This window comes from Pituophis catenifer, unplaced genomic scaffold (assembly GCF_029215685.1).
Source record: "Pituophis catenifer annectens isolate HBS135680 unplaced genomic scaffold, rPitCat1.0.hap2 SCAF_17, whole genome shotgun sequence".
NCBI lineage: Eukaryota > Metazoa > Chordata > Lepidosauria > Squamata > Colubridae > Pituophis > Pituophis catenifer.
Genome location: NW_027256897.1, coordinates 13,520,272 through 13,807,769, shown reverse-complemented (window position 1 = coordinate 13,807,769; position 287,498 = coordinate 13,520,272). Strand labels below are relative to the sequence as shown.

General features: G+C 47.0%; 1 protein-coding gene across 1 annotated transcript; it reads left to right on the top strand.

Moving 5' to 3' along the window:
• The first annotated feature begins 60,022 nt into the window (after positions 1-60,022).
• Positions 60,023-283,125, top strand: COL5A1 (collagen type V alpha 1 chain). The gene is made up of 66 exons (XM_070955824.1): positions 60,023-60,347; positions 106,716-106,883; positions 109,139-109,352; positions 113,115-113,277; positions 141,290-141,421; positions 143,496-143,654; positions 145,647-145,907; positions 153,126-153,281; positions 154,477-154,533; positions 160,863-160,904; positions 161,175-161,237; positions 169,815-169,889; positions 172,195-172,287; positions 175,721-175,777; positions 178,169-178,222; positions 179,087-179,140; positions 185,351-185,404; positions 188,071-188,124; positions 190,930-190,983; positions 191,838-191,882; positions 196,865-196,918; positions 198,415-198,459; positions 201,268-201,321; positions 202,781-202,825; positions 203,596-203,649; positions 205,713-205,757; positions 207,935-207,988; positions 213,391-213,435; positions 217,105-217,158; positions 219,377-219,484; positions 220,735-220,788; positions 222,867-222,920; positions 225,137-225,181; positions 225,855-225,908; positions 228,385-228,429; positions 228,622-228,675; positions 228,851-228,904; positions 231,920-231,973; positions 235,145-235,252; positions 236,265-236,354; positions 236,456-236,509; positions 237,012-237,119; positions 239,303-239,410; positions 243,758-243,811; positions 244,787-244,840; positions 245,565-245,672; positions 247,201-247,254; positions 247,355-247,462; positions 248,414-248,467; positions 249,673-249,780; positions 251,627-251,680; positions 252,899-252,952; positions 254,853-254,906; positions 256,277-256,330; positions 256,424-256,531; positions 260,732-260,785; positions 261,243-261,296; positions 261,508-261,615; positions 261,811-261,864; positions 262,606-262,641; positions 264,248-264,301; positions 264,407-264,665; positions 266,732-266,844; positions 271,627-271,695; positions 276,934-277,167; positions 280,007-283,125. The coding sequence occupies exons 1-66, from the start codon at positions 60,251-60,253 to the stop codon at positions 280,151-280,153; spliced, it is 5,538 nt and encodes a 1,845-aa protein (XP_070811925.1). The 5' UTR covers positions 60,023-60,250; the 3' UTR covers positions 280,154-283,125.
• The last annotated feature ends 4,373 nt before the right edge of the window (positions 283,126-287,498 follow it).

Sequence of the window (287,498 nt, the reverse complement as noted above, 5' to 3'; positions counted from 1 at the left end):
GTAAGCCGCCCTGAGTCTCCGGAGAAGGGCGGCATATAAATCAAATTAAAAAAATAAAAAATAAAAAAAATAAAATAAAAACGTCTTCAGGGCCTTACGGAAAGTGCGGAGATCCGGAATCAGCCGTATTCCAGGAGGCAACTCATTCCACAGGGCGGGTGCTCCTACAGAGAAGGCTCTCCCCCTGGGGGCCACCAGCCGACATTGCTTGACCGACGGCACCCTGAGGAGGCCCTCTCTGTGAGAGCGTATTGACCGGTGGGAGGTTATCGGTAGCAGCAGGCGGTCTCGTAAATACCCTGGCCCTAAGCCATGGAGCGCTTTAAAGGTGAGAACCAACACCTTGAAGCGCACCCGGAAGACCACCGGGAGCCAGTGCAGCTCGCGCAGGAGAGGTGTTATATGGGAGTGCTATGTCGCTCCCATGATCACCCGCGCGGCTGCATTCTGGACCAGTTGGAGTCTCCGGGTGCTCCTCAAGGGGAGCCCCATGTAGAGAGCGTTAGCGTAGTCCAAGCGAGAAGTGACGAGAGCATGAGTGACTGTGCATAAGGAATCCTGACTCAGAAAGGGGCGCAACTGGCGTATCAGGCGAACCTGATAAAAGGCCCCCCTGGCCACGGTCGTCATATGCTCTTCTAAAGACAGCTGTGTGTCCAGGAGGACGCCCAAGTTGCGAGCCCCCTCTGTGAGGGTCAATGACTCGCCCCCAATAGCCAGCGATGGCGCCAGCTGGCTATATCGGGATGCCGGCATCCACAGCCACTCGGTCTTGGAAGGGTTGAGTCGAAGCCTGTTCCTCCCCATCCAGACCCGCACAGACTCCAGACACTGGGACATCACTTCAAGTATTATATGTATATAATATATATATGTATTATATGTATATTATATACATATAATATACATATACATATGTATACATACATATACATATAATCTGCACGTTAATTAGAGAACTAATGAAAGTATATGATGCAGTGGTGAAATTCAATTTTTTTTACTACCAGTTCTGTGGGCGTGGCTTGGTGGGTGTGGTGTGGCTTGGTGGGCGTGGCAGGGGAAGAATACTGCAAAATCCCCATTTCCTCCCCACTCCTGGGTGAGGGATATTGCAAAATCTCCATTCCCACCCCACTCTGGGGCCAGCCAGAGGTGGTATTTGCCAGTTCTCCGAACTGCTCAAAATTTCTGCTACCGGTTCTCCAGAACCTGTCAGAAGCTGCTGGATTTCACCCCTGATACAATGCCCTCAAAAGAGTAAAAGAGTGGAAATGGAAATGGGCCGGTCACATAGCAAGAAGAACCGATGGCAGGTGGACTAAGGCAGTCATAAAATGGGATCCCACTTGATAAAAAGCGTCCATGAAAGAGACCTAAAACAAGATGGATTGATGACACCAGCAAGTATTGCAAGAAAATCTCAGGACTGTCTGGGTTGGAATTAGGCGGAAGAGGCCTTCATTCTTCAGTGGATAAATGGACCATGGCTAGAATGAGGATGATGATGATGATGATCACACAGACACAGGCACAGACACACATTGTTTTTTACGATTTACTCCACCCAGAGTCGCTTCTCACGAGACGGCTGGGTATATTGGCTCTGCCATACACAATCCCTCATCTTTTCCTCTCTCTGAAGTTTCTGCAAGTCGCACTCGCAACCTCCGCAATCCTTTCTGGTGAGCCCGGAGGCGGCCTTCCGCTTCGAATTGGGGCCGGCTGGATGGCCAGAATGTGGGGAGCCTCAAAAGCCCTCCCTGTTCCAGGGGCCACTTGGGCAGTTTCCTAACCCTTGTCCGAAATGGCAGGTGGGGGGGGAGGTTTTCAAGGCGCCCTTGGAGAGGCGTCTGAGGCGACAGCCCACCTCCGTTCCCAGGAAATCTTGGGGTGGAATTCATGACCTTCCCACAGATGGGAGGACACGCATCTCCCGTGTGTGAGTGCTCGTGTGCACAGGCATCCATGAAGGGATAGTTGTCTTCTCCCTGACAAGCAGAGGGGAAAAGCGGGGCCATTTGAGGGCCGGGCGCTCCGCTCCCACCGTCGCCGGAGGCTTCGGGAACGGGGTCATTTTCCAGGCCCGGAGCTCCGCGTGAAACGGCGGTCAGAGAGCGAGCGGGGCCTCGGCTGCTACAGTCCCTCGCGCGGCTGCTGACCCGGAGGGACGGGCCGCCTGGTAACGCTGTACGTTTTTTGGAAAGGAAGCCCTTCAGGACATTCCTCAGGAGCGAGTCAGGGATGGAGGCGGGCCAGCCGAGCCGCTCGGCTCCCCGCGCCTTCCCCTCCGGCGCTCCGCTCTCCTCCTGCCCGGCTGCTTTCGGCAGGGGCGTCCCGGGCGGAGGCGGAGGCGGAGGAGGAGGGCGGCGGCGCTGAATTGGCGACCGCACGGACAACCCGGCCACAAAGGCCGCGCGCCGCACGCCTCTTTCCACTCGAGGCCCGGCGCCCCTGTGCCGCTCGCGGGACGCCCAAGACAGGCTGTGGGAGTCCGCGAGATTGGCAGCCGCCTTCTCCCCCACGTTTGCAACCCTTCCCCGTGGGCTTGCGTGAGGTGGCGGACCCGAGGCTTTCGTGCAAGATGGTGGGAGAGGCGGGTGGGGGTGGGGCAGGATGGCCAGTCTAGAGAAAAGAAGGGCTGGGGGGGGGGCATGAGAGCATTTTCCCAGTATTTGAGGGGCTGCCACAAAGAAGAGTTGAGGGTCAACTTATTCTCCAAAGCACCAGAGGGCAGGACAAGAAACAATGGATGGGAACTAATCGAGGAGAGAAGCAGCGTAGAATTAAGGAGAAACTTCCTGACAGTGAGGACAAATAACCAGTGGAACAGAAGTTGCCTTCAGAAGTTGTGGGTGCTTCATCGTTGGAGGCTTTTAAGAAGAGACTGGACGGCCACTTGTCTGAAATGGTACAGTGTCTCCTGCTTGAGCAGGGGGTTGGACTAGAAGACCTCCAAGGTCCCGTCCAGCTCTATACTGATTATTAAATCCCAGGCACAGATGGAGCCTGGCTGGAGGGCCAGGGCAGTGGGGGAGGGGGGGCGAGAGTGCCTCAAGTCAGGGGTCCCTGAAGTGGTCTTCTCTTGGTGATGGGACCCTTAGCAAGTCCTCTCTAGGCTTTGTATTAACATTGTCCTAATTTAAATGATTCCTCTTTACATTACCCTGATTTGACCTTTTATGTAATGGGAAATCTGCAGGGTTATGTAAACCACGATTTACATACAGGTAGTGCTTGACGTACAACCACAATTGAACCCAAAATTGTTGCTGAGTGAGACATTTGTTAAGTGAGTTTTGCCCTATTTTATGGCCTTTCTTGCCACAGTTGTTAAGTGAATCACTGCGGGTGTTAAGTTAGTAACACAGTTGTTATGTGAACCTGGCTTCCCCAATGACTTTACTTGTCAAAAGAGCCGTGGTGGTGCAGTGGTTGGAATGCAGGATTTCAGGCTAATTCTGCCGACCGCTGGCAGTTCAACCCCTGATTGGCTCAAGGTTGACTCAGCCTTCCGTCCTTCTGAGGTCGATAAAATGAGGACCCAGATTGTTGGGGGCAAGAGGCTGACTCTGTAAACTGCTTAGAGAGGGCTGGAAAGCACCGTGAAGCGGTATATAAGTCTAAGGGCTATTACTATTGCAAAAGGGGATCATGTGACCCTGGGACACTGCGACTGTCATGAACCAATTGCCAAGCGTCTGAATTTTCATTGTGTGTCCATGGGGATGCTGCAGTGGTCATAAGTGTGAAAAAAGGTCATAAGTCATTTTTTTCAGTGCTGTTGTAACTTCAAACGGTCAGTAAATGAACTTGTAAGTCAAGGGCTGTCTGTACTTGATTTGTGCAAATCAGAAACCAAATTTGTCCTATGGCATTTGCACCTTAGAAATAGGCATTAGAGAAATGTTAGCTTTTAAAGTGCAGTTTTTTGTTTTGTTTTTGATGGAAGTCATTCACCCCTATGCTTTTTCCCCAGAGGCCTTGCAAATTCTTCATTGAGGCAGCCATCACATGATACTAGCATACCCCTCCCCAACTCCAGCATACCTTGGTTGGCTCTCTTTTCCACCGCAGCTCCACCAGGATTTCCCCGGAGGGGCCACAATGGGAAACATTCCCCCCCCCCAATTTTGATGGGAATAAGATCTGCCCCCAAAGAGGCCATTGTAGGGTATATACTGTGCTTCCCCGAAAATAAGACCCTGTATTATATTTTTTTGAACCCTGAAATAAGCGCTTGGCCTTATTTTCGGGGAGGTCTTATTATTTTGGGGCGCATGGAGCAAGATGGGGCTCCTCTTGCCATCTTACCTGATTTCCAGCTCTGCATTTAAATATTTTTGGGAAGGGCTTATTTTCGGGGGGAGGCTTATTTTAGTGCATGTGCTCAAAAGCCCGATTGGCTTTTGTCTTATTTTGTCTTATTTTCAGGGAAACGGTATCAGTAAGAACCAAACCCAAGGAAATCAATTAACACGTTTAAAATTGTCCTATCTCAGGATAATTTTAGTTAGAAACGATAACTTTAAGCTTTCCAAATGTTGCCAAACAGAATTGACTCTGGGTGCAGGCAGGGCTCCCCTCTCCCAATCAGCCCGGTGGGGGGGCGATGGGGGGGAAGGGCTGGTCCCTCTCTGCTTGCAAGCCGGCTGCACAGTTTTGGTTTTTGCGCATCTTGTTTCTGAATCCGCCACGCCTTGTCCCAAAGACGAAGAATTTCACCCTTTGCTACTGGTAGGATTTTCTTCCTTCCGGGCGAGCCCAAAGGAAAGAAACATTGCCTATTGATGCTTCTCCACACAAAGGGGGCAGGGAAGGGAGCTGGAAACGGGATCTCTGCCGCTGATCCCTTTGGGGAAGCATCCATGACCTCAACTGCTGGCTAACCTTCCCCACATCGGCAAACGTTACTTGGTGGAAAGTTGCATAAATCAGGCATGTTTGCGGCTTGATGAAGAAGCCCCGTTGCAGCTGACTCACTGTCCAAAAATGTGCTGGCTACAAAAATGTGGCCACATGGCAAAGATGCTCCAAAATAAACAGTTGCAATTCAGGAAGGTCCTGGCAGGAGATGGACGGTCGACAAGGCTCAGGGCACGAGTCTTTGCACTCCCTTGGCTTCTCCTTCCGGGGCGAGCTTTCAGGTTTTTTAAATTTAACTCTTGTTGCCTTAAATTCATTGAATTTAATTGAATCTTTTTGCAGCTCATTTTCAGTGAGCATGTTAAGAAAGGCGTCCTATAAGAAATAATAAACTAATAACTCTGGTAGGGAGGTTGCTGCTGAAGATTCCAGGCAAAACCCCATAATTTTCAATGTTAGGATTAGGACCCAGCTGGGAAGGACTCAATTTTTCGGTGCTGAAGATTTTTGGAAATATCATATTCTTGAGAAGAGCAAGCAACTCAAGTAACTTGGCTTTTCCTGGCCTCCATGTGCTTCAAGCCCACGTCCTCTAATCATACTGATTGGCAATCCAGCTTCCATAATGCTGGCCTTGTGCTGGGGCTCCTTTCTTCCAATGCTTTTAAAAAGTTAATTTAATTTAATTTAATTTAATTTATCGCATTTCTATGCCGCCCAACTCCTAAGGGACTCTGGGTGGCTTACAGCAAAAATGATGCGAACAATGAACATAGAAAAATTATTTAAAACATTATAAAAGCATTTTAAAAACATTAAAAGCCCATGCACACCATTCATGGCCGAATCTCACAAGATTGCAACAGCGAGATCAACGGCCCGATGCCTGCCAGAAAAGCCAGGTCTTCACCGCTTTCCTATTGGAAGGCCAATAGGGTGGGGGTAGTCCGGATCTCAGGAGGTAAATGGTTCCAGAGAGCTGGGGCAGCCACAGAGAAGGCCCTCCCCTGTGGGCCCGCCAGCCGGCATTGTTTAGCTGACGGGACCCAGAGGAGACCAACTCTGTGGGATCTTACCGGTCGCTGGGAGCTATGTGGTAGAAGGCGGTATCGAAGATAGCCTGGCCCTGAGCCATGTAGGGCTTTAAAGGTAATAACCAACACCTTGAATTGTGCCCGGAGACCAATAGGGAGCCAGTGCAGCTCACGGAGAATTGGTGTAATGTGGGTGTATCTAGGTGCACCCACAATAGCTCACGCAGCTGCATTCTGGACCAACTGTAGTCTCTGAACACTCTTCAAGGGTAGCCCCATGTAGAGCGTGTTGCAATAATCTAACCGTGAGGTGACAAGGGCATGAGAGACCGTGAAGAGAGCCTCCTGATCCAAGTAGGGTCGCAATTGGTGCACCAGGCGAACCTGTGCAAAGGTCCCCCTAGCCACAGCTGCCAGATGTTGCTCTAATCTTAGCTGTGAGTCTAGGAGGGCACCCAAATTGCGAACCCGTTCTGAGGGGGACAATTTCTCTCTCTTTCCCACCCCCCAGAACCAAGGATGGACAGTCAACATAGTCTTTAGGAGGCAATACCTTAGGAGGTTAAAAAGAACCTCCTTAAAAGAGGGAAGGGAGGGAGGGATGGTGAGGAGAAAAGGGTGCTGCCATCCATAAAACTGGCTTTGCTCTTTAGAATAGCAATAGCACTTAGACCAGGGGTGTCAAACTCAAGGCCTGGATCTGGCCAGTGGGGTGCTTAGATCTGGCGCGTGGAACTGCCCTGGAAACAGCAAAGGAGTGGCCCGTGGTGCCTCTGCCAGCAAAAATGGAGCTCAGGAGAACTGCACGGGGACCTCCCGAGCTCTGTTTTTGCTGGCAGAGGGTTGCAGGAGGCCATCGCAGCTGAAAACGGAGCTCAGGAGCTCATTTTCTCTGGCAGACTGCTATGACCACCACAGGTGCCTCCGACATGAGTGACGTTGCGCTAGCCATGCCCACCCTGGCCCCCCAAGGTGAAACACAACCCTGATGCAGGCCTCAGTGAAATCGGGTTTGACACCCCTAACTTAGACTGATATACCACTTCATCGTGCTCTTAGAGCAGTTTACAGAGCCAGCCTATTTCCCCTAACAATCTGAGTCCTAATTTTACTGACCTCACAAGGATGGAAGGCTGAGTCAACCTTGAGCTGGTCGGAATCGAACTGCTGGCAGTCAGCAGAATTAGCCTGCAGTACTGCATTCTAATCACTGCGCCACCACAGCTCATTAGAAGCACTTACACTAACCATTACACAACTTTATATCAACAATATTAATGAACTTAATGATATTTTTATTTTAATCCACAAATCCATCTCATTCAAGTTTAGTTCCCCACATTTGACACAGAAATGCTCCAAACTCCTCAACTAAGTTCTCATTCTTGTAGCCAATGAAGTTGGGGGGGGGGGATTTAGTCATTTTCAAAGGAAAAGAAACGTGAGTATGGCCAGTTCATTAGACTCTGGAAACTCACCAGAGGTCCTGGATTCCAAGTGGCTTTCTTGGCAACCAGGAGAAGGGATTGTCTTTTCCCAAGATGGTCTTCTACGTCTCCAGCTGATCTCCCATCCAGACACTCACCACAGCTGATCCTGTTTAGCTTTCCAAGATCATCAAGTACCACAAAGGCCGGGATTTGCTGTGATGACTTTAAGCTCAGGATGGAGATGTAAAGCAGAAGTCACCATAAACTTACTGTAACTTTCAGTTCTTGCAGATGACATCCATCCAGAATATGCAGAAGGCTCAGCTACAGACCGTACCGAGTGACATTTATTGGAAAAGTTTAAGACAATGTGCAAATTTTTTAAAAGCTGAACCACTGAAAGGATGTCATACTTCCAATTTTGTGAATGCCTCCTTCTTATTGTCCTTCATTGAATCAAAACAATTATTGAATAATTGAAGTTTTGACTCAAATCTCAAAATTGTCCCAGTGCGTGTTCATGGAACACCCCCTCCCAGCATATAAGAAGGAACCCTACTCTGCACGGAGTTCAAAGGCCAAGCAGGAATGTCCCAGCAGGACCCAAGAGTCAGCGGAGGTGCCTCTGATGCACTTAATTTTTACTGTTGATTTCTCTAACCCATTTATACATATATAAATATGATGCATTTTTGCTTCTGAACTTTGTTGAACCCCCCCGCCCCCAGAACCTGTGAGGTGGACTGTAGAAATTCTTAAATAATTGAAAGGGCTACAAAAATGAAATTTCATTAAAAAAATGAAATTTGCTGCAAAAATTGAACTGAAGAAAAGGATAGATTTCTGCATATGGGGTGGGACAGCAAATACTTTTATTTCCTCTGCAATATTGTCCTGATAAAGAAAAATAAAAAAATGCTGGGTACATCTGGAAGACTAGCCTGGAGCCTCAGGAAAAGGAAATCTTCAGCTGTTGATTGCTAAGAGCCCAGCGGGAAAATGGAATACCCCGAAGAGAAACAGCCTTAGACAGAGGACATGGTTGGTATAATGAGGAAGATATTTCAGGTATGAAACATTTCCTGGGAGGAATTAAAGGGGGAGAAAGGTAAACAGACCTGAAGAAACCATACAGAGTAGGCCAGAGTGAGGTCTGCATGAAAGGTCACCATCAGGGCTAGGAGGCACAAGTGTTCTAGGGATTTGTCTGAATTTCTCTGGAAATTGGTCTTTTTTTCAATTTGTTGTTGGCAGAGTTGGATCTGTTGCATTGAGGAATGATGAGTCCCTATAATTTAGCGGTGGGAAGGAGTCCTTTTCCTCTCTTCCCAGGTCTCCCACCACTCGTATTTCACTGAAAGACCACACTTTCTGAAAGGATAATCAACTGATTATATTAAAACATAATTGAAAAGATAAAAGAACAGAGTTAAGAGTTGTACCAACTATTGCTTCTTTTTTTTTTATTGAGGCATCAAAATTCCTAAATTTAGTTATTTATTTATTTATCCACTCAATTACTGTTTTGTATTTTGTACTCTGATGTAGCCTAACGGCTAATCAATGAACCAGCATGTTATTATTAGTTCAGTTTGTACGGCCACCCTTTTGCTAAGGAACTGAACTATTGCATGGATGACTGGTAGCTTCATACCTGGGGGGAGTTCCCATAATAATCATCCTTTCTTTCTGGGCACTGATGCAGGTACGATGAGGACGAATTGCTCTGAAGAGAAGTTACAATATCACAGGAGGAAAGGTTGAACTTTCTAGTCTGCACAGGCCAATGAGCTCAACTACTGAGGTTTCAGAATATTTATTTGTTTGTTTGTTTCTTAAATTTATTTGCCACCTGTTTTGCGTGAGTTTACTCTAGGCAGTTTACAATAATAAAAAGGAAGAAAATGACAGGAGGGTAAACAAAGAAGAGTCTAGACAGTTACTTATCTAAAATGGTATAGGTTCTCCTGCTTGAGCAGGGGGATGGACTAGAAGACCTTCAAGGTCCCTTCCAGCTTCTATTGTATTCTAATGATTCAAAGGATCCAGCTTTCCCCGTGGATTTTGCTCCTTGGAAGCCAGCTGGGAAGGTTGCCAATGGTGATCATGTGACTCTGCAGTTGTAAAAACATGCGGGCTGCCATGTGCCCAAATTTTGATCCTAGGACCATGGGGATACTCTGATGGTTATAAGTGCGAGGAATGGTTGCAAGTCACTTTTTCAGTGCCCGTCTAACTGTAAACAGTTCCTAAATGAATGGTTATAAGTTGAGGACTACCTGTAGAGAGGAAAGGATGTTGGGTTTGGCCCAGAAAAGTGCTTTTCTCAGCCTGAGGCTGGTCTGGGTTTCAGTAGGTCTCTGAACTCCTTTTGTAACTGAGTTGTGTTTCTTGTTGTCCCAAAGCGGCTTTTTCAAGAAGCAACGGGACTTCGTTTTTTCTTTAAGTCTTTTCGCTTCTCATCCAAGAAGCTTCTTCGGCTCTGACTGGATAGTGGGAGATGGAAGGATTTATTTATACTCCTTGCAGACAGCTGGTCATTTGCATCCTTTTAGGGGGTCGTTGCAGCACTTGGAGGTTTATCTGTGTCCTCAGGGTCACCTGAGTGGTGCAAATGGGTGTGGAGCAATGGTGAAATTCAAAAATTTTCCCTATCGGTTCTGTGGGCATGGCTTGGTGGGCGTGGCTTGGTGGTCATGTGACTGGGTGGGTGTGGCTTGGTGGTCATGTGACTGGGTGGTCATGTGACTTGGAAAACCAACTATCACACTTTACACAAAAATAACACAAAAGGTACACAACTGACTCACACACAATGCAAAAGCAGCTGGACTTCACACAAAATGGCCCTGCAAAAAGCAGGAACCTCACAGAGTCACAGAGAGCTTAAAAACAAACTCACACTTTACACAAAAATACCGTTTCAGGCAATAGGTAATAAAAAATGCTTTAAAAAGTTAAAAAAAAGTCCTGACCGAGGCACAGCTGATTGTCATAGCTGATTGTCGGAACCTTTTTAAAACATTTTTTTACTACTTATTGCCAGAACCAGTAGTAAAAAAATGCTAAAAAAAAGTTTTAAAAAACTTCCAAGGATCAGCTATGCCATGCGATCATTTTTTTTACTACCAGTTCTGGCAAACCGGCAGCATTTTCATTACCTGTTTCGGGCAAAATTGGTAGCATTTCACCCCTGATGTGGAGCCTTCTTGGAACTGTTGAAAGGACTGTGTTGTAGATTGGAGATAGATGATGTTGTATCCCTCCCCCACTGTTGAGAGAGGACTGCTCGATTTTGACATAGTTGGCCTCTTTGACCCTTCTTTCAAACCAGAGATTCTTTCTGTCCGAAATGTGGACTTTGCTTTCTTCCAAAGAGCCGCCTGTGTCTTTTAAATGCAGATGGACTGCTGAATCTAGTCCTGATGTTTTTGTTCTCCTATGTTGTGCCATGTGTTTATGAAGTGGTTGTTTTGTTTCCCCAATGCACAGATCTGCACATGGCTCACTGCATTGTACTGCATATACCACATTGCTCAGTTTATGTCTGGGTGTTTTATCCTTGGGGTGGACAAGCTTCTGCCTTAGTGTATTCTTGGATTTGAAGTGCATGTATGTTGTGTTGGCTGAAGATCCTCCCGAGCTTTTCCAATATGCCTGCAGTGTACGGAATGACAATGTTGCTTCGTTTATTGTTCTCTTCGTTGTAGAGCTCCTGTAGGGTCTTTTTTGAGATTTGATGAGCGTCTTTTTTGAGATTTGATGAGAAGCAAAACGTCTTCAAAGAAAAACCAGAAAATCCAGTTACCTCTTGAAAAAGCACCTTTGGGACCTGGATGATTCAGAATCTCTATAGACGTTGACCTTCTTGTTGATTCATTCTGCCACTCCAGATCCTTTCGTCTTTGAGAGAAGCTTGTTTTGGCAGAGAACGTATCTTTAGTACACGCCATGGGGAATGTAATGCATTTCTACTCTGACCTTCTTCTTCACCTTTTTAAAGGTAAAATGCCCCAACATTTACATCTTTACTCAAAAGGTCTTGCTTCAAATGATCAAAAATCATTCAGTCTGTTCTTTTCTGTATCCTTTCTGAGAGGCATTGAATAAAACTCTGTCTGGTATTTTAAGCGACACCGCTTTGCATAAAACATGATGGTGTTTTGAAATTTTATTTTTGATCCTTTCTTAATGATGCCCAACATGAAATGCCCTGTTTCCTTTGCTGCTACTACTGAATATGGCAATTCTTTTTGTGAAGTCATCCGGCAACCCTCAATTCCTCTTCCTGGTCAGTTACCACCCCTGGTTCAGACCCCCATCAGAGCATCTTCAGATCCTTTTCCACTCCATCCTGCTGTTAAAGGCCCCCTCCTGCTCTTTTGGGAGGGATTTGTGTGGACTTTCCACCGCCTCTTTTGTTCTACTTGTGCTAAAAATGTTGGGGTCTCATCATACCCATGCTTTATTCAGTCCCAGCCTTTCTGGCTTGTTTAAACTTCTCCTATCCTGTGATTGTATAGGATTGCTTGTGAAAGACTTTGTCCAAAGTTCTTGGGAAACCCAAGCAAGCAATATGCGCTTTTGATCCATCTCTGGTAGCTGATTCTCATAGGGATTAGTGAAAACAATTAGTGAAACAGGATTGACCCTAACAGATGTCATGTTAATTCTTCTAAGGACTTCTATGTCCTTAATTTTTGTCTTTGATAATCATTTCCCCAGAACAGATGTTAATCTGAGTAGTTCATAGTTCCTGGAATGGCTAATATTGCCCTTTTCCCTCACTCTTAAATTGGCATTATGTTGGCACCGAAGCAGAAGTTAGGGGCATGATATCTATTTTATATTTGTAGAAGACTCAACTTGATGATGTTGATGATGCCTAGTTGGGTCATGAAACATCTGAAAGAAAACAGCCAAGCTCAGAGAGTATCAAGGACTGCACAGTTCAGCCCTGAGCTACAAATAGTCTCTTCTATTGGTACCAAACTTATTAGGTTTCAATTATTAGAATACTTTTGAAGATTTCAGTTCTGGTTAGTGATTTCCAGAATGTTGCATCTTGAAAACCAGCTTTTGCTTCATTTCCTACCATTCCTTTCCTAAAATAGGCCTTCTGGCACTGCTGTCGACCAACGTGGAGAAAGACAAGGCATCCATTCAGCTTCTCTCCGGCCTCCCTGCCCTTCTCGATATTCCACCCCTGGTGAGCCAAGGTAACTGTTTTTAGACTACCCACATTAAATGAAGGATTTCCTCCTAATGCCGTCAGGATCCAGTTATGGCCAAACAAGATACCGTATGTAAAATCAATTATGTTTGCCCTACATTATCTCAGAGGTGAAGTCAGAGGATCAGCAGTATCTAGGTTAATGAAAAGATTTACTACTATATTTATTTATTTATTGGTTCGATTTATATGCCGCCCTTCTCCAGAGACTCAGGGCGGCTTACAAGGCATTAAGCAATAGCCTTCATACTTTTGTATATACCTGCTTAGTAGGGCTTTCGGCCCCACCTAAGCAGTGTTCTTTTTTATACAAAGTCAGCTTATTGCCTCCACAACCTACCTCGAAAGGATGGAAGGCTGAGTCAACCTTGAGCCTGGTGAGATTTGAACTTGCAGTAATTGCAGGCAGCTGGTGCTATTTAACAGCACTTTAGTCTGCTGCACCACCAAGGCTCTTATTAGAATGAAATTGTGTAATAAAATAAAATAGTCACACACTGAAAGCATAAGACTGCACCCCTTCAGCCCCCCTCTCCAAACAGAGTACACAAGACTTTCTCTTCCTGGTCCTAGAAATCTTGCCCCAGATAAATCTATATATCCAGATATATCTTCATGCTTAAATTCCTCCCTCCCTCCCAATTTCATTGCCTGCAACTCTTCTCTATTCCTAGCCACTGGTCGGTGATCTCTCCTGGCCGACCCAAGAACTTTGCTCTAACCCTGAGCTGACCCGCAGGCTGTCACTACATCATTTTGTAGCCTGAAGGGAATGGCAGTTGATGTCATGATGTCATCCGACAGAAGAATGTGCCTTGTGGTTTCGTGCAGCCATTCCTGGAAAAGAGAGCAGAAGAGGGCTGAAATAGCAACAGAAGCAGTGGCAGAATAAGTAAACATTTAAAAATGGCACCGCTGACTTCAATGGCACGCCACGGACTGGGCTGGCAGCAAGGGGCTTTTAATCAATGGCAGCATTAATAGAAAGGAAGGAACAGCCCAGAAAGAAAAGCAATGCGACAGGAAGGCCAAAGGTTCCATAACTGTCTCCAAATGTTGGCAGAGCAATGAAGATTGCTGGATGGGAAGGGAAGGGTTGCCTGGAGAAGCAGATCAAAGGTTGCCAAGAGTCCTGCTCCTTGTGCATCTGGCGCCCAGACGGCCTTCGGGCAGCAGCTGCAGATTGGCGGAAGACGCTCGCTCCAAAAGCCCAGATGCTTTCGAAGTGGTTGGGCATCCCAAACTGGGCTTCGACTGCCGGGATCTTTCTGCTTCCACTAGCAAAGCTGCATTTATTTATGTATATGCCAGGCAGTTGGCAATGGGGTCTGAAGCACTGATTGTGAAACAGGGCCAACATTTCCCCACTTGATGAAGACCTCTTGCTGGGGCTGGTGGCTCTAGGACAGCTCCACAGTCATGAGCCTGGTTGCAATCTGCATTTCTGAGAGCTGTCAGCTTCTGGGGGGGTGGGGGGAAACCAGTATAATTCCAGAGACAAAGTTTGGGAAGCAAACAGGGTGAACTTTAATTATTAATACATGAAGGTAGATATGGTATAGTTGGAATCACTGAAACTTGGTGGGATGAAACCCATAACTGGAATGTACTGATAAAAGGATACAAACTGTTAAAAAACTACAACAGACCCCATAAAAGAGGAGGGGGAGTTGTATTATATGTAAAAGACCACTATATTGCTATATTGCTCAAAACCAAAGACGAAAACCTCCTAGAATGCATATGGGTCAATATAAAAGAAAGAAAGAATGACATTGCCATAAGTGTTTGCTACAGGATACCCAACCAAGCAGAAAAAATAGATGTACTTTTCCCAATTAACTAACCAATTAACTAATTCCGCATCAAGTGAGAAATGAAATAGGTTCCTGACCAACCTAGCTGACAACTTTGTTGTCCAAAAGGTAGAGGAAGGAACTAGAGGGACAGCCATACTGGCTTAATTCTTACAAACAGAGAAGAAGTGATAGAGGTAGTTGAAACTGCAGGAATCTTGGGTGAGAGTGACCATGAAATGCTAGAATTCAACATAATGCAAATAGAAATAATGGAACTTAATCATACCAGAATCTTAGAAATTTCAAAGAGCTGATTTTAACAAACTCAGAGAACGCTTAGGAAAGATTTCTTGGATGAAAATCCTAAAGAGGAAAACAACTCAAGAAGCTTGGAAAACTGAAAAATATAATCATAAAAGCCCAGTTCAGCACAATACCACTGAAAAAGAAATACAAGAAATAAAAGAAGAAACCAGCATAGCTGCACAAAGATCTCTCTGATAAACTGAAAGACAAAAAGGAAAGTACAAAAACTGGAAAGAGGGACACATAACTAAGGCAGAATATCAGCAGATAGCCAGAATTTGCAAAGTCAAGAAAGCAAAGACTCAGAATGAACAAAGACTTGCAACAAAAGTCAAAGATAATTAAAAAAAAGTTTCTTTCAACATATAAATAACAAGAAAAACTCAAGGAAACACTAAAGGGAGAAGATGGCAAAGAAGTAACAGGCAAAAGAGAGGAAGCAGAGCTGCTTAACTCATTCTTTGCATCAATCTTCATGCAAAAAGAAACTATAGCCCAACCTACCAAAAGCATAGCTGTAAAAGACAGACTAGAAATAAAAATCAAAAAAACAACAAATAAAATAAAATAAAATGGTAAGAGAACACCTGTCTGATCTTGATGAATACAAATCACCGGGACCCTGACGGATTACATCCCAGAGTTCTAAAGGAGCTGGCAGATGTCATCTCAGAAACATTGTACCACATCCTTCAAAAATCCTGGAGCACTGGGGAACTACCTGAAGGTTGGAAAAGAGCCAATGTGGTGGCCATCTTCAAAAAGGGGGAGGGGAAACAGACCCAGGAAAATACAGACTAATCAGCCTAACATCAATACCTGGAAAGATACTGAAAAAGATAATAAAAAAACAGATCTGTGAACATCTGTGAATGGCCAGTACGCTCCCACAGAGAGTGCATGTATGTGAGTTTCTTTTGTTAGTTTTCCAGTTTAGTTTTTGACATTTTTACGTACCCTGTTTTCCCGAAAATAAGACATCCCCTGATAATAAGCCCAATCGGGCTTTTGAGCGCATAAGCCTCCCCCCCCGAAAATAAGCCCTCCCCGAAAATATTTAAATGCAGAGTTGGAAATCAGGTAAGACGGCAAAAGGAGCCCCGTCTTGCTCCACGTGCCCCAAAATAATAAGACCTCCCCGAAAATAAGGCCAAGCGCTTATTTCGGGGTTCAAAAACTATAAGACAGGGTCTTATTTTCGGGGAAACACGGTATACTGCTTTATATTTTGGGATTGTTTAAATTTTCATAGTTTTCTAGAAACCCGAACATTTTCTGTCTTTAAATGAAGAACTTTTGTGTTTGTCTCTCTGCCTCCTGTAACTCTTTAATAAAAGAACTGAAGAGCAGCGGATTCAGGATTGAACTTTATGGGGCCCCCACTCAGAGCCTCCTTCCAATCAGACCTCCAATTTCAAGCTACTTATGCATCCCCTTAATTGTCATGTTACACTTATGTAATTTGCTAATTTGCATGTCATGGGATACTTTGGATAATTGCTGAAGTCAAGTTATATTACATCCACAGCACATCAACCCCATAATTTACTAAGGATGCTGTCCAAACAAAATAATGAACTCATTTATTCTTGGCAAATTCAAGCTGACTTCTAGTCATCACTGGGGCTGGAAGCAGCTGCAAAGAGCCCTTCACCACCATGAATGCTCACGTGAAGCACCTCTCGAAACTACTTCACTTGGCTTGATTTGTTGCTTCCAGATTGGTTGTTTTTTTATCTCCCTAAGTGCTGAGTTTCCCAAATCCTCCTTTCCCTTCCTTTGGAAAATGAGGGGTGTTTTCTTTCCTCTGGTCGTCTGGACTTCACTGGTTCTCCAGAGTTTCTCAGAGATAATCTCCAAATGTTTCTCCAGCAAGTTCATTCTGCACCTCGGATACCCTACTTTAGATTAACAGAGTTGGAAGGGACCTTGTAGGTCATCTAGTCCAACCCTCCCCACCCCAAGCAGGAGACCCTACACCATTTCTGACAGAGGGCAGTCCAGTTTCTTCTTAAAAACCTCCAGTGATGAAGCTCCCACAACTTCCAAAGGCAACTTCTGTTCCATGGGTTGATTGTTCTCATTTTCAGAAAATTTCTCCTTATTTCTAGGTTGAATCTCTCCTTGTTCACTTTCCATCCGTTGTTCCTTGTTTGGCCTTCAGGTGCCTTGGAACAGTGGGGAAATGTAAAATTTGTTACTACCGGTTCAGTGGGAGGGGAGGGGGGCAGTGCAGGGATTTTTGCTACCAGTTCTCCGAACCACCCGCCGCCATTGCTACTGGATCAGGCGATCCGGTCCAAACTGGGAGCACTTCACCCCTGCCTTGGAAAATAGCTTGAGCCCCTTCCTCCTCTCTGTGGCAGCCCCTCAAATATTGGAAGACTGCGATCCTGTCTCCCCTGGTCCTTCTCTTCACTAGACTAGCCAGGCCCAGTTCCTGCAACCGTTTATTGTATGTTTTAGCCTCCAGTCCCCTAATCCTCCTGGTTGCTCTTCTCTGCACTTTTTCTAGAGTCTCAGCACCTTGTTTATAGTGTGACCAAAACTGGATGTACTACTCTTAAGTGTGGTCTTACTAAGGCTTTGGCCAAGGAGCCTGAATTCCTCAGGCCATTGATTCTTTCTCTATCAAGCTGGGGTCTTTCTCCCTCAGAAGTGCCATGTGGAACATCTCATGTCCCCCCTGCTTATTCCCCCATTTGGCTTTCTTTCCCCTTTGGTTTAAGCCTGAACACATGGAGAGTATGCTCAGCACACTCATTACAGCACACTCAGTAAGTCCTCGACTTATGACCACAATTGAGCCCAAAATGTCTGTTGATAGGTGAGACAATTGTTAAGTGAGTTTTGCCCCATCTTACTTTTTTGCCACAATCGTTAAGTGAATCACTGCAATCGATAAGTTAGTAACACAGTAGTTAAGTGAATCACTTTTCCCCATGGACTTTGCTTGTCAGAAAGTCGCAAAAGGGGATCCCAGGACCCTGGGACACAGCGATGGTCATAAGTATGAACCAGTTCCCAGCTGGGACGCACCACAGGCACTGAGAAGAAATGGATGCAGAAGCCAGCTGCCAGAAAGTGGAATTCTTTTAATGTAGGAAGGCAAGAAGCAAAAAGTGACACAGCTCGAGCGTTCCTGGCTTGCAAGCAGCTTGTGTGAATCTGAGCCTTTTATGCTCAATTCCCCTTTGAAGGTCTTGCAGCTAGATGGGTTTTGATGTGTTTCTGATTGCCCTGGGTTTTGTTTTCCTGTTTACTGGGACAATCTTGCTCCCAACTCTTTTCTTATTCCTATCCTGTCAGGGGCAGGAAAAAGGGAGTTTTGGTTTACCTTGGAGAATTTATTTTTAGCCTGATTCCCCTAATCTTAATGGCTCTACTTAAGTGTTTCTGTTACTTTTGTAACAGCCATTAGCACGGCTGCTCTGAGTTTTCCTTTCAGCTGGTACTTCTTGGTTTTCTTAAAGCTGCCTTAAGTCTCTTGGCACTGTTTTCTGAGGTTTCTGGCACTGTCCTTTTGGGGTGTACTTCCCACAATGGGAACTGTAATTTCCATTGGTATGACTTTCACTTACATTCAAGGAGGCTCACAAATTACAAAAGGTAACTGGTAAAAAAAATTAAAAAGAAAAGAAAACACTCTGCTCCTCATGTCAAGCCCTTCCCTGCTTCCTTCTTGCTCCTCTCATATAGTTTTGCTTCATTCTATGTGTGCATCTCTGCATTCTTCCTAGAGAGAAACTCTTCCTCTACTCTACAATTTGGCTACTTGCATGGAAAACTTTAGACATCTGATCAGAATCCATGATTGTTTGTCAGGGGAGATTTCTGCCAGCAGACAGAAGCCAAACACAGAAAAATTGAACAGGTGGTTAAAATATATAGGAAAACCACAAAAAATGGGGAAACCATGCATTCTGATAAAAGCAAACAGCTCCTCTGCAACCTGATGCAAGAAAAGAGATGAGCAAGGAATAAGCAGATTGAGGGCACTTGCATCTCTTTATCCTGGCCCTCTCCATCTCCCTCAATCCTTCTTCAGCATCACTGAGAATGACCTCCAAATCATTCACGGGCTTCTCCTTGGTCAACTGTAAAGTAAAGCTGTTTCCTATTTGTATTATATATGTAACAGAAAAATGATAAATATATTGCTCAAAAAAATAAAGGGAACACAAGCAGAAGACATCCGAGATCTGAATGAATGAACTAGCCTTATTAAATACTTTGTTCTTTACATACAGTAGTTTATACACTGCTCAAACAACTAAAGGGAACACAAAACTACTGTATGTAATGAACAAAGTATTTAATAAGGCTAGTTCATTCATTCAGATCTCGGATGTCTTCTGCTTGTGTTCCCTTTATTTTTTTGAGCAGTGTATAATAACAGTCTAAAAATAATTAAGAATAGTTATAATAAAGTAAAGCAGAAAAAATATTATATGAAGTTCCAAATGTAATTCGGAAGTTTAGGGGTGCGTGTAGTTCTTGATTTACATTCACAATTGTGTCTTGGATTTTAGTCTTAAGTCACTGCAGTCATTATGGGGGTTACCATGTGACCTGAATTCAACTTTTACGATGATGGTTAATGCGAGCCAATTGCCAAGCATCCAAAATGTGATAATGTGTCCATGGAGAGTGTGTGTGTGTGTGTGTGTGTGTGACTGTCAGCTGCCATTTTATGCTTTCTTGTGCTTCGCTGCTAGGCATTTCCAGATTGCCATCAACTGTGGGGAGGAGGATGGCAGGGAGGTGTCAAGGTTCTGACTTATGAACTCAACCAAACAAGCATTGTTGAGACGATCCAATCTCTTAATGTAAAACTTTATTGAGTACATCATTTCAGTGCAGAATGAAAGCAAAACCAGCTCCAACTAATTCCCGGGCAATTGAAAATAATTCCTACAGACTTCTAGCTATACAATTTGGGATGAAGACCTTTTGAATGGTGTGGGAGTAGAAATGGATTTCCAGAGAAAAAAATTGCAGGCTCCAGGAACCAGGAGCACCACTCAGGGGACCCTGAGGACACCGATAAGCCTCCAAGGGCTTCAAGGACCCTCTAAAAGGAAATGCAAATGCAAAGGACCAGCTGTCTGCAAGGAATATCAATCCTTCCATTCCCCACCACCATCCTTTCAGAACTGAAGAAGCTTCTTGGATGAGAAGCAAAACGTCTTCAAAGAAAAAACAAGAAAGTCCAGTTGCCTCCTGAAAAAAGCTCCTTTGGGACACTCCGCTCTCCAGCTTCTTTGACATGGGAATCTTGACTGCTTCCTCGTGGGGGAGCCTTTCTGGAGGGCCCGCCAGTTCCACCAACCGCAGGGGACCGGCCCCCTCTATATGGGCTTGAACTTTCTGAGTGACCCACTGGCTGCAATGCCCTCTCCATTTCTGTCCAGGAATGTCTGCCTTTCTTGGGTGGCCCCATAGGCTCCCAGGAGTCACTTGATTGCTGTGGGTGACAGAATGAATGCACTAACTAATATAGAAATATTTTTATTTTCCAGGTTTAGGAAGACTGCCCTGAATTCACAGAAGCAGTCAGTATGAAGTGATTGTACAAACAAAGAAATAATTACATTTCCACCATCATGCCATTGGCCTCATCTGTGTAATACCATTAAATGACAATGTTACAACATTCATATCAATTTACTTCACTATGGTAAAAATGACATAAGAATATCAACAAGGGCAGAAAGGATGCCAATTTCACAACTCATGATTTAACAGATGTTTGGCTTTCATAGCCACTCCTTCATCCCAAATGTTAAATTGAAGCTTCCTTGTATTATTAACAGTTCTAGTTTCCCAGACATGGATATTTTGCAGAGAAATGATTGAACTTACGTAAAATCCAATTGATACCCATTTTTTCATTTAAAGAATGTATTAACAAGCTTTTATTTGCTAATCATAAAAATTTTGTATGCTTCTGTTTCCTAAACAGAATGTATTTATTTTCCTAATCAAGGAATTGGAGAAAATATTGCTTCTTAAGCTTTTTTTAAAAAATAAAGTAACTGTTAACACTTTACAAGTTCAAATTTTAAAAGAAGATTTTGAAATTGTCGGTGTTATTTTCTTAATATTGAGAGAAAGGATTGCTCTAGCAGCCATGGTGCTCATGTCAACTCACTGCCTGGCCACAGACCATTATTTGGTATTCGTTGAAAGTCAGATGCCTGTAATTTAGAGTGCCTAAGGTTCCATCCTGTCTTGTTTATAATGTAAGATTTTGCAAAATTTTACATTTTAGAACACTTTTCATTCTATAAATGAAAGAAAAACCCCAAATAGTCAGCGAGAGAATTGGGAATGCCAGAAATAAAAATAGGAATGTTGGAAGCATAGTAATTTTAAGTGCTGCTATTCTACCAAGCAAACATAATAAGAGATTATGCAATTATAAATGTATAGAATTATTGGGAGGAGCACTTGGGTCGTAAAGGGTGCCCCTCCCGGGCAGGAGTCCAAACTTAAACCTCCAGAAGATGGCCGTCCATCTTGGCTTCAACCGGCCCAGTCATGGGGAGCCTCTTTTTTATTTTTAGCATTACAATAAAACAATAAAACCAGATTGACCTTCACACTTCTTGGTGGTGATTCTTTGCACGATGTGTTACATAAACAAAGGGTCTTTATTGTCCAAGCTCATAACCAAGGGCATAAGGGTCACAGGACTTGTGTTGCAGAGGTCCAGACAATCTCTAGATGGCAGCAGAGAAAATAGGAAAAAAATGCCTCTTGTCTGCCATCTAGTGGTCTGTGCATCCACAAAACTCCACGCTCAGTTAATACTAATTAATATGAATACACTTCCCTCGGTCTAAGGTGAAGGATGGGGAGGGTTGGATAATTCCTCTATTCTGTTCGTTCTAGCATTGGGCATCATTTTGCAAACAATATGATTTTGCAAAGCTGCCTTTTTATTCTGCTCCCAAAGTTTAATCTCTTTTTACTGTTTCACAGTTGTGGCTTCACCTGATGTGAAAAGAACATGAAAATGCTCACCAGGGCCCTCTCCTGGAAGTCCACGGTTGAAGCACAGAGACTATTAATGGTCCTGAGTATTTCTGTTTTGTTTTCATCAACAGTCCTGATCTTTAAGAAAGATCTGGTTGATGTTAGAACTGAGAACACGGCAGATGGAAGCAAAACAGCCTGGCAGGCGAAAGCTTTGGGGGGGGGGGGGTTGAAGAAGGCTTTGCCATGGCCCAGCTCATTTTCCCTAAAGCGAAGTATAAATTTAACTAATAGACTCCTATTTTGTACAAATCACAAGGGAAACGGAACTTATTTATTTTGGAAAGTGCAAGTTAGATTTACATTAAAATGTGTACTAAGCAGATTTCTCTACTGTTCTAATAGTATTTGGCCCCAAATCATCCGTAAACACTGTGGTTGCAGAAGGGATGTGGAGATGAATCTTTCCAGTCCTCTGACTCTGCATTACCCTGGCTGGGATTAACTCGGAGGTCTCCTCGCCACAAGACGCATGATGGACAGGAGCTGACCTGGAGGAGACCAAAGCTCTCCACAACTTTCAAGCAACACAACAGAGCTTTTGCTGCTGTGTGCAACACACCGAAAACGCTCAGTGCAGGAAGGAAGAAACGGAGCTTGCGGGGGGCACTCAGATCCGAAAACATCTCCTTGGCTGCTCCTTGATATGGGCCGAGTAGACACTCAGTCTTACCCAGAAGCACATTCTTCACATTTCTTCGTGGGCTGCTGTATGTGGTTGTGGGTATTAAAAGCACAACACTAGGAACTGCAGCTGCAAGGAAAGAAAATACCATATATATTTGGATGTTGTTAGGAGAGAAAATCCCACAGGATTCCTATTTCCATGAGAAATCAATGCCTTGGGATAAATGATCCTCGTTTGAAAACCGATGGTAAGCTTTTGTTTCTTAGTTTAGGGCCAAATAAACCTGGTGCTGCTGGCTCCCTGTTTTATCAGCCTTTCGAAACCTTTCTCTTACCTCAGGGTGATTTGGGATCACCTGTGGGATGAAAGCCTCTTTATGATTTATGAGGGCTCAGGGTAGGGGCGGGGGGGGTGGCGGTTATTATAAAGGAAGGTCTGGATCCAAGGGAGACCACTGTTCCACAGATAGCCAGATGTGAGTCCCTCTTTGTGAAGTGGGGTCGTGGAGTACAGATGGGCTTGTTGGTCACGTACCTGGCTCCCTGCCACGTGGCAATGGCCCTGCCCGAGCTGCTTAATGTTATAGCCGAGGTGGTGGTGGACACCCCCAGACTTGTCATCATGGGGGATTTCAACCTGCCATCTATCGGTGAAACGTCTGAGGTGGCTCGAGAGTTCATGGCTTCCATGACGGCCATGGACCTTACTCAGTTAATTCATGACCCCACTCACACAGGGGGACACACTCTGGACTTAGTTTTTGTCTCTGGTCAGTGGTTGAGTGGCCTTGAGATAGGGGATATAGCCATCGAACCCTTGTCATGAACTGACCACTCGCTCCTTCGACTGGACTTTCTAACCGCTGCACCCCGCCGCAGGGAGGCGGGACCGACCAGGTGGTTCCGCCCCAGGCGCCTGATGGACCCTGATAGGTTCCAGATGGAGCTTGGGCCATTTCCTGAGATTCTGGCTCATGACTCGGCTGAGGACCTGGTGGCCGCCTGGGATAGCGCAGCTGCCGGGGCCTTGGACCGAGTCGTGCCTTTGCGGCCTCTGACCCGGCACCGAACTCACTTAGCTCCTTGGTTCTCCGAGGAGCTTAGGGAGATGAAGCGCCGGAAAAGACGCCTGGAGAGTAGTTGGAGGACCAGCCGCTCCGAATCTGACCGAACACTGGTGAGGTCTCATATTAAGACCTACCTAGTGGCGATAAAAGCGGTGAAAACTAGCTATTTTGCCGCTCTTATCGCGTCATCAGATAATCGCCCGGCCGCCCTGTTTAGGGTGACCCGCTCCCTCCTCCATCTGGAAGTGCGGGATGACCCCTTGCAGGGTCGAGCTGAGGATTTTGTGCAGTATCTGTATGACAAAATTGCTCAGATTCGGGAAGGGCTGGCCTCTGACTGGGTATGTCCGGACGGGATGACTGAGGCAGGTCTTGAGAGCGTTATCTGGGGGGAGTTCGATCCTGTGGCTCCCGAGGACATGGACAGGGTCCTGGGACGGCTGAACGCGACCACATGTTTATTGGACCCGTGTCCCTCCTGGTTGGTACTGGCTTCCCGGGAGGTGACACGAGGCTGGCTCCAGAAGATTGTTAACGCTTCTTTGAGTGAGGGGGTCCTGCCGGCCGCTTTGAAAGAAGCGGTTGTGAGGCCCCTCCTCAAGAAGCCCTCTCTGGATCCGGCTGTTTTGGCTAACTATCGTCCAGTCTCCAACCTTCGCTTCGTTGTTGAGAGTGTGGTGGCGCAACAGCTTCCCCGGTACCTGGATGAAGCTGTCTATCTAGACCCACTCCAGTCCAGCTTCCGGCCTGGGCACAGCACGGAAACGGCATTGGTCGCATTGGTGGATGATCTCTGGAGGGCCCGGGATAGGGGTTGCTCCTCTATCCTGGTCCTGTTAGACCTCTCAGCGGCTTTTGATACCATCGACCATGGTATCATGTTGCACCGGTTGGCGGGGTTGGAGGTGGGAGGCACCGTTCTGCGGTGGTTATCCTCCTACCTCTCTGACCGGTCGCAATCTGTGTTGACGGGGGCAGCGGTCGACCCCGAGGCACCTTGCTTGTGGGGTGCCACAAGGGTCGGTCCTCTCGCCCCTTCTGTTCAACATTTATGTAAAGCCGCTGGGTGAGATCATCCGTGGCTTCAGGGTGGAGTTCCATCAGTACGCTGATGACACCCAGCTGTACATCTCCACGCCAGGCCACCCCAATGATGCCCTTGAAGTGATGTCCCAGTGCCTGGAGGCCATGCGGGCCTGGATGGGGAGAAACAGGCTCCGACTCAACCCCTCCAAGACCGAGTGGCTGTGGCTTCTGGCGTCCCGATATAGCCAGCTGATGCCATCGCTGGCTATTGGGGGTGAATCACTCGCCCCCACGAAGAGGGCTCGCAACTTGGGCGTCCTCCTGGACGCACGGCTGTCTTTAGAAGATCATTTGACGGCCGTGGCCAGGGGGACTTTCTATCAGGTTCGCCTGATACGCCAGTTGCGCCCCTTTCTAGATCGGGACTCCCTACGCACAGTCACTCAGGCACTCGTCACTTCCCGCCTGGACTACTGCAACGCTCTCTACATGGGGCTCCCCCCGGGGTGCACCCAGAGGCTCCAGCTGGTCCAGAACGCGGCCGCGTGGGGGATTATGGGGGCGACGAGGCGCTCCCATGTGACACCTCTCCTGCGCGAGCTGCACTGGCTCCCGGTGGTCTTCCGGGTGCGCTTCAAGGTGTTGGTGACCACCTTTAAAGCGCTCCATGGCTTAGGGCCGGGGTACTTACGAGACCGCCTTCTGCCACCAATAGCCTCCCACCGGCCAGTACGCTCACACAGAGTGGGCCTCCTCAGGGTGCCGTCCGCCAGACAATGTCGGCTGGTGACCCCCAGGGGGAGAGCCTTCTCTGTGGCGGCGCCCACCCTCTGGAACAACCTCCCCCCAGAGATACGTACAATAACAGACCTCCGGATTTTTCGTCGGGCCCTGAAAACCTATTTATTTCAACTAGCTGGGCTGGCTTGAGTCAAATTTTAAATTGATTTTAAATTGGAACAGTTTTAATTACGGCCAAGATATTTAATTATTTTAATCAGTTTTTTAGATTTTGTATGTTTTGTATGTATGTCTTGTTTTTACTTCGGCTGTTCACCGCCCTGAGTCCTATATTGGAGAAGGGTGGTATAGAAATTTAAACAAATAAATAAATAAATAAATAAATGATTTGATCAGACATTCAAGCAGCATCATAAACATTATGAAGTTGAACTTTGGCAACCTATAAAATATTTGGAATAAGGAGTTGGAACATCCTTTTTTTTTAAAAAGCAAATCAGTGAGTTACGATTTTAAAGAATTAAAGATCTTACCATTGTGGGAAGCCCCCCCCCCCTCCCCAGAGAATGAAATATTCTGGGGAATATTAAGAGGTAGAATATTTTATATTTCCCCCAAAGCAGAAATGGAGAAACATGCTCTTAAAGGCAGAAAGCAGCCCCAATTTCCTGCATAGAAAACTGCTTCCAGCAGATGCCTGAAATCTTTAGAGATGGATATTTTGTGCCCATTAAGAAATCCAGGCCAGCCTATTCACACAAAACAAAAACAAAAACAAAAAAACAAAAAAAATAAAACACTTCAGGGCCAGATGATGCCACTAAAAGGGACAGGACGTAATAGGATTAACCCACCACCATTGAAATAGCAAGAGACACAAAAGCTGCTTCATTGCAGAATCTCCAGAACAATTCGAACTTCAAGGTCACAGAAACTTATAAAGATCCATCCACTCATTCAACCAATTGGTCAGCTGTCCCAGAACCACATGCTGATTCTGCTCATCAATAAACGGAATCCTTCTTTCCAATCAGCCTCCATTTTATTTCCAGCACCTTTCTCCCTGGCTTTTCATCCTACACCATGCATTTAATTCCTATAAAGTTCCAATTTCCTAAACTCAGTTCAAGGGAGAACTTCTGGGGTGAGGCTCTGGCAGGACTTTGGCCCTGGAGAACACCAGCTTCATCCAGATAAAACAATCTGAAAATCCAAATCCCCCCAAACGAGGAAGGGAGACGGGGGTTTCCCCAGGAGGCCTCTGTGAAACCCTTGGAGTGTGCAGGCAGGGGCATTTCCGAGCGGTGGGACGGTGCTTCTTTGAACCGGCCCCACGAATAAGACAATATTTGCAGGCATCTGGGTGTGATAAATCAGGAGTGCTGCTCTGAGCAGGGTACAACTTAAAAATGGGATTTTAAAAATATATTATTTAATTTACTGCCAAAGAGCTTTGCTTTTTGCCAGAACCAGTGGGGAAAGCCCATCCTTACATACAGGTAGGTTTTTATTGTTGGAATCTTCTGGAGTATGTATGAATATTTAAGCAGCTCTGGGCAATATATTTTAAGAAGAAGAAGAATTCAGAGAACTGGGACTGATTCAGGAAAGGATAACAAGGGTGAAAAATAACAGATTTAAGCAGTGGTAAAATCCAGGTTTTTTTACTACTGGTTCTGTGGGCGTGGCTTGGTGGGCATGGTGTGGCTTGGTGAACGTGGCAGGGAAAGAATATTGCAAAATCCCCATTCCCTCCCCACTGCTGGGGGAAAGATATTGCAAAAATCCCCATTCCCACCCCACTGTGGCCAGCCAGAGGTGGTATTTGCTGCTTCTCTGAACTATTTATTTATTTATTTATTTAATTTATATATCGCCCTTCTCCCAGAAGGACTCAGGGCGGTGTACAGCCAAAATAAAACACACAGATATAAAATTTAAAAAACAATTTAAGAAATATTAAATAATTTGGCCCATATCTAATTAAAATAAAACTACCCGTTTTGGACATTTAAAAGTTAAAAGTTAACGATTAAAATTTAAAAATTAGGCCAGCCCGGCTTGTTGGAATAAAAGCGTCTTGAGGGCCCGGTGGAAGGTGCGTAAATCAGGAATCCTCCGCATCTTGGGGGGCAATTCGTTCCAGAGGGCAGGAGCCCCCACAGAGAAGGCTCCCCCCCTGGGGGTCGCCAGCCAATATTGTTTGGCCGACGGCACCTGGAGGAGCCCCTCTCTGTGGGAGCGAATTGGCCGGTGTGAGGCTATTGGTATCAGAAGGCGGTCTTGTAAGTACCCAGGTCCTAAGCCATGGAGTGCTCTGAAGGTGGTAACCAATACCTTGAATCGCACCCGGAGGACCACCGGAAGCCAGTGCAGCTCGCGCAGGAGAGGTGTTACATGGGAGTGCCATGACGCTCCCATAATCTATGTGCGGCTGCATTCTGGACCAGTTGGAGCCTCAAGGGGAGCCCCATGTAGAGAGCATTACAGTAGTCCAGGCAGGAAGTGATGAGGGCATGAGTGACCGTGCGTAGGGAGTCCCGATCCAGAAAGGGACGCAACTGACGGATCAGGCGAACCTGATAAAAAGCCCCCCCGGCCACGGCCATCACATGTTTTTCTAAGGACAGCCGTGCATCCAGGAGGACACCTAAGTTGCGAACCCTCTCCATGTGGGCCAACGACTCACCCCCAATAGTCAGAGATGGCACCAACTGACTATATCAGGACACCGGGAGCCACAGCCACTCAGTCTTGGACGGGTTGAGCTTGAGCCTGTTTCTCCCCATCCAGATCCGCACGACCTCCAGACACCAGGACATCACATTAAGGGCATCAGTGGGGGGGGGTCTGGGGTGGAGATGTACAGCTGAGTGTCATCAGCGTACTGGTGGAACTGCACCCCGAAACCACGGATGATCTTGCCCAGTGGCTTCACATAAATGTTGAACAGAAGGGGCGAGAGGACCGACCCTTGCGGCACCCCATACACAAGGTGCCTCAAGGTCGACCTCTGCCCCCATCAACACAGACTGTGACCGGTCAGAGAGAAAGGAGGAGAACCACCGTAACACACTGCCTCCCACCCCTAACCCCTCCAACCAGCGCAGCATGATATCATGGTCGATGGTATCAAAAGCCGCTGAGAGATCTAATAGGATCAGGACAGAGGAAAAACCCCTGTCCCGAGCCCTCCAGAGATCATCAACCAATGCGACCTACTCAAAATTTCTGCTACCGGTTCTCCAGAACCTGTCAGAACATGCTGGATTTCACCCCTGGATTGAAGTGATCAGAAGGCAAATTAGAAAAAAAATCTTCCTAACAGGAGGAGCCAGTGGACAGTGGGACCAATCACCCTGAGAGATGCTGGCCTGTTTTGTACTGGAGATGTTCAAGGGGAGGCTAGAGAGTCCCTGAGGAGGGGCCCAAATCTGGACTCCTTCATCTCAAGTCAGGTTGGACTTCAGGGCCTCGGTGTCTCTGCAGACTGCGAGTGCTGTGGAAGAGCAAAGATCCCAGAGCCCCTTTCAAGTCCTGGCCTTCCTGGCAGCCCACCTCCTGGTACAGCCCCCCCCCCCCAGGGTGAATGAGGCCTGCAGAGCCTCATCGGTGGTGGCATCGTTTCTCTTTGGGCCACCAAGGAATTGGAGACTCCTCTGCAGTGCAGCACAGAATGGAGTCCACCATTCAGGGAGTCCCAAAGGTGCTGCTCTCTCTCTCTCTCTCTCTCTCTCTCTCTCTCAAAACGCAACTGGACTTTTCTTATTTTTTTTCTTTGAAAATGTTTTGCTTCTCATCCAAGAAGCTTCTTCAGTTCTAAATCTAGCTTCTTGGATGAGAAGCAAAACGTTTTCAAGGAAAAACAACAATCAAGAGAAGTCTAGTTGCCTTTTGAAAAAAATACTTTTGGGACCACCAGCACCTGAATGATTGAGAATTATTGAGAATCTCCACTGAATCTCCCCCTGAATAGGGGAGCCCTATTCAGAGAGAACCTGCCTCTCCCTCCCTTCCCCTCTGCACACTCGGCAGAAAAAAAAGTTACTTACACTTTCCAGTGTTTGATGCTGCTTGTTCCATAGTCGCTGCTATCCTTGCCTCAAATTGTTCCATCAAATGAAGGACTCTGTTTACAGTAGCTGAGTTCACTCTGGTCTCTTCTGGGATTAATTAAGTATCCATATATTTTTGAGAATGCTGCTTTCTGTCTGAAAAGTGACTTGAGTTTGGCAGTGCCCAATTAATACTTATGATGAATTTTGCCCATATTTATTCCAGGGTTAAGCTTAAGAAAAAGCCAAGGAATTTTTTAAGTGGTCAGGGGAAGGGAGGAAGGAAAAAAGGGAGGAAGGAAGGAAGGAAGGAGAGGAGAGGGAGGGAGGAAGGTGTTTACATCGGGGTGAAATCCAGTAGGTTATGACAGGTTCTGGATAACTGGTAGCGGAAATTTTGAGCAGTTCGGAGAACCGGCAAATGCCACCTCTGGCTGGCCCCAGAGTGGGGAGAGAATGGGGATTTTGCAGTAACTTTCCCCTGGAGTGGGGCACAAATGGATATTTTGCAGTATCCTTCCCCTGAAGTGGGGAGGGAATGGATATTTTTCAGTATCCTTCCCCTGGAGTGGGGTGGGAATGGAGATTTTGCAATATCTTTCCCCCAGGAGTGGGGTGGGAATGGGGATTTTGCAGTATCCTTCTCCTCCCATGCCCACCAAGCCACACCCACAGAACTGGTAGTAAAAAAATTTGGATTTCACCACTGGTTTACATTCATATTTAGTGCATGATCTTAGTCACATACTCCCCCCGCACTTACGACAACAAGAAGCTCTCATTCGGGAGTATGGCAAGATCCTGTTAAATTCCTCTCTACCCACACATGGATACATTCCTGATCTCTTAAGATGCCGATTAAAGTCAAGAAATCCACCAATCTTGACAGCGCGTAAGTTGATAGCCGATCATCAGAACACCACACAAAAGTGGATGGAGGCGTGGAATAGCTGTTCCCCCCAAGATGTCTCCGAGCATACCAGTCCTAGTAGTAGACCTCCAGGATTTAGCCTACCCCGACACCTATGGGTGACATATAATAGAATTAGAACAACTCGTGGGGTGTGTGCTGACTCCCTGTATAAATGGGGAAAGACACCTTCAGCCCAATGTGATTGTGGGGCCCCTCGACAGACTATCCAGCACATAGTGAGGGAATGCCCTAACAGAAGGTATCCAGGAGATTCTAGGGACCTCCTCTGCATAACAACGGCAGCTACTGACTGGATCTCCAAACTCGACATTAAACTTTGAAATGTTATTTCTGTTTTCCTTTTAGGTTTTCTTACTGTTTTTTTATTGTTTTAATTGTTTTTAACCTGTAAAAATGAAGTGTTTTAATACTGTGTGTGACCAACCATACGCTAAATAAATAAGTGCATGATCCATATTTATTAAAACTGGTCTGAAGCTAACTTCGATGCTTCTGAACAGCACATCTGCTATTCCACTAATTAGTTTGCACAGACTGGGATAAGCCACACTTTCTGCTTTAACAAAAGTCATCCAAAGTGGCATACGCAGACACATCAGTTCAGTAAGAAACAAGCCAGACAACTTAATAAGACTACACCCCAAGCATCCATAGCAATAAAACACACGACACAACAGAAACAGATGTTCCAAAGAATGTTAAAGTAGCAAGAACACATCCTATTAAAGAGCCATGGGAAGCATCTGGGACAGGCAGCCCGGAAAGCCAGGTCAAGGTGTGGTTGCAGCCCCCCTGGGAATGGCTCCGTGAGGGGGAGATAAAATAAATCCAAAGGAACTTTCTCTCCTGGACCAGAAAGCTTTTGCAAACTCCATACGAACATTTGTCAAGATCCCTTGGTTAGAGAGAGGTGTGAGAAGAGGTTATAATACAGATACAGATTAACAGAGTTGGAAGGGACCTTATAGGTCATCTAGTCCAACCCCCCACCCAAGCAGGAGACCCTACGCCATTTTCTGACAGGTGGCCGTCCAGTCTTCTTGAAAGCCTCCAGTGATGAAGCTCCCACAACTTCCAAAGGCAACTTCTGTTCCATGGGTTGATTGTTCTCACTGTCAGAAAATTTCTCCTTATTTCCAGGTTGAACAGCTCCTTGATCAGTTTCCATCCATTGTTCCTTGTCTGGCCTTCGGGTTCTGAGGGCCAGCGATATTCTGTGAAGGAAAAAAGCAGACTGCAGGCGCCACCATTCCTGAAGTAGTTACTCCTCTGTGAAGTAGCTCTTCCTTTTCTTCTTCCTTCTCGTATTCAGCCTAAATCCACGTCCTTTGTTGTATATATGGTTCTGGGCCCTCGGTTGATTTGGGCTGAGTGGAAAGCTTGGCACTTCTGCTTTTTATATTCCCAGCTGGACGAGACCTCTCTCTGTATGGATTGCATGGCATTTGGTCCCATTGCACTGCCTGATGAGGAGTGCTGAGACTTAAATTTGGCCTTCTGAATTGTTTCTAAGAGTGATTATATTTCCACTTACTCTGCTACACCTCCTGAGGGGAGTCTCCCCGTGGCCTGGACGTTTTGTAGTTTCCTCACTCTGGTCCAGACTCAAATGCAACCAGATGACTTTGTAGGTCAATCTTGCCTGCTGAGCATTTTTGTTTGCCCCCCGCCCCCCCAGGACACTAAGCAAACCAGCCTTCTTGATGTGAGACCGACTTTCTAGGGATTTTCCGCTCATCTTAAATATATGCCACATGGACAGAAATGTTTTGTGCCACTGAATTTTAGTACAACTAGTTTAACCTAAAAGTATTCATCCCATATGAAACATTCAGGTGCAAAGTTGCACCAGCAGGGTTGCCTCGAATACCTTTCCCTTCCTCCTTCTTTTGCTCCTTCCTCTCTCCCGCTTCATCTGAAGCAGGTTGCCTGGAGGGGCACGCTGGGAGGTGGAACGTCAGCAAATGAGGACTTTGTGGCACCAAGAAGGACCCAGCGGAAATTTGCAATAGGTGGACATGTAAAACGCCTTGAAAAATGGGCATTGCCCAAACCAGTAAGTTGTTTTCACTGCTGTTAAAGGTTCTCGCAGACACCGGAACAGAAGATGTGAAATGCCCTTCGGCTTCTTTGGGATTCCCTACTGTTAGGTGTGTGTGTGTGTGTGTGTGTGTGTGTGTGTGTGTGTGTGTGTGTTTGTGCTTCCCAGCAGTGCCAGAGTTTCCATCTTGGAAGGTGTTTACTTACCTACTTTCTTATTTTTGAGTAAGTTATTACTTACTTATTTACAGATCCAGAAGAAGCTCCTTGCTGTCTTCTCCAGAAGATTCCCAGACAGCCAGAGACGTGGAAGGTTCAATCAGGGGAAAGTAAATAGCAGGGAAGTGAAAAAAAAAGTCTTGGTTCATCTATTATTTGAAGGTAGCTTGTTGGAAACACTGAACAGGCAGAAATAGCAATTAGTCATTTTGGGGATCACTGGGAAATTGGATGGTTTGTTCAATGACTCAGTTGCCCTGGAAAAACCCTCATTTTGCTGGCCTTTCTTGGAATGCTGCCTGTGCCCCACCAGTGCTGCCCTGGGAGCAGACGGAATGGGGCTCGTGGTGCCTTCTCCATTGCATTATAATTTCCAGGCCCAGCGAGGGCAAGGAGGAATTCTAAGAGCCACTTTCAAATGAGAGGGTTTGTAGCATCGCCTTGCTTCGGAGAAGCAAAAACTATAATCTCGGAGGATCAAAGCCTCGGTAAGTGCTACTGTTCCCCTGTTCTTGGGGCAATTGTGTGGCTTCGGCTGCAAAAAGAGAGTGATGCAAAGTGAAAGCCATGCTGGGTCAGTTGGGGTAGAGTCTTCTCAACTCATCTCGGAGGGATAAATTCAAAGCAGCATTTCACAGAATGGTTCTGAACATCCCTGGATGCTTGTTTGATGTTCATCTAAGCAGGGGTGTCAAATTCAATTTCATTCAGGGCCGCGTCAGGGCTGTGGTTGACCTTGGGGGGCCGGGTGGACGTGACCGGCTGGGTGGGCATGGCCAGCTTGATACCACTCCCCAAACTGCTGGCATGTTTCCTCTTTGCATTGGGTAGACTGGGCCGAAGCAATGCGGGCAGAGGTGGTATTCAGCCGGTTTGGACCGGTTCAGGCAAACCGTTAGTGGAAATTTTGAGTAGTTTGGAGAATGGGCAAATACCACCTCTGGCTGGTCCTGCCCCTGCCCGCTCACCGCTCACCCCCCCTGCCCCACCCCACCCCATTCAGTCACTCCTCATCTCGCCTCCCTGGCATAGCACACTGTGTGGCTCCTCGCTTGCGTTGACCACATAGTCTCTGCGTCTTGCTTGCCTTCCCATGCGGTGCCTGCAGCCCAACTGAGTGGCCCTGATCTGCACAGGAAAGTAAGCCTGCGAGTCGCGGCCTAGCTAGCTGTCCACCTCACCGTCCCTGCCTCCAGCTTGCCTGGTTTGCTTCGTCGCCGCAGCTCCATCCCACACAGCGCTGTGACCTAGCTAGCTGCCTCCCACCATCCCATGTGGTGCCGCCAGCTTGCCTGCATTCGTCGTGGCCTACCACACAGGCAATACGGCCCAAATGATATCTGCGCCTTGCCCGTTCTCCTCACTGCGGCTGCCAGAGCGGGCAGCATGTGGGCAGAAGGATGGCAATTGGCGAGAACCAGGCCTGAAAGGTGGCAGACCCTTGCCGTGTCGACCCCGAGGTGGCCCTTCGACGAGTGTCTTCCAACTGAATGATAATTAATGTCCCTTTGAAACAAAGAAAACTTTGTGGTGAATTTGAAGAGGGCATTCATTTTATCTAGTGTTTTTGTCAACGAAGACAACCCACAGAGGAAGATGAATTCTTCCTAGCTTTGATAGAATTATATTTCTTGATCCTTATTTAAATATTGACTGTTGTAGCGTGGGAATAACGAGAGGCACAAGCAAGCTAGTGACAACAGCTCTTTAATTCAGGATGTGACTTCAGCAAAGAACCACAGGCAACAGCCCTCCTTATATACAGTACTGAAACACCCGTTAACCAATCACAAGCATTGTTGCATTTGAATTTCCCGCACAAAATAGATACATACATAACACCCCTCCATTCTCAGAAGGCACTTATTCATTTTCATTTCATTTTATTAGATTTCTATACCGCCCTACTCCTGAAGGACTCAGGGCGGTGCACAGCCAAACAATAAAAACGCATACAATACAAAATTTAAAAAATAGAATAAAATCAAATTAAATAATTTTGGCCCCGACAAATTTAAAACCCCAAACTTTTAAAACCAATTTAAAATTGAATATATAAATACTAAAAGATATTTAAAATTTTAAAATTTTTAAAAATTTTAAAAATCTTTATAAAAGAGGGGGAAAATTAGGCCAGGCCGGCCTGGTGAAATAGTAGTCTTTAAGGTGCGGCGGAAGGTGCGCAGATCCGGGATCCTCCGTATCTCTGGGGGGAGCTTGTTCCAGATAGTAGGTGCCCCCCATAGAGAAGGCTCTCCCCCTGGGGGCCGCCAGTCGGCATTGTTTCGCCGACGGCACCCGGAGGAGCCCCTCTCTATGGGAGCGTACCGGCCGGTGGGAGGCTATTGGTGGTAGTAGGTGCTCCCGCAAGTACCCAGGTCCTAAGCCATGGAGCGCTTTAAAGGTGGTAACCAGAACCTTGAAGCGCACCCGGAAGACCACCGGGAGCCAGTGCAGCTCGCGCAGGAGGGGTGTTACATGGGAACGCCATGTCGCTCCCATTACCACCCGCGCGGCCGCACTCTGCGCCAGTTGGAGCCTCTGGGTGCTCCTCAAGGGGAGCCCCATGTAGAGACTGTTGCAATAGTCCAGGCGGGAGGTGACAAGGGCATGAGTGACCGTGCGTAACGAGTCCCGATCCAGAAAGGGACGCAACTGGCGAATCAGGCGAACCTGATGAAAAATCCTCCCAGTCACGGCCGTCAAGTGCTCTTCTAAAGACAGCCGTGAATCCAGGAGGACGCCCAAGTTGCGAGCCCTCTCCGTGGGGGCCAATTATTCGCCCCCAATAGTCAGTGATGGCGTCAACTGACTATATCGGGACGTCGGAAACCACAGCCACTCAGTCTTGGATGGGTTGAGCCTGAGTCTGTTCCTCCCCATCCAGATCCATACAGCCTCCAGGCACCGGGACATCACTTCAAGGGCATCGTTGGGGTGATCCGGGGTGGAGATGTACAGCTGGGTGTCGTCAGCGTACTGATGGTACTCCACCCCGAAACCACGGATGATCTCGCCCAGCGGCTTCACATAAATGTTGAACAGGAGAGGCGAGAGGACCGACCCTTGTGGCACCCCACATATGAGGGGCCTCGGGGTCGACCTCTGTCCCCCTGTCAACACAGACTGCGACCGGTCAGAGAGAAATGAGGGGAACCACCGCAACACAGTGCCTCCCACCCCCAACTTTTCCAACCGGTGCAGCATGATACCATGGTCGATGGTATCAAAAGCCGCTGAGAGATCTAACAGGACCAGGACAGAGGAGCACCCCCTGTCCCGAGCCCTCCAGAGATCATCAACCAATGCGACCAATGCCGTTTCCATGCTGTACCCGGGCCTGAAGCCTGACTGGAACGGATCCAGATACGTCGTTTCATCCAGGTGCTGGGGGAGCTGTTGCGCGACCACACTCTCAACAACCTTCACAACAAAGCGAAGGTTGGAGACCGGACGATAATTTACCAACATTGCCGGGTCCAGGGAAGGCTTCTTGAGGAGAGGCCTCACCACCGCCTTTTTCAAGGCGGCGGGAAAGTCACCCTCACTCAGCGAAGCGTTTATAATCCCCTGGAGCCAGCCTCGTGTCACTTCCCGGGAAGCCAGTACTAACCAGGAAGGACATGGGTCCAATAAACAAGTGGTCGCGTTCAGTCTACCCAGAATCCTGTCCACGTCCTCAGGGGTCACAGGATCAAACTCATCACAGATAACATTCTCAAGACCTGCCCCTGTCTCTCCCCCTGAGACTACCCAGTCGGAGTCCAAATCTTCCCGAATCTGAGTGATTTTGTCATACAGATACTGAACAAAATCCTCGGCTCTACCCTCCAAGGTATCACTTATCCTATCTATTTACATATTTACAAACAAAATCACGCAGGTGACCAGGGCGTGACTTTACTCTGGTTGACCTGTGCAGTTCAGTTGCTGGAGAGGCGTTGAGCCGGTCAGAGGGACCTCCCATCTCTCCTGGCTCCGCCAATGGAATCTCCTGGATTTCTCCAGCGGCGTGGCCATCCCCGGCTGGGAGTGTCAACTCGCAGGGGCGGTGCTGGAACTCAGGCTTACCTGATAAGTATTCCGGTTTACTCGGGCTTGAGATAGCTGTTTCGGGGAAACTTTGGAAGTTAGGTTTTACAGTATTGGAGTTTTCACAGGTTTCACAATTCAAACGTTTACGCAATTGATCTATGTGCCTTCTCCAAATTTTATCTTGCCCTATGTCCACTGTGTATGATTTCGGACCGGTGATCCCCACAATAATTCCCCCAATCCACAGTGGGCCATTGACATAATTCCTAGTGAATACCGGGGTTCTGATTTGGAATTGTCTTAATCCTCCCTCTTCCCCCTTATAATTATCTGTGGAGTAGTTTGGGTGTAAGCGATTGAGAGTGCACCTGAGTTTACGGCCCCTTAGAAGCTCTGCTGGGCTGAGCCCTGTGGTAGTGCATGGGGTTGCATGTTGTATTGCTAAGAATTGATCAATCCTAGCCTGCCAGTCTCCCGCATTGAGTCGGGACAGTGCTTCTTTGGTCATTCGTACGAATCTCTCTACAAGGCCATTCGAAGCCAGATGAAAAGGAGCAGATAATGCGTATCGTATGCCTAACTCGGCCAGATAACTTTCAAATTGGGTTGCTGTGAATTGGGGCCCGTTATCAGAGACCAGTGTGTTTGGCAACCCGTGAGTTGCGAAAAGTTTCCTGAGGACTTTAATTATGGCCTCAGAAGTGGTTGAAGCCATCAAAACTATTTCTAGCCACTTAGAAAAAGCATCTACAATTATGAGAAAATTCTGGCCGTGGAAGGAGCCTGCAAAATCGATATGGATCCTCCCCCATGGTCCCTTTGGCTTTTCCCATTCTCTAACGGTAGCTACAGGGGGATCCAGGCGGGACTCCTGGCAGGGCCTGCATTTCCTCACCCACTCAGTGACATCTTGGTCGAGATGTGGCCACCGCACATAACTCCGAACCAGACTTTTCATTCTAACTATACCAGGGTGCCCTTCGTGTAGCAACTCTAGCACCCGATACCTTAAACGAGAGGGGATAACCACCCTGTCACCCCACAGCAAGCAGCCCCCCAACATAGACAATTCATTCTTTTTGTTGAAAAACAATTGAAAATCCCCACTGTCCACCTTAGTTGGCCAACCCCGCATGACCCAGCCCATCACAGTACGTAAAACAGAGTCTTTGGCAGAAGCCCTCGCCACCTCGCCAGATGAGAGGGGCCCCAGGGACACAACATCGATCAATAAGACAGGGGCTTCCGGAGTCGGGTTTTCCAACAGATCGGGCAAGGGGCATTGGCTGAGGGCATCAACATGGCCCAGAGTCCGGCCCGATCGGTGGATTAAGTACGAGTAAGCAGCCAGGAAAATGGACCATCTGGTCATCCGGGGGGAGAGAGCGGCCGGGGTCGATTTGTCACCAGCCAAAAGTCCCAACAAAGGCTGATGGTCCGTGATAAGTTCAAAAGTCCGGCCAATTAAATATTCGTGAAATTTTTTGACCCCCGCTACAGCCACTAAGGCCTCCCTGTCCAGCTGGCTGTAATTTCGTTCTGCACTAGACAGAGTGCGAGAGTAATACGCAATGGGCGCCTCTAACCCATTCGGTAGTCTATGGCTCAACACAGCGCCCACACCAAAAGGGGACACATCGCAAACAAGTACAAGTGGCAATTCAGAGTTATACTGTATAAGGAAACTGTCTTCAGACAAAAGTTTTTTTACAGCCTTAAACGCGGCCGCTTCAGATTTGCCCCACACCCAGGGAATGTTTTTTCCTAGTAGTCTATGCAATAGTTCCGCAATGGTGGCTTTGTCTTTGAGGAACATGGTATAAAAGTTTAGAAGTCCCAGGAAGGCCTGCAGTTCGGGCTTCGATTTGGGCGTGGGTGCATTTTGGATGGCCCTTTCTTTGCTTTCTGTGGGGTGAATGTCTGTGCCGTCGATTCGGTAGCCCAAAGATTCTACGGAGGGTACCGCAATTTTACATTTGGACTTTTTGAGTTTAAGTCCCGCTTCTCTAAACCTGGTTAGGACTTGTCTAACCCTATCTCCAAGCTGCGCCTCATTCTGGCCACTAATGAGGACATCGTCAAAATAGGGGACAACCCCCGGGAGTCCTTGTAGGAGGTGCTCCATAGTGCTCTGGAAGAGCCCTGGGGCAATGCTAACCCCAAACTGTAGCCTAGTGCATTTGAACGCACCTCTGTGCGTTACTATAGTTTGTGATTCTGCCATAGCGTCGTCTACCGGCAGCTGCTGGTACGCCTGTGCAAGGTCTAACTTGGCGAATATCTTGCCAGGGCCCAGGGAGTGAAGTAGATGGTGGACGATCGGAACGGGATAGGCGCTCTGTTGCAACGCCTTATTGATCGTGCATTTATAATCAGCGCAGATTCTGATCGATCCGTCTGACTTTACTGGTGTGACTATTGGGGTTTCCCACTTAGCGTGATCTATGGGAACCAGTACCCCGTTTGATTAATTTGTCAAGTTCTGCGTCTATTTTTGGTTTTAGGGCAAAAAGTACTCGTCTTGCCTTTAACCTATTGCTTAGCACATTGTAAGCCGCCCTGAGTCTCCGGAGAAGGGCGGCATATAAATCAAATTAAAATAAAATAAAAATAAAAATAAATAAATAAATAACCTAATTTGGGCTACATTAGGGTCTAAATTAAAAGAGATAGGGGTCCCCACATACTTGCCTAGCGTCTCTTCAAAAATGTCCTGGAATTCGTGTAGGAGGTTTTCTTTAAGAGATGGTCCGCCAATGCTGTGGACACCCGTGAAGCCCATGCCGAGGGCTCGAAACCACGCTAGGCCCAGGAGACTTGGTAGCGGCTTGCTGACGATGGTCAGGGGAAACTCTTTCTGGAACTCACTGTAGGTGACCCGGAACGTGCCCACGCCTTCCACAGGAACTTGGTTTCCTTGGTAGTCGAGGAGGCGAACTCGTTGCTGTGACAGTTGGTTCTTCTGGAACTTCGGTAGAAGCGATTTAAGCGTAGCCTAGGACATGATTGACAGGGTGGACCCAGTGTCGATTTCCATGTCGCATGGTCTCCCTTCAATTTCTACTCTCATGTAGACCTTTTCCTCTGCAGACGTGCTGGCTTGGCCGATTCTCGTGCTGTAGGTCTCTCGCTTTTGATTCTCGCGCCGATTTCTTGCGCCATCATCTCTGGTTGGCTGTTTTGAACGTGTCGGTTCTGGTTGGTCGTAATAGTCACGTGACTTGTTATTTCGTGGAAATTGAGCTCTACAGACTCTAGCCAGATGGCTCTTCTTTTCACAGCGCCTGCAAATGGCGTCTCTGTATTTGCAGGACTGTCTCTCGTGATTTCCGCCGCAACTCGAGCAGTTTTTGCGGCGGCGATTTTGCTCGCTCTTTTTCTTATCCGTGTGGAAGACGTCCTCGTCTGACTCTTCCTCTGTACTGGTTCGCGCCTCCTCTCTGTGAACGGGGGCTGACTTCGGGCCATCTTTGCTTGGCTGTGGCCATTGTAGTGCTTCAGAAGCCTTAGTGGATGCTTCGTGTGCTCTGGCTTCATCGAGCACGCCGGCTAAAGTTAAATCTGGCTTCACCAGAAGGCGCCTCTGTAATCGAGGGTCTTTCATGCCACAAATCAACTGTTCGAGTAGCGCGTCGTCTAGATCCCGGTAGTCGCAATGTGTTGTGGCTTTTCGAAGGGCAGCCACATATGCGCTGACTGGTTCTCCTTCTCTTTGTACTCATTGCTGGAGTTCGTAGCGCTGTACAAACTTCGAAGGCACAGGAGCATAGTGGGCTCTCAGGTTTGCTTGAAGGACATCCCAGGGGACCGTCTGGACTGGGGTTGGCTCGCAGAGGGACTCGGCCATCTCGAAAACGTCTGGCCCGCAGTGGCTCAAAAAGAGGGCTCTTTTTTGGTTCACGGATAGCCCTTGCATCTCACTTGCTTTCAGGGAACACTCGAACCTGGTCAGATACGATCCCCACTTCTCTTGGGTCGGGTTGAAGGGTTTTGGCGGACGTAGGCAGACATCGCCGTATGTCTCTGTGTTCGCTCATCACCCTGGCTGAAATTCAGAGCTCTTTTTGATTTGCTTCTTGTGGCCTCAATCCCACCTTCATCGCCAATGTTGTACCGCGGGAATAACGAGAGGCACAAGCAAGCTAGTGACAACAGCTCTTTAATTCAGGGTGAGACTTCAGCAAAGAACCACAGGCAACAGCCCTCCTTATATACAGTACTGAAACACCCGTTAACCAATCACAAGCATTGTTGTATTTGAATTTCCCGCACAAAATAGATACATACATAACATTGACAATAGCAAAATAACTAGGGTGGGGGTGAATAAGGGTGGGGACTTTTAGGTTTCTAGGAAGAGGCACCCATGGGAGGTATTCTGCTTTCTAACCACAGAAATTGCTGATCAATTAGTAATCAATGTTTAGGTTTTGGAATGGCTCCTAAGTGTGAATAGAATCCCTTTGCAAATTCCATTTTAAGGAGATAAGAAAAGCTTTGATGGATCAGACCAAGATCAGTCTAACATTCACAATGAACACACAAATACCTCTGGTTCTCCCACAAGCAGAAGGCAGAGACTTATGGCTTTGCCCAATATGGAACCGGTGTTTTCACACAATTTCACTTTCCTCCATCACACCACACAATATTGCAGCCATCTCACACTCTAAGAATGCCTAATTCTGGTATCCCACATTAATCTGAGAAAACATTTCCAAGTTTCACACCCCAATCAAAAAGTAGTAAGGCGGGACTGGAACTCAAGAGTCTCCTGGTCACCCATAGTCTCCTGGCCCATAGTCATCCAGAAAGTTTTCACGCCTAAGGAAGGATTAGAACTCAGAGCCAGATAGCTTTCATGCCTAAGGCAGTACTAGAACTAGTTCTAATGAAATCTGCCATGAAAGATCGTGTTTGATTATTTGAAATCTAACTATTCTCTATTTTATTTTTATTGTTTTTAGCTATGTAAGCTGTCTGATGCTGTTTGGTGAGTGGAAGACTTTAGAAGTCTGCTAAATAATACATATACACATAATGTCAGGCGTGAGCAATAAGACCCAGATGTGAAGAGGTCCAGTTAGCTACTTTATTGCTTATGCCTATCACAGGAATCCTCTCCAACTGACAGTTTGTATGTGAGTCAGAGTAGATTAGGCTCCACAGCAATCAAAGGGCTTTGGACTTTGCTTACTTGTGTCTAGGTAAGGATTCCAGACTAATTCCCTGCTTGATTCCTTCCTCCAGTATGTGTCAGAGAGAGACCAATCTCTCTCTGACACATACATACTGTAATTGCCATTTAGCTCAGAAATGCCCTTTTTAATTGTTTTCTGGGTGGAAATAAATTTTGATTATATGAAGAGAGGAAGTGGGGAATTTGTTTAAAAGGAAAGGAAGGATTCAGATTGGGTGTAACAGATACAATTTGTAATGTTTATATTGTTATATCTGATAACCCTTACTGATTTTTATTCTTTAATAGGGAGAGTTTAGAAATGGATTTATAAAAATTGGGGTGAGATATGAAATGAAGGGATTTTTCCTTTTATTTAAGAGAGTGATGCATTTTAATACTTGCTGGGGATGAAGGGGGAGGTTCCTTTTTCTATTTATTTTTCTTCTTTTTTGGCACTTTCTATTTTTTAAATTTTCATATTTCTTTATTGTAGATTGTAGAAGTTTTACTTGCATAATATAATCTTCAGATAAAATTATTAGGAAGAAAAAGAGAAATATTCTGATCTTTGCCAATTTAGGACTTCTCATGCAAAATATCTGCAGAATTCCAGGAAGACTTTTAAAAAAATGCAAGCAGTATCTCTCAGCTGTGCTTTGCAGATGTGCTAGTGAAGGGGAGGGGATGGTTTGGCAGCCGGTTTGGGAGTCCCACCTGTGAGTAGATGCCAAAGGCAACTCCAACAACTCCAATCAGTAAGGAAGATTTTTTTAAAAAACCAAATCTGGTCTACCATAATCCTCCACTGGAGGAAAATATTTTCTCAGGATTATTGGGATAGAATTAAGAGTAACAACTTCATAAACGTATGCTATTGTACTTGTCAAATACATATTTTGAATTGTGACTTAACGCCAAAAATTAATTCAGAACGATCCAACCCAGCCTCTGTCAGTGCTGCCGAAGGTCACCAAAGAATGCAGATCTCCAAGAACTCAGTGACTGAACTTCTCAGATGCAGAAATCAGCGGAGTCTTTTGCCCAACGCAAGTCGAGAATGGGGTCCACATTTTATGGATACTTCTAGGAGAACTAAGTCCAGTGAGTGGGGAGGAACTGCTACAGAGACAGGCAGGCCAAGGTATCTGACTCAAATCCTGGATTGGAGGGGGCGGGGGGGGGACTTCATTAATCTATACTAGCAGCAGCTGACATGTTCTGAGCTGGGCTCTGAGAGAGCAGCTTGTGTTGGGCCCCTTTCCAGGACAGGGAAGGAGGCCTCTTGCTGCACAAAACCATCCCAAGCCGCCACTGTACATCATCAACCCTCCTTGTGCATTGCCATTCCGAGGGGAAACAACCAAGTGGAGAAACTTCAACCACCACGAGGCCGAAGAGGGATCCTCTCCATCACAGTCTGGCCAAGCCTCTTGTCATCTGGAGTCCCAGCGTTTTCTCCTTTTTCATTCATCTTTCCCTCTTTGTGAGGCAACCCTTGGAAAGGGCTTCGCAAATGACTTTTCCAGCTTGATTTGGGGCCATTTTTAATCTTTGACAGATGTGGCTGGATTTCTCCTCTCCCCATCCTCTCCTCGGTTTCAGTGGAGCTGGAAAAAATGACGTCGTCGTTCCAGAAGGATCTCGTTCTGCCAAGTCCCAGTTACCGAGTGCACTTCGCTCTTCAGGCCTTGAGGAGAGGCCAAGAGAGGTTGTTTGTCTATTTATTTAAAACATTTATGTAGCTGCCCATCTTATATCAACCTCCGGGCAGCTCCCAATCAAGACTTGAAACAACATTAATAATAATAAGACATCATCCTAAATAGATCTAGTAAAACCATAAGCACTGAAAACTTGGCACCCAATTTAAGCTTCCACAGGCAACCAGTCCTTCTTTAGGTTCTCTTGTCCCCCTCATCCAAACCCAGGGTTTGGGGGGAAAGCTGGGCCTCCAGAGCTTTGGGGAAGGCGAGGAGGGTGGGGGCCTGCCAAACTTCAAGGGGGAGGCCGCTCCGCAAGTCGGATCTGCCACGGAAAGATTCCTAGGTCCCAAAAGATGTCCATGTTTAAAGGAAAGGGCTAGAAGTGTGCCCATCCTTTTTGACCTGGTAGGACGGGTAATGGCATCCCGCAGATAACCTGGCCCTGTGCAGTTTGGGGGATACCTCACCATTGGTGAAACACTGATGTGAAAGATGGAGGCTGCAGACACGATGCTTCTCAGATGGGACCTCCAAATAGAGACCATCTCGTTCAACCTCTTGTCCAGAGCAAGAATCCGTTCTACCCCATCTCCATCCAGCTTCTACTTCAGTACCTTCTGGGAAGGAGATCCCCCCTCCCCTCCCCCTCCCTTGGCCATCTGTTCTAGGGGTCGATCCTTCCTGATATCTATCTTCCTAGAGTACTGCATCCAATTTTGGTCACCACACTATAAAAAAGATGTTGAGACTCTAGAAAAAGTGCAGAGATGAGCAACCAGGATGATTAGGGGACTGGAGGCTAAAGCATACGAAGAATGCTTGCTCAAATTGGGTATGGCTAGTCTAGTGAAGAGAAGGACCAGGGGAGACATAATAGCATCTTCTAATACTTGAGGGGCTGCCACAGAGAGGAGGAAGTCAAACTATTTTCCAAAGCACCTGAAGGCCAGGCAAGGAATAATGGATGGAAACTGAACAAGGAGGGATTCAACCTGGAAATAAGGAGGAATTTCAATCAACCCATGGAACAGAAGTTGTGGGAGCTTCATCACTGGAGGCTTTCAAGAAGAGACTGGATGGACACCTGTCAGAAATGGTGTAGGATCTCCTGCTTGGGCAGGGGGGGTTGGACTAGATGACTTCCGAGGTCCCTTTCCAACTCTGTTAATCTGGTGACAATCAGCACTCTGAATTGCACCTAGAAGCCAGTTGGAGTCAGTACAGCTTGTGTCATAATAGTGAGAAGACGCCCTATTGAGGTGGGTGTTTTGCAATGGTAGGTCAAACGAAAAACACCTTCAGGATCTACAAGGCCACCAGGACTGAAATTCTGGTCAGGTGGGAGGTCGACATGCTTCTTAATAGAACTGGGGGTTCCCTGAATACGCATGAAGCCGGGCTGAAGAAACTGGGGTCTACAGTTTGGAGGGAGGAAAACTGAAGGGAGTATATAATATTGGGGTTCAGGTAATAAGCCGATGCCTGAGAAAAAATGGTCAGGAACTATTTTTCATTGGGTTAGGACCAGGTATAATTTGCAGCCACACAGATTTTGTTTCAACATTAAGGAAAATCTTCTAAGATCTCTTCAACAATGGAACTCCTCTTAGGGGTTGTGCGTTTTCCCATTTCTAGAGGTTTCAAAGAAGAGGCTCCTGAGGTAGTTTCACTATTTTCCCTGCACTTTGCAGAGGATTCTAACCTGGCTCTTGTGATTCTGTAACTCTATAAATTTGACAGCAATTAAGTTTTGTAATTTTACATTTGGTAGTCAAAGGACAACAGTCGCATTTTTTTGGGACAACCAGATCTGAGGATGCATTTTCCCATCTGCTCACAAGCTCCATAGAATCAAACCAATATATTTTGGCTTGCCTGGGCCACACGGAGTGAACAGAAATAGTCTTGGGCCATATATATATTATAGCATCAGTAAAAATATCACTAAAATCACATAATAATAAAAGTTTATGATCTTATGCGGCTGCATTATTAGCTGTCCAGGGTGGCATGCAGTCCACAGGCTGCAGGCTGGATATGCCTGCTTTATGTATTGCTTTATTTATTTTATATTTTTAAAAAATCCAGCCATTATTTTTATAATTAACTCATGGCAGCGAACTTGCCTGGTATTCCTTCCACCTCCTATTTTCCTTACAACAACAACCTTGTGAGGTAGGTTCAGCTGACGGGGAGTGATTGGCCCAAAGTCACCCAGCCTTCATGTATGCCTAAAGTGGGACTAAAACTCACTGTCTCTTACTATTATATTATTACTACCAATATTACAGAAACCTATGATCGGAAACTATCAGACCTCTCTTAGTTAAAATAGCTGGAGGGATCCAGAATTATCTACACTTCTTTTTAGGAGATTGATACGCAAAATGATAAAAGTGGGGAGGGGGGGTTTGGGTGGGGATAAAATGATGTATGATAATTGATTGTGAAATGTTTGGTTGTTTGAATATAAAAAATAAAAAACTTTTGTTTCAAAAATTGGTGATGTTTGTCCCAAAGCCACTTAACACATCAAGGATTAGATTAGATTAACAGAGTTGGAAGGGACCTTGTAGGTCATCTAGTCCAACCCCCTGCCCAAGCAGGAGACCCTACACCATTTCTGACAAATGGCAGTCTAATCTCTTCTTGGAAGCCTCCAATGATGAAGCTAAGGAATTGTACACACACGAATTCTGAAAACATTCACCATGTTTTCTGATCAATGATTACAATAAATTGCTACTCGCATTTGTTAACCCCTCCCTGCCTTTACAGCTTCCCCTTTTGAGTGTCAATGTGAGGAAACGACATGGAAACTGAATTTGCTTGTTTTAGAGGCACACATCTCCATGTTTTACCTCTCCTGAGTCTCCAGAGAAGGGCGGCATATAAATCAAATTAAAATAAAAAAAATCTATACATTCTCTTCTGGAATAAGATCCAGACCAAATATAGAAACCTCCTGGATGTTTTTATCATTAGTTACATTTGGGTTAGCTTCAAATTTCATCCTTCTCGATTGACATTCTGTGCCTCATGGTTGCATTACAGCATTTCTTGGACTTCTAAAATTAATTTCCGTCTGGTATAATATCTGTTAGTCGTTCCTGCAGAGATGAAAGCAAAAACAACGTTCACAAGGGCAACAACAAAAGGAAAACATTCTAGGCTAGATTAGAAACTCTGACATTAATAATCTTCCACCATGTGCCCTACCTCTGTCATTTCCGTCCAGGCTCCCTCCTGGTGCTGATCTGGCCTTGGAGATTTTGGAATTGAATCACCATCCAGCCAAAAGAACCAGACGGGTGAATAACATCCAAGCAAATGTTGCGTTTGTCCTGGAAGAGCAAGAAAGGAGTGGGAATATTTTGGATAATCATGCCAATCGTCTCAGGAACTTGCTTACTGCTTACTCTCTCTTTCTCTCTTGCATTTGGGCCCTGTAGGATCATCTGCTGGGAGCCGGATGGGGAGAGCAGCCTTCTGTAGAGCAGAGAAGAGCAAGACAGACGATTAGGGGACTGGAGGCTAAAACATGTAAAGAATCGTTGCTGGAATTGGGTATGTCTAGTCTGATGAAAAGAAGGAGTAGGGGTGACATGATAGCAGTGTACCACAAAGAAGAGGGAGTCAAGCTATTCTCCAAAGCACCTGAGGGCAGGACAAGAAGCAACGGGTGGAAACTAAACAAGGAGAGAAGCAACTTAGAACTAAGGAGAAATTTCCTGACAGTTAGAACAATTAATCAGTGGAACAATTTGCCTCCGGAAGTTGTGAATGCTCCAACACTGGAAGTTTTTAAGAAGATGTTGGATAACCATTTGTCTGAAATGGTACAAGGTTTCCTGCCTGAGCAGGGGGTTGGACTAGAAGACCTCCAAAGTCCCTTCCAACTCTGTTTATTCTATTCTATTCTATTCTATTCTATTCTATTCTATTCTATTCTATTCTATTCTATTCTATTCTATTCTATTCTATCTAGTCTGCTCTACTCTACTCTACTCTACTCTACTCCTATTCCTATTCCTATTCCTATTCCTCTCCCAGGATTTGGGATTCAGCCAGCCTGTCAGCTGCCATCTTTGCTTCCTTTGAAACTCGCTAGGAACTGCCATAACTAGGAGGGAGGGGGGGTATTTGGAAGGGGAAGAGTGCTGGAGGTGTGAAAGGATCCAGTGGGAAATTGGGGAGTATGGACACTAACAGGAACCAGAGGTGCCAAACTGAGCCATCTTCATGCCTTCAAGGGTGCCAGCCCTGGGAAAGGAATTTACAGTGGCGCCTGAGGCACCAGGTTCCCAACACATCGGAATGGGACCTGATTGGACTACTCTCTCCGGGGAAGGGTTCTGGACATTGGGGGTTGCTTTCAATATAAGATTTTTGTGCGGTTTTTCTTCAGAGCTTGCCTCGCCCCCACTGCACTCAGCATCTCTAGTAAAAGTACCTTTCCTCTAACACCTGTGGAGTCAAAGGTCATTCTTTCCTAGGGAGCAGCTGTGGCCAGTCTGACCACTTTGCAAGGCATGGAGGGCTTGGCTCAGGGAAGGGTCTGATCCTTCTGGCCGAATCCCCCACCCCACCCCCACACTCAATATACTTGTCTTCGTTTTCCAAATTACTTGTTCAGTATGTCATTTGATATGGATGAATCAATTTCCTGGGCATTTTAAATGGCTGATTTGGAGCGTCACATTTTATTTCTTCTATCGATTTTGGCAGTTGGAAGACCCAAGTATTTGCATCTCTGGAGGGAACAAGGCTTGAAGATCTGGCTATTTTTCATTTGTGTTTTTAAATTTAAATGGGGACGTGGGTTCTCTTCCTCCTTTGGGGATCAAAGTTAGCAAAGAAATCATGTGGTGCTTTTTAGTCAGTGGGTTGCTCCCAGGGAGGCTTCCACCCTTCTCTAGGAGATAAGCATTGAAGAAAGTTAGCACCGACCCCTCCTAGAAGAATGAAATATTTTAGGAAATATTAAAAAGGCAGAATATTGTATTTCCCCAGGTGAGAAAAGTAGAAGCAGGATTTTAAAGACAAAAAGAAGCTTCCTGCCCACAACAGATATTTAGTGCCCATTAAGAAGGACTGGGCCAGCCTATCTACAAAACAAAAGACCTCAGCTCCAGGCTGATGGGATTAAGACATGACCCTCAGGACATAATAGGAACAGAACCCATCTAGCAACAGAACTCGCCACATGGCATAACCAAGCCCCTATATCACCCAGCACAGTTCAACCAAGCTTATCTCAGACAAACTCCTAGGATTTGCACATGACCCCTACAGCAACCAATAGGATACATTTCTTGCAGAGGAACAGGAAGCTCTAGGGCAAGGCCCAAGAGAGGGTATAAAGAACACTCACTCTCCACTCTATGTGTTCAACTGCACCAGGACCATGTGCTAGATGGTTCTGTTCCATTAAACCATCCTCCCAAGCAGCCTCCATGTTTCCAGTGTCTTTCTCCCCACTTGGAACTGAACCCAGATGGACATTTCTTCCAATAGCCAGTTCCATGAGTGGCCTCCTGGATCTCCAGCCCAGACTCTCCTGCTCTCTCACCCTCTTCAACTAGGGGCACCATGCAGTGAATGGGGAGCAATACAGATGCTCCCTCTGCAAACAGAACAGGAAGGCTGATTTCTTATTCCATGGGTAGCTGCTACCTGCACTTCTATCTCCCACAATTGCCCTTTTGGAAATCATCTGAAACCCTCTTTGGACACTCCTGCTTCAGGGGAGGAAGCTATCTCAGCACCTGAGTTGCCTCAACTGCTCTTCCCACTGATATCTTGCCCAGGGAAGTAAATGTAGACCAGCAAAAGTTGTGGTTAATCTGAGTGGACCATTGCAAATCAGGTGGACTTGAATAATTAGGAATTATTTTACAAAAATAATTATTTCTCTCTTCTGAACAAAATTAAAACTGAAGTTAAATCATAGCAATGTTCATTATCAATTCTATTTCTAAACCTTTCTAATTCTTGGTAGAATTATTATTCGAAATTCGTTGATACAAGTAATCTGCTTTAGTTTCAAACATTTTTTATTTCATTGCATACTGCTTGGCCTAACAGCCAACATAGTCAGATTGTTGAGTTGGGTGCCCACTGCACCCACCTATTTGCCACGGGATGTCAGCCTTGGCTCTTCCTTAACCCTAGATGCTGGACAAGGCATGGGGGGATCCAGGTTCAAGTCCTCCCAGAGGTGTGGGAGACAATGGTTCACCTTGGCCAATCCTCCTCTTAGCCTTGTCAGGCTGAAAAACAAAATGTTGCATTCTGTGTTGATAGCTTTGCTCTAGGAAGTGAGTTGAAGTAAGCAGCGTGCAAAACAAGTGGACCTCACAACCAAATCAGACAAACTGCTATTGATTTATTGCTCATGTTTCCTAAGGTGTATAAATCAACAACACAGAAGCAATTGATTGCATTGGTCCACGTGGATTTGTTATCACAAGACTCCAGCCAATTAAAGATGCATTGGATCAATGCTATTTAAAAGGGAGGGAAATTTCTCTGGTTGAAAAAGTAACACGAGAACAAGGAGCTCTGGAAGACCCCACAAAGAGGCATAAATACATTAGGGCTGTGTGTGAAACATCAAAGGAGTGCTTGAATTTGAGTTGTGTGTGAACCATGGTCTCAAGGGGAAGTGAAGTGAGGACCTGGACCTCTTCAAAGTCCTTGGCAGATTTCAGGGGTTGCCAGATACTTCTTGGGTGGTACAGATTGTTATGTATTGATACTTTTCAGCGGGAATTTCAAACCTGCCTAAGTTTCTGATTGGCTGACAGTCCCTCCTGGATTGTATATAAGGAGGGCTGCAGCCTCTGAGTTTTTGCTGAAGTCTCACTGTATATTAAAGAGCTGTTGTCACTTGCTTGCTTGTGCCTCTCGTTATTCCCGAACCACTTCATTGGCGACGAAGGTGGGATAGAGGTCACAAGAAGCGAACCAGTGAGACCACGAGCTTCAGCTAGGCGACGAGGCGAACTACAGGAGGCATACCGAACATGTCTGCCTACGTTCCGCCCAAGCCTTTTGATCCGACCCGCGAAAAATGGGTCTCGTACCTAACGAGGTTTGAATGCTCGCTCGAAGCCAGCGACATGCAAGGGCTCTCCGCTAATCGGAAGAGAGCCCTCTTCCTAAGCCACTGCGGATCGGACGTGTTCGAGATGGCAGAGTCACTGTGTGAGCCAACGCCGGTCCAGACTGTCTCCTGGGACACCCTGATGGCCACGCTCCGGGCTCACTACGCTCCCGTGCCCTCCAAGTTCGTGCAACGATACCAACTCAGACAGCGCGTTCAACGAGAGGGAGAACCGGTCAGCGCGTACATGGCCAGCCTGAGAAAAGCCGCAACTCATTGCGATTATAGGGACTTGGACGATGCGTTGCTTGAGCAACTAATTTGTGGCGTTTGGGACATTAGGCTACAATGGCGCCTGCTCGCCAAGCCTGATTTAACGCTTGCTGGAGCCCTAGACGAGGCCAGGGCTCATGAAGCCTCCACAAAAGCCGCAGAAATGCTGCAGCGTCCGCTGGCCAGCAAAGACAGTCCCAAGTCTGCCCCGGTGCACAGGGAAGACGCCGGATCCAGCTCGGAGTCTGAGTCAGATGAGGACGTCTTCCGAACGGAGCACCAGAGAAAAGACACAGGCAGCCCCCGGCGAAGCTGTCCCAGCTGTGGCGGGCACCATGATAGACTGTCCTGCAAATACAGAGAGGCTATTTGCAGGCGCTGTGAGAAAAAAGGGCACTTGGCGCGAGTCTGTAGAGCCATTCTGCCCAAAAAACACCAACCACGTGAACGCCGCAGCCAACCAGAATCGACGCGCCAGAAGCATCCAATGAGAGATGGCGGCGCAGAAAAACGGCATGAATTTGAACCGCGAGATGGCCGCAGCATACACATAGACCAGGCCAGCATGGCGATCGAGGACAAAGTCAGCACGGTGATCGAAATCAATGGCAAGCCATGCTCGATGGAGATCGACATTGGATCAGCTCTCTCCATAATGTCATGGGCGACCCTAAAGACCCTCCTGCCGTCGTTCCGGAAGGACCAGCTGTCCAAGCAACGACTGCGCATCCTAGACTACCAGGGGAACCGGGTACCCCTCGAAGGCGTGGGCACGTTCCGAGTCACCTACGGAGACTACGAAAAAGACCTGCCGCTGACCATCGTCACGAAGCAGCTGCCTAGCCTTCTAGGCATGGGGTGGTTCCGAACCCTTGGTATGGGTTTCACCGGCGTCCACCAGATGTCCAAGCCATCACTAAAGGACAGTCTTCTGACCGAGTTCCAGGACGTTTTCGGGGACACGTTGGGCAAGTATGTGGGGACCCCCTATCTCCCTTAATTTAGACCCCAACGTAGCCCAAATAAGACTCAAGGCCAGACGGGTGCCTTTCGCATTGAAACCAAAGATCGATGCGGAACTGGACAAATTAATTAAACAAGGGGTGTTGGTTCCCGTTGACCATGCAAAGTGGGAAACCCCTATTGTGACCCCAGTAAAGTCTGACGGCTCAATTAGGATTTGCGCTGACTACAAGTGCACTATCAACAAGGCTTTGCAGCCGAGCGCCTATCCGGTGCCGATCGTGCATCATCTACTACACTCCCTGGGGCCCGGAAAATTTTTTGCCAAATTAGACCTGGCTCAAGCCTATCAACAATTACCAGTTGACGACGCCACGGTAGAAGCGCAAACAATTGTAACTCATAGGGGTGCATTCAAATGCACCAGGCTCCAGTTTGGGGTGAGCGTCACACCCGGCCTATTTCAAAGCACCATGGAGCGCCTTCTGCAAGGGCTCCCCGGGGTGATGCCCTATTTTGATGACGTTCTAGTCAGCGCTCAGGACGAACGTCAGCTAGGGGACAGAGTAAGGAACGTCCTTTCTAGATTTAGAGAAGAGGGACTCAAATTGAAGAAAAATAAGTGCATGATTGCTGTCCCCTCCGTTGAATTTCTGGGGTACAGGGTGGACGGCACAGGCATCCACCCTACCGAAAGCAAGGTGAGAGCTATTAAGAGCGCACCTGCCCCCAAGACCAAAGCGGAGCTCCAAGCCTTCCTTGGACTGCTCAATTTTTACTCAATGTTCCTGAAAGACAAGGCCACCGTCGCAGATCCCCTACACAAACTATTGGGGAAGAATGTACCATGGGTCTGGGGGAAACCACAAGCAGCCGCTTTTGAGGCAGTAAAGAGACTTCTATCTGAAGACAGTTTCCTAATCCAATACAACGCAGCGCTACCGCTTGTATTGGTTTGTGACACCCCCCCCGTAGGAGTTGGTGCCGTCCTAGGCCATAGACTGCCGAACGGCCTAGAGGTGCCCATTGCGTTTTACTCTCGCACCCTGTCAAGCGCAGAGCGAAACTATAGTCAGTTGGACAGAGAGGCTCTGGCTGCAATTGCGGGGGTTAAAAAGTTCCACAAATACCTCTATGGCCGACAATTCGAACTTGTGACTGACCACCGGCCCTTGCTGGGACTTTTGGCAGGCGATAGGCCCACCCCCGCTGCTCTTTCCCCACGTTTGACCAGATGGGCTATTTTTCTACTCGTATCAGCTTGTCCATCGACCCGGACGGACTTTGGGCCACGCGGATGCCCTCAGCCGCTGCCCCCTACCTGATCTACTTGCCAACCCCACGCCAGAAGCCCCCATTCTTCTGCTGGACACTTTGACTTTGGGACCTATCTCCTCTTGCGAGGTGGCAAAAGCCTCGGCTAGAGACCCAGTCATTCGCACTGTAATGGGTTGGGTCCTTAAGGGGTGGCCGGTTAAAGTGGACGGGGGGGGAGTACCAAGGTTATGTTAACAAACGTAATGAACTTTTTATGCAAGGCGGTTGTTTGTTGTGGGGTGACAGGATGGTAGTACCAACGAAACTAAGAACTAGAGTCTTAGAATTATTGCACGAAGGGCATCCGGGCATTGTCAGAATGAAAAGCTTAGCCCGCAGTTATGTTTGGTGGCCCAACATGGACCAAGTTATCTCCGAGTGGGTGGGGAAGTGCAGACCCTGCCAGGAGTCACGTCCTGATCCCCTGGTAGCGCCCATCCGAGAGTGGGAAAAACCAAAAGGGCCATGGGGGAGGATCCACATTGATTTTGCCAGCCCCTTTCACGGGCAAACATTTTTAATCGTAGTCAATGCCTATTCAAAATGGCTCGAAATAATCTTAATGCCCTCAACCACAGCCGAAGCAGTCATCAAGGTCCTGAGGAAGCTGTTTGCCACCCACGGCCTGCCGGATACTCTGGTATCCGATAACGGCCCTCAATTCACGGCAACCCTGTTTGAGGGCTACTTGGCCGGACTGGGCATTCGCCATGCCCTATCGGCCCCGTTCCATCCGGCTTCTAACGGATTGGCTGAACGTTTCGTAAGAACGGCCAAAGAAGCATTGTCCAGGCTAGATAACGGGGACTGGCAGGCCAGGATAGACCAATTCTTAGCTGTCCAGCATGCCACACCATGCATGGCCACGGGAAGAAGCCCAGCCGAGCTCCTCATGGGCAGGAAGCTTCGGTGCGTGTTAGACAGGCTTCACCCAAATTATTTGCACGAAAATTTCAAGGGAGAGACCACCGGACTTAGACAGTTCCAGGTCGGGTCCCCAGTGTTCGCTCGCAATTACGCTAGCAGACCGCTATGGGTTGCAGGGACCATTGTGGGCATAACAGGCCCAAAATCCTATACGGTAGACGTAGGAGTAGACAGACTCTGGAAGCGCCACATAGACCAACTCAGAAAAAGAATAGTCGGCGAAGCAAACATCAATTTAGATATCTCCGAGCCTAACTACAACAACTTTCCCAAAACAACTAACTCAAGCCCGGGTTCGCGAGAATACTTAGCTGACAAGCCCTGGTTCCAGCGCTGCCCCAGCGAGTCGCCACTCCCAGCCGGGGATAACCACGCCCCGGACAAAATCCAGGAGGTTCCATTGGCGGAGCCGGGAGAGACAGAAAGTCCCTCCGACCAGCTCGACGCCCCACCAAACACTGAACTGCGCAGGTCAACTAGGACGAGAACTCGGCCTGGGCACCTGCGAGATTTTGTGTGTACTTATGTAAATATTTGAATGTTAGTGCCTTCTGGGAAGGGAGGGGTGTTATGTATTGATACTTTTCAGCGGGAAATTCAAACCTGCTTAAGTTTCTGATTGGCTGACAGTCCCCCCTGAATTGTATATAAGGAGGGCTGCAGCCTCTGAGTTTTTGCTGAAGTCTCACTGTATATTAAAGAGCTGTTGTCACTTGCTTGCTTGTGCCTCTCGTTATTCCCGAACCACTTCACAGATGGCATTGCAGCTTCAGTTCTCCATCTGGAGTTTAGTGAGTTGCCCCTGATTAGCTGGTCAATGAGTTGGACCGGCTCTGTCAGGGCAGCCAAGTCTTGGAACGTCCTACTCGTGGAGCCTCTTGTGCAGTGGACTCTTGACTCTGCTCCATTGCAACCAGGAGTCAGACGGCCCCTTCAGGTACAGAGCCCATCTCCACTCTCCCTTTCTACCTGTGGTAAATGTGGATATTCTCCTCCTGGGTAAAAGTTTTCAAGGCTTTCCTTTTAAAGGTCTTCTGCAACTCCGGCATTCACCCCATGCTAAAATGTCCATTGTCTCAAAGGCAAACACATCTCTTAACTTCTCCCCTGAGTTGCTGCTACTTTTTGCCTGGCCTTTCCCAATTCTTTGACCTTTCCCTGGATCGTCCAATGAGACTCTATCCTTTGCTTGCGTGGACCCTTTGGGGATCTGCCACACACCCTCTGGGGCAAATGCACGGCAGGTGAGGGACTGGATTCCCTCAGCATCTTCCAAGGTGTCTGTGAGTTTTCCCTCGGCTGCAGCCGAAACCCCATCTCACCTCCCAAGAAGGTCATGATGCCCAATGGTGAGCTGTCTGTGTGGGTCTGGGGAAGGAAAGCCAGGCCACAAATAAGACATAAACATAGCAGTCACAGAATAACAAGAGCTTGAAGGGACCTTGGAGGTCTTCTAGTCCAAGCGCCTGCTCAAGAAGGAGACGCTTCCGGACAAATGGATGTCCCATCTATTGGACTGAGCCTCTTGGAGATGCAAATAAGAGCACCCTTTATGCACTGTTGCTCTCTTTACCACAAAGGATGCTCCCTGAGTGTTGTCAATGGTGTTTGTCCCACAGTGCCCAAGGTTAGACATAGAAATAGAATTGTAGGGCTGGAAGGGTCTTTAGAGGTCTTCTAGTCCAACCTCCTGCCCAAGGTAGGACACCTTATACCATCCTGGTCAAATGATTGTCCAGTCTATTTTTGAAAATCTCCAGTGATGGAGCCCCATAACTCCAAAAGGCAACTTCTTCCATTGGTTATTTGTTCTCACCGAGAGAAAATTTCTCCTTACTTCTAAGTTGGATCTCTCATCTGTTACTCCTTATCCTGCCCTCTGGTGCTCTGGATAATAACTCCACCCCCTCTTCTCTGTGAGAACCCCTCAACAAATGGAGGACAGTTATCATGTCCCTCAAACTTCCTTTTCTTTTGGCTATACATATCTATATATCTAATTCCCCTTTACATTTGTTATATGGTGTAGCCTCCAGCTCTCTAATTATCTTCGTTGCTCTTCTCTGCACTCTTTCTAGAGTCTCAACATCTTTTTTGTATCATGATGAGCAGAACTAGACTTGGTATTCCAAATGTGGCCTCACAAATTCAGTATAAAGCGGTGCTATCACTTCTTGTGATCTTGATACTATTCCTCTGTTGATGCAGCCCAGGACTGCACTGGCTTTTTTGGCAGCTGAAGCACATTGCTGGCTCATACTTAATGATGGTCCACCAGAAGACCTAGATCCCTCTCACATTTACTATTCTTGGGCCAGGTGCCGCCTATTCTGCACCTATGCCTTTGATTTTTCCTGCCTAAGTTCAGGACCTCTAAACTGCATCTTGTTGGACAGCACAGTATCAGCAGTAGAGTCCTTCAAGTTTTTGGGTTCTATAATCTCCCAGGGCTGGAAATGGACACCTAACATTAGAACCATCATTAAAAAGACACAAGGAATGTTCTTCCTGCGTCAACTCAGGAAGTTCAGACAGCCCCAGGAGCTGTTGACCCAGCTCTACAGAGGAATTGTTGAGTCTCATTTGTATTTCTAGAACTGGTTTAATACAGCAACCAAACAGGACAGATATAGACTCCAATGGATAGTTAGGACTGCAGAAAAAACAATTGCAACCAACCTGCCTTCCATTGAGGACCTGTATACTGCACTGGTCAAAAAGAGGGCTGAGAAAATATCTACAGACCCCACATATCCTGAATATAAACTATTTCAACTTCTCCCTTCGGGATGGTGCTCTAAGGCACTGCATGCCAAAACAACTAGACACAGGGACGCTGTTTTCTCTTATGACACCACTCTGAACAGCTAATTCTCACAGTACATACAGTGGTTTATGTCTAAGTATATTTACCCATGTTGTATGGCTGTAGCATTATTATTATCCTTATCTTCTTATTGGTATTATTATTATTACTACTACTCAATGTACTTTGCATGTACATTGAGAGCTTCTTTACGGGAGACAAATTCCTTGTGTGTCTAATCACATCTGGGTCAAATAAAGAATTCTATTCTGTTCTGTTCTATTTCTCTTCTCTTCTCTCTTCTTTGCTGTCTCATTCCCTTTTTTAAAGACTGTTATTTTGTCAGCAAACATAGGCACCTCACTGCTCAATTCTAATTTTAGGCGAAGGTTGCAAGGGGCGACTTCAGAGATGTCCCTATTTGGGGCCTGAACTGCCTATGCAAGGCAGGGCAGCCTTTCTGGTGTGCAGAGAAATTCTCAGGAATTCTGAGTAGTCTTTGGGAATCATTCAACTTTTACAGAAGCCTTTTGATGTTTTTTTTAAAGGGCTTCGTGGGTGGTCATAATTAGTGATATGCACTTCTGCTTCATACTTTTAAGGTGGTCTTCTCCCCACTCCCACCCCAGTGGGCAAACTTTCAATTTTCTCAGGAAGTACCCTTCATATTGCTGTACTGTATGGCCTTGATTGTGGTGGCCAATTCTTGGATACGTCTCTTGATCTGTACTATATTTTCTTAATGACCTGTGAGAATGGACTCTCCTGATGTTCCATGACTTTTAAGTGGTTCTTTTTCTGAAATCAAATGTGGCCGTGTCCTCATTTTCCCATTTATACACATCCATCGTGGCTGGTTGCCCTGTGGTGACTACTTCCCATTAAGTTTAGCAGCACTTGACTGGGTGAAATCAGGCTGACTGGCAGCCTTAATAGCAGTAACTCTGAGAGGGATCTTGGAGTCTTAGTGGACAACCAGCTAAATAGGAGCCAGCTGCGTGCAGCAACAGCCAAAAAAGCCAATGCAAACCTACATTGCATTAACAGAGGGATGCAATCAAGATCAAGGGTGGTACTACTACCACTCTATAAAGCCTTAGTAAGACCACACTTAGAGTACTGCATCCAGTTTTGGCCACCACACTATAAAAAAGAGACTCTAGAAAGAGTGCAGAGAAGAGCAACCAGGTGATGAGGGGACTGGAGGCTCAAACATGCTATGAACGGTTGCAGGAACCGGGCATGGCTAGTCTAGGGAAGAGAGTCTAGGGTCCCTTTAAGCCAGCGAGGTCATTCCTATCAATCAAGCCTTTTAAGCATGTGCCTGGCCCGAGGCTTTGGGGGGCTCTCCAGGGGCCTGAGTGACAGGTTGCCAATGCTGGGTGCACCAACTGCTCCCCTGGGGTCCCAAAGGTGCTTTTTCAGGAGGCAACTGGACTTTCTTAGTTTTTTCTTTTGAAGACGTTTCACTTCTCATCCAAGAAGCTCCTTCAACTCTGACAGGATAGTGGGGAATGGAAGGATTTATATTCCTTGCAGACAGCTGGAACTTTAGATCCTTCCATTCCCCCCCATCCTGTCAGAACTGAAGAAGCTTCTTGGATGAGAAGCGAAATGTCTTCAAAAGAAAAAACAAAGTCCAGGTGCCTCCTGAAAAAAAAAAGCACCTTTGGGACAATCATGACCAGGATGACAGAATCTCTACAGACTTTTTGCTCCCTTGGGGATTTGGGGACACTGGTCCAGGCCCACAGGAGGCCTGGCTGGCCAGTTGGGGATCTGGAGGCTGGGGCGTGAGGCAGGATGGGCAGGTATGTCTCTCTCCCATCCTTTGCCCCACTGCCTATCAGCAGAGCCAGGTCTGGACAGAAGGGTCTTCCCAGCCACCTCCGTCTGGGGCTAGAAGGGGAGGCTCCTTTCTGACTCCAAGCGCAGAGGATGGGGAGGCAGCCTTTGCTGTGGGCTGCCCAGGAGGGGACAGGCGGGCATCTCTCCCCAAATTATGAGGGGGCATTTCATGCCATGGGGGGGGGAGCCATGGCCAGCATTTAACTAGTATACTAAATTAGCTCTGAATAAAATAGGCACTTGAAGGAGTCTTAAATTTTGAGCCATTACTATTTCTCTCACTTTAATATCTTACTGATTCAGTGAATCATGTACTTTGCTTTGCAGGGATAACAGAGTAACAGAGTTGGAAGGTTCCTTTGGGCCCCGAAACGCTGCTCCCGAGGCAAAAAAGAAGTTGAGACTCTAGCAAGAGTGCAGAGAAGAGCAACCAGGATGACTGGAAGCTAAAACATACAATGAACAGTTGCAGGAACTGGGCCTGGCTAGTCTAGTGAAGAGAAGGACCAGGGGAGACAGGAGAGCATCTTCCAATATTTGAGGGGCTGCCACAGAGAAGAGGAAGGGGGTCCAGCTATTTCCCAAGGCACACAAAGGCCAGACAAGGAATAATGGATGGAAACTGATCAAGGAGAGATTCAACCTAGAAAGGAGGAGAAATTTTCTGACAATGAGAGCAATCCACCCACGGAACAGAAGCTGCCTTCAGAAATTGTGGGAGCTTTCATCAGTGGAGGCTTTCAAGAAGAGACTGGGCTGCCATCTGTCAGAAATGGTGGAGGGTCTCCTGTTTGGAGGGGGTGGACTAGATGACCTCCGAGGTTCCTTCCAACTCTGTTAATCTGTCAAAGATGCCCGGGAAGGGGCTGCTGAAGGACCGGGACGAGAGAGCCTCCAGACGATTACAGGGCGATAAGGAGCTTCTGGCTGAGGGAAGCTTCGGCGCCCGTAAGCGGAGACGTCGGGGCCGGCCGGAGCCCGCCTGCCAAGACCCCAAGCGAGGCCGGGCTCGAGCGGCGTCCGGGCCATCCGCATCCCGCCGCCGTCTCCGCGGGCCAGTCCGGGCACCGGGGGCGCTCGGAGCCGGCGCTGGGCTGGGCTGGGGCGGCGCGCGGGAGGGAGGGCTGGGGAGGGGGGAGCGCCGGCCGCCCCTGCCACACAGGCAAAGCTTCGTGGCGCCCTCCGCCCCCGCCTTCGGAGCGGGGGCGGGGCCGGGGGCTTTCCTCGCCGTGATTGGCCACGGCCCCCCGGATTGGCAGCTCGGCTCCGTCGGCTTGACGCGGGGAAAGGGGAGAGGGCGAGGGGGGGCGCCGAAAGTTTGGCGGGGCAGGAAAGCGGGGCGACCTCACTTTGCCGAGCGGCGCCCCGGAAGGAGGTCGGGCGGAGGGAGCTGGGAAAGAGGCGGGGAGGAGACGCCGAGGGGGGCAGCCGAGCGCCCGGACCTTCCCCGCGCAAGCCGAGCCGCCGAGCCTCCCCAGCCGCGCGCCGGGCCAGCAGGCTCCGCAGGGAGAGCCGCCGCCGCCGCCGCCCAGCCCATGGCCGCCTAGGAGGGTCCTGCCGGGGGCGGAGGGGAGGCGCCCGCTTCTCTAGTCCGAAAGCCTCCCGCAGCGCCCGCCGGTGTCGGGAGAGCAGCAGTCCCGCTTTGCGCCTCGCCCGGACCAGCCGCCGACATGGACACGCACACCCGGTGGAAACGGCGGAGCTGGCTGAACCGGCCCGGGAGCCTGGCGCTGCTCCTGCTCGCCGCCCTCGCCCACAGCCGCGCAGGTAAGAGCGCCGGAGCATCCCTGCCTTGTCCCGGAGGGGGCGGTGGGGGCGTCTGTCTGTGTGCGAGAGAGAGTAGCGGAAAAGCTTTTTCCTGCCCCGCCACAGTCCCTCCTGTGCAAAGGGTTCTTTGTGGCGGACAGAAGTGCAAACTTCTGCCTCGGGACAATCTGAAGGTTTGCAAACGGGGAGGAAGTGAAGTCTGCGGACGCCCCCAGGTGCTGCCTTTGCGCCTCGGTGGGACCGGCGCTGCCCTTAGCGCGCCAGTGGATGCGGCTCAGGCGCCTGGAAAAGAGGGGGGGGGTTCATCAGGCCCTCCTGCCTTTCCAAGAAAAGGGCTCCGATGCTCGTTTCCTATCAGCCAGCCAGGAGGGACGGGAGCTGGCGTTCTTCCCTCTCGATGCTGGGTGTGGATGGAAGTCCTTGTTTTACATTTTAAAGCTATATTGCTAATGTAGTGATCTGAAAATGCCAAAATGTGTCCTTTTTCAAAAGTGGTTTTTAAGATGCATGCCATATTTCTATATTTCTGTAGGAAAATCAATCAAGCGTGACATCATGGCCTGTTGTAGAATACCCAGGGACTTAACAGGAGAGAGAACCAACCTCCCAAAATGATGGCAGTAAACTGGGAAAATACAGCACATTTGCTTCTTTATTCTGGGGCTGGCCTTGGAGTTGAGATAGTTGGGTGAAAAGTTGGGGATTAAACCGAGTTCTTTGCACTTTATGGGAAATAAAGGACTGATACCAAGGGGTTCCCCCTCCCAAAGCTGAACCTCTAAATTTTTCTGAGCACGAAAGAGAATGACAGTAGCCCCTGGATGTTCTGTACAGCAAGTTCGTGTGTGCGTCTCAGCTACCGTGGCACCAAAACTTTACCCAGCGTGCCAGAGAGAGATGCACAGGGCTCTCTGCCGGTGGAATCTCTGTTATGGCTCACTCACAGGTTGGCAATGCCACTCAGCTTTGCAAGCAAAGGCAGCTGACCTCATATCTGGCATCTGTGTCCCAAGAGCTGATCAGTTGGGGTTGTTTGCTGCTGGTCAGCTCTGCCTTCTTGTTTTGAGAGAGAAGCTGCCTGTAGTAAGCTCCGGGGAAGGGGGTGCTTGACAAACCTTGGGATGCCAGAGCTGCCTTGGTAGCCAGAGCGGAAGCAGAGTTGCTCCAAGACAGGCACAGATCTCATGGGAACTGGGACCCACGAAGCGGCTTGGAAGGTCGAACTCCAGAAAGTTTTTGCAAGTGTAACTGGCCAACTCCCCAAAGGATCTCCAGAACTTTGCCATTAAGTGTTGCAGTTAATGCTTCTTTAATATATAGGCAGTTTCACTTGAATCAGAGTTTTCTGTCCAAGTGTGTATTGTATAGACTCCATTAATTATTTAGAGTTGGTGATAAAAGAAATACTTACCAAGAAAAGGACATCTTTCAAAGGAATTCAGTGGTTGCATGCTGTTCTTTAGGCCAAGGACTGCCATAATCTATGAACACATCTCCCCCCCCTCCCGCCCCAGTGGCTGTAAAGGCTTGGCTATTCTCTGCCTCTTCAAAGAGGGAGAAACTGATAAGAACCTCCAGGTGGGTTCAGGTGTGCAGCTGTTCAGGGAAATATGGAGGTGCCAGCTACTATCAAGGCCAAGCACGGAGTACCTGAGCATGCCTGGTGTGTCCCCCTGCTGTACTGTTTGGGGATCATGGGGTTACTGGTGGGAACATTGGCACCCCTTCCTGCACTTGGTGGAACTGGGAGGATTGGTGTGATATCCCCCATGATTTCATTGGGGTTAGGGTAGTCTGTGCTCAGATATCATGTTTGCAGGAGCCTTTTTTAAAAGTTGGGATCTCATTCCCTAGCAGTCCTTGGCTTAAGTTTGGGAAGCCCTGTTTTGTGGGATTGATGAGATCTTGAATTCATTACCTTGCATGTCATGTGGGTTTGGCTAATGGAATTCCACCCTGATGAGGGATGAATGTATTAATAAGATAGAAGACAGCTGGAAGGGACCTTGGAGGTCTTCTAGTCCAACCCCTGCTCAAGCAGGAGACCTTGTACCGATTCAGATATCATCAATCAGTCAGTATGATGAAGTGAGAAGGCAATTGTGCCTTTTGCCCTGACAGGAGGAGGCCCGAGGCTCTTGGGACTTGGGTTGGGCACCAGGCCACCTTCCATCTTGCCCTGGAGATGAACCACAGCTGCCTTCTAACAAGAGCCATCAGGAGCTGTTTAATTTGCCAGGCCTTGTCCCATCTTCCCTCTGCATTCAGGAGGTTATCATTGGCTACGCCTGTGGCAGCGCGGGCACGAATGAGACAGTAACAGATTCCATCCTGGATCAAAGTTGGGCAGGGATCCCAGCTTCCAGGGCTGATGGCCTGGGAAGGGATCAGGCGAGGATCTGGAAGGGATGGGCGGGAAGAACACTTGGCTGCGCTCCGTCTCTTTTTTTTCAGCGCTGGGTTTTCCTGCCATGACATTCTTGCCCCTTGGCCTCCTTGGAGGCCACTGGCTGGATCTGGAAAACCTTGGAGAAGGAATTCATTCTGGAGTGGACGTCAGGATCCATTTTGCATTATACAATTCACACCAGAGATTTCAGAGAGCCAGAAGTTGTTTATTCTGGAGTTGGTGAGTGCTCTTTTGGAATGGAAGAACGGCCCCACCCGGCCCCGGAGTGCCTGGCTCAAGGCCGGCCAGCAAGTCTCCCAGATGCGTTGGGGTTGAGCCTGGGGGCTGCTTTGCTGCAAGAAGTCTGCCCCCCTCTCTCAGTGCAGCAGCCTGGCTCCAGGCCTTTCCCTGATCAAGCAAAATGCGTGATGTAACAGTGCTGCTATGACTTTCCATACTTCCACCAGTGAAGTCAGGTTGCATCATGGGTCTTTGTCTGCCAGATCTTGCAGGGGGGGGAAGAAAAGAAGCAGTTGCAGGAGAAAGGCCTGTTGGCTTTGGAAGTTGGTCGTGCAGCACTCTTCCTCCCCTGGTTGATCGTTGTTTCCCCACTTCATGGCTTCATTGCTCCAAATCCTGGAATTTTGCAGTGATTCAGGCCTGAGTTACAAGGGGCTGCTGGTCAGCTGGGGAGCCTTTCCACCTGATGGTTCTTCTGCAGCAGATCCTGAGATTGGAGGGACCCCCCTGAGCAGAGTTCCAGCTTTGGGCATCGCCCTGAAGAGAGCAGCGCAATAGCGTTTGATCCGAGGCAGACGGTGGGCATCGAAAATAGATTTAGTGGCAGTTCACGTAAGCGGCCTTTGCTCCATTGCTTGAAAAGGAAGTGGAACGAAGCGAAACAAGGCTGGTTTTCTTCTTTGTGCTGCTGCTGCGTGCCAGAAATCCAGATGTGGGAGATGAAAGGCCGTGAGCAGGCGTGGATGTGAGGTGACCTCATGCTCAGGAGTGGCGATGTGGGCAGGACGGTTGCCATTTTCCAAGGTTTCTTTTGCCTCGGGAGCATCGTACAGCAACAGTCAAGGGCACACGGCTTCCATGGAACGCAGCTGGCCAACATGTTTTCTAAGGTGGCTGCAAGAGGACATGCAGACTAAGATCTTGGTTAAGTTAAGCTTGCCTTTCTTAGATTGAAAATGTGTGTGGGTGTCAGAGGAGCCTCTGCAGTCACCCTGTCTTGCGGCTGTTGAAAGAGATGCCTGGGAAATGGGGTTTTATGAATAAGTGCAGCAACAATTAGGGGACGTCTTTGTCCACTGGCCCTTCAGTCTGAATGTCCATGGAGGCTCTCAGTCATCCACAATCACTCCACGCACACACGGAAATGTATGACTAGTTGTTCTTTCTCTTTCTTTTTCTCCCCCCCCCCCAATTACTTGCATAGAGATTATTCTTTATACTATTTATGTTGTTTGTATTTTTTGTCATGGATTGCACCAGTGAGGCTAAAACCAATTTTGTTGTATACATGATGTATAATGACAATAAAGGCTATCCCATCCCATCCCATCCCATCCCATCCCATCCCATCCCATCCCATCCCATCCCATCCCATCCCATCCCATCCCATCCCATCCCATCCTATCCTATCCTATCCTATCCAGGTCCTGGTTCTCCCAAAGGTGCTTTTTTTCAGGAAGCAACTGGACTTTCTGGTTTTTCTTTGAAGACGTTTCACTTCTCATCCAAGAAGCTTCTTCAGTTTCTTGGATGAGAAGAAGCTGAAGAAGCTTCTTGGATGAGAAGCGAAATGTCTTCAAAGAAAAACCAGAAAGTCCAGTTGCCTCTTGAAAAAAAAACACCTTTGGGACCCTTCAGTCTAAGCTCTTCCAGAGAAACCAGGTGGAGTCCTTAATTCAAAATACTGAGCTGGAACATGAAGTGCCAATTACAGCCTTGCCTGGAAATGATGCGGTTAACTTTGAGAATACTGCTGGTGATAGTATTAGGGGGTCAGCAGGCAGAATTCCCAGCAGCCACTGCTTATTGTGCTTGTAATTGCCAACCTGAGAGTGAGAAGAGGACTGGTTGGCATAAAGGATTGAGCTTCTGGCACTCCTCAAGTGACTCTTTATAAAGTCTGGATGATTTTACACCCAGCACAAACTGGGTGGGTGAGGGGCTTCTATTAAATGTGGAAGACCAGGTCCACATGTGAAAGTTTGATTAATTGATTTGTTACTCATGCCTCTGCACATGAGTCTTCTCAACTACTGGTCGGCACCCGCTTAGCATTAAATAAGGGTCCATGGCACTCAAAGGAGGTTGGACCTAGTTCTCTTGTGACTACTTAGGGATTCTAGACCAGTTCCTCTTTTGATGCATGTACAGCTGTCGAGGCTGTTGGGCAGCCTCCACCAACTTGGCCCTCTCCAGATACGTTGGGAATCTGGCTCACTGGTTTTGCAATTGCAGCACCATCTTACCTGGAGGACATCAGACAGTGGAAGGGGCTTTGGGCTTGGCTCTCACTGGAGAACACTTAGAAAAAGAGGTTGAGACTCTAGAAAAGTGCAGAGAAGAGCAACCAGGATGATTAGGGGACTGGAGGCTCAAACATATGATGAACGGTTGCAGGAACTGGGCATGGCTAGTCTAGGGAAGAGAAGGACCAGGGGAGACAGGATAGCAGGGTTCCAATATCTGAAGGGCTGCCACAGAGGAGCGGGTCAAGCTGCTTTCCAAGGAACCTGAAGGCTATCCTGTCTCCCCTGGTCCTTCTCTTCCCTAGACTAGCCATGCCCAGTTCCTGCAATCATTCGTCGTATGTTTGAGCCTCCAGTCCCCTCATCACCTTGGTTGCTCTTCTCTGCACTCTTTCTAGAGTCTCAACCTCTTTTTTATAGTGTGGTGACCAAAACTGGATGCAGAACTCTAAGTGTGGTCTTACTAAGGCTTTATAGGGTGGTATTAGCACCTCCCTTGATTTTGATTGTATCCCTCTGTTAATGCAATTTATGTTTGCATTGGCTTTTTTGGCTGTCGCTGCACACTGTTGGCTCATATTTAACTGATTGTCCACTAAGACTCCAAGATCCCTCTCACAGTCACTGCTGTTACGCCTGGTTTCACCCGGTCTGCATGGGTACTTTTGGTTTTTCTTGCCTAAGCGTAAGACTTTACTTTTCTCTATGTTGAATTTCATCAAAATGAAATTCAATGTAAAGTCTTACACTTAGGCAAGAAAAACCAAAAGTACCCATATAGACTGAAATCAGGCTTAATAGCAGTCACTGTTAGAGGATCTTGGAATTGCATGGCTGTCTTGTGAATCCAATCCTTACGATAAAGAGGATGAGAGCAGTTTCCTATTCTGACACCTGTAAAGGGACTGGAAGGAGGAAGTCACAGCTGCATACCAGAAGCCCTGTCTCCTGAACTCAGACCTTCTCAGCAAGGGGTTGCCAATCTGAGTTCAGGTTCTTGACCAGGCATTGCTCAGCCAGAGTCCCTCGCCCTGCTTAACAGAAGGTCAGTGCCTCCAGTTGTGATCAGGTCTGAGAGTCCTTTCAGTATATATACTCTCTGCCCCTTCTTAGTTTAAGCAAGTGGCAAAAGCCCACCCTGAGTCTGAACCTCAGCCTGAACCCAGGTCCCGAGTATTCAAATTTGTTAAATACATAAATAAGACAATATGGATTGCATATATTTATTTGTATATTCTCCCCTTGGTGCTGGCCAACTCTAGTCTGACTCTGGGTGGCTCACAATATACAAATACAAATAAATAAATACAGTAGAATTATAGTGAGGGAAAATAGCACTTACCAGGCCAAGCAGAAGATACCAAGAATCTAGGAAAAGATTAAATAAACCTGTAGGGTATAAAGCAGATGATCTAAATGGAATATCCAAATATAAGGGAGCCAGAACATCTCTGAATTCCAGATGCTGGGATTCTGACAATCCATCCATGGAACAGAAGTTGCCTTCAGAAGTTGTGGGAGCTTCATCACTGGAAGCTTTCAAGAAGAGACTGGGCTGCCATCTCTCAGAAATGGTGTAGGGTCTCCTGCTTGAGCAGGGGGTTGGACTAGATGACCTCCAAGGTCCCTTCCAACTCTGTTAATCTCTGTATCAGGAATATAGGTGGTGTTCCAGACGAGCTGGATGTTCACAAGACCACCCCTCCATAGCCTCAGCCCCTCCAGTTGCTTCCGATTCTACCTCCCATCATCCTTTATCTAGTTGATAGGTGTTGACATCAATCAGTTGATAGGTGTTGACATCAATCAGTTGATAGGTGTTGACATCAATCAGTTGATAGGTGTTGACATCAATCACCAAACGGAGAGAGCAAGGCTGGGAAACCTTTAGCATTCTGACCCAGCTGGGCAATTCTTACATGCAGATTTACTTGACCCTAATTTTGTTGAGAGGGAGGTAGGTTGACGGTGGAAAAGATAGAGGTCTCTTAATGTTACCTCTGAAATCTTCAAGATGGTTCAGGCTGATATATATGCCAGGCCAGGAATATAACTTCATTATTTTTGTGTCTTTGAGACCACTTGGGAAGAGTAGCATCCATTTTAAATATACAGGTAGTTCTCAATTTATGACCAAAATTAAGCCCAAAATCTCTGTTCCTGTGTGAGACAGTTGTTAAGTGAACTTTGCTCCATTTTACGACCTTTCTTGACACAGTTGTTAAGTGAATCTGGATTCCCCCATTGACTTTGCTGAGCAGAAGGTCTCACATGATCCCAGGATACTGTAACCGTCATAAGTATGAGTCAGTTGTGCCTGAATTTTGATCACGTGACCATGGGGATGCTGCAACAGTCATAAGTGTGAAAAACAGTCATAAGTCACTTTTTTCAGTACTGTTGTAACTTCACTAAATGAATTGTTGTAAGTCAAGGATAGCAGGACAACAGGATAACCAGCAGCAAGGAAGGCCTTGTTGCAGGACATCTGCTCACTGCTTTTGGGGGGAACAAAACCTGCAGTCTGGTCCACAGGCTAAACTGCAGAGCCCAACAGGATGTGAATATAAAGTGAGTTTGGAAAGATGCTACTTTTTTTGCCATAAGTGCAGAAAAACCTGCATGAAACCCTAAGAGATTTAACGTATTTGACAGATTAATGCAGTAGAAGACCTTGTGGGTTATCTAGTCCAACCCCCACCCAAGCAGGAGACCCTTTGCCATTTCTGACAGATGGCAGCCCAGTCTCTTCCTGAAAGCTTCCAGTGATGAAGCTCCCACAACTTCCGAAGGCAACTTCTGTTCCATGAGTTGATTGTTCTCACTGTCAGAAAGTTTCTCCTTATTTCCAGGTTGAATCTCTCCTTGATCAGTTTCCATCCATTGTTCCTTGTCTGGCCTTCAGGTGGTTTGGAGAATAGCTTCTCTGTGGCATATTGGAAGATGCTATCCTGTCTCCCCTGGTCCTTCTCTTCACTAGACTAGCCATGCCCAGTTCCTGCAACCGTTCATTGTATGTTTGAGCCTCCAGCCCCCTAATCATCCTGGTTGCTCTTCTCTGCACTCTTTCTAGAGTCTCAATACATAGGCCCATTTGAATGATTTGAAAGCTGCTTGGCAGAATCCTGCTGATTTGTTACAATCTGACTGTATGAAAGGGAGGCCTTCTGCAGACCATGTGGGACAGAGTGGAGATACCTTCTGCAGGTGTCCATTCAGTGAGTGGAAATTGGTCTGTCTGAGCTCCTTCCCCAGAGATCAGGAGAGCCATGGGCAGTGTGGTTGTGTGTGTGTGTGTTGATGTTAGGGGAGCAGCCCTGTAAAATGCTGCTCCATGATGTGGCCAAAGACCCCAACCCCAGCAACAAGGGCAGGAGGAAATGCAGTGTAGCAATAGGATTTCTTCTTCGGTCAGTGTGTTCATTTCTGGCACAGAGTCATGGCTGGTGTGAGATGAGTCTTGCAGGCTGTGTGTAATCAAAGGGGCTGTTTTTGGAGGTGCCGCCTGCTCTGATTGAACGAATCCGGTCCAGATGCTTTGTATTTGGCTTGCCCCGTTCTGCAGGTGTGGACGATGGGTATCTCTGCTGTGCCTCTGCAGTCGGCTGATCAGCCACAGCTCAGGGTGCCTCTGGCTCTTGAGGTTCAACACAATTGCAGAAATGTAGGCTTTCTTATAGAATCAGATTAACAGATTAACAGAGTTGGAAAGGACCTTGTAGGTCATCTAGTCCAACCCCCCCCTCCCCTACACCATTTCTGACAGATGGCAAACTTCACATGGTAAAAAAGCCTCCCTTTTTTTGGTATAGGAAGTGATCAGGAGTCAGAGAATGGAAATCCGCACTTAAACAAAATTCCCCAGATCTCCTCCTCCCAAATAACTTTGGGTCTTGACTTTGGCCGAAGGACAGCAGCACCTGAGAACGGACTTCCCCCGGGAAAGGTTCCCCCTGACCTGGACACTTCTCTTTGGGGTTACAAGGGTGCCGAACCGTTGGGTTGTGGTTGTAGCCAGATGCACAAGAGGCCATGATTAGCCACTGGGGGTGTTCAGATTTCTGGGTTTCTTTTGGGGGTTGTCCTGGTCCGTTTGAGAAGCTCAACAGTTGCCCAGTTGGGTGACCGCCATAGAAACATGAGTTGCTTGGGAAGGTATGAACCCTGAATGTCGGTGCTCCAGTCAGGGTGTGGGTTCCTACAATGCCATGTTTGTTTATTTATTCATGAGATTCGTTTTTTTATACCATCTTTATTATTTTTAAAAATAACTCAAGGCGGCGAACATGCATAGTACTCCTTCCTCTTTCTATTTCTCTGCAACAACCCTGTGAGGTAGGCTGGGCTGAAAGGAGAACTGGCCCAAAGTCATGGCTTTCATAGGTAAGGTGAACTCACAACCTCCTGCTTTCCCGCCTGGTGCCTTTACCACTGAACCAAATTGATTTTGCTTTGTATTTTGCTGCATTTTTCATTTCTTCCTTAACTAATGTACTAGTGTCCTCATGTGCATTTATGGTGATCTCATAACTGAGGCATTCTTCAATAAGGATGGGGAAATCTGTATACTACTTGGCAACTTTAATTTATTGCTTTTGTTACTGGCTCAAATTTGATTTTTGGAATTTGAGGTTTTTAATAGTTTGCACTGAAAGTTACATTAATTTTGGTGCATTTAACCTTTAGATGCATTTTTCTCGACAATTTTGTCTAAATGTAATTTATTTTGCACCTTTGTTCAGAATGTATATACTTTTTGGGTGGATTGTTCCTGAATACGCATTACAAAGGCGCATAACAATTTTTAGATAATTCCACATTTTGAGTGAGAATTAAGTTTTGGTTTGTGTACCAGGTTTTTTTAAAATGTGAAATTAAATGTTTACTTTTAGTCTCCCATCGTTAATCTGCAGTGAAGTTGACTATGTTTTGTGGTTGTGGTCCATCAAAAGCTGCCGTCACATCCAGGAGAAAGCCAGATTTGACAATCAGGCTGGGCTTCTAAATAAATAGTAGGCTTAATTTCTGAGGAAAACTACCTGGATCTGTTTGCTGGGCCAAGGCCTGGTTGCTGGGAATCAAGCTTGGTGCAGATGTAAGGCCATGCATGGCAGGAGAAAATGGGCCATCTTTGGATTTTGCTGGCCAGTAGTTGAGAATGGCTCAGAACTGGCTACGGCATCCTCTGTTCTCATCCGTGTGGAACACACACTTTGGGAGACGGGGTTAACTCGACAACCTCCACCCTTTTCAGCACCATTTCTCGGGATCGTTGTGATGGCTTTGCAGGGTGGCTTTCTTGGCAGGCTGCCTGGTTTTGCACTCTGCTGCTCGGTGCCCCTCTTGCCCGCACTTGAACCAAGCAGTTGAGTGGGGTTGTGGATTCGATGGCTTTGTTGGTTCTCTTTTCTCCAGAGGTGACTTCTTCCATCCTCACTCCGAGCGGTACTTGTTGCAAGCTTGGTCAGTGTCCACTTCTTTGGCCAAGACGTACCAGTCATGCAGGGTTGGTGGGGGGGGGCTCTTGAGATGCAGATGTTCTAAATGTCATTGTTCAGCCCATCCTTGAAACAGCTGATGAGGAAATCTTGCGGCCAGTCTGCATGCCAGGTCATGGAACTCTTTGGTGTACTCGGCTATCCCTCTGCGACCCCGGCAGATGGTCTTGATGCGATCCCTCTCTTTGTGGTCAGCCAGGGTCAAGGGCATTTTCATGGTGAAGCGTGACCATCCAGTGAGTGACGGCTCCTTCAAGCGGCAGGGTTATGCCCCTCACCGTGGCGCCTTCTGTAGGTATTTTGGGCCCATACTCCTGCATGTAGGTCAGGACGTGAGCCAAGAAGAACTCCAGTTGCTGGGGGTCCCCATTACATTTCACCCTGAGGGGTGGGGCCTTCTCACTCTTCACCTTCACCTGGGCAGCCCTGGTGGCCCCCCTTGAAGCTGTTCCTGCACCTGCAGCCGTGGTGGCAAGGGTCGCCGAAGCACCTGATGTGGTGGCCACCGGTGAAGCCCTCCATTCCTTGTCTTCTACTCGAGTCCGCCGGGCCTCGCTTGTGGTGGTCTTAGCAAGGGGTTCCTGAGGTTAGAGGATTTGGAAGGCATTCATCATGAACCTCATGGCTTGCTTCATCAGCTGGTCAGCATGGTCAGGTTCTCCGTTTTCCTCCTTGCCATTGTTGAGCTCTTCCAGCTTCAGTTGTCGCTCCCATCAGTGATGTGATCTGTGGCTGCCATGGATGAGGCCTTGGCCCTTCCTTCCCTTGGCCCTTCCTTCCCAGTCATCCTTCTTCCTGACGCCTATGGACCACCTGGTTCTTGATGAGTCCCCCAGGCCTCCAGCCTCTTCCGTCCACTCGGAGAGGTCCTGCTGCTTCCTGCCCCTAAGAAGTTTCCTAGGATGCGCAGGGGAAGACCAGCTGCTCAGGTCTGATCTGGACTTGGATGTTGATTGCCTGGTTCATGTGGGATCCCATCAGATCAGCAGGAGTTGCCTTTCAGCTCAGCTTTTCAGAAGACCTGGCCCTGCATGTACAGACCCCCAACGGTAGTTCCCTCTCCCCTGGGCACCCTCAGAATCGGTGGGTTTTCATCGATTCCAGATGTGGTTTGAGTTTGCCCTCCCTCCGTGCCCAGCTGGCTGAATTCCGAGTCAAAGGCTGGGAAGAAAGGAGGGCTCCGTACTCAGGGAATGCAGGCCAAGAATGCAGCCATGGGGGGAAATCAGTAGGGATGGAGAGAAGGAAACAAGAGACAGGGTTGAATTAGGTGTTGTGGAAAAGGAGAATAAAGTCACCAGCATTTGATGTTAAGATTTCTTGAGTACAACATAAATAGAATTGTGTTACATACTATACAAATTCACTTAGTTCAGTGAGATTCCTTTCCCAATAAGCCTGATTTGATTGTACGAGGAAGAAACAATTTCACATAAACTTTCTGGGCAGTAAATCCTTTGGAACTCACAGGACTTACAAAATAAATTCCGTACACAAAATGTAGACAAAGTTCTTTTTAAGGTTTCAGCTGAAAATTGAAAGGAGATGTAAGCGAAATCATTTCCATGGATTCTTTTCCAGGAAGAGAATGGCTAAGTTTTATTCTGTGAGGGAAATACTGTACCTAAGATGTTCCAGTTAGACTTGAGGATAAAAGCAGATGGTTTCGACATACAGGAAAACGTTTCAAGAAAGAGAGTTATTCTCCCAAATAAATAAATAAATAAATAAAATGACATTTTTGTGGCAAGACATAGAGCAACAAAATATAGCTTAATAATTGGAAACAGCTCTTCTTTGAATAAGTCAGTAGCCAGCCTTCTCCAAACCTATGCAGGAGCCGAGAGAGGAAAACAGATCAGAGATCAGGAGAAATACAGTTAATAAATCCTAAGGGTTCAAGTCTAACTGGTTGGCTTAAAAAGTGGCAATAACATCACCCTCTGGTTTTACTTACATCCTGCTTTTCTCACGTATCTTGCTCTAGTCAACAACAGCACAGATGTCTATGGAGATTCTCAGTCCTCCAGGTCATGGCTGTCCCAAAGGGGCTTTTTCAAGAGGCAACTGGACTTTCTCGTTTTTTTCTTTTGAAGACGTTTCACTTCTCATCCAAGAAGCTTCTTCAGCTCTGAAGTATGGGCCCAAAGTACCTTCAGCTTCTCTGAAGGTACTTTTAGGCTAGGGTTACTACTTAACCCTAACCCTAACCCTTCTCATCCAAGAAGAAGCTTCTTGGATGAGAAGCGAAACGCCTTCAAAGAAAAACCAGAAAGCCCAGTTGTACATTTGGGACAACAGCGCAAATATTACTTTGGATTTTGTCCTTGGTCTGATTTTGGTATCCCTGATTATATCCAGATTCAGCTTGGATGTCTTCTGAAGTGCCAGACCAAGTTGAACCAAACCCTGCAATGTGGAAACACTGGCTGGCCGTGGCTCCGAAGGCCTCCTGTTTCTGGGGGCCATTTTATTCATCCTGATGGCCTCAAAGCAGGTCACAGAACATAGAAAAACATGGTTGGAAGGGACATCGGAGGTCTTCTAATCCAACTCCTTGCTCAAGCAGCAGACCCTAGTCCATTCCTATTCCAGTATGACTGTAACCTTGCTGCTGGTATCCTTAAGATTTATATTGACTGTTTCCCTATGACTATCATTAAGTGTTGTACCTTATGATTCCTGACGAACGTTATCTTTTCTTTTATGTACTCCGAGAGCGTATGCACCAAAGACAAATTCCTTGTGTGTCCAATCACGCTTGGCCAATAAAGAATTCTACCCTCCTCTGTGCTATTCTATTCCAGACAAGTGACTGTCCAATCCCTTCTTGAAAACCTCCAGTTATGGAGCACCCACAACTTCTGGAGGCAAGTCATTGCACTGATTAATTGTTCTCACTGTCAGGAAATCTCTCCTTAGTTCTAGGTTGGATCTCTCTGATAAGTTTCGGTGTGTTACTTCTTGTCCTGCCCTCAGGTGCTTTGGAGAATAGATTGACCTTCTCTTCTCTGTGATAGCTCCTCAAGTACCGGAAGACAGTAATCAGGTCACCTTAATTCTTCTTTTCAATAGGGTAGACATACCTAACTCCCTCAGCCATTCATCATATGGTTTAGCCTTTTATCATCTTCTGTTGCTGTTCTCTTCACACTTCTAGGACACTTTGTTTTGTCCTATGGTGACTTGAAGTGTATGCAGTATTCCAAGCGCGGCCTTACTAGGACAGTATAACCTGGTTTTATCACTTCTCGTGATCTTGATTGTTGATGCAACCCACGACTGCATTGTCTTTTTTGGCAGCCACAGCACACTCCTGGCTTATAATTAAGTGGTTGTCCCCTAGGAGTCTTAGATCCCTGTTATTGTTACCACTGTTGGGCCAGGTACTGCCTATTCTGTACCTGTGCATTTGGTTTTTCTTCCTTAGGTTCAGGACTTTACTTTTTTCATCACTGAATTGCAGCTTGTTGGATGGGGCCTAATGCTCAAGACTGTCAAAGATCCTTCTGAATCTTGAGTCTATTTCCCAAAATGTCAGCAATTCCAGCCACCCTCTCCCTCCGGTGTCATCTACAAATTTGATAAGTTTCCCTTCTGTATCCTCATCTAAATCATGTATGAAGATACTGTACTGGGCCAAAGACAGAACCTTGGGCTTCCCCAGTGCAAGCTTCCCTCCATGTAGATGTAGTTCTACTGAGGGTTACACTTTGAATGTCAAGATAGTTATGAATCCATCCATTCATCTGGTGATGATGATGCTGTCTATCCCACATTTTTCAATCTTAACCAAGTAGTAGGTTATGGTCTACTTTGTCAAATGCCTTACTGAAGTCCAAGTATACTATGTTCATAGCATTTCGCTGGTCCACTAATTTAGTCACTTTCTCAAAGAAGGCAATAACTTTTGTCTGGCATGATCTGTTTTTAACAAACCCATGCTGGCTTCTCATAATCATCTTGTTCATTTCTAGGTGCTCACAAATGCACTGCCTGACTATCCTCTCCAGGATTTTCCCAGTTATTGATCTCAAGCTGATTGACCAATAATTTCCTAGATCCATTGTGTTCCCCTTTTGTAGATTGGTATCACCTCAGCTCTTTACCAGTCCTCTGGTCATTCCCCTGGGTTACAGGAGCTTTGAAAGATCACATTCAATGGCTCCTTGGTTATGTCTGCCAGCTATAGGAAGGATTTTGCTCAGAGGTACAGTAGAGATGAAAAGATAGGTGGGCAGACAGGTAGGCAAGGTTGTTCAGAAGATGCTAACAGAAGAGACTATTTGTTGCTGTGGGTTGACTGTAGAGTCCTTGGTGCTCTCTGAGCATGATTGTTTTCTTGCAGACATTTTATTACCCAACTAGGTTACATCATCAGTGCACTTTTATGTTACAAAATTGGGTACCAAAACATCTGCCAAAAAGCCAACTGAGCTCAGAGAGCATTAAGAGCCCACAGATATTGCCCTCCTGAGTTCAGAAGTCATCAGCAAGGTATGGCAGCCTATAGATAAGAACAGAGATGTGGAAAAAATCGTAGCTTCAACAACATTGCATTGTGTGGAATTCATCTCAGACTTCCTGGAGAAGTCTAGGAATTGAACTTGGACCTTTGGCAGGAAAAACTGAGGGAGGGAGAGGCTTAATCAGGTGGTATCAAAACACCGAAATAAGTGAACCCCAACCCCTTTGTGAACTTATGATTTGGATCCTCACTTCTTAGGATAGCTTTCCCTGTAGTCTTCAAGAAATGCACCCAAAGCAAGTGGTAGTCTGACTATGGTGGAACAACCCTTGAGATCCGATGGAAATTTTTCTTCTGATAAAGAAGAGAGCAAGAGAGGGACGTGGCCCCACCGCTGAGCACGGGAACGGCGAAAGGAGTAGTCAGTGCAAGTTTGTCACAAAGACCCGCAAATGGGGAACAACCTGGCAGAAAAGTCTATCGCTTATTTTTTGGCTGCAACATCCTCAGTTCAACCCCCCCTCCCAAGAGAGAGTCTTTTCCCCCCTCCCCCTTCCCCCCCCATTTTCTACAGGCCAGCAAGAAAGGCAGCTTTGCTTGGAGAATGGCTCTTCCCACCAAAAATGGGGGAGGGAAAAAGTCGGTCCCGGAGAGGAGATGTCAGCAGGACTTTTTTTGTCAACAAGCGATGCAAAAACTATCCAAGAAATATCTTTAAAAATAGGGCATCTGTTAGATTTCTCTAAGCTGCAGGATTCTCAAATGTCACTGGAGCCGCGTTTGGGTTTTATGCAGAGCACATCTGGCAGTTATTTCAGAAACGCTGAGTCAGCAGAGAGCTCCATGCTGGCACAGCTGCCCCCACAATTCTATTTGTTTTGACCGTTAGCGGAGGCGAGATTGTAAGTGAAGCTTTCTGGTTTCCTTTCTGAGGGTCTCCCAACACACAGAGAGGGAGCTGGCTGGGAATTGAAAGGGGACTCGGGACCAACTTGGCTGCCTCGGCTGTGGACAGAACCGGGCGTCTTCCAGGTGGCGGGGGGGGGGGCTCTTGTGGGCCCAAAGGCCGCTGTTGCAGTCGCTTCTTCATTTTGTCCAGTGTGAAAAATAGCCATCTAGATCTAGCTGGGCTTCTCTAAAAGTTTTGTTTTTCAGCCAGGAAAAGGAGGGATGCCTGTATCTTCTTCCCCTCCATGACAAGGAAAAATATTTTGAGGCGATATCACAGTGCACCCCTGAGGCAGCCTCTTTCGTGCAGTCCTGGGCAGGCAGAACCGCTCTGAGATGGAAGCTCATCATCCCTGGAGGCTGTCAAGAAGAGACTGGACTGCCGTCTGTCAGAAATGGTGTAGGGTCTCCTGCTTGGGTGGGAGGGGGGGTTTGGACTAGGTGACCTACAGGGTCCCTTCCAACTCTGTTAATTTGAATCTGAGATGGTGGAAGCTTCCCCCATGAGGCAACCTCTTGCCAATTTTCATTGAGGAAAAAAGGCAAATGCCTTTATTAGGTCCCCCAGGAGGGATCTTCTTCTATCCAGCTAGGAAGAAAGCAATGACTACGGCTGCAAATATCAGAAGAGTCTTTCTGAGCCTGCTTGGCCCGTGGCCCCAGCCACGACCCTCCTCTGCACCATCCCTGAGCCACGGGAAGCCCCCTTTGCCCCAGAAGGACTGAACCAGCCAGAGCTGGCTTTCCAAAAGGCTTGGCTAGAGGGGCTTTTCCCTGCCCACCCACAGAGCAGGAGGGTTTTCTCACATATAACCAGAGGTGGGTTTCAGCAGGTTCTGACCAGTTCTGGAGAACTGGTAGTAAAAATTCTGACTGGCCCCGCCCCCATCTGTTCTCTGCCTCCCGAGTCCCAGCTGATTGGGAGGAAATTGGGATTTTGCAGTATCCTTCCCCTGCCACGCCCACCAAGCCACACCCACCATGCCATGCCATGCCATGCCCACCAAGCCACACCCACAGAACCAGTATTAAAAAAAATGTGAATCCCACCACTGCATAGAACGTTTCTGCTATGGAGGATGGCTCAGGTGGCCTGTGGTCACAGGGTCTTCCCTTTGTGCTGTAAACAGAGGCCAAAGAAGGACCAGCAGGGCCGGATTTTCCTATAGGCTAACTAGGCTTCAGCCTAGGGCCTCAAGATCAAGAGGGGCCTACACAGTGGTGGGATTCTGGGGGTTCTAGGGGGTTTGGCCAAACCCTTTGTTAAATTGCTGGCTCGCCCGCCCCTTGCCTCCCACCCGCGCGGCGCCAGCCTACCGTAGCCAGGGGTAGGCAATTGTGGCTCTTTTACAGCTTGGCTGTCTCAGGAATTCTGGGAGTTGAAGGCCACAGGTTGTAAAAAAGCCACAATTGCCCACCCCTTCCCTAGCCTGAGTTCTGCTGCCTGGGATCCACGTGGGCTCCGGACGCAAGAGAGCAGGATGGAGAAAGCAGCTTCCACGCCTTCACTCACCCTCACTCTCTGCTCTGTTGGATCGCCGGCCGTTCGCTTAGCCCGCCCACTCCCCATCTATTGCTGCCTCCGATGGTTAGAGGGAAAAAAAACTTCAAATTCTTGCCGCGGGGCTTCAAAGGGCCGCCCTAGAGCCAGTGGTGCAGCCGAACCCTTTGTTAAATTGCTGGCTTGCCCCGCCCCTCCGCACCACTATTTATTGCCAATCAATAGTGGTGGGCGAGGGGCGGGGGAGCCAGCAATTTAACAAAGGGTTCGGTGGGTTTTTTGTAATTTTATTGGCCTGCAGAGCTTCAGCATAGGCTAATTGGCCCTTGCTTAGATCGGCTCCCGACCCCCAGCTGATTTGCTCTCAGCTGTTTTGCTCAGAGCTCTGCTGCTTGCTTGGAAAGAGTGCAGATTTTTTTCCCCCTAGCTATGCTGAAAAACGAAAGAGAAAGTAAAGCAGGCTGTTGGCTTTGCAGGTTTGAAAATTAGGCAGGCAGATTTCTTTTTCCTCACCAAAAAAGGTAGGTGCAAACAACATGAAATTTAGGGAAAAAGAGGAGATTTTAAAACACAAAAGAAAAAAAGCTCTATTTAACTAGGGAATTGTAATAATTGAGATACTATTAATTGTATATTGTGTTGAAAGCAGAAATGGTTAAGTTGTGGTTTGGAGGAATATATGGGGGAAATTATTTGTTTTATTATTATTGGTAAATATAATTAATTGATTTGTAAGAAATTGGATTGCATGGAAATAATTGGAATATTCATGTTCATATTGATTAATATACAAAAAAGGTAGTTATATAACTAATTGATTTATATTAAAATGTTGAATTTATATTAAACAACTAATATTACATAATTAACCAATGTGAGGATGGATATAAAAATAGATGACAATGGGAAGGGGTATAATATAGAATAGAAGGGAAAAATTGAACTTGATTAAGATTAGAGATGAGGATGAAGGGTAATATTGTTTTTTTTACAAAAATAGATGAGGAATAAATATGGCAAAAAGGAAATATAGAAATTGTAAATTTAATTGAAATGACTAAACACTGTTTAAATTTGTGAACTGGCCAAATACTCTGTTCAAAGAAAATACATTGTATGTTTGTATGTGTGTTTCTAATTATTGCTATTTATTCATATTTGTTCTCTTTTATTCTTTAAAGTTTAACAATTCATTCTTTATCTTTATATCTTTATATTTGTTTGGGGTTGGCTTTCTTCCCTTTCATCTTTTTTATTGTACAGCAATCTTTCTCCTCAAACCTACCACCTCTTTCTTTTCTTTCCTTCTTACTTTCTCTTCCTCCCCCTCTTCTTCTCTTCCCTACTTCCTCTTCCTTTCTCCTTCTCCTCCTCTCTTCCTCCCTCTCTTACCCTCCCTCCTACTCTAATTTCCCTTCCCTTCCTTCATCCCTCTCTATTACTGTATCCTTTTATGCATATGGACTACTCAGAGGGCTGAAAAAGTTATTTTTGACTGGTCCTCACACTTTTGACCAGTCCTCGAACTTACGACTGTCCTCACATTTTACATTTTTGCCCTATCTTGTCATCATGGTGAAGAGAAGCAGTTGTGAAATGAGTGACATGGTTGTTAAGAATGCTGCACGGGCATAAATGTGAGGATGGTCATAAGTGTGAGGACCAGTCAAAAGTGCGAGGACCTGTCAGAAATGACTTTTTTCAGCCCTCTGGTTAGTCCTTTTGTGAATATGGACTACTCAGAGGTCTGAAAAAGTTATTTTTGACTGGTCCTCGCACTTTTGACCAGTCCTCGAACTTACGACTGTCCTCACATTTTACATTTTTGCCCTATCTTGTCACCATGGTGAAGAGAAGCAGTTGTGAAATGAGTGACATGGTTGTTAAGAAAGCTGCACGGGCATAAATGTGAGGATGGTCATAAGTGTGAGGACCGGTCAAAAGTGCGAGGCCCAGTCAGAAATGACTTTTTTCAGCCCTCTGAAAAAAGTGTATGCACATAGCCACGCCCACCCGGTCACATGACGAGCTACCCACGCCTACACAGTCACGTCACCAGGTAGCCACGCCCATCCAGTCACATGATTGCCAAGCTACACCCCCAACTAAGCCACGCCCACAGAACCTGTTGTTAAAAAAATTGAATCCCACCACTGGTGAAAGGGCCTCATAAGTGGAATAGCCTAGGGCCTCTTTTCATCTAAATCCGGCCCTGAGGACCAGGCCTCCCTCCTGTGGCGGATAGAATTGGAATGGCCTTAATAACATGGATCTTGGCTCCTCGTCTTCCTTTCTACATTTGAATTTTAGAAAGAATAGAGCTGGAAGGGACCTTGGAGGTCTTCTAGTCCAGCCCCCTGGTCAAGCAGGAGAACTATTTCAAGCAATTGGCTGTCTAGTCTCTTCTTAAAAACCTCCAGTGATGGAGCGCCCACAGTTTCTGAAGACAAACTGTTCCACTGCTTAATTGTCCTCACTGTTAGGAAGTTTCTCCTTAATTCCAGGTTGCTTCTCTCCTTGATCAGTTTCCAACCATTGTTTCTTGTCCTGTTTCTCTGGTGCTTTGGAGAATAATCTGACCCCCTCCTTCTTTGTGGCAACCCCTCAAGTACTGGAATGCTGCTATCATGTCACCCCCAATTCTTCTTTTCTTTAGACTAGCCAGACCCATCACCTGAAGTTGTTCTTCATATGTTTTAGCCTCCAGCCTTTGATCATCTTAGTTGCTCTTCTCTGAACATTTTCTAAAGTCTCAACATCTTCTTTGTAATATGGTAACCAGTGGTGGGTTTCACTTACCTTTGCTACCGGTTCGCTTGTGCGTGTGCGTGCTCGCTTCACTCACGCACACGCCACTTCTGCGCATGCACAAATTGTATTTGATGATGTCCGGGTGGGTGGGCGGAGCTTCCCGCCACTGCTGCTACCGGTTTGCCCAAACTGGAACGATCCACCACTGATGGTGACCAAAATTTGTTGCAGTATTCCAGGTGTGGCCTTACTAGGGTTTTGTAAAGCGCTACTAATATTTCACGTGATCTTGATTCTATGCCTCTGTTTCTACAACCCAGGATTGTATTAGCTTTTTTGGTGGCTGCTGCACACGGCTGGCTCATATTCAAATGATCATCCACTAGGACTCCAAGGTCCCTCTCACAGTTACTGTTTTTGAGCCTGCCTGCCTTCGTCCATTCTTTCTTCTAATGAACAAGGACCATAAGACCCTACCTCAAATGGGTGGAAATGATGAGTCCACTAATGGAGAAGATGGCAAGGAGTTGATGGACAGCAGGGAGAAAGTGCTTAATTCAGTCTCTGCATCTGTCTTTATGCAAAAGGAAAAAATAATCCAATTTATTAAAAGCACTACCATAGGAGACAGAATAGAAATGCAAATAAAACCAGGAAGAAAATAGAAATAGAACACCTATCCACTGTAGATAATTTCAAATTGCTGGGACCAGATTATGTAGGTGTACAGCAGTTCTGATGAGGACAGGCTGGGTGCAGTTGGTTGGCCTTTTGTGAGTCCAGGTGGTAATGATACTTTCTATCACACAAGCTGTGGTCTACTTTGTCAAATGCTTTACTGAAGTCCACTATGTCCACTGCATTTCACTGGTCCACTAATTCAGTCATTTGGTCAAAGGATGCCATAAGGTTTGTCTGGCATGATTTGTTTTTGATAAACCCATGTTGGCTTCAAGCAATAGCTTTGTTTCCTTTTAGGTGTTTGAAGATTCATTGCTTGATTATCTTTTCCAGGATATTCCCAGGTATGATTGGTCTGTAGACCACCATTTAAATATGATCCAGCAATGTGCTGCCGTTGCCAAGAAAGCCAATGCAGGCATAGGCTGCATCAACAGAAGAGTAATATCAAGGTCATGTGAAGTATTAGTGCCACTTTATAATGCCCTGATAAGACCACACATGGAATATTGAGTCCAGTTTTGGTCACTATGCTACAAAGAAAATGTCTAGACTTTAGAAAGAGTGCAGAGAAGGGCAAAAAAGGTCATAGGGGACCAAAGGATAAGGGGTAAGGTGAATAATTGTGGGAACTGTGTATGTCTAGCATATCAAAGAGAGAGACTGGGATGACATGATAGCAGTCTCCTGTCAGTTGAGGGGATGTTACAGAGAAGAAGAGGTCGAATTATTCATCATAGAACATCAAGGGACCTTGGAGGTCATCTAGTTCAAGCCCCCGCTCTAGCAGGAGACCCAATATTATTTCAGACAAATGGCAGTCCAGTCTCTTCTTGAAAGCCTCCAGTGATGGAGCACCCACAATTTTTGAAATCATGCTGTTCCATTGGTTGATTGTTCTCACTGTCAGGAAATTTCTCCTTAGTTCTAGGTTGCTTCTCACCTTGGTTAGTTTCCATTCATTGCTTCTTGTCTTGCCTTCTGCTGCTTTGGAAAATAAGTTGACCCCCCCTCTGGAATTAAGGAGAAACTTCCTAACAGTGAGGAAAGTCAACCAGTGGAACAGAAGTTGCCTTCAGAAGTCGTGGGTGCTCTGGGTTGGAGTAGAAGACCTCCAAGGTCTTTTCCAGCTCTATTCTGAATTTGAATTTATCTTTTAGCCTCCAGTCCTGGTTGCTTGGTTATTATTATTTATTATTTTATTATTTATTTAATTTGTATACCACCCTTCTCCAACAGGACTCAGGGCAGTGAACAGCCAAGATAAAACACAACATATAAAATTTAAAAGCAGTTTAAAAGACATTAAATAATTTTGGCCATCAATTTAAAACAACCCAGTTAAAACCAATTACAAATTAAAACCGAAAGGATGGGATCAAGCCAGCCCGGCTAGATGAAATAGATGTGTTTTCAGGGCCCGACGAAAAGTCTGGAGGTCTGGTATCGTGTGTATCTCTGGGGGTAGGTCGTTCCAGAGGGCAGGTGCCGCCACAGAGAAGGCTCTCCCCCTGGGGGTCGCCAGCCGACATTGTCTGGCGGACGGCACCCTGAGGAGGCCCTCTCTGTGCGAGCGAACTGGCTGATGGGAGGCTATTGGCGGCAGAAGGCGGTCTCGTAGATACCCTGGCCCTAAGCCATGGAGCGCTTTAAAGGTGGTCACCAACACCTTGAAGCGCACCCGGAAGACCACAGGAAGCCAGTGCAGCTCGCGCAGGAGAGGTGTCACATGGGAGTGCCCCGTCGCTCCCATAATCCCCTGCGCGGCCGCATTCTGGACCAACTGGAGCCTCAGGGTGCACCCCAAGGGGAGCCCCATGTAAAGAGCATTGCAGTAGTCCAGGCAGCCTGAGTGACCGTGCGTAGGGAGTCCCGATCTAGAAAGGGACGCAACTGGCGTATCAGGCGAACCTGATAAAAAGCCCCCCTGGCCACGGCCGTCATATGCTCTTCTAAAGACCGCCGTGTATCCAGGAGGACACCCAAGTTGCGAGCCCTTTCCGTGGGGGCCAATGATTCGCCCCCAATAACCAGCGATGGCACCACCTGGCTATATCGGGACGCCGGAAGCCACAGCCATTCGGTCTTGGAAGGGTTGAGTCGGAGCCTGTTTCTCCCCATCCAGGCCCGCACGGCCTCCAGGCACTGGGACATCACTTCAAGGGCATCGTTGGGGTTGCTCTTCTTTGCACTCTTTCCAGAGCCTCAGCAACTGTTTTTATATTGTAGTGACCAAAACATTTTCAAAACTTTGTTCAAAACTATCCCCCAAAGCATAGTGCTTGTGTGTGAGTGAGTGTGTGTGTGAGTAGCACAAGATGCGGTGGGTGGAAGCTTCAGATAGAGACCCAATCTGGAAGTAAGGATGGTGGAATGGTTTGCACCCCCAGAGTCGTGGATCCTCTATCAGTGGAGATTGTCAAGAAGAGCTTGGGCAGCCATTTGTCTGTCCATAATCTCCTGTCTTGGGCAGGAAGTTGGACTAGAAGACCTCTGCTTTTGTGAGAATAGGAAGGAATTCAGTGGGGGTACAGACTCTGTAGCACATCTTTGTGGTTGTGAGCCTTTGGATGGAGCAGAATCAGTTTTTCCGTTTTAGTGAAGAACTGGTGACAGCAAAGGGATGGATACAGCCAGGTAGTTTGCATCTGCTTAATGTCAGTCAGCACATGAGTAAATCAGGTTTCTGCAAAGAGCCTGGGAAGGAGGGAAAGGGCAGAAAGTCCAGCCTTGGATTCCCATCTCCTGCCCCGCCTCCCCCAGGTTGAACAGCAACCAGCTCACATGTAATCTTCCCCTGAGCCCCCGAGGAGCCAGGCTTCTTGTCATGGATGAACAGCTTACAATGCTCTGACATTGACTTGGCTAACGAATGGGCCAAGTTGCACAAACAGCTCCACTATTGGAATGTGGCTGGGTTGGAGTGGACTGCTTGCAAAAAGCCTTCGTGTGAATGGCACCCTCTTGGGGTGCGCTTAGCGGCAGGGTCCATGAATTCTGCCAGATTCACTCTAGCCAGACCAGGCTTTGGATGCTGGACAGAGGTGGGCTTTGCATTCTGTCACAACCGGTTCGCCCAGCACTGGAAATGTGAGCGTGAGTGCCATCCGCGTATGCCTGCAGCGACAAACAACACGGCAATTTACTCACGTGTGCCGTCTGCACATCTGGTGCGAACCGGCTGAATCCCACCTCTGATGCTGGAGCCTCCTGAGTGCCCATTGTGGGGAAGGGTAGCCTGCCTGCCTGCCTCAAGGGCACTTCTCTGGGCTTTCTCTTTGGAAGGAATGGGAAGCCCACAGAAACAGTGTCGGGTGTCTCCTACGGCCTCAGTAGAGGGACAAGAGACCACAATGGTGGCTCTGCTGAGGAGAAGGCTGCCAAGGGCCAGGAGCCCCAACCATCAAGGCAGCGGCCAGGACCGGAGGCAGCTTGCTGAAGAAGACCAGATGTGCCTCCTCTCATTGGAGATCCAGGCAAAGATTAATTACATCCTAAGTTAAATCTCACAGGTTTGGTGTTCTTGGATGCATCACAAGCTCTGACTTTGATATAGCACACGTTAATAATTCAACCGAGATTGTTTATGAGTCAGTTTGTGTTTTTGGCACATTTGTGGTTGGCATTCACGCTCAGTCCACAGAACCATTTCCCATTAACTGTTTGGTTACTCTTGTTCCTGGCCTGGAAGTGCACCATGAGTCTTCTTGCAACAAGCAAGCAATTTTGGGTTTGCGGCTTGGCCTGCATTCCTTGAGTCTCCCTGTAAGAAGCAGAGGGATGGAGACGCTTGCGAGGAAGAAGATGTCTTGAGGAACAGGTTGGAAAAGGACTAATCCTATGTGGAAGGCCTTGACAACAGTTACTCAGGCCCTTTTCAGTTGACCTGGGCTGCCCCGGCCACCCAGTGGCCTTCCAGTCCAGTTCAGGGTCCTGTCAAGCTGTTTGGGTCTCAGGGCCAAGATAACTGCAACTGCCTGTCCAGCCAGAACCTGTCCAGCTGATGCCTGAAGATGGAGGGGATGCTGCCAAATCTCCCCTCCTTTCTCACGAGAGGATAAAGGGTGAGAATCTAGAAGGGGGACTTCGGGACTGGAGCTTGCATCCTGGGCTGACAATAGCAATAGCCCTTAGACTTATATACCACTTCACAGTGCTTTCCAGCCCTCTCTAAACTGTTTGCAGTGTCAGCCTCTTGTCCCCAACAATCTGGGTCCTCATTTTACTAGAACTCACTGTCTGCTGGTTTCCAGCCTCAGGCCATAACCGCTAGAGACCAAACCGGCTCTCAAGATGTCATGCAAATACATTAAAATAAATAAATACATGCCCAAAGATGCTTGGATGTTGCAGCTGGACAGAAAAATGGAGGAGGCTGCCAAATTCAGATGGCATTAAGCAAGCATATGAGGATTTAATCCACTCTGCCCAGGGCTGCGCCTTCTCGTCCCATCAAAGTTGTCTTGACATTTACTAAAGTCAACGGCTTGTTTGTTTTGAGCATCTTAACCACAAACTCTTTTGCCAGTTTCCTTTCCTTCCCGGCCCTTTCCACGTGCCTTGGCCTGTTTTAAGTCCCTTCCAGCTCTGCTTTGATTGATTGATTGACTCGGTCTGAATAGGGAGAAGAGAGAAACTTTTAGGATATGTGCTAAACGGTGCCTGTCCAGGGTTTGGCTCGATTGCTATCCTGGGTGTTTATCTAATTCTGCTTTGATTGATGATTTCTGATTTTTGTACAGTTCCATTGTTGTGACTGAACTGCTCAGGGTTCTGTGGGATAGAGATAAATTGCTCTGACTTTAAACAAACCAACAATTAAACAAATTAATAATGACCTCTCCGTTTCTCTTCACTGTTTGGCTTCCCAGCTGCAAGCTATGTTGTTCAGAATCGTTATTTAAAATCTTTCATCAAAAAAACTACTAACATTTGTAATTTTTCCTTAATGAACATTCATAGGATTGGTTGGTTCTGCACTCAGCCAGTTCATGCCCTGATCATCTCACATGCAAATTCTCTCAATTGCTAGTTGCCAGTAATTTTCTCCATCCACTGATCTGAGCCCAAAGCACGCTGTTCACATGTTCTGTTCCCCTCCCCTTCTTTCTCTCACCAGTTCCTACACCAGTGGAATATACACTAAGATGCCAGCTTGTTAGTATGGACTTGTGGCGCTTCTATGCCTAATTATTTGAAAAACTTGCTTGTAACTCATGTGTTTGTGCACCCAACTTCATGGTTTAATCTGGTTGAGAAACTTTTCCCATCTAGTGCCAATTTTCAGGAACAAATGCCCATCGGAATTACTCCTGCAGCCTGGTTGCTCAAACTTTGAAGAGATGCTAAAAGCATTTCCCTTTTATGGGTCTTTGAAATTGGTCTAAGCAGCATCTTGGGGTTATTCAGATACAGGCCAATGACCGTAGATGCTTTGGGCCATTTTGGGCCTTTGAGTACTTATTTCTGAAGATGTGACCTCCAAGAGGAATGCAGTGGCATCTAGTGCCAAACGGTTTTATGCTCACATCTCATGAAAAAGCCCAGATCCATTGTGAGTCTGTGGCATACAAATTAAATAAATAAATAAATAAATAAATAAATAAATAAATAAATAAATAAATAAATGCTTACTGTAACTTTTATCTTTCCCAGCACTGTCCTCAGTTTAACAGATAAACAGAGTTGGAAGGGACCTTGTGGGTCATCTAGTCCAGCCCCTACCCAAGCAGGAGACCCTCCACCATTTCTGACAGAGGGCATCCAGTCTCTTCTTGAAAGCTTCCAGTGATGAAGCTCCCACAACTTCCAAAGGCAACTTCTGTTCCATGGGTGGATTGTTCTCACTGTCAGAAAATGTCTCCTTATTGGAGAAATAAGTTGGTTGCCCAAACCATGTTTGCATTATAGGTAGTCCTCAACGTACAACCATTCATTAAGCAACTGTTTGAAATGACAGTTAAAATCAGGCACAATTCATTTAACCTTGGTTAGCAACAGAAATTCAGCTCCTAATTGTGGTCGTAAGCCAAGGACTTCCTGTATAATAGGCAAAGGACCGTTTGCACAGATCTAATTCCAATTCTAATAATTCTTCTCTTTGACAGCAGCCATCATGTCACCCCTAATCCTTCTCTTCAGTAGAGGAGACATACCTTAACCGTTCATCATTTCATTGCCTGCTGTTAGAAAAAGCGAAAAGAGCTGTTTAATTCCCAGGCACACAGGTTGATTACTATGTTTTCGTTTACTGCGCTCTATAATTGTGTAACTGTACTTCCTGTCTGCTTGTTTTCAGGGCAATATTTTGCTCTCTGTGCTAATTTTTCTAGGAATCTCCTACAGATTTAGCTTTTCTTTCCCTCTCTGACCCCCCCCCAGGCCCCCCATATCTGTGTATTCTCCAACTCGCTGAAGAAGGAGAAAGAGAGCAGAGTGCTCCTGATGGGCACATCACTGTCAGTGCCTGTTTCCTCTTGGCTTTGAGCTTTCCCCTTGCTAGCATATGTAACCGGTTATGTCCACAGATCGAAAGGCAGAAGTGCTCATCTTCTTTGAGTTAAGATATGATTTACTCATTGCTTATCACGTCTAGCAACTCTGCCGGCAGTAGTTGCATAAAAAAGAATCCCATACCACCAAGTATGTTCAAACACGCACATGTGCTTGTGCATCAGAATCCAGGTGCTTTCCTTAATCCACTTTGTAATTCACTTTCATTCCTAAACAAGGAGCTGGATCCTGGGGCACAGTGGTGTTATTTTAATTTATTTATTAAATTCAGACTCTGCCTATCTCGTTGTCTAAGCGGGAGACAGGGATCTGGCATCTTCCCAATGGCAGAATGGAAATAATTAAACAGGGATGGCAAGATTGGATGGCAAGATTGGAATGGATTGGGATTGGGATGGAACAGAACGGAACAGAACAGAATAAAAAACAGACTAGAAATAGAAAAGTAATAGAATAAATTAGAATTAGGAAAGGAAAGGAAAGGAACAGAATGGAACGGAATGGAACAGAACAGAACAGAACAGAACAGAACAGAACAGAATGAGAATGAGAATGAGAATGAGAATGAGAATGAGAATTAGAAATAATAGAAATAGAAATAGGAATAGAAAGAAATAGAAATAGAATAGAATTAGAATAAGAAATAGGATAGGATAGGATAGGATAGGATAGGATAGGATAGGATAGGATAGGATAGGATAGGATAAGATAGAAATAGAAATAGAAGTCTTTATTGGCCAAGTGAGATTGGACACATAAGGAATTTGTCTTCAGTACATAAGCTCTCAGTGTACATAAAAGCTATAAGTGGTAAATCATGATCATAGTCATCATAAAAATACATTCATCATAAATCATGATGCAGCACTCAGTGACTAAATATTAGGATGCTATATTTAGCAATCAACATAAATCATAATAGGATACTAAATAAAAGCAATCAACATAAATCATAAGATACAAATTACAAAGTTATAGTCATGAGAAGCTAAGGAAATGAGTAATAGGAAAGACGAGAAGGCTAACAGTAACGCAGCCCTACTAGGCCTAGTGTCTAGTTGTTTTGGTGTGCAATGCCCCATAACGTTGTCTTGAGGGAAGAAGTTTCTGTCCAGGATGCGAGGGGTCTGTAGATATTTTAACAGCAGCAGCCCTCTTTCTGGCTAGTGCAGTATCCAGGTCCTCAGTGGAAGGCAGGCTGGTTGCCACTGTTTTTTCTGCAGTCCTAACTACGGGTTGAAGTCTGTATCTGTCCTGTTTGGTTGCTGTGCCAAACCAGGCAGTGACAGAGGTGCAAATGACAGGCTCAACAATTCCTTTATAGAACTGTATCAGCAGCTCTGTGAGGTGTAAATGAGGAATCCTAAAAAAGAGCCAGGCACACACACACACACACACACACAGATAGAAAGAGAGAGAGGTAGAGAGAGAGAGCTAGAAAGAGAGAGATGAAAAGATAAGAGATAGAGATAGTGAGATAGAAAGACATAGATAGAGATAGATAGATAGAGAGAGAGAGAGAGAGAAAATATAACATAACAATATATGAAGACCAGTGTATAAACTCTGTGACTGTGAGCAGCTTGGCCCAGTTCACCGGATATGCTGAATGGGACCAGGTTCCTCCCGGTTTGGCCCAGTTGTCCCGAGCCAGTAGTGGTGATGATATGATGTCACTGAACCGGTTCTGCCCCTCCCCCGTGCCCCCCACCCCCCGCGCCCCCCCCACCCCCGTGTTATTCTTACCTTTTATTTGGCCCCACCCCCAATCTATTGCTGCCTCCTGAGTCCCAGCTGATGGCTAGAGGGAAAAAACCTATTTAAACTCTTGCCATGGGGCTTCAAAGAGCCGCCCTACAGCTGATCAGTGTTAAAAGAAAACAAATGAGTAGACCGGTGCCTGCAAAAAATAAATGGGTAGACCGGTACAGCTCTGCAAGCAGTTAAAAGCCTGGTAGGCCAGTACCTCTGCTAAATCCTAAATAATTGTCACATGATCGCCAAGCCACGCCCACAAAATAAGCCACGCCCACAGAACCCGTAAAAAAAGAAAAATTAGAACCCACCCCTGGTCCCAGCCCACCCGCCCACCCAAAGCTGGTTCAGGATGCCTGGCCCTGCCCCAGTCTCAGCGTCATCCAGATCTGAGGGTTGCTGCAGTTTTTAATTGAAGAAATGCAAGGCTGTTTGGGCCTTTCCAGGATTCCACTCTCTGCCCCTTCATTTACGGGCTTATCTCTTCGGATGCTGAGGAAAAGGGAGACGCTTAAATTCATGCCTTCAGAAATTAAGTATTTCAGTACACAATGCAGGTAGTCCTCCACTTACAACACTTCATTTAGCGGCCGTTCAAAGTTACAACATCACTGAAAAAGTGACTGGTGCCCATTTTCCACACTAATGACCATTGCAGCAGCCCCAGGGCCACCTGATGAAAATTCAGACGCTTGGCAACTGATTCATGTTTTTGACAGTTGCAGAATCCTGGGGTCATGCGATTCCCTTTTGTGACCTTCCAACAAGCAAACTCCATGGGGAAACCGGATTCGCTTAACGACCATGTTACTAACTTAACAACTTTGGTAAAAAAGGTCGTAAAATAGGGTAAAGTTCACTTAAGAAGTCTTTCTTAACAGAAATTTTGGGCTCAATTGTGGTCATAAGTCAAGGATTGCCTGTATATGAACAATTTCTGCTTCAGTGTTAAACTGGTAGAAGTGTGTTATTTAAAAAAAAAAATGTTAAAATTAATGCAAGTGTTTCTGCTTTTTTCCAAATAAAATAATTGGCACAGTGGTGCAGAAACCAAAATGTAAATGAAGGTAAAGGAAGGTCTGTCATTCTCTGAATGGGAGATTGGCTGCCGCATCCATGCAAAGTACCTGCATTTCACCCAGGCTGCCTCCTACCTTGGAGGGAGGGCGGGGGGGGGGAGGAAAACATCTGCCACAATCTGGAGGAATGGTAAGAGTAAGGGGGAAAAAATGATAGCATAGAAAAATGCAGACTTCCAAATCTGAAGGTAAATAATCCACTTTATTTGGCTGAGAGTGTAAATGAGCTTTTCCAAAAGTTACATTTTGGTTATGATTTCCAGAATCCCTACCTGGAATTGTGTTGCTCATTGCAATACCAGGAAGATTCCAGGTGGGGAAAAAAGACACGCACACACACAATTTACCGTGTAGTGAATGAGGCGTAGTGCACGTTTACATTCTTTGACACTCTGCATTTGACAGAAGGCCAAGAATTCAATCTGAAGATGGAGGCATAAACATGATTATGACTTCTAAGGCTAGGAATGAGCCACGGAGGCCACGTGCTCCCTTGCCTTTTCTGGAAAAAATAAAAGAGCTGTTTTGTAGCTGTGTGGCCTCCCGTACAACCCATCCCCTCCAACATGCAGTCCTGGTGTGCAACAGAAGGAAAATTGGAGGTCCAGGGAGGGTGGGGTGGGGGTTGGGGAAGGAGCCAGACGTTTCTCCCGGCTGGGAAATTGCCAGAAAAGCTTTGCTGGAGCTGCCTTGGGAAGAATGCAGGGCGCCAGGGAGCCCTAGAGTCTCAAGAATAGACTGGGGATATTTAAATGTTTTTAATTTGTATTTTATTTTTAAATGTGTTTTTACTTTTATGTACATACATATTTAAGGTTGCACAAGGTGACATGCTGCCTGAAATGGCTGCTGATCCGGGAAATAACACGGTCGCTTCTCTTGCTAAACTGGAAGGCTCCTGCCGTTGTTTCTTTGCACCAGCCCTGGTTTTATGGGTTAAATTTACAGTAAAATATCCTTGCGTCCATCTGACTTCCACATCCTCTCCTGTGAAAACGTTCTCTCTGGAGAGAAATGAAATGCTCTTTTCATTTTCATTCTCTTCCATTCAAATCCATCTCTTTCTCGATCAGCCAGATATGTTTATTTCACTCTTTCATGCTGCGCCAAATAGCACCATCCCCCTCTTTTACACACTTCCTCCTTTTCCTTTTTGTTCTTGCCATGTGCGTTGCCTGCTGAGCACGGCGGCACCAGATGTGCCTGAATGTCCTTTCAAGGGATCTTCAGATGTGGTAGATCGACTAGTGGCCCAGCCAACGGTGGTGGCCATCTTTTTTTCTCTGGCAACTTCTTCATCCATCCATAAAAATGAAGGATGGAATACCAAATGCGAATTGCGCTATTATCTAGGAAGTTTTCTGTGCACAATTTGTTGGTTATGTACAGAGTTAAATTGGTGGCTGTTAGGCCTGCCGCGGAAAGAAAGCGAGGAAATATTTTGTGGTTGTGGTCTAAAAAGATAGAGTGGCTCTACCGGACGCTGGACACCGTGGCTAGAGGGACAGGCTGACTTGACATCTTATAATGAAGTATGGAGAGAAGATGAAGGTGAAGGTGAATGAGACCTTCTGATTGCCACTGGTTTTGGTCATGTCAAGAGTACTACAGATTTGAGAGAAAATAGGCACAAAAGTAAAAACAAAAGACCATCTTCTAATGGAATGAACAGAAGTTGTATGAAAAAGGATGTAGAACCTGTTGGGAAAATATTTAACAGATGAACAGAGTTGGAAGGGACCTTGTAGGTCATCTAGTCCAACCCCCCCGCCCAAGCAGGAGACCCTACACCATTTCTGACAGATGGCAGCCCAGTCTCTTCTTGAAAGCCTCCAGTGATGAAGCTCCCACAACTTCTGTTCCATGGGTTGATTATTCTCACTGTCAGGAAATTTCTCCTTATTTCCAGGTTGAATCTCTCCTTGATCAGTTTCCATCCATTGTTCCTTGTCTGGCCTTTGAGTGCCTTGGAAAACAGCTTGACCCCTTCTTCTCTGTGTCAGCCCCTCAAATGTTGGAAGTCTGCTATCATGTCTCCCCTGGTCCTTCTCTTCACTATTGGAAATAAAGATTAGGCAGTCACAGTAACAAGAAAGATGAAAAAGAATGCTTGGTAGAACTGTGAGTCAAAGGGACTTTGACCCAGAAAACAAAAAGCACCAGAGAATGATCACTGCAAAAAAGATGATAATTCTATCATGTGTGAAAAGAAAAAAGATGTGGGGATGTTGCTGGCGGCCGTACTACATGTGTGGAGGCCATAACTGGGGCGGTGCAATGAGATTGATGGGCTGGCCGTGAGGCTTGTTTAGTAGGAGCACCCAGATGGCCTCTGTGCCTGATGATGCAAATGTTACGGCTTCTCTGGCAATAGAAAGAGAACAAGGATGGATGCAGAAACCACAGGGAGATGAGTTGGGAAGTGAGCTCAATCTGGGAAGTTCTGGGAAGCTTTGTTTCCTGCAGAGAAAGTGCCTACTTTCAAGATTTTTGCTTCTCAGGAAGTCATTGAGAAGTTTGTGACTGTGAAAGAGACAATTGGCTGCACTTTTTGTTGGTTTAGAGAAAGCGTACAAAAAAAGTGAGTAGGCCTGGAAGGATGAAATGTTTGGCATGAAGACAGATGTGGATGTTGTTGAATGCAGGAAACGGGAAGGAAACTCTTAGCAGGCAAAAGAGGGAGTACGAGAAGATAATGTATGTCATGTGTTATGGATGCCAGCATGAACTGTGCGACTCAGTGGTGGGTTGCTACCGGTTCGGTCCGGATCTTGCAAACCAGTAGTAACGGTGGTAAAAGGCTCTGCCCACCCGCCCGGACGTCTTCACGGATGCTCTGAGCATAGAAAGATGCGTAGAAGCGTCCCACGCACACTCCCGTTGCGAACCTGTAGCGAAGGTAAGTGGAACCCACCCCTGGTGTGAATGGTTACATCGGAAGTCTCTGGGTCAGGGATTTTCCTGAGGTGCAACTACATAAATAGGTTACAAGATGCCAGAAGGAACATTGATCAGAAATATTTAATGTTTTGTTAGATAATAAAGGTAGAAATTAGGAGTTGGAAGAATACCATTATATACAAGTAAAGAATGTTGTTGTTGTTGTTATGATGATGATGATGATGATGATGATGATGATGATGATGATGTATTTGCAAATGGACTCAGACAATACACTGTTTATTAAGCACTCATATATGTTAAAGAAAAATGTATAAATAAAAACTAGAAAAAAGAAAGAAAGAAAATTAATGTATCAAGACAAACTGCTTTACATCTGAAGGGGACTGTTGAACAGTGTTACACATATGTGGATGAAAAACTGAAGCAAAGAGGTGAACTGTGTATCTTGGTTAGAATATTGACTACAGATGGAAAAAACGGGTGGGGAAATTTTAAACCCCCCCAATAATGGTAAAAAGATACCAGGCAGTATATGGTTTCTTACGAGGAAGGACTGCTGTGAAAGGAAATGACCGCAGTCCTGCACACGGGTGAGCTTTTCCTTACTTTGTTGTGTGGAAGTGAGTGAGGTGGGTTTCTCCGTCTTACTCTTTGTCTGCCTTCTGCGTTATGTTGGTGTGTATGAAAAGAAAAGGCCCATAAATCTCCCGGATTTTGCACAGTGGGGCCTTTGCAGTGGAGCATTTCTTGAGCTGGTTTTTCATCCTTCCCAGAAACTTTTTCAAGGAATCTCAGTGCTACTTTCTGTTGGGCGGAGCTGGCTGTGTGGAAGTGGGTGGGAAGGGGAGAGAAGAGAGCCCAAAGATTTTGTGCAAGGGAGGAATCTCTTTTACCCAGAGAACAACTTCTTAACCCTGCATTGTAATTGGCCGAGTGAGGTGCAGGAAACCTGTGTTTGTGTGATTAATTTTCACACCTTTGACACTGGCCAGTGGCACGCATAAGCCGGGCAGCAGCTCCCTTTCAGAGCCCACGCAGAAGCCAGTGTGCAAGAGGTCTTCTCTAGGTAAGCAGCTGTTGGAGTGTGCCCAGGAACCTTCTGGGTTTTAGTGGAAGGGAAGATCAAGCATGGGTGGGAATTCGGGTGTGTGTGAATCGTCCACCTCTTGTTGAAAAAAGGGAAGCCAAGGTCATTGGTTAACACGTGTGGCAACAGGCACGGGAGTGCCTGTTCATTGGGTGTTCAATGGCACATCTGGACACAATTTTGATGGTTACAACACCTTGTCCAGCTCCTGGGTGTGGGAGGGGCTTATTCCTCAAACTCAGGGGGAGGAGCCTCTCTTTCTGTCCTAGGAGTGGAGCCCCAGGGCGTTTATGCTGTTGAATATGTTTATGTCGAATTGAAAGCCATATTTTGCTGCATCTTCAGTGTATTTCCATGGTTTCATTATTACCGTATCTTAGTATAATTTTATTTCATATGGTGGCTTTCCTTGTAAAAAGCCACAGAGGAGTCCATAGGCTTTGTAAGGGTACCATTTCTTCTAGAGGTAACATGATATCAATTAATTTGTGAATGCAGTAGATGGCAGTTGAGCCATCTGAATTCTGGGCTGTCAGCTGTCTTAAAGATGAACAGAGTTGGAAGGGACCTTGTAGGTCACCTAGTCCAACCCCTGCTCAAGCAGAAGACCCTACACCATTTTTAACAGATGGCAGTCCAGTCTCTTCTTGAAAGCTTTCAGTGATGAAGCTCCCACAACTTCTGTTCCATGGGTTGATCGTTCTTTCAGGAAATTTCTCCTTATTTCCAGGTTGAATGAATCTCTCCTTGTTCAGTTTCCATCCATTATTCCTTGTCTGGCCTTCGGGTGCTTTGGAAAATAGCTTGAGCCCCTCTTCTTTGTGGCAGCCTTTCAGATATTAGAAGACTGCTCCCATGTCTCCCCTGGTCCTTCTCTTCACTAGACTAGCCAGGCCCGGTTCCTGCAACCGTTCATCGTATGTTTTAACCTCCGGTCCCCTTAATCATCTTGGTTGCTCTTCTCTGCACTCTTTCTAGAGTCTCAACATCTTTTTAATAGTGTGGTGACCAAAACTGGATGCAGTATTCTAGGTGTGGTCTTACTAAGGCTTTACAGAGTGGTATTAGCACCTTAGGCTTTGCAAGAGTAGGAGAACAGTATTTCTTCTAGAGGCAGATATCAATTAATTTGTGAATGCAATAGATGGCAGTTAAATTGATGCCATCCATCTGAATTTTGAGCTATCAGCTGCCTATCCTTTCCCCACTAGTGTTTTCCTGGGTTGGGGGTGGGGTGGGGTTGGAGAGTTGTTCCCTCAGTAGAGCTTGTACAATGGTTCTTCAGGCCAATGGGAGCTACCTCCACTTTCAGCATTTTCATCTGCTCCAGATTCAAAGTGGAGTTGGAGATTCCTCTGTGAGTAAAATCCTTGAGGATTTTCAAAAGATATTTTGTTTAAAAAAAATGACAGCAGTCACAACATATTGGTCTAATGTAACAAGGCCTGATTTTGACAGAGCAGAAAGTTTCCCGGCCAAGGAAAGAACTGGTGAGACTGCCCCACTTCTTCCCTGGGTGGCGTACAGTCCTTCATCTCTTGATGCTACTTGCTGGACCTGCTTTAGGTCTGGATCCAAAGCACCTGAGGGTGAAACAAGGAGGAGACTGATTAAGGAAAGATCCAACCTAGAACCAAGGAGAAATTTCCTGACAGTGAGAACAATTAACCAGTGGAACAACTTATCTTCAGAAGTTGTGGGTGCTCCAACACTGGAGGTTTTTAAGAAGAGACTGGACAGCCATTTGTTTGGAATTGTATAAGGTCTCCTGCTTGAGCAGGGGGTTAGACTAGAAGACCTCCCAAGGTCCCTCCCAACTCTATAAATTCTGTTATTCATCCAAAGTGAGAGATCTGATTGAAATGGCCCTGAGATCAGTGATCTCAGAAATCAAGATAACCGAGCGCAAAATACTTTTGTCATGCATGGTCATACAGCTGATTGCAGAGAAGTGTCTTATGGCTCCCAGAAATTATCTTATGAGATTTAAGATGCTGGTAAACATGAACATGGTTGCATAGCTGGAAACTCTCTGTCGTTGCAGGCAGACTGATACGATGTTGAGAGAAGGAACGCTTGAGCAGAATTTATTTATGTGTTTATTGACAGGAAGGATGTTTGTACTGCCAATATCATATGGATCCCCAGTGGCAAAGGACTTGAATTCTTGCAGCTAAGTTTTTTCAGAGGTAGGCCAACATTTTCTCAGGGAAAATTCAACAATTATTCATCATCTCTCAAAGGCAAGAATCACTTCACAGAGACAAGAATTGCTCTGCTGCTGCCAATTTTAGTTGAGCCTTCGTGACTGCCCTGTTCCACTCAGCACAGTTGGCCATTTATACTTGATCTTCTTCTTTGTGACGTGCTCTGGACAGGGAGTTCTTCCCTTGCTTGCTTCACTTTGCTGGCCTGAAAATCTACCCAGGTTGCCTCCTGGGATCCAGCATTTCTTGTGGATCAGCAGGAAAAGAATGAACGAAAGGGGCAAAAGAAATCTTTAGACTGGCTGGGCCTTTTGGAAATCATCTGATTCTTCCCTTCTTCTCTGGCAACTGGACTTTGCCAATTTGCCATGGTATCCGTAACAGGGTGGATCACGATTTAAATCATGATTTAAATCACTAGTAAAAGGGCTTGATTTAAATCAACTAGATTTAAATCATAATTTTTAAAGAGCAACTGTCATCTCTGCTGTGAAAATATGTGAATGCATCAATGCAGTGCATGTTAGCTCAGCTTGCAGAGCTTGGATTCATTGAATGAGTTTACCAAAAATGTGAATATTGCAGAATATACAGCCTTATGCTAAGATGCACTCTTACTAGAGCAGTGTTGGTGAACCTTTTTGGCACCTAGTGCCAAAATGGGGGGGGGGCGTGCGTGCATGCCATAAACCAGAAGAGCAGCCGTCCGTTGCGCATGCGTGGGCCGAGAAGATAATATTCTGGTTTCTGGTGCATGCATGTGTACCGGCCACCTGGTCTTCCGGTTTCTAGTGTGCATGTGTGCACGAAGACCAGCTGGCTGGTGCGCCGGAACCTGGAAGAGCAATGGGTGACAGCTCGCATGCTCGGAGAGATGGGTCTGCGTGCCACTTCTGGCATGCGTGCCATAGGTTGGCCATCACGGTTCTAGAGTCTCAACATCTTTTTTATAGTGTGGTGACCAAAACTGGACGCAAAATTCTAGATGCGGTCTTACTCTTTGCTGCTGTTGCTGCGACTTCCATGGCCCTGAAAGTGGGGTGCGTTTTCTCAGGAAGCGTTCTCTGTGGACCCAGTTTTCCTTCTGGCAGGTTTGGCTGTCAGGGGTTCCAGGAGGAGTGGGAGGAAAGGGGTCCCCCCAGGGCTTGCCTGTCAGAGCAGACTGTTGCTTATAAGCACTCCCACCCTATAGATATCTGGCTCCCAGTTTTCCATGGGGACCAGGACTGTGGGGTCAAGGCTGCTTCACCGGAGACTGTCAGCTTCCTGGCAGTTTTTATGGTGCAAGGTTTATTTGACAGAATTTAGCCGGAGCATTATTTATTATTTACGTGGAAGCTCAAGATGGCAGACCCGGAGGTATCCTTCTGCTCCCTCTCTTCTCCTGTGACCGTCATATGAAACTTGTTGCGCTGGAAGTCATCCAGGAGCTTGCTTGCTTGCTTGATTTTTAGTTAAGAACAAAAAAGAGAACAAGAAAAAAGAGCAAAACACAAATATAATGGAGATGGAGATGCAGACAGAAAAACAGAGTCGGAAGGGGCCTTGGAGGTCTTCTAGCTCAACCCCTGCTCAAGTAGAAGACCCTCTACCATTCCAGCCGCTTCTTGAAAATCTCCAGGGATGGAGCACCCACAACTTCTAGAAGCAAACCGTTCCACTGATTAATTGTTTTTATTGTCAGGAAATTTCTCCTTAGTTCTTGGTTGGATCTCCCACCTGTTACTTCTGGTCCTACTCTCAGGTGCTTTGGAGAATAGGTTGACCCCCTTTTCACTGTGACATCCATTAGATATTGGAAGAGTGCTATCATGTTACCCCTGGTCCTTCTCTTCATTAGACTAGATATACTTAGTTCCCTCAACCATTCATTGCATGTTTAGCCTCCAGGCTCCTAATCATCTTTATTGCTCTTCTCCGGACTCTTTCTAAGTTCCCAACATCTTTTTTGAATCCTGGTGGATTCAAAGTTGGGCACATATTCCAAGCGTGGCCTCATCTAGTGCAGTTTAAAGCGGCATTGACATTTCACGTGATCTTGATACTATCCTCTGTTAATGCAGCCTAGGATTGTGTTGGCTTTTTCGACAGCTGCAGCACACTCCTGACTCATATTTAAATGATTGTCCACTAGGACTCCAAGATCCCTCTTGTAGTTACTACCCTTGATCATGTTGTTCATGGGGTTGTGATGGGTCGGACACAACTTCGCAACTAACAACAACAACAAACCAGTGCAGAGGAAAAGGCGAGTTTGGGGAGGAAAGCAGAAAGTTGAAGTGGGCTGGGGAAGAAATTCATTTTGGAGCTTCTGTGCTTTTGACCTTCCTTTTGGGTTAGATGAATTGACTTTTTGGATGACTTTAACCATGTCAAAAAAGATTTGACTCTGGAGGAGGACTTGGCAGGACTTCTGGGTGGGAACTGAGTGCCAGCAAAAAATACAGATTCTTTTGTTAATGTGTCACTTTTAAATTGAAGGCCCCACTTCCGGTTACTCTGGTCGCTGGCATAGTTTTAATTTGCAAGCTACCTTCTCTTTTAGGTAGAAAACAAAGGGTTCCGATTGGCTCTGGCCAGGTAATCTGGCAGTGAGTGTCCCGCCAGTGTCTCTCGTGTGCATCCAGCCATCTTTTCCATCCAACTTCCACAAGAACCATCCATTCAAATTTAAAAAGGAATGAAAGGGTTTGCATTTGTTTCTATTGGCTTGATCTGTTCTATTGACATTTGGGATGCATATTTCCTAGAAACATCCAAACATATAAGGGATATTTACCCAAGTGAGGGTATACTGCTTCTCAAAGGACATATTTTATATGCAGTATTTTAATTAAGAAACATTTGGGCTGCATTTATACAATATACTAAATCCTACACTTGGATTAACAAAACATAATTGTTGCATTTATCTAATATCTTAATATAGCAGCCTTATCCCCAGAGCCTGCTAAAATAATTCCTGAATTCTGACAGCACATTGAACTTAAAAGTGACTAATCCATTTTAGCTGAGCCTGATGTGTTGAAGCCATTCCATCTGGAGTCTCTGTGTGTTTTTTAAATTATTTATTAAATTTGTTTACCTCCCATCTCATTGCAAGGCAATATGTATGTGTATATACTGTATATATGTATATATTTATACTTATAAACTCAGGACCGAATAGGTTGGAAACATGCAGAAGAGGCCCTCATCCTGCAGCGCATAGACAAGGGCTAAAATGATGATGACGACAATGATGATAAACACACACACACACACACACACACACACACACACTTCAGTGGTTAAAGATGCTGAGCTTGTCAGCTGGAAAGCTGACAAACCAGGTTCGAGACCTGAGTGCTGCACAATGGGGTGAGCTCCCGTTCCTTGCTCCAGCTCCTGCCCACCTTGCATTTCGAAAGCATGCAAATGTGAATAGATTAATAGGTACCATTTTGGTGGGAAGCTAACAGCATTCCGTGCTCCTTTGGCAAAGAGCCATGCTGGCCACATGACCATGGAAAACAACTTCAGACCACACTGGCTCCCTCGGCCAAGAACGGAGATGAGTACTGAATTTCAGGTTCCATGCATTTCCCGGTTTTGAGAATTATTTTTTTTTCAGCAATGCAAAGAAATTGCCAATTCTTGCTCCACCATGGGATATGAATGCAACACATGAAGAGGGGTTGATTCTGCCCTTATTTTTAGTTTAGACATTTATATTTATTTACATTCTTGGAAAGTGAATGGTGGGCTGGATAGAAGATTGCCACTAAAATTGTCAACCGACTTCCACTCCAATTAATATTCTGCATTCATCAGTTGTCACCATCAGGTATTTCTGGCACTGCACCAACCTGAGAATATTTCATACAAGTTGGAAAAGGTGCAGAAAATGTCATTGGGGTGGTCAGGGGAGCAAGTGCCGAGAGACAGGCAGAGTTGGTAGAGCTGAGAATGGAGGTAACTGAGAAGATGCTGAGAAAAGATGATGGGTTCCTCTTTTGTCCAGAGGGCAGGGCGCAGAATGGTTACCGTGGATTTAAGTGACAAGCAGGTAGCTTCTGCCTGGCTGGATGTGCTCTTGCCTGGGTGTACTTAATGGATGGAAACTGAACAAGGAGAGATTCAACCTGGAAATAAGGAGAAATTTCCTGACAGTGAGAACCCATGGAACAGAAGTTGCCTTCGGAAGTTGTGGGAGCTTTCATCAGTGGAGGCTTTCAAGAAGAGACTGGACCGCCATCTGTCAGAAATGGTGTAGGGTCTCCTGCTTGGGCGGGGGTTAGGCTAGATGACCTACAAGGTCCCTTCCAACTCTTAATCTGTAAGTAAGTACTTGAGATACAGTCTGTCTGCAGAAACACAACTACCAGGCTGCTCCTCAAACAAAGATCTCGGTTGCCTTTGGCTGGTTGGGCTTCTCTAACTTGCTGGGAATTTGACACCCTGAATTGGTACAGGAATTGCCTGATTTTTCACCCCAGGAATAAAAAGTAGTGTTTTTATTGGGTTTGAAGTGTAATAATTAAGTGATACTTATTTATTTATCAAGTTTATGTAGCTGCCCATCTCGTAGAAAGTGACTCTGGGAAGTTCTGAAGTGTTGTGCAACCCAATTGTCCATTGAGGTTTGTACAGGCAAAGCTGTGAGCAAATGTGCCAGCTCCCCTCCTCTCCTCGTGCAGTTAGTCAGATTTTTTTTTTAAAAAAAAATTGTGACCCTCCCCTTGAATTGCTGACAACCCTGGGAGGTCCAGATGCATCATCTGAGAAGTGCCATAGATTTCCAGGCTTTGCAGCTGGGCGTATCTGAGGCTGCTAGGCCGTTCTCCTGGACACGAGCCATGGCTTCTGCTCAGGGTGTGTGTGTGTGTGTGTGTGTGTGTGTGTGTGTGTGTGTGTGTGTGTGTAAATCAAGCCCCCTGCAAAAGAGACGTGGTTTGTTTCAGCTTTCAGGTTACGCCTCCCCCTTTGTGGTGACCCAGGGTGGAAGAGGGCGAGTGCTCACATCGGATTAAAGAACATTTACTTTTGATGGCACGTGGGAAAGGCACGTGCGTGAGCAACTTCAAACAGAATGCCTCCGAGTGCACTTGGACTTCCTCCAAGTTTATTACAGCTATTAATTAGCCAAATGACATTTTTGTCATTGCCCTCTGGCTATGAAAATCCACGGCTGCTTTGGCTTTATGGCCTAGTTAGGATCTTGCATACCTGGAAGACAGAAGCAGCCCAGTGTGAACGTTCGTAAACGTTATCCTGGGACCTGGAAGCTCGGGAATCCTTGCCTCTGGAAGACACACACACACACACACATACACACCCCATTGCTGGTAATTGTGTTCTTGCATATTAAGGAGGATTCTGGGAGGGATACTTTGGTATTCATATGTATTTGTGTCATCATCATCATCATCTTTTAATGACCTAATAATCTCTTGCGGGGTGGCAACTGAATGGAGCTGAGTGTTTAGTGGCCAGATGCCCTTCCTGTCGCCAATGTAGAGTTTTGTTCAGCAGATATATTCTCATTGTGTCCAGAGAGAGAAATATCTGCCTCTACCTAGGATCGAACTCACAGCCTCCTGATTGTGAGACGAGAGCTCCACCTCTAGGCCACCACACCGCACCACTCTGTTCATATGTATTTGTGTGCTGGGTATCAAATCCTGCAGCATAAAGCAAAGGTGCTCGTGGGGCCACAGGTGCTGAGCATCACAGGGGACACCCACATAGGGTGGGGCAGAAGCTGGGCAGGGAAGGTGGAAAGGGGGTGCAGGGGGAGATGGAAGGTGGGTGGGCACAAGCAGTTGGCCGAGGAGGATGTGTTGGGGGTCCCAGCAGCCGCCCTGCGGGTTTCCCTGGCCAAGTCCAGTGGCTTTACTTCCTGCAAAGGCTGAGGTTGACCGATTGTTTCCTTCAGGACAATCTGGCTTTACGCTTTCGTTCTGGGTGGTTGATTTGGGCCTGGCTCAGATTTGCCTGATCAGGCTGACCTGAGCCTTGACCCAGTGCTGCAGGACAGCCGGCCCTCAGCAGGCAGGAGAGGCCTCGGCCAGGGCTTGACCTGGACCTGCTTAGGGGTTGTCTGTGGTCTCCACTCATCCCCCGAGTTGTCCGTGGAGCTCCTTCTCCAAAGTTGGCAGAGTGCAGAGGGTGGCATTGCACAAGGTTCAGTCAGGCATCCTGCTGACTGCAGCACAAACATCCCCATTTAAAGGGTTATGTTTTCCTTCCACGGGTTTAAAGTTGCGTTTTTTCTTCTCTCCCGACACAAGTCTTGCTTTATGAAAAACAATGGCGGCTTGGTGTTGGTGCTGGTAATGGCATGACCAAGGGGGAATTGAGATCGAACCAACTTCCACAGACCACTTTCCTCTGCCGGGGGGCATGGCCCTCTCCCTTGGGTCCCTGAGCACTGACCCCCAGGCTGTTTGGCTTGATCAACCGACTCTTGGTTCACATATGTCTGGTGCTTTCTAGGGCAACTAGTTAGGGTTCCTTTGAAAGTGCTCACTCAGAGTCATCATCATCATTATTATCTTCATTTAATGACCCCATAATTCCTTCTGAGGTGGAGTCTGGACAACTGAATGGAGCTAGCAGAGTGTTTTAATGGCTGGATGCCCTTCCTGTCGCCAGTGCAGAGTTTTGTTCAGAGAGATTGTGCCCAGAGAGAGAAATATCTGCCTCTACCTAGGATCGAACTCGCAGCCCCCTGATTGTGAGGCGAGAGCTCCACCTCTAGGCCACCACACCACTCCAAGGGCTCACTCAGAGTGTTGGTACAAAAAGAAAGCAAGTTTTTGAACATGTTGCTTTGGCTGTTTGTCAAAATTTGCCTCCTTCCCAGCCTCTCTTTCCCCTCCACCCCTCCAAGAATAACGAGTGGCTGCTTTTCCCACCATCAGGTGATGTTGGTGGGATGAAGAACCGAAGTGTGGAGGGCAGCCGTCCTGTTCTCCTCACCGCCCTGTGTTCAGGACAGCCCTGCTCGGCCTTTGGGGCAGGCCAGGCCAGGCCTTCTGCCACTGCAGCACTGGAGGAAACTACTTTGAGGGTCTCGAGGAAGACCCCTTGCACTTCTCAGCACCGTTTGCTCGCAAGACTCCAGCGCCGTCTTGGCCGCAGCCCAGCCGCCTTTCTCGGCCGGCCGTTGCTGTTGAGGGCCTCCTGCGGGAGGGAACATCCCAGGGCAGGGAAGGCACTGAATTCGGGCCTCTTTCTGCCAAGAACTTGCCTGATGCTATCTTGCGCATTTTTGAAATGGCTCCACGAGTGTCCTTTTCAGTCGAGGGGAGGCGCTTTAATGCATCCTTTGTACTTTGTTCTTAATTATCCTTTATGAAATCTCTGCCTTGAGTGCCTTCCAAATCTTATGGGAGGTCTAATGTAGTTGGGAGGAGTAGGTGCCTATTCCTCTTTGCCAGTTGCTTAAAAAAATTGCTGCATGCCTCCAGGACACACGTTCGTTTCTGATCTGTTAGAAGTTGGATTTTATCACGATGCAGTTGTACCTTTTAGGACACACTCCTTGCAAAATAATAGTTTTTTCCTGATCTGGCAGAAGCTGAAATGCCGTTTGTTAATTAAAGTTAAAGTAAAATTGCCTGCCTTTTCAGCTCTCCCTTCCTGTCTGGACAGAGCATGAGCAGCCTCTGCTACTGGTTCCCAGCATTTCCCTTGCAATTTTGAATAACGTGGAAGAACAGGGTTGGAAGGGTCATTGAAGGTCTTGTAGCCCAATCCCCTGTTAAGCAGGAGACCCTATACTCTTCTTGAAAGCCTCCAGTGAGGGAGCAGCCACAACTTCTGGAGCCAAGCCATTCCACTGACTGATTGTTCTGTGTCCTTAATTCTAAGTTATATCTTTCTCGAATGATCTTCCACCTGTTACCTCTTATCCTGCCCTCAAGTGTTTTGGAGAATAGGTTGACCCTCCTCTTCTCTGGGAGAGCCCCTTGAATATTGGAAGACTGTCACCCTTAGTTCTTTTCTTGGTTAGACTAGACATATTCACTTCCTGCAACCGGTCTTCGTACGTTTTAGCCTCCAGTCCCCCAATCATCTTTGTTGCTCTTGTCTGCACTCTTTCCAGAGTCTCCACACCTTTTGGGTATCTTGGTGACCAGAACTGGAGATGGGAGTACTAGTCCAAGTGTGGCCTCACTAGTGCAATGCATTCATTTATTTTCTGATTAACTGTAACAATTCCACAGAGAGGGGTCCAAATAAATGTTGGATGCTTTGTAAACTAAGAGCGTTAAGAAAGCAGAGTAGATGGGCTCTCCGTTCAAAGATTTCCTCCACAACTTTCTAGCCAAGCTGCCTTTTTCTTCCCTGGGAGCCCCTTTTCCATCTTCAGCCGCCTTCCTTTTGGGGAAATTGTCCCAGGGTTGCCATTCAAGAACCGCCCCTCTCCCAATTCCCCAAGGTCCTCACGTCATTCACCTTCTCCCTTCATGCAGACATTCCTGGCTGCCCACATCACTCCCTTGTCCAGCTGTTTTATGGGAGGAGAAGGGGCTGCTGGAGAGGAAGTGGGGGGGGGGCTCTCCATGTCATGCAGCTGCTATGGTTGGTCCCAGTCCCCGAAGCGTCCTTTCTGAGCCTCTTGCCAGGCTGGTGAGACCCTCTTCTCTCGGTGCTCTTGTCCTTCGCCTTTGGCAGAGCAGGACCAACGGAAGGGGGGAGAGCTTGGGGGGGGGGTTGGGTGGGACGCTCTGGCAGGGCAACATAGGTACTACCCCCTGTGTACCTCATCAATGTTCTGACCCAGCTCCAGTGGTGGGATTCAAAGAATTTAACAACTGGTTCTCTGCCCTAATGCCCAGTTGGGTGGGCGTGGCCATGGTGGGCGTGGCCAGGGGGTGTGACTGGCAGCACCCGGCCTCCTGCACCTCCCTGGGAGCAAAAAGGGGTGCATGGGGACTCCTGGAAAGGGTGGGGCGGGGCAGGGTGGGGCCAGCCAGCAATTTAACAACTGGATTGCCCGAACCGGCCCGAACTGGCTGAATGCCCAGCTCCCCAAACACGACAAAACCTCTGTAGTTAACTCAATGATTCCTTTATTAGGAGCGCTAGCAGACCCTGCAAAAGGAGATGGGAAGGCCGGCAAAAATTTGCTTGAAACACTCAGAGTCTCTGTGGGAAATGGAGACAAGGAGAATTGGCTTTGATTTGTCCCCGGGGTCCCTGGAGACTACAGCTAGGTCTAAACAGGTTGAATCGGTCAAGGTGGAAGTCAGCTGACTGCTAGGAGCCTGTGACTTGTGGGTTGAATTTATTGTCGAATTAGGATTTACTTCAACTGCTTTAATACGTTTTCTAATTTTCTAATATTTTCTAATAATATGTCATTTTGTCTGCGTTTTTATATGTTGGTAGCCATCTGGAGTTGCTGCGATAAAATGGGCAGCCCTATAAATTAAATAAAGAAATAATACTGTAAATACAGGTTCTCTAGCTGGGCATCTGGGGGCAATCACAACTCGACCATGGGGCACGATGGGACTCACACCTTTTGGATGGCATTTTCCGTACAGGCTCAACCAGGCCAAGCGAGGAGCCAACTTGATTAGTTTTATGATTATCCCTGGTTGGCTTTCAGGAGCTATGTACATAGTGCAACATCCAGGCCCATGTTGCTGTGTTTGGAATTGGGCCAGCCCTGGCCTGTCCACTGAAGTTCCATGGGCCTCTTCATTATATTGGCTGACCTGCACAGGTTGCTCCTCTTTGAAATAGATCCATCTTCCTTCCTTCCTTCCTTCCTTCCTTCCTTCCTTCCTTCCTTCCTTCCTTCCTTCTTCCCTTCTTCCCTCCCTCCCTCCCTCCCTCCCCTCAAAATAAAGCTCCATTGGTGTTTCTCGTTAATATTGGGCTGTGTGGTGGATTAAACCTAAAGGAAGGACCTTCAGGCTGGTTGCCAAGAGAAGGAACAGGCCAGGGGAACATGAAGTGGTGTGTTCTCCTTCAAGGAGTGGCTGAATGCTCATCTATTGGAGGTGCTAAGTGGGAGGGGGGGTGTTGGACTAAATGACCTCAAGGATTCCTTTCACCACTGGGAGTCTGTAGTCCTGATGTTGGCTTCTCTCTCTCTTTCAGCTGAGCCTGCAGATCTATTGAAGGTATTAGATTTCCAAAATTTACCCGACGGCATCTCAAAAACGACGGGCTTCTGCACCAGCAGGCGGTCTTCCAAGGGAGCAGATGTGGCCTATCACGTGACCAAGGATGCCCAGCTGAGTGCCCCAACCAAGCAGCTTTTCCCTGGTAAGAGAGGATATTTGTGGCTCAGGGTGCAACTGTGGGGGTCCTTGGTGCTCTCTGGGCTGGGTTGTTGGCTTGCAGATGTTCATTACCCAACTAGGCAACCTCTTCGGCGCTAGCAACCCAAGTCCTGTTTCCCAGAAAGGATGGCACCTTTTCCCTTTCTAGGATAGCAATAGCCCTTAGGCTTATATACTGCTTCACAGTGCTATTACAGCCTAAGCAGTTTACAGAGTCAGCCTCTGGCCCCCAAGAATCTGGCTCCTCGTTTTACCCACCTCGGAAGGATGGAAGGCTGAGTCAGCCTTGAGCCAGTCAGGATTGAACTGCTGGCAGTCGGCAGAGTTAGCCTGCAATACTGCATTCTAACCACTGAGCCACCACGGCTCTTAGATAGATAAGATAGATAGATAGATAGCAATAGCACTTAGACTTGTATACCGCTTCACAGTGCTTTTACAGCCCTCTGTAAGCGGTTTACAGAGTCAGCCTCTTGCCCCCAACAATTTGGCTCCTCCTTTTAGGAGGAGGGAAGGCTGAGTCAACCTTAAGGCTGGTGAGCTTTGAACTGCCAAATTGCAGGCCGTCGGCAGGCGGCAGAAGAAGCCTGCAGTAGTGCGTTCTAACTGCTGCACCACCGTGGCTCTTTAGGATGCCCGTGTCCTGCTGACAGCCAGCCTGGGGCCCTTGACAGAGCCTGGCACTTTCCTCTCCTGCTTTACCCAGGTGGACTCAGATCCTGCTTGTATGAGACGCAGAGGCCCCCCCAGCTGGGCTTATGGCGGGATGCTGGCTTTCTGAGCAAAGCCGGGGCAGTGCCACGCTTCTCTTCAGCCGGGGCAGCGCCTCGCTTGGGGTGGATCTGAAAGCCTAAGGAATGTGGAGGGAAGCAGCGGGTGGCTTTGATCCGACGGCCAAAATGCCAGGCATTTTCTCCACATAATTTGAGGCTTGGCCCTGGCCAAGCAAAGGGGGCTGGTGCAGAAGGGATTTTGTGTGCAAAACTGCCCCCCCCACCTTGCCGGGAAGAGGCAGCCTGGGCTTTGCTGGGCTTCCCACTCCTTTCGTTCAATAACACGCCTCCTGCAAGTAACTAGATGTTAGTTCAGCTCCAAACAAGCGAATGAGTGGATGGAGATAGAGACAGCAGAGGTAATTGCAGAGGTTTCCAAAAAGAAACGCAGATTGTGGAATCGGACAATCGAAGGGTCTCGAGGGGAAGAGGCAGTGACACGTAGCTGTGCAAAAGACACTCCGGCCCAGGCCAAGCAAGACTTTAGTTGGCGCTAATTAGAAGCTTTGCTTTCCTCAGCTGGTAGTTTGAGGATCTTGGTGTGTCTCTGCTCTGGCCGCTGCCAGCTGTGCAAAGCATCCAGTTGTTTGGCCTGGAATGCTATGACCCACGCTCTTCATGGGGGAGGGGGGAGATTCCTCAGAGATCCTAAAGGATCCTAAGTCCACCTGGAGCAGTGCTCTGGGTGTGTGTCTGGGTGGACGTGGAAGTATTTCCCATCAATCATACATATATCAGACTTAGATACCACTTCACAGTGCTTTACCGCAAGGGTCCCCAACCCTGGTCTGTGGCCTATTCAGAACTGGGCCAAGTGCGCACACGCATGTGCGGTTCGACTTGCATGAGAGGTGGGCTGGCGTGCATGCACACATGCGTGCAGATCAACATGTGCAAGTTGAGCTGCGCAGGCATGTGCATGCACGCCAGTCTGCTGCACGTGTGACCCGGTTCTCCACTTACCCTGCCCTCCAGCCAGGCTGCCAAGCCTCAAAGATTGGGGACCCCTTCACAGCCCTCTCCAAGCGGTTGACAGAGTGAGCCTCTTGCCCTCAACAATCCGGGTCCTCGTTTTACCCACCTCGGAAGGATGGAAGGCTGAGTCAACCTTGAGCCGGTCAGGATTGAACTGCTGGCAATCGGCAGAATTAGCCTGCAATACTGCATTCTAACCACTGTGTCACAACGGCTGCTAATGCAGGTTTTTAAGAAGAGACTGGAAGCCATTTGTCCAGAATGGCCTAGGTAGGGTCTCCTGCTTGAGCAGAGGGCTGGACTAGAAGGCCTCCAAGGTCCCTTCCAGCTCTATTCTGATTCTGTAGCTGAAGTCTCAAAGCAGGCCTTCCTCATTCAGTTGACTTTTTCAACCCGACTCTGCCATTGTAGCTGCAGAGCAAAGGCTGGTGATTCCCTTTGGGAGAGAAATGGATCCCACCCTCTGCTCCGCTCCCTTTTCTGCCTCCAGTGTCTCCGTTTCCTGAAGATTTCTCCATCCTGACCACGGTAAAAGCCAAGAAGGGCGGCCAGGCTTTCCTGATCTCCATTTACAATGAGCAAGGCATCCAGCAGGTCGGTGTGGAGCTGGGGCGATCCCCGGTTTTCCTCTACGAGGACCACATGGAGAAGCCTGGCCCCGAGAACTACCCACTCTTCCGTGGCATCAACCTCTCGGATGGCAAGTGAGTGACATGGAGGAAACCGGGGTGGGGCGGGTGGGGTGGTTGAGGGTCAGGTGGGGGAATTCCGGGGGGTCTCCTTTCTTTGAATGGGACTCCTTCGGGAGATGATGAGGTCAGGAATGAAGCTTGTTCTGAAGCTCCAAATTGGCCCGATGGGAGGCCCCCCCCAAGAGGGAAAGAGAAGTGCAGGTCATGGAAACATTGAGTCGCAGACAAGCATTCACAGAGCATGCTAAAACCTGAATCCAGGTTAACGCCATGTGCGAGGCCCCAGATAAACAATAGCATAGCAAAAGCCCTTAGACTTATATACAGCTTCACAGTGCTTTACAGCCCTCTCTGTAAAGTGGTTTTACAGAGTCAGGCTATCACTGGGTCCTCATTTTACCCACCTCAGGCTGGCCCGCATCGCTTCGGCCCGGTCTACCCAATGCGAAGAGGAAACATGCCAGCAGTTTGGGGAGTGGCATCAAGCTGGCCACGTTCACTCAGTCGGCCATGCCCAGTGAGTGGCATCAAGCTGGCCACCCAGTTGGCCACACCCACCCGGTTGGCCACGCCCCTCCCCCCCTCCCCCAAGTCAACCACAGCCCTGATGCGGCCCTCAATGAAATTGAGTTTGACACCCTTGTGCTAGAAGGCTCTGATCTGCCATTCAGGAGATCTGCATGGAAAAAAGCCGTGTCTCCGTCTCCCCCGCTCCAAGCCATGGCAGAGGCGAGCCAAGAGGAAATTGAATTCTGGGTCTGTCCAGGGCACATTTTCTTTAAGTCTGAAAGTTTTGTTTCTGCCAGATGTGGCTGAAAGGGCTGCTGGGGCTGTTGAGAGCCATCAACAGTCTCGTGCCCTTTAGAATTTTTTTTTTTTTTTGAATTTGATTTATATGCCGCCCTTCTCCGGAGACTCAGGGCAGCTTACAGTGCGTTAAGCAATAGCCTTCATACTTTTGTATATTTATACAAAGTCAGCTTATTGCCCCCACAAACTGGGTCCTCATTTAACCTATCTTAGAAAGGATGGAAGGCTGAGTCCACCTTGAGCCTGGTAAGATTCGAACTTACTTTAATTGCAGACAGCTGGTGTTAAATTGCAGTGCCTTGTCTGCAGAGCTAGCCAGGCTCCTGGAAAGTTGCTCAAATAATCTAAGCAAAGCAAAGCAGAGATGCCCAGGCGCGCTCAGTCTTTGCCTACTTGACACGATTTGACGTTGGTTTTTTGCCTTCAATCTTACTACTTACTACATAGCTGTTTATTCATTTTGCATTTTTCCTGGAAAACACTTCTGGATTTGGCAAAGCAGTTAAGGCCTCTAATTCATGAAACTAAGAGCAAAGACGGGTTACATGTAAAAAATGCAAGTAGAATAATATAATGAGACACAAATCTGGTTATAGTGATAAAGAAGAAGCAGCAGCCGTGGAATTATAGGAGAAGTCATCCAACAAATAATATTCATTAGACTTAAAGATATGTCAAAGATAAGCGTGTCTTTTTCCAGCAGAATATAGAAATTTGTCTTGTGCTATCTTCAATATCTAATTCCCAGAGCATTTCGTGCTCCACAGCTAATGCCTGGGGGTTGTTTTTGCTAAGATATTTCCAGCTTTTAAAAAAGAATCCAATCAGGACTGTCCACAGAAATGTTCAGGGCTCAGTTGGTGGCTTGAAGGTTCCCCCGTCTCTCTCGGGAAAGAAGCAGGAATGCTGGGAATGTAAACAAGTTTCTGTCATCAGGGGACACCAAGGAGGATGGAGAGCAGAGGAAATGCATGCCTTCTCTTCACCCGTGATGGGGCTCCTGCAGGAGGGCACTGAAAGTCTGAAACTTGACAAGATGTAAATCAAGGATCAGCAACCCACGGCTCTGGAGCCACATGTGGCTCTTTCATCCCTCTGCTGCGGCTCCCTGTCGCAGGTCGGCTACACAATTGATAGGACTTTCGGTTAGGACAGATAGAGAAAAAAGGATGCCACGCTAGGATGTGTCTCTATGGTGGGGGAACCGGACTTCCGGTCAGTTCCAGAATTGAACGGGGGGCTTCCGGTTAGGACCTTTCTCTCTGCTAATGGCTGCCACTTCCTGGAATATTATAAAGAAACAACTACTACACCCGTGTTCATTCTTGTCTCTGTGGCCCTGGAAAGAAGGATGCTCCACTGTCCAAATACTGCACCATAGTTTGGACATGGATTTTGTTTTCATGAGTAGATGCAGAGTGAGAAAGAGCTTCTCTTAATCTCCTCTCCAGTGTACTGAAAGAATGAGGACTCTTGAGACCCAAAACTGAGGATGCTCCATTGCTTTGGCATTTGGCAAGCTTTTTTTTTAATATGAACCTTTTTCAGTCTCAGTAAAGAGTCCCTTATATTTACAGATAAGTAAAACAATCTGTTTATGGCTGGAACAGCACAAGACAAATATGAGAACGTTGGAGCCCACAATGGGTTTAAAATGAATTTAATTTCCTAAATCAATCTTATCAAATCTTGCCTTTCAGAAGTTTTGGAACGGCAATATCCAGAATTCCCAGGGTTGGCCAACACATCTGGAGCTGCCTAATAATCGTGGAAAGTTGCCATAAATCAGGAGTGGGCTGCATGCAGTGTGCCAACTCTCTTTTTTTATGACCTCACCTTCATCACAGTTCATTTTTGGCAAGATAGGTTTTTGCTCAATTGATATATTAAACTATTATTTGACCCTTAAATGCTCCAATTGCACAATAGGAAGAAATTCATGGAGGTGATAAGGTGTTCATTGTAAGTTAAAAAAAGGAACATCCACACATGAAAATTCATGTTTATTTTAAAGCTGGTTCACGGGGGAAATTCCTGGAGGAAAGTCTGTAGAGCTTCTCAGTCGTCCAGGTCCTGGTTATCCCAAAGGTGCTTTTTCTGGAGGCAACTGGACTTTCTGGTTTTTTCTTTGAAGATGTTTTGCTTCTCATCCATGAAGCTTCTTCAACTCTGACAGGATAGTGGGGATTTATATTCCTTGCAGGACTATAAGGATTTATATTCCTTGCAGGAATATAAAAGTCCAGTTGCCTCCTGAAAAAGCACTTTTGGGTCAACCATGACCTGGATGACTGAGAATCTCTACAGATTTTTAGCTATGCAATTTGGGATGAACACCCTTGGAATGGTGTGGGAGTGGGAATGGATTTCCAGAGGAAAAAAATTGCAGACTACAGGAACAAGGAGCACTACTCAGTTGACCCCGAGGACACAGACAAACCTCCACAGACCCTCTAAAGAGACACAGACCCTCTAAAAGGATGCAAATGACCAGCTGTCTGCAAGGATTATAACTCCTTCCATTCCCCAGTATCCTGTCAGAGTTGAAGAAACTTCTTGGATGAGAAGCAAAACATCTTCAAAAGAAAAAAACAAGAGACTCCAGTTGCCGCCTGAAAAAGCACCTGTGGGATTTCCTGGAGGAAAGTGAAAATTTAGGCTAAAATGAATGGCATACTGTCTGATTTATATCAGAGCTTATTTTCTTGGGGATTGCATGTTATGATCGTAGCCAACATGATTAGGTTTAGCATTTAATACTTCTTGAGAACTGAGATAATGCCTGTGATTTCTCCATTCTGCAGTGATAGAGGAAGCATCCATGTAAATGTAATGAGCAGTCCAGGGAAGAGGCTTTCATGCTTGGCAGTTCTAGAAGCTTCCTTTTGGGAAGCTGAGGTGGGCATGGGAAGTAGTGATGTCTGGACCTTCTTTTGACCTTCTGCTGGGCCTGTTCTTCCCCAGGTGGCATCGAGTTGCTTTCAGTGTCCATAAGAAGAATGTCACTCTGATTTTGGACTGTAAAAAAAAGGTCACCAAATTGCTGGACCGAAGCGACCACCCCATCATTGACGTTAATGGCATCATTGTCTTTGGAACAAGGATCTTGGACGAGGAAGTATTTGAGGTAAGAGCGCGAGAGAGACGGAACTGCCAGGATGCCAGGAAGGCATCTTGAGTGCTGAGCATTGGAGGATTTTGTTCATGATGTACAGAGAGAGAGAGAGAGAGAAAAGATAAAAGGGAGACGTTTGTCACGTCCTATTTTAGAAAAGAAGTCTTGGGAATAAGCCACTATAGAACAGACTCCATGGCAGAACTTTGCATAATGGAACTTTGCATAATGAACATTGCAGAAAGTTCATAATGGAACTTTCTTGGGTGACCTTAACATGAGAGAAAGAGAGGTAGAAACCCAAAATTAATAAGCCATGGTCAGAGGCTCTCTGTGACCGACTTGGGAGAGGCCTTTGCTGATCTCATGTGAACTTTAAGGCTGATGTCACCATTCTGATTTCTGCTGCCAAAAAGTGAACTGGCCAGTTTTGGGTTTCCGTTATGTCGTTGACCCCTTGAGTAGCCAGCCTTGGAGGTCTGAAGCTCCAGGTTCTGGACTCTTGACAGGCTCACCAATTCTCCTGGCCCACTTTCATCCATCTTCACTTTCCTTTAATTACCTTCTCCATTTCTACCAAAAATAGCAATAGCACTTAGACTTAAATACCACTTTACAGCCCTCTCTAAGCGGCTTACAGCTTCTTGCCCCCAATAATCTGGGTCCTCATTTTACTCACCTCGGAAGGAGGGAAGGTTGAGTCAACCTTGAGCCTGGTAGATTTGAACTGCCAAATTGCAGGCAGCCGGCAGCCAGCAGAAGGAGCCTGCAGTACTGCACTTTAACCACTGCGCCACCATGGCTCATATTTAGCTCTATGCTAAAGTCTTCCCTTTCCTGCAGGCTTCCTCCTCTTCATTTTGTTTGGTCCCTTCCAGTGCTTTTGAATTTCATTCTGTGGATGGCATTTTTCATTGCGTTTGCAGTCTGATATTGGCATGTGCCATCCCCTCTTGTCTCTGCCCCCTCTTTGCCACAAGAGGGGGTCGCTTTTCGTTGCTTTATGTTGGTTCTCATGGATGAAGGAGAAGCTGGGAAGCTGCAGAGTTTGGGCAGCATTAAAACGGGGACACTCGATATTCACACACGCTGTTTGCTTCTCTGAGACCTACAGTAAGATAAGGCTAAGACCCTGGCATCTTGTCCAGAGAATTTTACTACATTTTTCTTATTTGAAAACAAACGAACAAACAAACCCCAAAAGACATTTTACCATCAGATTGAATGGGAATGATTGAAAGAAGTATGTAGAAGTATTTTCTTGGTGCAACATTGAGTTAAAATCAAGGGCAGAGACTCTGGATAAGAGCCTGGCCCAGTGTTATTAGTGGACGAGAAGGCTTTACAGGAACAGATAGACCATTCGTTTAGTGACCATTTCGAATTACAAAAGCACCAAAAAAAATGACTTACAATCGGTAATCTCACTTAGCCACCATTGCAGCATCTCCAGGGCCACCTGGCCCAAATTCAGGTGCTTGGCAGCTGGTATGTATTTAGGATGGTTGCAGGGCCCCAGGGTCACGTGATGGCCATTCAGCCAGCTTCCGACAATGGGAGAAGCGGATTTGCTTAATGACTATGTGGTTCACTTAGCAACCATGGCAAAAAAGATTCTAAAATCACAACCACTTTGCTTCCCAATGGAAATTCTCCTCTGAATTGTGGTCGTAAGTCGAAGACTACCTGTAGTTCTCAATACATGACAACAATTTGGGCCAGATTTTCCATCGCTAAGTGATGTGGTCATTAAATGAATTACGCCTGATTGGATTATCTTTCTTGCCGTGGTCGTTAAGCGAATCAATGTGATTGTTAGGATGCTCATGGCAATCACGTGACCCCGGATGCTGTAACCGTCGTAAATCAAGGTCGGTTTCCAAGCAGCCAAATTTTGATCACATGATCACAGGGACAGTGCAAGGATCATAAATGCCAGGATGGGTTAGAAGTCCTTTTTTTCAGCACCACCTCAATTTTAAATGGTCCTTAAATGAATGGCCTTAAATTGAGGACTACTTGTATACCGTTCTTCTAAGATGCTAAATCTGTTAGGAATTTCAAACCTGGGTGATTGAGATTTTTGTTTGCTTTAATTGTAATTCAATCTGTTATTGTATAGAATGTGAAGGATGTGTGTTTTTGTTTTATTTTTTATTTTTTATGTATAATGGGCACTGAAGATGGCATTTAATTTCCTTGTACGAGGTGCAATGACAAGTAAACTAACTATTCTGCTATTATTATTATTAATTCTAAAATAAAAAAAAAATTGGCAAAGTACTTGAGGAAAAGAAACCAAGAGATTCATTTTACTTGGATAAAAATGGCCTTTAGCTAAGTCTCAAAAGAGGCAATCAATATTTTCAGCTTAGGTTTTACAGCGAGCGTTTGGCCGAAGCAGAGAATGAAAAGCATGGTCTTTCAATCACAGAGTTTCCTCACCTTAAAAAAATCCTTTGTGAATATACTTGGAGTTACTAATGATCCAACAAAGAGTTTCTCCCTGACTTCTCCTAATTCAGTCTCCACGTCTCATCGTTTTAGGGGAGACTCCAGGGGTCTGTGGAGCTGAAAGATCGGGGTTGATTTTGGCCACTAAATAGCACTCTGGTCAAACATTTTATCCCCGTCCCAAAACCTTGACTTATTTCTTCCAAACTGAGTGCTGTAAAGTATCATCCAGGCGCCTTTTTAATGCACCTTCTGCTTCAGACATTTCTTGAAGCCAGAAAACTCTCCAGGAGGGAGATGCTGAATGAGAAAGAAAGAAAGAAAGAATGAAGTACAGTTTTCCATATGCCTGTGGAGAGCAACTAGATCCTAACTAAAATGACTTTAGGAACAGCTCTTTTGCTAGTTTAAATCTGCTGACATCCAGGGTGGATTTGATTTAAATCAAGTCAATTTAAATCACGATTTAAATCATGATTTAAATCACTAGTAAAAAGGTTTGATTTAAATCAACTCAATTTAAATCATAATTTTTAAAGAGAAACTGACATCTCTGTCCCGCAGCAGCTCCTCCTCTGACCCACTGTTGACTCACCGACCGTCCCATTCACTTTAATGGGACGGCTGGTGGTGCGACAGGGATGCAACCAGGTGAGGGACGTGGCAGGCAGCAGGTGAGTGGATGCCCACTCACAGGCGCAGCCATGATGGATCTGAAATGACCGGTGCTCTTTAATATTATATTTGTAAGCTGCTTAGAGGGTTTCACTTTCATTTTTACTGCTTGCCCTTCCTCCTCACACTTGGAGCCTGGTGGTACAGATGCATTTCTCACCAAACAATCATACCATTTGTAGTGTATGTAGAGCCGAGGTGGCGCAGTGGTTAGAGTGCTGTACTGCAGCTACTTCAGCTGACTGCTAGTTCAGCAGATCAGCGGATCAAATCTCACCGGCTCAAGGTTGACTCAGCCTTCCATCCTTCTGAGGTGGGTAAAATGAGGACCCAGATTGTTGGGGGGCAATATGCTATTTAGTATACTGTCTTTGGTGTAAGCCGCCCAGAGTCCTCGGAGAGTGGGCGGCATAGAAATATGATTAATAAAAAAAATAAAATAAAAAAAATAATTTGCAAAACAATGGGAATAAAAGAATATTCCTGAACTTTGTTTTACTCTGTTTCCCCCCAAATAAGACATCCCCTGATAATAAGCCCGATCGGGCTTTTGAGCGCATGGCAATAAGGCCAAGTGCTTATTTCAGGGTTCAAAAAATATAAGACAGAGTATGATTTTCGGGGAAACACGGGTATGATTTATCTCATGGTTACTGTGAAATTTTGTGCATGCATCAATGGAGTGCATGTTATCTCAGCCTGCAGAGCTTGGATTCATTGAATGAATTTTCCAAAAATGTAAATATGGCAGAATATACAGCCTCATGTTACATAACCAAGCTCCATTTCATGCTGAATAAACTAAATTATTAGTGTATCTTAAATAGAAATCTATTTTTATATAGATTTTTACTAAAATAAATTTGATAAAAATTAAAAAAACCAAATTTAAAATTTAAAAATCTGATTTTTAATTTTTTTTAAAAAAAAACATTGATTTTTATCCACCCTGCTGACATCACAGTAATCAGATAGACTTCTTCTTCTTAGAAGGTTCTGTGAGGCTTCCCACATTGGCTAGGCTGAAAGTCTACATTTTGTAGGCCTGGAAGCCATCTTTTGTATTAGACCTTCAGACCTACGTTTCCTCTCCTCCCCTTCTAGCAATATCTCAGAGGCTGGGTGTGTTTAACCCAGTCAACCTGCCTAATTCATTTTCTGTTCAGAAGTCACAAGGGTGGATTCTGATCTAATGTTCCTAATTGTATGAAGGAATCGCATTAATTGACCCCAACACTCTTGGAATTGGAAAGGGAGCCGGGGAGACCCCTCACCCCGTGCTTAGTGCAGGAATCCCTACTTGGCCAATGTGAACCTTCCTCTCTGGCTCCAGATTGCCAAATAGTTTTAATGCATACTCTGATGGCATTCTAGAAGTTGGCAATGGATTGAGGAAAAGGTGCAGAGAAGAGCAACTGATCAAAGGCCTGGAGACTAAAACATATGAAGAACTGTGGCAGGATTTGGGTCTGGCCAGTGTAGAGAAAAGAAGGATTAGGGGTGACAAGGTAGCAGTATTCCAGTATTTGAGGGGCTGCCACAAAGAAGAGGAGGGGGTCAACTTATTCTCCAAAGTACCAGAGGGCAGGACAAGAAACAGTGGATGGGAACTCATCAAGGAGAGAAGCAACCTGGAATGAAGGAGAAACTTCCTAACAGGACAATTAACCAGTGGAACAGAAGTTGCCTTCAGAAGGTATGGATGCTCCATCACTGAAAGTTTTTAAGAAAAGACTGGCAGCCCCGTATCTGAAATGGTACAGTGTCTCCTGCTTGAGCAGGGGGTTGGACTAGAAGACCTCCAAGGTCCCGTCCAGCTCTATTCTGATTGGTTGGTTGATTAGGTCCAGAGGTTGTTTGGGGTATGATGCTGAGACACACTTTTGTATTATTCACTCTGATATTATTTTTGTTTAAATTCTGTTTTTGCTGTCCTTATTGTTCCCAAACTCTAGGAGTTCTTGTAGAACACGGTCCCATATACATCTAATCAATTAGGTAGCCCAGAAATCCTTTCTTCCTTCCCTGCTTGATCACATTTTCTTTGCCTGCTATGCTTCCTTCTGGGTAATCCCTCTTAAGTGCAGTTCGGTCCGTTGGTTTCCATGTTGACCTGTACTTGGAAAAGAGAAGAGATCCGCATCTCTGGGCCACCGTAAGGCTCTGAAGGCTTGGCTGTGCCTATGGTGCTGGGCCAGTATGGTGGACTGAGAGTGTCTCCTGGAGTGTAGTAATATCTTAGTTAGTGTCCTTGGTTGCCAGTTCCTTTTGTTTATGTTGGCGCTGCATCTGTTTTAACTATGGGTTTCAGTTCATTTCTATGCTACCCCAAGTGGTTCTGGGTTGGGCAGTAGGTCGAACTAAAAGAATGAGTGTGCGCTGCGTGTGATTTTGGACCCTCTGTGCATGTGCAAAGCCTTCTGCGCATGCGCAGAGGGTAAAAAACAGGTTACTTCCTGGTTAAAACCAGGAAATAACGACTTCCGGGCGGGTGGGCGGAGCCTTGCGGTGCTGCCACTACCGGTCCTCTGAACCACCCGCTGCCATCGCCGCCATCACTACCGGTTCACGTGAACTGGTGCGAACTGGTAGCATTTCAACCCTGGCCAGGTCCCTCCACATCTTTTGACCTTGCACTGCTTCTGCCAGTTGTTCTATTCTACATCTCATTTTTTAAAAAAGATAATGATATACTCCACAGAATGAAGAACACAGGAAATGGATTACATATCAGAAGATTAAAAAAGGCAGATACTGTTTGGGTGGTTTTTAACTACGAAACTGGCTTGACATCTGTAATTTGCCTTAGCTGCCAAACGAGAGGCCCTTTAAGTGGCTGAGAGTGCCATCTATTGCAGTTAAATAGAACAAGTTTTAAAACACATTAGAGAGACAATGGGGGATGTTCTAATTAATTTTGTTCCTTATTCCCTGTGGATTATATTGAACCATTTATTGGCTCCCCTTCGTTTTCATGGAGTGCATGGAGAAAATGTAAACTTTTCAGGTTGAGACTGAATTGGTTCTGGACAATGTGTGTTGAGCTCAGAAACAACCCAACAAACTCCTCTCCTCTCCCCTCCCCTCCCCTCTCCTTCCCTCTCTTCCACTCCTTTCCCTCTCTCCTCTTCACTCCCCTCCCCTCCCCTCCCCTGCTCCCCTCTCCTTTGTGGGTCAGACTGAGATGCAGAACAGAAGTCTCATTGTGAATATGCTAGTTGGACTCAGTTGTGGGTATTTGGTGTAGTGCACAGTAAGGTGGGAGTGCAGCAGTTTGCTGCAAGTTACAGCGGAGGCTGAGGGGAGATCTTGGTGCCTCCCCCCCATAATTCCTGAGCATGCCTCCCTTGGCTGCCTGCTTGGCCACGACTGCCAGGCTGACTTCACTTTCTCACTGTGGAGCCCTTTAAGGAAGGAGTGTTTTTAAAGGAAATCAAGCTTCAACTTCATACCACTAAGCCATGGAAAATCTCAAACCCGTTGAGCCAGCGGGCTTTCGGTTACAGAAAGGAATTCCTCTCCGGGAGCTCAAAATATAATTTATGGTTTCAGTCACAGCTTTGCTTTGCTTTGCTTTGCTTTTGGTCTCCAGAATTGGGAGCTCTGGAGCCCTTGTTTCTCCAGGCAGAGCCCCCCTTGATCCTTTGGAAGGCCTCCTCCTCCTCCCTCTGGGATTGCATTGGGGGACTTTGTTCCCCAGTGGTGGCTGGAGGGAGAAGGGAAAATGCTGACAAGGAAGGAAGGAGGGAAGGAAGTTGTTGTTGCTGCTGTTGAAAAGAAGAGCAATCAAAGTAGGATTTGATGGGAGACCACCTGGCAATCTCATAGCTGGGAGGTTAAAAAAGAAACCCCACCCCCAAATCCAACAGGAGGCAAATGCAACCCACTCGGGCCGCTTCTTTGTTACCGCCAAGAAAACAAGACAGATGTGTCCTTAGGACCATCACAAGTCAGGCTCAACTCAGGGGGGACCGTAATTATCATAACAGATCAAGTCACAAATTCACAGTCGGGTCTTACTCTGATTGTGCACTAAAAGTCACAATGGGGAGATTGAGAAAGCTATTAGGGGGAGAACCAGCTTGTTCCATTCTCGAATGGAAAACACAGCCAGCTCCGATTCCCAGTTTCATACATTCCCCTTAGCCAAAACAAACCATATTAAAATTATTACACTTGTTTTGAAATTCTTCCACTGTGAGTCACGTATCAGCTGAAAGTCCATGCACTGCAGTGGGTTGGTGTGGAGGGAAGAGAAAGAGCAGGAACTGCCCAGCTGCCAGGAAAAAAAAAACTTCACACGTTTACATGAGGCATTCTTGAAATTTGTTGAATTAGGGAAGTAAAACTTTTGGACCTCGGCAAAGTTAGATAATTCCAAATATCTCTCTCTGTGCATTGGCTGATGAAGTATAAGAGATACTGTTTCCTTGCCCCTTTGGGAAAGTAATCTGTATACTCCAAACCAAAGGAAAGCAGAAAAAGGATTCACCATTATCAGTGCTCTTCCTTCCCATCAGACGTCAATGAATTTAGCTTGATGGTGCCCTTTTAAGCAGCAGTATTGAACTAGAAATAATGTCAAAGGCAATCGGGGTTCCTTTCGTTCATGATGAATCACTGTCCCTAGCTGCCCCCCCCAGCCTTTCTGAAGAACAATGTTTTCCAATGGGGCACGCAATGGGGAGGACCAACATTATCCCCCATCTATCTGAGTGGCAGTCTGCCCCAATGAGTGAAATTGCAAAGCAGTTTGCAGAAGAAAGACAGAAGCAACATCTCCAGGGCCAAAGGCACACAGGAGAAAAGAGAGGGGCATAATACAAGGAGGGATGAGCTCAAATGTACTGGAGATGTGTCCCTAAGGGCCACTATAGAGAAGGCCTATTGTGCCTATTCTATACCTGTGCATTTGATTTTTCATGCCAAGGGCAGGACCTGGCTTTTCTCACCACTGAGCTGCATGTTATTAGATGCCCAGTGTCCAAGTCTGTCAAGATTCTTCTGAATCTTAAGTTTATCTTCCAAAGTGTTAGCAATTTCTCCTAGCTTGGTGTCATCTGTACATTTGTTGAGTTCCTCTTCTATCCCCTTGTCCAAATCATTGGTGAAGATTTTGAAGTGTACTGGGACTAAGACAGAACTTGAGGTGCCCCATTGCATGCTTCCCTCCAAGTAGACGTAGTTCCATTGAGGATATGCTGGGGATGTGGTTGGTTAGTAAATTGTGAAGCCATCTGATGGTGGTTCTGTATCTCCCGCATTGTTCTATTTTACCAAGAAGTAGATTTTGTTCTACATTGTCAAATGCCTTATTGAAGTGCAAGTATCTTTCTAGAGACTGCACTGTTGCAGAATTGTTCCAATATTCACCATATTCTTCCTTGAGGCTAAAAATCTGCAAAATGGTACGAAGATCAGTCCTTTCCTTTCCCAGCCCTGAACTTCTATCGACATTAGGAGTTTGAGGAGTAGGTGGTACGTTGTGTCCTTCTAAAGTAACACTTCACACTATACGTTAATAACTAGAGAAGGGTTCTTTCTCCTTTTTTTGAATTTGTAACATTGCAAAGCTTGGAAAACTTGAGTTGCTCTAATAAGGCCATTTAGTTGCTTGGTTTGGAACTAGAAAGAAAAGTGAATCTGAGACCGAGATGCCTCCACTGGGGACATCAAGCGTTCCTGCTGTAGAAGGAAACCTAACATTGCCCAGACTGGGAAAATAAACACCTCTTGAGTGGGGAGGCTGCAGGGCTGTAGCCTAAATCTGTGCAGCTCTTGGCAGGCAGAGCCCTCCAGCTTGGCTGATGGGAGGTACTCAGCATCCCTCCTGGCTGATGGGGCTCTCCAAGAGGTGCCCACCCCGCATCTGGGATGCTGAGCATGGCCAACTCGCCTTGGGCCGGCTTGCTGCAGGAGAAGAGTTACACTAATATCAAAGAAATGGTGGAATAGAATCATTAAATAAAAGGATGCAGAAGGAGGGACAAAATGAAATGTGAATGACAAAAATTAACATAGTTTTAAAAATTATTTTAAATACTTAAGTGGAATTGTTGAATTGTCCCGCAGCGAGTTGGCCATGGCAAGTTGTCCCATTCAACACAGTTGAATGCAGCAAAGTTTCATCCCTGGAAGCTTTCAAGAAGAGACTAGTGTCTGCCATCTGTCAGAAATGGTGTAGGTAGGGTCTCCTGCTTGGGCAGGGGTGGGGTGGGGGGTTGGACTAGATGACCTGCAAGATCCCTTCCGACTCTGTTAATCTGTTAAACTGCTTATCTAGTAGATAAGACATATTGTGCGCAATCATTTGTAAACTATGATAGCTTCAGCTTCCTGCTCCCTTGGCAGCCCTCCCCTCTGAAAATGGGCAGGAGGAGCTGCAGGGGGTGGGGGAGGAAGAAGGGGGGGGGCGCAGCATGTTGTGTGACAAGCAGATTCCACCTGGAACGGATTAGCATCCAAGCTTGTGGCATTTTTGGTACTCCTCCCTTTTTGCTAAGAAGCCCCAAGTCTGTGCTTTTCCTTTAGTTACCGCTGTCATAGAGTGGTTGGGTTCATGGGGCATGGTAATCCCCCACTTGGCAACCTTATTGTTGCTGTTTGCAGGCCAGGCCAAAGCTATGGTCACGGTTGGCTTCCAGTAAACAAGTTGAAGAACAAAGTCCCTGGACCCATTTCAGGCTTTTCCAAGGCACCTGAAGGCCAGAGATGGAACAATGGATGGAATCTGAACAAGGAGAGATTCAACCTGGAAATAAGGAGAAACTTTCTGACAGGGAGAGCAAGCAACCCATGGAACAGAAGTTCTGGGAGCTTCATCACTGGAGGCTTTCAAGAGGAGACTGGACTGCCATCTGTCAGAAATGGTGCAGGGTCTCCTGCTTGGGTGGGAGGTTGGACTAGATGACCTCCAAGGTCCCTTCCAACTCTCGTATTCTATATTCAATCAAACAGAAGTTGCCTTCGGAAGTTGTGGGAGCTTCATCACTGGAAGCTTTCGAGAAGAGACTGGACTGCCATCTGTCAGAATTGGTGTAGGGGCTCCTGCTTGGGTAGGAGGTTGGACTAGATGACCTCCAAGGTCCCTTCCAACCCTGTTAATCTGTATCTGTTTAAAGAAAGAGGCACCGGTGGACTTCCAAGGGGCAAGTACTGAAACTGCTCTGCTGCTTCTCCCACTTCTTCTCGTGATGCCTGTGTGTGTGTGTGTGTGTGTGTGTGTGTGTGTGTGTGTGTGGAGGGGGGCGGTCCTGAAAAGGGATTTGTGGTCCCCCAGAAGCTTCCTTGGTAGAGTTTGGCCAAGATGGTGATCTTTGAAGCTCAACATGGATTGAAAAATGGGCTTCAAAGTAATTTACCTGTGGCTGAAACGCTCTTCTAGGAGGAAGGCATCTGTGCCCTCCTTTCCAGCTCTCCATCCTGGGATGGTAGCCAAAGAACACATGATTTATTCCATTCCCAACATTTCCCCCCAAGACTTTGAGGATTCTCTCCCCCTTTACTGTTGTGATTTTCATGTTTGCCAGCCAGGCCTTTTTTTAAGAAAAGAATTTCCCCCACCTCCCTTTCTCTCTTCATCTTCTTGAGAGAATGACTGGAAATCCAGCAGGTTTTACACCATGGAAATGAGCAAAGGGAGAAAAAGAGGAAAACAAATAGGGAACAGACTGGAGAGGGAGGTACAGCAGAAGGAGGACAATTTGGAGTGAGAGAAGAAAAATAAAAAATAAAAACTGTTTTCCAAACCAAAACCAAAGCACTTTTGCAGGCTGGAAAATGTTAGAATTGTCTGTACATTTTGGATTCTGTTTCCCCAGCTTTTGAATTTCTCGTGTTCTGGACCTGTCTTGGCTTGGCTTGACTCACTCTGTGGTGGGGATGGAGGGGCTACATTAACCCCCCCCCCCCAAGCCAGTCTGGAAGGGTTACTCGGTTCTTGTTTCTTAAAAAAAGCAGAAACTCTTTCCCAGAGAACTCCAGCAGAGGCCTGGTCTCTCTGAACTGCGCACAAGTCCCCAATTTTCTACCTCCCCTCCAGGGCAAGGACAGATGTACCTCCATGCCCCACCCCCATCCCATCATGGCGCAAGGCAGGGACTGTTGATCAGATCAAATTCCGAGTGGATTCAGCGCTTAATTCCAGCAATGGCGAGATAAATAAAACCCACCTCAACTATGATTGTTTCATCAATACCTGGTTGGCCATGGGTAGGCGTGTTGTTCTCTCAGAGAACACAAACTCTTTGGGTTCTGGGTAAGGCATCAGCCATAACCTCAGGACAGGGATGGAGACAGGCCTGTTGTTAACCAAGAATCTCCGGTGGCCTTTTAGGACCATTGCCCCAGACATGAGTCGAATCAAATTGAACAGAACAGAACAGAACAGAACAGAACAGATTTTCCTATGCTACTCTGCTCGAAATTCTCTGTTTGGATAACTTAGAACTGCGTCGCTTGCGGTCAGACCTAGGTATTGCATACAAAATTATACTGTACATAGTAATGTTTTACCTGTAAATAACTTTTTTTTAATTTTAATCTCAATAATATGCGTGCTAACCACCGCTTTAAACTCAGTGTAAATCGTACTAAACATGACTGTAAAAAATATGATTTCTGTAATAGAGTTGTCAAAGTCTGGAATGCCCTACCTGATTCAGTTGCCTCAGCTACAAATTTTCACAGTTTCAGTCATAAATTGACTTCCGCGGACCTTACATCATATTTAAGTGGTCAGTAGAGGGGGCGACATGCATAAGTGCACTAATGTGCCTATCGTCCCTGTCATTATATTTTTATTCTTTTATTCTTGTTCTCGTTTTTGTTTGACAAATTCTAATAAATAAATAAATAAATAAATAAATAAATAAATAAATAGAACCTGGAATGGACCTTGGAGGTCTTCTAGTCCACCCCCTACTCAAGCAGGAGAACCTATACCATTTCAGACAAGTGACTGTCCAGTCTCTTCTTAAAAGCCTCCAGTGATGAAGCACCCACAACTTCTGGTGGCAAGCTGTTCCACTGATTAATTGTCCTCACTGTTAGGAAGTTTCTCCTTAATTCCAGGTTGCTTCTCTCCTTGATCAGTTTCCAACCATTGTTTCTTGTCCTGTTTCTCTGGTGCTTTGGAGAATAATCTGACCCCCTCCTTCTTTGTGGCAGCCCCTCAAGTACTGGAATACTGCTATCATGTCCCCCCAATTCTTCTTTTCTTTAGACTAGCCAGACCCAAAAACTAAGTGAACATGAGACAGTGTTTGTGAAAGTGGGTCATAAGGACCAGGTTGTCAAGCAGGCTTCGATAGAGTCCTTTATTGCTCCGTTAAGTCCACAACGAATGGCCCTACAATGACCAGCAAGTCTCCACCCCAAACTCCCCTGAAGGCAGCCCCCCACAATCCCACAAACAAAACCCAATAATTCCCAGAGCCAAATCACAAAGGCAGAGAGGAAGTCCAAAAACTAGGTTCAAGTCCACACGGCAAAGTCTGTAAGTCGTACATAAGATTCAAGGTTCACAGGGCAAGAGTCCACAGGCAGAAACCCTATTCAGAGCAGCGTTTTTCCAAGGCTGGAGAAGTGCAGGTCAAAGCAAAACAATTGTTCCCGACAAAGACACCCTCTCCTGGCCTCTGCTTAAAGTAACCCAAGCCAGGTGTTCCTTTTGAGGAGGAGCAGGGCAACCTTCTTCTGAGCAACCTCACAGACCTCCTTTGAGCTTGCCTCCACTCTGCTCTCCATGGCCTTGGGTCAAGTGGGAGAAGCAGTTGTTCCTCATCTGAGGGGATCTGCTGCCTATCAACACCACTGCCTGTCAGCAGCTGATCCTCCCTCATGTTTGTGAGGGCAGCAACTCCCCATCTGGTCGACCACTTTCCCCAATGTCTGAGGGCCTGGGACAGCATTGTCCTCAGCCCTTGGACTTTCCAAACATTCCAGGGGACACGTGTCATCCCCCTCGGATGGTCCTGGTTCCAACTCCTCCTCTTCCTCCGAACTGGGATCTGATGGGACCATGACAGACCAGCTGGGTTGTTGCTTGTCCATCTTCTACAGAGTAGTACATGTGGCCCTGCCCGACCTATTTCATGGCTGAATTGGCATTGGAATTCTCTAGTTTTATGGTCTGGGGCAGTGGTGGGTTGCTAGCGGTGGCAACGGGAGGCTCCGCCCATCCGCCAGGATGTCATCAAAAACTCTCTGCGCATGTACAGAAGCACGTGCACCCGCGCACTCCCAATAGCGAACCAGTAATGAAGAAAAGTGAAACCCATTACTGGTCTGGGGGATCTCGGTCTGCCTTTTTTGAGGTGGCTTGGATGGACCTGATCCAATTTATTGGGAGCCCAACTTACAGTGGAGGTCACACATTAGATGTGGTTTTTGTTTTGGGGCAGTGGTGTTGTGAACTGGTGTTGGGGATGTTACCATTAGTCCACTGCCATGGAAAAACATGTTCTCTTGGCCTAGGAGTTCTGTGAGGCGACACCTGTGCTGGACACCTGGAACGTATCCAATAAGAGCTTGGGGTCTGGATGGGCAGACAGAGCAGCATTTGGCTTTGGCTCCCTGGATCTAAAGAGGTGTCATCTTTGGTTCTTGATGAGGTAGCACTTCCCCAGGCAGAACTGATCTGCAATCTGGAGATTCTCTTGGACTTGCAGTTCCTGCCTGAGAAGCGGGTGGCAGCTAAGGCAGGGATGGGGGGCTTTACACAGATCATGTCAATGTTCCAACTGACAAACCCCATCAAAGCAAGCACCTTCGAGACTTCCAAGAGTCTGAATGCAAAACTTTATTGAGTACATCATTTCAGCACTGATGAAAGCAAAACCAGCTGTAATTATTTCCCGCGCTAACTCACATTGTTACAATATGGATTTCCCCCACTCCCTAACAGTATACAGGTCCCATTGTCCAATTGAATGTCATTATTTTGTTATGAGAAAAGTCTCTGGTCTTGGCAGACACCTGCCGATGTGTCCTTGGCTCTTACGGCTCTTCTGCTTGAAGTCCGAAGCCTGCATTCCATCTTATCCTTCCCTCCCCCCTGGTTCTTTGGCAAGTTGAAAAGTGATAATGTTTGTAACGGTATAAGCACGCTTTAATCTCGAAAAATTCATCTTGTGCATCAATTGCTTCCATTCCTGGACTAATAGGACGGCCCCCGACCTCCGCACTTTCCATGCCGACCTGAAGACATGGCTTTTTCAGCAAATTCCCTGATCTGCCGCGAGGTTTCAATTGTCTGGGGATTTTAAATTGGCTTGTTTTAGCACTATTTTATTGTTATGTTGTTTCTATTCTGTGAGCCGCCCCGAGTCCTACGGGAGAAGGGCAGCATATAAATTTGATAAAATAAATAAAATAAATAGGCCTTGCCTTCTGAAATTCTTCTTAGAAACTTACAGGATGGAAACTGAAGTGAAAGTGTTAAAAGAAGATGCCCTCTTTGGTTGTAGTATAACCCAGGGCAGGAGGGCTTAATGGTCCCAGGAAGCTTTCGCCATTCTTGAAGCTGTTGCGAGATTCCCCCTCAGAGGACAACTTTTCCTCCTTCAGTTGCTTAGTCACTTGTGAGTCCTTGTGACGCAACGGACATCAGTTCTCCAGGACTGTCTCTCCATCATCGAAGTTCTCATAAGCTCCTACTTTGTGTTGCCAGAGATCGGACTTCTCTGCTTGTCTTCTGTCAGCCTCTTTTTCCGTTGTCTTTGATTGTCCCAAGCTTTGAGTCCTCCTGAATGGCTCTTCCCTTTGCATGATGCGTTCCAAACATCCAAAGTTTAGCTTGGGTATTCACACTTCCAATCTGGCATCCCGATTTCTTTTGTTCAGCCTTTCTGAGGATCCAAAATATTTAGCAGTAATCCAGTTTGGTGTAGTGGTTAAGGCATCAAGTTAGAAACTGGGAAGTCCTGAGTTCTAGTCCCATCTTTGACACAAAGATACCTGGTTTTAGACAAAGACCCCTTGAATCTCAGCCATAGGAAGCAGGCAATGGAAAACTTCTTGAAAACCTTGGCAGGAAAAATGGAGGAATTTGTCGAGGCAGTTGCCTGACCAGAAGACACACAAATACAAGAAAGAGAAGGAGAAGGAGAAAGAGAGGGAGAGGGAGAAGGAGAAGAAGGAAAGGGAAGGGAAGGGAAGGGAAGGGAAGGGAAGGGAAGGGAAGGGAAGGAAGGAAGGAAGGAAGGAAGGAAGGAAGGAAGGAAGGAAGGAAGGAAGGAAGGAAGGAAGGAAGGAAAATCAGCTTTAGTAAGTTCTACCCCATTAACTGTTTATGTAACATCATGACAGATGTACAAAAGAGTCAGAGAGTTTGTGTCACATTGGCATGCTTATTATTAATGATTGGAATATATTAGGAACGTCCGTTAAGACACTGTCACAGCTGGTGCTGTACTCCAAATTCCATGTTATTTTCAGGAAATAAGAAACAACAACACTTAAGCCATTATGTGCCAGACACTGATCCATAAGCTAAGTAAGAATTGGCTTTTGATAAGACATCATATCCTTCTCTTCAACTGAGGTGGCGAACCCTAAAGCTAAATTAAACATGTTATGGGAATGCCACTATCAGTTGTTTAAGGTAACTGGGAGGAATCCGGTCCATGGCGCTTAGACCAAGAGCTGTAGACCCTCAAGGCAAAGGGATAGACCTTGAAGGTGATGGGCAAGACCTAATCCTTTTTATGCTGCAGATTGGCTGGAGAACTCTCTGCAAGAGATTTTGGTCTGAACATCAAACCTTTGGTTCCAATGTCCACAGGGACTCTATGGGGCTCTGCAAAATCTTGTGGTTCCTGGCCACAGTAGCAGACTGGGAATGAGTTGCTCTGGGCTTAGAAGATGAGCAGGGCTGGTCCGAGGAGACCTGATCCCCCTTGCTTGCTCACTGTGGGGAGCCACAAAACAAAAATGGCCTTAGGAGATCATAGGGGGATTCCAAGCCTGATCCAGATTTATGCCAATGAAGAAGCCAATTTAGCTGATCTTGAAAAAAGCAATGCAGGCTTCCATCTGCTAATACTTAAATGGGAGACCACCAGGGGATAATACTAGGTCCATAGGCTGTTTGAGCATCCCATGCTCTGTGGAGCTGCCAAAAAGAAATGCCCAGTCCTGTGTCTGAAGTCACAGAATCCGAGCACAGCTAGAGGAGATGTCACTTCTGTGGCAAGAAAAGAAAATACAAATACTTTTATTTCTACTTGAAATAAAACCACTTCTGCACTTTGTACTTGAGGTGGGGGGAAAAAAAGAAACGTTGATTTTGGATTTTATCCTATGTAAATGAGAAAGAAGGTAGTACCACTTTTGCTAGTGTTCATAGATGGGTCTGCTCTGTTGGGTTTCCAAATAAATCCGCTTTTAAAAAAAAGATGTGCAAAAAGGTTAACTTTCAATATATGTTAATCTGTTTGAATTTTACTGTGTATTGATGTACTTACTCTGAAGCCCATTTGCAAAAGTGGAACCATTTATTTGTGAGCCAAGAACTGTGGTGGACTCTGCTCAACCCTGCAGACTCATCTAGGAGATGAGATGAGGGGCAGCTCCGTTTGTTTTGGACTTCAAGGGAACCACATTGCTTAGATGTCCCTCTTCTGGATTCTTTTCAAAAACGATATTTATTTGTTAAGCAAAAGATGATGGCTGGGAAATTAAGTGTGAAGTGTGAAGAGAGCGAGGGGAGGTTCTGCTCCTCTGTGCTTGAGGACTATCTCAGGGCTTGTGAGTTGACTCTATTATGGACAGTTTAAACAGCCATGATTGACTTGGCTGGGAATTATAGTTGAGTTCAGCTGAAGGACATCTTTACTCTCACTCTTAGACTGATCATGGTCCAGCCATCAATGGAGAGTGGACTGTTCTCATTTGTCTCCAGAGGACCTGGTGCCAGACAGTTTCATGCTGAACAGACACATTTTTCTCCCTTTTCGACCCAAAGAATTGAGTAAAAAATGAGCATGTTAAAATACAAGTTGATAAAGTCAGTAAGGCATTTGACAAAGGAGACCACAGCCTACTTCTTGGTAAGGTAGAAAAATGTGGGATACACAGCATCACCACCAGATGGATTTGTAACTGGCTGACCAACCACACTCAACGTGTAGTCCTCAATGGAACTGCATCTACACGGAGGGAAGTAAGCAGTGGGGTACCAAGGTTCTGCCTCAGGCCCAGGACTCTTCAATATCCTCATAAATGATTTAGATCAGAGGATAGAAGGGGAACTCATGAGTGGGGCGGTGGCCTAGAGGTGGAGCTCTCGCCTCATAATCAGGAGGCTGTGAGTTCGATCCTAGGTAGCGGCAGATATTTATGTCTCTGGGCACACTGAGTAAATATCTGCTGCGAACTCTGCATTGGCGATAGGAAGGGCATCCGGCCAATAAACACTCAGCCTCCATTCAGTTACCCAGACTCCACCCCGCAAGGGATTATGGGGTCATTAAAAGAAGATGATGATGACAAAAGGGGAACTCATCAAATCTGCAGATGACACCAAGCTGGGGGGAATAGCCAACCCTTTAAAACAATCTTTTTTGGTTCTATGGACTGGTGGTGGTGGTGGTAGTGACTTCAGCAGTTTCGACCTTTGGAGGGGGAACCCAAATTCTGCCACCGAAATCCTGTGAATGCGCAAATGAAGCAACCTAATCCCACACATGTGTAAATGAGGCTTCGCACACTTGCTTGCAGCTTCGGCAGCTCAGTTCCCAATGGGCCACAGCCCAGGGGTTGGGAACCCCTGCTTTAAAAGATAAGGTTGAGAATCAAAACGATCTTGATAGACTTGGAATCTGAGCCTTATCCAAAAATGCAATTGAGGGGTAAGAAAAGTAAGGTTTTTACACTTAGGCACAGGTATACTATAGGTTATACCTGGCTCAACAGCAGTAATTGCAAGAGGGATCTAGGAGTCCTAGTAAGCCACCACTTAACTATGGGCAGGATTGCTGCAGCTACCAAAAAAGCCAATCCAGTCCTAGGCTGCATCAACAAAGGGATAGTATTAAGATCAGGTGAAGTGTTTACCGCTTTATACTGCAATGATAAGATCACAGTTGGAGTGTGGTGCCCAGTTCTGGTCAATTTAACACAAAATAGATGTTGAGATCCTAGAAGGAGTGCAGAGTGCAGAAGAAGAAATAAGAAAGATGATCAGGGGACTGGAGGTTAAAACATACGATGAATAGTTGCAGGAACTGGGCATGTTCTGGTCTACCAAAGAACAGAGAAGGAAGGATTGACCTTTCTACCAATGCACCAGTGGGCAAGATAAGAAGTAACAGATGGAAGAGAGACCCAACCTGGAACTGAGAACTTTCCTGACAATGAGGACGATTGTGGAACAGGTTGCCTTCAGAAGTTGTTCTGGAGGTTTTAAGAAGAGACTGGACAGCCATTTGTCTAAAATGGTATAGAATCTCCTGCTTGACCAGGGGGATGGACTAGAAGGCCTCCAAGGCCCCTTTCAGCTCTGTTATTCTATTTTGTACTGTTCGTATTCTTATCAAAAACTTAAAAATATTGTTCTCTGACCAGAAGCGTTTCCCTTCCCATTAAATGTGGATTAGATTTCTAGAAATTCTACATGAAATTTAGCAGTAGAAGGTATAAATGTTTGATCCCTTCCTGCAAAGGTTATTTGTTTTACAGAAGAAGCGAAGGTTGGAAGCTCTTCCTGGCTGATCTGTTCTATCAATAGTCCAAGGTGGGCAAAGAACCAGCATCGGGGAAACTGATTGCCTCTCTCCTTTAGGGCAAAGAAAAAGTCAACACTCACACCCTCCACAAAGCTGAGGAACTAAATGTGGGTCATCCAGTTAAGTCCTGGTTATCTGGCAGGGTTGATGAGTGAACTATGTTTAGAAAAGAAACGTGGCTGCCATCCCTCCTTCCTTCCTTCCTATCTCATCCACTTAAGCAACCACTCATGGCTGCTTCCTCATGCTAGTGACGCTAAGGGAGATACCAGTTCTGATGAAGATCAACATAAGCATTCTTGTACTAATGAGGGTTGTGGGAAGCAATTTTAACTCAACAGAAAAGTATCCTTGAATTTACCCTTTTAATTTTATTCTCTCCCCCACCCCCAATGTATTTAGAGGAGCTAAAAAAAAGCCACTCGGCTCACATTACAGTGAGGGCCAGGCTGAGAAATGCTCCTGTATTTCCAATTCTCATTTAGTTTGACCGAGGGATTTGCTTTCAAAAATATCTTCCTAGGAGAAGAGAATGTCAATGGGACGTGATGTCCTTCTTTAGCCACGAGGCAGCCGTGCATGTGAATGTAAGGGTTGTCAGTGAGGGAGGAGGTCGAGTGAGAAGACTGAATGCCATGTTCTTCATGGCATCCTCCTCTTTCTAGTCATCTACAGCCGCTCTTGCTTCCAGTCGCTTTGCTCAGGTCCTAAGACTTGGTGGGGAATTCTTTGTAACCCAGGTGGGACTAGGAAAAGGACCTGGCCAACCATCGCCACCAGATGGATTTGTAACTGGCTGACCAACTGCACTTAACGTACAGTCCTCAATGGAACTGTATCTACATGGAGGGAGGTATGCAGTGGGGTACCCCAAGCCTCTGCCTTAGGCCCAGTACTCTTCAACATCTAAATCAATGATTTAGACAAGGGGATAGAAGGGGAACTCATCAGATTTGCAGACAACACCAAGCTAGCAGGAATAGCCAACACTCTGGAAAATAGGCTTAAGATACAGACTTGAACACTGGGCCCTATCTAAAAATATGAAATTCAAGGGTGAAAAAAGTAAGGTTCTACATTTATGCAAGAAAAACAAAATGCACAGGTGCAGTATATGTGGCACCTTGCTCAATAGTAGTAGCTGTGAGAGGGATCTTGGAGTCCTAGTGGACAACCATTTAAATAGGAGCCAGCCGTGTGCAGCAGCTGCCAAAAAAAAGCCAACACAGTTCTGGGCTGCATCAACAGAGGGAGAGAATCAAGATCACATGAAGTGTTAATACCACTTTATAATGCCATGGTAAGGCCATACTTGGAATACTGCATCCAGTTTTGATCACCACAATATAAAAAAATGTTAAGGCTCTAGAAAGAGTGCAGAGAAGAGTAACAAAGCTGATTATCCTACCGGAGGCTGAAACTTATAAAGAATGGATGCAGGAATTGGGAAGGTCTGGTTTAATGAAAAGAAAGACTAGGAGTGACATGATAGCAGTCTTCTAATATCTAAGGGGCTGCCACAAAGAAGGGGGGGGGTTTCAACCTATTCTCCAAAGCCCCTGAAGGCAGGAAAAGAAGCAATACGTGGAAATTAATCAAGCAACCTAGAATTAAGGAGAAATTTTCTGACAGAACAATTAATCAGTGGAACAACTTGTCTCCAGAAGTTGTAAATGTTCCAACACTGGAAGTTTTAAAGAAGATATTGGACAACCATTTGTCTGAAATGGTACAGGGTTTCCTGCCTGAACAGGGGATTGGAGTATTTATTTATTTATTTTATTTAATTTGTATACCGCCCTTCTCCAACAGGACTCAGGGCGGTGAATAGCCGAGATAAAACATAACATATAAAATTTAAAAAAAAGTTTAAAAGACATTAAATAATTTCGGCCCTCAATTTAAAACAACCCAGTTAAAACCAATTTCAAATTAAAACCGAAAGGATGGGATCAAGCCAGATGGAATAGGTGTGTTTTCAGGGCCCGACAAAAAGTCCGAAGGTCTGGTATCATGCGTATCTCTGGGGGTAGGTCGTTCCAGAGGGCAGGTGCCACCACAGAGAAGGCTCTCCCCCTGGGGGTCGCCAGCCGACATTGTCTGGCCGACGGCACCCTGAGGAAGCCCTCTCTGTGCGAGTGAACTGGTCGGCGGGAGGCTATTGGCGGCAGAAGGCGGTCTCGTAGATACCCCGGCCCTAAGCCATGGAGTGCTTTAAAGGTGGTCACCAACACCTTGAGGTGCACCCGGAAGACCACCGGAAGCCAGTGCAGCTTGCGCAGGAGAGGTGTCACATGGGAGCGCCCCGTCGCTCCCATAATCCCCTGTGCGGCCACATTCTGGACCAACTGGAGCCTCTGGGTGCACCCCAAGGGGAGCCCCATGTAGAGAGCATTGCAGTAGTCCAGGCGGGAAGTGACGAGTGCTTGAGTGACCGTGTGTAGGGAGTCCCGATCCAGAAAGGGACGCAACTGGTGTATCAGGCGGACCTGATAAAAAGCCCCCCTGGCCACGGCCGTCATATGCTCTTCTAAAGACAGCCGTGCATCCAGGAGGACACCCAAGTTGCGAGCCCTCTCCGTGGGGGCCAGTGAGTATACCATGTCCATAGCATTTCACTGGTCCATTAATTTAGTTGCTTTGTCAAAGAATGAAACAAGATTTGTTTGATAAACAAAGCCATGTTTTTTGGGTTTTGATAAACCCATATTGGCTTCTGGTTATAACTATGCTTGCTTCTAGGTGTTTGTAGATCTATTGTTTGATTATCTTTTCCAGGATCTTTCCAGGTATTGATATTAGGCTGATTGGTCTGTAGTTTCTTGGATTTTGTCCCCCCCCCCCATTTTTGAAGATGGGAACCACGTCAAACTCTTTCCCAGTCCTCTGGTAGCTCCCCAGTGCTCCAGGATCTTTGAAAGTTGTGGTTCAAAGGTTCCAAGATGACATCTGTCAGCTCCTTTCGGAATTCTGGGATATAATTTATTTATTTATTTATTTTTATCATACTTATATGCCGCCCTTCTCCCGAAGGACTCGGAGCGGCACACAACAATAAAACAACAAGACAGTAAAATGAATACTAAAATAATCCAATTAAAATCCCCGACGATTAAAACTAAAACTCCCAGCAGATCAGGAGATTTGTTGAAAAATCTTCAGGTCACCGCGGAAAGAGCGGAGGTCGGGGACCGTCCGGAGCCCAGTGGGTAACTCGTTCCAGAGGGTCGGTGCACCCTAATCCATCTGGTTCTGGTGATTTGAAGGTGGACAGATGTTTTCTTACCATTTTGTTGCCTATTTTAATTTGTATTCCTTTTATGGTTCTGTTTTTGGTAGGTTGGGCTATTTTTTTCCTTTTGCGTGATGACAGATTCAAAGAATGAATTAAGTAGTTCTGCTTTCTGCCTGCTGCCTGTCACTTCCTTGCCTTCTTCTCCCATTAGCGGTCTGATTATTACGTTGACTTTTTTCTTTTTTTTTACATTCAGGTTATATGCTGGTATTCTGCCTAAGTTATGTGTCCCTCTTTCCATTTTTATACTTAACTTTTTTGTCTTTCACATTATCAAAGAGTTTTTTGTGCAACCATCAGGTTTCTTCTTGAATTTCTTTTTTCTTTTTCAGTGGTATTCAGCTGGACTGGGCTTTTATAATTGTATTTTTCAATTTCCCAATCTTCTTGAATTTAAGATTTTCATGCATGGAATCCTTCTCAAGCTTAAACTAAATTTGTTGAATTCAACTCTTTTAAAGTCTTAAGACACTGGTTTGATTATATCCTATTGCTTTCGTTTGCATTATATTGAATTCCAATATGACATGGTCACTCTCCCGCAAAGTTCCTCCCACTCCCAGGCCCTCTATCATTTCTTCTATGTTAGTAAGGATTAAGTCCAGTAGAGCAGTCCCTCTAGTACCCTCCTCTACCTTTTGGATAACAAAATTGTCAGCTAGGTTAGTCAGGAACCTGTTCAATCTCCCACTTGATCTCCCAATTGATGTCAGGGTAGTTAAAGTCCCCCATTACTATTGTTGAGTGCTTCCTACATCCCTTAGTTAACTAATTAGCAAAAAGTTCATCTATTTCTTCTGCTTGGTTGAGTGACCTGTAATATACACCTATGGCAATATTATTCTTTTTTCCCCTTTTATATTAACCCATATGAATCCTAGAAGGCTTTCATCCTTGGCTTTATGCATTTCTATAGACATCTCTTACGCATAATACAACTCCACTTCCTCTTTTGCTAGGTCTGTTTCTTTTGAACAGTTTATATCCTTCCATCAGTACATTTCACTCGTGGGTTTCATCCCACCAAGTTTTGGTAATGGCAACTATATCGTGCTTGCTCTCATGTACTAGTCCTTCAAGTTCACCCTGTTCATTCCTCAAACTTAGAGCATTAGAGTAGTCGGTATGCTTCCTACATCTCCTACTTTGTCTCTGAGGTTTTCTTCCTTCCCATGACTCCCCACCTCCTTGTTTGATTGATTATCTTGGGGTTTATGCTTGGGATTAGGTCCTAAATATCCTAAAGATTGGTTACCTTCCCCCCCCCCGTTTTAGTTTAAAGCCTTTCAAATAAGCTGAGCCAGTCATTTTCCAACTTCCCTCTTCCCAGTTCTCGTGAAGTGCAGCCCAACCCTTGCCAGGGGATGTAGGTAGTGCAGACTGTGGTCTAGGAATCTGACGTTCTCGTCACAGCACCAACCTTTAAGCCAATGGTTCATTTCTAAAATGCTTTCTTCGCTCATTGAATGTTGACCGTTTTTTGGAAGTACAGATGAAAACAGCACTTGTGCTTCTAACTCCTTAACTTTCTTGCCAAGCTACTCATAGTCTCTAGCACTGGCCCAGGAAATGATGCTTCCCGGGGGACGCTGTTGTGCATTCTCTAATTTTGTAATCACAGTTCAGCCAACTTGGGGGGAAATCAGGCAACTGCCTTTGTTTTTTTTTTGAAATATTTGGCATACACTTAAAGGAAGAGAAATTACTTATTTCGGCATGTGGTCAAAAGCCTCTTTGCCTGTATAGGGTGGGATGTTGTGATGGGAACAAACTTCTAATATTAGTTGGTTCAGCAAGAACCCCCCCAAATGTACTAAGGATGATCTCTTCCTTTCTCAATGCCTGGAGAAAGAAAGAAAGAAAAAAAGAAAGAAAGAGAAAGAGAGAGAGAGAGAGAGAGAAAGAGAAAGAAAGAGAGAGAGAGAGAAAGAAAGAGAAAGAGAGAAAGAGAAAGAGAGAGAGAAAGAGAAAGAGAAAGAGAAAGAAAGAGGGAAAGAGAGAAAAAGAGAAAGTGAAAGAGAGGGGGGAGAGAGAGAGAGAGAAAGAGAAAGAGAAAGAGAAAGAGAAAGAGAGAGAGGCTTTATCATTAATGGCCTTATGATGAGTTGAAGTAACTGTGCAAGAGGAGAAGTTTGGCCAACCTGTGGTTTTAACAGGTGATGATATAAGACAAGAGGGACACTCTCTCAGTCAAATTCTCCTGTATTATGACCTCCCTATAGAAGCCTTTATTAGGGTCTTGGTAGTAGATTCTGTATACAAATGAAATCCATCCTGGTGAGTTTCCTTTGTTTGTTTGCACAATTGATCTGGCCACCCATCTCACAGCAGTGACTCTGAGCAGCATACAAATTAAAACCAACAATTAGAGCAACAGTCCAAATAATAACGGTCTGAGGTCGCCAAAAACAAATTCCAACTTACAATGCAAACAACATCAGCTGGCAGAGCTCTCACCCTGCCTCCCAGCCCACATGCCTGGGAGGGGCAGCCAAGTTTTTCTTGCCTTGCAAAGGCCAAGGGGGCCATCTGGATCTCCAGCCTGGTCACACAGGCAGCAGGAAGAGGATGAAGTCACAACGCACGAAAGGAGAGTGAATGAGCCGAGAGGAAAGGAAGTTACGGTTATTTGGAGTTAAGATCCTGAAACAGAGAGAGAGGCAAAAGCTTTAGAGAACAACACACAAAGCAGACTCACAGGGAGAATTTTCAAGAACAGCAAATCATGGAGATTTAACAGAATAACAGAGTTGGACGGGACCTTGTAGGTTAACCAGTCAAACCCCCTGCCCAAGCAGGAGACCCTACACCATTTCTGACAGATGGCAGCCCAGTCTCTTCTTGAAAGCCTCCAGTGATGAAGTTCCAACAACTTCTGAAGGCAACTTCTGTTCCACAGGTTGATTGTTCTCACTGTCAGGAAGTTTCTCCTTATTTCCAGGTTGAATCTCTCCTTGATCAGTTTCCACTCATTGTTCCTTGTCTGGCCTTCAGGTGCCTTGGAAAACAGGTTGACCCCTTCCTCTCTGTGGCAGCCCCTTAAGTATTGGAAGGCTGCTATCCTGTCTCCCCTGGTCCTTCTCTTCACTAGACTAGTTCCTGCAACCATTCATCGTATGTTTTAGCCTCCGGTCACCTCATCATCCTGGTTGCTCTTCTCTGCACTCTTTCTAGAGTCTCAACCTCTTTTTTATAGATGAATGGAGTAGAGTAGACACACAAGGAATTTGTCTCTGGTGCAGAAGCTCCCCATGTACATGCAGAGCAACAGAATAATACAGGTAGTCCTCAATTTACAACAGTTCATTTAGTGATTGTTCAAAGTTACAATGGCACTGAAAAAGTGACTTATGACAGTTTTCACACTTATGACCGTTGCAGCATCCCCATGGTCATATGATCAAAATTCAGACGCTTGGTAGCTGACTCGTATTTATGATGGTCACAGTCTCCTGGGGTCACGTGATGACCTTTTGTGACCTTCTGACAAGCAAAGTCAATGGGGAAGCCAGATTCACTTAACAACCACGCTACTAACTTAACAACTGCACTGAGACCCTGTACCATTTCAAACAAGTGGCTGTCCAGTCACTTCTTAAAAGCCTCCAGTGATGAAGCTCCCATAACTTCTTGTGGCAAGCTGTTCCACTGGTTAATTGTCTTTACTGTTAGGAAGTGGCTCCTTAATTCCAGATTGCTTCTTTCCCTGATTAGTTTCCATCCATTGTTTCTTGTCCTGCCCTCTGGGTGCTTTGGAGAATAATCTGACCCCCTCTTCTTTGTGGCAGCCCCTCAAATACTGGCATCCTGCTATCATGTCACCCCTAATTCTTCTTCACTTTAGACTGAGCAGACCCAAATCCTGCAGCCGTTCTTCATATGGTTTAGTCTCCAGGCCTTTAATCATCTCCGTTGTTCTTGTTTTCATCCTGTTTGTTCCCTTAACTTTGAGTATTTGTATATAGGCATTTGAGTCCTTTACGGATCTTGGGTATGTTTCTTATATCTCCTACTTTGTATCTGGGTTTTCCATCCTTTCCATCACTCTCTACTTCACTGTGTTTTCTTCTTCTTCTTCTTCTTCTTTCTCTTTACTCCCAGCCTCCTTATAGGATTGGTTATCTAGTGGTTTTTGCTTGGAATTAGGTTCTAAAGGTCTTGGAGATTGGCCCCCGTCCCCCCTCAATTGTAATTTAAAGTCCTTTTGATGAGACAGTTGTTTTCCGAATATATTCCTTCCAGTTCTTGTGAGGTGCAGTCCATCCCGTGCTAGTAGCCCTTAATGTAAGTAATGCAGACCATGGTCTAGGAAGCCGAAGTTCTGTTGACGAAACCAGTTTTTAATCCAGTGGTTCGTTTCTAAAATCCTTTGCTCCCTCATTGGATGTTGTCCTTTTGTCAGAAGTATAAATGAAAACATCATTTGTACTCCTAATTCTTTAACTTTCTTTCCTAGCTGTTCGTAATCTCTTGTTATTGTTTTCAGATTCATTGTTGTGTCATTGGTCCCCATGTGTTAGGAGAAGAAAGAGGTAGTAATCCATGGGGTTGATTATTTTAGTAAGGTACTCAGCTACATCTTTGATTTTTGCTCCAGGGAGACTATATACCTCCCTAGATTGACTGCCTATAGTTTCTGTTCCCCTAAGAATTGACTCTCCTATCAGCAATATTTGCCTTTTTTTCCCTAGTGAAGTCTGGGATACTTTTCTTCCTGTTGCAGGAATGCTGGGTTGTGTCTCCTTTTTAGAAACTATAGATGAATGCTCTTTTGTAAGTGTCTGTATATTTTCTTCCAGGGGGAGGCTAGGAAAGGGATTCTTCAGTTCCAGAGGGGCTTCACTGGAATGGTCTAAGGGTCTACTGTAGGGGCTGTATATCCTTTTGGTTGTTATTTTCTTCTAAAAGTGACATGTTTCCATCAGTTTTCCTTTTTAGGTTCATACATAGGGTTATTTTTTTCAGAAGCTGTTTCCTGCAGTGTTCAATTTGAGTGTATCGGTTTCTTCTTTTTGTTCATATATGGGGTCATTTTTTTAAAAGAAGCTGTTTGCTCTGTATTGTGTTTAATTTTGGTGTAGTCTTCTTGTTTAGGTTGGGATTTCTCGCTTTGTTCATTGAGTTTCAGAGTAGCTAGAGTTGTTTCTAGACCCTTTACTCTTTCTTCTAGTAATTCATAGGAATTCCATTTAATACAAATGTGGTTTGGGTCTCCTGTGGGTATAAGCTCAAACATATGTCATATTTTGCAAGTCACTATCATATCAGTCTCTATGTCCTGATTTTTGTTTGTTTCTTTAAAAATTATAAATTACTAAAGTAAAGTGGCAATTGAAAAGAAGGGTAGGGGGTTGCACGTGTGTGTGTAAGGTAGAGAGAAATGCCAGTGGTCATTTAGGGCTCCAGTTTTTCATAGCAATAGCACTTAGACTTATATACAGCTTCACGGTGCTTTCCAGCCCTCTCTAAGCGGTTTACAGAGTCAGCCTTTTGCCCCCAACAATTTGGGTCCTCCTTTTACCCACCTTGGAAGATGGAAGGCTGAGTCAACCTTGAGCCTAGTGAGATTTGAACTGCCAAATTGCAGGCAGCCAGCAGTCAGCGGAAGTAGCCTGCAGTACCGCACTCTGACCACTGCGCCACCATGGCTCAGAGACACAGAGAATTGGAACAGGCAGCAGAGATTGCCCAGCATAGTAGGCGTTTTGTGGGTGCTCACTCGGCATTTCCTGAAATTCCAGATGCGTGGGAATTCTGGTTTCTTCTCATTCAAAACATTCAGAAAAATGGTGGGATGGGTTCCTCTTTTAAGGGGCGGGGGCTCTGAGATCAGGTGGGGCTCCTTTCATTGTGGTCTGCCTTTTCCCTGCAGGGTGACATCCAGCAACTGCTCATCGTCTCAGACCATCAAGCCGCCTACGATTACTGTGAACACTACAGCCCAGACTGTGACACAGCCGTGCCGGACGTGCCTCACTCTCAGGATCCAAACCCTGACGAATACGTGAGTGGGGAAGGGGCTGGGGGCCGGAGCGGCAGCCAGAGGGGTCTCTCCCAGTCACCCACAGGCACAGGCTGAGTTGGGCAGAGCAGAGTTAGGAAGGGAGGCTGGAGCCAGAAGACACACAGCGGAGGTATGCAGAGAGCACCCTAGTGTATATCTGGTGGTGAAAAAAAACACACACACACACACATTAACAAACAGAAAGAGTGTGAGAAAGGGAGACAGAAAAGGGTGAGTTTCTATTGTGGTGTTTAACGCAACCCTGTTTAAGTAGGCATGGATTGTGTCCCATAAAGAGATATTTTTAAAAAATACTATTTTTTAAAGAATACCAATGATCATAACATTATGAACCATGAATACAGCAATAACTGAAAAAAACAACAACCATGCAAAATGTTGTCTAAGCTGACTGTTCTGCCCCAGCTCTGGATTCCCGAGGTTATTGACACACACCAATGGTCCTTATCAAATTTATTAACTAGCAAGAATAAACCAAAGTCCGGCAAAGGTTGGCAACCAGCCCAGAAAACAAGATACGATAAGACTTTTCCAAAAATGCTCTGATGATAATTACAAGTTGTTTCCAGCAAGAAACTTACTAACAGCATGTGACTTAAATAGGCTAAGGGAATGGCCAATTATCCTCAAGCCTTACTCTCGAGGAGACCTCCTCCTCCTGAGTAGCCACTCCTGCCTTTTGGCAGCCCTGCGTGCCCGAGCATTGAGGAGAGGCTCCTCCACTTCGCTCTCTCCACTTGAAGGAGCCTCTGGAGGTTCTGAAGGTCCTGGCTGAGTCTCTGCCTCTGGCACCACATACTCTTCAGCCTCCTTGCTGTCCGATGCGAACGCCGGCTGCGCAGGCTGCTGGTGCAACACCACACCAGCCTCCTCGTTGTTGGGATCAGCCACGATCCACACAGGCCGCTGGCGGGCCACAACACTGACCTTCCAAAATACACCTACACCCGTCTATAAAAAAACAAAACAAAAAACCCAGAAGCCCTGGAGTGGTGAGACATTCACAGATACGTGAGTGGATGAAATGCCCAGTGGAAGCAACTGCTTGCTTGGTCCTTTTAGTCGTCTTGATATATATAAGACAGCATGGTCAGTGTCCGGGTGTAACAGGGAAGCAGCCTCATGCAAGCCGATCCAGCATCTCTTGGGACTTCTGTGGAGAAGTTCAGTTGCGAACTCCCTTAGAAAGCCTACACAGTGATCCTGCCTGTAACCCTAATCCTAACCCCAACCCCGACCCAAACCCCAGCCCTAACCCTACACCAGGGGTCAGCAACCTGCAGCTCCAGAGCCGCATGTGGCTCTTTGGGCCCTCTGCTGTGGCTCTCTGTCAGGTGATCCCACCACTGGCTGGCCCCGCCCTTTGCCCTCCGCCCCCAGTCACTCCTCGCCTGGCCTCAGAAGGTAAGGGCGACGGTGGGGGATGGAGAAGCGGCCAGGGCAGAGACAGGGAGGTACAGAGAGAGGGGAAGAGAGAGGGGAAGAGAGAGAGGGAGGGAGAGAGAGAGAGATGTCAAAAGGATTTTGTGGTTCCCTGGGTTTTTTAACAATTGGTTCTCTGCCCTAATGACCGGCTGGGTAGGCGTGGCTGGAGGGTGTGTGTCATATGACTGGTGGAAGTGAGTGACATTGAGTTGGCCACGCCCACCCAGGTTTTGTGGCTCCCGGTGTTTTCTTTTCTGTGGGAAATAGGTCCAAATGGCTCTTTGAGTATTTAAGGTTGCAGACCCTGCCCTACCTAACCCTAAGCCTTGACCCCAACCTACCATCTGTCAGAAATGGTGTAGGGTCTCCTGCTTGGGCAGTGGGGGGTGGACTAGATGACCTCCAAGGTCCCTTCCAATTCTGTTAATCTGAAATATGCTTATCGTTGGAGTTGGGCTCAGGCCAGAAGCACTTGCTAGGCCTGTCCCTTGTGGGTGTAGCCTTTTCCCCTTTAACTGCAGCCAAGCCGGTGGCTTTTCTTCTCCACCTCCTGTGAGTGAATTCCACAGTTTCATGGTGTCCTGTAATGATGCCTGTCACCGTTTCAATCACTTTCCTTGCTTCACAGTACCCAGATGGGAACGAGAACGTGGAAGTTGAAGGAGAAACGTACTATTACGAATACCCCTACTATGAGGATCTCGACGAGACAGGCAAAGCCACCCCGACCACTGCCCAACCTGTGGAAACCAAGGAAGTAGCCACGGAAGTGATTGACACCACCGAGGTAAAGGACAGTGAGAGGGTGGGACTGTCTGCCAGAGTGAGGTGGACCAGTGGGTCTCTGTGGGTCCGGTGGAAGGGAAGGTGCCGTGGAGCCTCTAACGCAGGTTGCGCCCCCTAGGGGTGCGAAACGATATTCCAGGGGTGCAAAAACTTGGGTTTAGCAGTTTCAGAATTATAACGTATATACAGTAGTGGCCAAAATTGTGGAAATCTTTTGGGAAAAGTGTATTTTTGAGGTTTGATGGCTAATAACACCACTTTTTTTTGGAGTAGTACCATAAAATTATATATCAATGGAAAGATAATGTAATCAAAAATGTAACTACTGTATGCATATATTTATTTATTTATTTAAGGGGTGTGAAAATATATCAGAGCGTTTCTAGGGGCGCCGGGTATAGAAATGGTTGGGAGCCCCTGCTCTAACAAATTCCAGGAACATGGAGGAGAAAACAGGAAAAGATTCCTGAGTCCACAGAAGGAAGGAAGCCCGAGAAAGAGACTCAACGTAATTCTGTCTTTAATTATGCTAGGCATAGGTTGAGCTGCAAATGGTTCACCAGGCTTTCTAGATTCTGTTGCATCCGGACCTTTCTCAAAGTCCAGAGTTCTCCTGTTTTCTGAATTTGCTTGCCTCAGAGGGCTTGATGGAAAGGCGAGGCCGGCCCAGGTCCTCCTTCCGTGGAGCAAGCGAGGTGCTCTGATCTGTCCAGGAACAGCCCCCAATTGGATTGGCAAATGGATCATCTCTATTTACTTCCATTTTCCTGATTTGTGTGGATTTTATTCTACAAACCTAGGGAGGATGGCTGTTGAATAACTTCATTTAAAAGTCTTTCTTCACAGTAGCTCAAGATACCATAGATGCCTTGGAAAAGAAGAAATTATATTTGATATTGTTTTGGATGAAGGGAGCTGCAGCTCACAAAAGCTGACGGCTTTTAATAAAACCTGTTCATTGGAAAAGGTGCTGCAGACTCCTTAATTTTTGGCTTTTGTGGATTAACATGGCTCTCCCTTTGGCCTCAGAACACAGATAGATGTCTGGTCAAGAGGCAAGCTTTGTCTTCCGAGTCCAATCTTCCATCTCCTAGGAGGGATGGTTTGAGTTAAGGAGGAAGCCAAGAAAGAAGGAGGAAGATCCACAGTTACCAGGTTAATATTTTCCCAGAGGTCTGTAATGTCGCTGTATGTAATGAGCAGAAGGAATAACTTTGAGAAACAGGAGAAAGAGCTCTGGCCAAGACAGTAGTCTGAGTCCAGGGCTGAACCATAATTCGAAAACCATTCCAGACTGGTCCTCCCTTAGGAGGGAAGGAAGAAGCACATGGAGACTTGCAAGATTGATGTCGTTGCTTCAAGGTAGACCAGAGTAGGAAACCAAGTCAAGAATGCTAGTCCTATTTTTATTATGAGGTTGTTGTTGTTAGTTACGAAGTCGTGTCCGACCCATCGCAACCCCATGGACAACGTTCCTCCAGGCCATCCTGTACTCCGAAGTCCATTTAAGTTCACGCCTACTGCTTCAGTGACTCCATCCAGCCACCTCTGTTGTCCTCTTTGAGTTTTATCTTCAGGATCTGGCCTTCTAAAAAGCAGTCAGGGTTGATCTCCTCTAGGACTGACTGGTTGGATCACCTTGCAGTCCAAGGGACTCGCAGGAGTCTTCTCCAGCACCAGAGTTCAAAGGCCTTGATTATTTGGTGCTCAGCCTTCCTTATGATCCAACTTTCACAGCCATCCATTGCAACTGGGAAAGCCATTATGAAGTTACATCTGAAGGTTCCTCCTTCCTGGACTGCTCTACTCCATTGAGTCACTCTGGGGGGGGCTTTTTGAAGAAAACAGGGCAGCGCCAGCCATGTGTGTCTTTATGTGAGTGTTCTGTTTGTGCAGCAGAGAATGCTGTGTGGATGGCACAGTCTGCGCCTCTAGGCTGTCCTGGGCAGAGTTTATGACAGCCCACCTGCCTCTCCTCTCTTCTTTCAAACAGAGCCCCACCCCTCTGCCCACCCCGCCACCGGTGGTGGAGAAGACCGAGGAGGAGATTCCCAAGAGAGAGGATGAACTGCTGACAGATGAATACGAGTACGGGACCATAACGGATGAGTACTACACGCCCCTCCCCTACGAAGATCTCAACTATGAAGACCTCGACAATCTCGACAATCTCGACAATCTCGATAAGCTCCCAGAAGGTGGCACTGAGGCAGAAGTGCCCACCAGCACAGTCCTCACCTACAATGAAACGGAGGTAAGTGGCTTCGCTTCTTCTACAGGAGGCATTTGGGTTATAAAGCCAGACTGAGGGCTTTGAGCAAACAGCCACTTGGGTCTAGCACACGGGTGTCAAACTCAATTTCATTGAGGGTGGCATCGGGGTTGTGTTTGACCTCGGGGTGGTGGTAGTGGGCGTGGCCAGGATGGGTGTGGCCAGCTTGACATCACTCGTGTCGGGGGCACCTGTGGTGGCCAAGTGCTAAGGCAGGACTTCCCTCAGACCTTTCTTCCTTCTCATTATAACCTTCCTTCCTTCCTTCCTTCCTTCCTTCCTTCCTTCCTTCCTTCCTTCCTTCCTTCCTCTCTTTCCTTCCTTCTTCCTTCCTTCCTTCCTTCCTTCCTTCCTTCCTTCCTTCCTTCCTTCCTTCCTTCCTTCTTTCCCTCTTTCTTCTCCTTTTTTTTCCTTCCCCTCTTTCCTTCTTTTTCCTTCCTTACTCTCTTCCCATCTTCCCATCTTTTTCTTTGTCTTCCTTCTTTCCCTTCCTCCTTTCCTGTCCCTTCTTGCATGCTCAAATGCAAAAGGGAAAACATTTCTCCTTTTGTTGTGTTTTCAGTTTGTTTTGATAGCCCTCTGCCAGCTAAAATGGAGTTCGGGGGGGACCCAGCTCCGTTTTTGCTGGCAGAGGGCTGCAGGAGGCCATCGTGGCTGAAAAGGGAGCCCTCCTGAGCTCCGTTTTCGCTGGCAGAGGCACCGCAGGCTGGTCCTTTGCTCTTTCCAGGGCAGCCCCGTGAGCCAGATTTAAACACCCCCTGGGCTGGATTCAGCCCGGGGGCCTTGAGTTTGACCCCCCTGGTCTAGCAGGTGAAACGAGACCTCCCTCCGGGCACAGAGGTGGATTGGCCACGGCCAGCCCGACTCAGTCCTAGGAAAAGGGCAGCGACAAACCCTTTTTGACGCCACGTAAGGTTTGCCCATGGGGTCCCCAGCAGTCTAGATTGACTCAAAGGAAAACAGGCAAAATGCAGTGGAACATCATAAGCAAATGGGTGGATTTTGAGCTTGGCTGGGATTCTTTGAATCATTTGATGGTTTTTTTTCGTTCTGACTTTGATCGCATTAATTACCCTGTGCTAAAATGGGCGGCCAATAAATTTAAGAAAGAAAATAAATGAGTTTGAATTGTGCAGCCACAATCAAATCTTCATTGTTTTAAACATTCCAGTTGTAAGTCATTGGCAGAGTTTTATCTTGTATTACTACTACTACTACTACTACTGTTGTTGTTGTTATTATTGATCATCGCACAGTCAGCCAGATGTTCAGACTGGGTTTGGCATTTTTGTCTACCTATCGAGTCCTTACCAAGGACCTGGGATAGGCAGAGGTGGAGATTTGATGGTGTTACAGATATTGTCGCAGGATGGAAGCTGTTCCCAGTAAAGCCGCCTTCTGAAATTGACTGATGGCGAATTTGTCAATGCCAATTGTGTGTGATTTTCTTGCAACAGCTTACAGGTGGTCCACTGTTACTTCAGCTTCTTTGCATAGGTGGCACTTACTATCTGTTGCTGTCTTCTCAATTCTGGCTTGTATACATTTGTCCTTAACTTTCAACTCTTTCAACTTTCCTGCTCTTAGCCATTGCCAGGTCTTGTTATTATCCACTTTCTCTGTTATTTTTTTAATGTACTGACCATGTAGTGCTTTGTCTTCCCATGTCTCCATTGTGTAGTTCATTTGGTCTTTCTCGTAGGCCAGTTTGGTCTCTCCAGCAGTCAGTAAGCCTTCCTGGCATACTAACTTCAGTGCATCTTCTTCATTGTCCTTTAGATATTCTTCCAAAGCCCTTTTTTCTTCTTCAACCATCTGATGTACTTGCAACATCCCACGCCCACCTATATGCCTTGGTAGGTAGAGTCGGTCAATGTTGCTGCGAGGATGAAGGGCATGATTCATTGTCCTTATTTTTCTGGTCTTCCTATCCATTGCTTTTAATTCTGCTTGAGTCCAGTCCACTATTCCTGCTGGGTATCTAATGACTGGAATTTCCTGGGTGTGGATTGCCTTGAGAGTGTTTCCTCCATTGAGTTTAGACTTTTAAGACCTTGTTCGCTCACTTTTAAACATTTTCTTGACTTCAGTGTGCTTGATGTTGTCAGCTTGAAGGATAACCCAGGTATTTGCAGTAATCATCTTCATCCACACTCGTAATGTTATTTTCGTGGGGCATCTTGGTTCTTTCGGTTTTCACTATTTTTCCTTGTTTGTTAGGGAGTGTGGCACATTTGTCCAATCCAAACTCCATTGCAATATCTTGGCTATATATACGGACAGTGTTGAGGAGCTATTCTATTTCAAGATGGAGTTTTTCCATACGGTTTCAGATCGTCCATGTAAAGGAGGTGGGGCAGTTGGCAGATGTTTTTGATGTTTAATAGCCACGGCCTGAGTTATTCAGTATTGTGGACAGAGGAGACAGTGCAGTGACAAATAGTAGTGGTGATAGTGAATCTCCTTGAAATATTCCTCTCTTGATATTAACCTCTCTCAGTTTCTCACCATTGACCTGCAGCTATGTCTTCCATTGGGCCATCGATCTTTGCACAGAAATTCTGATGTTTCTACTGACTCCTGCTTTTTTCTAGGCATTTGATTATCATGTGGCAGAGAGTCAAATGCCTTTTTGAAGCCAATCCATGCTACATTCAGGTTGATTTTCCTTCTCTTGCAGTTTTTCAAAATCATTTTGTCAGTTAGGAGTTGAACTTTTGTTGCTCTACTATTGGGGCAGTTTCCTTTCTGCTCGGGTGGAAAGAGATTGTTTTCAACTAGATGCTGTTGGACTGCAGCAGCTGCCACACCAGTTAGCAATTTGAAAGTTGTGGGTAAGCAGGTAATTGGCCCGTAGTTGCCTGGTGCTGCCCTTTTGCTGGATCTTTCATTATCAAGTAGGTTTTGCCAGAAATTGAAGCCACTCTTCAATTTCACCTCCTTTTAGTATGTTGTTAAACTGCTGGGCAATGATTTGGTATAGACCAGTTAGGTGTTTCAACCAAAAACCATGCACTTCATCTTCACCAGTGCTGACCAGTTCTTGATTTTCCTTGCTCTTTTCTCTACCATTTCTGCTGTTATTACTAGTTCTTTCATTTCAGCTTCTTTTTTTATTCTTATCCATCTCTTTTAACCAAACTGTCTCCTTATGGTATTTCTTTGAGTCATCCCATATCTGCACCCAGAACTGCACTGCTACTTCCTTGTCAGGTACCGACTGATTCACTGCAGTTTCTCCATTGATGGATTGGTAGAAACGTTTCTCATTGGATTGAAATTGGAGGTTCTGCCTATAATTTGCAATTTGAGCTTTGTATCTGCTAATCCTCTTGGCTATAGCTGTTATTTGCTGCTTTATTCATTTCCAGTGTGAGGCAGCAGCCAAAAAAGCTAATACAACCCTTGGTTGTATAAGCAGAGGCATAGAATCAAAATCACGTGAAATATTAGTATTGCTTTATAAAGCCTGGGTAAAGGCCACACCTGGAATACGGCATCCGGTTTTGGTCACCACATTACAAAAAGGATGCTGAGACTATGGAAAAAGTTCAGAAAAGAGCAACTAAGATGTTCAAAGGCCTGGAGACTAAACCATATGAAGAACGGTTGCAGGATTTGGGTTGGTTTGGCCAGTGTAAAGAAAAGAAGGACTGGGGTGTGTGTGTGTGTGTGTGTGTGACATGATAGCAGTATTCCAGTATCTGAGGGGCTGCTACAAGGAAGAGGAGATCAACTTATTTTCCAATGCACAAGAAACAATGGGTGGAAACTAATCAAGAAGAGAAGCAGCCTGGAACTGAGGAGAAACTTCCTAACAGTGAAGACAGTTAACCAGTGGAACAGCTGGCCTCCAGAAATCGTGGGCGCTCCATCAATGGAGGTTTTTAAGAAGGGACCAGACAGTCACTTGTCTGAGATGGTATAGATCCATGATGGCAAACCTATGGCACGCATGCCACAGCTGGCACCAGAGCCCTCTCTGCAGGCACGTGAGCCATCGCCCAGCCCAGCTGCACTGCGCATGCGTGTGCCTATTGGCGGCCAGCTGATTTTTGGGATGCGCAGGGGGCAGGGCGCATGCGGGAGATGCGCATGCACGGGGGGGTCACATGCATGTGTGGGGGCGGGGAGGAACATGGGGTGTGTGTGTGCGGCACGCATGTTCCGGAAGTTGGAAATGTGCCCGTTTCTGGTCTCCAGAGGGCCTCCAGAGCCTGGGAGAGGCCATTTTCGCCCACACAGAGCCTCAGGAAAAGCCTCTGGAGCCTGGGGAGGGCGAAAAATGGGCTTACCGGAAGTACCTGAAGTCCGGAAACGGGCCTGTTTCCGGCCTCCGGAGGGCCTCCAGAGCCTGGGGGAGGCCGTTTTTGCCCACCTGGAGGCTCAAAGAAAGCCTCTGGAGTCTGGGGAGTATGAAAACACTTCCTGTGCCATCGTGCAGGTTGCTAAAATTTTTGAATCCCACCCTTGTGTGCATGTGCTGGGTGGGGGGGCGGTTGCAGGGGGGTTGTGTGTGCATGCATGGGGGGGCACACATTGCATTATGGGTGCCAGCACACGCGTGGGCTGTTGCGCACATGCTTTTCACACGAAGAGAAAAAGGTTAGCCATCACTGGTATAGGTTCTCCTGCTTGAGCAGGGGGCTGGACTAGAAGACCTCCAAGATCCCTTCCAGCTCTGTTCTGATTCTGATTCAGTGCTTCCTTGAGTCTTCGGAGAGGGGCGGCATATAAATTGAATTAATTAAATTAAATTGAATTAATTACATTCCTTGTTTCTAAGTGGCATTTCTTGATTAGGTCTTCTTTGGTCTTCTTGTTCTTCAGCCTCTTTTCTTTCATGTGTTCTAGCTTGCTTGCATCTGATCCCAACTTGTTGATCTTATTTTCCACTCTAATCTTCCATTTATGTGATGCACCATTGGGGTTCCCCCCCCCCTCATCTCTGTTGATTTTACACCCCGGTATTTCAGTTATACCTGCAGCTGTGTTGCTTTGTTTCGTGCAGTGAGTCGGTGCTTATACTTGATATTGCAGTAGTTGCACTTTTAATCTTGTGCTAGTTGTTTCTTTGGAGCAAGCTTCAATGCAGGCAGCCTTATTCTGATGTTTGTGTGCTGTTCTAGATGCTCAGTTATTCTTTGTTTCAATTCTTTTACTTCTTTAGTTCGAGGGCTTTGTTCTTCCTGAGGCAGAGGAGTGGGTGCCTAGTTTCCAAATGAAGACAACGGTGTCTCTCTGCTGGATTCCTCTACTACCAGCTCCACCTGGTTTGCCTCGACATTCTGAGCTACTTCTGGCAAGGCTTTGATCTCTTTGCCCTGGGGGAACCTTTGCAGTTCTTCCAATTCTGCTTCTGTGAATACTTTATTCCGTATTATACATCGATGTTGATTTGCTAGCCTCTGTCCTGTTATTTCTGATTCTGGATGTTGTTCTTTCCAGAACTGGTGCATTTGTTTCAAATATCCTCTTCTTGTTGGACTTGATCTGTAATAGAAGATCATTTCTTTGTTTTCAATTACTGTATATTTGTGATGGGTAAACACCTTTATTTCCAGTAGTTCTGCAGCTGCTGCCCTGATTGCTCAGCCATCAGTCCTGAGTCCTGTAGCCCATTTATCACATCATCATCATCATCATCATCATCATCATCATTATTATTATTATTATTAGTAGTAGTAGTAGTAGTAATCTCTTTTATTCATTAAACATGAAACTCAGTCAACTGACCTGGTATCAACCTATTATTGTTATTGTTATTGTTATTGTTATTGTTATTAATTATTAATTATTAATTATTAATTATTTTATTAGTTCGATTTATATGCTGCCCTTCTCCAGAGACTCAGGTCGGCTTACAATGCATTAAGCAATAGCCTCCATACTTTTGTATATACCTGCTTAGTAGGGCTTTCGCCCCCCCCCCCCCCACAAGCGGTGTTCTTTTTTTTATACAAAGTCAGCTTATTGCCCCCACAATCCGGGTCCTCATTTTACCTACCTCGGAAAGATGGAAGGCTGAGTCAAGCTTGAGCCTGGTGAGATTTGAACTTGCAGTAATTGCAGGCAGCTGGCAGCTAAGTACTACTTTAAAGCACTTAGTCCACTGCGCCACCAGGCTCTATTATTATTATTATTATTATTATTATTATTATTATTATTATTATTATTATTTATCTCTTTTATTCATTAAACATGAAACTCAGTCAACTGAACATTCAAAAATGCATCACAAATACGATTGACTGGTGTTAATGGTTGATATGGGTTGCTGCCAGCATCCTAGGTATCAACCAAGTATCTTCTTAAATCATCATCATCATCATCATCATCATCATCATCATCATCATCGCACAGTCAGCCAGATGTTCAGACTGGGTTTGGCATTTTTGTCTACCTCTCGAATCCTTACCAAGGATCTGGGATAGACAAATCTGGATGTTTGATGGTGTTACAGATATTGACACAGGATGGAAGCTCTTCCACGTCAAGCTGCCTTCTGCAATTGACTGATGGCGAATTTGTCAATGTCGATTGTGTTCAAGTGGTGCTTCAGTTGTTTTGGGATTGCACCCAAGGCATCTATTACTATTGGTACTACCTTGGCTTGCCTTTGCCATAGTCAGTCTATTTCTATTTGTAGGTCTTTGTATTTTGTTATCTTCTCTGTTATTATTATCCTTTTATTCATTAAACATGAAACTCATGATTATTATTATTATTATTTACTTTATTCATTAAACATGAAACTCAGTCGACTGAATATTTAAAAGTGTGTCACAAATATGACTGACTGGTGCTAATGGTTGATGCGGGTTGCTGCCAGCGTCCTAGGTATCAACCAAGTATCTTCTTAAAATATATGATGTTCCGAGTAGCGCAGTTTTTTGCAGTTCTGCTGGTGTTATTACAGGAAGCTGCAATTTCTTGATGTGTTTTATAAAATACTTGGACACGGTACCAAGTGCCCCGATGGCAATGGGTATCACTGTTACATGTTTCACCCATAATCACATAGTTTTGATGGCCAGGTTGCGATATTTCGTGATTTTTTCCAGTTCTTTTTCTTCGACTCTGGCGTCTCCTGGTAGAGCGATATCAATAAATTGTACGCTTTGGTTTTTGACAACTGTGATATTATTATTATTATTATTATTATTATTATTATTATTATTATTATTATTATTATCTCAGAGCACAGGAAGAGTAAGTGAAGGTGGAGAAGATCCCGACAAAGATTTCTCCGTTACTGATTATGGAGAAGGATATTATGACGGCTATTTCGACAGGACCGACTCCCCTGACATTGGACCTGGAATGCCTGCTAACCAGGATACCATTTACGAAGGGGTGAGGAAGGACTCTGTCTGTGTGTGAGAATTAGACTCAGGTCCTGGGCGCATGCGGCCCACATCATGGCTGGGCCAGAGCTGATGGGATCTCATGCTGAGAATTCTGGCCTGCAGAAATGTAGGTGTTTCAGGTTAAATGGAAGGTTCCAATGAACCCCCAAGTGAAACTGACACAACCTCTCCAGGATGGGAGGCTAACCACAATGTCTTTCTGCCAATTTTAATGCATTCTTGCCATCTCTTGCAATTGTTACAGATTCCAAAGAAGCAACCAGTGAATCTTGTTCACTGGTTGAGACTCTAGAAAGAGGGCAGAGAAGAGCAGCAAAGATGGTTAGGGGACTGGAGGCTAAAACATATAAAGAATGGTTGTGGGAATTGGGTATGTCTAGTCTGATGAAAAGCAGGACTAGGGGAGACATGATAGCAGTCTTCCACTATCTCAGGGGCTGCCCCAAAGAAGAGGGAGTCAAGCTATTCTCCAAAGCACCTGAAGGCAGGACAAGAAGCAATGGGTGGAAACTCATCAAGGAGAGAAGCAACTTAGAACTAAGGAGAAATTTCCTGACAGAGCAATTAACCAGTGGAACAGCTTGCCTCCAGAAGTTGTAAATGTTCCAACACTGGAAGTTTTTAAGAAGAGGTTGGATAACCATTTGCCTGAAGTGGTGTAGGGTTTCCTGCCTAAGCAGGGGGTTGGACTAGAAGACCTCCAAGGTCCCTTCCAACTCTCTTATTCTAATCTCATTGAAACATAATGTTTGACTGGGGAGGTCTATATTTGCGCATATAACTGGATAGACCCCAACAGACAATGGAAGATGAAGTCCCAATACTTGGAATTGTGGTGTGGCATTATTTAAAAGCTTTCTATGAAAATGCAGAGCAAATTCCAAGTTTGGGTTTGCAGCTGCAATTTGCCTTTATACCAAAATTAACACGGACTATATAGCGCCTTTGGATCACAGTAAGACAAGCCGCCAGGGTTTGGGGGGGATGGATTCAGGCTGGTGAGGTGAGCTTCTCGTTAAAGAAACTGTCCCAAGATGAATCGTGCATTCACCAAGCATCAAAAATCAGTCAGCCTGCAAAGGTAAAAAATACTGGTGCTTTGCGTTTATTTCTGGGTTTTATGTCCCTGCTTGCATTTTTTATCCCACATGTATGACTTGCTTTCTCTTCCTCTGGTGCAGATCAGTGGACCTCGAGGTGAAAAGGGGCAGAAGGGGGAGCCGGCGATCGTTGAGCCAGTAAGTGTTCTTGCTTTGGAGGTAAAAGTGTGCTGCAGAACCTCATAGTTGTGGCCTCCACGTTTCCTGTGGAACCTCCAGCGACCAGATCCAGGGTATATAGTTTGTGAACCTTAATGGTTGCCTTGCCTGGCCTCGTATCCTGTTGCTTCCTGACGGAGTCACAGAGAGACGCCTGAAATGGCAGATGGAAATCCAGAGCCCCGGATCACGTGGAAGGGTTGGAGGTCTCTTATGTGGAGGTTGGGATTCTTGCACACGTGGGAGTAGGCTGGCCAAGGACTCCGCAGTACTCTGAAAATGGCCATTTCTGCCCCGTGATCGGCTGTGTGTCGAGGCCTCCTTGGAAGCCCCGGCAATCTCTCCTTGCTCCAGTGAGAATTTGAATGTGGAAATGAGCTGCGGCTGAGGGGATCGGAGAGAAGAAAAGGCTCGGCTTCCTCCAGCCTCATCTCAGGCCAGGACTCTCTTGCACTGATTGTTGAGAAGACGCACAATGTAGGTGTCAGTAGCACCACAGTGTGACTGAGCAGCATAGAGCCTGGAGCTTTGCATGGCGTCTCTCAGTAACGTTTCATCTCGAGGCTCTTTCAGCACTGAGAGAAAAAGCTCCACTGGCCATTGAACCAACACAAGCATAAAAGTCCCCATTGGCGATCCCTGCCCTGCCTCAGGCATGGCCCCTTCAGAAGGCCCCATCCTTATTTGTACAGAGCCCAGAGAAGAGGGATTGCTGGGGTCTCCTGTGTGTGCTCTCTCCGCCCCCCCCCACCATTAAATGCCGCCATCCAGTGGAAGACATCTGCCAGTTAACTGCCCTCTGCCAATATTTCCTTTGCTTTTGCCCAGGTGCTTTGTGTGGGTGTGTCAGCTGGTATCAGTTGGGCTCCTTTTAGACAAGGGTTTGGCTCTATTTCAGAAGAACATTCAGCTCTGGGCCAGAAGCAGCCTGAGTGACAGAGCACAGAGCACAAAGAGCAACCACCTCCCTCTGTCCTGCTTCACTGTACAGCCCCAGTACAGTCGCTGTTCTCACCCAAATACGACAAAGCCTCTGATGTGAACTCAAAAGATTCCTTTATTAGGAATGCTGGCGGCCCCGGCAAAAAGTTTCTCTCACAGGCTAACAAGTCTGTCTGTCCGGAAGTTGAATAGTTGTGTGCCACACCTATTCACCTCCGCCCCCTGCCTTTTATCCCCAGAGTTAGGGTGGGGCTCTGCTGGCAGCGGTGGCTCTTCCATCCCAAAGACCGGCCCATGGATTTCTGCTGCTCTCCTCTCCTCTGCCTTCTGTGCATCTGTGCATCAGGCACTGGACCTAGTTGTTCCTCTTCTTCCTCATCAGCCACCTCCGGATCTGGGAGCTGTTGACTCTCCATCTGAGGGCTGAAGGATGTGCCAGGCTCCACCTCTGTCTCCATCTCTGACAGCTCCATTCCCTCTTCCCCCTCCGAGCTCTCAGCTTGCCCTGATACTGACCCTGACCCCCACGCCTCCTCTTCCTCTGATTTGGCTGCTGGAGGGGTTGCCAGCCGACAGGCCACAATTGCCACCAACCCCAGCCAGCCTGGGACGATGGGTATCATAGTCCAGCAGACTCTGGAGAGACAGCTTTGATCCATGGCTGAGACTGGGCGCTGGAAGCTTGTCTCCCCATCTGAGCCTCTGTTTTCTCTGCACCTGCCTGTAGAGATGCCCGGGAATTCCAGGTGTACTTTAGTCCAGGCCTTATCCCACCTTTCCCATCATCTCTTTGGTAGCCGGAACATGTTTTTGTGAGCCTCATGTGTTGGTGTGTTTGTTCAAGGAATGGATCATTTTCAACTCACTAACATTCATTTTAAGCAACTTCTCCACCCCCCTCTGTTTTAGCCATATAAAACACATTTGGACCTCTGAAGGCATAATTGAACTTGGCTGCAGAAATCCAGATAACCACTGGATTGTTTTTTTTTCTCGTGCAAATGATTAGACTTTGATAGAAAGTGCTTTAATCTTTTGTGCAGATAGACAAAAGGTTTGTGTTGCCTTAGAAATCATTAAGCACGAGGGCACTAATTCCAGTCTTAATGATTTTAAGATCATTCCGTTCCCAAACCCTCCCTTGGCTTCAGAGCTTTTGTTTTCTGCTGTTTTTTTGTGAGTGTTTGGGGTTTTTTTTGGACAAGGCAAACAAAATCCTCACCTTTCCAGGAGTCCTGCAATGCGCTGCCCACTTTATTATGCCAGAAAGTTGGCAGCCGAGAGTTCTCACTGAACGCTGAAACGAATTTTATTTGATTGACTATTCATTTCTACAACTTCTTTGATGCTGTATGTCCAGAAAATTTGAATGGCTATAGTATTAATATAATATAATATAATATAATATAATAATATAATATAATATAATATAATATAATATAATATAATATAATATAATATAATATAATATAATATAATATAATATAATATAATATAATATAATATAATATAATATAATATAATATAATATAATATAATATAATAAGATGAAATGCAAAAATCAAATGATACACTTATAAACAATCAATGCTCCCTACATGGGGCTCCCCTTGAGGAGCACCCGGAGGCTCCAACTGGTGCAGAATGTGGCCGCGCGGGGGATTATGGGAGCGAGGGGTCGCTCCCATGTGACACCTCTCCTGCGTAAGCTGCATTGGCTTCCAGTGGTCTTCCGGGTGCGCTTCAAGGTGTTGGCTACCACCTTTAAAGCGCTCCATGGCATAGGACCTGGGTACTTGCGGGACCGCCTTCTGCCGCCGATAGCCTCCCACCGTCCAGTAAGCTCCCACAGAGAGGGACTCCTCAGGGTGCCGTCAGCCAGGCAATGTCGGCTGGCGACCCCCAGGGGGAGGGCCTTCTCTGTGGCAGCTCCCGCCCTCTGGAACGATTTGCCCCCAGAGATAAGAAGGATATCGGATCTCCAGGTCTTTCGCCATGCCCTGAAAACTTTTCTTTTCCATCAAGCAGGACTGGCGTGAAACACCCCCCCCCCCTTTTTTTAGCTTTTTAGTTGTTTAGCTTTTAATCTGTCAATGGGTTTTAATTCGAATTGTTTTAAATTGAGCCAGTTATGTAATTCTTTTAATAATTTTAAATTTTGTATTGGCATGTGTTTTAGTTCTGGCTGTTCACTGCCCTGAGTCCCCTAGGAGAAGGGCGGTATACAAATTTAAATAAATAAATAAATAAATAAATAAATAAATAAATAAATAAATAAATAAATAAATAAACAAACAAACAAACAAACAAACAAACAAACAAACAAATAATAATGTGAGGCTGCAGCCTTCCTCGTGATTTGTCCCACTATGCCTTTTGGAAGAGCTCTTCAAAAATATAGCAGTCTAGGATTAAAATGGTCATAATTGAGTAGGTCCAAATCCAGGGGTCCCTGGAGATGAAATTTTGTCAGTGGTGGGACCCTCAGGAAGCCCGTTCTGCCAGATCTTCCTGGATTCCTCATCCAGGAGATAAAACAAAATTTATTTATTTATTTATTTCATGTATTTATATGCCGCCCTTCTCCAGAAGGATTCAGGGCGGCGAACACAAGTTAAAAACATGTACAACAAAATCCAATTTTAAACCAAATTAACTAATAAATAATAAATAATAAAACCCAGAATCAGATTTGATCCCTGGATGCTCGTATCGCAGCCCACCCATTTTGTTTGACACGTCAGTGCCTCCCATCTTTCTTCAGGAGCTCAAGACAGCATAGATATGCCTCCTCCTATATTTCCCAACAACAACCTGGCAAGGTAGGCTGGGCTGAGAAAGGGTGAGTGGCCAGACTTTGCCGAGGAGGTGCAACAGCTGGGGGTGGCTCTTCCTGCCCCGATTGCCTCCTTTGTCTCAATGCCCCCCTGGCTTAGTCTTTGCATTGTCCTCCCAGTCCGAGAGTCCTCCAAAGGCTGCCCCCAATTGGGAGCCCTGGCAGGGGAGCTGCTGCCTCCCCATGAGGGGCTTAACCAGGCCAGGGAGTGCCTGAGCAGCCACACTCCCACAACCGACAGTCTTTGCCCGGGTTTACTGCTCATTCATCCTAATCCGGCCCCTTTCGGTTCATTGATGAATCGTGATATTGTGCCAACCCAAAATTCAGGAAGCAGCTAAAGTGAAACCAGAAATTCTCTGGCGGTTGGTTGTTTCTGGAAATGGTCCCTTCCTCTGTCCTTAGTCTTGTTGGAGAACAAGATTTACAATTGAGGGGGGGAAGATGGAGGGGAAAAACCTCTCCTGAGACCTCCGAGCTTTCCTCCACTAAGTATGGAGAGGACTGTGAGGCAGGTGCCTATGCTTCTCCCTGCTAGAGGTTGCCCAGAGAGGGAGACACACCCTCATCATCAGGCAAACATCTGGCAGCTCCTTGCCAAGCTTCGGCCTGCAGAACTGCTGCCAGAAAGTAAACAAGACCAAATGCTGGCCTGTTTGACCTCTTCCCCCAAAGACCCCTCTGTTATGGACAGTTGGAGGAGGAGGACCTGCCCTCAAAAGGCAACCCCATCTGTGTTTAGAGAGCGGCGAGAGTGGCCTCCCATTGTCTCCTTGGAGGAACTTCTGCCATCAGCAAACCATCCCTTTCCTGGAATGGACCACTGGGAGCAGGGCGGCTGCCTGGACTTTGGAGGAAGGCCGTCATTGCTTCTCTCTAACCTTGGTAGTGCTAGAAGCCAGAGTGGACCAGGGCCTCCCCATAGGGGACCTATGTAAAGCTCTTTGTCCGGCAAAGATGAGGTGTGTCTACTAGTTGTGCTTGTGAAGGGTGAGGTGGAAATATGGGTGGCATCAGTTGTTGTCTTACGGTTCAAGGATCCTGAGGGTGCCAGTACGGGATCTGCCAGGTGGTGGTCATTCCTGGTCCACCTCTGCCTTGGGCCTCTGCCTGGCTCCCTGTCCTGCCTGGCTGCTTCACTTGAGACCCTCTGGCTGTTAAACCACAATTAAATGGGAAGGCATCCCTCTTCCCCATCTTTATTCCCAAGGACGTTTGAGGCCTCATGGAGCTGGAAATAGGAATCTGGCCTCAGTTTGGCAGGGCACCCAATTTTTCTTCCGAAGCAGCTCTGTTTCTGTTCAGTTCTTGTTGGCCTTCGTTCCTTTCCTGAAAGGGAGCAGCCCCTGGACGGTCTCAGGACCCTCCGAATCCCACCAGATTCTTGGGAAATGAAAGGGGGAGAGGAGCCCCCCAGGCCTTCGTTGTGACGGGTGGCAAGTGAAGCGGCTCCCAACAGCATCGCTATTGGAGGAACAGGCCTTTCCTGAGGGCACCTTCAAGGCTTCCGTGGTTCCCCCAAAGGGGGTCTGTCCATGTCCCGGGATCCATCAGCTGGCCTTGACATAGCCAGAGAAAGAGATGGGGGGTGGGAGACCCTGGACCGTCTTTTCAAATTGCCCTGGAGTCGATATGCAGATGTGCTTCCTCAGCCATTTCGGGGTAGGGTCCCTGGCATCTCCCGCTCTTCAGCTTCCGTCCTGCAATGCAGAAGCCAAAACTGTTAAGTTCTCACCATTGTTGGAATTCACCAAGGGGAAGCCTGAAAAACCACCTGGGCAGGTCTGTCGGGGAGGAGGACCAGGGCCTTCCTGGTTAGTGGTCGGGAATTTTTTTTTTTTTTTTAATTGATTTATATGCCGCCCTTCTCCAGAGACTCAGGGCGGCTTACAATGCGTTAAGCAATAGCCTTCATACTTTTGTATATTTATACAAAGTCAGCTTATTGCCCCCACAAACTGGGTCCTCAATTTACCTACCTTAGAAAGGATGGAAGGCTGAGTCAACCTTGAGCCTGGTGAGATTCGAACTTACAGTAATTGCAGACAGCTGGTGTTAATCACAATGCTATCAGTCTGCTGAGCCACCAGGCCCTATAATTCCTGGTTGTTGTTGTTTTTTTAGGGAAAAAAATATTTTTATTTTTAAACAAACAATTCATCATTAATCAATCAGTGCAACATCTCTGAATTCCTGGTTGTTGGAGGGCCCATAATGTCAGCTCATTTCACGTATTATTTCCACCAGCACCCTATATGACCCCAGTCCATGAAAGCTGGATTGGGGGTAAGCACACAAAACTGGAATTTAGCTCAGTTGTGATGCTTGTCTTTCCCTCCCTCCCTTTCGCTTTTTGCTCTCACACCTGGGACGCTTGTAGGCAAAGGGGGTGGGGGGTGGGGGTGGGGTAAGGCTGAGTGGGGTTTCCTGGAGGGATTCAGCCGTGCACAAGGCAACTGGTGCCGATATTTGGAACGGGGCGTGTCCGGTGCTGTTCTGTGCTTTTCATCTCGTCCTCCTTCTCTTTCAGGGCATGCTTCTCGAAGGGCCGCCTGGCTCAGAAGGCCCAGCCGTAAGTTGCTTGCCTCTCTTTGCCTTTTGGCCCCAGGGATGTGGATGGGTCTCCTCCGCTGTGGCTGGAGCAAGTCTGCAGAAGGCAGCTGCTCTCGCCTGCAGCTGCTTCCGTGGGTGAACGTGGTGCTCCGTGGCTTCCCTCCCAGGTCAATTCGACCGTGCAGAAGTAAACCGGTCCCTCTTGTGCTTTTCCCCTCCAGGAGGAGGGTGAGAACTTCCTCCCTTCCTTCCCTCGGAGCTGACTTTCCTTCTTTCTCTCCTCCGTCAGGGGCTTCCAGGCCCTCCGGGAACAACAGGGCCAGCGGGGCCAATGGGAGATCCTGGAGAAAGGGTAAGTTCTCTTGCAGGTAGGCTTACCTGGAGTGGAGGGCACCGCTGCATTCCCAGACTTCTGGCTGGGGGAGGTTGCAAGCCATTTGGGGGCATGTTATCCACAGGCCAGGCCTGGTGCTGATAGAAGGCACGGTGGGGGGGGGGGGAGACCCTGACTCTTCCTTGCTAGAGAAAGAGAGGGGGGGTAGGAAGAGAAAGAGGGAGGGAGGGAGGGAGAGAGAGAGGAAAAGAAAGAGAAAGAAAGAAAGAAAAAGAAAGAAAGAAAGAGAAAGAAAGAAAGAAAAAAAGAAAAAAGAAAGAAAGAAAGAAAGAAAGAAAGAAAGAAAGAAAGAAAGAAAGAAAGAAAGAAAGAGAAAGAAAGAAAGCCTCCTATTTTCAAGGGCCTCTTCTGAGGTGCAATCACCTGGAATTATGAAGCACAGGAACAGCTGGCCAAAGCTGCTTCACACACACCCTAGGCCAGTTGTGAGGTTGTGAGGTATGTTGATTAGTATATTTTCTTGATCATGTCCATTTCATAGTGTGGACAATAAGTAGATATGATCTGCAATGACACATTATCCCAAAATCTAACTGCTTAGACTGGTTAGTCCTTGAAATTCTCCATATTTTTTTCCTGAAGAATAACAAAACTTTTCTAATCGATATTATTATTATTATTATTATTATTATTATTATTATTATTATTATTATTATTATTATTATTATTATTATTATTATGGTTCATTGCACAGTCAACCAGATGTTTGGACTGTATTTGACATTTTTACCCACCTCCTGAGTCCGTCCCAAAGTCCTGGGAAAGGCAGATGTTGTGGTCTGATGGTGTTAAAGGATGTGAGCTGTTCTAAGTAAAGCTGCCTTTTGCAATTGACTCGTGATGATTTTGTCAAGGCTGATGGTGTTCAAGGGATGCCCCAATTGTTTTTGGGATTGCACCCAAGGCATCTATTGCAGGATACAGAAACAAGAGTTGGAAGGGACCTTGGAGGTCATCTAATCCAACCCCTTCTCTAGCAGGAGATCTATACTATTCCGGGCAAATGGCGGTCCAATCTCTTCTTAAAAGCCTCCAGTGATGGACCCCTTTGTCTGAAATGGTCTAGGCTAGAGTCTCTAGCTTGGGCAGAGGGTCGAAGGCCTCCAAGCTCTGTCCCAGCACTCTGATTCCATAGTTGATCTCTACATTCTTATCAGCAGGGGCTAAGTCTGGCGTGTTGCATGGCTGCAATTCTAACGTTCCAGAGCTTCTCCGTTCTCGATTCCTTTGTTCTTACTGAAGGGTGGGCAGATGCTGCCCAACTCCCATTGATATAAAACTTCCCCCTTCATCTGGGGGTAAAAATATGTGCGTGGAAGGCAGATGGTCCTGGAAAGGCAGAAATCTCCAGCGTTTCTCCTTCCAAGAGGCTGTTTCCAGCGGTGGGGCCAGCATGGAGGAAAGAGGAAGACATATTAGCTGCTCATGAGATGATGGCAGGAAGCCAGAATCTGCTTTTCTGCACACCTGCTGGCCCTCGGAGCACACCTGCCAGACCCACATGGTTCTTAGCACAGTGCAGGATAAAATTATGCCCCCCCCCAACCTTTTCCTGAATGTCTCTTGCGAAGAAGATCTCAGCACTTCCTAGCAGAGTCCACTGCTGAGCAGTTCTTGTTGTTGGGACTGATTTTAGCGTCCTCATTTTCCTACTGCAAATTCATTTCAGTGTATTTGAGCCAAGGTGGCGCAGTGGTTAGAGTGCAGTACTGCAGCTACTTCAGCTGACTGCTAGATCAGCGGATCAAATCTCACCGGCTCAAGGTTGACTCAGCCTTCCATCCTTCCGAGGTGGGTAAAATGAGGACCCAGATTGTTGGGGGCAATATGCTATTTAGTATACTGTCTTTGGTGTAAGCCGCCCAGAGTCCTCGGAGAGTGGGCGGCATAGAAATATGACTAATAAAATTAAATAAATAAAATAAATATTTCCATCAGCTGGCAATTTTGGGGTGAGGATGGGAAGTCAGAAAACCCCCCATCTGTAGCCACGGGGTTCTCGTCATTCTGAACCAGGTTATTTGCACACAAAGCTTCCTTAATTAGGTTGTGCTGTTCTCAGACTGTTTGCAAATCCAGTTCCTTTCATTAGCCTGTCCCACAGGTGCTTTTTTTTCCAAGAGGCAACTGGACTTTTTGGTTTTTTTCTTTGAAGACATTTCGCTTCTCATCCAAGAAGCTTCTTCAGCTCTGACTGGATGGTGGGGAATTCCCTACATTGTGTGTTTGGGTGTGGATGTTTCCTCATGGATGCATTCCAATCTCCCCTCCTTGAGTTGTGAGTTAGGCTGCAGCCTTATGGAAGAAGTTCAAGCCAGTGGTGGGTTGCTACCGGTTCAACCCAGATCGGGCAAACTGGTAGCGGCAGCAGGAGGCTCTGCCTCCTCTGCTCTGCCTGGATGCTTCTATGCAAGCACAAGCATGTGCGCGCCCATGAGTGAACCGGGATTTAAAACCCACTACTGGTTCAAGCACATTGTTGCATCATTTCACATCATTTGGACAGCCTAAATGAGGCACCTTTACATTTAAAAAGCAAATCATACGGGACAACTTTCTCCTCCATGCCTACATTTAGTGTTTAGGCAAAATGCGGTCCTCTACCCTGCCCCCCCCCTTTCGCTCCTCGCTCTGCCATCTGGACCCGGAGATAATTGCTGTGTTGGTCCTGCAAGGCAAATGGAGGGTTGGAAGCTTTTGATTCCATCTAAGGTATAATTGCTTTCTAAGAGGGCTTTACTGGGAGCGGAAGCCAAAGCGAACACACCCGCCCCGTCTCCAGACGAAATGCAGAACCCTGATTTTAGGCCTCCGCTTTGGAGTGGGCTGCCCTGAGACTCCCTGGGGCCTCGATATCTCTTAGCTGTAAGCCTTAGTCAAGGCTTTGTCGGGCTCCCAGGAAAATATGCCTGAGATGGTATAAGTCTCCTGCTTGAGCAGAGGGTTGGACTCCCTTCCAACCCTGTTATTCTATGTTAAATGTGTTTGTTTCCCTGTTTAGGCTCTTTAATTAGGCATTGATGACTAATTTATTAATTATCATGAACGCTAAAAGGACAGATTTAATCTGATTCTGCTATAATCAGAATATTCAGCTCCATTTATGATGAGTTTCAATTGCACAAAATTCACCGGGGCATTTCAGCATTGGAATAAATGTGCTAGATTTTCTGAAATGCATCATCTTCCCCGGGAGGATGAATAGTTTACCAGATCCGAATGGATGATGAAGGATTGTCTGGTTCCATCGGAGTCCCTGCAGTCTTCACAGTAACCAGCAGAAGGCGCTGCAGGGTATGAAATGGCCCTTGAAAAGCCATTTGTTTTATTCCCCCCAAGAACAGCAGGGGGCTTGGGGGGTTTTCTGGGCTGCCCATTTCCTCTTTCGAGTGCTAAAGGAGATCTGAATTCCTTGTCAGGCTATTTAAGTTTCTTGTTGCTCTTGGAGATGTTTTTGTTAGGAAAATAGAACGTTTTTTCCCCTTCCCCTAAATGAATGTCAAAGTGGATTAGACCAGGGGTGTCAAACTGGATTTCACTGAGGGCCGCATCAGGGTTGTGTTTGACCTCAGAGGGCCGGGTGGGCATGGCCAGGGTGGGGGTGACACGGGGGCATCTGTCCTTACATAGCAGCAGATGAGGTACCTCCTCAAAGAGGAGTCCCACACCCCTCTGAAGCAGTGTCACACCCGGTCAGTTGGAAGGAAAGATGTCGGGGGCATCTGTGGTGGCCAAATGCTAAGGTAGGGCTTCCCTGAGCCTGCCTGCCTGCCTGCCTGCCTGCCTGCCTCCCTCCCTCCCTCCCTCCCTTCCTGTCTGTCTGCCTGCCTCCCTTCCTCCCTCCCTTCCTCCCTCCCTCCCTCCCTCCCTCCCTCCCTTCCTTCCTTCCTTCCTTCCTTCCTTCCTTCCTTCCTTCCTTTCTGTCTGCCTGCCTGCCTCCCTTCCTCCCTCCCTCCCTCCCTCCCTCCCTCCCTCCCTCCCTTCCTTCCTTCCTTCCTTCCTTCCTTCCTTCCTTTCTGTCTGCCTGCCTGCCTCCCTTCCTCCCTCCCTCCCTCCCTTCCTTCCTTCCTTCCTTCCTTCCTTCCTTCCTTCCTTCCTTTCTGTCTGTCTGCCTGCCTCCCTTCCTCCCTCCCTTCCTCCCTCCCTCCCTCCCTCCCTTCCTTCCTTCCTTCCTTCCTTCCTTCCTTCCTTCCTTCCTTTCTGTCTGCCTGCCTGCCTCCCTTCCTCCCTCCCTCCCTCCCTCCCTTCCTTCCTTCCTTCCTTCCTTCCTTCCTTCCTTCCTTCCTGTCTGCCTCCCTCCCTCCCTCCCTCCCTCCCTCCCTCCCTTCCTTCCTTCCTTCCTCCCTCCCTCCCTCACTTCCTTCCTTCCTTCCTCCCTCCCTTCCTTCCTTCCTTTCTGTCTGCCTGCCTGCCTGCCTGCCTGCCTCCCTTCCTCCCTCCCTCCCTCCCTCCCTCCCTCCCTTCCTTCCTCCCTCCCTCCCTCCCTTCCTTCCTTCCTTCCTTCCTTCCTTCCTTTCTGTCTGCCTGCCTGCCTGCCTGCCTCCCTTCCTCCCTCCCTCCCTCCCTTCCTGCCTGCCTGCCTGCCTGCCTGCCTCCCTCCCTCCCTCCCTCCCTTCCTTCCTGCCTGCCTTTTTGCCTTTTCACTTCCCTCTTCATTCTCCTTTCTTCTTCCTTCTCCTTTCCTTATTTTTCCTTCCTTGCTCTCTTCCCATCTTCCCATCTTTTTCTTTGTCTTCCCTCTTTCCCTTCCTCCTTTCCTGTCCCTTCTTGCATGTTCAAATATAAAAAGGGAAACATTTCTCCTTATGCTTTGTTTTTAGTTTGTTTTGATAGCCCTTTGCCAGCGAAAATGGAGCCTGCGGCCTCCCTGAGCTCTGTTTTCGCTGGCAGAGGCACTGCGGGCTGGTCTGTTCCTGTTTCCAGGCCAGATCTAAGCCCCCCATGGGCCGGATTTGGCCCATGGGCCTTGAGTTTGACACCCCTGGATTAGACCCTACACTGCAAGTACCCACGGAGCTGCTGCGGGGCTGAACAAGGGCTCCAGGACCTGGCAGTGGCCGAGCCCTCGACTGCCTTTTCCCAGCAGGCTTTTGGGCGCTTCGTCTCTCCAGGGACTGGAGAGCCCCTCCATGCTGTGGAAGCGTGGACTCAGCCCGGGAGCCACAATGGTCCCTCCACATGCCACACTCCGGTCTTCAAAGCCGCCTCTCCTGCCCTTCCTTCTCTGAGTGGTCCACACACCATCGTTTGGGGTTCTACTCAAGGGTCTTTGGAATCTTTGAAAATGGCATTTTCCTTACGCCCCGGGACCTCTGAGGGCAGCACCCCTCCGTTTTGAAGGCCGTGGGTTGCTCAGCGTGGAGGGTGGCTCGAAGGAAGGGATCCGGCTTCTTCAAAGCATAGCAGGTCCTGTTTGCGGATGCTGGCTTCTCTCGAGATCCGGGATACGGTTTCTCAATATGCCTGCCTTTGTAAACAAAAGCTCCCCATGGCTTGATAAAACCTGCATCAAGCCGGCATGTTGTACAAACACACCTGGTCCTTCGCCTGCAGAGCTGGTGTAAAAGTTATTTCTGCCGGTGGAAGCAACCAAAACAGCATTTCTCTCTCTTGTGGGCTGTTCGCATTGATATTGTATTTTTCTGATGTTTTAATTCATGTGCCGTGTTTTGAACAAATTAATTTTGGGCCCCAGATTTACTTTCAAAAATTGAACCGGGGCCAGGCCGAGCTCTAGTGAAGCATTAAAAAGTGGTTTACAGAAGGAAGAATGTCTGCCCCAGAGAATGCCAGTCTGGAAGCAGAAAAGCAGAAAAGCTTTGGGCCTGGACTCCGCTTCTCGCCAAGGGCAGCAGAAGAAGCTCTTGGTCTGCTTAGGGGTGGACACGCTCCAGATTTGTTCTGGGGTGATCACATTCGTCTCAGGCCAGTCTGTCTCACAAGCTGCCTGCCACATCTAATGAACGGCTGCAGGATTTGGGTTTGGCTGGTCTAAAGAAAAGAAGGATTGGGGGGAGACAGGATAGCCGTCTTCCAGTATTTGAGGGGCTGCCACAAAGAAGAGGGGGGCAAATTATTTTGCAGAGCACCAGAAGGCAGGACAAGAAACAATGGATGGAAACTAATCAAGGAGAGAAGCAACCTGAAATTAAGGAGAAACTTCCTAACAGGAATGACTTGCCTCCACAAGTTGTGGGTGCTCCCATCACTGGTGGTTTTTAAGAAGAGACTGGGCAGCCACCTATCTGAAATGGTACAGGGTCTCCTGCTTGAGCAGGGGCTGGACTAGAAGACCTCCAAGGTCCCTTCCAGCTCTTCCTCTTCCTCTTCCCATTCCATTCCATTCCATTCGGGCATGTAGCTCAAGGGTGCCCACCAATGGCAATGCAGAGGCCTGGTGCCTCTTGTCTCCTGCTGCCAACACCAGAATGGCCCCCAGGGACCAAGGAGGAGGGGCGCCCCACTTTTCAGACCGGAAGAGAGAGTTGAAGGGGGCTGCATCCCTGGCGGGAGGGGGGAATGAATGGAGGGTCACCTTGTGAAGCTGAGTGAGCAATCTTCATGCTGCCCAAAAGGGAGGATGCGCGGAAGGGGTCATTTGAGGCCATGCCATTGTGCATGAATCTACACCCCTTCCTCATAAGAATCTTTCTTCCTCTTTCCCATTCCGCAGGGCCTACGTTTAAATTTGGAAATATAAGTACTTTTGTTTATACACGGAGACCCCTTCTGAACTTCGTGCTTGACATAGAGAAGAATGAAACTCTGACTTTGGGTTTTTCCAATTAGGCTGATAGATCTTTATGGAAATGGCTTGTTCATATTATTATGAAAAAGCAAAAAAGTTGTGATTTGATGCCGGTGCCTTGTTTTATTGTAACAGAGAGAGTCGGAAGTCAATGCTGTTTTTTCTTTTTTTCTTATCTTTCCTCACTTTTCTCCCCCCCCCCCACTGCTTTTCTATTTACTTATGTATTTTGTTTTTTATAATACTTTATAATTCAATTAAAAAAAATTGGAAGTCCAGTGAAATAGGAAGGAAGAGCTTGTATTTAAGTCATTTAAAGAGCATCGACGATACCAAGATCCGTTACTGTTTTATATTTTATTGACTGCTTTTTGAAGCCTTGCCTGAGCTATTGCTCCCAGCAACTGCCTCTCCTTTACAGCAGGGGTCCCCAACTTTCCGGCTTTATCGACTGTTTGGGGGATGAGTGGGGGATGGTTCTGCGTGAGTGATGGGCAAGCCTGCACCTGCACCAGCGGTGGGATTCACATTATGTTACTGCCGGTTCGCCCTGTGCGCACATGCTCACTTCGTGCATGCATGCATGCGCCTGGTTTGTACGTGCGCCTGCCTTCCGCACATGTGCTTTGCTCGCATGTGCACCCTCTGCGCTTGCACCCTGCCTCAAAAATGTGCCTAAATAGGATGGCATAGGGTGGACGGACCCACCCGCGATTTCCACTACCGGTTCAGATGAACCAGTGCGAACCGGCTGAATTCCACCTCTGATGTGCACGTAGCTCCATTTGCACAAGTGGCAGTCACGCACGCCCACCACTTGTGCAAATAGAGTGTGCACACACGAGCTTGCCTACTGCTCGCGCAAGTGCGGGTGTGTGCGCTCACACTCTCACCCGCCACTTCCACGGCCCGGTATGGAAGGGCTGAAGGCCCGATAGTGGGCTGTGGCCCAGAGATTGGGCACCCCTGCCTTACAGTCAGAGCTTCTTTCTTCTGGAATTAAGACCCATGGAAGGCTAGGCTTCGTTCAGGGCCATCCTGGTGGTGCACTGAGCATGGATGTGGCATCTCTCTGGTGCGTAGCCTGCCCTTTTACCCAGGCAGCTGGCTTATGGACCAAGAGTGTGTGGTGTGAGGCGGCGCCACACACCACACACTCTCCCTGCTGGCTGCATTCCCACTAGGCCCCCTCCCCTGGATTTCACACTGTGCCCCACAGCCTAAAAGCCCCAGGAGAACTGGGTTGGGGCAGCGTGTGCCCTCCGTTAGGCACTGGGCACCGGTTTAAATAGCGATAGCAGATATTCTTTCAGTTCATGACAGATGTCAAGCAGGAGGGCTAACATGTTTTTAAGGAAATCCACTTTTTATCGTTTACTTTCTTCCTCACTTCTCAGTGCGACCTTTCCTAAAGGATCCAAAACCTGGCAGGTATTTTGGTTCAAAGGTTTGGCAGCCCTCGGCTTTGTGAAAGGTGGCAGGGCTGGCAGAGCTCCCAGCCCAGGGCATTGATGGGCCTCTTGGCAGGCAATGGTTGAAGAAGGGCCTCCCGGGGGTAATTTTCCCAGCACTCTCAGTTCCAGTGGCCCCTTTTGGACCCAGTGCTAAGATTCATTCGTGGCCAGGTCAACCAAGCCGAATTCCAGATCAAATCAACCAGATTTTGACTGCCTGCCTAGAATTCAGATAGGGACGGGGGGGCCGTGGTGCTATCTCAGCTCAGCCTGACTTTTTTTTGTGCCAACCTTGCTGTGTCCAATGATGTCCTTCTTGCTCTCCTTTGCCAGGGTCCACCCGGACGTGCAGGGCTTCCTGGTGCTGATGGTTTGCCAGGCCCGCCTGGGACAATGCTGATGCTGCCGGTGAGTACGACTGAGCCACAAAGCCTTTCCAGGGCTTCCTTCTTCCCTTGAGTAGAGACTGCAGACCCATTGAGAGCCGCGGTGGCGCAGTGGTCAGAGTGCAGTACTGCAGGCTTCTTCTGCTGACTGCCAGCTGCCTGCAATTTGGCAGTTTGAGTCTCACCAGGCTCAAGGTTGACTCAGCCTTCCGTCCTTCCGAGGTGGGTAAAATGAGGACCCAGATTGTTGGGGGCAAGAGGCTGACTCTGTAAACCACTTAGAGAGTTTAAAGCACTGTGAAGCGGTATAGAAGTCTAAGGGCTATGGCTACAGAGGAAGGAGTGGGAAGGAGTCACCCATGAAGGAGGCACATTCCTGCCTCAGTGGCTGTGCAGACAAGGGGTTTGTCTCTGCTGTGGCTTGGCAGCACTTCAGAATCCAAGAGGGAAAAGCTACCTTTCCCCCCTCAAGTCCAAAGCTCTGCCCAGCCCTACAGTGTAAGCCACAATTCTGGTGGGGGGGGGGAGGGGGGGAATCCAGAAGCAGAGGTCCACCTCCAAAGGCTGCTGGTTAGTGGGATCTGGTTAGCCTCCCTCTGTGGCCAATGATGCTGTAAGAGCAAGGGAGCCACTTGCCCTGTGGGATCGCCCTTGGATCCTCTTCACCTCTGGGTCTTCCGTGTCCTCCAGCCCCTGATTTGTCTCCATGTGTTCCTCTTGAACATTCAGATGAAATCGTTTTTAAAAACTGCATTCGTCCTGCGTAGTGGAAGTGGCAGGCGCATCAGCTACTAGCCCTCTCCATTCAGGCCTCCGTCTAATGACTTGACTACGCCGTTTCTAGGACTGTATCTCCTCCATCTACATGTGGACTCTGCTCTATTCCCATTTCCATTGCTTGAAAATAGTGGTTGAAACCATCGCATAAAAGGGTGAATGCTTGAAACACTTTGAAAGGAAGAGACGACTTCAGGGAGGCCTGATAGCTTTCTTCCTACACTCAAAGGGCTGTCACAGGGAAGAGGAGGGGTTGACTTAATTCTCCAAAGCAGCAGAGGGCAGGACAAGAAGCAGTGGGTGGAAGCTCATTAAAGAGAGACCCAACATGGAACTAAGGAGAAATATTCTGACAGAACAATTAATCAACGGAACAGCTTCCCTCCCAGAGTTGTGGATGCCCCATTGTTATGAAGAAGAGATTGGACAACCGTTTGCCCAGGATGGTATAAAATCTCCTGCCATGGGCACTTTGGAATTCTACGTTGTATGACTGTATTTCTCCTAAAAGCCAATTTTATGTACATTAACCATAAAGGCACTCCATTTTTTGAGATGTCTGAATATTTTCTTGGCTTCACGACATTCAGAGACGTGGAACTGCGGGATCCCCAAATTCAACCAGAACCTCCGTCCAGGAAACAGGGATCAGAATGAGGGGATTGCAAATCCCGAGGCTGCTTCGGAAGCTTCAGTGTCAGCCGTGGGCAGCCAAAGGCTCTGCGCCCTCCTTGTGCCAGAGGGAGAGCCTGACAATTGAGTGGCCGTTGCAGTTTGCAGAACCAGAAGCCAGCCAACAAACGGGAAGAAAACTCGGGAAATGAAATGCTCTGGACAGGGAGAGATTAAACTGACTAATGCTCCTGTCAAGGCTTTGGCTCCTTCGGGGGAGTTGAGGAGGAGAAAGACAAGGAAGGTCACGCAAGGTTGCTCTTTCCCAGCCAGCCACCTCCATTTGGGAGAATACAGCTCAGGTCTCGGCCCTCCTAAATGAGTGTGGTTGGGACTCTCTCAGGCCCCCTTGTCAGCCCTCACAACCAGGGGGCAGTTGCCCTGCACGAAGAGATCCCCAAGGCCCAATTCTGTGGATCAACCCCCAAGACCCCCTGTTTCTTCCTCTCCTGGCAAGTGCTGTTGGGGGGCCTTTCCCGCCTCCTGCCCCCTCCGTGACTGTTGGGTTGAGAGAGTCTTCAAGGCTCCATTGTGCCATTGGAGGAACATGAGGCACATGAGGGAGGGTCTCCAAGGGTCTCTAGAATCAGACCTCAGCAGGTGACTGCCGGCCCTCCTTCTCTCTGCCCCTTTTATGGGTGCCTGGCCATAGGTGGGCCGCATGGGAGCTGACACGGATCTGGGGTGGAGGCTCCCTCCCTTCTTGTTTTGTGTGGGGCTGGGGGCCTTGAGAAGTGCCAGAAGAGGAAACCGTCTCTGACAGCAAGATGGCTGAGTACTTGTGATTTGCAAAAGCGCTTTCTTTTCTTTTGTGCATTTTTTGTGTTTTGTCCGGTTGCTGAGCCGAGCTTTGACTCTCTGCTCTTCTTCCCTGGCAGTTCCGGTTCACTGGGGGTGGAGACGGGGGCTCCAAAGGACCCTTAATCTCCGCCCAGGAGTCCCAAGCACAAGCCATCCTGCAGCAGGCCAGGGTGAGTACCCAGGGAGGCCCCCATGGGTTCTCCGTGGACCCAGCCAGAGTCACTTAACAACGGTAGCAAGAAAGGTTGTAAAATGGGGCAAAACTCACTTAACTGTGTTGCTTAGCAATGGAAATTTTGGATTGTTACTGGAAGGCTGTTTTCCTCTCAATTCCATGCAGAGTCAGTAACCCATGGCTGGTTCAGCATCCCAGACCCTGCCACGTGTGAACAGTTCTGACTTGCCCAAGTTCCCCCTAACAGTTCCAGCTCAGAGTGATTTGCTCTTTTTCTGGAGGTCCAGCATCAAAACACCCCATGGCAGCTTTGAGACGAGCCCCTTCCTTCTGCCACCACCATTGAGGTTCACTGCCCACTTCATCATGTGGGACACTCCGCTGCAGGCAGGACAAGGAAGTGTGTGTGTGTGTGTGTGTGTGTGTGTGTGTGTGTGGTAGGCAAATGGTACAGCTGAAGCCAGGGTCAGTTCAGTTGTGAATCCTGCCTTTTGCTCCCTGGCCCCTGGTGGCCCCAGAGGCTGCCTTGCGGTGGGTCCTGGCTGGATATGGAGGAATAAGATCCAAGCTGGTGTCTGCATTCATAGGGCAGGTTTAACCTGGTTTGCCTAACCAGGTTCCTACAAGGCAATAAAAAAAACCCTAACCAATTGGGTTAGTTTTGGGGGATGACCTGTCTAGAGAAAAGAAGGACTAGGGGTGATGTGATAGCAGTATTCCAGTATTTGAGGGGCTGCCACAAAGAAGGAGGGGGTCAACTTATTCTCCAAAGCACCAAAGAAGGCAGGACAAGAAACAATGGATGGAAACTAACCAAGGAGAGAAGCAACCTAGAAATAAGGAGAAATTCCTGAACGTGGGAACAATTAATCTCTGGAATGGCTTGCCGTCAGAGATTGTAGGTGCTTCATCATTGGAGGCTTTTAAGAAAAGACTGGACAGCCACTTCTCTGAAATGGTATAGAGCCTCCTGCTTGAGCAGAGGGTTGGACTAGAAGACCTCCAAGGTCCCTTCAAGCATTATTCTGATTGTTTGATTGAAACCGAGATGAGCACAACACCCTAGAGTTGAACACAACTGGTCAGGGAAAGCTTTAGGTGTTTTGTGACTGGCCATAGAAAAGAATGATTTGAGCTGCATTGCAACACCTTGAATCCTCACCAGATGGCAGTAGAGAGATTGACTTTCCTATGTCGTGGCTGCCACCTAGTGGGCATCTCGATATTACTCATAGACCTCACAAGGCAGCCATTTATACACAGGAACCTCCTCATTTAGGATGGTGCCCACAGTGTTTTCTACATTTCAGTGGTTCTCCCCTTAGCCCAAAAAGCTGGCTTGCCCTATGCTGGTGCATCTTGCAGCCATTGCGCCAAAAGTGGTTGGTGTCCAAGTAATAGTTCCACATCAAGCAAACCTCCAAGGCGAGTAGATTCCTCAAAGAATAGCTTTATTGGAAATACCATATTGGCACAGATCTGGTGAAAACCGACTCTGAAGGTTCCTGCGGTTTTCACCTAGTTAAAAGAGAACGTTTTCCCACAATCTCAAACAATCAGTCACATGGTCCAATCAAGATGCTGTCTGGTTGCCTGGCGACCTCCCTCCTCCTTCCACGGTCCAGGTGTGAGAATGTCCTTGGTTCTCAAGAGAGAGTATTTTGTTTTGGCCTCTATCTCTAATCCCCACTCCCTGACCCTCAGCTCCAGTGTGGCAATACTGACGCTCCAAGATGGCTCCGGTCAGCTCAGCTTCAGGGTTGACAGTCGGGCTCCTTCTCCCCCAACATACATGTGGTCCTACCAAGGGCTCCCTGCTCCTTGAGGGACAGTCCTCACATGCAGAGTGGACGTGCCCAGTTTAAAGACCCACCTGCGCCTTCTGGCCTGATTGTGGGGCTGCCTGGGATTTTAAATCTGGCTTTAAGCCTTGCAGCCTTTTGGGAAATGATGCATTGCCTTGAATTTTGCTCTGGAAGCAAAATTGGCGTTTTTTCTTCTTCTTCTAGCGTCCTCTTTTAATTGGGCAGCAGTTAAAGACTCAACTCCCCTTCGCTTGCTAATCTGTGTTCCTAGGACTTCCTGACTCTTCTAGTTGCAGGGCTGGGTGGGTTTTAATTACAGAAGGAGATAATCACAAGTCTTTTAAGGTATTGAATTCGAGCAATGGAACAAATTTGTCCCTGCAAGGTTATAAAATGTGGACAGCCCCATTACCTACCCAAAGATTTATTGACTCTCGTGGAGCTACATGACTTTTTAATTAGTGGGGTTTTTAAAAAAATAAAAAATAAAAATAAAACACGACAGTGACATTTTAAGCTCTTCGTGTAGCGATATAAAGTTGTTGTTAAATCATTCCAGATTGTCCGACTTCTCACCTCCTACCTCTCTATCTGGATCTGGGAGATATATATGTATATGTATATATGTATATATGTATATATGTATATATATATGCATGTATTTCTCTTTAGCCAGGTTCTTCCTACGGAAACCAAGATTTACGAAGAACCTGGCTAAAGAGAAATACACATAAAGGCCTACGAAAAGAAAAGAAAACATATATATACATATATATATATATATATACTCCTTTGCCTCTTTCGGTTGTGACACTTGGCCCAATTCTTAGTGCTGAGCTTGCAAAATGCACTGATTCTGGTTACAGAATCGATTTGATCCTCTTTCTGGGTGAAATAATTTCACTTCACAGGATGGGTTTGCAGCTGCCTCCATCCTCAAAGAAACTAACCAAGGTTGCCTGTTACCTGTAGTGCGAATGCTTTTAAGTGGCCTGTGTCACACATGTGAATGCAGTGTGGGTGTTTATATCCTAGTTGGTTTCATTCAGTTCTGAAGAGCCTTGCACAAAATGCATAGCCAAAGAACCACCTGAGGCCCTGGACTCCCCTGGACAAAGTCCCTCTCCTCTCCTCTTCTCCCCCCTCCTCTCCTCTCTCCCTCTCTCCTGTCCTCCCCTCCCCTCTCCTCTCCGCCCCCTCCTCTCCCCTCTCTTCTCTCCTCTCCCCCTCTCTCCCCTCTCCCTCTCTCCCCTCTCTTCTCTCCTCTTCTCTTCCTTCTTCCCTCCTCTCCCCTCCTCCCTCGCTCCTCCCCTCCCCTCCCCTCTTGTCCTGGGTTTCCCTCCCTGAACTCCCGTCTAGCTTCCTGCCTGTTTCTTCCAGCATCTGGATAAAGATGGCTTCAATGCTTCCTCGTGTGCACAAATTGTGGGGAACTGCTTGTCCCTGAACCTCCCCCCTTCCACCCCCAGTTATAAGCCAGAAGCATTTGAGCCAGATGCTTATAACCACCAGTGGGGCTGTTGACTCTGCCAAGAGGGGCTTTCAAAGGCCTTGCACCCCCTGGCAGGGTCCCTCTCCAGACCCTGGCAGGGTCCCTCATGCTGTTTCTCTCTTTCCCTGCAGCTGGCTTTGAGGGGACCAGCCGGCCCAATGGGGCTGACCGGAAGACCAGGCCCCATGGTGAGTAAATCCCCTTCCCCAGAGTGCTGGGCACCCCTTCCCATAACTTTGAGACAAATGAATGCATAGCACCTCACTTGGTCATACCCCAATGAGGAAGGCTTGGGTTCTGGCTCTGCATAGGCCTGGGATAAATATCTATAACTACTGAAACATTTTGAAATGTGCTTTCTATTTTGGGAGGCAAGGGGTACAACCTGAGCCCAGGGCCTGAAGGCATTGGGTCATTGGAAGGTAGCAAAAATTGCATCATCGTGTCATTCATACTTTTGGGGGGCTGAGGGGGCGAGATATTATGAATTACCTGCCTGGAGTGTTTAACTGTTTCATGTAAGTGAAACAACAAATAAATGTGGGTCGTATTATTCTGGTGTCAAGGGACATCCGTTTCCCAAAGGCTCTGCAAACACTCTTGCACGATGCAACCACACTGTCCAAGAATGATGGGTTTTGTAAGAAATATCCATTTGGTTCAGTTCCAAGCGGGGAGAAAGACACTGGAAATATGGAGGCTGATTGGAAAGATGGTTTGTTAATGAACATGGGTTTGAAGTCCCGGGCAGCTGAACACATGGAGTGGAGAGCCTTGCCCTTGAGCTTCCCGTTCCTGTGACAAGGACATGTATTCTATGGGTTGCTGTCAGACTCCCATGGGGCCATGTGGGGTCATGTTAGTCTGAATCAAGTTTGATTGAAGCCTGGAGGGTGATGCAGTGTCCCCAGGTGATTTTGCAATGCAATGAGCCCTGCTGCTTGATAATCCTATTATGTCCTGGAGGCTCATGTCTCAATCCCATCACCCTGGAGCTGAAGGCCTTTGGTCTTGTAGATAGGCTGGCCCAGTCCTGCTGGGGCTATTAACAAAAGTGGGGGCTGCTTTCCAAGAGCACATTTCTCCTTTAGGGAAATATAACATTCTGCCTTTTTAAATATTTCTCAAAATATTTCATTCTTCTAGCAGGGGTGACTTCCCTCATGGTCTACTCACATCAAAGGAACCATGGTTTGGCTGTTCACACCAATTCAAACTTTATCCCAGTTTGTTAAATGGTTTGCTAGGATGGAAGGGAGACGTAGAAGCAGGCAGCGCCAGCAGGTGCCCGTTAGCAGAGAGCTAGGAGTGGGGCAACCCTGAAATCCGTGAACTCACATGTGTTTGGAAGGTTTTGTCACTGACAAAGCGGTGCGAGGTTCTCACTGCTTTGTGTTTTTTTGTTACCCAAACTTCTTTGCAAGAGCGCAAAGGGGCTTCATCCCCCTGGTCACAGGGGATATAATGCGATCCTGTCCTTGCAAAAGATATTGAGGGAAACAATCCCAAGCTGGAGTTGATTCATGTATTTGCTTTCTGCAGTTCATGTCAGCATTCGGCAGAAATGTTTACGTTCTGCCACATTATGCAAGATGTTGAATTCTTTAAGAACTGGATCTGATTTGCCTTGGATAAAACAGCCTCATTCCCTGACTTTGGACTGCAGTTTTCATTGCTGACAAACTTTTTGTTGCTGACAAACTTTTTGTTGCTAACAAACTTAGTGAAGGAGTCAGGAAAAAAAAGTAGTTTGGGGGGCAGGAGTTGGAAAATGGAATAAACTCTTACTCTGAGAAAAATCACACTCTGAGGGCAGATTCCATTGACGGTTAGGTAGGAAGGGCCCAACCCCTTCCTAGGCAGGGATGCAGCGTTACTTGACACGTGGCTACTAGTCTCTGTTTAAAGACCCCCAGCCTATGGTGCCCCCCCCCCCTCTGTGGGCAGGATGTCTTCCCTGCAAACAACCCTTAGTGTTGCTAAGCCTTAATCAGCTTTCTGGTCATTTAATTGCCTGTTTCTCCTCTTGTCTCTTGGAACAACAACCGTTATCACATGGAAGGCAATTATTCAGCCCTTTAGATACTTGAAGCACCTATCGTGCCTTCCATTCCAGCCTCCTGTTGACTCTCATTACTCTTCAATAGTCATTATTTAGCAGCTTGAATCCTATTGAGTTAATTTCCTTAATGCCTGTTGAGAACAGAACTTCAGCAGCACATCTTCAAGATGGCTTTTAAAACTGAAATGGTGTGGGCTAGGTGAGTCTTGGGATTGCTCCCCATTCTTAAATCCAGGTCTGCACCCCTTGGAGGCTTCCCGCTTCTCCTGCCTGGATGCAGCCGGGCCCTTGTAGACCCTTCGGAAAGCGACCGTTTTCTATTGGTTAAAGATTTGCATGGGGGAAAGTGCTCCTTGGTGCTCAAGGCCAAGTCTTTTTATTAGGTGCCTGACCACTAGAGCAGCTTTCTTGGGCTGGGTCCTTTGCACCTGTTCCTCCCTCCTCCCCCTCTTGGCCTTCGGACTCCCAAGGATTGTTTTCCTGATGTGCCTTGTTGACAGTGTTTCTTTTCACCCAGGGACCCCCAGGTGGTGGAGGAATCAAAGGTGAATCAGGAGACATGGGACCTCAGGTAGGAATGATTTGTAAGGTGGACGTGGTCTTTTTGCGGCCAGTCTTTATTATTTATTTTATTATTCATATTTCTATGCCGCCCACTCTCCAAGGACTCTGGGCGGCTTACAACAATCGACAGTATACTAAATAGCATATTGCCCCCAACAATCTGGATCCTCATTTTACCCACCTCGGAAGGATGGAAGGCTGAGTCAACCTTGAGCCGCTGATCTGCTGAACTAGCAGTCAGCTGAAGTAGCACCCTAACCACTGCGCCACCTCGGCTCTTTGGGGGGACAGTGGGTGACTCTGCTTCGCCTCCTGAGTCTACTGAATTTTGCTTTGACTGAGAAGCTTTCTAAAATTAATCATAATTTCCTTTTAATGATCCCATAATCCCTAGCAGGGTGGAGTCTGGGTAACTGAATGGAGCTGAGTGTTTTAATGGCCGGATGCCCTTCCTGTCGCCAATGCAGAGTTTTGTTCAGCAGATATATTCTCATTGTGCCCAGAGAGAGAAATATCTGCCTCTACCTAGGATCTAATCCACAGCCTCCTCATTGTGAGGCGAGAGCTCCACCTCTAGGCCACTCGCTCTTGAATTTTGCAGTCTCCCAAATAATTATTCTGCTGAGACGCATCAACATGATGCCAAGCTCTCTCCCCCAGGTGCATGCTGTCAATGCACCTAGTAACAGGCTCCTCCTGAGCCTCCTTGCCTACCTCTCCATCCTGTGGTCCTGTTTGGTAGAGGGCCTGGGGTCTCATGGGAGGTGAGGTCCTCTGGCCTTTCCTCCAAGCCCTCTTGGGCAAAAGAAAAGAACCAGGGTTTCCCCAAAAACTTCAGCTTCTGACTCTCCTTTGGTTCAATTTATTCCAGGGTCCACGAGGGGTTCAAGGCCCTCCAGGTCCATCAGGGAAACCAGGACGGCGGGTAGGTAAACGCTTAGCAAGGCCTGGGCAATCCTGACCCGCTCAAATGTTCCATTGGTCTTGGCCAAAAGGTCACCCATGCCAGTCATTGGCAGGCGCCCCAAGGCAGAATGAGAAGCCTGTCTGGCAGGAGCCCAAAGGAAACCACTTCCTTTATTCAAATTTTGCTTGTGCTGATCAAAGCTCCTTCACGGCTCTGAAGTGCTTTGCTCGAAATTCTGAGTGGTGGTTCTTGAAGATGAACTTAAGTAAATATCAACAACCTCAGGTAAGTGGATGATAGAACCTCATTTGCCGTGGGAGCAGGGAAGATTCAGGAATCTGTTCTTGGAGGTGAAAAAAGGAAGTGTGAAAGTGCAGGTTTGATGTTAGGAAAATCCCAGCGAGTGTGTCATTTGCCAGCCCCCCCCCCCCTCCCTCCAGTGTGGCAAATGAAGTGTGGAGAAGAAGCTGAAGCAAAACAGAGGTTGTGACTGTAGCCACGGAAGAAAGAAGCAGCTGCTACTGGAGGGCGATTCTGAAGAGCAGGGACATCACAGTGCAAACAGCAAAGGTGTGAATTGTCAAGGCCCTGAAGTCTGTAGAGATTCTCAGTCCTCCAGATCACGGTTGTCCCAAAGGAGCTTTTTTCAGGAGGCAACTGGACTTTCTTTTGAAGACATTTCACTTCTCATCCAAGAAGCTTCTTCAGCTCTGACAGGATGGTGGGGAATGGAAGGATTTATACTCCTTGCAGACAGCTGGTCATTTGCATCCTTTTAGAGGGTCATTGAGGCCACTTGGAGGCTTATCTGTGTCCTCAGGGTCACCTGAGTGGTGCAAACAGTTCGTGTATTCTGCAATTTTTTTCCCTCTGGAAATTCATTCCTACTCCCACTCCATTCAAAGGGTCTTCATCCCAAATTGTATATAAATCCCAAATTGAATATAAATCTTGTCTATCCTGTCAGAGCTGAAGAAACTACTTGGATGAGAAGCGAAACGTATTCAAAAGGAAAAAAAAAACAAAAAAGTCCAGTTGCCTCTTGAAAAAGCACCTTTGGGACTGCCAAGTCCTTGGTTTTCCCAGCTGCAACTTTTGGCTATGAAAGCTGCATCATTAGTAAGGCTGAACGAAAGAAATCGGGATGCCAGATTGGAAGTGTGAATACCCAAGCTAAACTTTGGATGTTTGGAACGCATCATGCAAAGGGAAGAGCCATTCAGGAGGACTCAAAGCTTGGGACAATCAAAGACAACGGAAAAAGAGGCTGACAGAAGACAAGCAGAGAAGTCCGATCTCTGGCAACACAAAGTAGGAGCTTATGAGAACTTTGATGATGGAGAGACAGTCCTGGAGAACTGATGTCCGTTGCGTCACAAGGACTCACAAGTGACTAAGCAACTGAAGGAGGAAAAGTTGTCCTCTGAGGGGGAATCTCGCAACAGCTTCAAGAATGACAAAAGCTTCCATTTTAGTCTGTCTTGAGAAGGAATTCTGTGGACTCTACATGTTTGCTTTCAGGGTTTTTCACTCTGGGGGAAGTCCAGCCTCGGTGGCTGCATCACTTTCTCTCCCTGGTTCGTTCTTGCTCAGCAGCAGACGAGGAGAACACAGAGAGCCAATTGTTGCTTCAAAAGAGGGTGCAAGAACAACAGCAGCAGTTTGAAATCAGGTTTATTCAAGTTAACAAGCAGCCCTTGCTTGTTTAATTGAAATATGAAGCCACTTAGCAAATCTTTGATCTCAGCATCTTACCGTAATCTCGTCAGGGAAGGGCTCCACACGCTTTTGAACAGCTGCCTCTCCAAATATTTTGAGAGAATAGACTCACTTGGCCTCCCCCCCACCCATCTGCAAATGAAGGCAGGGAGATTTTCATCCATGCTCTTGAAATAGGGCTGGTGACTCCTGCAAGATTCAGGATTCCCTAATTCAGGGTCCTGCTTTCGAATGAGTTGCCGTAAAGAACAAGGAGTCTGGTGGCATCTTAAGGAAGGGTAGATGAAATGCTGCGTATGTTTTTGCAGTAATAGCATTATACCCAGAGCTGCTGGGGGGAAGGAAGGGTGAACGGGGAAGAGGAAGAGGGGAGGGGAGGGGAGGGGAGGAGGAAGACACTGACGCTTCTCTCCGTCCTTCACAGTGGTGGGAAACAAATAATTTAACAACCAGTTCTTTACCCTAATGACCGGCTGGGTGGGTGTGGCCATGGTGGGCGTGGCCAGGAGGTGTGACAGGCAGCACTCAGCCTCCTGCACCCCCCTGGGAGCAAAAACGGGCTGCGGGGGTGGGGGAACTGTCCCCCCATGCCTCATTTTGGGCCTAGTAGGCTTCCCTGCAGGCTCCTGGGAGCAAAAATGGGCCCCGGGGGCCTGCACTAAACCCCCCCCCCCATGCCCCAACAGGGCGCGTGTGGACTTCTAGAAGGGGCGGGGCTGGGCCAGCTAACAATTAAACAACCAGTTCGGCCGAAGTGGTGCGAACCGGTTGAATCCCACCACTGCTCCTTCATTAACTGGGGGAACTAAGAGGAGCATCTAAACCACAAGATCAGAACAATCAAGTCAGTTTCTGCGCAGGGGAACCTTTTTAGCTAGAAGCCATGGAATAGACCCATGGAGAAGTAATTTACGTAAGTTCATTTTATGCGACAACTGTACCCATTGCTAGGCTGGGAAGTTGAGCATGGGCCCTACCCAACAAAACGAATTTCAGTGAGGAGAAAAGCAAAGTTTTACATTTAAAGGTATAAGTAGAGATTAGGTGAGACCTGGCTCAAAATGGTAATTGTGAGAGGGACCTTGGAGTCCTAGTGAACAATTGCTTGAATATGAGCCAGTAGTGTGCAGCAGCAGCCAAAAAAGCTGATACAATCAGCTATTTATTTTATTTATTTTATTGTCATATTTATATGCCGCCCTTCTCCCGAGGGACTCGGGGCGGCTCACAGAATAAAACAACCCAACAATAAATAGAATTAAAATGTTAAAATCCGATTTAAAAAACCCCAAATCCCCAAATTAAAATGAACGGCAGATCAGGGAATTTGCTGAAAGAGCCATGTCTTTAGGTCGGCGCGGAAGGTGTGGAGGTCGGGAGCCGTCCGGAGCCCAGTGGGTAAACCATTCCAGAGGGTTGGTGCAACCACAGAGAACACCCTCATCCTGGGGGCCGCCAGCCAACACTGTCTGGCCGATGGGACCCGGAGGAGGGCAGTCCTATGTGAGCTCACTGTCAGGTTTTCAGGCTGTCTTCAAATAAATTGCATCGCAAACAAAGTCTTTTATAAAACAAATTTCCATTTTATTAAGCACAGCACTTTTTACACCGACTTGTTGCAGCTGGCACTGATGTGCTGCCCCAAAACCCCTCCTCTTCCTTCCCCCACTCCTCTGCATTCATTGGCCATCTTCCCAATCATTCACCCCTAATCTACTGCTCCAATTCAAAGAATTTCCCCCCTCCCATCCATCTCCTAGGGGACATTATCTCCAGAGGAAATAAGTAGGTGAAAGGCAACCGTCCCATTGCAGACGCCTGCATTCTCCTTATGTCAGCACTGGGATAAATGCATCTTGACGTGCTGACATCACTGGGCGGTGGGAGGCCAGTAGGAGGTAGTCCTGCAAGTACCCTGGGCCCATGCCATGAAGGGCTTTATAGGTGAGCACCAGCACCTTGAAGCGGATCTGGAGGACCACCGGCTATGCCAGAGGCATAGAATCAAGATCACATGAAGTATTAGTAGCTCTTTATAAAATCCTAGTAAGGCCACAACTGGAATCCTGCAGCCAATTTTGGTCATCATACTACAAAGAAGATGTTGAGACATTGGAAAAAGTTCAAAGAAGAGCAACTAAAATGATCAAAGGCCTGGAGACAAAAACATATAAAGAACAGTTGCTGGAAGTGGGTATGTCTAGTCTGATGAAAAGAAGAATTAGGGAGTGACATGATAGCAGTCTTCTAATATTTGAGGGGCTGCCACAAAGGAGAGGGGGTAAAATTATACTCCAAAGCACCTGAAGGCAGGACAAGAAACAATGGATGGAAACTCATCAAGAAGAGAAGCAACCTGGAATTAAGGGTTAACAGGGAGGACAGTTAACCAGTGGAATGGCTTGCCACCAGAAATCATGGGCGCTCCATCAATGGATGTTTTTAAGAAGAGTCTCGATAGTCACTTACCTGAAATAGTACTATAGGTTCTCCTGCTTGAGCAAGACCGCCAAGGTCCCTTCCAGGTTCTGTTTCTGTTTCTGTTTCTGTTTCTGTTTCTGTTTCTGTTTCTGTTTCTGTTTCTTTTCTTTTCTTTTCTTTTCTTTTCTTTTCTTTTCTTTTCTTTTCTTTTCTTTTCTTTTCTACTCTACGCTACGCTACGCTACTCTATTATTCTATTCTATTCTATTCTGTTGCTCATGATCACTCATGCATTAGTCTCACTCACAAACAGACTCACATGAATATGGATGACTACAATGCACTCTACATGGGGCTGCCCTTGAAGAAACTGCAACTAGTCCCGATTGGAGTGGTATGTACAGTTTTGCACAATGCACCCGAGTGGCGCCAGAGGTGCGTGAGCTGCCCCATCCCCGCTAGTCTGCTAGGAAGAAGACAGACAGGCCTGCAAGAATTCACATCCTCTGATAACTGCAGTGCTCACAGAAAGCCTCCCCAAAAGACGTTCTTGCTCTTATGGAGAGGAAAGTTGTATGCAGTCCTGGGTGTATCTTTCCAGAAGCACATTCTCCCTGGTCTTCTGGAGGTTGTGTGAAGCTCATCTTCAGGTATTTCGCCCATCTGGAATCCTAGGATGGCTCGCCTTGACAAGGTGTAAACAACTCCATTCAGCAGCGCAGTAATTCTGGAGAGAAAACCTCCCATTTAGTTCACACGGGACTTCTCCAACCCAAATACGATGCCCTGCCTTCGCCGTTACCCTGGCAGCCGATAGCAAGCCTGCCACAAACTCGAACCCCATGCTGGAGATCCAGCTGACACAAGGCACCCAGTAACCAGAGAACTGGATAAGTTACTGCAATGACCGGCAGGAATGGCGTCAAAGAACAGGAGGAAGAGCCACTACCAAGACAATGGTCAGATAAGAGAAATTTGATACCTGGACAGAAATGTAATCTGAGGAAGCATCTCCGACAAGACCCTCCGTGGTTCTCAGGAGGATAAGGGGAGTGAAGGGGGAGACGCATTCAGATTTGTAAGGTTCTGCTATCATAACCTTATAATAAAAGTGGTACGAGCACGTGTTGGAAGAAAAATCCATCTGGTTCAGTTCCAAGCTGGGAGAAAGAGGCTGGAAACAACATGGAGGCTGATTGGAAAGAAAGTTTCTTGATGAGGCAGAACCTCACACAAAGACAGCGTGCAGTTCTGGGTCAGCTGAACAACAACTGAGTAAGAGGAAGGAGTCTTAGTATGGTTCTATGTTTTTGAAGTTTTGGGATTTGTGCAATATGGGCTTTGTGTTTCTAAAAGGGTGTTGGGCAGTTCCTAGGGAGGCTTTCGTCCTGTGTTGGATCTTGGGTGAGGAGCTGCTTGTTCTAATCCTACCACTCTGGTTTTGTTAGCTGTTAAACTTTATTGCAAGGGGTTTTGAAATATCATGTCTTGAATGGATTTCTGCCTGCAGTATTTGCTTTGCTTATGAATGGGGCCATCTAGATACTTGGCTTCCTCTTTCAATAAGCTCTTTATCTCCTTAAGTGCTGGCATCTGCTGTGGGCTGTTAAGAAAGACTGGGGGGTGCTTTCTGCCTCTAAAAACATGTTTCTCCATTTCTCCTTTAGGGAAATATAATATTCTGCCTTTTTTTTTTAACATTTCCCAAAATATTTCATTCTTCTGGAGGAGGAAGGGCTCCCCCCCCTACACGTGACTTTGGTTCCCCAGTCTGATCTGCCTACTACTGAACCTTGGCAGAATTTCCTGGGCCAGTACCTGATTAAACTACAATTCTGGGGCTAGCAGGGAGGGTGTGCAACCATGGCTTAGGGCAGGTCAGCTCTTGCAAGCACAAGATCGAAGCCAAGGTCCATCGTGATTTGGGGCTAGACAGATGCCTTGTGAAGAATACATGGGGGAAGAAGGGAAGGGGTAGATGGAGGAGTGGATGGATTGCCCGATGATTTGGCCTCAGCTCCAGGGCAAATTTTGTTGCTCTTTGATCTAGTTTGGCTGCTTAATTTCCTTTTTCTGCTCTCATTTTAGGGACGGGCTGGCAGCGATGGTGCTCGGGGGATGCCAGGCCAAACGGGACCGAAGGTAACTGGGCCAAACCATTCCGTCTCTCGCCCCTGCCAGTCTTTCACCATCCCAGATGTTCTTTCCCAGGACACCTGCAGCATCCAGGGGGGAATTCCACGCTGAGCGGCAAAACAATTAGCCTTCCTTCCAAGGCCTCACTCGGCTTTCATCAAAAGAGACAAGCAGTAATGCCGAATCTGAATGCAGGGACATTTGCCTGGAAGTTGTATATTAGCAGGTTTAAGTGGCTGATTATGTAGGTACTTAACGTGGAAAGAGATGTGGGGAGGGAATTGTTAAAGAGAAGGAGGGCTGCAAATCATTTGCTTCTTCTCCGAGTCTCTTGGTCTCTGAAGCCTGAGATTCTGGGAGGAGGGAGAGAGCTGGCAGGAGCATAATTTATGGCCGGAGAGGTGAGAACTAATTCCAACAGGCGAGGTTGTGCAAGCATGACTCAGGAGAATTCCCCATCCATCAGCTTTCTCCTCATAGATCCTACAAGGACAGCTTAAACTGCTTTCGGAAAGGTCCAGGCCATCCGTTTGTTGGAAGAAATAGCCATCTGGTTCAGTTCCAAGCCAGGGAAAAAGGCACTGGAGACAAAATGGAGGCTGGAGGCTGATTGGAAAGATGGTTTAATGATGAAGCAGAAGCACATGGGTGGTTCTGGTGCAGCTGACCGCATGGAGTTAAGAGTGGGTGGGGGGTGGGGGGTTATACCTTCTCTTGGGCTTTGCACTTGAGCTTCCTGTTCCTGTGCAAGAACATGTATTCTATTGGCTGTTGTCAAACTCCCACGGTGCCATGTAGGGGTTATGTAAGGGTCATAGCTGGCTCCATAGCTTGTCTGAGCTAGGTTTGGTTGAAGTTTGGTCTGCTCTGAGATGATGCAACGAAGGGTGCATCACCCTTCTGAAAGGGTGTTGGGCAATTCCTATTATGGCTTCATGGCTTTGTCCTGCTTTGGATCTTGGGTGAGATCCAAAGGCTAATCTGCCTTTGTTCAGACTTTGCTGCAGGGAGTAATGGATTACCAAATCTGCATTTCTAAAAGCTGCCCCAGCTCAGGATCTGCTTGGGGACAGGGGGCTGGGGCTCTGAGTTTCTGTCTCCCTTGAGATTTTTTATTTCTCTTTTAGGGGAAATATTATATTCTGCCTTTTTAAATATTTCCTAAAACATTTCATTCTTCTAGGAGAGGGGTGGGTGCTAACTTTCTACACATTCTTCCAAGCCTCCCCTTTCTCATGGGCAGCACCAGGGGACTTTGGGCAATTGCACACAGAGAGAACAGGCGTGTCTGTGCGTGTCAGAGAGGCAGGCAATCCTCGGTCAGAGCAGAGGGAGCAGCACTCTGAAGAAAAGGCTGGGATTGGGAGAAATGTAGGTGGAGATTCTGCCTGCAGGAATAAAGAATAACATCACCGAAGAGAAAGGTTAAAAATAGAGGCTGGCAAAGCATCTGCTACCGGTAGTTATCTACAAAAGATGTATATTTCAGGAGAGATGAGGAATGAGAGGCAGCGTGGATTTTTTACAAATTTTAAAATAAAGAACTGCATAAAAAGCAGAAACAAATTGAACCCCTTCCTCCTTCACCTCCAGGGAGCTTCTGACCTCTCTTTTGCTCCAAGGAGGGTGGGGGTGGGGGTGGGGGTGGGGCAGAAGTGTGAGGCTGCCTGGTGCTTTGGCCCCTATCGGGGGTGGGAAGCAAGTCCCACCTAGCAGGAATAGTCGGGGGGGGGGGGCAGCAAGTGCTGGGTGCCCGAAATCAGATGCTGCCTGCAACTGGAGATCTCCGGGTCTCCTAAGGCTTCCCAGGCCTTCCAGTAATTGCCATTTTTAATGTGATTCTTTGGGAAGTCCTCCTATTTAAATTTCACTGCAATTAAACAAAACCTAATTGAGCTTTTGCCCAGCTCTTTGTTCTGGCTCACCTCCAGAGATGCCTCTCTGATGCCAAATTGGCCTAAAAATGTTGCACCGTTTTTTTTTTTTAAATCCTGTTCTGAGTCAAGAGTGCGAATGCCTGAAACGGGGAAATGAGCACAAAATGGACTGTGGAGGGAGATGGGAGACCTGTTACTGCAAGTGAATGGAGGGGGTGTTCCAAGTCTCTCCGAGGGCCCCCATCTTCCACCCCACTTTAGCCAACACCCTTTCCCTCCCCTCCCCTTTCCCTCTTCCCTCTTCCCTCTCTTTGCCCTTCCCTCCGTGCAGGGGTGCTGCGTGCTTGACCCTCAGAAAGAGAAGGTGGGAGCCGTCCAGGTCCTTGCAGGGTCAGCTTAGCCAGAGGGAGGACTGGGGCTTAGGGAGTCAGGGCAGAGCAGGGAGCAGAGCCAGGGCTGATGTTCCCAAGGAGGCTTTTGCAGTCGAGGGCTGAGCAGGCACGGGAGCTCCTCGAATATAGGAAGCTGCCAGCATTTGCCTGGATGGACATGAACGCCGGTTGGCCCGGATTCCCAGGCTGCCTGAGCCCGCTCCCTTCTGCCAAGCAGACCCAAAAGCAGACCAGGCGCTCCTCCACACATCAGACCCTCCTCTGTCCACCTTCTCCAGCCCTGCTTGGAGCTGGGACTCCCTGGGGGCTTGGCTGTTTTCATGGGGAACTCCTGCGAGTTTGGTCACCATCCGCCACCTCCTTCTGGGTCTGGAAGCCACTCTCCCTCTGAATTTTCTTGCAGGGCGACCGAGGTTTCGATGGCCTGGCTGGGATCCCTGGAGAAAAGGGGAACAGGGTAAGTCCTGCTTACGTTTCTGCTTCATTCTGTTTTTCCCGAAGGTTGCTAAGGAGAAGGTGGCCTCTGTTGGCTTTTGTTTTTGCTGCCAGCCGTTGATTTTGACCGACCAATTTCTCAGAGCGGATTGGAGAGGATCTTCTGATCTTTACTGGTGGTCTTTCCCTGTCACAGGCAGGCTCTGTCATTTGTGACTCGGCCAAGGACTTTTCCCTGCCTCAGTTATGGGTGAGGAGAGTCATCCATGATGTTTTTCAGCAAGAGAAGAGAGGGAGGGAGGGAGAATTTAAGGCCAAGACTGTCCCAAAGGTGCTTTTTCTTTCAGGAGGCAACTGGACTTTCTTGTTTTTTCTTTTGAAGACGTTTCACTTCTCATCCAAGAAGCTTCTTCAGTTCTGAAAGGATGGTGGTGGGGAATGGAAGGATTGATATTCCTTGCAGACAGCTGGTCCTTTGCATCCTTTGAGAGGGTCATTGAGGCCACTTGGAGGTTTATCTGTGTCCTCGGGATCACCTGAGTGATGCAGATGGTTCAATTTTTCCCTCTGGAAATCCATTCCTACTCCCACACCATTCCAAGGGTCTTCATCCCAAATTGCATAGCTAAACGTCTGTAGAGATTCTCCGTCATCCGGGTCATGGTTGTCCCAAAGGTGCTTTTTCAGGAGGCAGCTGGACTTTCTTGCTTCAACGACCCTCTACAAGGATGCAAATGTACCAGTCAGAGCTGAAGAAGCTTCTTGGGTGAGAAGCGAAATGTCTTCCAAGAAAAACCAGAAAGTCCAGTTGCCTCTTGAAAAAGCACCTTTGGGACAACCAGGACCCGGATGACGGAGAATCTCTACAGACATTTAACTATACAATTTGGGATGAAGACCCTTGGAATGGGGTGGGAGTGGGAATGGATTTCCAGAGGGAAAATTGCAGGCTACAGGAACCATTTGCACCACTCAGGACCCAGATGACTGAGCATCTCTACAGACTTAAGGCCAGGACTGTTTTTTTTTTTTAAATCAAATGCCACATTTTTCTTAACTTTCAGCCATTGCCGCAGAATTTTACGTGTGCTATTAAAAAAAAAGGGTTTTTTAAAAAAACATTGAAGACGGACGTTAGCGGTGAAACGAATGTCCGGGACCAAGCCTGAAATCCCCAGTGCAGCTGTGCGTTGCAGTGGAAGATTTTAATGATGTGCTTGTTCAGGAATTGAGGAAGCTTCTGAGGTTTTTCCCCAAATGCTGCTTGAAAACTTTAACAATGACACATCCAGGCCAACCTGAGGGAGGAAGTCAGTGAGAAAACTGAAAGTGATTTGCAGATAATGGTCTTACAAAGAATTCCGGGTGTTTTGAAGCATCCAGGCACAAAACACTCCCAGGAGGCAGCTGGGTCTGTGGGCTTTGACCATTGTTCTTTTTGAGACCTCCCGTGGCCAATAGCTTGGGCAGCTCTTTACTGCTCCCCAATAAAAAATGGCCATCTGGGGTGCCGCATTAATCCCCTTTCTTTCCTGCTGGTACCTCGGAGATCTTTACGTTGGCATTTGATCACCTTGGTGCCCCCTTTCCCTCCTGTTTTCCTCATTCCTAACGGCATTGCTATTTTTATTTGACTTCAAATTTGACTCTGTCTGCCAACTTCCTGTGCAGAGGAAGCGGCTGGTGCCTTGCAGGAGGTTTGACTTCCATGCCAAGAGTCCTAGGAGGAGCACAGGTAGCTGGAAGGGACCTTGGAGGTCTTCTAGTCCAACCCCCTGCTCAAGGAGAACCCTAACCCTAACCTCCAATGATGATGCACCCACAACTTCTGGAGGCAAGCTGTTCCACTGGTTAATTGTCCTCACTGTTTAGGAAGGTTCTCCTCAATTCCAGGTTGCCTCTCTCCTTGATTAGTTTCCATCCATTATTTTTTGTCCTGCCTTCTGGTGCTTTGGAGAATAATTTGACCCCCCCCCTCTTCTTTGTGGCAGCCCCTCAAATACTGGAATGCTGCTATCATGTCCCCTTTTCTCTAGACTAAGCAAACCCAAATCCTGCAACTGTCCTTCATATGTTTTAGCTCCCAGGCCTTTAATCCTCTTGGCTGCTCTTCTTTGCACTTTTTCCAAAGTCTCAACATCTTTTTTGTAATGTGGTGACCAAAACTAGAAGCGGCTATTACTAAGGATTCTGTCAGGTTTCGGTGTCGTCTCAAATAAACTGCATTTCAAACAAATAGTCCTTGATCAAAATCTTTCATTTATTAGGCACAACAATCGAAACTCCGACTCAGTTGCAGCCAACACTGACTTCCTGGTCCAAACCCTCCCTTTCCTCTCCCCACTGCTCTGCTTCTCATTGGCCATCTTCCAAGTCACTCTGCTGTTATCTACTACTTCAGCTCAAAGGAATTTCCCCCCTCCCAACCCATCTCCTAGGGGATAGTATCTCCAGGGAAAATAAGTAGGTGAAAAGTCAAGCGTCCTCTTGCCAGATGACCCCACCTTCTCCTTCTTATGTCAGCACTGGAGTGAATGCAGCTTGGAGTGCTGACAGTGGACCTAATATTTGCCTGGCCCTTCACCTGTACACCCAGTGGGACCTTTAGAAGGGTGCACAGTCCACAGGGACTTCCAAGAAGATCTAGAAGAACAGGTGAGAGACCTTCCTCATCCACACAGAGCCTTCTGGTCTCCTCCAATGGCATTAAGTGCGTAGTTACGGAAGACTCTGCCAGGCAGTTCTCCCAGCCTTTGGCTCTTAAGATTTTTTTGTGGGGGGAGGGGGCATCAAAACATGACTAATGCTGGCCTTTTTTCCCCTTCAGGGTGATCCTGGCCCCTCGGGTCCCCCAGGAGCCCCAGGTGAAGATGGTGACAGGGTGAGTTCTGTCAAGTGTCCTCGTGAACCTTAAGTGATTTGGGGGTCTGTCTATCATTCGCTGAGCTCCCCTGTGGGAACGAAGCCGCTGGGAATCAATCACTACCCTCCAGTCACATGGACACCAAGCCATGCCTCCAGAGGCGCAACAAAGACCTTCAGAGTGATGGGATGTAGGATCCCACCCTATATATGGGATGTATAAATATAGGTAGGCTTACAGACAAAGGATTCTTGTAAATCCTTCAGCTGGTGACTCGATCCATCCCTGATTCTCCTCCCTGGGTCAAATGTAGTCACCCAACTTTCATCTTTTGTTTAAGCAATTCAGCTAGATGAGACCATGATTACCGTGGTTTTGTTCCAGCCTTTGGAGTCCTTGTCTTCAGAACAGAACAGAACAGAACAGAACAGAACAGAACAGAACAGATCAGGACAGAAGAGAACAGAACATCAGAGTTGGAATGGACCTTGGAGGTCTTCTAGTCCAGCCCCCTGCTCAAGCAGGAGACCCTATTTATTCCAGACAAGTGGCTGTCCATTCTCTTCTTAAAAACCTCCAGTGATGGAGCACCCATGATTTCTGGAGGCAACTTCTGTTCCACTGGTTAATTGTCCTCACTGTCAGGAAATGTCTCCCTAGGTTGCTTCTCTTCTTGATTAGTTTCCACCCATTGTTTCTTGTCTCACCTTCTAGTGAATTTATTTATTTATTTATTAAATTTATTAAATTTATGAATGAAGCTGCCTCGCTTTCCCTCCCCAAATGGTTTGTCCCATCCTACTATGGTTTAACAAGAGGGGCCCTATTGGGGTCCGGCTCTTACTCCCCTTTTTCTTTCTCCTGCCAAACAGGGTGACGATGGAGAAGTTGGGCCCAGAGGTCTACCTGGCGAACCGGTAAGTTTCTGGAAAACGGAGGCAACTCCTTTCCTTTGAACAATGGGGGAGGCATATAAGGCACACGTCCAGGAGTGGTGCGGTGGCCTAGAGGGGGAGCTCTTGCCTCACAATCAGGAGGCCGTGAGTTTGATCCTAGGTAGAGGCACATATTTCTCCCTTTGGGCACTCTGGGAATATATCTTCTGAACAAAACTCCACACTGGCGACAGGAAGGGCATCCGGCCATTAAAACACTCCGCTAGCTCCATTCAGCTGCCCAGACTCCACCCTGCAAGGGATTATGGAGTCATTAAAGGATGATGATGATGACTTAAGGCAGACATGTATGAATTGATGGGGACCAGGGGAGGGTGCTTGGGAATCAGCTGAGATGGCCAGAGGTCCCTACGGGGTCTCCAGATGTAATGTGCAGAAACAGCCCAGCCGATGTCGTCGTTCAGCTGCTCCTGCCACAAACTCTCCTGAGATCCTTCGTTGAAGGTGACTGTAGGGCTTTTGTCTCTTGTAGCCTTAAACACCGCCAGAATAAAAGTTCTCCCCATTCCAGAATTTAAAATGTGCATTTTGAGGTTCAGATTCAAATTCAGGGAAAGCCGGTTATGCAGGCAGAGATGTGAGTCTGTTACTTTGAAACGCCTCCTTGTTCTCACGGGACAACCTGGGCGGGTGGAGAGTGGCTCTCTACCCCAGAGGCCTTCAGTTGGAAGACCGTCTCCCAGAGGGGGCCTGGATGCTTGGGGGGGGTCACAGCATTGGGAACATTGCAGAGAAGAGCCTGCCGGGAACCTCTGGGCTGCAGACAGAGGCCGAAGGAAACGATACCTGTGAAGATCAAGGGTGGCCCTTTGCTCTGTGGCCGGGAGAATCACACAGAGGCCACCTGGTCAGTCTGGATCCTCTTTTATTTACTGGGATGGGGGCAAATCCTCCCTCCCAAAGCTACGTGTCCTACGATTATAGGGAAATTGACCCACAAAGGCAAGAAAGGAAAGCCCCTTTGGAATTTGGAAATGGCTTCTTCGTTCTTCTCTGCGTAATTCCTGGCAATTCTTCTGCAATGCTTGGAGAAGTTTAAAGCCCTTCCCTTAGGCCAGCTCGGTCAACCAGACTCCTCCTCTCATCTTGGCCATGGGCATGTGGATGGGCCTTGTGGGCAAAACACCTGGCGAAGGAGGAAGGGAGCCCTGTGATTACAGCACAGCTGCCCAGGTGCTGCTGAGGAGGGGACCAGGCCTAAGAAAAAGAAGGCTTGAACCTCTTGGTGGACTCTCAGGGGCATCAGTCACACCACCTGTCTGGGGGGCTTCAGAGGTTCTTTGCAGATGGAGATACAAACCCCTCTTTCTTGCCCATACAGAGACAGATTCTACAGATTAACAGAGTTGGAAGGGACCTTGTAGGTCATCTAGTCAAACCCCCCGCCCAAGCAGGAGACCCTAGACCATTTCTGACAGATGGCAACCCAATCTCTTCTTGAAAGCCTCCAGTCGTGAAGCTCCCACAACTTCTGAAGGCAACTTCTGTTCCATGGATTGATTGTTCTCACGGTCAGAAAATGTCTCCTTATTTCCATCATAGCTCTTAAGAGAACTTGACAATGTGGAAATAAAGGCTACTGTTATAATCACAAGCCTATCTGTCCAGCACCTTTTGTCATGGATTTGCAGAGAACAGCACTGACTTGTCTTGTTCAAATCCCTCCAGCTTTCCTGGTTTTTCAACCTGCTTCTCCACAATGAAATCAAAGCTGCTGATTGCTCTGAAATAGCCAGGTGCAACTGGAAAAGCTTTTAGAGGAGGCGTCTCTTGCTGACAGATGGAGAGAGAAGCGGGGGGGGGGGGCAGGAGGAGTGCAGTAATCTCATCCTGGCTGCAGCCAGATTTGCTCCCTGACCTTTCGCACTTCTGAATTTGTCACTCTTCCAGTGGATGTGGATGAAACTAAAATGGGTTTGGCCAGTTGGTGGTGGGTGCTCAGCCATACCATCGAGACAGGAGTCTGTAGAGATTCTCCGTCATCCGGGTCCTGGTTGTCCCAAAGGTGCTTTTTCAAGAGGCAACTGGACTTTCTGGTTTTTCTTGGAAGACATTTCGCTTCTCACCCAAGAAGCTTCTTCAGCTCTGACTGGTCATTTGCATCCTTGTAGAGGGTCGTTGAAGCAAGAAAGTCCAGCTGCCTCCTGAAAAAGCACCTTTGGGACAACCATGACCCGGATGACGGAGAATCTCTACAGACGTTTAGCTATGCAATTTGGGATGAAGACCCTTGGAATGGGGTGGGAGTAGGAATGGATTTCCAGAGGAAAAATTGCAGACTACAGGAACCAAGAGCACTAACTCAGAGGACCCTCCAAGTGCTTCAACGACTCTCTAAAAGGATGCAAATGACCAGCTGTCTGCAAGGAGTATAAATCCTTCCATTCCCCACTATCCTGTCAGAGCTGAAGAAGCTTCTTGGATGAGAAGTGAAACATCTTCAAAAAGAAAACACAAGAAAGTCCAGTTGCCTCCTGAAAAAAGCACCTCTGGGACATGGAGACAGGATTTGGCATTTAAGCAGAGCATATGATCTGAAGATGCGCGTTGTGCGTGTGTGAACACAGTCAGAGAGTGTGGGGCAAGATGTTGAGTTCCACTTTGGGGTGCTCTGCATGTCTTTTATTTGTTCTGCTTGGCCGTTACTTGTGCTCAGGGAATTATCAATGCAACATTAGCCTTTCGCAGAGGAAGGGCAGTTGTTATCACAGCAGCTGCTCTGACTGACAAGGAGAAGGGAAGCTACAGATTGGCTGCAGAAGTTGTCACTCACCTTTTCTGGCTGAGGAAACAGCCCTTTCCTCCGCTTCTGCCAGTCTCCTCGGGTTTTGTTGCCTCTGCCCATAAGACCGTCTGAGCATCTCACCAGGGATGATGAAGTCCTTGGTGCTCCCCGAGCTCGTTGGTTTGCTTGCCGATGTTTCATCACCCGACTTATCAGTGCACTGACGATGTTACCCAGTTGGGTAATGAAATGTTGGCAAGCAGATCACCAAGCTCAGAGAGCACCAGGGACTCCCCCGTGCAAAGCCGAGCCAAATTTTTCTTCTATTCAAGAGGATGAAGTTCCTTGAATGGAGTGGCTGGGGAGAGGAGCTATGGAGGCTGATGTGGCAGCTCCTTCAATGTCAGGGTAATGATGATTTAATAGCTGACCAGCTGCTGTAAGGCTATAATACTGAAATGATGATGCAATGAGAATGAGTCAGCAGGGTTATTTAACAGTTATCATTTTAAGAGGCTGTATATATAGGAGAGGCTCTATGAGGGCGCTCTCTGCCTCTGTATGTGCTTCTGTGCTAGAGTTGATGATTGATTGCCTGACTTTGCCTAGTACGTGTATGTATATAGCCCTCGTAGATAAACCACTGTTTGAAAGACAAACTTCTGTTTACTGTATTTTGCTCCTGGGTTGTCTCAAAATAGTCATACTGTGTGCACTCTTGACATTCAAACTGTTTCTTCTGCAATTGAGAGCCAATTGGTACCAATTCCATCCTCTTCTTGGATGGGTCAGCGAGAGCTGCATTAAGAAAGTTGAAATTGGCATTGTGGAAGTTTGTTGGTGGCCCAGATAACTCTCACATCATTGGGCTTCAGGAGGCTTTCCAACCAGTAGAAGAAGCTGCCCAATCTGCAGTCACCAAAGGCCTTTCTCCATCAATGTATAACAGGGTGGGGAGGGACCTCAGAGGTTTTCTAGTCCAACCCATCCTGGACAAATGTTTCCAGACAGATGGTTTCTAGTACAGGTAGTCCTCGACTTACAACCTCAATGGAGCCCAAAATTTCTGTTGTTTAGCAAAACATTTGTTAAATGAGTTTTGCTCCATTTTACGATCTTTCTTGCCACAGTTGTTAAGTGTATCATTGCAGTTGTTAATTAGTAAGAGAGTTGTTAAGTGAATCTGGTTTTCCCATTGACTTTGCTTGTCAGAAGCTCACAACCAGTGATCACCTGACCCTGGGACACTGCAACCGTCATAAATATGAGTCAGTTGCCAAGTGTCTGAATTTTGATCATGTGACCAGGGGGATGCTGCAACAGTCGTAAGTGTGAAAAACAGTCATAAGTCACTTTTTTCAGTGCCTTTGTAACTTCAAATGGTCAAATGAACTGTTGTAAGAACAGGACTATATGTATTAGAATAGAGAAGAGAAGAGAAGGGAAGGGAAGGGAAGAGAAGAGAAGAACAGAACAGAACAGAACAGAACAGAACAAAACAGAACAGAACAGAACAGAACAGAACAGAAAATAGGAATCAAATCGAATCAAATTGAATCTGGAAGGGACCTTGGAGGTCTTCTATGGTTTTGTCCAGTCTTTTCTTGAAACCCTCCAGTGGAGGAACAAATAATGCATACTAGGATCTTTTCACTTGAGGTATCAGCCCCACAAAATGCCTTTGTGCTGTTAGGCTTCAGACAATAGGTTGAAATTAGGGTCCTTTTTGGTCAAGTTTATTTTTGCCCATATATTGTTCAGAATACTGAATGGACTTCTCTCTGCTGGTTGCCAAAAAACTGCCAGTGTTTTATTTTTGTATTTTTCGGTGGATGCTAAACTCAAGTTTTGCTGATCTGTAAAATGGTTGTTTCAGCTGATGAAAAGGCAGGCAGCTGTTCTCTCACCTGACGGCTGAAGAGGCTGCTTAAGCCCCCCCCCAAATAATAAAGGTGGGATACAAGTAAATAAATAAATTGCACCTCCCTGTAATGGAGGCCACCTTTGGTCTTGGCTGCTGGGTCCTTCGGTCACGGCCAGTGTGGTCACACAGAACTGGGTCTTCTTCTCAGGTTGCCAGCTGCTGGTGCTTTTGAAGCAGCATTCCCCCTCAACATTGTCCATTGCCTTTTCCAGTGCAAAGTTTATAGCGCAGCACAAGCTGAATCTTCTCGGCTCCTCGTGGACACTTTCAAATTAAACTTGTTTCTTCTTGCAGGGTCCCCGTGGTTTGCTTGGACCGAAGGGACCTCCGGGGCCACCAGGACCTCCGGTGAGTAGAATGAAATATTTTGGTAGGAAGCCGGGACGCCTCTCTGCCACCCATGACCACCTCCTGTCCTTCAACTCTCAAGGGCACTTTCTTGCACCATTGCAGTAACAAAAAGCACACTTTCCACTTTGCTTCCCTGATTTTGCATGGAAATATTTTTCCACCCTCCAATGTGCCGCACAAATGCCGATCAGAAGCAAGAGTTTTCAGGGCCGATTGCAGGAAAGATGCAGGCCGTCTGGGGAAAGATGAGTTTAGGCATCCCGTTCCCCCCCTTCAGTCCTCCTCCCAGGCCAGACAGGGCTTCCCTGGGTGCAACCGTGGTGTCTTTGCCACCAGACCTGCAGAGTGGGTGAACGGGACCGTCCATTTGGCCTATGGGAGCCCCGGGGCCGGTTCTCGGGGCCCATGGCCTCGATCCCACATCACCATTCCCTGGGAGCAGGACGAAGCTGAGCACGAGGGACTGTGCCTATGGCAGAGTAAGAGGAAAGGGTGGAAACACCGAGCGAGGAGAGGGGGAGGTTTAGCCCAGTTCTTCTCCCTGCAGAGGGTTTTGGCAAGAAAACTTCAGGCCATCAATTTTGGGGCCAGGATGAGCCCACTTTTAGTCTCCTTCTTTCACTCACCAAGGTATGATATGAGGGCCAAATCTGCCGAGGATTTTGCTTGGGGGATAAAGCAAAACAGGCGAGTGGTGCAGTGGCCTAGAAGTGGAGCTCTCACCTCACAATCAGGAGGTCTGTGAGTTTGATCCTAGGTAGAGGCAGATATTTCTCTGTCTGGGCACAATGAGAATGTATCTGCTGAATATAACTCCACATTGGCAACGGGAAAGGCATGAGCCTTGATGGTACAGGGGTTTAAAGCACCCTGTTATTAAGCTTATTAAGACCAGCTGCCTGCAATTACTGCAGGGTTCGAATCTCGCCAAGGCTCAAGGTTGACTCAGCCTTCCATCCTTTCTAAGGTAGGTGAAATGAGGACCCAGTTGTGGGGGCAATAAGCTGACTTTGTATAAATATACAAAAGGATGAAGGCTATTGCTGAGCACGTTGTAAGCCGCCCTGAGTCTTCGGAGAAGGGCGGCATATAAATCAAATTAAAAAAAAAAAAAAATCCGGCCAGTAAACACTCAGCTCCATTCAGTTGCCCAGACTCCACCCCACAGGGGATTATGGGGCCGTTAAAAGATGATGATGATAAAGCAAAACAGGCCTTTTTATTGTTTTTAAAGATGCCAACATTTTTCCTATTGAAAATCTTTGTTTCACCACTGTGTTTCAGCACCGGGATGTGAAATGGGGAGGGGACGCTTGGGAGCCCCCTGGGGAACTGCTGCTTTGTGGAAGACCTTTGCTCCTCCTAGAGTTTTCCTAGCAGGCTTCACTTTGGGAGTCCGGGTTAGACAGCTGGGAACAGGACTGGGGGAGGCTTCCGTCCGTGCTAACTGTGGTTCACGTTGTGCCTCTGCCTTTTTTGAATCTTCCCGCCAGGGCATTGCTGGGATGGATGGACAGTCCGGCCCTAAGGGGAATGTGGTAAGTGCCTGCCCACCACGGGTGAGCTCCCTTACTTGTGCTGCATGAATTAAATCCACTAATTACTTTTCAGACCGTCTTCATTTCAAAGCTGGTGGACATTGCTTTGCTAAAGTAAAGTAAATGGCGCTAATTAATTTTACATTTCAGATTGATTTTCCTGGGTAGCATATTGCATTTTCTTGAATAAAGAACTCACTGGAGTAATCAGTGGCCATCAAATATCCCAGCATTGTGGACTGTGTGTCTCTGTGTGTATCATGAGGCACTTAGGTTCATAATTAGTTGCACACAGAGCTTACCCTGGAAGCCAGGAGGAGGAGGAAAGGACCTGGAGACAGAGAGGGTCCCGTTCTTGAAGGACCGTCCCAAGGAGGATGGCTGGATTATTCTCCATGGTGCCCAAAGGACCTTCTGGGTGGGAGCCTTGCTGAGGGAGACCTCAACTCGAAAGCAGGAGGCTGGTCCTGCTGTCTACGTCCTCTCTGTTGCTTTCACCTTTCTCTTCTGTCTTCTCTTTTGCAGCTCTATCCAGACCCAGAGTTCTTCCTCATGGGTTCTCGTTTCCAGAGCCCCTCATCGTCCCTTCCGTCAACTTACTCCACTTTCATAGACTCCTAGGGATGGAAGGGGCCTCAGAGGTCTTCTAGTGAAGCCCCCTGCCCAAGGCAGGAGTTCTTATACCATCCTGGACAAACGGGTGCCCAATCTTCCCTTGAAAACCTCCAGCGATGGAGCACCCACAACTCTGGGAGGCAAGCTGACCCCTTGGATTAATTGCTTGGAGTCCATTTTGAATTACGATGCCCAGAACTCCAAAGGGGGTCTGACTGGGCCAGAAGTGAATGGGAGAGTCAGTTCTGAGAGGTCCTTGGTGCTCTCCGAGCTTGGCTGTTTTCTTGCAGAGGTTTCATTATCCAAACTAAGTAACATCATCAGCGCTAGTAAGGAGTGGGATTTGCTGTCAGTTTTTGTTCTAGTGCAGGGGTGCCAAACTTGATTTCATTCAGGGCCGCATCAGGGTTGTGTTTGACCTCGTGGGGCCGGGGTGGGCGTAGCCGACTGGCTGGGCACGGCCAGCTTGACGTCACTTGTGTTGGGGGCGCCTGTGGTGGCCTGAGCACTCTGCCAGCGAAAATGGGCTCCCGAGCTCCGTTTTCGGCTGGGATGGCCTCCTACAACCCCCTGCCAACAAAAATGGAGCATGTGGCCCTCCTGAGCTCCATTTTTGCTGGCAGAGGCACTGTGGGCCGGTCCTTAGCTGTTTCCCGGACAGCCCCATGGGCCAGATCTAAGCACCCCGCAGGTCGGATCTGTCCCTGGGGCCTTGAATTTGACATTCCTGTTCTAGTGGCTTGCCCTGTCAGTGTTGGTGGGGGTGGTGTTAACGGTTCTTTGGTTGAGCTGTTTATGTTTGGCAGTTCCTTAATTTGAAGTATTTACTTCTTGAATGTTGGTCAGTTCTCTTAATCTGGGCTGGACTTCTGTTAGTGGCCCTCAAAATAGCCCTTTTCTTGAAGAAGTTGCTTCCCTCTTCTGCCATACATGTCCCACTTGGTTGAGGAGGAGACCCAGGCCCACTTCGTGTCCCACTGCCAGGACTCAGATCCTGTCCATGGGTCCTTTATTTTCCCACCCAAATCTCTTCCTTTACATTTTCTCGCTCCTAAATTGCCTACTACTCATTTCGGCTCCAGGTCTTTTCGAACCTCCTCTTTCTCCTTTGGTCACTCCTGCTAGTTTTGTGTCCTCTACGTCAGGGGTCTCCAACCTTGGCAACTTTAAGGCTTGTGGACTTCAACTCTCAGAGTTCCTCAGGAAGTTGAAGCCCACAAGTGTTAAAGTTGCCAAGGCTGGAGACCCCTGCTCTACATCTCAACCCTCAAGGAAGAGCAGGAACCCTTCCCTTCCCTTCCCTTCCCTCCCACCCCATCTCCACTTAGGAGAAGGGTAGTATCTTTCCTACAAGGAAGGAAGTCCTGTGCTTGAAGAAGGGCCACTTTCCAGGCCAAGGTGACCAGTGGTGGGGTAAGAGGCACCATGGTTGGTGGGCGATCAGTGTCTTGCATCACATTGTGCATGTGTGTTGGGTCTCTGAACTCGGAGCTCTCTCAGAAGAACACCCAGAGAAGAAAAGATAATTGAAAAAAAAAAAACATTAGACTGTGCAGAAATGGACAGACTAATAATGAAGATAAAAGAAAAAGAAGACGCAGAATATTTTCAAATTTGGAACGCATTTTATCAATGGTTGGAGAATAGAAGTAGATATTAGGAGTTTAATATTGCTATGTAAACAGACTGACCCAGACAGTACGCTGTCCACTAAGCATTTATTCTATACAAAGAGAAAATATATAAATAAAATTTTAAAAAATAAGGGCTATGTGAGAAGCAGCCTCAGGTTTGTAGTCCCATATTTCACCGGACTCAGAAACAAGAAAATGTTTTGGCTGCCGGATACCTGATCTGAAATTTCAATGCTTTTTGAGGTTTTTTTTTTCAACCATAAAAATCATTATTAGCACCCAAAAATGACAAAACCAGGTAAAACGGAATGTTTCAGGGTGTTTTTCATTAGCACGTTAGAGGTTTTCTAAATAATCGTAGTCAGCGGTATTATACTGCTAGGAGTCATATTCCTGGCAACTACAGCAAGGAGTTTTGCTTGTTATTTTTTGCAGCGTTACTGATAAAAAGTATAATTGGTTATAGCCCAAGGTCTCCATGAGGGTTTTTCCTTTTGGTTTCTCTCAAGTGAAATCCAGCCAGCCTTGCTGAATATGCTCTTTATGCTTTCTTTTTCAGGGTCCTCAAGGTGAGCCTGGACCCCCAGGTCAACAGGGAAGTCCAGGTGCTCAGGTGAGAAGGCGCAATTCCATTGGGGGGTGGGGAGTGATGGGGGATCGGTCGCCCCTTTCGCTCTGGGGTTAGAATAGGGTTTGGGATGAATGTTCCTAATGTCGGTCAGTCGATTTATTTGAGGTGTGTACCATTCACTTCTTACCACTGTTGGAAGAAATATCCATCTGGTTCAGTTCCAAGCCGGGAGAAAGATACTGGAAAAAATGGAGGCTGATTGGAAAGATGGTTTAATGATGAAGCAGAACCACAGGGGTTCTGGGCAGCAGACCACATGGAATTGAGAGGGGGTATTTATACCTTTTCTTGGGTTTTGCACTTGAGCTTCCTGTTCCTGTGCAAGAACATGTATTCTATTGGTTGTTGTCAGACTCCCTGGTGTCATGTACAAATAGGAGTTTGTCTGAGCTAAGCTAGGTTGAAAAGTATGGCTAATGTGATGTCCTTAGGAGATTGTGCAACGCGGTGGGCTCTGCGCCTTCTACTACACGGTCCTATTATGTCCTGAAGGGCCATGTCTCAATCCCATCACCCTGGAGCTGAAGGCCTTTGGTCTTGTAGATAGGCTGGCCCAGTCCTGCTGGGGCTATTACGAAAGGTGGGGGCTGCTCTCCAAGAGCATCTTTCTCCTTTAGGGAAATATAATATTCTGCCTTTTATAATATTTCCCATAATATTTCATTCTTCTATGAGAGGGGTGGGTGCTAACTTTGTACACCACCTTCAGGTAAGGTAGGAGAATTCCAGCCTAAAGATCTGGAAAGACAAACCACATTGGGGGGCCCAAAGATCCACGTCCACCAGGGCCACTTCTTCCTCTGTGGAAGAAGACTTCAGTGCATAAGATATCTTCCCTGTGTAAGCTCCACAGCAGCCTCTCTTGACTGAGCACGTGGGGGGGGGGGTTTGCACCTGGCAGCAGCAGAGTCTTCCTGCCTGGTACCTTCCAAGCCAGCACGGAGAGAGACTTGGTGTGATGGTCTCAGCACTCTGGAAGACGCCATGCTGGGAAAACTCCAGAAGACTTCCCTCCCCCCTTTTCCTCGAGGATGGGAGTCCCAGAGAGCCTCCTTTGCAAGCCTCATTACCGAGAATCTAGGAGAGTTGCAAGAGTGCCAGAGAGTTGAACATGTCTGGGTGCATTTTGGGGGGGAGGTTTTCGGAGCCTCTTGCCACAGCTTTCCAACGCAGAAGGGAGGAGGAGGAGGAGGAGGTTGGTCTCCTGTGGGACACTGGAATCCCTTTTAGACTGAAAACCAACCCTGCTGTTGCTGGCTACTGCTGGCATTTGTGAAACACACAAAGATGCGTGTTTCATCTTTTTGTGCAGCCTTGGCACCCGCAGCCTGGAAGTCTTCCCCTGGCTGAGTGAGGGTTGGAGTTAGGGAAGGATGCGGCCCTGTGGGGTTCCCCTGGTGCCCTCTTTGTCTCTCACCTCCCCCTCCCCTTCTCTTTCTAGGGTCTTCCTGGCCCTCAAGGCCCCATTGGAGCCCCCGGAGATAAGGTAGGTGGATGGCAAACATGCTTTCTTTAGAAGAGACTGGTGGACTTCCTGCTCTTGTGCTCAAATGCCTGCCTGTATATTCCTTTTACTTTCTGTGCTGGGGAGTTTTTTTCCTTTGTGGAAATAGATCAGACCGCCAGCCTCTTTGTTACAGGTTCTAACACTTGCACCCTCTGCAAAGAGAGTGGGTGCTGGAAATACACCCAGGGCCAGTTCGGGCATTTGAGTTGGGCACATTCAGGCCATCCAGCAAAGCCTCGTCATCTGGGCAAAGCAACTGAATCTCTTTCGGAAGCCCCCACGGGTGGCTTTGAGTGGGCAGAGGGCAAAGAAGTGCCCGGGCGGCTTCTCCTCTCCTGCTCTGCCCATCTCAAGTTGAACTGAAAGGCCCCTGCAAACAGATCAATAAATGTCAGAGAACCTTACCTAACGGGCACCTGAGCCTACCTCAACTCAGTTCCTGCAGTATGCGATCGAGAGCACTGGCTTATTCTGAGCACTCCCTTAGGTCACTGGAGGTAACGGAGAAGCCTTTGCAGTGTGAATGGGCTCCATGGGAGGGACAGCAGGGGACGTAGAAAGGCAGGACAAACGTTGTACTTGATCCAGAGGGCTGATTCCTGGGAAGGAGGGAGTGCCCAGGTCAGCTCCTGGATCAAGTACAAAGTAAGAGGAGTTTCTGACAGCCGAGAGCATAATTGGCAAACCAGTAAGCTCACTGCTGTTGCCATTCTGTACGTTGGTTGCAAACATGACTTTTTCTTCCTTAGGGTCCCCTGGGAAAACCCGGCCTCCCTGGCATGCCTGGAGCAGATGGTCCCCCGGTAAGCTCTGTTGAGAACCCTACAGGAATCTTTCCTTCCTTCCTTCCTTCCTTCCTTCCTTCCTTCCTTCCTTCCTTCCTTCCTTCCTTCCCACCTCCACTGGATTCCTGCAATGGGCAGGGGGTGTGCAAGATGATCTCCAAGGTCCCTTCCATTATATTAGCTTATGAACAAACCAGCATTGCTTGCAAAGAGCTGCAAGCATCGTTCTCAATAAAGAAAGCTAGATGGCTGTAAAATTCCACCCAGATGCCAGTAATCCTTGGTTTGCAGAGAGATGTCCTTGGGAACCTGCCCTTCTCCAGTTTTGGCTTCTGCAAGGAAGATTTGTTGGTTGTGCACCTCTTGCATCTGCCTACATTAATCAGAGTTCTGAACGGATGCCTGGTTGAATCCCTCAGAGAGAGGGAAGCTTGGGGGGGGGGGAGCAGGAAAATATCCTCACCTGCACACTGGTGAACCCCGTAAGTTGACCTCTGTTCTCTTGGGCCAGCCTGCAGAAATGGCCCTGGAAAGACAGCAAGGGTGCAGTTCCGTCTCTTCGCTTCTGCTCTTTGTGGATAATTGGGAGAAGCAGCAGCTGGAAGGCTGCCGGGAGGGCTGGGGGCAGCACTGGTTTCTGGCAGGGGCAGCCCTTGGCAGGTGCTCAGCCAAGCTGATTCCTAGAGATGCCAAGCTTTCTGCCGAGAGATGCATTCCCAAGGCTTGATTTGTGGTGCCCATCCATGCCTGGCTGTCTTGACCAAGATGGAGTATCCCGTAACCTAGAAGAATTCCACCCCCCCCCTTCCTGTCCTTTACTGGGCCTTAGGAGTGTTGGTGACCAGAGCGCTTTCTGTCTGCCTGGCTGGTGAATAGGACAGCCGAGGCTGTTTGACTCTCCAAGAGACGCTTGTAGCCCAGAGTGCTCGGTCTGCTGGAGCCCCCTGAGAGTGAAGGGCACACACGGCTGGCCAGCTGGGAGGGTGAAGAGAAGCTTGGCCAGCAGGCCCAAAGCGGGAAGGACAGGCAGCCCAGCCTTACACTTAGGCAAGAAAAACCAAAAGTACACATCTAAACTGGGTGAAACCAGGCTTACTACCCTGTTTCCCCAAAAATAAGACATACCCTGATAATAAGCCCAATCGAGCTTTTGAGCGCATGTGCTAAAATAAGCCTCCCCCCCGAAAATAAGCCCTCCCCAAAAATATTTAAAAGCAGAGCTGGAAATCTGGTAAAACAGCAAGAGGAGCCCCATCTTGTTCCACACGCCCCAAAATAATAAGACCTCCCCGAAAATAAGGCCAAGCGCTTATTTCGGGGTTCAAAAAAATATAAGACAGGGTCTTATTTTGGGGAAAATACGGTAGCAGTAATTGTGGGAGGGATCTTGGAGTCTTGGTGGACAACCAGCTAAATTTGAGTCAAGAGTGTGCTGCGGCAGCCAAAAAAGCCAATGCAGTCCTAAAATGCATTAACAGAGGGATACAATCAAGATCAAGGGAGGTATTAATACCACTCTATAAAGCCTTAGTAAAACCAAACCTAGAGTACTGCATTCAGTTTTGGTCACCACACTATAAAAAAGAGGTTGAGACTCTAGAAAAAGTGCAGAGAAGAGCAGCCAGGATGATTTGGGGACTGGAGGCTAAAAACATACAATGAACAGTTGCAGGAACTGGACATGGCTAGTCTAGGGAAGAGAAGGACCAGGGGAGACAGGATAGCAGTCTTCCAATATTTGAGGGGCTGCCACAGGGAGGAGGAAGGGGGTCAAGCTATTTTCCAAATCACCCAAAGGCCAGACAAGGAACAATGGATGGAATCTGAACAAGGAGAGATTCAACCTGGAAATAAGGAGAAATTTCCTGACAGTGAGAACAATCAACCGATGGAACAGAAGTTGCCTTCAGAAGTTGTGGGAGCTTCATCCCTGGAGGCTTTGAAGGGGAGACTGGACGGCCCTCTGTCAGAAATGGTGGAGAGTCTCCTGCTTGGGTGGGGGGTTGGACTAGATGACCTCCCAGGTCCCTTCCACCTCTGTTCATTTGTTCAACAGCTTCTCTTGCTTTCCTTGCTTACAGGGCCATCCTGGCAAAGAAGGGCCTCCTGGCGAGAAGGGCAGCCAGGTAGGTAGACGTCAACCCCGCCATTCCTCTGAGTTCATCCACCTGCCGTCATTAGAAAGGGGGTTGCAGGAAAAAGCCCAACCTGGGCGTGTGGGGTGGGGAAACACAGCCAGACCCTGCAACCGGGGGTTCTTCTGCAGACTTGAGAGGGCAGAGTGGGGGGAGGAGGAGGAGGCCTCAGAAGACCACAGCAACAAACGGGTCGGAAGGGAACCTGATGGTGAACCATTTGGACACTCCCCTCACCAGTGGGGTGGGCGCGAGGGGGAAGTATCACTGAAAGATGCAGTTGCTGGTTTCTTCCAGCTGAAGGACTTCCCTTAAGCCAGCTTCTCAAACCTTTGCCAAAGACAGTCATGCCTAGTGGCGTTTGCCTACTGACGTTGACATTCACCAAGGCGGTGTGTGCTGGGAAGAGACGGGATTGGAAGAAATCGCAGCTGCCTCTCTGCTTGGGGCGATCCCCTCCTGGTTGTCTTGGCTTTGCACAAGGACCAGAGTTTGCGAGGGTCTGTGCTCCACAGAATTGAGAAGAGGGCCGTCTATCACAACGTCCGTAGCTGTTCCAGAAGTCATTTAGCAAGCAGCAGGGAGTTTCCAGCTGCCTGTGGATTCCCAGGTGGCCGCCTTCTCTACCAATTTCATCCAGAGTCATCCTGAGCGCTGTACAGGGGGCTCCCCAATCTCTTCTGGCTCTAGAGGAGGCTGGAGACCTCTGGGCCGCAAGGCTTAAATCCCCCTCCCCCCCAGCGTGTGTGGGATCACACAAGGATGGTGTAGGTATGTTAGTTGTAGCTGAGAGGGAGGGGTAGGACCTGCACGTCTCCCCCACCCCACCCAAATGGTGTCAACCCCCTCCTCCCTTCTGAGCTGGGGGGCCCTTCACTGGAACAGGTATCCTGTTTAAAGAATATGTGTATCTTCTTAAAACATGCAGTTGAAGATATGACAACGTAACCCTAGTAATTTTAGTTTACTGAATTCAGAAGAGGCCTCCCTTATTTAAAAAATTAATTTGTGCATTATCTTTTAACCATTCAAATTGGACAAACTGCAGCTGGAATCCAGCACAGAACAGAATTCACAGAGACAGCAAAATAAAATATTCATGGAATGCCCAGCCTTTGTGATTTAGTGGTGCAGCTTCCAAGCAGCCCTGACTACGGCCATGGTGTCCTCTGGTTGGGTTAGAAGAGCAGATGAAAGCCTAATGGAGCCTCTTGGAAGCCGTGGCGCTGAGTCCGGTTAAATTCTGCCTTAAGATAGTAAGGCTGAACACTCGTGCTAAAATAATTACACCCGCATTTTATGACAAAGCATCCCAGGTTATAGAGGAAAATGATGGGGCAACTCAGATGTTTTCTGCTGGGAAGTCTGGCCATTATCAGAACAAGCCTTTCCAGCAGGCACTGAAATTGATGGGTCCCTTTTGAGACAAAGCATGGAGGACGAATGCAGGCTTGGGGGTGGGTGGGTGGGGGTCATTGTTAAAACATACGATGTGAAGCACATTACCTGGTGGCACATCTTTTCTGTAGCCCCTCAGCCAATGGGAGTCAGAGTCTTCTGGACTTGAACCTTCCCTTCCCGGAGGGTGAAGTTAGACCTCCCAGGAGTAGGTCAGGCAATGGAAAGGGTCTCTCCTCTCTTTGCATTTCTTTATCACGAGGGGATCCGGCAGAACCACCTCAAACCTGCAAGCTTGTATCTTGAATTTAAGGAGGTGATTTGGACAATGTAGGGGTAGGCAGTGAGTTCCCACACCTGCATTTCTTGCTGCAGATGTTCTTTCCGTAGGGTGGCATTTGTGAAAGAGCTCCAGCAAAAGCTCTCCTTCTGGCTTCTAAAACTACAGTCACATCGAGGTCACAACTTGCCCAGAGTTAGTTCTCTCTGTGCCTAAAGGGTTGTGTAACCCATAACCCTAACTGCTGCTTTTAGCAGCTGAGCCACTGTTTGTTCGGGGTGTGTGAAGCAGGCCCTCGAGTACCAACGTATAACATGGGTGTTGGTTTTGGCATAATGTTGTATGCCCAACCTGGGTAATTTGTTTATCTGCAAGGTGAGCCCAGCTCTGATTTGCTGGCAGGGAGGGGCATAAACGTCATGTTTTGTCTCAAAGAGCATTTCACGATGGCTGACTTCTCTTCCCCCTCCCCCTTCTCCCCCGATCACAGGGTCCAGCTGGCCCCCAGGGCCCACTCGGGTATCCCGGCCCCCGTGGAGTGAAGGTGAGCAACCGGAGCCCCGTCTCGGGGCCCTTCTGAATGCTGAGCCTTAATGGCGTCCCCCATCTCTTCCTCTCGTAGAGGCGTGTGAAGGTTTGATGGGGGTCTTGAAATGAGTCTTTTCGAGCCTGGCTGTGACTCTGAACGCTGACCCACTTCATGAGAACCGGTCTTGACAACCAGGAATCCAGTTAGGACACTGGGGACTGGTCTGCCTTCTGTGCTGTTAAAAGACCTGTGGCCTCCTGCCCTGGCTGGGCGGAGATCTAGTCTTCACTTTTTAAAAAGGCCTGCTGGATTATTAGGATGTGGGGGCAGGGGGGAAGGTTCATCTAGCCCGGCATCCAGGCCTCCTCTGTGGACCAGAACACGCTTTAGGGATGTTTGCAGCAAGTTCTAACGGCTGTGGCCCCTAGTATCAGGAGACACGAATTGCCAAAGTCTCAGCGTTCTGAGTAAGGCACCCGTTGAAAGCAGAACTCCAAGGCAGGTAGATTCCTCAAAGGACGTGTTTATTGGATACATCATATCGGCCCAGCAGGTGAAAATCAACTCTGTAAGTTCCCGTGGTTTTCACCTAATTAAAACCGGAAAAGTCCCCCCCCCATCCTTATGTTACCAGTCACATTGTCCAATTGAGGTGCTGGCAGTTTGCTTGGTCACTCCTCTCTTCCTCTCCCAACCACCTGTCCATATGACCTTGGTTCCCACAGGAAAAAAAATTGTTTTGGCTACCCAGCTGGTCTATCTCCTTTCCCACCCACCCCCTCCCTTTCCCCTCTCAGAGCTGGTGGCAACTATGAGTGAGGAAAAAAAATGGCTTCAGCCAGGTTCACTTCAGAGTTGACCCAAAGGAGCAGAGTCCCACCAGCTGCACCTCTATTGAAGTGGCCAATTTGACACCAACCCCCCACTCCCCTCCCCCGCCATTAATCAAAATGTCTTCCATGCCATTTGAGCCCTGAGATCTTCCTCGCTTCATTTGGTTCTCTCTGTGGCCAGAGTGGATGGTGCAAAAGGGCCCACCAAGTATAAGTGGAGGAACAGCTCTGAAGTAGCCTCTGAGTGAATATAGAGTTTCTCACGCCAGCATCTAAGCTTTAACCATGGCTGAACTCTTCATGGTTGTTGTTGTGGCCTGTCAGCCCCGGCCCCTCCAGCAGCCAAATCGGAGGAGGAGGAGGAGGAGGAGGAGGAGGAGGAGGAGGAGGAGGAGGAGGAGGCAGAGGCGTGGGAGTCAGGGTCAGTATCCTGAGAGCTCCAAGCGGGAAGAGGGAGTGGAGCTATCAGAGAGAGAGACAGAGGTGGAGCCTGGGCTGTCCGTCAGCTCTCAGATGGAGAGTCAACAGCCCCAGGTCTGGAGGTGGCTGATGAGGAAGAAGAGGAACTGCTGGGTACAGAGGAGAGGAGAGCAGTGGAAATCTATGGGCTGGTCCTTGGGATGGAAGAGCCACCGCTGCTAGCGAAGCCCCACCCTAGCTCTGGGGATAAAAGGCAGGGGGTGGAGATGAATAGGTGTGGCAGACAACTATTCAAATTCTGGCTGAACTTGTTAGCCTGTGAGAGAAACTTTTTGCCGGGGCTTCCGGCGCTCCTAATAAAGGAATATTTCACGTCGGAAGGGTTTGTCGTGTTTGGGGAGCTGGGTGAGAAGAGCTGTTAACGAGGGATCAGAACTTTGGATCTGGTGAGAGGATGCCTTCCCGGGCTGCCCAGCTGTTGCCACCCTGGGATGTTGAATGAAGGTGTATTGGGTGCCTCAAACTTCAAGCCTTTCTTGCTTGTTGTATTGGGGGAGATGCCCCACTTGGCTGTCACACGCTGATGGCCCTTTGGCTGAAAGCTTTTCTCTGCCGGAGTTTTGGCCCAGGAAGTCTTTGGCACTCTCCTTGGCATGAAAAGGGCAGGGTAGAGCAGATCCAACCAAGGCTGAAAAAGGCCGTTGGGGGAGTGAGGTGGGTCCCCAGCTGTTCTCTCTCTCTTATTTCTCTCCTTCCGTCCCCACAAGCTTCCCTGCCTGCTGTTCCCTCTTCAGCTCCAGTCAGAAGCCTCGGCTCCCCTTGCCTGCCCCGTCGGCCTCCCCAATTCCCGGGGATTGGTTCAGGCAGCAGCATCTGGGAGTGACCAGATGGATCCTCCCTGCTGTTCTGTGCCTGGGTTCCTGCAAACATTTCCCTCTCCAGGTCCATCCTGACTTAATTGGAAGAATGCCTAAAACTGATTCTAGCAGCGGAAGACAAACGGAACGTCTCAGCCTTCAAATCATTAGGAACCTCCTCTCCCCACCCACCCATAAAAATCCACATTGATGCTGCAAGAAGCCATTTAAAGGCTGCCATGGAGGCCCTGTTGTTTACTGACGGGCAGATGTGTGTGTGTGTGGGGGGGCCAGGTGAGAGGCTGCATGTGAAGGATTTGTTTTCAAGGCATTTCACCAGCAGCCACTCCTCCCACCACACTAAGTGTTTAGCCACATAGAGTCAAATAAAGGTGTTCTTTTTTTCTTTCTGTGCGATTTTAAAATCCCTCCCTCCCAGCGCACTCTGAATGAGATTACACATAGAAATTGCCTCAGTGTTGCCTTTTTGCAATATTTATCAATGTGCATAATGTTGATAGCTACGGAAGAAAGAGGAAAATGTGAGAAACCGACAGCAGTGGTTGAACATGTAATCTGAACAATCTTCTGCACTAAATTCAGATATGAAAAATAGGTAATTTAGAACTGCTGGATAAAAGGAGAAAGGCAACTTTCCTGATATTGTCCGCTTTTGCATCAAATCTGCTACTGGTTTAAAAAATGTTTCCTAAAAATGTACCTTTGACTTTTCTCTACTTATTCCTTCTGGGGGGTGCAACAGAAGTCTCCTCCCCCCACCACTCCCATTTCTGTAGTATGACTTGACATGTTTGTCTGAATCCAGTTTGGTGGAACCTTGCTGGGCGATGTAATGAAGGGGCTTGGTTTTGCCATGGGGTGAGCTTTGCTGATAGATGATCCTATTATGTCCTGGAGGATCATGTCTTAATCCCATCGCCCTGGAGCTGCAGGTCTAATTGTCTTGTAGATAGGCTGGCCAGTCTTTCTCAACGTGCACCAAATATCTGCTGGGAGCAGGGAGCTGCTTTGTCTTTAAAAACATGTTTCTCCTTTTCTCACCCAGGGAAATATAATATTCTGCCTTTTTAATACTTCCTAAAATATTTCATTCTTCTAAGAGGGGTGGGTGCTAACTTTCTTCATGCCTTTATGGGCCAATCAGCTTGGCCTGCCCTCCTGATCCTGGGAATGCTAAAGGAATAGCAGCTGGCGAGGGGTTCAGCTCCACCTGCAAACCGAGGCCAGGTTGCCTCCAGGTGTAGCTCTTGAGTTCTTGCAGACTTGGGACCCCCTGCCAGCCATCAAGAGCAACTAGAAACAAGGAACACCAAATGACTCACAGCCAAACTCCACTCAGGGAAAATTTCCCTCGGCCAGCGTCTTGGTTGGATGGAAGCCATCTTCAGTTCTTGGCATTGCTATGGAAACTGGCCAGTTCTGGGGCCCCATAAAGATAATCTCAAATGAATCACAGCTTCTCCAGAAGATTCAAGATGGACCACTGCCTCTAGATCACCTCCACTAGCTGAGACCGGCTGGTCCTTCCCAGCTGGAGGTCTGGCATCAGAACGTTCTTTGCTTCCTACTGTTGGTCCTGAAGGCTGCCATGTTTTTAAGAAGTTTCTATGTCTGCAGCCTTTTTCATATCTTGGCACCAGGCAGAACTTCATTGTGCCACAAAAGGTGTTCCCCAAAGCAGCTCTCTGCCAACACCAGTAGAGAAAGATGCCTGTTAGGGAACACAGGAGGAGAAAATAAGGTTGCATTCTCCTATCCAGCCTAGTGTGGCCTGAAGAACCTCAGACATCACTTTAAGGGATATTCCCTTAAACTCTGCTGAAGATGTTACCTAGCCTGGTAACGAAACATTTGGAAGCCAGATGTTCTGACCCAGCTCCCCAAACACGACAAACCCTCTGAAGTTCACTCAAAGATTCCTTTATTAGGAGCGCCAGCAGCCCCAGCAAAATGTCTCTCTCTCACACAGCAGGCTAACAAGTCTGGCCAGCCGGAAGATGAATAGTTGTCTGCCACATCTATTCATCTCCGCCCCCTGCCTTTTATCCCCAGAGTTAGGGTGGGGCTTTGCTAGCAGCGCTGGTTTTTCCTTCCCAAGAACCAGCCCATAGATTTCCACTGCTCTCCTCTCCTCTGCCTTCTACACAGCCAAGCATCAGGCACTGGACCCAGCTGTTCCTCCTCTTTCTCATCAGCCACCTCCAGACCTGGGGGCTGTTGACTCTCCATCTGAGGGCTGACGGACGGCCCAGGCTCTGCCTCTTTCTCTCTCTCTCTCTGCCAGTTTCATTCCCTCTTCCCCCTTGGAGCTCTCAGGTTGCCTTGATGTTGGCCCTGACTCCCACCCCTCCTCCTCCTGTGATTTGGCTGCTGGAGGGGCCGGCGGCCGATATGCCACAACATCCGCCCACAAGGTCAGAGAATGAACCTTCACCCTCATATTCCTCCCTGTTGCCTTTAGGACCACTGCAGGCATGGACCCTACGCCAGTCACAGCCTTCCTTCATCTAGTTGGGCTTGGGCTGCAAAGAGACCAGACAATTCCCTTGAGCCAAGGACAGTCCCTAACCAGGCATGGATTTGGAGGGGGGTGTTGACCTAAGACTAGCAGTCTCCTGTGTGGCCAAGAGTCCAGTTAAAGCAAAAGAGGAATATCTCCACTGCCCAGCTGGCAGCCTCCTCTGTCAAACTCCTCTTATTCTATCCCTTAATTTTCAATCCAAATCCAACCCCCTTTGCATCTAAGCCCACCCTCTTGGGTACTGGAAGACGAGGTACTGTCTTCTTTGGAGGAAGGCTGTTCCGGTTTCTGAAAACATCACCGTACATTGTTCACTGCACACATGTGCTTCCTCTTGATGGTCACAGGCAGGCGAGCCGATCCCCACCCCTCTCACTGTTGCTCCATGATGCCAGGTCAGTCTGGGCATAGCTTCTCTCTGGTGCCCTGGAAGGCAAAACAGGGAGGGCTTCTACTCTCACCCCAATTTCTGCTCGCCCACAAAGGATCTCTAGATACTACCTCTAGAAGGGAGAGTGCAGAGAGTAGTTCACACAACTGTGGTAGTCAGGCACACCAGACCACCTGGATCTGTCTCTGGCCAAGAGGAATCCAAGTTGGTGCCACTTGGCAGCTTCCCCTTTGCCCAATATCCAGATCAGGCTCCGTGTGATCGTCGCATCCTCTCTAGCTGAGATCCTTGAGTAGACAACCTGCCAGGTCTCACGGTCACCCGCAATGTGCCAGGTGATATTAATGCCTTTTGTTGTTGTCTTTGCGGTTAAGGGCGCTGACGGCATCCGTGGCTTGAAAGGAACGAAGGGCGAGAAGGTGAGTGAGCTTCGGTTTGAATTCCCGTCTTTTCCCTCCTCTGGTTTCTCTGCCTTCCCTGAAGGTCCCAGCTCTCCGTCTTTGCCCTGTGAGGTTCAGACTGTTTGCAGCTGCATGACAGGCAGAAATTCCACAGGAAATTCCACAGGATTTCTGGTACTGCCTCCGTCTCTGTAGCTCCATCACTGGAGAAAGTGCGGAATCTTGCAAAACAGGTAGCCTTGTCCCACGACTGGCTCTGCTTTAATGATGCTTAGAATTTGCCTCGTAGGGGATTCGCTTCATTTCATAGGTTGCCAAACTGCAGTTTTAGATTTATGGAAACAAAGTACAAAAAAAAAAGGCAGTCTCCATGGGAAAACTGCTTGCATACATTAGGAAAAAGATGCATGTTTTTGGATATGCATACGCATAAAGATCTTTTTTAAAAAAGTTCAAAGAGAAACAGGGCAAAATAAAATGAAATCTACAAAGCTAAAGAACAAAGAGACGGAAACCAGCTTTCTGGTGCTTCTCATGCCCTTGTCACACCTTTGTGCCACTGAAAAGTCTCCAATTCCTCATGTACAGAGTTCCCCAGAAAAAAATGCAACCCTCTCGACCCCTTAAAAAAGTGCAAAGGCCTGATGGAGGCTCCTAACCATCAATACATAAATGGCCTCTAACACAGAGCCCCCCCCATGCCCTCCCCCCTCAGGCCTTTTGGACAGCCCCTCGTCCCATGTTCAGTTGCAAAACAAATGATTTTTGGTCTCCTTTGTACCGGGAGACTGTGAGTTCAGTTCTGTAAATAGATGCCTTTGATTTGCAGCTTTTGGACTGTCCAGGAAACGGTCAGCAGTGGCGTTCAGAGCTGCTCTTACAACCAGGGTGGATTTGATTTAAATCAAGTTGATTTAAATCATGATTTAAATCACTAGAAAAAAGGTTTGATTTAAATCAACTCAATTTAAATCATAATTTTTAAAGAGCAACTGTCATCTCTGTCCCGCAGCGGCTCTTCCTCTGACCCACTGTTGACTCACCAACACTCCTAATATTGCAGAATATACAGCCTCATATAACTATATAACTAAGCTCCATTTCATGCTGAATAAACTAAATTAGTAATGCATCTTAAATAGAAAACTATCTTTAGATAGATTTTTACTCCAAAAGCATTTTATTAAAATAAATTTGATAACAATAAATCTGATTGAAATAAAAAAAAATCTGATTTGTTTGGTTTTAAAAAAAAATCATTGATTTTTATCGACTCTGCTTACAACCTGGCTGTAAGCGAGTTTGGAGAGGCAGTGGTGTCAGACCTTGCCTCTCCTCTCTCCTCAAGAAAGCAGAACAGAATATTTACTTCAACAGAAAACTTTTATTGAGGGAAAGCGATAGCAAGGAAAGCAAGGCAGGATCTGAAATTCCTGCGCAGAACTGTTAGGTTAAATGTTGCAAAAACCCCTCCCCTATGGCAAGTCCAAAGCGAGCCGAGCCAATCCACAGGTGCGAAGTTGTTGTGAGAACTTGGGCTGAGAAGGTGATAAGAAGCTGTTCTCCATCGGAGCCGAGACAAAAAAGATGTCCAGATAACAGATGGACCCAGGCCAATCCCTCCCTTTCCCTTTCCCAAGCAGGCACATCAAAGTGGCAGGAAGCCAGAAACAGGAAAGGGGTCGTAAAACAACACCAGAATGGCAATGTCCTGATAGGGTTCTATGGGACCTGACAAACGGGCCATCATGTCCTCCCCAAGAGGAGCAACGTTGAGTAGCATTTTGCTCTTCCTCCGGCCTTCAGTCTCCCGCCCTGCCTTCTCCAGGCCCACAGCCCATCATCCAAGGAGCTGACAAGTAGGACCAGGCAGCAGCTACCAGGGGCCTGCGGAAGGAACAAAGGCCCAATGTTGTTCTTGGGCTCCCTGCATCCACCTTCTGGTCCCTGACAGGCCAGCTTTAGGCCTTGATGCTCCATCGATTGAAATGCAACAGTTAAAAACCTTTGCTGACTGGAAGAAATATTATTGCTGGCCCGGAGTCCTTTCTGAAAAGTCTGGTGTGGAATGGGCTGACGGGAGAATAATTTGTGGCTGGCCCTGGGACCTTCTCCGTGTTTCTATCAGTTCAGCTGACAGGCTTGGCTCCTGATGGAAGAAAAGCAGGAGGCCTCTGAGTTTTCGCTGGATTTGCGGGAGGGGATGGGAGGTTTTGAAAGACCTTGAACAGGATGTCCTCCAGGGACATTAAGGTCTTCTCCAAAGAACTGATTGATTGTTCATCCCATTCGGTTCTTCTGCTCCACTGAAAATGACTTTTCCCTCCTTCCTGTTGGGCGATTGCCCAAATGTTACCTGCCTCACCTCAGGGTGACAAACCCTTTGAGAACTAGACGGGGAATCCATTTTATTTAGCAATGGTCTTTAAAGCTAGGAACTTTCCAGAACCTTCTTAAGAAGGTAGGGTATCTTCAGTGAAGAAAGGTAGAATGATGAGTCAAATATCTCAGAAAAATGGCTTGTCCTATAAACAGAGTTTAAGGATGAAGAAAGCTAATCAGAGAGCATCTATTCAGTCCACCTTCCCTTCAACTCTCAAAGCCGAGAGGTTCGGATGCTGCATCATGTCATGTCCCCTGAATACGATTGTGCATCTCCCCCTTCCTGGGGGAATTTCTCTATTTTTACGCAGGGTATACCCTGTGGTGGGATTCAAATAATTTAACCATCGGTTCTCTGCCCTAATGACCGGCAGGGTGGGCGTGGCCATGGTGGGTGTGGCCAGGGGGTGTGACAGGCAGCACTCGATCTCCTGCACCCCCCTGGGAGCAAAAACGCCCCCTCCTGTGTCCTCAGTTTTGGGCCTAGTAAGCCTCCCTGCAGCCTGCTGGGAGCAAAAACAGGCCATGGGGGAGGGGAGGGTGCTGCACTCCCCCACACCCCGTTTTTGGCCTAGTAGGCTTCCCTGCACTTACCTGGGAGCCAAAATGGGGCGCGTGGGGACTCCTGGAAGGGGCAAGGCAGGGAGGGGCAGGGCCAGCCAGCAATTTAACAATTGGTTCACCCGAACTATCCCGAACTGGCTGAATACCACCACTGGGTATATCCTATGTGGTGTTTCTTACAACTGCAGCTCCTTTCCCGTCAGTTATTTTGTCTGGCAATTATAAGGTTGGAAGCCAGTCCATTGGGAAACCTGCACTAGGTATTCTCTGGGCCCCTGAACTGACAATCCCAAAGGGCCCTCTGTTCATGATTCCACCCGGATAGAGTCCCCTAACTCAGAAGCCAACTATTGACCAAATTAAAGTACTACTAGCAGTGACTGAAGTTACTAAAACATTGCAAGACCTCACCAAAAGTTGGCAAGATTTAATTTTTTGCATGAGATCTCATGGGTTCATGGCAACTTTTATTTCCCAGAAGTTTTGTGAAATCACAAAAGCCAGAATTTGCAAATGGGAGAACTGGAAGTCTGGGGGAAAAAAACTGTCCATCCTTGCTCTGAATGTTGAAATGCTTGGCTGGGAACTGTATGGTTGGAGGGTAAAAGCACAGATCCTTCTGCCACATACAGAAAAAAGGGCTGGCAGTCTATGCCCTGTGAAGGAGGGTTGAAGTTGTTGAAGGGTTGGTAGGCATGCACCGTCCCCATCTCTAACAAGGTCTCTCTGATCTTCATGCAGGGCGAAGATGGCTTCCCAGGGTTCAAAGGTGACATGGGCATTAAAGGTGACAGGGTGAGTGCTGGGACTTCTTCTCCATGGTCAGAAATAAAAACTCTTGTCAAGTATTGTTTGATTGCAAAGCTCTCTGGTTGGTCCTCATACTGGGCTTCTGAGCTGATAACCGTTCCCCTTTCCTATCCTCCTGGAACTCTTCCAAAGTCTTCCTTGTCATCAACTTCCTTTAACGACCCCATAATCCCTTGCAGGGTGGAGTCTGGGCAACTGAATGGAGCTAGCAGAGGGTATTAATGGCCGGATGCCCTTCCTGTCGCCAATGCGGAGTTTTGTTCAGCAGATATATTCTCAGTGTGTCCAGAGAGAGAAATATCTGCCTCTATCTAGGATTGAACTCCAGATTGTGAGGCGAGAGCTCCACCTCTAGGCCACCGCACCACTCCTTTCCAAAGTCTCCCTTGTGCAGTGACCAAATTTATGCTTGGCACAGGATTTGGAAATGGGCGAGTCGGAAATGCAAGCAGCCTCCCCCAGAAGTGTTCTTTCAGCTGCCTTACCTCCCATTCATTAATTGTGGGTTTGGTATCTATCATTTTGGGGGGAGGGGGTTCAATTAGTAACTTTTAATAAAAGAATCACTTCCCTGTTCAGTCTTAGCCACCCACACCTGATATTGCAGCATGCTCCCTTCGTACCAAAGTGGTCTGTTCTTGGCCTGGGATCGGGAAGAGGGTCACTTAGCCAGCTCCAAGCAAACGTTTTTTTTAAAAAAAAAAACCCCAGAGATTAATTAATTCATTAATTAATTATTGGTGGGTCCCGTAAAGTGACTGCTTGATTGCTTACACCAGAGTAGTTCCTTTCTGTATGGGGGGGAAAAAAAACACACACACAGTCACAGCAGAAAATTACCAAATTTTCATTTCGGGGAAAATGAGATTGTACAGCTTTTCTGGAAAAACACATGTTGCAATGCAAAACATAAATTATTCAAGTGCCTTCTAAACAAAACCCAATGGTATGTTTTTCGGGCTGTTGAAGAAGCAGATATTAGCCCTGCATATTTCTCTCTCCCTCTCCCTCTAATTCCCTCCTTCTCTCTCGCTCTCGCTCTTTCTCTCCCTCGCCCTTTCTCTTTCCCTCTTCCTCTTCCTCTCCTCCCTCCCTCTCTCCCTCTCCCTCTCCCTCTCCCTCTCTCTTTTTCTCTCCCTCTCCTCCCTCCCTCCCTCCCTCCCTCTGTCATAGAAACAATGCTTTAGTCCTCTGTTTATACCTGGGCATTGGGCCTGACAATATGGCATGGTGCCTTGTGCCTTGAGAAGATTTCTGCAATAGATTGGCCTCTGGCAAAGGGCAGGAGCTGCTGCGGAAGGGCTGTTGATGGAAATTGGAGGAGCGTGCCAGGCATGGGCAAAAGTGCAACGAACCTTTGGGTTAACAGGCTTTAAAAGTCATCCTTCTCCTGCACACGGCCAAATCTTCTACCTCTGCCCCCAAACTACTCTTAACTTTGACCGTCTCCTGAGACATGCCAAGCATTCCCTCAGGGGTGGGCAAAATGTGCTGGGATTCATTGCAGGCTTCAGTGATCTTCCATTACTCGGAAGATTAGAAATCAGGTAATTAGGGGGAAAAAATGTTGCCTAGGCAGAAAAACCAGGGGGGGAAAGGCAGCCCGGATCTCTAGGCATAACACAAAGCCAGTTTTGTCCATCTGATCCCAGCCGGCTCTTCACTAAAGGAAGTCTTTTAAAATGGTGAGTTTGCCTTCAAATGACTTCCTTCGAAATGCAGCAGGAGCCTTGAGAGTGTCTTCAGCTCTTCCCAAAAAGAAATCCAGAGCAGACAAGGACCGATGATGTTGGTCATCATTCAACTTGTCTGAAACTCAGCATGAATCTTTTCTCTAGGTCCCAGAAAGCAAATTGTGGGATGCTGCCTGGAAAATTTAGCTACTCTGAGACTTTGTTCACACAGCACACAGGTTAAAATTAACTTTGATTAGGGTTTTTTTTTTGGTTCAGCCTGTTCTGCAAACCCAGCTTGTTTGATGAGCGCCTGGCTCACAGCACTGTGTGAACCCAGAGAGCTCAGGAGCCAAGCTAAGCCGAATCAGCCTTTTCATCTCCAATCCTTTCTCGTCCTTCACGATTCTTGGTGGATGCCATCTTCTCCGTTGATTCTGGCGGTTTGTTAGCGGTGTCTTCTAATACCGACACAGGAAGGTTTTTTTAAAAAAGGCAGAAATAATAATCTCGTTTTCGATTTTTGCTAGGGTGAAATTGGCCCTCCTGGTCCACGGGGCGAGGATGGGCCGGAAGGCCCGAAAGGTCGCAGCGGCCCCAACGGAGAGCCAGGCCCACTAGGTCCATCTGGAGAAAAGGTAGGTGCTCCTAATGCTGCCCATCCTTCCTCAACCTCCACATGCCTCATCCAGCTTTCCCTTAGCTGCAGAATGCAGTCATCTCTAGGGAAATCTTGCTCAGGTTTTGGTTAATGTCTCTCGATCTACCTGCAGGCTTGCCCCAGTGCAAAGACGATGCAAATGGGAGTTCACTTGGAGACGCTGTCCCTTGTTGCTTTGGGATGGAAATGCAATCCCAGAGTCTGGAAGATTTCTCAAGATTCTAGGGATTTATTTATTTATTTATTTATTTATTTATTTATTTATTTATTTATTATTAGTCATATTTCTATGCCACCCACTCTCCAAGGACTCTGGGCGGCTTACACCAAAGACAAATCTGGGCCCTCATTTTACCTACCTCGGAAGGATGGAAGGCTGAGTCAACCTTGAGCCAGTGAGATTTGATCCGCTGATCTGCTGAACTAGCAGTCAGCTGAAGTAGCTGCAGTACTGCACCCTAACCACTGCACCACCTCAGCTCTCTTGGGATGAATTTATATTCCTTTCAACTTTTCTATTTGCTAAATCATAGGATTAACTTGGATAGGATAGAGAACACAGAATAGGTTACAGAATAAAATACATTACAGGAATAGAATAGAATAGAAAATAGAATAGAATAGAATAGAATAGAATAGATTAGAATAGAATAGAATAGAATAGAATAGAATAGAATAGAATAGAATAGAATAGAATAGAATAGAATAGAGAAGAGAAGAGAAGAGAAGAGAAGAGAAGAGAATTCTTTATTTTTTTTATTTTTTTTTATTTTTTAATTTGATTTATATGCCTCCCTTCTCCGGAGACTCAGGGCGGCTTACAATGTGCTCAGCAATAGCCTTCATCCTTTTGTATATTTATACAAAGTCAGCTTATTGCCCCCACAAACTGGGTCCTCAATTTACCCAGCTTAGAAAGGATGGAAGGCTGAGTCAACCTTGAGCCTTGGCGAGATTCGAACCTGCAGTAATTGCAGGCAGCTGGTCTTAATAACCAGCTTAATAACAGGGTGCCTTAGACCACTGTACTACCAAGGCTCTTTATTGGCCAAGTGTGACTGGACACACAAGGAATTTGTCTTAGGTGCATAAGCTCTCATTGTACATAAAAGCTATAAGTAATAAATCATAAATTTAGTGATGAATCTCCAGAAACAACGTACTGCATTCTCTCCATCTTCCTTCTCCTCCATCATCCTCATCCTCATCCTCTGTTTGTCTTCACAGGGGAAGCTTGGCATTCCTGGTTTGCCTGGATACCCTGGAAGACTTGGCCCCAAGGTAACGTTTGCCCTTTTCGTAAATAAATTTCCATTTCAGTGTGCAAGTTAGAACCACGTGAGCTGCTGGGCGAGTTTACCGAGACCCTGTGCAACCAGCCAGGTGGAATGGGAAGGGGTTGTGTGTTTTTGCAGTGCGAAGTAGGTCAGGGGGGCCAGGGTTAGGGAGAAAGTCAGACTGGTCCATGCTCCAGAAGAGACGGACTCCGTGTCCATCGTTATTCTGGGAGTCTCTGAGCGAGTCCCTGCAGCTCGGAGAAGGAAGCTGCAATCGTTTCAGTTTCTGTTCTGCAATTTGAATTTGCTGGGGAAAAAATTATACTTCGAGTTGCTATCAGTCATGTAAAAGAACTAAAATGATTTTTTTCTTCTTTGCTGAGCAGAAAAGAGGTTTTGCTCCAAAGACAGTCAGCTAGACACCAGTTTGTGGAACCCTTAAACCCCACTGGTGGGTAAAAGGCTCCATCCTCCTCCCAGGGACTGACCCTGCAGCCCCTGACCCCCAGCCTTTGTTCAGCAGCATGGGCATTGGTTCTCCTGCTTCACTCAAGCCAGAATCTCTGAGTTCACCCCTGTAGAAAACCCGATGCAGGCATCATAAAAGCTCATCTTAGGAAGAAGCAGCGTTGGTGTGAAGCAGGTTCATCAACCACAGGCTCCAAGGGGATGAAAGAGCAAAACAACCTCCATGGGCGGTCCTGACCCTCTCAGGACAGAGTCCTTTGCTGTCCGCATCGTCCATCCTGTCCTGGGCTTCCACTGCCCCGGGGGGGGGGGTGTCTGTCCTCCTTTGGGACCCTTCTAGTCCTCCAACCATCCTGGTGCCAAAGTTATAGCAATGTGAAGACTTGCACTTCCTTCTGCCTTGCTGATTCTCCACACATGGCTAGTAGGCCATGAATTATGGAAAACTGATAACATGAGTATCTGCATAAGAAGATGTGCCTTATTTGATGATGTACCTGATATTTGCTCAACTGGTAAAAGAAGGGGTTGTCACTGCGTTTTTGTATTTACCAGATGAGCTATTATTTTTGGACTTTCAGACTTACCATAGCTTGCCAAGTTTCTTATCAGTAAGCTAACTGCGCATGTCTACATTCCTTCATTTTCTTCTATTTTTTTTTTTCTTCTCTGGCCAGGAGAGGTCCGGCCAGGGAAAGCTTTGCCAAGATGTAACTAATTAGATCAGTAAGATGTTTTATTTTCTTTATAACAAATAAATGAGTTTTTCTTAGAAAATATATCTTCGGGTTTATTTTCTTAATGTATACTTCAAGGAAAGGTCACGATCCAGTTCTCTAAATCAAGGTGCAATTGCCCAAAAGCAGAATGGGATTAATTAGCACCCTGACATCCCTTTCCAGACGCCTCCGCCTCTCCTTCTTATGTCAGCACTAGAGTAAATGCAGCTTGAAGTGCTGACAGCAGATCTATAAAGTAAGGGCCCAGTTTGCAGGATGAACTGTTTCATTGGAGCAAGTGTCCTGTATTTTCTCTCTTTAAAGAGAAGAGAGGGAGAGGAGGAGGAGGATCCATTGACTAAGGCTCATCTCAGGGCCCCTCTGAGCCAGAGAAGGTTGTCACCAAGCACTGAGCCACTAATGGCCATTGACTCCCTCTCCCTCCCAATCTTCTGCAGAAGGACCTTACTATCACCTTCATTTCTTCTTTAACCCAAGTCTTGCCACACAAACCATCTCCAAAGGCTCAGTGACCGGGTCAGCCAGAATGGTTTGCCCAGCTCCGGTGGGCCCCTTCAGCCTGCTGCAGCCTGGCCCCCACCCCCACCATCTCTTCTGCCATTTGGCTGTGAGGGAGAGTGGACAATCTGACCTGGGATGAGTGCAGAGTCCAGGGGATGGAAGGAAGGCCGGGCATCCAGATATTTCTTCCTTCCAGGCATGAGGCTCACTAGCCAAGGATGACTGTTGGGAGTTCTGTTTTGAACCATCCACCCTAAAGAGCTAGCCGTGGTTCCAGGGAACTGAGTTCTCCAACTGTCACGTTGCTGATGCTGTCAGTGTCCCCTCCAGTTGCGTCTCCATCTCCTTTCTTCTCTGCTTCCTTTTCCTCTAGGGTTCGATTGGATTTCCGGGGTTCCTGGGAGCCAACGGAGAGAAAGGAGGAAGGGTAAGTGCGGGGCGTTGTCTGGGGCTTCCGGTGGGAGAACTCTTCCACTGGCCATTGCTCACAGGGTTTCACATTTTCTGCAGTGATTATTTCTGCCATTGAAGACAGGCTATGGAGAGGTTTGGAGGCGGCATAGATTTGCCTCCACAAAACAAAATGAAAACAAAACAAACAAAAAAGACCCACAAAGCAACATGACACTCATTTAACTAAAACACTTTTTCCTTCTGGTTAATGCTTCAAAAGGGAAAAAGGGTAACTCAGCCACTGGGTGCAAAAGTTAACAGGGTTTCAGAGAGCACCACAAAGGTTTGCAGAGGGTCTCCCAAGCTTCATGGCAGAGGCCGTCCCTTTTGGAATTCCCACCCTCACCCACCCATAAAATAGACCTGGATTCCACTCCAGAATCTCAGCATTCGCTCCCTCTTCTCTTTCTCTTTAACTCCTGCAATAAAAATACCTTGTCTTCGTGCGTCAGAATGAATCAATGTCAGAATCTGCCGGAGGGACACAGAACGAAGGGATAGCTGGCCAATTTTGCAAGACTGAATAGTTTCTTCCAGAATATTAACAACTCTGAAAGGAAAAAAAAATCAGTAAGAACATATTCAGAATAAAGGTCATGTTTCACCAGTACCCAGGAGTGCCCCAGGATGGGGCTGGCAGAGCGGAGGGTGTAAGAATGATAAAGGACAAGGTGTACCCGAACTGGCCGCTTCTGGGGGCTTCGGGAAGGGATGCTGTGTTCCCTGGGTCTTCTAAGCGAGATCTCCATATCCTGGCAATTAGAGAAGTTCAATCAGAATCGGAATAGAGTGGTGCGGTGGCCTAGATGTGGAGCTCTCACCTCACAATCGGGAGGCTGTGAGTTCGATCCTAGGTAGAGGCAGATATTTCTGTCTCTGGGTACAATGAGAATGTATCTGCTGCAAACTCCGCATTGGCAACAGGAAGGGCATCTGGCCAGTAAACACTCAGCTCCATTCAGTTGCCCCGACTCCACCCCGCAAGGGATTACGTGGGTCATTAAACGCCAAAAAATAAAATAAAAATAAAATCAGAATCAGAATAATAGAGTTGAAAGGGATCTTAGAGGTCTTCTACTCCAACCCCTATGCCATTCCATTCTCTTCTTGTAAACCCTCCAGTGATGAAGAGAGCCACAACTTCTGGAGGGAAGCCGTCCTTATCAACCAAGATCAAAGGCTCCGGCAAGTTGCTTGCACAGTTATCAACTGACTGCAGAGCAAACCCAAATTCTGACAGTGAATATTTGGTTAGAGGGAGAGCAGGAACGGCATCAAAGTTCCTTTTGTTCGTCTCATTTAAGTACAGATTGCTTCTAACAGGTCTGCTTGGTAGGCCTGTTGGAGACAAATAGTTTTTCAGCGTGTTAATGTTTTGCTGCCTCGATTTCATTGACAGGGATTGAGAACAGAGGCTCTGCTTTCCTTCTTTCATCCCCCCTAATTTTTTTTCCCGCTGCCTAGTTTTTGTTTCTTGCACATGAGCCATGCAGGGTCTCTCCCACCGGTTGTGAGGGTGGGGGTGGGATGGTGGTATTGGGGGACTGGCTGCAACCAAGCCAGCATGAAGTGATCGGTCTAACGTAGGGGGATCCTTAGGAGGATCCTGGCTTGTGGGGCAGGCCGAAGATCAGGAAGTGGCCCCACGTGGTCGGCCACATCAGAGTGAGGGAGTTACTGAATAAAATTCTGGAAAAGTCGAATGAAGTTTTACAACTAGCTTGGTCTGGTACAAGTAGTACTCAACTTACAGCAGTTTGTTTAGTGACCAAAGTTACAACGGCACTGAAAAATGTGTTTTATGGCTGTTTTTCACACTTACAACGTTAGCAGCTCCCCATGATCAGGTGATCAGAATTCAGGCCCTTGTTCACTGGTTCACATTTATGACGGTTGCTGTGTCCCAAGGTCACATGATCCCTGTTTGCGACGTTCTGACAAGCAAAAGTCAATGGGGAAGACAGAGTCACTTAACAACCAGGTTACTCACTTATCGACTGCAGTGGTTCACTTAAAAATGTGGCGAGAAAAGTTGTAAAATGGGGCAAACACATTTCTCACTTAGCAACAGAACTTGGGGGCTCAATTGTGGTCGTAAGTTGAGGACCACCTGTAGTTAAGGCACTGGATTAGCTGAGTTCTAGTCCTGTCTGAGGCAGGTTCCCAGCTCCTTTTTCTCTCTGTTCACAGGGCACCGCTGGCAAACCAGGGCCAAGAGGACAGCGAGGGCCCACGGTAAGAAATATTTCCTTTTCCTCCTCCTGGCTCCAGAATTGCTGCCTGAAGCCCCAGGCGGTCTGAATCATGTGGACAGCTGTGGTGGTGGGAACGACAAATATTCATAGATCACTTTTAAAGAGAACTTGCCCATTTCAAATTCCTGACCCTTTGCAGATGTAATGACACAACTACAAAGTGAGTTCCATAGCCTTCCAAATCTGGCAATATACTCCTCAAGTATACTAGGAGGGGGCATATTGGGTTAAAATGAGCAGAAATTGCATAAACCCAGAAATTCCATGAGAGAATATTGCCTACAAAAATAGAATAACAGAATAACAGAGTTGGAAGGGACCTTGGAGGTCATCTAGTCTAACTCCCCTGCCCAAGCAGGAGACCCTACACCATTTCTGACAGTCCAGTCTCTTCTTGAAAGCCTCCAGTGGTGAAGCTCCCACAACTTCTGAAGGCAACTTCTGTTCCGTGGGTTGTTGGTCCTCACTTTTCTCATTTGTATATGCATGAAAATATATTCAAACTTACACACAGATTTCCATGCTAAACTGAATATCCCCTGAGACAAAAGGAGGCCAAAGGAATGTCAAGTTAGGCAGGGAAGAGCTGTTGAATGCATCCCATTTCCTCCTCCTTCCACACTGACGTCTCCTTCTCCTTGTCTCTTCTCAAGGGCCCCCGAGGAGAACGCGGCCAGCGAGGCATCACAGGGAAGCCTGGTCCAAAGGTACTGAAAAGCCTTCTGAACACTCTCTTCCCGGTGCCAGTTCAGTGCTGGGACCAGTCCTGAACTTCCCTTTCCTTGCAAAAGGAGACTGGGGGAGGGTGGCTCAGCTTGGAGAATGTGGTTCCCCCATTGATGGTCACTTTCGCTTGGATTGGAAGGGTTTCAGTATAATAGTAAGTTGGAGACTGCAGAAGAGAAGAGGAAGAACTGGGGGAAACCACAAAATACAAAGACCTACAAGTAGAACGACTGTGGCAAAAGATAGTATTAATAGTAACATGGACCTTGGGTGCAATCCCAAAACATCGGGAGCGCCACTGGAACACTGTGGGCATTGACAAAATCGCTATGAGTCAATTGCAAAAGGCAGCTTTGCTCAGAAGAGTTTACATCCTCCAACAATACTTTTAATGTCAACAAAAGAACACCTGCCTATACTGGGTCCTTTGGAAGGATAATTGGATTAAAAATGCCAAATCCAGTCTGAACATTCGGCTGACTCTGCAACCAACCATAACAGATTAAATTGATGTGTTGCCTGACACCCGGTGACTCCCCCCATGCTCACCAGGGTGTCGTTTTTATGTAATCGCTGGGTCTTGGAAGAGACGTTAATCATAGAATATAGAATAACAGAGTTGGAAGGGACCTTGGAGGTCATCTAGTCCAACCCCCCCGCCCAAGCAGGAGACCCTTCACCATTTCTGACAGATGGCAGCCCAGTCTCTTCTTGAAAGCCTCCAGGGATGAAGCTGCCACAACTTCTGAAGGCAACTTCTGCTCCATGGGTGGATTGTTCTCCCCAGAAAATAATCTTTGCCAGTTCCCAGTGGTTTTTTCCCCCTAATCAACCAAAATGCCTGTTTTTTTCCTCTGCTTAGAAGGGAAGGGGCGAGCAGGGATAAAACAAGCCTCATCTGTGTATTTGGTGGGTGGGCTGAGGGCATGAGGCATCCTGCAGGGGCTCAGAAAACTCCACTCTTGCTTCCCAGCCATGCCTGCATCTCCTTGGGAGGGCTGTGGAAAATACAGCTGACCTTGACAATAGAATAGAATAGAATAGAATAGAATAGAATAGAATAGAATAGAATAGAATAGAATAGAATAGAATAGAATAGAATGAGCTGGAAGGGACCTTGGAGGTCTTCTAGTCCAGCCCTCTGTTCAAGCAGGACAACCAATACAATCTCAGACAAGTGACTGTCCAGTCTCTTCTTAAAAACCTCCAGTCATGGAGCGCCCATGATTTCCCAAGGCCAGCTGTTCCACTGGTTAATTGTTCTCACTGTTAGGAAGTTTCTCCGTAATTCCAGGTTGCTTCTGTCTTTGATTAGTTTCCATCCATTGTTTCTTGTCCTGCCCTCTGGTGCTTTGGGGAATAATTTGGCCCTCTCTTCTCTAGAGAACTTCCGCATGGCAAATCTCCAGTCCTAGACAGCGCAGCTGGGCTCCTTTCCTGATTTGAGGGTCCCAGGATAATTTTGTTTTGCAAGCTGCCCAGAGTCATTGAATACGAAATGAGTGGAAAATGAATTTTATAAATAAATAAATAAATAATAAGTACCATCACAGTTGGGGGGGGGGGGGCTGCTTCCTTCTTCTCCCCCAGGGTCTCTGAAGCAATGTTCTACAGAATCCCAGAGCTCCATGGGAATTGGATGGAATTCCCTGAGGAGGGGAAAGTTTCCTCCTCCGCAGCTGGACATTCCCAGGAACCAAGTCCAGGTGGAATACCCAGAGAAGGGCTTGTCAAGCTCACGACAGCTCATTGTCCTGACAGGGCCTGAGAGGCAGCAGTGGGGCTTCTGGGAGGCATTTTTGGTCCTAACTGGTCCTGTGGCCTGAAAAATTTTATGAACCCATGACCTGATGCCACACAGGAGCTTAGTGCAAGACAATTCAGTGCAAGACTGAAAATTATTTTAATTATTTTAATTTTCATATAGTATGTATTTTAATCTTGGCTGTTCACCGCCCTGAGTCCTTCGGAAGAAGGGCAGTATAAAAATTTAATAAATAAATAAATAAATAAAATAAATAAGACGACAACTGTCCGAGCGATGGACAGCTCTGGAGTTGCAGAAGCCAAATAAAGAGCCAAAGCCATTATCCTCAGATTTTGACCACAAATCATACTAGTGCCAGTGTTTTGTCTGAGGGGGTTGCAGGTTACTCTCCCTTTTGCCTGCTCCTGTGTGAATATTTTTCTGACAAAGGATGCCTCAACTCCAGACCTGCTGGGAGGGGCCTGGCTGAGTAGTAGAAAAGCTGGACCTTCACAGACATTGCAGTCAACCTCCCCACCTGGTGAAATTTGCCCCCGAAATAAGGGGCCAGGAATAAACCTGTCCCAAATGATTCTAAGCATCTGCCGGTCTCAACCTTTTAGTGCCGAGGATGACCGGAGGGTAATGGCTTATTGATACTCAACTGATAATTTATGGTTTTAATTCTCTCTTTCTTTTTGCCTTCCAAGGGCAATTCTGGTGGGGACGGACCTCCAGGACCGCCAGGTGAAAGGGTAAGATCAAGCAAGCTGTAACTGAACAGATGGGCCACAATTTATACTTCCGATAGAAAGATGGGCGGGACTTCTCGGCTGGCATCAATCCTGCCAAGGCAGAAGAATTAACCTGGCCAGATCCTTAGGAAGGAGAATTGCTCCCTCCGTTCAAGGTAGCAACACTAACCCTCGTGTCGCTTTGTTCCTAAGGGACCTTCAGGGCCTCAAGGACCAACAGGCTTTCCTGGACCAAAAGGCCCTCCGGTAAGTTCAGCCAAGAGAGCCGGCCAGGGAGACAGATTTGCCTCTGTTTATCCAGGTCTCTCCGGGCTAAAATGGACCTCAAGAAATCTCGGTGCAGAATTTGTTCGTCTGCATGCGAGGACATCATTACCTTGAATACATTCAGTTTCACTGAAGCTCCTGTTTCCTTCTCTAGGGGCCTCCAGGAAAAGATGGATTGCCAGGCCATCCTGGGCAGAGAGGTGAAACGGTCAGTGCTTTGATGTTTTCATCATTTCGGTTGATGTAGGAAGAGCATTTTCTGTCTTTTGATTTGCAGAGGCAGGTTCTTCTTAGCTCTGCATCTGACCAAGCAAGACTTTCCCTTCCCCTTCTTGCGCCAACCTCCTTGCCCCCTTCTGCCCCCTCGGTTAGGACCAGGCAAGCAGAGCAATCTGGTCAAGTGACCCTTGGTGACAATCCTCCAAGTTACGGAGGCCGGACAATCTAGAGAGAAAGAGAAAAAAAGTAATAGATGCGGAGATTTCTTCTCAAGCAACATCCAGCTCCATATTCATTTCATATGTTCCTTGTCCCCGGAAACGTTCAAAAAAGTGCAGATTTCAGTGGATAGCAGTGCTTCAAATTGTGCATTGATTCAGGAAGTGCTAAATTCATAGTGAAATACAACTCCAAAGGTCCCAAGTCCCTGGTCAGATTATTCCAAGGGACTCGTCTTTAGAAAAGAGAAAGCTGCTGAAAGGAAAAGGCCACCTAAACCTTGTTTTTCTCCCCTCTCCCTCCCCCCCAACACTAAGGCATTCTTTTAGAAGTTTCCAGAAATCGCTAAGAGTTGGGGAACCAGCACAAGGATGCTGCCGGATCCTGGAGCCTTCCCATATCCCCAAACATCCCGGCCTCCTTCGCCAAGTATCTGATGTAGCTCATCCAGAGTCTTGGAGAGAAAGGGCCAGAAAGGCCCAGTGCAAGAAACTTAAAGAAGAGCATAAACCTCTTTTTGATGGCGGCTTCATACGTGTGAGCCGTGGTGGCTCAGTGGTTAGAATGCAGTATTGCAGGTTAATTCTGCCAATTGCCAGCAGTTCAATCCTGACTGGCTCAAGGTTGACTCAGCCTTCCATCCTTCCGAGGTGGGTAAAATGAGGACCCAGATTGTTGGGGGCCAAGAGGCTGACTCTGTAAACTGCTTAGAGACGGCTGTAAAGCTCTGTGAAGCGGTATATAAATCTAAGTGCTAGTGCTATTTCTCTCCAGGCCTTCAGAGGTATTCAATGTATCTCTGACCACCCCCATATTCAGCCCAAAGCAGCCGTGCTTTGACCCTCATCCTTTGAACCAAGGACTTTTTTCTGCCTTGGAGGGTGGCCCTCCTTTGAGCCCAAAAGGGCAAAGTTAAATTGAATTCACTTTCAGTTTATTACATGAATTAATAAATTCATTACATATGGATAACCATTTCTTTCATTGGAAATTAAATAGGACAGTTAGGGAGCAGCTGTTGGAGGCTGCATTTAGGACTTGTGGGGCAGACATGGGAGGGGGGGAAGAAAGAGCTTCAATCAGTTGTTAAAATGTGGCTGAAGTTGGGCTTCCGTTCCTCTCAGTGAAATCCTCCAAATTCGACAAATATTTACTTCCGAGGAAAGCCTTTCCCAGCCTCCGGCATCTTGTGACATCTGACATGAACATTTCCTGACGACAAAAGTCTATCAAGTGTCAAGCACGTTTTCTTGCTTGTTCTGCTTCTGAAGTCAATATGGCAGCTCTTCTCCAAGGGCATTGTGTGGGATTGATCTGGTGGTTCTTGCTGTGAAAGGGAGCAGCAGGAGACAACAGGAGAGAGAAGCTCCTCGGCTGACATCCTGCTGGATGAATTGATCAGCATATATCCTGTTGGCTGTGCAATCTCTCCGCCTAAAGCCATCGGAGGAGTTCCTGGAGAGATCTGGGATTAGGCTTCTTCCCTCAACCAGGAACTCCCATCGTTCTAGAGTCAACGGAGATCCCCGCCTGCTCTCTCAAGTGGGGCCACTGAACCACTCGGCTTCCCCCCACCCAGACCAGGCAGAGAGCATCACTTCAACCTGTGTGGGAGGAAGCTCCTATCGTCAGGGTTCCAAGTAATACATCCATAGCAAGCAAGGTAGATTCCAGGTAGCAAGGTAGGCAGGTAGATTCCTCAAAGAATACTTTCATTTGGAATTATCATATTGGCACATATCTGGTGAAAATCGACTCTGAAGTTTCCCGCGGTTTTCACCTGATTAAAAGTAAAAGTTTTCCCACTTTCTCAAAACAGTCAAGTCACATGGTCCAATCACAGAACAGGCTGGCAGCCGGGTGACATCACGCTGCCTTTTTCTGACCAGGTGTGAGAATGTCCTTGGTTCCCAAGAGAAAATGTGTTGTTTTAGCTATAGGTTCCCCCCCCATGTCAATTTCACCCCCTCCCTAGTCCTCAGCTCCAGCGTGGCAACACTGAAGCGGCCAAAAATGGCTTCAAGTCAGCTTCAGGGTTGACACCTATCTTAAGGGCTTCCTTATTCTCTTGGGCTTCACAGTGCAGGGGACGTCCCAGAAGCCTGCCTGGGCTATGGCATCCAGGAACCTCCAGGAAGCAAGACTGGGCCAAATTGGGTGGAAAAAGGACTTGGGCTTCAGGTTTTTTTACCCTTAGACCCCTGTAGGCTCTGTTCCCTCATTATATCCCCTTCCAAATAGTTGGACCTTTGCATGTTGAGGGACCCACTGAAGGGTTTGTCTGTGTGCTCCAAGGGACTGTCAGTCCTTTCTCCTTGCAGTTATAGTTTCGCCCAGCAAAATCATTTTCAAATGAATCCGGCAACATTGGTTGCCTTTAGGGGACCAGGGATGTCCGTCTCCTCTCTCCAGAATGTCAGCTGGGACTCCTGGCTCCTCCAGGACAGGATTAGTGGTCCAGAGGTTGTCCAGGCAGACGGGCAGCTACACACGTAATAAACAAGCTCCCTGATCTCACCAGACAAACCTTCACGCCTTCTAGTAATTGCCTTCCTTCGCTTTTAACATTTCCGCTTTAAGCCTTTGGTAACCTCTTGGCTGGCTTTTGAATATCCAGCTTCTATCTCTGTCGTGGTTTCTTTCTTCCTTCCTTCATTGCCCTTGGCAATATTCACTCTTCCAGAGGTGGTAAGTGAGCTTATCAAAAGAGATCCTGTCCTTATTTGTTTCTATACATGGCCTGCTGCTGTTTTGCCCTTTAATTGACCCTTCCTTCTTTTCCCAGGGCTTCCAAGGGAAGACGGGTCCACCTGGACCTCCAGGTGTTGTTGGTCCGCAGGTGAGTCATTCCCAGATTCTCTGGTCAAAATTCATTTTTTTTTCCAGCTTCGTAGGAGGTCTGTTGTCTCTAGTTACTTTCTAATTCCTAGAAACTCTGTCAGGTTAATGAGAGTTTAAATTCTGTATCACAGGATAAATAACATTTCTGAAGTATAAAAGTCTACTGCCTGCTAATTACTGTATGTTTGGAAATGCTAAAACATAATTAGTGTGATTTCCAGAAACAATGGCATTACCAAAGTTTACTAAGTGAGAAGCTTTATGCCCTGGCTTACAATTCAGGTGTCAGCACTTCAAACTACATTCGTTCCAGTGCTGACATAAGGAGGAGAAGAGGGGGCAGCTGGCAAGAGGACGCTTGACTTTTCAACTACTTATTTGCCCTGAAGATAATATCCCCTAGGAGATGGGTTGGGAAGGGGGACATTCCTGGGAGCTGAAGTAGTAGATATGGGGAGAGTGATTTGGAAGATGGCCAATGAGACGCAGAGAATTGGGGAACGGAAAGGGAAGGTTTGGGGTCAGGAAGTCAGTGTTGGCTTCGACATAATCGGGGACAGATTGTCGTGCTTAATAAATGAAAGATTTCATCAAAGACTATCTGTTTGGAAATGCAATTTATTTGAGATGACATCGAAACCTGACATCAGGGTGCAGGACCTCAGGCTTCTAGGGTGGCCACAGCAGAGTGGAGGGCAGTGGGAGAAAAAAGGGTGGGGGGATGTCTATTTCCAGTGTTGTGCTGTAAGGAAACTTACAGGATTTTGAGCAACAATACAGAACAGTAAAAACTCAATAAAAGCCACCCTACTGAAAAAAAAAGAGCATTAAGGAGAATCACTGTTATCTAATACAGGTCCCCGACTCCTGGACCACGGTTTATTCTGAACCAGATTGGTGGAGTGATGCACACGCACATGTGTGCACAGCTCAACGTGGCCTGGTTTCCCTCTTTCTCTCCCCCGGACAGGTCGCTAAGCTGAAGAGGTTGGGCACCGCTGATCTAATAGACAGTGCATGGTAGATTACGAACCAACATTAGGTAGACCAAATTGGTAGCTCAACCAGGAAAGTCAAGATGAAGTTGACATGGTCAAGATGAAGGGGAAAGAGTGGGAAGCTTCTGGACAAGCCAGCCAGTCTCAAAAGGCTCCTAGAGCAAATCTGGAAAGCAGCTGCTAAGAATACTGGCACCTAAAGCTATCCCCTTGGAAACCTTAAATGCATAACACTCCAAGCCACCAAAACCAGAATAATTAAAAAGTACTAACCAAGCTTAGCATGGTATACATAGCATTGTTAATAAGGCTGGCAGAGCTTTGGCCTCAGCAGGGGAAGCCCGCTCTCAGAAGCAGACCCAGGCCTGCCCAGTTTCAGCCAACTGATACAAAAGGCTCCGGCCACTATCGCATGATTTCGAAAATAGCCACAGCAGGCATTGTGTTGGTCTCTTCTGGTTCTCAGGGTTCCAAGTAACAGCACCCCCCCCCAATGAAAAAAGATGCCAAGGCTAGAAGCTCCTCAAAGTTCCACTTTATTAGAGATGTCATATTGGCACATCTGGGAAAACCCAAATCTGAAAGCTTCCAGGTTTTCCCCGCCCAAAAGAAAGTCCAAGTCCCTTCTCCTGCACCCACATGTCCATCACATGGCCCAATTAATGCACCGTCCCAACTGGAGATGCCTCCCAGTCATGCCGCTTCAAGTGCAGGGCTGAACGACCTTGACTCCCAGAGAAAAGAGTGTTGTTATGGCTAAATATCTCTACCACTCCATGCAATCCCCCCTCCCAGTTTCCCACAGCACTAAGTGTGGCAGCCCTGAAGAGCCAAAGAGAAAGATGGCCTCCAGGGCTGACACTGCTCTTGCAAAGCAGTTCTTCTTCCCCGGGTCTTCTGACCCAGCCTTCACGAGCCCCACTCAACAGCCTACTCGTGAGGAACACACGACATTCACTGGCAGAGCGCCAGGTCACACATCCAAAGCTGAGCTTGCCTAAGACTATCCCAGATCACCCCAGGATTCCAGAATGTGTGGCGAAGGCTCGTCTGGCAAGATGGGACCAACTCTCGCTTGTTCAGAGAGAACCTGGTGCTGCAAATGGAGCCCACAAGCAGGCTAGGAAGAGGGAAGCGGGAAGGCTCTTCAGCTCTGGAGGTTAATGTGGCCCTTTCCAGACGCCCTGCGTTTCTGAGACGAGAGATTCCTGTGCTGTCAGAAGTTGGAAAATGGGTGATTTCCGGCCTCTGGAGGGCCTCCCGGGGGATGGGGAAGGCCGTTTTTGCCTTCCCCAGGCTCCTAGAAAGCCTCTGGAGCCTGGGGAGGTCGAAAAATGGGCCATCGCGTGCCAAAAGTGGGGGGAGCATGGGGGGGTCACGCACGCATGTGCGGGGGCGCATTGAATTATGGGTGTGAGCACGTGCATGTGCAACCCCCCCCCCCCCCCACGCTGCCCCTGCTTTTGGAACACGATGGCAAAAAGGTTAGCCATCTCTGGTCTAGACTCTTGTGGGTCTATTGTGGATACTGAGTTATTGTCTTTGGTTGGTGGTGTGAATCAGGCTTTTGCATTAAACTATTAGATGGTTTATTTGTTTAGACATGACATAATATGCATTGCAAACTCACTTGGCTTGTTATGTGAATTAGACAATTGAGTGTCTGTGGAGATTCTCCGTCATCCAAGTCACGGTTGTCCCAAAGGTGCTTTTCTCAAGAGGCAACTGGACTTTCCGGTTTTTCTCTGAAGACGTTTCGCTTCTCATCCAAGACGCTTCTTCAGCTCTGACTCCCACCATGCAGTCAGAGCTGAAGAATCTTCTTGGATGAGAAGCAAAATGTCTTCAAAGAAAAACCAGAAAGTCCAGTTGCCTCTTGAAAAAAAAAACACCTTTGGGATAGGCAATTGAGACGACAAGAGGATTCAAGGTGTGGAAAGAGACTAATATCCCACTGACAGAATTATGCTTGATTTGGGGGACAACAAACTGGCTGTTTTGCACATCAATCTGAGGTGGACGCTGTGACTTGCCTCTTGTCTGATTACAGGTTTGTGTATCCCCCCTGCTTTCCCCCAGCTTCCATCCCCTGAAATGGCCCCAGATGCCCTCTTTTGATGGAATTAGGTATCCGGATGCCTGTCTTGAAGGTGCCTCCCCATTTCTTTCAGGGCCCCACAGGAGAAACAGGCCCGATGGGTGAACGGGGCCATCCGGGCCCTCCCGGGCCCCCTGGGGAACAGGGACTTCCTGGCTTGGCTGGAAAAGAAGGAACGAAGGTATGGCCTCCATTGGACCAAGAAGGCATCCAGGCTGGAAGAAACCTTCATTTTAGAAAGTTAAAGTTCTATGTCTGGAGGGATTTAAGAGTGAAGTGTGGGTGAGGCTTGCTCTTTCTTGGGGAGAAAAATGTAGAACAAGAATTCCTGAATATCAGTTGCTTTGCTCTTAAGAGTGGTGCGGTGGCCTAGAGGTGGAGCTCTCGCCTCACAATCAGGAGGCTGTGAGTTCGATCCTAGGTAGAGGCAGGTATTTCTCTCTCTGGACACAATGAAAAAAACTGCACATTGGCGACAGGAAGGGCATCCGGCCAGTAAACACTCAGCTCCATTCACTTGCCCAGACTCCGTCCTGCAAGGGATTATGGGACCGTTAAAAGAAGATGATGATGGTTGGTTTGTCCTTAAGAGAACCTTTTATGTCCCATGGAGGCTGTGGGTCTCCATTGCTGGCTGTCTTCATGCAGAGCCTAGGCTGCCTCTCCCTGGGGGCTCAGTCAGAGTTCCTGCGCTGGGCAGGGGTGGGTGGCATATGGCCTTGAGGACCACTCCCCCCATAGGATCCTAAGCAAAGCCCTCAAGGCCTGGAGAAATGATGCCAGTGGTGTCGCAGCTGTCCTGCCTCAAAGCCTTCCGTGCACAGGTTTGCAGTGGAAAAGCTCTGTGACGTCAGGGGCAGGTGCTGGGCCGGCCTCCTGATCCAGTGCAGAGTCCCTTCTTCCCAAAGACAGATTCCCTTTATGGGTTAGATCTGTTTCCAGATCTGTACTCATCGCAGACAAGACTACCAGAAGGATCAGGAGGGGAAGGGGCTCTCCTGGCATTGCCTCTTCCAACATCAAAGCTTGCAAAACGTCATCACGCCAGACTTGGAAGGGGATCCATCCCTTCAGATACTATCTGGGACCGCCAGTCAGAATTGAAAACCCGCAGCCTCCTCCTCCTGGGTTGGCACTGGGGGACGCGGGAGGGCTTGGTTTCTAGCTGTTCTGACCCGTGGTCCTGCTTGCAGGGTGACCCAGGCCCCGCCGGTTTGCCCGGGAAAGATGGCCCAGCAGGATTCAGAGGCTTCCCCGGAGACCGAGGACTCCCCGGCCCAATTGTGAGTTGAGAGCTTTCCCGCCCCCCCCCATCCCTCCCAATGACCACCGTCGTCTTTGAGACGCCTTTGCAAGTGAGTGACGCTGCCTTCCTCCCCTGCAGGGACCTGTGGGGCTGAAGGGCAACGAAGGCCCACCGGGGCCTCCTGGACCGGCAGTAAGTACCACCTTTCTCTGGCTGGGCGGAGGGTCAGATGGCTTTGGGCTGTTCCCAGGTGGCTGGAGGAGAAAAGGAGGGGCCCCTTTTGGGAACCTCCCCCTGGAAGGTGGGAGAAGGTGGGCTGGGCTGCCTGCTTGCACACATCTGCCCTGCTGCTGTTGCTGCTTCAGAGAAGATGTGGACCTGACCTTGGAGCTCATCTCCTGCCCTGGTTCCTGCCTGGGCTCAGTGGGGCAGAGGGGTCTCTCCTGCCACGAGCTACTGTCCTTGCCGTTGACAGGATTCAGAGGTTTATCAATTTCTCTTACTCCACCTGGCAGTGTCCTCATATGCTTCTTTGGCTCTTGGGAGTGCATCCTTTGGTGTTTGTCCTTTCTCTTAAGTCTCAATCCTCTCCTTTTCTCTGGTAGCCAAAGTGGCCCACCCTCTACTCAGCCCCCTTCCTCGGGGTGCTTGCCTTCTGCTAGAGCATTCACTAACTTCCTTCTTCCTCCCTTAGGGCTCTCCAGGGGAGCGAGGTCCTGCAGGAACAGCTGGCCCAATTGGACTGCCAGGACGGCCTGGACCCCAAGGGCCCACTGGCCCTGCGGGTGAGAAAGGGACCCCGGTAAGTTGTGTGTGTGTGTATGTGTGTGTGTGTGTAAGAGAGAGAGAGAGAGAGAGAGAGAGAGAGAGAGAGAGAGAGAGAGAGAGAGAGAGAGGGAGGGAGGGAGGGAGGGAGGGAGACTCCTAAGCATCGGCTGGAGCAGATTCATCAGTTGACTTGGCATTTCTCTCCTTAGATGTCTCTTCTCTTGCATGCACCTCCCCAAATTCCACATGCTTCCGCCACCCATAAATATTTTTGCCTCTGTGTCATGGTCCACTTGCCATTGGCCAGTTCTTCGACTCAGGAACCAAAGAAGGTAGCAAGAAGGCTAAGACAGACAGTGGTTTACTCACAAAGACACACCTGGTCACAGTTTCTCTGTGCCCAGAGCGGCACTGAGAAGGGAGGCAGCCCTGCCAGGTCCGTGGACAGAAGGGCATCCCTGCCAAGGCCTAAGACCAGCGCCCAGGGAGGGAAGAAGGCAGTGTCCTTATTGCAGGGATGGGATTAATGGTGGCTGATCCAGTGGGTGTGACCTGATCTAATAAAGCAAATCTCGCATTGCCTTTTTCTGCCTGGAAGCAGAAACTTCCTTGCTCTCTTCCTGGAGCTAGCAGCCCTCTGCTTTCCCCTCCTATCAATTCCACAGGCCCTGGAGAGGAGACCAGCCTCATGATTTTGCATTAAGCAGACAGCCACTGATACGGATCCGTGCGCCCCACCTTCCACCACCATCCCTGCGATTGATGCACTGGGAGGGGGGTTGAAATCTGCAGCTGGGCGTGTCACGCTGATCTCCCTGAGCTCCATTAGGGAGTTTTGCGCTACAGCCCTGGCATCGCATCTGCTGAAGCCTCCTCAGCCTCGGCTGCCTCAGATGCCAACGGTGAAGGAAGGGGCTCTCCTGGATCCCCCACCACCACCACCAAGCACTCTCTTGTATTCCTCCTGGGATGATGAGACAGGGAACGGGGTTCAGTAGGTTTGCCCTACTTTGATTAAATGGTTGAAGGAACTGGCTGGGTGGAATCTGAAAGGGTGCCAGTGTGTGGCTGAGATGGTCTTGCAGGAGGCATCGAGTGTCCTTGGGAATCTCTGTGAGGCCAGAAGACGAGCACAGCACAGCCTCAAGGTTGACTCAGCCTTCTGTCCTTCCGAGGTGGGTCAAATGAGGACCCAGATTGTTGGGGGCAAGAGGCTGACTCTGTAAACTGCTTAGAGAGGGCTGGAAAGCACTGTGAAGCGGTGTATAAGTCTAAGGGCTATGGCTATTGCTAAATGTGGGATGTGTGGATGACCCTTGGGGAGGAGAGGCTGCCTAGGGAAGCTTCAGAAGAGGGTCGGGAGCCCCCCAGTCAGAGGAAGAAACTAAGGAAGGCCCCAGCCCTGGAAGGAGCAAGCAGTTAAAAGCAGCATCCCAAAGTTTGTATGTTCAGACTTGCAAAATCCTGTTAATGCAGCCGTACAATAAGGTAGAATTAGCTCATCTGGTTGCGTTTCCTATCTGGTTTAGCCGGGAGGGCTGACAGTACATTTATTGAAATAATATATGAAGGAATGAAAACAGGAAAACCTATTAAAATATCCATCAGGATTGATGTTAAATTCTTTCTGATCTTATTTATGCTAGCCAAATAATGTGCTTCCGGCCTAGATGAGGGGTTCAAATTTGCAGCCCGCCAGATTTAATCAACTAGAATGAGCTCCTCTATTCCTGTTTCCTTCTGGCTTTCCCTGGAGGGCTGACAATGGGGTCAGTCCCCAGCAGTGTCTCTTGGACCCTCTCTTTCCTGAATTCCTGGAGCATCGCAGGGGGGTTTTGAGCTAATTCAAAGGAGGGTCTGGCTCAGGAGAGCTTCTGGAAAGAAGGAGATGCAATGAAAGCCCAACTGCTTTGCATGCAAAGTTCACAACCTTTGGATCTGGCAGAGGAAATGCTTCCTGCCATAAGTCCCTCGAACTCAGGGCTCAGGATGGGCTGAAAGCTGCTTCCCTAGCCCAAATGAAACCCTGTTTATTGCAGTCAGGCCTCCGGGCAGAGCCTCCATCCCCCCTCCCCATCGTTCTCCTGTTTGTCCAGCTCACAAATCCCGTATTATCCCAAGGAAGAGAGCTTTAAAATACCGCCTGTCCTGAGAAGTGACCGATGGCTTCTGGGTTGTGAGGTTCTGAGAAGACTTTGATTTTCTCCTTGGGCTTAGGGTGAGAAAGGCCCTCAAGGACCAGCTGGACGAGATGGCATCCAAGGACCAGTTGGGCTTCCAGGTCCTGCCGGCCCGGTTGGCCCCCCAGGAGAAGATGGAGACAAGGTAGGCAGCTTCCATGCCAGGCAAACCTTCTGGCTTTTTTCTGTTGAATGGGTTGCTTTGCATGTAGGGCGAGAAAATCCCTGGCAACAAGATGGTTTTCCTCCAGTGCTTTCAAATGGGAGGCAGTGAAACTGTGCCCACTTCAGAATCGGCTGTTCTGTTTCCTGTATATCCTTATCTCTCCTCACTTGGGGCATCTTAAGTTTTTTGGTATCTGGGATCCCACCTATAAGGCAATGGTGACATCAATGGTGAGGTGCGAGCAAGGGTGAATGCAGCCTGGATGCGTTGGCGAGGACTCACCGGTGTGTTACGTGACAGACAAAATCCAAGATTTACAAGACAACTGTCCACCCTGTTGCACTGTACGGCACTGAGTGCTGGGCAGCAACAACAGGGACCGAAAGCTCTCTTCGTGCCAAGGAAATGTGAATGCTCCATTGGATATTGGGCACCCCCCTTCTTTTTTTAAATTTTTTTTTATTATAGTTCAAAAAAAAACAAAAGCAAAAACAAATGTACAATAGTTTTTCTATCATGGTGTAACATCACCAAAATATCCATGTATATATACACCAATAGTCAGAAAGTAAAAATAGAAATTATTTACATATTCTTATATGTTCTTATATTTACATTTCCAATACTTATTGATTACCATAATTATACCATCATCTATAATAATAATAATAATAATAATAATAATAATAATAATAATAATAATAATAATAATAATAATAATAATTTTATTTCTATACCACCCTTCTCCCGAAGGACTCAGGGCAGTGTACAGCCTATTTAAAAACACAAGACAAAACAGCAATTAAAATTTAAAATGATTAAATAAATTTGGCTCAATTAAAACCCCAGAAATTTAAAATACCCCAATTTAAAATTATTATGTTGATAGCCCTGCCTGGCGGAACAACAGGGTCTTGAGTGCGCAGCGGAACACCCGGAGGTCGGAGATCTTACGTATTTCCGGGGGCAGTTCATTCCACAGAGCTGGGGCTCCCACAGAGAAAGCCCTCCCCCTGGGTGTCGCCAGCCGACATAACTTGGCTGATGGCACCCTGAGGAGACCCTCTCTGTGGGAGCGGACTGGTCGGTGGGAGGCTATTGGTGGCAGAAGTCGGTCTCGAAGGTACCCGGGTCCTATGCCATGGAGCGCTTTAAAGGTGGTAACCAACACCTTGAATCGCACCCGGAAGACCACTGGGAGCCAGTGCAGCTCACACAGGAGGGGTGTCAGGTGGGCACAATGAGTTGCGCCCATAACCACCCGCGCGGCCGCATTCTGGACCAGCTGGAGCCTCCGAGTGCTCTTCAAGGGGAGCCCCATGTAGAGAGCATTACAATAGTCCAGCCGGGAGGTGACAAGGGCATGAGTGACCGTGCGCAAGGCGTCCCGGTCCAGAAAGGGCTGCAACTGGCGAATCAGGCGAACCTGATAAAAGGCCCCCCTGGCCACGGCCGTCATATGCTCTTCTAAAGACAGCCGTGCGTCCAGGAGGACACCCAGATTGCGAGCCCTCTCCATGGGGGGCAAAGATTCACCCCCAATAGTCAGTGATGGCACCTGCTGACTATATCGGGATGCCGGAAGCCACAGCCACTCGGTCTTGGAGGGGTTGAGTCTGAGCCTGTTCCTCCCCATCCAGACCCGCACGGCCTCCAGGCAACAGGACATCACAGCAAGGGCATCATTGGGGTGGTCTGGGGTGGAGATGTACAGCTGAGTATCATCAGCATACTGATGAACACTCACTCCAAAACCACGGATGATCTCGCCCAGCGGCTTCACATAAATGTTGAACAGGAGGGGCGAGAGGACCGACCCTTGCGGCACTCCCCATGCGAGACGCCTCGAGGTCGACCTCTGTCCCCCTGCCAACACAAACTGCGAGCGGTCGGAGAGGAAGGAGGAGAACCACCGCAGAATGGTGCCCCCTATTCCTAACCCCCTCAACCGCTGCAGCATGATACCATGGTCGATGGTATCAAAAGCCGCTGAGAGATCTAATAGGACTAGGACAGAGGAGCAGCCCCTGTCCCGAGGCCTCCAGAGATCATCCACCAACGCGACCAATGCCGTTTCTGTGCTGTACCCCTGCCTGAAGCCCGACTGGTACGGGTCTAGATAGATAGCTTCATCCAGGTGCCGGGGAAGTTGTCGTGCCACCGCGCTCTCAACAACCTTCGCCACAAAACGAAGGTTGGAGACCGGACGGTAGTTGGCTAATTCAGCCGGGTCCAGGGAAGGCTTCTTGAAGAGGGGCCTCACTACCGCCTCTTTCAAGGTGGCAGGAAAGGCACCCTCACTCAGAGAAGCACTTACAATCCCCTGGAGCCAGCCTCGTGTCACCTCCCGGGAGGCCAGTACCAACCAGGAGGGACACGAGTCCAATAAACACGTGGCGGCACTAATCCTACCCAGAACCCTGTCCACATCCTCGGGAGTCACAGGATCAAACTCCTCCCAGATAACATTCTCAAGACCTGCCCCGTCTCCTCCCCCGGACTCACCCAGTCGGAGTCCAAGCCATCCCGAATCCGAGCGACTTTATCGTGCAGGAATTGCACAAAATCCTCAGCACGACCCTGCAAGGGATCTTCCCGCACTCCCCCCCGAAGAAGGGAGTGGGTCCCTAAACAGGGCGGCTGGGCGGTTCTCTGAAGATGCGATAAGAGGCTTTTATCGCCACTAGGTAGGTCTTGATATAAGACCTCACCTGTGTCTGGTCGGAATCAGAATGACTAGTCCTCCAGATGCTCTCTAGGCGTCTTTTCTGACGCTTCATCTCTCTCAGCTCCTCAGAGAACCAAGGAGCCAATTGAGATCAGCATCGGGTCAGAGGCCGCAAAGGCACGACGCAGTCCAAAGCTCCAGCGGCCGCCCTTTCCCACGCGGCCACCAGCTCTTCAGTCGTGTGTTAGAGTCTCAGGAAACGGCCCAAGCTCCGTCAGGAACCTTTTGGGGTCCATCAGGCACCTGGGACGGAACCATCTAGTCGGTTCTGTCTCCCTGCGGCGGGGGCCGGCAGTAGGAAAGTCTAATTGAAGGAGCGAATAATCTGTCCATGACAAGGGTTTGATATCTAGGTCCCCTCTACCAAGATCATTCAACCACTGACCAGAGACAAAAATCAGGTCCAGAGTGTGTCCCCCTATGTGAGTGGGGAATTATAATCCAACATTATCCTTTATCTCTCTCCCATCGTTTCTGGATCCAATCATACCACATGTTCCAACTACTATTCCATCCTCCTTATTGACCACATCACAAATGATACCATTCAACAACATTTTGGTGTGGCACTACTTACAGAGAAGATGAGAAATGGCCGGCTCTGCTGATATGGACACGTCCAGAGAGCAGCATCTTCCACCATTGCCAAGTCTGCCTATCAACTAGAAGTCAGTGGCCGGCACTCTCATGGGCGCCCAAAACAGAAATGGCAAGTTACCATCAACAAAGATATGCAAGCTGAGGGCCTATGCCCTGGAGACGCAGCTGACTGTGCAAAGTGGTGTTGGATGATCCGAAAAGCAGACCCTGCACCTGCAGGAGTAAACTAGGAAGAAGAAGATTTGGGGTATCTTAAGGGGGGAACAGTCCTCCCTCCAAGTGAAACTGCCGTTTTCTAAGGGCAGCTGAGGATCCAAGGCTGTGCGTGTCCATAAACTGAAGGCTACTAAAATACAAGATGGCCTTGCATGTATTGGCACCGTTTGACCTAAATCTGCCCAGTGGTTACACCGTGACTTTGCCGAATGTCCTGCCACAGGGCGTAAAGCAGTTTTACCTGTTCAGAGATGGATGGCAACAGAATATATATATACACACACACACACGAAGTGACAGGGGCTCTTTAGGCCATTAATTGTAAGGCTGTCACAATGCAGAAATTGGAGTCCAAGCCCTGTGGAGGAATGGCTTGTCCATTCATCCCCCGAAGCCTCTCTCGGAGTCCGGCTATTCTTAGTGTTAGGAAGGCTTTTTTAAATAAAAGCAGAAACTTTATTCAGGCACCATTTCTGCAATGCTGGTCATGTTTCACGCACGGTTTTCCTCCAATAAATTTCTCAACGCCCCAAAATGATTTTAATTTTACAATGTTTTTTTCTGGAAGTGCAGTTTTGACCTGAAAAAAAAAATCTACCCAGAGGTGTAGTCATTCTTCATTTTTTAGGATCAGACCAAACCACCAACAAACATTATTAATTTGTTAAGAATGTATAAGATATGGAGCAAATCCAGGAATCTTCTTCCTTTCTTAGGTTCTGGTTGGTTGTTGCATATGACAGTTCTGCTTGTGTTACAGAATGATATTCTCCATTTATTAGGGTGAAATTGGTGAACCAGGACAGAAAGGAAGCAGAGGGGACAAAGGAGAACAGGTGAGCTTTGACTTTCCCACGTGGAGGCAAGGGAGGATGTCCTGTCCCCCTCCCCGGTGTCCTGAGGCATCCCAGCACCCCTTTTCTACTCATTCTCATGGGCAACTATGAATTCGGAGCTGCTTTGGTGTGAGCATTCATGACTCAAAGTTCCTTTTCCAGCCTCTCCATCTTCAGGGTGGCCCAGAGGCTCCAGGAAGGAGTGTGGCCACCCAAATCTTAAGGTGGTAGTGGAGTCCATCCCACCACTTCTGAATAAAGAGAGACAGTCACTCAACAAAGTACCCTGTTTCCCCAAAAATAAGTCCTATCCTGAAAATAAGCCCTAGCATATCTTTTACATGTGCACCTAATATAAGCCCTATATTGTGGCCACGGCACGGGTGCATCGCTTGGCCTCCTGTTCTGTTGCGGCCGTGAGCAAGCAGAAGTGGGTCAGTGGCCATGCAGGGTCCTACTGGACTGGACTGTTGGAGCCGCTGCCATAAGGCGATAATATAGGTGACCCTGAGGTAAGATGGTACAGGGCGTGTGGGGCAGCTCCACCCCCCACCTCGTGGGCGCAGTCTCCTGCCCTGCTACGAGCAAGCAGAAGTGGGCCTCCCATACCTGAAAATAAAATAAGACACCCGCCAAAATAAGCCCTAGTGCTTATTTGGGGGCCCAAAAGAAAATAAGACCCGGTCTTATTTTCGGTGAAACACGGGTACATTCCTTGGGATGCGCCTCGTTACTTCTCCAGCAAAGTTTTGAATTGCAAGGGTCCATATTTTAGCCCTTCCCTCTGAGCATCCATCCATCACTGTGGTTGGAGGACTCTGGCAGAATCCAGAGGAGGGGGGGGGGGCAAATTTAGCCAAATCCAGCCAGATATCAATGCGACTTGAGAGCATCATTCCACATTGCATTGGTCTCCTTAGGTTGATTTCAACTGTTTTGCCATTTCTTTGACCACATGTCTTTGTTTCTTGCTAGGGTCCACCAGGTCCTATTGGTCCACAGGGCCCCATTGGCCAGCCCGGTCCAGCCGTAAGTAATCCTTCTGTACATAAACATTCTCTGTACTTAAAATATAAGCTAAAAAGTCCATCGCTCCATGGCTTTAGAGGGAGGAAGAGAAAGGCAGGGCTAGTCTAGTGAAGAGAAGGACCAGGGAAGATATGATAGCAGTCTTCCAATATTTGAGGGGTTGCCACAGAGAGGAGGAAGAGGGTTGAGCTATTTTCCAAAGCACCAGAAGGCCAGACAAGGAACAATGGATGGAAACTGAACAAGGAGAGATTCAGCCTGGAAATAAGGAGAAACTTTCTGACAGTGAGAACAATCAACCCGTGGAACAGAAGCTTCATCACTGGAGGTTTTCAAAAAGAGATTGGACTAGATGACCTCCAAGGTCCCTTTCAACTCTGTTAATCTAATCTGAACTAAAAAGGAAAGGTTCTGCCTGTGTCTCATTTCCTCTTAGGTTCTCCCATTGCTTATTATATATCCTTTAAACTCCCAATGCAGTGTGTAGTCCTGGGTGCGTAAATAGATCAAACTTGTCAAATAAAAGGCCTCTCAAGTTGAATTGCTTGGTTTAAGGAACTCTGTAGAATTGAGTTCCTTAAATTCTTGGATGGATGCTTGTATGGCTATAATCTTTGATGGCCTAATGCATATCGGAAAGCTCGGTCTTCCTTCTGCCTGAAATTCAAAGAGCTCACAGCATTTCATGTGCCTTTAGCTGTAAATTTTTCTCTTTCCTTCCAAGGGAGCCGATGGGGAGCCCGGCCCACGAGGACAACAAGGGCTTTTCGGACAGAAGGGCGATGAAGGGCCGAGAGGATTTCCTGGCCCTCCAGGGCCAGTTGGGTTGCAGGTAACTGCCAAAATGAACCAACTCTGGGATCGATTCATCATTTAGAGCACTGGATGATTCCAGCCAAGATAGAAAAAAACAGAAATTAGGAGGGCCTGTTGAAGTGGATGTCAAATAACTTCGGCAGTTATAATTCCTTCTTTTTTTGCACGTCGACTGTCTCTTTGCACTACCCTAAATTATTTGGGCTGGATTGTAGGACTCTAAAAAATCTAAAAGGGCTTGGAGAGTTTCTTCCGTAGGTTGAGTTCCAGTTTTGTGATGGGGGTGGGTGGGTGGGTGGGTGGGTGGGGTGGGATGTGTGAAATATCTGTAAAATGTGTGAAATGCCCTCTGAAATGAGGTTCCCTCCCACCCCCCATCTGTATGCCCCCCCCATGTTGTTTAGAAGAGCAGTGAAGACCTGGCCCTCCATGCAGGGCTTCCGTGGGAGGCTTATCTTCTCCATCCCACCTGCCAGTTTTTATCTTTCCTCTTCATGTTTGATTGATTTTGTTCTGATCTCTTGTCTGAAGTGAGCAGCCCAGCATTATTGAGAATCAGGGAGCGTACAAGTTTCACATATTATTAGCATTATTGTCATTATTTGCAAAATGTGTGAAATATTTGCAACGTGCAAGTATTTTATCAAAAGTACTTTATTTTGGTTATAGAGTAACAGAGCAAATAAGATTAATAAAATAATAGCAATAGTAATTAGACTTATATACCGTTTTACAGCCCTTTCTAAGCGGATTACAATGTCAGCCTCTTGCCTCCAATAATCTGGGTCCACCTTTTACCCACCTCAGAAGGCTGGAAAGCTGAGTCAACCTTGAGCCTGGTGAGATTCGAACTGCCAAATTGCAGGCAGCCAACAGTCAACAGAAGTAGCCTGCAGTACTGCACTCTAACCACTGCACCACCACGGCTCAGTTGTGAATGCTATAAAATATAATTAAAAGTAGAATGAAGAAAATAAAGGTCAATTAAAAATACAAGTCTAACTGTTTCTAGCAAGATCCTTGCTAGAAGGAGACTATTTTTAGCCTTTTTAGCTAGGATCAAATGTGGAATTTGCAAAAAGATGGCAAAGTTTAATTGGATACGTTTGACAGCCACAACTTGTAGTAAATAAAGGCCAAGCCTTTCCATACAACTGGCCCAGGCAATGAACCGGAGCACACAGTTCCAGGAGAATATTTGGCCCTCCGAATTACCAAAGGGAGGTTGTGAGCTCTCTACCTTTTAGCCAGGTGAGGAAACAGGCATCCCTTTGGTATCACTTGACAGCTGATCAGCACTAACAATTTCTTATCATCCTGCCTGTCAACAGCAGAGAACTCCTGTGATGGCTGGTTGTGTCACCTGGCTTCTCACATCATGTGGGTCGTGCGGATTTGTGAGATGTGTTGCATAAACACAGTCGTGGTGTTTGCAAAATGCAAGCTTCCCTTTACTTTATCTCTTCAAGTAAAATGTTTTATCTTTTCAAAAGATAAAGCCAAATAAGATAAAAAACCCACCACCTTTCTAATTCTTTCAACAGGGCTTGCCTGGTCCTCCAGGTGACAAGGGAGAAACTGGGGATGTCGGCCAAATGGTAAATTATTTTCTCTCAAATGTTAATTTTACTGTGTATGTTTTGGACAAAAGCTTCGTCTTTCCATCGACTGAAAGATTGTTTTCTCTCCCTTCCCCAGGGTCCTCCAGGTCCCCCTGGACCGAGGGGCCCAGGTGGACCACCTGGAGCTGATGGGCCACAAGGTCCAGCAGGAGGGATTGGAAATCCAGGAGCCGTTGGTGAAAAGGTAATGCCATTTTGCCGGGGAAACTTGGAAGGGGAAGACAGAACATTAAAATGCTGCAGTTAAGAAAGGGGGGCAGGAAAATCCAGTTGTGGGGGGAGGCCTCTGGCTGAAAGTCTCAGCTGGGTTTTAAGAATGGGGAGGGCGTTGCTTACCAAATCTCTCCTGCTACCTGTCAGGGGTACAAATGAAGAGCAACTGGACCGACTTACAGATTGGGGTGGAGGGTTGGAGAAATTATAGGAAACCTGGAGAAAGGTCTTGACTCCATCCTACCACTCTGAGCATCAGTGGCCAGACCAAAGTACCCCAGAGCTGAGAGGGGTTTGCCTATAGCAATAGGAATAGCACTTAGACTTAGTGCTTTTACAGCCCTCTCTAAACAGCTTACAGAGTCAGCCTATTGCCTCCAACAATTTGGGTCCTCATTTTACCAACCTCGGAAGGATGGAAGGCTGAGTCAACCTTGAGCCAGGCAGGATCAAACAGCTGGCAGTGGGCAGAATTAGCCTGCAATACTGCATTCTAACCACTAAGCCACCACAGCTGATAGATAGATAGATAGATAGATAGATAGATAGATAGATAGATAGATAGATAGATAGATAGATAGATAGATAGGCAGGCAGGCAGGCAGGCAGGCAGGCAGGCAGACAGACAGACAGACAGACAGACAGACAGACAGACAGACAGACAGACAGAACTTATATACCACTTTACGGTGCTTTCCAGCGCTCTCTAAGTGGTTTACAGAGTCAGCCTCTTGCCCCCAACAATCTGGGTCCTCATTTTACCCACCTCGGAAGGATGGAAGTCTGAGTCAACCTTGAGCCTGGTGAGATTCGAACTGCCAAATTGCAGGCAGTTGGCAGTCAGCAAAAGTAGCCTGCAGTACTGCACTCTGACCACTGGGCCACCGTGGCTATAGCACCTGAGTTGTCTTGCCTTTTGCAGGGAGAACCTGGAGAATCAGGAGAGCCTGGCCTTCCCGGAGACTCTGGACCACCAGTAAGATTTAAAACCTTTTTTTTTTAAGTATCCGTCTGGAATTGAGATGAAATGGAGTAAGATTGGTACTCAGGAATGGTTACAAAGCCTGAGGCAAAGATTTCCAAAATGGAGCTCATAACACCATTTCCAGTTCTGTCCTTTTTCTGACCCTCCCACAAATAATCTCTTCTGGAGCAATATTCTACTAGATGGATTGACAAGATGATTCACAACCACTGTTGTGCTTCCCATCTCAGCCGTCTTTCAGACCCGAATTCTTCTGCATATCCACAATTCACCAACTTATCTATTTATTGGACTAGCTTCCTACAGTTGGTCCCTTGAAATCCACTCCCACAGAAATCAGCTGCTTAATCAAGGCAGGAGAAGTCAGAAAACACATCCCACCACATTCCAGTGTAGGAAGTGGGCTCTTATGAGGAAACAAGTGTCTGGAGAACCCAGATTCACAACCGCATTCTCGCCCGGTATTCACTTTGTCCTTATAAGGACCATGCAAGAAAAATCCATGTTATTTTTATTGTGCAAATGGGAAACCGAGTATAACTCTCCAAGTATAGATGAGACAAAAACACAACACTCAGACTTCCTGAAATCCATATAGCGCATTGTTTAGGTTAACTTCAAAACTGAAATTTCAGCAAGTGGGCATTATCTGTTGTCCTAACTGTCTTCTTCAAGAAACAGTGGCTAAAAGTGAACCCATACTTTATTCCAAAACATATTACACCTGCACAAAATGTTCCTAGCTGGTTGATTTGTATACCAAAAATGTAGGTAGCTCAATCAAAGGTGTGATGTAAATGGCTCTCCAACTGATAACTGTGATTCCTTCAGAAGTTGTGGTTCTAAAGACGTTCCTTCATAGCTGTGATTGCCTTCAGAAGTCGTGGATGCTCCATCACTGGATCTGTCTGAAGTGGTCTAGGTCTCCTGCTTGATCAGGGGGTTGGACTAGAAGACCCTTCAAGGTCCCTCCCAACCCTGTTCTTCTGATTCCGATTCCTCTAGTATCCCACGAAGAGAGAGCAGTGGAGGAGACCTCTGGGTCTTGGTGACTGAGCATCAGAAAACAAGCAAATGCTGGTCATTTTTTGATTTCCTCTAAGTGCTGATTTGGACCTTTAATTGGTTTTTGTCCCCATTATTTAATCTGTTGTTGAAACAACTCAAACCTTCTAACAAGCATCTTCCTTTGACAGGGTCCTAAAGGAGAAAGAGGGGAAAAGGGGGAAGCAGGCCCCTCTGGGTCTGCTGGCCCCCCAGGCCCCAAAGGCCCCCCAGGAGATGATGGCCCCAAAGGGAGCCCGGTAAGTAACCCCCTCCTCTCTTTTGCCCGCTTCTAGAAGGAGATTGCCCCCTTATGATGCCCCCCTTCCCCATTGTTCTCTGGGCTGGGCTGCTGGTTCCTTCCAGAGAGCGAATGGCCTTCTCTGCTTTTCTCCTGATCCTTGAGAATCCTGCTTTAGGTGCCTTGGTTCTCACGTGCTTCTTCAGACTGACTTTGGAGGCAGACTGTAGGGCCTCTCCCTACCATAGGGACAGCCCAGCTGCCTTTGCTTCCCTACAGTGATAGATACCCCATTTCACAGAGCTCTTCAGGAAGATATCGGGGGGGAGGGGGCATTAGGAACTTGCTTCCTTGGGCCTTTTTAATTTCCATAACAAGTTTATAATTGTGGTTATAAATAATAGACTGCCCAACTCCTAAACAGTTCTGAGCAGCTTGCATCTAAAAAAACAACAACAGCTCATTAAAAGGAAAATACAAAAGAGCAAAATACAAAGAGCCTTGTGGTGAGATGGGCCAGAAATAAATTTAATTAATAAATAAAAGCCAAGCAAAACAAAAGAAAACAAAAGCAAAAAGTGGGCTCCTCAGTCACTCTGTCCCCAAAGCCTTGGTGAATAACCAAGTCTTCAACAAACTCCCTTGAGGTGAGATGGGCAGCAAATAAATAAAATAAGTAAACTTTTTAAAATTTTATGATGACTATGATCATGATTTATCACTTATAGCTTTTATGTACAATGAGAGCTAATGCACCGAAGACAAATTCCTTATGTGTCTGATCACACTTGCCCATATTCTATTCTATTCTATTCTATTCTATTCTATTCTATTCTATTCTATTCTATTCTATTCTATTCTATTCTATTCTATTCTATTCTATTCTATTCTATTCTATTCTCTCTACTACGCTACTCTACCCTACCTTACCCTACCCTACCCTACCCTACCCTACCCTACCCTACCCTACCCTACCCTACCCTACTCTACTCTACTCTACTCTACTCTACTCTACTCTACTCTACTCTACTCTACTCTACTCTACTCTAAACAAATAAATGACATAAGGCTGGGAGTTGCATACATCCGTGCAGGAAGGTTTGAGATTGGATGATAATTGGCCAGGAACATGGTGTCCATTTTCCTTCTTTCACTACATGTAGCTCCTTCAAGGTTCAGGGGACCGTTCCCTCCCTCAAGGATCATGATAATCCCACTCAAGATCACCTGGGCAGTGTTAACCATCTAGGATCTAACAGGCAGATGGCTGCCTCTATAGACTAAAACACTCTCTCCATTTGCATAAGAGTCACAGAATCAAAGTCATTCCCCAGGGACCTCAACTTGGCCCAGACAGCCAAGGGACCCTCTGACTGCAAGACAAATAACAGGATATTCCTGATAGTGGTCTGTCAGTCCTGAGGCTCTTTCCTCCACAGCAATGACCAGAGCTTTGAACAGAGCATCAAGTGGCCACTGGTAGATGCAAAAAATAGAAACAACATTTTGTTGTCCTGATGTAATCCCTAATGTGGGTTTTATCTATGCTTGATTGGCTTCCTCCAGTGGGGCTCCAGGTATCTCTTCTTCCCTTCATTTCCTGGAGCTCCTCAGAAAATGGAGGGTTTTGTTCCTGTCTTTTCCTTAAATACATTTTTGACCGAGCTCGGCTTGCAAACTTCTCTCTCAGTATTCTGCCTGAGATCATGAAGTCGTTCTATTTCACGGGAACGGATTTTCTAATGTCCCCTTGATCTAACTATCATGGTCAGTGTATTGCCCAGATTATTGCTCATTTCTTTCTTCTGCTGAATGTAAGGTTTCATGGGAATCCAGTCATGTTCTTTCTTTCCATACCTTTCCAGGGTCCGGTTGGCTTTCCAGGTGATCCAGGCCCCCCAGGTGAACCTGGTCCAGCTGTAAGTACCAAGATGGAAAACAGAGACATCATTTCTTTCTCAAACGTGTCTAAGAATTTTCACCAGAAGAAAATTCTGGGGAGCTGCTCTCCAGATCTTTCGGAAATATTTCAGTTTGGATTGAAATAGGGAATTTGGACATTTAAAATGGTGTATTTCCCCTTAAGATTTCAAATATATATTTCTAAGGCACATACATATGTTTTTTACTTTTATAGCCTACTTATTAATTTTCTGATAAAAGCAAAGAGTGCAGAGAAGAGCAACCAGGATGATTAGGGGACCAGAGGCTAAAACATATGATGAACGGTTGCAGGAACTGGGCATGGCTAGTCTAGGGAAGAGAAGGACCAGGGGAGACATGATAGCATCTTCCAATATTTTGAGGGGCTGCCACAGAGAGGAGGGGCTCAAGCTATTCTCCAAAGCACCCGAAGGCCAGACAAGGAATAATGGATGGAAACTGAACAAGGGAGAGATTCAACCTGGAAATAAGGAGGAATTTCCTGACAGTGAGAACAATCAACTCATGGTACAGAAGTTGCCTTCGGAAGTTATGGGAGCTTCATCACTGGAGGCTTTGAAGGGGAGACTGGACTGCCATCTGTCAGAAATGGTATAGGGTCTCCTGCTTGGGCTGGGGGTTGGACTAGATGACCTACAAGGTTGGTCCCTTCCAACTCTGTTAATCTATCTATGATGACAGATAGTTCTGTCATCATTGTAATCATCTAGCATGTCTATTCTTTTTACAATGGTTTCATTTTTCTTTGACATTATTGAATGTTAGAAATTTTTAATCAAGGGGGAATTTTGACCTTTTGAAACCTGAATCTTACATTGAACTCGTTAGAAATGTGCTCCACATTTCATTAAGAATATTAATATATTCATCATGTATTACAAGAGCCAGTTTGGTGCTATGGCATGAGGTAGAGCATGAGACCTTGGGTTTTAACCCTGCCAGAAGCAAACCACTTCTGAAATTTTTCCAAGAAGATTGTAGGGCCTAGTCTAGGAGCCAACACTGACTCAAAGCCACACAAATATATTAAAATGTAATAAATTATATATAAGATATCTACAGTTCCTGTGTCACCCCTTGCATTTAGCCATTAATAACTTCCTTTTTATTAGGAAATTCCTCAGGAATGTGCCCTTCAAAAGGCATGAAATAGTAATGGGAAAGTAAAGAATTCCTTTTCTATTTTCTTCTAGGGCCAGGATGGCCCAACAGGTGATAAGGGCGATGATGGGGAACCTGGCCAAACAGTAAGTGCCCTGACTGGATTCACATGGCATGCATTTCTTAGGGGCAAAGGATGCCTCTCTTCATTTAGTACCAAAAATACGATACGGATGAGTTAGCAACTGAGTAGAGATGGCCACCAAGAGAGAGCTAAGGACTGGTAGGGAGCCATTAGTCAGAATCTGGGATCAATGGGTGTTTCCAGAATGTGTCAGACTAGAAGTCTTTATTTGGAGGAAAGCCCATCCCGAGACTAAGCACCCCTTTCTTCTTATTTTAAAAATATCCTAGATGGTACTCCTGGTGCTTCTCTGCAGAAGTTATAGTTTGGCACGGCTCTCTTTTTCCACAAGTGTGGAAATAGCAAATTCCTGGTGCAAACCGTCCGTAGGTGACCAGCTAGAGTCATGTGCCAAGATGAATTTAATGGGCAAGGGGATAAAGAAGCCTATAAGCAGTGGTGGAATTCAGTTTTTTTTACTACTGGTTCTGTGGGTGTGGCTTGGTGGGCATGGCGTGGCTTGGTGGGCATGGCGTGGTGGGTGTGGCTTGGTGGGTGTGGTAGAGGAAGGATACTGCAAAATCCCCATTCCCTCCCCACTCTGGGGCCAGCCAGAGGTGGTATTTGCCGGTTCTACAAACTACTCAAAATTTCTGCTACCGGTCTCCAGAACCTGTCAGAACCTGCTGATTGGCACCCCTGCCTATGAGACAGAAAGATATTCAAGGATGCTCTTTTGAGCTTGTGACCCCAAAACCTCATAAAAGGACACTGTCAGGCTTCTCCCAACTTGGGCATTCAGGAAAGAAAGACCCTTGACTCCATTTGTAGTGAAAGGTATACTTTTACTGAAGCCAAGTGGTTACAGCGTAGCAAAGCCAGATCTGAGGATTCCCTGTGTGAACCCGGTAATTTCCCCTTGTCCAGGCCCTCCCCCACTTTGTCATCTTGATGGTGTCCAATAATGTCCAAATTAGGTGTTTTGGTAGCAGTTCCACATTTTTGTGTGTCTTTGGTGGGTGTTTGTACTGTTCCCAGGCTGTCCCAGGCTGATGTCCTTGAATCTCTCAACCATTGTCTCTGGTTGGCACTGCGGCTTCCTGTCATTCCCCCTCTCTATATCCTCCGATTCGCCCTCCCTATATGACAGGCTGGCATCAAAGCAAAGCGAAGCTGAGTTGAAGCGGTTTGATGGCAGATCTGACAGATATAAAATGGAGCAAAAACCACTTAACAATTCTTGTCTGTGGAGGTTCTCCATCATCCGAGTCATGGTTGTCCCAAAGGTGCATTTTTCAAGAGGCAACTGGATTTTCTTGTTTTTTTTCTTGAAGACGTTTTGCTTCTCATCCAAGAAGCTTCTTCAGCTCTGACAGGATAGTGGGGAATGGAAGGATTTATACTCGTTGCAGACAGCTGGTCATTTGCATCCTTTTAGATGGTCGTTGAGGCCACCTGGAGATTTATCTGTGTCCCCAGGGTCACCTGAGTGGAGCTCCTGGTTCCTGTAGTCTGCCATTTTTCCTCTGGAAATCCATTCCTTCTCCCACCCCATTCCAAGGGTCTTCATCCCAAATTGTATACCTAAAGGCCGGAAAAGATTCTCAATCCTCCAGGTCATGGCTGTCCCAAAGATGCTTTTTTCAGGAGGCAACTGGACTTTCTGGTTTTTTTTCTTTTGAAGACGTTTCACTTCTCATCCAAGAAGCTTCTTCAGCTCTGACTGGATGGTGGGGAAGGGAAGGGTTCATACTCCTTACAGACAGCTGGTTATTTTCATTAACAACTCCTGCTTAGCAACATAAATTTGGGATTCAGTTGAAGACCACCTGTAACCAAATCAGGGTTTAGCCTATCCCGTCAGTTCTTGTGTTAGAGCTCAAAGGATAAACATTGTTTTTTCTCTCTCCTTTTGTTCTCAGGGGTCCCCTGGTCCAACCGGAGAGCCGGGTCCTTCTGGCCCTCCAGGCAAGAGAGTAAGTTGCCTTTTCAGTCTTTCATCTCCCAGCCTTGGTAGTACAAGGGTTTAAGGCACCCTGTTATTAAGCTGCTTAAGACCAGCTGCCTGCAATTACTGCAGGGTTCGAATCTCGCCAAGGCTCAAGGTTGACTCAGCCTTCCATCCTTTCTAAGGTAGGTGAAATGAGGACCCAGTTTGTGGGGGCAATAAGCTGACTTTGTATAAATATACAAAAGGATGAAGGCTATTGCTGAGCACATTGTAAGCCGCCCTGAGTCTTCGGAGAAGGGCGGCATATAAATCAAATAAAAATAAATAAATAAATAAATAAATAAAGTTTTTAGCCAAACATCTCAGAAAATGTCACTGACCCCTCAGCATTAAAGAGGGTGCAGCCGAATGGATGGGTGTCACGATGCAGAGAGGGGGTCAACGCTGCCCCTGCCTCTGCAGGGTGGGTTGGTGTGTGGATGCACGAATCTTATAAACAATTCATCGCAGACCAATTTCTGCAAGTCTGCAAAGAAAACAGCAGCAGAAACATCAGAGGTGGCAATTATTGAAAATATAATGTATCACCATAACAACAAATCTCTGATATATTTGGAAAGCCTGGCGTGAATAAAGGCAGATTCTATGTTGCTCTTAGGAAGAAATGATTATCGTTCTTGCCATAACAACATGTTAGTTTGCATCCCGTTTGCAAAACAGGAAAGCCAGGATAAGAACAGTTGTCAGATGCTTTGGAGAAGGCACATCCCCACCAGAAACAGGGTGTGGTCTTCCAGATTTTTCTGGCTCTCCTCCAGCCAGATTTCAAATATCCCATAGCTACCATTTCAAGGTTATATATTTGCTCTTTGGGTAAAAATCATCCGTTGTTTGCTTTGAAACTTGTTCCCACTTAAGAAGAAGGTTAGATGGAAGTAAAAGAAATAAAGAAGCCCCATCACTGGAGGTTTTTAAGTCTTTAGAAAGAGACTGGACAACCATTTGTCCGGAATGGTCCAGGTTCTCCTGGCTGAGCAAGATGTTGGATTAGAAGACCTCCGAGGTCCCTTCGAACTCTGTTGCTCTGTATTCAAAAAGCAATTATGGATTTGTTATCTGAGGGAATCTCAGACAACTCCTGACATTTAATTAAAGGAAGATATTGTTTTAACAACAAAAATGTTGGATAAAAAAAATATTCATGAAAGATAAAAGAGTTTTTTTTTAAAATGACCAAACATCTGAAGAGCCAGTGTCTTGGTTGATGCTGGAGATGGATGTTGGGGCTTCCTTTGGTTGAGCTGTTGTTAGACCTGGCGGGAGGTTCATAAGAGGGGAAGTTGCTATGACCATCAGGGTTTAATCTCACTGCACGGTGTCTCCCAATCTTTTTAGGGGCCACCTGGACCAGCAGGACCTGAAGGCCGTCAAGGAGAGAAAGGTGCCAAGGTAAAAAACAAACAAAACACTGAGCTGCCACCAGACAAGGCAGCATTTCTGGTTTCAGCCGTGTTCTCCCTGTAACGTCTTGCTTCTCTTTAGGGTGAATCTGGATTGGAAGGGCCTCCTGGGAAGACAGGACCTGTTGGTCCTCAGGGGCCTCCAGGAAAGCCAGGTCCAGATGGACTTCGGGGAATACCTGGCCCAGTGGTAAGTGTTGGCCAACCAAGGTCAACTCCATCTCTAGGAGAGCACTGGTCCCATTAAGAAACCAAAGCCATGTTAGTCAGGGCTACTTATACTGCCACAGCTACGGGACGCGGTGGCTCAGTGGCTAAGACGCTGAGCTTGTCGATCAGAAGGTCGGCGATTCAGCGGTTTGAATCCCTAGTGTGTACTATGTGTAGAGGCAAACTAGAGTGTGTTTTTTTCTAATGCCCCACAAGAAAAGCGGCATTGCAGCCAATCCTAACAACATCATTCAATGAACCAACAGAGGTTTGCAAACTTCAGTAGCACTCAAGTAGAGAGGTGACTTGCCATCTGCTTCAGTTGACCCAATTCTGGATGATATTTCCAGCATTTTCAAGGGAATAAAAAATCCAGTACAGGTAGTCCTCCACTTACAAAAGTTCACTTAGTGAACATTCGAAGTTACAACGGCACTGGGGGAAAAAAAGTGACTTACAACAGTTTTTCACAGTTACGAATGTTTCAGCAGCCCCAGGGTCACGTCATTTATATTCAGATGCTTGACAACTGACTCACATTGATGATGCTTGCCCCGAGGTCACGTGATCAGCCTCTGCAGTCTTCTGAAAAGCCACGTCAATGGGGAAGCCAGATTCACTTAACAATCGGGTTTCTAACTTAACAACTGCAAAGTTGTAAAATGGGGCAAAACTCACTTAACAAATGTCTCCCTTAGCAACCTAAATTTTGGGCTCAGTTGTGTTTGTAAGTTGAGCAATATCTGTACCACAAACATCCAGACCAACCAGTGTCCTTCCCCATGAAGACTGGCTGGTTTTCTTCATTGGAACTTAAAACCTGCAACATCAGATCAGAAGTATGAGAGATGGAAACCTAGAACTAGATTTGGTGCAAATGATACGATGATCTGGGGGGGGTGGGGGGGGGGGAGGCTGGAAGGCCCAAGACCTTGGGCAAACATTTCCCTCTTCCTTCTGAGGAGAAAAGCGTCCATTCTGACATACGTAAAATTAGTTAGGGTTACGATATTAGGCTGTGATATCATCCCTCCGCTATCAGTTTGGAGCTGCTGTCAAGGTTTTTAGAATGATGGATACAGATATGACAACTGAAGACATGTATCCATGCAAGATTAATTGGAGTTTAGTCCATGGAAGCTGAGGCCAGCCTGTATTTGTTGGCATGAAAGGTGCCACAAGTGTGTCTGTTGACTGTTGTGATGGATGTTAATCTTATTAAAGTGGCGCCACTGACTGAGAGCAGCCTCCCCAGAGACCTGACCAAAGGCTCTTGTCAAGACATCAGATAACTGCAACTGAGTGATTGAATAGATTTTGTTCCAAATCACTTAATAAACTAAAAATCAAGGCATCCTGGTTTATGGTATGGGTCAAAGCTCACCAGCTGGTTGAGAAGAGCGGGGGGTGGGGGCACTCTTCAATAGTTTGCACGGAGAGCAGAAAGAGAGTTGATAGAAAAGGAATCTGGGTCTCCTTGAGAAGCAAACATGTTTCAGATGGTTTTCAGCCATCAGCACAAATTAGTCGAACCAAAAAGCTGCAGGATCCATGGACCACAAGAATCTTCAGATGGGATTTTTTTCCCTCTCTCTCTGATGTCTGGTATCAGTCAGAGACACTGAGCTGGATGCTGGAAAGCCTTGAGAGGAGATGCCTTCATGGAATGGAATGGAATGGAATGGAATGGAAGGGAAGGGAAGGGAAGGGAAGGGAAGGGAAGGGAAGGGAAGGGAAGGGAAGAGAAGATTAGAAGAGAAGAGAAGAGAAGAGAAGAGAAGAGAAGAGAAGAGAAGAGAAGAGAAGAGAAGAGAAGAGAAGAGAAGAGAAGAGAAGAGTTGGAAGGGTCCTTGGAGGTCTTCTAGTCCAACCCCCTACTCAGGCAGGAAACCCTATACCATTTCAGACAAATGGTTATCCAATTTCTTCTTAAAAACTTTCAGTGTTGGAGCATTTACAACTTCTGGAGGCAAGTTGTTCCACTGATTCATTGTTCTCACTGTCAGGAAACTTCTCCTTAGTTCTAAGTTGCTTCTCTCCTTGTTTAGTTTCCACCCATTGCTTCTTGTCCTGCCCCCCTCAGGTGCTTTGGAGAATAGCTTGACTCCCTCTTCTTTGTGGCAGCTCCTGAGATATTGGAAAACTGCTATCATGTCTCCCCTAGTCCTTCTTTTCATCAAACTAGACATACCCAGTTCCTGCAAACGTTCTTTATATCTTTTAGCCTCCAGTCTTGTTCTCTTCTTTTGGCCTTATTGATGCCTTATTTTATATTTTATGAGGCCTTAGTTTGGCCTTACTCTTTACTCTTCCTTTCCCTCTGACCATACACTGTGATACTGTAGAGTCCTTCAGAACTTTTCATTTTGCTGGCCTCCAGAAAAACGTCAGTTGATATAATAAGGTTTGTGACTCGATCGGTGGAGTCGGCCACTGCAGCAGATTTGAGGAGATGAGATTTCTGAAGCCCGGCTTCCAGAAAAGCTCCACGTAATGGGGTCTGTGACACCATTCACAGACTTTGCTACTGCAGCAAATTCTAGGAGATGGGTTTTTGAGGGCGAATCCCAGGAAGCAGAGCGCCCTTCAACTACCTGGGAGGGAAATCAGAATTCTATCAGGCCTGTAAATGTGTACCCTGATGGAGGTTAAGGGCAGGCTGAATATTACTCAGCAATATTCCTCTAGATAGTCTGGACTAGGAATGCTAAACCCACAGATTATTTCCCCTTCATGTCACTTCCAGTACTTTATCCATAGTTATGTGTTTAGATTTTACATCTGGTCAAAACAGGTAGCCCTCAACTTACAATTATTTATTTAAATGACTTATGTTTATGTTATGTTATGCCATCAGTTATGATGGCACCGAAAAAGAGACAATAGAGTAGAGTAGAGTAGAGTAGAGTAGAATAGAATAGAATAGAATAGAATAGAATAGAATAGAATAGAATAGAATAGAATAGAATAGAATAGAATAGAATAGAATAGAATAGAATGAGCTGGAAGGGACTTTGGAGGTCTTCTAGTCCAGCCCCCTGTTCAAGCAGGACAACCAATACAATCTCAGACAAGTGACTGTCTAGTCTCTTCTTAAAAACCTCCAGTCATGGAGCGCCCATGATTTCCCAAGGCCAGCTGTTCCACTGGTTAATTCTCCTCCCTGTTAGGAAGTTTCTCCACAATTCCAGGTTGCTTCTTCTTTGATCAGTTTCCATCCATTGTTTCTTGTCCTGCCCTCTGGTGCTTTGGGGAATAATTTGACCCCCCTCTTCTTTGTGGCAGCCCCTCAAATACTGGAATCCTGCTATCATGTCACCCCTAATTCTTCTTTTCTTTAGACTAGCCAAACCCAAATCTTGCAGCCGTTCTTCAGACATTTTAGTCTCCAGGCCTTTGAACATCTTAGTTGCTCTTCTCTGAATTTTTTTCCAAAGTCTCAACATCTTTTTTGTAGTATGGTAACCAAAACTGGTTGCAGTATGCCAGGTGTGCCCTTACTAGGATAAGACTCACAACTTACTAGGGACTTAGAGTCACAACTGTTGCAGCATCCCCACGGTCACATGACTGGGCACTTGGCAACTGGCATGTATTTACAGCTGTTGCAACATTACAGGATCAGGTCATTCCCATTAGAGCCTTCCTTGCTGGCTTCCAACGAGCAAAGTCCTTGGGGGAAGCTGAATTGATGTAATAATTGTTAACTCATTTGGTCAATAACGTCGAGATTCCCTTCATCAGTTAATGACTGCAGGAAAAAAGGGCCCATAACTGGGTGAGACTCACTTAACAACTGCATCGCTTAGTGACAAACGTTCTGGTTCCAATTGTTGTAAGTCAAGGACTACCCATAGCGCTTTTAGTAGTGGCATCCTGTTGCTCCCCTGGCAGGCCCTCCATCCCTGGAAGAGCTGACTTTTTCCCAGAGAAAGGAAATGCACCTGGTGGGAAATGGCATGGAGCTTGTGGGGGACAGTCAATACTGTATTAATCCTGGTGATAAAGGCTACCACCCTCTTTGAAACAAATATGTGGGGTAGAAATTTAACCTAAAAACGCCACTCTCCATGCCTTGCTTGATTCTTCTAGATGTACGAGTATTTCCCATCTTAGTTATCAGTTTCTCCTACTAACCCAGAATGTACCATAATAGCTAAAGGTGTCCATTGTTTTCTAGGGCGAGCAAGGGCTTCCAGGTTCACCAGGCCCAGATGGACCTCCTGGCCCCATGGTATGTCTTGACATTTTGGGAATTGTGCTTTACCTCCCTTGGGGCTGAAAGCAAAGGTCGGCGCCATCCCAGCCCCCACCCCTTCAGCTCTCCTGGTTCAAGCACGAAGATCTGCGTCTCAATGGGGGGTGGCAGGATGGGGTGTGTGGCTGCATCCACATTTCCAGAGCAGTCTCTTTCCTCCACTGACTATCTTGGCTGGCCAATCCCTCCCTCCCAAAAGAGCTTATGTCCTTACCTTTATATGGTTCCCCTTGGATGTAGCTAGAGGGCAGTTTGAAAATGACCACGCTTTAGCAGTCTGAAAAATGAAGACTCAAAATTAGAATTGTGTTAACATCGGTCCAAATTCACTTTTCCTTTCCCAAATTAATTTGGCTCCTGTAAATCTAAAAAAAACAAAGTGGCTGAACAAGATGCCTGATTTTTAGTACCCATCTTCTCATTCTCTTCAAAGGGTCCACCTGGTTTACCTGGCCTGAAAGGGGATTCGGGTCCAAAGGGAGAAAAGGTGAGTTTTCAGCATTAAGATTTGGGTGCGGTCCAGAATCAAGGCAAAAAGCATCCTCCAAACAAGCCAGTGAATTTGAAGCACCTGATTAACTCTTAATTCTGGGAAGAGAATTCCTGAAGCCAGCTGGGAATTGCAGTTCTCGGCCACGTCCTGGCTTCTCTCATCCTGGCACAAAGAGCCTTTGCAATGCGGCCCTTGCCTTTTCTAGGGTCATCCTGGACTGATTGGTCTCATTGGGCCTCCCGGTGAGCAAGGAGAAAAGGGAGACCGGGGACTGCCAGGACCTCAAGGAGGATCGGGGCCTAAAGGAGAACAGGTAGACCATCAAGAGCATTGCTGCAAAATCCCTTAGTTCTTCTTGATTGCCAAATCTTAAGATCCCCCCCTCCCCCCCCCCCGGGTGAGGATGGGTCTGAAGCTTCCGAATTGGAAAGAACTTCTCCACTGAAGCTGCGGATTAAGGAGGCATTGCAAGCACTGATTTTCTTCTTTGTCTCTTTCCTTCCTCAAGGGTATTCAAGGTCCATCTGGCCCTCTTGGCCCACCTGGTCCTCCAGGGTTGTCGGTGAGTAGCAAAGAGGCAGGGACTTTGGTCTATTAGATGAACATGTGGTTCCCCCCTCCCCATATAATAGCAGTAGCCCTTAGACTTATATACCGCTTCTCAGTGCTTTACTGCCCTCTCTAGGCAGTTTACAGAGTCAGCCTCTTGCCCCCAACAATATGGGCCTTCCTTTACTGACCTCGGAAGCATGGAAGGCTGAGTCAACCTTGAGCTGGTGAGAATCGAACTGCTGGCAGTCGGCAGAGTTAACCTGCAATACTGCATTCTAAGTCACTGTGCCTCACAGCAGATAGATAGAAAGATAGATAGATACCTCTTCACTGTGCTTTATAGCCCTCTGTAAATGGTTTACAGAGTCAGCCTCTTGCCCCCAACAATCTGGGTCCTCATTTTACCCACCGTGGAAGGACGGAAGGCTGAGTCAACCTTGAGCCGGTGAGATTCAAACTCCTGGCAGCCGGCGGTCAGCAGAAGGAGCCTGCAGTACTGCAGAATAATAGAACATAATTTGACATTTCAGTGATTTCAGAAAGATAATTATGTTTATTCTGAAGTATAATAAGAATTGTGAGTGTACAAAAAAAACGGCTGTTTCAGCCTCAGACTGACGTGCTGAACCCATTAATTAGCAGACAACTTGTGACAATCTTCGTTCTGCTAATCAGCACCGGCCTGGGATCTGGGCTACTTAGTTATTTTTAATGGGCGCTTTGCTAACAAGCTCTTCTGTCTTTCAACTAGGGCCCCCCCGGACCAAAAGGTGCTAAAGGATCTTCCGTAAGTACAAGTATCAAATCTATCACAGGAGGAAAATTGTTTTATTGCTATTAATCGTAGTATTGCAGTCCACATGGTCCCGTGGGGAGGGGGGGAGGGGAGCAAAGCTCTTTGTCCCTTTCCTGTTGGTTGAGCTTCCTTCATGTCTTTGTCCCTCCCATCATCCATTTGATTTGATCCACATCCCTTTGATTACTCTTGAGATGATGTGATATCATCCCCTAGAGCAGGGGTGTCAAACAGGATTTCTCAGCAGGCTGGGAGGGCAGCGGGGGAGAGACAGGACAGATACCTCCTGTAGCACCCTGTTGCCCAAAACAGAGTGTGGATGGCCTGCGCACAGCCCTCCTCCCCGCACCTCGTTTTTGGCCTCCATGGCCTCCAGCAACACTCTGCCGGCCAAAAACAGGCTGCGCAGAGGCCCCGCGAGGCTGCAGGGGAGCCGCACGCAGCCTATTTTGGCCGGCAGAGGCACCGCAGGCTGGTCCTTTGATATTTTCAGGGCGGGATTTAAGTTCCCCATGGGCCGGATCCAGCCCGCAGGCCTTGAGTTTGAAACCCCTGCCCTAGAGGAATGAATAATGACGTTCATGTTTCCTCTTGCTACCCTGAATCTACTTCATTCCTGGGAAAGAAAGGAAAAGTAGCCCTAACACAGAGCACAGGGACAGAAGACAGGGAGACGGGGTGTGTGTGTGTGTGTGTGAGCACTAGGGAGACTGTCCTTCTGCATCTCTTCTTCCACCGAATGTCCTTGGGAGAAAAGTCACAGGTGAGAGGACGAGTCCCTGATTGCTCCCCACGGAGACTTGCCCATTATTGGGCCAGGGGTTGCAGCCTTTGTTTAACCCTTTTACTGCTGCCCAGAAGGGAATGCGGAGGTATAGGAGGGGGAATTAGGTGCCCCTCCCTGGTCCAAGAAAACTGTAGAGGTTGGGAGGAACTGAGCTAGTCAAGCTCAACAGAGGAGACTGTTCCATGGAGATTGTCAACTGTCCCACTCAGTCATTCTGGCTCTTTGCTAGATGATTGAGTGGGACGGTTGAAATCTCCGTGGAATATACTCTTCCCTTAAGACTCCTGGCCATTTGTTTTGCCAAGAGTATACTTTACTGAAGCTTAAATGGTTACAGAAGTAGCGTAAGCTGAATCTGAGGTTTTCTTGTGCAAACAACACAAAGGAAAGGAAAGTCCCATCCCCCCTGCCATCTCCGTCTCCCAGTTATCTGCAATGGTCCAATCAGGTGCTTGTGTATCATTCAGGAAACAGATAACAGGTGCTCAGTTCCCAGCTCCGCATATCATCAATGACCTTGGCTTCCATTCCCCACTTTCTTCACATTCCAGTCCTCCCTTCCTGGCTGTCAGCTCATGAAGCTTGGTTAGGTGAGACGCAGCCATGGCAGAGATGTTCAGAGGCCCCTGCAGGTTGCAATTCTCACCTTGCAATTTCCACTTGGGTTTCAAGGAGACAACCTCTTGCTTCTTGAGCCAACCTCCCTTCCACGTTTGTCTTCTTGAAACCTTTAAAGGCTCTGGTGGGCTGCAGTTGTGCTGTGGCACCTCCTTGACTGGCCGTGTCTTTTCTGCTTCTCCTTCTTCCCAGGGGCCAACGGGTCCGAAGGGCGAAACTGGTCATCCCGGCCTACCAGGACCTCCTGTAAGTGCTGCGGCTAAGACGTTTTCAAGGTTGTCACAAGTTTGAGTCTGCTTCTCTGGTGTGGCATCACTCAAGCCAAGTTCTTGTTCTTCTCCCATCATCCAGGGTCCTCCAGGAGAGGTAATCCAACCCCTTCCCATCCAGTCCTCCAAGCGGACTCGGAGAAACATTGATGCCAGCCAGCTGATGGATGATGTCAATTCAGACAATTATGTGGACTATGCTGATGGCATGGAGGAGATCTTTGGCTCCTTGAACTCTCTGAAACTGGAAATCGAGCAGATGAAACACCCCTTGGGCACCCAGCACAACCCAGCTCGGACTTGCAAAGACCTGCAGCTTTGTCACCCGGACTTCCCAGATGGTAGGCAGGGAAGAGGGAATAGAAAAGGGCAGTTGATCCTCTTTTCAAATGTTCATAGATATCCAATTCTGTCCCTCTGTCAGGCAGAGCCTTGATAGTACAGTGGTTTAGTGCACCCTGTTATTAACACAGCTGCCTGCAATTTCTGCTGGTTCGAATCTCTCCAAGGCTCAAGGTTGACTCAGCCTTCCATCCTTTCTAAGGTAGGTGAAATGAGGACCCAGTTTGTGGGAGCAATAAGCTGACTTTGTATAAAATATACAAAAGAATGAAGGCTATTGCTTAACACATTGTAAGCCGCCCTGAGTCTCCGGAGAAGGATGGCATATAAATCAAATTAAAAAAAAAAAAAAGACTAGTTAGGTCCAAGATTTCAATCTAATGTTAAAAAGTTGTGTAAATATCATGGTTGGCATGACAGAAACACAGTTAATCCAGGTGGGCTCTAGGTTTTAATTCTAGAGCTCCATAGGGCTCCCAACCTGACTGGCTTTAAAACTCGGAGTCAACTGGAATCAGGCAGCACCCAAGTTTAGATAGATAGATAGATAGATAGATAGATAGATAGATAGATAGATAGATAGAGACAGACAGATGTGTAGGTGTAGGTAGAGGTAGATAGATGTGCTGGAGCTGGCTTGTACTGGTTTGCAAGAGACAATTGTTACATCTTCTGGAGATTTGCAAGTTAGCAGGGAGAAGAGCTGACACACTAACAGTGTTTGTTTATTTATTCATTTATTGGTTCGATTTATATGCCGCCCTTCTCCGGAGACTCAGGGCGGCTTACAATGCGTTAAGCAAAAGCCTTCATCCTTTTGTATATACCTGCTTAGTAGGGCTTTTGGTGCCCCACCTAAGCAGTGTTCTTTTTTATACAAAGTCAGCTTATTGCCCCCACAATCTGGGTCCTCATTTTACCTACCTCGGAAGGATGGAAGGCTGAGTCAACCTTGAGCCTGGTGAGATTTGAACTTGCAGTAATTGCAGGCAGCTGGTGCTACTTAACAGCACTTTAGTCTGCTGTGCCACCAAGGTTTGACACCATAACAGTGTTATTGCTTACAGATGTCTCATTACCCAACTAGGGAACACCATCAGTGCAAGTGGTGTCAGAGGTATAGTTTTATACAGTATTCAATTATATACAGTTTGAGTGGTGTGGTGGCCTAGAAGGGGAACTGTCGCCTCACAATCAGGAGGCTGTGAGTTCGATCCTAGGTAGAGGCAGATATTTCTCTCTCTGGGCACAATGAGATTATATCTGCTGAACAAAACTCCGCATTGGCAACAGGAAGGGCATCTGGCCATTAAAACACTCTGCTAGCTCCATTCAGTTGCCCAGACTCCACCCCAGAAGGGATTGGAAGAAGATGATTCAATTATACATAGTTCAGCCTGAATACTGGAAACCCATATGAGTGTCAAACACTTCAGAAAGCACACAAGTGGGATAAATTTACATGGAGGCAATCCTCCAGTTATTCTTTCTGCATGAATGCCCACAGCAACATGCACTGCCCAGCAAGGCCAGACACTGGATGGCTGGATGGGAAACAGCTCAACAAAGCGGCCAGACAGGAATCAAGACTGGGCAAACAATCAGACAGAAAACAGTGCCCTAATCAAGAAACTACCAGAGAGAAAACCACACCCTCATCAATACTGGCAGGGGTAACAATTGTGTATGAACAAGGAGCAAACCCCACACTCACCAGCACTGATGACATAGCTTGGTCAGGTAACAAAATGTCTGCAAGCAAACAGCCAAGCTCAGTGAGCCCCAAGGAGCTACTCTTCATATTGTATTTTAAATTGGAAACACTCATTTTTTTAAAAGAAGAAAGGTAGATTGAGAAATAACATGCATTTCAGAAGCAGAGGAAGTTTGAGCAATTCCTGCTGAAAGACAGAAGCGATGTTTTTCAGTGATGGGACCAGCTCTGGAACGATCTCTCAGTGTCTCTGGAAAAAGCTGGAGTTTTTCTGAAGGGCTTTTGAAGCCAATGCCAAAGTTCGTTTTTGGGCTTTATAATTTCTAGCCATTGCTTTTCTCCCAACTCTAGGAGAATATTGGGTAGACCCGAATCAAGGCTGCTCCCGGGATTCCTTCAAAGTTTACTGTAATTTTACTGCTGGTGGGGAAACTTGCATCTTCCCAGATAAGAAGTCTGAGGGGGTAAGTAACTCTTTTTTGCTGTCCCTTTGGGAAGATATTTTGCCAAATTTTCACTGTCTGCACGTTGCTTTTATTTTGCTTTCAACGACATAGTTCCCATCAGGAAAAGATTGAAAAGAAGCGAGCAAAAGAGCAAAAGGCTCAGAGGCTCAGCCTATTCTCTAAAGAAAGAAGGCAGGAGTGGGTTCCTCTTACCTTCACTACCGGATTGGAACCGGGAGCATGCGGGTGCGCAGAGCGTCCGTGAGGACATCCAGGCGGGTGGGCGGAGCCTCCTGAACCAGTAGAAACCCACCAGTACCCTGAGGGCAGGACAAGAAGCAATGGGTGGAAGCTTATCAAGGAGAGATTCAACCTAGAACTAAGGAGGAATTTCCTGACAGTGAACACTGTTAATCAGCGGAACGGTTTGCCTCCAGAAGTTGTGGGTGCTCCATCACTGTAGTGTTTAAAGAAGAGATTGGACATCCATTTGTCTAGGATGGGATGAGAACTCAGGCCTTGGGCAGGGGTTGGACTAGAAGATCTCCAAGGTCCCTTCCGTCTGTTCTGACCTGGCTCCCAAACACGACAAGCCTTCTGTAGTTAAATCAATGATTCCTTTATTAGGAGCACCAGCAGCCTCGGCAAAAAGTCCCTCTCTCCCTCACAGCAGGCTAACAAGTCTGTCCGGCAGGGAGATGAATAGTTGTCTGCCACACCTATTCATCTCCACCCCCTGCCTTTTATCCCCAGAGCTAGGGTGGGGCTTCCCTAGCAGCGGTGGCTCTTCCATCACAAGGACCGGCCCATAGAGTTCCACTGCTCTCCTCTCCTCTGCCTTCTGTGCAGCCACGCGTCAGGCACTGGGCCCAGCTGTTCCTCCTCTTCCCCATCATCCACTTCCAGACTTCGGGGTTGTTGACTCTCCATCTGAGGGCTGATGGATGGTCCAGGCTCTGCCTCTGTCTCCATCTCTGCCAGCTCCATTCCCTCTTCCCCCTCGGAACTCCCATGCTGCCTTATCGGATTTGGCTGCTGGAGGGGCTGGCGGCCGACAGGCTACAACACCGTCCTTAATGATTTTATGATTCTATGAATTAGAGGCAGGGAAAAAAGAGCAAAGAAAATGAAATTGAACAAATCTACTTTACTTCAGCTGCAACCCTGTTCTTTCTCCATCCCTTTCCCTCCTTGCAAGCCATCCTTTCTTCTGACATGTCTGAACGCTCATTCAGGTGCTGCGTTTTGTCCTTTGAGCTTCTCACTTCTGCCTGGCACATCATTTAATGTTTCTCGTTTATTGATAGACGTCTGACAACAACTTGCATTGTTAATAAGCTGCCAAAGAAGCTGAAATGTGACAATTTCCGCAGATTCATACATGCAAATGCATCATGTCATTTCCTCTGTACTAAATTATTGGTAGGTTAAGCGCATCATTAGTTGGAGTGAAAAATATGGCGTTGGAAGTGAGAACAAGTGTCCTCCCTGTGGTTGTCGTCCATTCACACTTCCACTCCCTCTATGATGCCCTGTAATTAACAGATCACACATGGACATGTCTGAACATGTTTTTGTAGTGACCACCAATCTGCTTCCAGAGCGAGATCTAGCAAGCCGCCCAATCTGCTTGTGATTGTTCTTGGGGGGACGGGAGGAGGTCTAGGCCAAATCCATCTCCAGGTCAGAAGTTCCCTCCCCCATTTCATTGAAGAGGAAAACTAGAAACAAACTCTTGATCCTATTTTTTTCTATGTTATCAAGACAAAATCTACCATAACTTTAGAGTGTTGTAAGCGATGGGGTTTTTGCAAAATTAGAAATGGACGCAGAAGCTGCTGAGCAACATTGCTTTTAAAACGTTGCCCTTTTAAATGTGGCCACTGCTTTTTTTTTTTTTTTTCTTCAGAATATGATGACATTTCCAGGAAAGCTGGATTGATGTTAGTGGATGAAATGTGTGATACCGTGTAAAAATCAATGCAGAGGTTTTCAAACTGCCATACGCTTTTCTATTTCCAATTTTAGTGTTTTAAAATGTTCATAACTCTTGTTTTGGATCTAATGTAAAGAAATTTGCAGGAGGATGTGAAATATTAGTGTAGGTTTCAGCAACTAAGTTCCTGAAGAAACTGGTGAGAAATAATATTCCCCTCCATCAGTGAATTGGAGCCGAACGGTGGCTAGCAAGAAGGATAGGAGTTTAACTTCCCTTTTTCATAAAAGAAAATGGTCTTTCAGCTAGTCAAAAAGATAAGACCACTGCAAAATTAGGCAGGAAAAATCAAAGGTAAAAGTACAGATTAGGCAAGACCTGGTTACTCAAAAACAGAAACTGAGAGAGGGGCCTTGGAGTCCTAGTGGACCATCACTTAAACATAAGCCAGCAGCCAAAAAAGCTAATACAATCCTGGGTTGTAGCAAGAGAGGCACAGAATCAAGATCACGTGAAGTATTAGTACCACTTTATAAAACCCACTAGTAAGACCACACCTGGAATACTGCAACCAATTTTGGTCAACATACTACAAAGACTTTGGAAAAAGTTCAGAGAAGAGCAACTAAGATGATTCAAGGCCTGGAGACTAAAACATATGAAGAACTGCTGCAGGATTTGGGTTTGGCTAGTCTAAAGAAAAGAAAAATTAAGTATTGGGCAATTCCTATTGTGGCTGAGGGCTAATCCTACCTTTGTTGGATCTAGGGTGAGGGTATTTGCTTATGAATAGAGCTATCTATCTCTTGATCTCCCAAGTGCTGACATCTGCTGTGGGCTATTAAGGAAGGTGGGGGCTGCTTTCCAAGAGCATGTTTCTCCATTTCTGATCCAGGGAAATATAATATTCTGCCTTTTTAATATTTCTCAAAATATTTCATTCTTCTAAGAGAGGGGCGGGTGCTAACTTTTTACATTTTTATTAGAGATCAAGTGTATTGCAGTAATGCATAGACAGAACTGAGATTTGCGTGCCAAAGTCCCTGTGTTATATTTTCTCCTCCTTTCCCCTTCTTAACTTTCATTTCCCATCCAAAGGTAACCAAATAAAGTCTTGCAGTTCAGTTCAGTTCAAGCATGCTCTGGAATGCAGCTCCCTCCCCTTTCCAGATGGGTGATCTTGAAGCAGCTTCTCTAGTCAGCACAACACCTACTTTCGGTTTCCCAAACTTGTCCCTCTTCGCCCCCTTCTCTATAATTCATGGCAGAGGGTCACCGCATACCAGTGAAGCATATGCAAGCATGAGGTAGCAGCTGACAATCAGATTTTTTCTGATTTTTGCCTACCATGACTGACATAGTTCTCCTACTACAATATCTGGAACTCTTTGGAGATTCATTGATAGCAGGCGATTAAGCAAGCATACAAGCTTTCAAGAAGGAGAGTGATTGTTGATTTTTGATCTGGCCCAGACTGTTGGGAATTGTTGGATGTCTTGGATTTTAGCCATGGTGTCAGCAGGGTAAAGACCTCTTGCTTACTGTGCAATGCTCTAAAACTGGATGGGCCTTAGATGCCTTTAGATGGCACTTCTCTCATCCATTATTGGCCGTGCTGACTAGAACTCATGGAAACAGGATTCAACAACTTTTGGTGGCTCAGAGGCTGCCCTAAAATTCACCATGCACCATGTTGATGGCAACACTGAAGCCTAGAAAATGGCCTCAGTGAGGCCAGCTGTCAGGGTTCCAAGTAATACACCATCAACAAACAGGACTCCGAGGCAAGCAAGTTCCTCAAAGAATTTATTTATTGGACATATCATATTGGCACAGTCTGGTGAAAACCGACTGTGAAGGTTTCCGCAGTTTTCACCTAATTAAAAGTAAAAGTTTTCCCCCTTTCCCAAACAATCAGTCACATGGTCCAATCAAGGTGCCGTCCGGTTGCCTGGTAACTTCACTCCTCTTTTCTCTGACCGCCTGTGAGAATGTCCTTGGTTCCCAGGAGAAAGTATTTTGTTTTGGCTACAAAATCCCAGCTATCTCTATTCCCCCCTCCCTCCCCCTCAGCTCCAGTGTGGCAACACTGAAGCTGACAAGATGACTTTGGTCAGGTCAGCTTCAGGGTTGACAGGCAGCCCCCCTTAATTGAAAAGGACTTCCTGCAAAGAAAAGAAACTGGAGAGAGGTTAGTCAAGGTTCAGCCTAATACAGCTTGGAACGCTGACAGTTGAGTTTTGACACCAGAACCATGAACATTTCTTGGCAATGTGAATAAAGACAATAGATGACTCCTGTGATTATAAAAGTGGCTTCTACTACTTCTCCTCCTAGAATGGCCTCTGGCTGAGGCTATTGGGAGTTGGTATACGAAACATCTGGAGGGCCACTAGTTCCTCAACTGGAGATTTCACCTATCCAAAGCCAGGTGTGGCAGTGGGTCACCATGAAATGAAACGAGGAATAGGAGAGCTCTAAGCTTCACAATTAGGACAATATATTTGAACACACTAATAAGCATTCAGAGAAGCAGATCTCTCCTTGGAAGCAGAACTATCTTCTTTGGCTTTTTAAAGAGAGGGGGGAGTCAACCTTCCCCCTTTCCAGGATGGCCTTAGCAGGCCCATTTCTTTCTTGGTTTCCTCCCCACCAACCGCCAACCATCCAGGCTCCGGGAAATAATATTGGGCTTCTGGGTGCTCTTTCAACAGTGCCAGAGGTTGCATTGTCGGTGTTTGGTTTTGCTTAAAAAGAAAGACTCAAGTGATTTCCGCGGGAACCTTTCACTCCAGAGTGTAACTCTCCTTTTTGTCTTGTCTCTGTCCTTCTCTTCCCCAACGTGCCTCTTCCACCGTTTTCAGGCTAGAATTACTTCATGGCCAAAGGAAACCCCGGGCTCCTGGTTCAGTGAATTCAAGCGCGGTAAACTGGTAAGAAGACCCCCCACTCAGCTTTCTGTTTGGCTTTAACCCCTCTCATATTTTGCAGAGCAAAATGGCCCGTTGGCCCAAAGAGCAGCCAGCCACCTGGTATAGTCGCTACAAGCGAGGGTCATTGGTAAGTGGTAAAGCTTCTGGCTCCCTCCGCCCTCCACCTGGAGCACGCCAGCCATGTCCGCTTTCCACGCCTGGCCCCAAACTAATTTCACTCTCTATGCTGAACTAATGAGCAGCGCTAGAAGAGTCCAAGGATGGCCGAGGAGCAATTGCCGAGGGAGTTTGAAGGCTCCGTTGGGGCCCTCACCACAACCGACGTCTCCTTGGCCTTTCTGAGGTGAAGCTGGTCCTTTGACCTTCTCAGGAGATTCTTGTGGATACAAAGGACAGGACAGGACAGGACAGGACAGGACAGGACAGGACAGGACAGGGTTTGAATCAGAACTTGATTTAGAACTGGAATTCTGTCTTGGAGAATTCACAACTTATGAAAAAAAATTAAGAACATGAATATTCATGGAAATAATATATACATAAATGGTGTTATATTAATGAACTACTTTACAGAAACTATGTAAGAAGATGTAATTCTAAGAATTTCATGTGAAAATATTTGTGTTTGGAGAAAAATGCTCCAAAATACGCTGAAAATATTATATTTAAATTATTGAACTGGAAAATTGGAAGATTCTCAAAACGGAGAAAATGGAATGGAAACATTTTCAAAGTTAGAATAACTGAAGTCAACTGGTTTGCCTCCTTCTGCTGAAATTCATTCCCACTTGACACCTACTGGAATTCAACCTCAATTTCCAATTCACTTTTGAAGCCAACACAGATCTGAGTTACCAAGATCACAGGAACCTTTGGAAAATTTACCGCATAACCTGATGCCAAAGCTCAGAGTGTTGCCCTGATTAGAGCAACAGAAGCACAAGGGGATCTTCCTTAACATTGGGAAGATGGTGGAATTGCGATGATAGTCTCTTCAACGCTTGCCTTGAATGGTGGGCCATTGCTGAAGGACTGAAACATGAGGAGAAAACAAGGCCGTGTCTTTTTTGGGGTGGTGATTTAGAAAAGCCAAGAAGGTGACAAAAGATGTAGAATTCATTTCTCTCAGCTTTCTTTGTTCAGAAAAGAACTTTCCAGCCTGACAGTATCTGTGCAAGTTTTCTATAGTCTCAGAACATCAAAATAAGGAAAATGTAATGTAATGTTAGAATTCCATATTCCACAATTCCATATTCCAATATCTGGAAGGCTGGGGTACAAAACAGTTTTAGATGAAGTTAGGCATGTAAAACATCCTCTCTTTGTGAGGGAAATGTTGGAAAAACATTTGGAAGCATACTAAAGAAGATCAGTGCAAGATTCTGAAGATGTTGAAGTTCTGTCACAATTATTCCCAATGATATTCTTTGCCGTGCAAGCAATTCCCTCTCGAGCAAGGGAATTCATGTATTAATTCTAAACAACAATAGTGACAGCTTTTGAGAACCTCTTGAAATACCCTTACAAAGTTTTCTCCGGCAGCTTTTATTTTATTTTAATTTCTTTTAAAAAATACATCTTACTCTTCTCTCTGAAGTCAATGTCAACTGTGCACGGAGAGCTCCTGAATGAGATGCACAAAAGCTTTTCCAGCTAGGCAGCACTGCCACCTCACAGAAAAGGCGGCTGTCACGTGTGTTTGTGTGTGTCAAGAGCTTCTTCCCTGCTCAATGTTCCCAGACTCACCACACTGTACTAACTGGAGAAGTCAGGTCCACTCTGGGTCTGGCCGGCCAACCCCACCGGTCTTGTGCAAATCATTTTGTTGTGGGGGAAGGGAAGGGTTTTGTTTGCAGCAGCTGGTTTTTGCTCATCCCCTCAAATGTTGCCTTCCCTCTTGTTTTCTTGCTCTCGTTATCTTGCTGGTCATTAGGATTGTTTCTTGAACTGGCAATGAGCCACCAGGAACTAAAAGACTTCCAAAGGCAACCGTACCACATTTGCTCATGCGTGGGAATTCCGGATCTATCTGAGAAATTTTACCGTTCCTATGAAAACTCTTACTAAATTCCTCTGATGTATTAGATGACAGAAATTGAAAATTAGTCCTAATATTCACTTTGGTTTATAGCAATAGTACTTAGTCTTATATACCACTTTATAGTGCTTTGCAGCCCTCTCTAAGCAGTTTACAGAGTCAGCCTCTTGTCCGCAACTATCTGGGTCCTCATTTTACCCACCTCGGAAGGATGGAAGGCTGAGTCAACCTTGAGCCTGGTGAGATTTGAACTGCCAAATTGCAGTCAGCCGGCAGTCAGCAGAAGGAGCCTGCAGTACTGCACTCTAACCACTGGGCCACCGCGGCTCACTATATTGTTGTGATTACCCATTTAGCTTACCCGTTTAGATAATATTGCATTTTGATTTGGAGAGCAGCTATGGATGTGGTCCCAGGGCCTTTAAAGGCCACCTGCAGCTCTGGATGTCAGATGGTGGATTTGGGGTTCCATCTCTGTCATGCTATTTTCCCCTCACCTGGAGAGCTCCTTTTAGCATCTCAGAGGCTTCAGCGCCTGTTTGCGCTCACTCTGGTTTGGATGCCAGATGGTTTCCATCATAAACGCTTCATCATGAGTCCTTGGAAGGGCCTGTTGCTCTGTTGGCTTGGCTTGAAGCGTTCTTAAGGAGAGGTTGCCAACTAACAGATTTTTGGAGGTAAGATCTTGTTCCCTTGTTCACACACTGAATGATATAGGGTTGATTAATGGGATGGCTTAACCTTCATGGTTCCAATTAGCATTTCTAAAATTCTAAAAAATTATTTATTTATGAAATCTATTTGCTGCCCTTCTCGTATCCAACGATTCTGAATGACTTACAGCTTTAAAGCATTAAAAACATTAAAATCCATCACTCATAGAAACACAGCTGATAAAATCATTAACAAATAAAATCATTAACAGCAGATGGCAAGGGAGGGAGCCGGACACACAAAGGGGGGTGGGGAGGAGATGGGATTAAGTTTTAATTAGCCCAACACCTCCAGTATGAAGCTCCAGTATGAAATATTAATTATGTCCATAATAAATGCAAATTAGGCACCACCTCCAGAAAGGGATTTTCAAATCTGTTAAATGTGGGTGCACTGGAGTTGTGTGCATGGCAGGGAGGGAGAGAAAAGGGTTTTCAGAAAGGCTAGCTTTTCATTAAAAAAAATTAATCAATTAATTTAATTGACTGGTTAACTAAACATTGCTGATAAACATCAGTTTAATTTGCATATGTAATTCCAAAAAGTAGTTGAATCCTACACACACACACATGTAATATTCCTTGAGGTAAAAATATGTCTCGTTCCAAATTCTAGATCTCTTAATCTCGTTCCAAATTCAGAGGATGAATTTAAAAGACGATGTCATAACAATTGACCTGGCATTTCGCCAATGGATTACCGCAATGAGTTCCACATGGGACCTCTCCTTGAAGATGATCAGAGGTGCAGCTGGACCAGAAGGCAGCTGGGTAGAAATGCCTCAATGTGTCCTCTTGTCACTACTGCTCTTACAGCTGCAGTTGCGGCCATTTGGCTTCCAGGCCCTGGTGTCACCGCTCAAGAGATAGGACCTAGTTCTGAGGGACCCCCATGGCTGATAGTTTCTGCCCATCCTAGAAGAACAGGCCGAGGAGATGTAATCCAGGCCCAGGAAGGAGGCCATCTCGGTTGCTGCAACTGGTACAGCCTCCTTCCAGGACTTGGCTCCTCTCCTGAGCATCAGAAGGTGCTAAAAACCTGGCTTTTCCCTGAGCCAAAGATGGGGTGGAGCCCCTCAGGAATTTTATCTGAAATTTCTTCCAGTGAAGTGTTCTGCCCAGAATCTAATGGTGCTAGGCGACCTCTGAAATTGAATGAATTATATGAGGGTTCTCCAACCTTGGCAACATTAAGACTTGTGGACTTCAACTCCCAGAATTCCTCAGCCAGCATGCTGGCTGAGGAATTCTGGGAGTTGAAGTCCACAAGTCTTAATGTTGCCAAGGTTGGAGACCCCTGAGTTAGATGGTCACTCACTCCTAATTGGAATAACTGGAAATAAGTTGCTTTTAGGGGATCATCTATCTGCATCAGAAGAATTTAGGAGATGACAAGACGAGTTAGTAAGAGTTAGTAAGATTTTCATTTTTTTTTTAAAAAAGAGCTTTTTTCAAAAGAGACCTGTTCAGCCTTGGAAAGAAGGAGTAAGCAATCTTTCAGAGGTTCCAAGCATAGAAGATCTTCCATCGGTCCATCCTCACTGGTGTAAATTCAGATTACATATGCTTTAAACAATGGAAGAATCAGTTGCCATCCATAAGTCTCTTGTGAACAGGTCCTGATCCAGGGTAATCCACTGTCATCTTCTAGTTCCTGGTTGCTCTTTTAGCTTGTCGTCTAGCATGCTTCTGCTTGCCTCAGTCAGTCATTTTGACCTCTCTCAAGACAATCATGGACAGGAGTCCAAGTAACTGGTTGGTAAAACCTTTGTTTCTTCTTATCAATTGTATGTATGTGTGTGAAATTGACTGATTCTGAGCATGTGTGGACATGGTCCCATTCCCTTCTGGCCCGCTCAGTCTTTTCCCACAATATCTAATGAGCGCCAGGGTCTTCTCTGGAGGTTGTGTAACTTTGGCATGCAATACCAAGATACAAAGTGAGCATCGGATGCATTGGGTAACCTAATCTCAGACACAAACACACAGATTTTCAGACAAATCCATGGAGGAAAAAATCCAAAATTCCAACGTGGCTGAGATGTCTACGGTTAACCCAACATTTCAAGTTCTTTAAACGTCTTGAGTCTTTTCTGACTGTGGTCCTAATTCTTATGTGTCTACGTAATGATCCTTTTAATTCCACGCTTGGTTATTCTGCCAATTGAAGGGTTTTTAATTATTTCCTAAATAATTAAATTCTGAATGTTGTAGAAATGAGACCTATTTCTCATTTCTAGGATTTGCCCAGCCCGAAAATCAAATCCCGTTTATTTTTCAGAAACAATGGTGGTTGTGTGCTTCTTCAAACGTAACTGTAAAGAATTCTCTCTGACCATCCCTCAAGGGGTCCAAGAATACTATGAAACACTTTGTGGCACTTGGGTGTAAACTTTCTGCCGAGTGGCTCCCTCTCGCCTGCCCTCCACGTCTTGCCTAGCCTACCTGGTCTGCTTCTTCCTTGTCTCCTTTTCCACTTCCCTTTAGCTCTCCTACGTGGATGCTGACAGCAACCCCATTGGAGTGGTACAGATGACCTTCCTGCGGCTCCTGAGTGCATCCGCGCACCAAAACGTCACCTACAACTGCTTCCAGTCCGTGGCGTGGCATGACGCCACCGTGGGCAACTACGAGAAGGCCATGCGCTTCCTGGGCTCCAACGACGAAGAGATGTCGTACGACAACAGTCCTTTCATCAGGGCAGTCTTCGACGGCTGTGCAGTGAGTAGTGATTGTGCAAAGGAGAGACCTTTAGTTGGGGGGTGGGGGAGCAGGGGTTGGCTCACAGCCCTCTCAGGCAACCTCCTAGGCCTGTTATGGCGAACCTCTTTGGCACTGAGCGCCCAAACTGGAACGCGTGCTGGAGCACCGGAAACCCAAAGACGAGCCAGCCAGAGCTCATGCGTGCACCGGCCACCTGGTCTGTGGGTTTCCAGTGCTCCGGCACACGCAAAGACCAGCTAGCTGGTGCGCATGCCAGAAACCAAAAGAGCAGCTGGCAACAGCGCACGTTCCCACAGAGAGGGCTCTGCGTGCCACCTCTGGCCATCGGTTCACCATCACGGTCCTAGGCTGTTCGTGTTGACAGCGGAACCTCCTTTTCATGGGCGTGATTGAGAAGAGGAGGGCAAAAAATAAGAGGCAATAGATTATTTTTTGACTAATGTCTGAAAATAATCATTACTGCATATATTAGCTTAGCAACAAAAAGAGTTTTAATTAAGTATAATATAATAATGCGTTTATTGTGGTCAGTGACCAGAATTAATTAAGTGTAACAATCGGTACTGGATTTCTCGCGTAAAAGTCCGACTTTAAGCAGAGAATGTTACATTCTTCTTCCACTAATAGAGATTAGAGTGGTTTGAGTGGTTGAATGAATGATCCACTTAATTTGGGGCAGAGGAAGTGGTGAGACCAGGAGCCTCTGGTGGGTACCTGTGCTAAGAAACCACAGGATCTCAGAACAAGGCAAGGTTTTTAGGTTTTCAGGTTCTCTAGACCAGGAATCAGAGACTGTGCTCTGAACAGCATCCTATACAAAGAGTGATGATTTTAGATGCCCCTGAGCTTGTTTAGCCTAAAGAAGGGAAGATGAATGAGACACACAACAAGAGTCTTCCAATCCTTGAAAGCCACAGAGGGAGGGAGTAAATCCCCGGAGCCAAGAGGTTTTACAGGGAGAGAACTAAAGTTGAGATCAGGAGGAATCTCCTGACTGTGAGAGAACTAAGCAGTGGCACGGCTGCCTTCTGGAGTCGTGGGGGCTCCATGGATGGAAGCTCTCAAAGGAAGGTTGGATGGCCTGTGTCCCTTGGGGAGAGGGGTGGACTAAAAGACCTCTGAGGTCTCCTCCCATCCTACCGCTTGGAGGAAAAGATGGAAGATTTTCATAACTGATGTGAACTTATTAACTTTACGTTTCGAAATTAATACTTCAATGGAAATGCAGAATTCACCTCCCAAACGTTTGTAATGTGGTTTGTCCATAAGTAAAGATGGAGATGTAAATTCGGACACAAGGTCAGTGCAGGGCTGTCCGTTCCAGCCTCCAGAAGACACTGCAGAACACACAGACGCACGAAAACAGCATCTTCAATTCAAATCTTTATTGTCAGTGCAACACATATGTACAATTATGTACTTAAAGCTCTGGCCTGGGCCAAGGGTTGCAGGGTGGCTTAGCCTGGTGCAGAAGCCAGTCAGAGCCAGACGCGAGCGACGGACTTTCGCAAAACTTTTACTGAAGCGTTTCGGCAAAAGGGTCCCAGCCGCTAAAGGAGCTGAAACCCTGAACAACAGCAAAGCACAATCTTTTATACAATTGATTTTCAGAAATAGGGAAGTAAAATTTCACAGCTATTTATTACCTTTTTGGGAGTTCTACCTTGCTTTTAGTCTATGTGTCCACTTGTCTGTGGAGTTACGCCTTGCCTAAGCATACATGCCATTCTGCCCCTATAGAGCCAGACCTTCTTAAGCCCTGCTTGTGGTTTCTGCAGCTTATTTTCTTGTTGCCAAATCTTATAGCTATCTAATTTCGAGTAGGTGTTGTTGCATTTCCTCAATTTCAAACTGACATGTTATACGGTTACATTCCTCGTTTAAGTTTTCACTCTTTCCTAGGATGGAGGTGTACTGCTTCTTAATAGGGGATCCATCAGGTGCAGCTGGTAGCCATGTGGTGCTGAGAAAAGGAGGGAGGGGCTATTAGACCCCCCCCCCCCGGAGCACCTTTTGGAGACTACCTGCAAAGTCTTCTTAGACTACAGAGAGGGAAAGAGGGAGGGAGAAGAGAGAGAGAAGGAGAGGGAAAGAGGGAGGGAGAGAGACCGCCAGCTACACAAAAAGTCATATATAGATTCATACACTTGTGCAAAAATGCCTTATATCAAGGAGAACTATTGGCAAAAGCAGTGTGCATTAGGCAGTATTTTGAACAAAATGTATATATTTTAGAAATATGAACAAAAAGATATAAACCTTAATGGGAATTTTTAAAAAAATATCGAAGTTAAAGCAGATCAAACTTGATATGCAGTAAAAAAAAAAAAAATACCCAAACCGTCCAGGTTTCCCATCCCAGAGTTCAGTTGGCAGGAACCATGGTTTGCAGTATGCTGCACATTCAGCCCAAGCCAGATTTTATTTTTTTTTTAAATCTAACTCAGCATAATTTCCTGTTGTCGAACAACAGAGCGCTTGGCTACTCAAGCAGCAGAAGGAGTGAGAAAATGTAATGAAGGGTAAATAAAATAAAATAAAATGGAAAGGAGGAAAGGAAAGGAAGGGAAGGGAAGGAAAGAAAAAAGGAAAAGAAAGAAGAAAGGAAAGAGGAAAGGAAAGGAAAAGAAAGAGGAAAGGAAAGAAGAAAGGAAAGGAAAAGGAAAAGGAAAGGAAAGGAAAGGAAAGGAAAGGAAAGGAAAGGAAAAGAAAGGAAAGGAAAGGAAGGGAAAGGAAAGGAAAGGAAAGGAAAGGAAAGGAAAGGAAAGGAAAGGAAAGGAAAGGAAAGGAATCTGTCCACCTGAACGGCCTCTTGTCCTGCCTTCTTCCCCTGCAGGCAAAGAAGGGCTACCAGAAGACGGTCTTGGAAATCAGCACCCCCAAAGTGGAGCAGGTCCCCATTGTTGACATCATGTTCAACGACTTCGGCGAAGCGTCTCAGAAGTTCGGATTCGAGGTGGGGCCGGCGTGCTTCCTGGGCTGAGGGCTTCTCAGAAGACTCTCTCCAAAAGGGCAACTTCGTAACCTCATTGTGCCTTCTCTTTTTGGCTACTTCCTCTTTTTTTGTTTTTGGTCATCGCGTGCCCGTTCTGAAACTGGACAGTTTGATGGGTTTGTTTTTAAATCACTCTCCTATTTACCCCGACATCAATTTTGCTGCAAGACCCTCCTTCCCAACCCCAGTCAAAATCCAGACCCTGCTCACCACCGCCTCCAGAATCACATGACCTAGGGGCTCTCCGACTGGCCAGAGCAAGCTTTGCCTCCTTTGCTGCGCCTCTTCGTGGAGACCGTCAAAGGGCTCCGCTCTCACGCTTGAATGTGTTCCCTTTTCCTCGAAACCAGAACATTTCCGGCAGGAAAGATGCCATTCCTGCCGTCTTTGCCTTCCTTTCAGCAGCTTCTCTGCATCTGATGGAAAACTGTCCAGGGATCGCCAGTTTCCCATCACTGGAGAGTCCTCGAAACGCCATCAAAAGCCATCAGCCGGGCGATGCCGTCAACGCCTGATCTCTGTACAGAAACATGGACGAAGGACTCCGAAACCCCCTCCTCACTTGGATTCTCTTCTCTGCTGGGGTTTCTCTCAGAACCTAGATGGAACTCGGCCACCCCACCAGAGGCGTTCCTCTGGTTAGTTCACACAAGAAACATCGGAAAGCCACGGCCTTTCAAAGTGCCAGGTTCTGACTGCTTATCCCATATGATAAAGGTGCTTCTATTTTTGTATTTTGTAAGTAAATATTTGTATATTATTATATTAAATATTAAATGTTTCTGGGTTCAAAACATGCATGTGAGTCACCCGTGCTCCACTAGGCAGCCTCCTCCTCCCCAGCATCCGATGTCTTTGCTAAGACCAAAGCAGGGAACCGTGTGCTCCCCCCCCCCCCAGACTCAGGAAGCAGGTTCCCGGAGCCCCCCCACCCCCTTAGGAGCAATATGCCTCAGCCTTACAGACACCCAAGCAAATGGGATTAAAATTAAGCATTGCTGAACTTTGGGGGAACTGAGGCAGGCATGTCTCTGGATAAAGGAAAACAGCTGCCATCTTTGCACCAAGTGTACCAGCAGTGTTGATATTTGTCACCTCTGACAAGCAATAAAGATTTATGGCCAGCTCCCTCCCACCCCCATTCTTCAGGCTTTACCTAGTGCAATGTAGAGGTTTTTTAAAAAATATCTTTTACCAAGAAAATCTTTTCCCCCTCAGTGTTATCTTCATTCCATTTTGTTGGTGCTATAGCTGTCGGAGGAACCTTCCAGACAACCCTGGCTGAGCCCTACCAGGGGTCCCTCCCAGTTCTCCCCTCATTTCAGCCCAGTGATACATCACCTGTTCCCCGCCCCCCACAATGACCTTGTATCATGTGACCCATTAGCCTGTCAATGATGTGTCTGATGAGCGAGTTAATTCAACTGTTCTGGAGGTCTGGGTTTTTCTTTGGTAGCAATAGGCTATTCATGCAACGCATACCAGGGTAAACATGCCAGATTTGTACTCAGTTGCTGAATATTTGTGGTGCTAATTTATGACTTTATTCAATGTACTGAAGCCAAGGCCAGACTTGACCTGTCTCTACAACTCCCCTCCTCTGTCTTTCCAGAGCAAACTGAACAGTGCAATTCTGTGTGTCTTTCTCCAGTGGGGGGCTTGCAGCCACCGCCCGCCCTCCACCCCTCCAGCTCACTGCTCCCACATTTAGAAAGGGAAAGAGCACCCCACGCCTGGCCCTCAGCCTCGGGGCCAAAGGGACGGGCACTGCTGTGACTGAATGGGAGCTTTTGTGGGATGTCTTTTCCCATGGCATTCCTGACCCGGGGAAGATCCGGGTGTGAGAGTAATTAGCCAGCATCTGTCTGCATCTGTAGACTCCCCTCCTGGGCTGGCTGACTTTCCTTCTGCTGTCACCCCTCCTGCCTTCCTTTCCCACCAAAGGAGCAGGAGCCTCCGAGAGTGGCTGTCGGAATATCGCTTGGGAGGCCAGGAAGTGACGCATTTCTGATTGAAAACAGCCATGGCCCACTTTGGCTTCTAAACAGCCCTGTTTGGCCAGTCTTTGCCTTTGTCTCTAGAAGGGGGTGGGAGGCCTTCCCTGTAGCCCACTCCCACTCTTCATTGACAGACAGCAATGAACTGTCCCACTCCTGACAGGTTTGTTCCAGGGGACAAGCCTCGCGAGGCGCACAGAGTCTTCGAGGATCAGTGAGCTGGAGATCCTAAACTGGAGCAACTCTCCAGAACAGATTCCCTGAAAGTCAACGGTTCAGAAGCTGCCCTGCACTGCATTCCCTAACCTAGGCACAACATTCATGGTGCTCTTTCCCTTTTGGGGAATTTGGGGGGAATCACCGCATGGAGGGTGGAGAGCCAAGACACGCTCTCTTAGGTCATGTGATTCTGATCTGATTTTTTTCATCTCCCTTCCTTCCTTCCTTCCTTCCTTCCTTCCTTCCTTCCTTCCTTCCTTCCTTCCTTCCTTCCTTCCTTCCTTCCTTCCTTCCTTCCTTCCTGTTTTGGTGCTTTTATCAAAATCCTACAGAGTGTTGTAAAACTGTACTGTTGTGTCTTTCATTCCTGTTCCATTTTTTCCTTCCCTCCCAGAACACTTAGTTACCGTATATTGCAATAAAATTTGCTTCTTGTATTTGCAGACATATCTTTCTGTGTAATTTTATCCCCTAATATATATCATGACTTGAACAAATGTTGATAAAAAAAAGTATGAAAACAAAGATTTAAATACATAGAGCCCCCTCCCCCTTTGAAGTGAGGATGTGTGGGTATGAATCTCTGCATGTATGTACATGTGTACACACACACACACACACTCGCGTATGATCAGGTGACCCTATTCGTACAGGTTTCCAAATTCCAACAGATCAATGCCCATTAGAGGTATTTTTAAGAAGAAAAAAATTGAACCTGTGTAATAAAGGAATAAGTGTAATCGATATTTTTCAATAAACCAAGTTTACTGTTTCCACCTTATCCCCGTGACGTGAATGCTTCTTCGGCCTGTAGGTCCAAAGCCCCTCCCTTCCCCCACTTTTCCTGATTTCCCCAAACCAGCCCAGCTTTGGGGGGAGGCACAGAAACTTCACCAGCCAGGCAGCGGAGAGTCTTGAAAGGAAAGCAGTGAGGGGGGAGCACAGCAATGAGGGCAGGGGCTGCCGTGGAATGGGGAAGAAAGATGCGTTAGCTGAAACCATGGCTGCCTCTTGCTCCGTTTCATCTGCCAGGCAGCCTTAAATCTTGGGCTGTCGTGTTGTGTCCTCTTCCAGGGGATGCTGGCACCCCTCAAAGAGAGGAGGCTCAGTTTTCTGACTCCTGCCCTGCTGGGGAGCCAACCTTTTCCATGCTGAGGGCCAGAGATACGATGCCAGATCCCCACATTCAGGGACACTCCGACCTTTCAACAAATTCTGCCTTTTCTGGGAGAAACGATGCCATGGGTACAGCTGGCATCTTAGTGGAAGGTCAGCCCTTTTCTACCCAATGCCTCCTTTTCAAGGAATCCTAATCCAGGTCAGCCTATCTAACCAAGAGAAGGACTGATAGCAGCTCACAGGGAGTTGAGGGGGTCAACCTATTGTCCAAAGCACCTGAGGGCAGGGCAAGAAGTAATGGGTGGAAGATTATTAAAGAGAGATCCAACCCAGAACAAGGAGAAGCCCATGGAGACTTCAGTTCTGATCTCATCTTAAGAAAACTGTGATGGTCACAAGGAAAGCTTTGGATTTGGACAGGAGAGCTTCATGTCCACCACAGGGTGGGTGTGGGCCAGTCTCTCTGTGCCACACACAACCTGGCACAGTTGTTGTAGAGAAGAAATGACCTTGGAACATTGCCTTGAGCTCCCAGGGGGAAGATGGGAAATAAATGTAAGATGCAAATAGCGCTCAGCGTCCAGGGTCTCTAGAGGGGGGAAATGCCGTGCTTGGGCTTAATGGGCCATCCCATTTGGACCACAAGATGTCCAACCAAGGCCCGCCCTCCCCCAGGGTCTGCCAGGGTCATTCTGCCTTGAGTAACAAGAGAGCAGGTTGTGGCTGGCCTTGAAGGTTTCCTGAACCACCAGGTGCCAAGCAAGGGTAGTGGGATTGCAAGAAGTAGCAGAAGGGGCATCCTTCCTCCATGCTTGTCACCTGTTATCTGGGTCCCATTGGAGCACTCCTGAAAGTGCTGAACCTGAGCTTCACAATAACTTACCATACTAGCCAGGGGTTTCACATATCCTTACCACCGGTTCGCACGGGCGCCTTCCGTACATGCGCCCGGCCTTGAAAACATGGCTAAATAGGATGGCATTATGCCGGGGCAGGCCCACCTGCAGTTGCCGCTACTAGTTCACCTGACCCAGTACGAACCGGCTGAATGCCACCTCTGATACTAGCTGAGGGAGGAAGGTTGTTTTGTAGTGAAAGAGTCACTGCGTAGAACCCGGAGAGCGTTTTGACCATAGGCTGTATCTCCTTCTGTTCTCCTCCTCAGCCTGAGAGCTTCACGCGGTACACTTGACTAAGCTAAGGGAGGTTTGTTAGTTGGAGTTCAGCTTTTGACATGAATACAGGGTAAACAGGCGAAGAGGTCATTGTGTTAACCCATAAGGTGGCATGTCTGGTTTTGGGACCTAATATGATATGGAAGCCCACCGAGTGGTGCGGTGACCTAGAGATGGAGCTCTCGCCTCACAATTGGGAGGCTGTGAGTTCGATCCTAGGTAGAGGCAGATATTTCTCTCTCTGGGCACAATGAGAATATATCTGCTGGGGGAAAAACTCCACATTGGCGACAGGAAGGGCAGCCGGCCAGTAAAAACTCAGCTCCATTCTGTTGCCCAGACTACACCCTGCAAGAGATTATGGGGTCATTAAAAGAAGATGATCATGATATGGAAGCCCACCCCCAGTTTTGGGATTACAGGGACTTCCTATCTGGACATGTCTATCTAAATCAAAAGACTATAAAATTCTTCAAACCACCAAATGAGTCAAGGTAAGATCGGTTGTCCCAAAGGTGCTTTTTCCACAGCTAGATGCGCATCTAGATGTAAAGGAGAAATTAAATGCCCTGAAGCTCCTAGACCAGCCTGCTCAATGTCCCCCCTCCCGCCATCTTCTCCACTGAGGGAGGAAGGCATTAAACCTAACTCCACCCTGGCCCAGGTGGCCAGTTCCATCCCTAAAAGGGCCATATTTCCACAAGTTGTCATATCTCCTCTTCCTCTTCCTGCCCCTTTTTGAATTTCCCAAAAGTGGTAATATCTGTTTAAATGTGGGAGGAAGGAACTGGAAGACGGATGCTTGCTGTTTGCACAGTAATAGTTTGTGTCACTCTAAATTGAAATTTATCTTCCGCTAGGTGTTATAATCCCATCACTGGGCTGGTGGCGCTACCAAGGGCCACTCCACTCGTCCTGCGGCTTTACATAAACTGCCACAGCTTTTCAATTTGCTTCTGGCCTTCCTCACCTTCTGGAAAAGCAATATTGGAGGCTGCAGAAAGAGAGAAAGCAGGCAGCCGGTTGGTGGTGGGGCTTGACAGGTGAAGTAGAAGAGGCTGGCATACAGCTAGAGAGAGGAAATTAAATGAGACTTCTTCTTTTTTAAAAAATAAAAGGAAAATATGGAAATGAGTCATGAATCTAAAAGGAATCAGACCCAGGAAACTGTGTATCAGTCTTCCATTGTACACAGGAGAATAATTCCACATATGCTCTTTCAAATATTTCCTGTTGTGCTTCTCTGTTAAAAAATAACAGGATTTAAGATACATTTTATTCTGTTGCGTTATTTGCAATAAACACTGAGGTGGGACAATAAGGACGAATGTGCAAAAGATACTAGAGAAGATCTGTGGCAGACACTCAACAGCTGCATTAATGCCACCAATGCAGGGGATCCGGGGTTTTGGGGGGACAGTTGGGGGCTGACGGTTCATGCCAGCCTCCTCCTGCCCGGCTTCCCCCTTCAGCCACCCAGGAGTCCTGTCTGAAGATGCTGGTGCCAATGGGACTCTCTCGTCCAGAAGATGCAAGTGGGGCCAAGCTCGGCCATGACCCACCTGTTCGGAAGAGAGATTTGCCTTGCAAGGGGGCTCCTGGGGGACAGGGGTTGGAACAGCTGCAGGCCTGCGGGCTTAGTCGGTTCGCCATGAGAGCTGGGCTGCTTCTTTCATTCTCTCTGGCACAATGGCCTACAACGCCCTCCATTTTGTGATTGACATGATGCTGTTCGCTCAAAGAAGCAGCCCACATCAACCCAGCAACTGAGCCAAAGGCCCCCCCCTCCCTCCTGTCATCTTCCCCAGATAATTTTGGCTGGGAGTGACTCTGCCATCTTGACACCTTCTTTGACACCTTGCCAAGTGGGAACCAGGGGCGTCCCCCAGTGTCCCCAAGGCATCAGGTAATAATTTCATGGTTCCGAGTCAATTCAGGACTCTGGATGGACATCCAAACCCATCGCTTTACCTGGCTTTTCTCAAAGATCCGTTTTATTGGGTACATCATATCGGCACATTCAAATGTGAAACCAACTCTAAATATTTCCTGCATTTTGTTATAATAAAAAAAATAGACATCCCCCACCCACCCCTTAGTATTACAAGTCACGTTAGCCAACCAGGTAGATGGTAGTTACAAGCTCTTGTTGAGATGACCTTGATTCCCACGGGCTTTATCCAGTGGTGGGATTCAAGTAATTTAACAACCGGTTCTCTGCCCTAATGATTTCTTCCAACAACCAGTTCACCAAACTGCTCAGGAAGTTAACAACCGGTTCTCCCAAAGTGGTGCGAACTGGCTGAATCCCACCACTGGCCTTATCGCTGTTATGTCTGGCACACGGAAGAAAAATATCCCACGCCCTGTAGTCCCCCCTCCCCCGTATTAATGGCAACCTAAAAATGAAGTAAAAAAATATATGACGTCAGCTAAAGTTGTTTTGAGAGTTGACAAACAACTTGAAATTAAGCTGCTGTTTCTCGGGGGGGGCAAGAAGGGAGGGGCCTGGAGCAGGGGTGAAATCTAAATTTTTTTGCTACCGGTTCTGTGGGTGTGGCTTAATTAGTGGGCATGGCTTGGTGGTCAGGTGACTGGATGGGCGTGGCTTGGTGGTCAGGTGGGTATGGCCAAGTCAACGTCACTTTTTCCCCCCTTTTATCCTACAAAACACAACACAACTGGCTCACCCACAATGCAAAAGCAGCTGTGCTAGACCCAAAATGGCCCCTGCAACAAGCAGGAACCTCACACAGGCACAAAAAGCCCAAAAAACCAACTTTCACACTTCACACACACAAAATTCCACATACAGCTTTGTGA

Bases quoted from the DNA above. Each gene is read 5' to 3' on its own strand.
- COL5A1 (XM_070955824.1), top strand. From the start codon at position 60,251: ATGGACACGCACACCCGGTGGAAACGGCGGAGCTGGCTGAACCGGCCC. The intron at 222,921-225,136 runs GTAAGTGCGGGG...CTCTGTTCACAG, and splicing joins ACGGAGAGAAAGGAGGAAGG to GGCACCGCTGGCAAACCAGG. The intron at 225,182-225,854 runs GTAAGAAATATT...TCTCTTCTCAAG, and splicing joins GAGGACAGCGAGGGCCCACG to GGCCCCCGAGGAGAACGCGG.